This window comes from Candoia aspera, chromosome 13, assembly GCF_035149785.1.
Source record: "Candoia aspera isolate rCanAsp1 chromosome 13, rCanAsp1.hap2, whole genome shotgun sequence".
Lineage (NCBI taxonomy): Eukaryota > Metazoa > Chordata > Lepidosauria > Squamata > Boidae > Candoia > Candoia aspera.
This window is the reverse complement of record NC_086165.1, coordinates 7,297,808-7,528,956: the sequence shown is the minus strand read 5'-3', so window position 1 is coordinate 7,528,956 and position 231,149 is coordinate 7,297,808. Positions and strand designations below refer to the sequence as shown.

General features: G+C 43.6%; 4 protein-coding genes and 1 long non-coding RNA gene across 6 annotated transcripts; 2 read left to right on the top strand and 3 right to left on the bottom strand.

Annotated features, from left to right (window-relative positions):
* Nucleotides 1–3,526: 3,526 nt before the first annotated feature.
* On the top strand, nucleotides 3,527–4,900 carry LOC134504664 (uncharacterized). Its single transcript, XR_010068665.1, has 2 exons — nucleotides 3,527–3,630; nucleotides 3,722–4,900. It is a non-coding gene; the product is annotated as an uncharacterized LOC134504664 (long non-coding RNA).
* A 5,059-nt stretch (nucleotides 4,901–9,959) lies between these two features.
* Nucleotides 9,960–42,024, bottom strand: RBPMS2 (RNA binding protein, mRNA processing factor 2). The gene is made up of 8 exons (XM_063314494.1): nucleotides 41,668–42,024; nucleotides 24,045–24,122; nucleotides 23,008–23,046; nucleotides 22,060–22,122; nucleotides 20,347–20,497; nucleotides 19,200–19,348; nucleotides 11,527–11,594; nucleotides 9,960–11,287 (listed from the first exon to the last, which is right to left on the bottom strand). The coding sequence occupies exons 1-7, from the start codon at nucleotides 41,719–41,721 to the stop codon at nucleotides 11,532–11,534; spliced, it is 597 nt and encodes a 198-aa protein (XP_063170564.1). The 5' UTR covers nucleotides 41,722–42,024; the 3' UTR covers nucleotides 9,960–11,287; nucleotides 11,527–11,531.
* A 31,590-nt stretch (nucleotides 42,025–73,614) lies between these two features.
* On the top strand, nucleotides 73,615–87,416 carry OAZ2 (ornithine decarboxylase antizyme 2). The gene is given in 6 exon segments (XM_063314468.1): nucleotides 73,615–73,785; nucleotides 81,003–81,078; nucleotides 81,080–81,160; nucleotides 82,395–82,570; nucleotides 84,112–84,197; nucleotides 84,762–87,416. Coding segments are annotated over 6 exon segments (570 nt in total). The 5' UTR covers nucleotides 73,615–73,765; the 3' UTR covers nucleotides 84,893–87,416.
* A 1,458-nt stretch (nucleotides 87,417–88,874) lies between these two features.
* On the bottom strand, nucleotides 88,875–176,572 carry ZNF609 (zinc finger protein 609). Its single transcript, XM_063314398.1, has 10 exons — nucleotides 176,396–176,572; nucleotides 152,874–153,758; nucleotides 111,697–111,922; nucleotides 100,018–100,105; nucleotides 96,856–99,232; nucleotides 95,054–95,420; nucleotides 93,227–93,402; nucleotides 92,696–92,906; nucleotides 90,962–91,040; nucleotides 88,875–90,386 (listed from the first exon to the last, which is right to left on the bottom strand). Exons 2-9 carry the CDS (start codon nucleotides 153,624–153,626, stop codon nucleotides 90,967–90,969), a joined length of 4,272 nt encoding a protein of 1,423 aa, XP_063170468.1. The 5' UTR covers nucleotides 153,627–153,758; nucleotides 176,396–176,572; the 3' UTR covers nucleotides 88,875–90,386; nucleotides 90,962–90,966.
* An 11,093-nt stretch (nucleotides 176,573–187,665) lies between these two features.
* TRIP4 (thyroid hormone receptor interactor 4) lies at nucleotides 187,666–219,947 on the bottom strand. Of its 2 annotated transcripts, none has more exons than XM_063313959.1 (13): nucleotides 219,841–219,947; nucleotides 218,682–218,848; nucleotides 217,466–217,602; nucleotides 215,693–215,920; nucleotides 214,092–214,170; nucleotides 212,905–213,034; nucleotides 211,709–211,924; nucleotides 210,831–210,954; nucleotides 209,924–210,111; nucleotides 206,605–206,729; nucleotides 204,213–204,304; nucleotides 195,562–195,664; nucleotides 187,666–187,931 (listed from the first exon to the last, which is right to left on the bottom strand). In XM_063313959.1, the coding sequence occupies exons 1-13, from the start codon at nucleotides 219,918–219,920 to the stop codon at nucleotides 187,864–187,866; spliced, it is 1,737 nt and encodes a 578-aa protein (XP_063170029.1). In that variant the 5' UTR covers nucleotides 219,921–219,947; the 3' UTR covers nucleotides 187,666–187,863. The 2 variants fall into 2 exon arrangements, with proteins under 2 accessions (XP_063170029.1, XP_063170028.1); XM_063313958.1 differs by lacking the exon at nucleotides 219,841–219,947 and adding an exon at nucleotides 219,654–219,753.
* Between the last annotated feature and the right edge of the window lie 11,202 nt (nucleotides 219,948–231,149).

Below are 231,149 nucleotides of genomic sequence, written 5' to 3'. Positions count from 1 at the left end.
TAGCTCTTTTCTTATAAATGGTAGGAGTGCAGAAAATAGGCATTTTATATCTCTGCTTAATATCCATAGAAGGTATATAGTATAAATGCCATACAACTAGTATTACTCAGGTGCTGAGATATTAAGCTTAGATTAGTACAGAGGTCACCACTCTTTCCCCACATTACTACCAGCCAGCCGGGTCTCTGAAGATGACCGAAGTTCTCCACTTCATATGGAGGCCAGTAGATAAGAGGAAGAAGTCTCCTGAGAATCTAACTAAAAATGGCAAATCTTCCTATCTCTCACAAAGTAAATAAACTCCACATCATGAGGATCTATGTTAGATGGGTATTCTCATACCACCCCTCCATAGTGAAAGCTCATGGTTTTTGTATCTTGTCCAGATAAAAGCAAAGCATCTGCTTGTAACATCAGCAATAAAAGATGTTTGGTGAATTGCACCATACAGGTATGTTTACTGGCAAAACCAACTATATCACAAACGTAAAGTGAGGCTACCTGCTTGCTTTGTACATCTTAACAAAGGCATGGGTTTGCTTCTGTTTTCTGTATACAATATTCAGCATTAAACTTTTCCAGAAGAGAATTCAGGTGTTTAGAGAATAAGGGTATTCATAGGAGCCAGAAGTTGGTATAGCAGCTTCTCTCTAAGGCAAGCGCAGAATTTAATAGGTTGCCTCAAAAAACAAGACCACCACCCTATTTTGAAACCACGCGAGGTCATTGCTACAGGTACAAGCCAGCAACCACAGTCCCTGTACCATGATTCTAACTCTTAGCTGGTCAAGCAAGATACATTCACAAAAACAAATGGGTTTCACAGTCTTCAGAGAGCTCCCTACCATATCTGCTGAGGAACCCCTTTTTGATGGTATATTTTTCAGGGCACACGGTTTATTCATGGGATTTTCGTCCTCACTGCCCTTTATTAATTGACCTTCCACACCAAATGCTCCCTAAATTCCATCTGGGACAACTGATCACTGATAAAAGTTGGAAGTGGGAGGAAAGCTCTTGGGTGAGTTGCCTCTGTATATCTGTTGAGGAACCATGGATAAATCCTCTAGAGCCAGATTTCCTGCAGTTGCTCTGATATCTTCCAAATGGCTGAGAAGAATGTAATGGTACTTTGGAACAACCATGGGAGATCTGAAGGCAAGCAAAAGGTTATATGAGATTCCAGGATTCTCACACAGAACATGGCTAAGCCAAAGTGGGTTTTTTGTTAGTGGGTTGATGTGTTGTATGACTCCAGCCACTTGTAGCTTACTTAATAAAACAACCTTAAGCAAACCATAGTTTAGCGTGTTGTGAATGCAGTCTTTGTCTCTCCTGTTTCATACTCATCTAGTGTAGCACAGAGATTTAGGGTGGCAGCCCATTCCCCTTGCTGTTATTCTTTATGGTTTTCTTTTAAAAATATATAACTTTATTAAGAATTTTAACTACAATAATAAAAATAAATACAAACTAAACCTAAAGAAAGAAGGGAATGGAAAGAAAATAAAAATGCGGGGAAAAAGAAAAAGGAAGAAGAAAAATAAAATGAAAAATTAAGTGACTTCCAACCTTCATCACAAATATAAACAGTTTTAATAACTCTTCACTCCCTATAAGGTTAAACAAATATCTCTTAATTCCATATCCCATCCCTTATCTAAATCCATAAAATACCAACTTTTCAATCCTGGTGTCAGCAAATGTCCATAAAGGGTTGCTAGAACATTGCAACAAAATGTCTAATTTTAACCTTGGTCAAACCAACCAACTTTATATTCCTTCCTTTTACTTCTAGCAGTCTTAATCTTTAATTCAAGCAAATATTGTCATGGGATTTGATTTCTTCTTTATCCCATACACTGATTTCTTCAAGGCTTTAACAAGCCTCTTTTGTAGAACCAATGATAAAACCTTTTTCCAGGTCATTCTTTTGGTTTATCATTTGTATTTCCCTTTTAATTTTTAAACCTTCAGCCAGTTTCATTGTATATCCAGTAAAGCATCATTTTCCAACCAATTATCTTGGCCTTCAATCATTACTCTAATAGCTTTAGAATAGTTACAGGCAATTTCCAAAAGTGTTTAGAAAGTGAGGTTTGTCCTGTTTGTCCAGGGTTGAAAAAAAATCAGAGGTCTGGTAACACTTTTTCTGGCTAAAAAATTATTAACTTTATTATAACGAGTTAGTCAGAAAAGATGTGACCAGATTCCTGATGTTTTTTGCAATAACTGAAAATCTCTGCTGAAGAAGTTGAAAATGTGACTTTAGGTCACTGTTTTTCCACCCAGGGAACTTTAAGATGGGTGGGCTTCAACTCCCAGAATTCCCCAGCCAGCTGATGGGGGTGGGGGATGAACACTATTTTAGGGCTTTCCTTTGTCTCTGCCTCTTTATGCCATTGGGGAAGTACTGTCCTTGCTTGCAGAAAAAGGGGCCTAATCTTTCTCTTGCAAAACCAATGAGTTTTGAAGTCCCACCAGACGAGAAACATCAGAGCATCCAGAAGACAGCAGAAGGTTACCCATGCAACCCTCCTGGCCTTAGGAGGGCTCTGGCGGCATGGTCTCAAAGGGGTTAAATCGAAGGGCGCCTTAATTCCTAGAGAGGACTGGAATTGGGGACGGATAAAAAAAGAGAACGTGTTCCCTCCGGCAAATCTTCCCCTCCACTCCGCTTCCCACAGAAGAAAGGGGCCGCCCGCTGCTGCAGGACCGACTCGGACTCTGGTGAGCCCCCGACGCCTTTGGGCGGAAGGGCGGCCTGGGGCTGCAGCGGAGGGTCGCGGGGGACGCGGCACGGGCCGCCGGGGGAGACGCCCAGGCTGAGGCCCCTGCGGGGAACGGGGGCAGATGGGCGGCTGGGCTGTGCCTGCTGTCGGGGTGGCGACGATGCGCCTGGAGCCCCTCCAAGCGCCCGGGCACCGAGGCAGCCACCATGCTGCGAAGCCGCCCCGTTCTTGCGTGCGGCCTGGGAGGGCCGAGGGTAGCCCCCCCCCCTTATTGGGCCCCCCAAAAGCCTCTTCTCCGTGGCTGCCGGCTGGAAGGACCCACCCCGAGTGTCATTCGCTTTTGAACTCCCGCTGCAGGGTCCCCGCGGCCTGGACGAGGCGTGTCCCGGCTTTGCAGAAGGTTGCTCCAGCGCCCGCGAGGCCCGCCCGGCAGACCGGAGCCGCGACGGTGTGATCTTGTTGGCAGCTTCGCGGAGCCCAGATGAGACATGGAGGAGCCCGTCCCCGCTGGTGGTGGCGGAGGAAGGGGCCCTGAAGCCACGCCAGGGGAGATCGCTGGGCAGTCCCGGGAGAGAAGCAGGCAGAAGGTCCCGGGGAAGGATGCGCCCGGCTCTGATGCGCAGTGCCGGCTCTTCCGCCAGTTCCAGTTTCGTGCGGTCGAGGGCCCCCGGGAGATCTGCAGCCAACTTTACCATCTTTGCTGTCAGTGGCTGAAGCCAGAGCAGCACACCCAGATGCTGGATTTGGTAATCCTGAAGCAGCTCCTGACTGTCCTGCCCCCCCGGTCGTTGAGAGCTGGATCTGGGAATGTGGAGCAGAGAGCAGTTCTCAGGCTGTAGCTCTGGCAGAAGGTCTTCTCTTGAGCCAGGCAGAGGATCAGGAGGAGAAAGGCCAGCAGGTGAGAACTTCATCCAGTTGATCCAAAAAAGTAGGACAAGATATGCTAAAACTCTTGATGCACTGCCTCTACTCCTTTTGTGCATTTTCAGGGACGGGATGTTTTTAGAGGACTTGCCGCTGATTTCCCTGAGATACTGAAAGCTCCATCAGAAACAAGTCCAAGAGATGTACAGATGTGGATAACCCAGGAAAGTGACATAGCTCCTGCTCCGCAGAGTAAGGATTTGTTGTTGTTTATTTGTTTAGTCGCTTCCGACTCTTCGTGACTTCATGGACCAGCCCACGCCAGAGCTGGGAAGAGCTTCCCTGTGAGATTAAACCTTATGTATCATCAGAGAAGTCACACACATGGAAATGAAACATGGGAAGAACAACCATTAATGAACCTTAAAGGATCCAGACAAGGCCCCAGCCCTATAAATGTCTGGAGTGTGGGAAGAGTTCCTGTCAGAAGACTGATCTGAGTTGCCATCAAAGTAATTACATTATGGAGGAATTGCATAAATGCTCGGAAGGTTAAAAAAAGGTTTACCTATAGAATAGCCATTAACAGACCTCAAAGAACTCACACAGAAGATAAGCCATATCCACATGGGGAAGCCTTCCTGGTAAGGTCAAAGCTCATGAGCTGCCAGAGAGCAGTTTTATATGCCTGGAGTGTGGAAAGAACCTCATTCAGAAGGCCCATCCTCTGGCTCACAAAAAAATCCACACCTGGGAAGAACCAGAACTAGGCTAATAGTGTGAGAAAAGCTTGAATCACAAAACAAAACATTTGAAGTGACATACAACAAATGGGTGTGGTGCTGGTGGAAAACTGACTGCTTTTCTATCTCAAGAAGCAAAATCAGCCTCAGTTTTCAACTTTCCAATTCCCATTTTGAAAAGTGGGAAGACAGAATTAGCATAGTTGGGAGAGGGTTTCCCCCCTCCCCCCAATATTGGAATGAACAAATTTAGATCTCTTTGTTTCTATTCTTTTGTTAAGGAATAAAAAAGGTGACTGTTGGTCTAATAATTAATATGGACACCATTTTAATTAGGACAAATTCTTGATTCAGTCTAAAAACAATTTTAATACAGTATTAAAAACAGGCTTTTTTTAATGCATGCTTTAGACAAAGGATTATAGGGTATGGTTGTTGGATGTTTTGGATATTTGTAGTGTTAAGCTTCAATCTGACATTTTTTTCCCTCAAATGCAGTGAAGCTATTTTAGTTTGCCTAACCATTCCAATAAACTATGGCTTAGTTTGCTTTGTTAACCATGCCAGTGTTAATACAGCCTCTTTATGCTCTACTATATGCTATATTATATAGTGTATACACTATATATTCTATAGAATTAAATTGGAGTGAAGAGGAGAAGGAGCTAAAGATTTCCTTCATGTGGCAGCTTCATTCATGCCAAACACCAGAAGAGCTGCAGCAATTCTCGGGTGAAAAATTACTCCATTTAATACCAAGTCCCATTTCTTTTTAATGTCAGGGCAAAACTAGTCTAGTATCACTTAGGATGCTGAAAGGAAGGAAATACACCTCTAGGTGGCGCCACAGCCATGTTTAAATTTTTTTCTAAAATCAGAGTCTATAGAAGGAAAAAAAAGGGACAGAAATGCTGCTCAGCCTACTGTAGTTTACTTGTCCAAATCTCTGTGTGGCATCTTGGCCTTGCACATGAATCCTTAAGAGTTTCTGCCAGTAGTCGGTGTTGAAAGGTTTAGTGTTTTGCTTTGGAGATGAAGCAAAGTTTGATCATAAGTAATGGATTAAGAGAACACAGCAGACCACGTTTTGGGGACTTTTTCTGAGGCTGGAAGTGAGAATTACCTTCCTTTAAGCTGGTTAGCAGTTGTAGCCCAATGTCACATAGCCCTGGTTTGTGCAACACACAAAGCCCTTAAGTGGTTTGTTTCATTTTGGTTCAGTGTTGTGCCACTCCAGCCTGCTGTGGTCTAGTTGAGTAAACCATGGCTTGGTAAAACCAAAGAGGAAAGGTCTAGCTTTCATTTATGCTACCTATTCTTTTAGAGATAACCAGAGCTAAAATATAGCATACGAATGAGGGACCAGTACCTCTCTGATGCTAAACCACAATTCCAGCATGGATAATAGCAGGGAACACTGCAAGTTGCAAGACAGCATCTGGAGAGTAGCAGGTCCTAGCCAAAAGTTTGTATTTCAGTATTATACATTATCCAATCTAGCTACTCTTTTCTTGTATGAAGCAGGTTATAATACCCGAATTTAGGATAGGATCTGTTCTTTTTTAGCCAGCTGTATGTGCACTTGCTTATAAATTCGGAGGGAAGTGTGCATTTTTTCTAGGACAGCAACTGCTGCTATGACCTACTTTGATGTTGAGGGATACATATGCACAACACATATGCAAGAATTCTATGCAAGCACAGGGGGGCTGAATTATTTATGTTCAGTCCGTGTTAATGCAGGATTAAAAGAATCTCCTCTATAATTCAAAGGGCATGGTGGTCCCACACGTGGCTCTAGTGCTCTCCAGGGGCCATTTATGCCTAGGTGAGCAGAACTGAGGAACTTGGCTGGTTTGACAAGACAGCAAAGGCAAAGTGGGAATGGCTCAAAATCAATGTAGAGACTAAACAGGGACCAATGAAGAAACAGGAGGATCGCGGGCATTGAAAGATGGTGGGTTGGTAGCAGGAAGGAGGTGTTCTAAAGAGAAGAACCGCAGACTTAATGGTAAAACTTAGGCCTTGCATACAAAAAGGTCATCCAGTTAAGATGATTAGATAGCAAATGATAAGTCCTCTGCAGAACAGACAGAATTAGGCGAAAGGGGCCAATAGTTTTTAACCAAATAGTAGTTGCCTCCTGTGTAGGAAAGGATTGAAACTTAAAGGGGATTGTCAGAACACCCAGTCCTGCCCTTTTAGCAAAGAGCTGGAAAAATATTCTTCTCAAGCAGAAGGAATCTGCTTGTTAATTGATGTAGATAGCAGTAAGCAAAACTGACCAATAATATGCTTAGGAAAGAATATATGAAAACCTCCCTCAAGAACGTGGCCCAAAGTTGAGCTGACTTCTTCAGACTCTTTATTTTACAGCAGTGGTGGAACATATGGGACCTTTGTGTTGTATTGGTAGTAATTTTTTTTTATGGCTGTCTCTACTTCTGCACAATCCTTTGACTCATCATGCCTAACTACCATGGAGTTTGGTTGGATTTCGTTAGTGTGTTGTGCATGACTCAGCCACTCTGACTGTAAATGCTTCAGACACACTGGGTAAAAGTTAAAAGCTGCTGTCAGCCCATGAGGATTTTTTCTGCTTCCAACCCCAATTCAAGGTCATGCAACCCTGGAATGGCAAGATAGGGAAGCGGTTCCTGTTTGTTGGTCTACAGACTCTGGATATCTTCTTCCCAGAAAAGAGTCTGTTTTTCAGATAGCTCAAGCTTTTGGTTCCAACTACCGCCTTTAGAACAATGCTTTGCTCTGTCTTGTCTCTTTGTCTGGGGTGAACACCCAAAAGTCTTAAGAGGAGAAGCAGGGGGAGGCCACCACTTCAAATGGTTGGTTTAGTGCCACGGGATCATTTGTGAAGTATGCACAGAGTCCCTTGTTCCCACAACATGCCAAGTTACAGGAACAGGTTAATGAGAATAGCCTCTGCCCTGCATGGTTCTAACAGGTAACTAAGAAGGCTCATCCAAGGCTTAGTATGTCATCTGGAGTGGTTAACACTTTAGATTGGGGAAAACCACCTTCATTTGGAACTTGGGGAAACCACTCCATGTTCCAGGGACAGCCTCCAGCTCTGACCGGTTAACACAGTCGGGGCAAGATGGCATAAAACCCAAGTAAACCCTTACTTGTGGTTTACCATGTGGAAATACAGCTGCGACAGATGAAACTATAAAAGTATAAAGCAGCCCAGTTTAAGCTGAAAGGGGCATTTGAAAAGTCAATAGGAGGTACATGACCATCCACCTTGGAACCTTTCCATAAGGTGAAGACGATAGAGCTCTTTTGTAGGGTTTTTCGACACTTAATTGTGGCTACTATTAAGTGGAGGTTGGTACCAGGGTTTCATTTGGATTATTTTTCTTCACTATTTTTACTGAATTCATTTGATTTTTTTTATTGGATTACAAACGGACAAGAATCAAAATGATTACAGAGGTGTATAAATACAAAATTTTTTTGTTCTAATAATTTCCTTTGCCCTTTACTGCAAACTTCCCAATTGTAACGTACACCTCCCCTTTGTTCACAACATCCCACTGCTAGGAAGTGCCTTGACTACAGCAACAAAGCAGCTTCCTTCGCAGTCATGAAAATGCCGGTTGGCTGAGCAATTGTTTCAACTTGACTAAAAGTTATCATTTATTCATCAAACATTGCTTGCTTTGGATGACTACGGTCAAACTTGCCTGCTTAATGGAGCAGGTGCATCCATACAGTCCAAGTCCCAGCAGACAAAGAGGAAAGGCAATCTATATCAGGGCAAAATACTCTGGAAACAAGAACAGGCTGCCCCCCCTTTTTTTTAATCATACTAAGCTGGATTAAAATAGGATGATCAAATGACTACATTCCAGGGCGAAAACTGGAAAAAGATCCATCTATCACATTAAGCCATATCTTATGGAGTCCTACATTTTGTTTAAACCTTAGATACACTGATGTATGTTTGCAGAACTGAAGTCTCCTAAGAGCACTTGATGAAAGTTTGTGAAAAAATATTCAACATCCAAGTTTACTAGCTCGATTAACTCAGCCCCATTGACATGTTTGACCTTCAGAGAACTGCAAAGTGCTCAAGATAGGACTCAGCTTTGCCTATTGGAGACTTGTTTTTTTTTGTTTGATACTTGAATTTTAATTTGGTAGGAACAGATGTTAAAGTAACAAGCATGTAGCTTACTGGATCCCTTAATTTAAAATGGGAAAGCTGCCAATATAACACCAATTTACTAGCATAAAGGCTCATCTTATATCTTGTAGATCTTGTAGATTTTTATTATATATTTAAGCAATTGTATATCTGAACTTTTAAACACTTTCAGATGGACAAATCCCAACACAGCGAATTTGATAATTTCCCCAATAACAGCAACAATTAGATTCTGAGTCTTAACTACATCACCTGTTTACATCTACACAGTGAAGGCAAGTGCAAATAATTGTTTTTCCTCTTTCAGCAACATTACCATTTCTTCTATTATGACATCCTGAACTTGTTTTCTAATAGCATAAAAATCTTTGTTTTATGCTTCAGATTAATATATTTAACTATCAGATTTTTTTTTTTTGGCACATCTTATCTGCTTCTTTCTGGAAAGTTAATGCTTTGTTCACTTCATTTGAGTAAGCTATCAATGTTCTGTAGGAAATTGGCCTTGCTTTGGGTAGCTTCCTTGACTCTGCCAGTTAATTATGCTGGCCTGTTCAGTGTTTCAGCCCCCAACCCCTCTGGTCTATAACATACCACCTGGCTGAGCTTCTACTGTAGCTGTTTTTAAGAATCACCCAATGTTCTGGAGAGATTTGACCCTTATGATTTTTCTTTTAAAGCTAGCCAGTCCTCATTTAGAAGTTTCTCTTTTTGAAATAAGTGCGTTGGCCTTCATGGCAATCTAGTTTATGTTGAATTTAACAGCACGGTAACCATTTCTAATTCCAATTGTCTCTCCCCAAATCCTGGGTACCATTTAGGATGTGAAGACGTGAAGGTCATAAATAGAATGGCAATTTGCAGCTGAAATTAACATCACAAAACCTCTTCTTGATTGCATCTTGATGTCATTATCCATTTCAAAATCCCCTAGAGATTTTGGTTGGGAAGGCAAGAAAGATGCATTTCCACTATAAAGATTACTTCAGGGTGTGGTATCTCCAGTTATGATTCTGTGGAAGCCACCTACTTGAAATTTGATTATATGCTTCTTCAGGGACAATTACTATTGTAGTAATCTCTTTCCTAATTTTACCAGTAAATGTATCTCACTGGATCTCTTCTGTCCTTGAGGTTTTTGGTAGGTCTTTAAAGCCAGTGTGGTATAGTGGTTAGATGGGATTGAAATCTAATAATGAGCACACACTATCTTGACTTCTAAGATCAACATTTTTCCAAATGTCCTGAGTGTTTGCATTCTCCTCTTCGATGGTATTTATAATCTCCAAGAAGACTAGTCTTAAACAATGGTGAAGATGCATGTTCAACCACAGACAAATGCAGCCCTCTCCCCCATCTCATTTTTCCAGGTAAGGTTAACTGATGAACTCTGTGAGCAAAGAATGAATAATGTACAAAAACTCCTCCACACAACAAAGAATCACACACCACTGAGTACAATTCATATATTATCCAGTTTCACATTCTCAAAGGATATAGCAACTTATTCAACAATCTTAATACAAGCGAGACAGCCATGGTTCAATATAATACTTAAAGGACTTCCAAATACCAAGCAATAAAATATCAACAAAAAAAAAATTGTGCAATTTCTTGTTACTATGCCTGACTGAATCAGTTACAGAAAAAAAGTCTTTCTCTTCAAGCTTTTAACTAAACATTAAACTTATCTTACAGATTACAGTTATTTTTCTCTTTAATAATTAATTGCACAAAAACGACACAAAATCTTCTTATGATGCATAAATATTTCCTTATTACACATGGTACAAAAATACTCGTACAACTTTGTTCGGTATTCCCATAAGGATTGCTGATTTGGCAAGACTGGATTCTCTCCAATCAGAGGGATGTGGGAAAAAAGGTGAAATATTTTACAGCTGTTCTATATATAGAAGTCTGACAGAAAAACAATAACATAAAAACAACCCTGACTTAAACTGGGGAAGGGCAAATGGACCAGAAACCCAGTGCACTGTACTTTTGAGAAGAAACTTTTTTATTTCAAATTCTAGTCAAGGCTGAACATGGGAAAGGAACCCCAGGGGAGTAGGAAGAGGAGAAGAGGAAGAGAAAGACGACAGGAAAAAAAAAAAGTAGACAGTGTTTTTCAGAAGCCAAGTCTTGACAGAAGCAAGATGAAAAAGTTTAGTGATCAATAGTTAATCCAAGATCTACTGCTATGGTTACACAAATGCTAGACCAAAAACAAGTTTTGCACACTCACACACCCCACCAAGTTAAAGTGTTCTAAATTCATGCCAGAAAACATGCAAAACCGATTGTCTTTTGCTTCCTTCAGCAGAACTGCATAAACAACGTTCAGGATAAGAAAAGCCTGGATATTGCACTGTACACAGCTAGCCACATTTAGTGCCAGCATCCCAGCTGGGAACACACACCCACACACACCCACACCAAATGGGTCTACCAACAAGGTTGGGTTTCTCCTGAAAAGACTCAGCAGGAGGAGAAACTCAGCAACAGGAAGGTGGTGGGGCTTAGCAGATCGGGCGGGGGGGAATTGGGGAAAGGGGAGAACGCAGCCATGACACTGGGGAAGAGATGGAGCAGGTCACCTTCACAGTTTTGGAGGGGGAAATCTACAGCTTCATCCATAAGAGGGACAAGTTACTGGAGTTGGGCACTTTGACGGTGTCCACAGAAAAGGCGGAGAGAAGGTTCCCAGAGACTCCTTCATCCTTCATGCATCACTCCATGGAGAGACAAGAGGGGAAATGGTGGGCCAGGAAGCAGCTCTTGGGAAAAGCAACAGAACACATTATGAAGGCTAACTCCATACATACTGTACATCTTTTAACATAGCCCCACCATCATGCAGGGAGGACAGCATCGACCTCCAGCTTCCCAGACCCTTGTCAAGCCAGGCAGCACTATCTCCTCGCCTTTCCCTGGCTGAAAAAGACCCTACTAGAGAAGATAATGTCTTCTCCACCCACGCCCAGAACTCCCATATGCATCACAACCCAATACTCACTAAAACTAACAGAACTGACGGGACTTCCATCCTTGTTGGGTAGCGTCAGAAGGAGGGTACCAGCGCATCTGGAAGAGAACAATGAGGTGTGATATGGGAGGAGTTAAGATGGAGAACCAAGAACAGGCAGAAATACTCTGCCTGGGATACATCGGTCCCCATTGCTCAACAGTGCTCAAGATCCTCCAGAAATTAACTATCAACCCTTTGCTTATATAGCTGTCATACTAGCCAGTAGTTCTTTGGGATCTCCTTGTCCCTAACCATACACTGAGTTTCTTCACATCTCAAAGGCTAGACTAGTTATAAGGAGACAGTTTTTAAGGCCTTGAAATCAGCTGTGAAGGAGCTCCAAAGTTGAAGACATGGCAGCTGCATCATACTGTGTCATTAATGGTCACTCAAGGCCTCTAGTCTTCTACTCCCAACTCCCCTTATCACATCCAGTTCGTACACTACCTATTATTCCCCATACAGGCTATTCAAGCACACTGCTTGCCATCTTTTCCTCTGCACCCTCTCCCACTAGGTTCAAGCCTGCTGGGCCTAAACCCCACCCATTCTTCATAAGCACATTTGCAGGAAAATACACTGAGTCCTGCCCTAAGGAAGCAAACTTTTGTGAAAGGAAGGGCTAAGTAATTAAAAACGAATGCTGCAGGGTCACTAGCGGAGCATACAAGGTTTTAGGGTTTTAAGAAGCCCTTAAGCAGGAGCCAGTGAATGGGATTTGATTGGCTTGCCACTTCTGTGTCCCTCAGTCCTAAGTAAAAGCCTGTTTTGAGACACAAAGGAAAGGTAATTAAAAAAAAACACCCTCCTGTCTTATTATATCCTTGCCTCTTTTTCTTTCCCAGTTCTTTGCACCACATCACAGCTTTGCCCTTATTTTTTTCCAGAGTTATTTTTCCTTGGGTGGACATCCTTTGAACATCCCTATTTAACAGACGTGCTTCTTTGCTAGTAAACGTTCCTTGTAAGTAGCTGTTCTTTATCTTACTTTCTTTTTCCTATGTCCCATAATTATCAGGTCATAATCATATGGCTGGTAGCCTTTGCATTTTTTTGAGATTTGTAGGCATTTGGGGCGGGGGGAAATTAACACGTATCATAAAAAGGCTACAATTGCTGCAGTTTCCTGACACAACCAGCACCAGGAACAAGGGTGCAAAACAAAAACAAAAACAAAAAAACCCAACCATTTCTTGCCCAGGTAGTGATCCTGGGGATGAGAGTCAATTTAACATGATTGAATATCCCAATTTACATTAGTAAAATGCTGGGAAGGTACAGAACTGGAATAAGCTAAAAGAGTAGAATCTGTCTAGGGTGATCTAGAAGAGAGGGCTTGCTATCGGCCCCGATCCCCAGGGAGTGTCTTCTTCAGGGATGCTGCAGCCTTTCTGGTGGTGGCCCCCTTTCTCTGGAGCAGCCATAAGGCAGGCCCCATCCCTACTACTGTCCTGGAAGGCCATTAAGACCAGGCTGTTCCAGACAGCCTTTGGAAATGAAATGGTGGAGGAACCCTGAGGAAGTGACGCCATGGCAGTGGGAGACTGTTTAGAGTTTTTACATCGTGGTTTTTAACGTAAGTGCTGTATCAGGGAATTCGTAAGCCACTCAAGAGTTGGTCGGATGGGAGGGGCATCTAAGCCTGTGATAAATGAACAAACTTGATTTGACTGGTATTTTGTTTAAGGCTGATCTCACACTTTGGCCAACTAAAACCTTTCAGGAGGAAGGAAGCGTCTAGATGGGGTGTGGACAGGAGGAAAGATGAACAGGAGTCACAAAGAAAGACTATGCCAAGGGGGATAAGAACTCCAACATAAGACCTAGCATTTTTAAAAAATGAATACAGGTAGTCCTCACTTAATGACCATTCATTTAGTGATGGTTCAGACTTACAATGGTGCTAAAAAGACCAACTTACAACTGGTGCTCACACTTAATTTATTTATTTATTTATCCATCAAATTTATCACCGCCCATCTCCTCCCACCAGAGGGACTCTGGGCAGTTACTTACAACTGTCACAGCGTCCCCATGGTCACCTGAACACAATTCGGGCACTTGGCAACTGGTTTGCATTTATGACTGTCACAGCATCCTGTGGTCATGTGATCACCATTCTCAACCTTCCTGGCCTGCTTCTGGCAAGCAAAATCAATGGGGAACTACATGATTTGCTTAATGACCATGAGGTTCGCTTAATGACCATGTTGATTCAATTAATGACTGCTGCAAAAAAAGGTCATAAAATCAGGTTGGATTTCCTTAATGACTCTTTCGCTTAGCAACCAAAATTCCAGTCTCAATTGTGGTCGTTAAGCGAGGACTACCTGTATTTACTATGGGCATGGATACTGTAGATGTGGTCCTAAATCCCAGAAGGAGCTCCCACATTGCAGTCCACCATGACGCTTTCTTTGGCTCCAGCTTTCTTCGGCGCTCTGTGCAAGCCCAGCCAACGTGGTTTGCTCAACAGCACAATACATTAGCCCAGTCCTACAGCTGCAGGGTCTTTGCAGGCTGCCTATCTCAACGCTTTGCTTCCGACAGGAAGATCAAAGCATCCCCAATGGGCTGCCTGGACTTTGTTCAAAGAGCTCCAATGAAGGCAAGCCCATCAGTTTCCAAGCAACTGGTCCCACTCTTGACCTGCTCCCATTGTGTAGATGTTTCTCCTAAAGTTCAACCAAAGTCTATCTTCCTGGAACATAAACCTTTTCAGTCTAATGGGTAGCAGAGAACAAGGCTTCTGTAGGAAAGTTCTCCAGGGTTTCGGAGTGCATGTTCCTAAGTGTGCTCCTGTCCTTATTCTGCGTTTGGGTACAAAGTGCTGATTAGAAGCTTTGATCCCCCCCCCCAAATTAAAAAGGTTCCTTTCTGTTACCAGGATTATCTAGAACCATAGGTTAAAAGAGGGACCAGATTCCAACCAATCCACTCCAAAAAAAAAAAACACAGCACCAATATCATCAATAATTAGGACAAGGGCATTATTCCAATATCTCAGTCTACTCTGCAGCACTTGGGAACTATGACCATTGTGAACTGCACAGCGTTTGCTTCCATTTTTAACTAAATTCTTACATCATTAGAAGGGAACACTGTTGCTAGTGTTAACTGGGGTTTAGGGAAATGGCAACCTCAACTTGTTTTTTCAATGCTCTTCATATTTGTTAAAACATAATACAACCCTAAATGAACTTGTGTTTGAGCATGCAACACATATAGGAACTTCATAGCCTCATATACACACCATAGCCACCCACGTTCTAGTTTTTCTAGAGAAGGGGGTATCATTAATCAATCTGTGATCAGCACTTGAAACCTTTAAAAACACTCCCACTGATACTCTTTGGACCCTGAGAAGTACCTTGTTGTTCAGAGATCCAGGGACCTTCACTATAATCTGCTTGCATCGTTTCTCACGTATTTGCCAATCTCTTTCTCTGATCATCAACTATCTCCACAAGTCGAGAGCCATTCACTTCTCCATTTGATAGCCACCAACATGCTCCGGTCCCATATTTGCTTTTCACCTCCCTCCTCCCAGCTGTAGCTCAAAAGCACTTCCCAGATTCCTAAATCCATCTCCCCCGCACATCTGGAATCAGTTTTGGCCACTCTGCTTCAGCAGCTGAATGAGACAGGAAGCTGTCCTTGCCAGCCGGTGCGCTGCTGTTTAATGCTAGAAACACACCCTGCTTCCTCCTGGTGGCATTCAAAGGAAGCATCTGGGAGCACAGTCACCCCTCAAGCAGCTGCCTTGATACCAGCCTGCAGCGAAGCTTCTCCCCAACTGCTTCTGAACAGACACAATAATTCAGCCCACCATGCAATGCTTTAGTTCATTTCTTACCTCTGCACCCAAGTAAACAGTTCTAAAGCAAAAAGGCAAATTGTTTTAGACACCCATTTCCAGCCATGTCTTAGAAGAGGCATTCCCCCCAGGTGAGTGAGAATGCCTCTTCTTAAGGCTGACTTTTGCAGTTTTCACTACAGATGTAAAATTCTGCTGCTCAGTCAGGGCACTCTTTTATTTTAACATTGTCACTGCTAGCCCGTTCCAATAATTGCTTCTTCTACTGTTCCTTAATATACATGTAGCATCAGATTGTTTACATTTCCTTTTTCTGTATCATGTCAAAGTCAGAATTTTACTCATTTGGAAAGAGAGGAGAAAGAAAGAAAGGGAAGGGGAAAGTGTGAAAGGAGATTTACCAGATTCCAGCAAAGGAAGGGATTCCCCCTTCCCTGGCGGAGTCCATAGCGTGACTGATATGTGCCCGTTGACTGTGTGGAAAAAATTAAATTCATGTGTGCTGTTGCTGCTGCTGCTGCTGTTGCTACTACACCACCCGCCCCCCAGCAGGTGAGGGTGGTGAGTGAAACACGGTGGTAGGGAGGCACTCCCACCCTGACACCACCATATGACAGGAAACCTTCACTGGTGGTTCCTTTCCTCCCCCAGATAGGATAAACCCCTTGGTGCTCCATGGGGGAGCCCTCTGAATACAAGAAGTGCCATGCTGTGGTGCCCATATCATATGCGCCAAGTTGGCCAAAGGTGGGTTAGAGAAACGCCTGGTTTTTCATGTTGCCTGGGCTTTGGGTGGGTGAATAGCGTGGAGGCCCATGCACTGGGTTGCTAAGGAACAGATGGGGCAAAACAAAAGAAAACAAAAAAGGATAAAGCTTGCGGAAAGTTAAAAAAAAAAGAGAACAAAACAACCCACAGTGCCCCAAATGGCAGAGAGATGTTTTCGTCTTACCAGCCTTTTCCAGACGGGCCCATCCTGAAAGGCCTCTAGGAATGAAGCTGTTCTACAGCTACTCCACTCTAGCAGGGGTTAGTCAGGACTATGATGTCCCACCTTTCCAGGGCCAGCTCTGAGCTTCAGGGCTAGCCTGCGTAGGCATCCTGGCTGCAGGTCACTGAAGACATCAAAGGAGGGGTCATTTCAACCAATAGCTGGCCATGATGGGAGCCCCTTGGGAGGGGGCAAGAGGCTCGTTTCATTGGTAGATGCCACTGAATGTGACACGCAGACTGTGCTGCAGAATATTTCTCTGATAAGACTGGGGGTAGGGAACCAGCCCTGAGAGGCAACAGAGGTTACGAGCTTCAGTTTTCGTAGTTCATTAGAACAAAGTTCAAGGAGACTCCATCCTTGGAGCTCTTCTTCTTTGGGGACCTGTGGATCTTCCTTGATCAGCCACTTCCCAGCTCACTGAAACTAGGGGATTTATTTTTAGTAGAGAAAAACACCAATACTGCAGATGGTCTAACCAGCATCCTTTGAAGGTTCTTGTTCTTCACCAACCTGTTGCCCTTCAGATGCACTGCACTTCAATTCCCATCATCCTTAGTGTTAACACCCCAAACATCTGGAGGCTGGCAGGCCAGGGAAGATTAGCCCATTATGTAATGATGTGAAACCCATTCACTGGCTGATTCATTGTACTGAGCCATAGCATAGCTTGTTCTGAGTGGATAGTATTTGTGAACATAGTCACCAAGCTTCTTCAGACAATGGTTAAAATAAGTAATGGCTTAGTGAGTGAGTTTAGCCACAGGTTGGTTAAGATTTGCCATGGATCAATTAAAAATGAACAATAATTCAAAGATCAGGGTGCCAATGAGCCTACAGACATGACAGCTACGACAAGTCATAGGACTGTGATCCCCATAAAGCATCACTTTGGATCTCCAAGGAAATGGAAGACCAAGAGTTTGCACCCAAGATTCTCCATTTCATTTCCCTGGAGACTGACCCAGGAATGGCATCCACATTCACTGTACCAGGCAGCAATGAAACTGAATACCTCAACTGATTATATTAAACATGTAAGCAGACGGGTTAAGCAAATATCCCTCATGATGCTCCTGTCGAAAAATCAAGAACACAATTCTTCCATTATTTCATTAAGAATCCAGAATTTCAGCCTGTGTAGTGGGTGGAGCTCTGAGCTGCCAGTTGCTTAGTTAGGAGAGTGAAGTAATGTTTAACTCAAAGACTTTTATGAGTAACACATTCATTTGTTTTAAAGGATAAACCCTGCAGAGTTCAACCTGGAGAACCTTCTTTCTGAGTAGAGAATAAGAATATTCACACACATCTGTTCCACGCTCTCCAAATTAGAACAGCAAGAAACACCGTCCCTGCCAATTGCCTTTAATCAGCATAGCTCTATTCCGAGCCCCAATCCTTAAAATTTTGCATGCTCGGCCTGCGCAGCTCACCCTTTGCAACCAATATGTTTAGCCGAGAGTTACTATAAACCCTGCATCATTTGTGTAGGAGTATTCTACATTCTCTAAACAGTGGGCTTGGGAGATGTAAGCACATAAAAGTGAACATGGAGGGACTTGCCAGAAACTACGCTTGTTCAGCATTCCTCTATTAAGGCAACTGAAGCAAGATCATTCCCCTAACCCTGCTAAATAAGTGGAACTATTTTCATTTTTTTAAAAAGGTCCTTCCCCATCTTTTTCCTGTGTTTTGTCTTTTAGACCATAAGCCTAAAACAAGGGACATTTCTAATTGCATCCATGTGCTACACCCACACATTGCCGAGGGAGCCTTTTTGAGGTGAAACTTCTAATAAAAATGCTTTAAATAAGGAAATGAATGTGGATCTAATAAGATTCTCCTTAAGGGATAACTCTGACTCCATGGAATTTGAGAGGGGAAAAAAAAACCCTATAATCTGTAGAAGCAGCTATTTATTCCCCCTTTGGACTTCGTGTATTTTATCTATTTTCTCTTGTCTGCATGCGTTCTTACTGCTTGGTCACCATGCTAAACTACCTTCTTCCTTCATTAGAACTTCTGCATAGCAATGTATCCTTACTTTCCCTTATGAAGGCAAAAGGGGTCGCCAGGGGAGATAATACAAGAACAGCCTTTCTTGTATTGGCAGCAGAACCAAGATTAACAGTCGTTTAAAGGCTTTTGAAGGGAAGAAGTTCAACTGACTTCATACCATTCTTTGCCAGATTGAAAGAGCTCTTGTTCTTAGCAGGACTAAGAACCGTTCTGAATTGGACAGCATCCAGTAATGGAACATGCACGTCCTGGTCCTACCCCAATCTCCGACTGTGGGTCACCTTCCTGACTTCCTTTCAACTTCAGGCAATCAGTTCTTTTCACGGCCCCCACAAGAGGTAAATATGCATTGCCTTTCCCATCAACTGCTATTTGGAACAGGATCAAAAAAACTCATCCTGCTACAATAAGAGGAGTTGAACGAAGTTCACTTTTGTTCCTCAAGAGGCAGATTCAAGTCCTCCATCCTGCTAGAACAGGGCAGCTCGTTCTGAGCCCAACTTTGAGCCAAACGGAGTTTTCCTTTAGTGCGTGGATCCCTTAGAAGTTTACTTAGCTAGGAAACCAGCTTGAGAAACAGAGGGGAATGACAGCGCAGTGTTTTTCTCAAATTCAAGACAGGCTTGGAGGACAGAAGCTTTCTGCATGAAGATGCAGGCTATTTTGGTATAACAGGGGAGGGGGCTCTCTTGGGCAATCAACTCTCCTCCCACTCACTGAAATTCTCCATCCTGAGAAGAAAACTCTGCACGAAGTAGTTTTGAAGCATCGACACGTTGTCCCTTGCAAAAGGGGGCTGAACCCAAAAGAAAAAACATTCAGTTGCGAACTCACCTGAGCGTGAAGGGCAGCAGCGGCGGCCGCAGCAGCTGGATATGTGAAAGCAGCATGTGGAATGGCAGGGGTTAGTTCTGTGGTGTAGAGGGGGTAGGGAGCCCATGCCTCTGGAGATGCTGGGATCAGGGCAGCCCCAGTCAGATCATCTAGAAGTGGAGAAGTAATGGTCAGCAAGTCTCCCCTTCGGGAAGGGGGCAAGAAAGCAGGAGGAGAAACGCAACAGGAGAGATTGGGTGAGAAATTTTCTGAGCTTGGGCACATTTTTGAAGTGCTACAGAAAGTTTAGCTGGTGGTGTCACAGGGTGGGTGAGCCCAAAAATAGTGACTCTCTTTGGACAGGACTGATAATCAGCATTTAGTGAAATTGGGGAATGCACGGGGGCTCGAGGTTGTCCACACATGCTATCATGGATGGAGAGGAACAAGAGATTAAGTGATTCATGCAGACATGTACAACCCACCTCAGACAAGCTTCCCCACCCCAATTCTGCAGGAAGGGTCTCCCATCAAGCTGTGCTTATCACCACCCTGTAAAAATAGCCCAGTTCAAGAAGATACTGTCCAGAGGGTTCAACCAAGGGCTGTTCTATCCTGTTCATAAAAACCCCACAATCTAGATGGCTGGCTGGGGAATTCTGGGAGTTGAAGTCCACACATCTTAAAGTTGCCAAGGTCGAGAAACACTGAGCTAGAGTTTTGAGATCTCACAACATCAGGAGATAGCCCATTGCTTTGTTACCTGGGGACGACTTTTAATGTTTCTTTAGGATGCCAACTTGGGTATGGTTTGCAGGCCTTGCTTTGTGTCTGAGTTTTAACCTGCTTTAGGGCTGACACTACCCTATCGCTGACTTCCAGCAGCTGTGTCCCAAGAGGGCTCCTGTCGCCACACCCTACAGATTGGGGAAGTGCATGCAACCCAAGGACTCAGATTCTTCTTCCCTCCCACTTGCACCAAATCTGGAAACTGAATTTAGGGTTGTTTCATGCATGCGAAAAAAATAAAAAACGCCACAGTGGGACACACGAGCAATATGCACACTGATCCTCTCACCTGCCTTTCAGAGACATGCTTTCCCAGGAGCCCCCCAGCCCCAAACCCAAGCCCCTTCTTCCTCATTAACTCTCCCTCCTCACTCCTCACAAGGGTCTCGTGCGATGAAGTGTGCGCCTAGGGCAGGGTGGAGGTTGGTGGGGTTCGGTGTGGCCATCAGCTTGCTCTTCGCCATCTTGGTGTTGGCCTTGGCAAACTCTAACCGCAGCGTCTGGGGATTCTCTGGGTCAAAGCGGATCCCCTGCAGGAGGAGGACAGACGAAGAGGGTTACAGGAGTAGAAAGAAGCTGCATTAACTCATCCGGAAACAGAGTGGCTGAAGACTGGGATGCATGTAAGTCTGCAGAGACACCCCGCCTGCCGAAGACCCAAACTCGATTCAAGCTACTGGTCTGCTCCCTAAAGTTACACTGGACAAGCACGTCCAGCACTTCTCTTCAGTCCCCGAAAGGAATCCCACCAAATGTAACTCTTAAAAAAAAAAAAAAAAGTAAACATGTAGGTGAATGATTAAATGAATAAGTGTACAAGCAATTTTGTTTTAAAGCCAGTAGCATGCTTGTAACCCGAAGCATGGATGAAACTATGCATTTCTTAGAATTGCTCAGAATTTATTTTTCCCACTTTTTTTGGTCTTAAAATTCTATTAAGGCTCTAGACACCTATTCTGTGCCTTAAAATCCACTCAACACCCCCCACCCCAAAAAAGCAACGATTCAGACCCACTCAGGGACATCCCTTGGATATGCCTGCAGGGGTCAAAATACTTAAATAATATGGATCTCACCCCACCTCCCATATTGTCTGCCAATTTAATTTTAGGGACACAGATATGCTCATGGAGAAGTAACCATCTTCTCCCAATTGTTTCGACCCGTCCAATTCAGTCCGGCAGGTTGGGCATGCTATGAGTCCCATCTGCCAAGGGATGTTGGCTGGCGGGGACCAGGAGATGTGCCTTCTCTGCCGTGGCCCCTGCCCTCTGGAACTTCCTCCCTTCAGAGATTAGGATGACCCTGACCCTGTTGGCCTTCCGTAAGGTCATACAGACTTGGTTACATGCCTGGGCCTGGGGCCCTAAGTGTGCTAAGGGCCCCGTTCCTTGGCTGTATTGACATCTATGTGATTATTTTACTCGGCGACCACATATATTTATTTTGTGTTGTTGTAAATGTTTTAAATTGTTTTATGTTTTTATGAATGTACGCCTCCCAGAGTCACTTGCTGAGATGGGCAGCCATAGAAATCAAACAAACAAACAAACACCTTGCCTTCCAGCTACAGGGAAATTAAAAATGCACCCCCACAGACTTTCAGTTTAATTGATGATACTCATATGAAAAGCTGCAGTGTGTTTGACTGGATATACAATCTCAGAGGTGATTTCTTATCACTGTCGCAACAAATTCCATGCTATCTTAAGCAGGTCTTAATTTTCCTGTAATGGATGCTGACTTATTGAAATCACCGGGAACACTGCTTTGCCATCTTTCTAGGTTAGGAGTAAATGAAAAGATTTAGTACAACCTTCCCATTTACTCCTATCTAACATCGGTAGTTGACATATGTGGCCATGCCCAGTTGGTCCTTATCCGTTCTATTGCCCTGGGTTTATGACACACAGCCCATTAAGCAGCAGGGAAGGCAGATCCCTCCTGTCCGTCAGGGTAACAAGACACGAGCAGAAAGCTTATGGCTGCTTTGCCATCTGTGTTGAGCTGGGACCATAACACCCTGAGCCAAGCAATCAACAGAATTCTGAAGTTTTGCAAGCACCAATGCATCAAGAGTGCTAATACTCACGTTCAAGGCATTCTTTGCAGCTTCCGCACCAGAACGGCTGTCAAAAGTAACAAAGCCTACCGGCTGGAAAGACAAGTACTTTTTAGCTACATGCACATGTGTATTCCTAACCAGACTGCAGAAACAGAACTCAAAGGGTAGTGGAGAACCCCGCCAAGAGTACATCTATGGTTACTTATACAGTCTTCGTTCATCTCTGGAGAAGCCATCAAACAGGCAGCCTCCTGAAAAATCTGGAGCCCAGGCGTATTTCTTTATTTCTACCTTGTTTCCATTTCAGCCACATGCTATTCCTTACAGCAACCACTCCATGCATTGTTACCTTTCCCCAAGCAGGAGAAACAGATCTTTAAGCTCTGGGCCCTTCTGGCTAAGGGTTAAGCAGCATCATTTGCATGGGGAGCTTTCTCCAACCCAGGTCATCCAGAAAAAATTAGTATGATTGGAACGGAACAATGCATCTGAGGGGCACTGACTTGGCCAAGCCTGTTCTAGAACAATGCTAAATGACCTTCACCAAACCTGGTGCCAAAACTGAAACCCTGGTAGATGGGGTATTTTGTTAGCAAGTAGAACAACATTTCTTCTAGGACCCAAACGCATCGCCTCTAAGGATGGGTCTCTCACTGAAGAGGGGATGACCTAGGTCACTCTTTCCCAAGCAAGGCAATTTCCAGATGTGTGGACTTCAGTTCCCAGAATTCCACAGCCAGCACGACCATTGATGAGAATTCTGGGAGTTGAAGTCCACACATCTGGAAGTTGCCAAGGCTGGGAAACACTAACCTAGTTGGACAGCTTTTGGATAGGTGCTCTAGATTGCTTAACAGAAGCATCAGCTATAATCCTGCAGAAGATTTCCCTGCCCCTTCCCTTATTAGGTCAGCTGGCCCTTGATCTAAGCTGCACCAAGCAACTGCCAGAACAGAAGGTAAGGAGAGGCGTTACCTGTTTTGATGTTAATTTGATCAGCGATCCTTCATAACCCTAGAGAGAGGATTCAGTAAATTAGCTATCAGTTGCCTTAAAAAGGAAAATAAAAGAATAGCAAGGTGGTTCTGTGCCCGAGTGGCACAGGACTCTGGTGGTCCCATGGAACCAGTTAAACTAAGATGCAGTTACTACTGTGACAATATCCCACCCCCCACTATATATTATCAACTATTGTGTTTTGCTAGTTGTAATACAACTGCTGAGTCCTTGGTGCTCTCTAAGTTTGGTTGTTGGCTTGCAGATGTTTCATTGCCCAACCAGGTAACATCAACAGTGTTGATGATGGTAGCACCAGCACTGATGTTACTAGTTGGGTGATGAAACATCTGGAGGCCAACAACCAAGCTCAGAGAGCATCAAGGACTCAGCAGTTCAACCCTGAACTATCTTCTAGTATAATACAATTTTCAGACACAGTACCTTCCTGTAAAAGGACAAAACATTGCTTAATCAATACACTAAAGAATGTAGAACCAAAGGAAATTGGTGCTTTACACTGAATCAGACCAGTGGGTGGATTTTGTTCTGCATTAGTTATCCTACAGATGGAAAGCAAGAAACTTCAGACACTGCAAACTAAAACTCCCAAAGTGCCTCACCGTTGCTATGCCCTCTGGGATTGATGGGAGTTGTAGTTCAGCAAATTCTGGAAGACTACAGCTTCCTTATCCCTGGATTCTAGCAGGTAATGGAACCAGGGGGAAGTTGGGGGCCTTTCCCTACATAAGGTTTATGTATATGTAGGCCTTTAGCAAGCAAAGGCAATAAGGTGTGCCCAATAGCATGGATGAGACCCAAGGCAGGAAATCCAAGCTTTGTGGAAACCTGGGATGATCTTAGTCTAACTGATTCCCTGATGGGATTCTTTTTCAGCCTTCCTGGTGATGTCTAGGATTCAACTTAGGACCTTCAGCATGCTGAGATGATGCTCTACCACTGAACAAGAGGACATCCCGTTAGACCCAGGCATTTGTTTTTTCATTCCTGCTCACCTTGAATGGCCGGAAAAGGAGATAAAGCTCTCGGGGCTTGATGTCCACAGGAAGGCCACTGACAAAAAGTGTCCGTACCTAAGGGAGATGGAGCACCATCAAGCAGAGTTAGAGATCATTGGACCTCATAGTTACAGTATGGCATTTGTGAAAGTTTAAGGTTCTTCAGGCATGAAGTCACTTGATCTGATGAACCCAGGAACAGGACTAGAATTCAGGGAAGGGTATTCTCCATCCATGTGGAAACAAACGTTCTTGTCTGAGTCACATGAAATTGGTTATCATCTGACTCAGGGTCAAACTACACAACGTTAGATACGTAACAAATAGTTTTTAAAAAATTACATGCCAAGATGACTCATTTTCATCAAGACCACAGCATGCAGAGAAGTTAATTTTATCTCAGCCCACCCCCACTAACAAAAATGGCCTCCCTATTCCCATAAGTACCTTTAAGAGGTATAAAAGCTCCCATCAGTACCAACAGGAACTTTTTTACTTGCAACATGGGTGGCTTTTTAATCAAGATGACAAATGGAGGAAGAATCAAATTGTAGTCTTGATAAAAGTTAGTTTTTCTCCTGTACCTAGATAGGGATTTTAAAAACCAACCTCCCTTATTTAACACAATCTGATATTGGGGTCTTGCAGGATCAATAGCCCATTGGGCTGATGCACAGAGGTTTGATCTCCTTGCCTATAGGGAGTTTAAAACTTGCAGGGAGAAGGAGGACTCGTTCATTACCAAGATCCACACCAACAATCATCACTATTTTAAAATGCTTTGGTTTTAGCCTTTACAGCTGAGAGAGCAGCTATAGCAGCAGATTCCACAGAAACATCTGTCTCTTTATTGAACAAAAATATTCATTTGCCATTAAAGATCCTAAGAAGGGTCTCAGGTCTAACTCATGGAAGTAATCAATAGCTTGTCACCACTGAGTTACCATTTTAGGCTTGCAGCAAGATAACCAAAGCTGAGGTCCTCTGACGGTGGATTGTGGGAGGCTGTTTCCAGAATTACATAAAAAGATTTTGGATAAAGAGTCCTCATTCCAACAGGACACAAATATGTATGAAATAGGAATCATACCTCCAAGGCATAATCTAGCTAGCTTTCAAAAACCAAGATCCAGTTTCAGAATTTAGGTCATTACTAGTTTTTATGTTTCTGAAATTACTTCCCAAGTTTTAGTCTCTGCCAAGACTGAAGGTATTTATAAACCTAGAACACTGGCAGTTGCATTCTCTGGAATCACACTGTTGGTCCATGTTGTCCATTATTATAAACATGATCTGGCCTCCATCTTTCAGAATTTCAAGCAGGACTTTTTTTTGGCTCTATGGAGATCTCACAGATTGATCTATATACATACAAAGCAGAGGACCTACTGCAGAGTTGCAGCCTAAGTCATAATTAGCTGTAATAATCTGTATGTTTCAATTTGCAGCATTTTTACGATCCTAGTCACTGAGATTCCTCAACCCTCATTCAAATCACATAGGATTAAGGGTTCCACATTTCTTAATCCTCCAACTGCTTTAGAACTCTGACCATCAACCTTTCATTATACTGTTAAGCCAATTATGGACAGGGGTATTCTGAAATTTTAGCTTGGAAAGCATAGTGCACACTCAGCATTTGCTGCAGAATCTAAATAATGCCTTTGCTTCTGTATAAAGTTGTTTTCTGGTGCCACATTCCCTGTTTAAGAATGAACAATTCATCACAAAGAGACATTTCTTGCTGCCACATCCAGTTTTCCATAATCAGATGGAAAGTCCTCTCATTGGGTTCTTCGCAAGATGACGCGCTTGGCCACAGGTATTCTTAATGACCATAGCTATTTTGCTTCTGCTAGGCCACTCCCAGCTGAGCCCAACAGACAGTATTTTGAGATTATGCATGAGCACTTTTTTTTAACCATACACAGCTAATTTACTCTTTTCTGCAGTTCATAAATTCAGAATTTAGTTGTATTTATTTCCTCAGAAGGAACAGAATATTTTGAAAAACAATGGAACTGAGCGACTGGCATAAAATCTGTCTTAAACATGCTACAAAATCAGATGTTTAATGAACAGACTAATTTTCTATCCCAGCAACTATTTCTTTATTAAGATTATGATAATGATAATCTTAATATTATCAGAGTCACCTTATGTGAGATGGGCAACCATATAAATGTGAGCCATAAAATTAAATAAATAAATAACATAATCTTATATGTTAAACGTGTTTAAAAATTGCAAAGCCTTCTTGTTTAGATTTTATGCAAAGTTTTTCAAGTGCTGTCAGTTTTTGGAATGCTTCAGAGAGTCCTGTTACAGCACACCAAGTACCAGTTTAGGTTTTGGCCATGTTTCTTCATGTTGAATCTTTTTAACTGCTGCACAATTAAAAACGACTGTTACTCAGAACACGGAGTATTATCTAGTATCCTAATTCCAGTTTATGACAAATCTGAGCATAATTCTCATAGAAATATTCTCTCTTCCACAGCCTGAGATGGCTGTCAACTGTTGACGCCATCCCCGGTTATGCATTGGTCCAAGAATTAGCTCAGTTTCTACCTAGCCCTTGAAATGCAAATAGCAGAACTTGGACTACACATTGTTTACATGGCTTTACTCAGCGGAGATGACAATCTCTTGGCCTGCTGGACAATCTGATGAAATCTTTGCTTTTAGGGATGCAATCAGTTAATCAGTTTTGCTGCATTGAGAAATTAGGCACATCTTTTAAGCATCCAAACAACTAGCCAGTTCAGCTGACTGCTCTGATAGACTAGGGAGAGCTGTTTCCTGGACAAAATTAGACACACACATATGCACACACATGTACAAATGTGGGAGCAAAAAGATTGTTGGAACAGAATATGGTAGAGACAAAAAAAAAATAGCAGAAATCTCGCTTTATTGACAAGCTCTTGACAGGGTGGGAACTTTGACTGAAACATGATGGCTATGGTCACCTGACACACTAGCCACAGTTAACTAAGATGTGGTTTGCTCAAGTTATCCCTAGCCTTGACCCAATTCACACAATACTCAGATTCAAAAATGGTTTGATTACTCTGTAGTTTGAGGCTTTGTGCAGATGTAGCTGAGAGAAACAGGATGTGGAGTCCTCCGTGCTCTCTGAGTTTGGTTGTTTGCTTGCAGTCGTTTCATTGCCTGACTCCACAGTTCAACCCTGAGCTACAGATATTTTTTTCTGTTGAAACAGGATGTCTCAGTTATGGATAGTTTAGGATCGAAGCTGCTTAACAAGAGCCATGGCACCCTCAGAACTTGGAAGGAGGCAAAATCAGCCTGCCATCTGGGCCTTGACTGGGTAGAACATGAGTGCTTCTCAAGTACCCCGGTCCTCGATGCAGCTAAGGGACTGCTGTTAATATTCTCCCAAGCCTTTGTCCGGCTGATCTCAGGACATGAGACACAATGCAGCTGGAAGCACTTGACGCGAGCCAGATGGAATGTTGAACTGCACCAGTCAACATTAAATATCCAGACTTATAAGGCCCTGCGCAGAATCAAAACATACACAGAGCTTGCAAAACAAAATTGTGGGAAGGAAAACACTTGGACCTAAAACAAAACAAAAAGAAGGTTAGCTGCTAACATGTTTCAAAACGATTCACCCTAGAGATCAGCAGCTTCATTAAGCCCCAATTTTATGTAGGGTTTGTCTACTTAGCCAAAAAATCAAAAGAGGTTCTCTTGCAATGTGAGGAACATTGAATGATTTGGAATGTGTTGATTAGATAACTTCTTCTCTGCCGGAGAACATGGATGAAGAATTATTTCTGGGAAAGACTGAAAAAAGCACATATTTTGGAAGAGACCAGTAAGGCTGGATTATATTGCTCTTTGAGGTCTGAAATGCTCTATTGTACCCTTTTTATGTTTTTTCTAGTATACTTAATTATTCCTTCAGATGCTACACTCATCTCTACCATAGAATATTTTCTCCATCCTGGTCCTTAATGTTGAGCTTCCCACATCATGGCTCTGGAAGTATAAAACATTTCAAGAGCTAAAAATGAATGAGTTAACAGTGAAGGCTGCCAATGTATGTCCCCAAATGTCAGCCCTGCTCACTTCATGTTTTGTAACTTCTGCCAAGCAGTAATAAGAGATGTTATTGATTCTCTTTGTCCAATCCGTTGACTCTCAAGCAAAATCTTAGGGGAAGAAGCTTGCAAGACCCCTCAATTATATAACTTAGTCCACACGTTGCACAAATCCGCAACAGAATTAATCATGATTTACTGATTAAACTAACACCGGCAAAGTTCACACAAAACCCTAAGTCTTCAGCCAAGGGTGCGAAAGTCCTGCTTGAGAGCTGCGCTAGGTTTTGTGCATGAGTCATAGGTGACACTTGCATTCATGGTAGAGCCATGAGCCAACCAGGAAGCAAATTTCAGGAGTTTTCAAGGTCACCAAGAGAAGTCCTGTTGTGTCCTGGCCTTATCACAAGGTACATAGGTAACAGACAAGGTAACAGACCTTCTCAGCAGAACCCCCTTCTTAACAGAATACTTTCTCCCTAAAGATACAGATGGCTTCAGCAATGCTGCCATTTTGGTTCCAGCAGGTGTTGGGCCCTTAGATTTAAAGATTTAATTTAAAGACTGCACGTGATGTTTATTGACTGTAACTGATATTATTGTAATTGTCTCTCTTTTACATGTTCATCTTGGCTTTGTTGTATCTCACACATACTCTGCTAGGACTGGGGTAGGCTATTAATACTGCATGTCAATACGTGAGTAAAATAAATAAATAAAATGGGCTCCTTGAGCATCTCTAAGGCTTAAAGCACTCATTTTGCTGGGAGTAGGTCTAAGATCTCAAGATCTTGTTTCAGGACTGGCCAATGGTCTGACTCAACTGCTACATTCTCTCTCCCGCTGAACAACACCCTTGTGTTACAGCTGCAGCATAAATTCACAGGCTGTTTGCAAAGAAAGAGGAGAAAGTTCACATGCAGCGAAAGGCTATCCATGGGTTTCTAGTGTAAGTTAAGCAAGGTTTAAATGCAGTCCATTAAATATGACACAAGAGGTGTGACATTTGAAGGAGGGGGACAGAATTGTCTTCTCTGGAGGCTGAAAAACAGAAGCAGAGAAGATGCTTAAAACTCAACAAGCGAGGTGAATTGCCACTGAGAAACCCTAATCTGTTCTTTGCAGATTTCAGCTCAGAAGAATGTTAGGTTTATCCTGGTAGGTTTCAGTAGCTAGAACCGGCTTTCTCTGATACTGAGCAGTTAAATTCTCAGTCACTGATAACAGTTATTCCTAATGTTGATAGTGATTATGCAATAACCACCCAGAGTCCCCCTTTTAGGGGGAGATGGGCGGTGATAGAAATGTGAATAATAAATAAATACATTCTGTGCTTTGGCGCCAGAGTATGTCCTCTCCTGCTTTCAGGGTGAGACCAGACCCGGGTACAGAGCAGATTCTAAGTGGGTATCCATGTTTGTTTATTTATTTATTTATTTGTTTATTTATTTATTTATTTTATTTTTATCACCGCCCATCTCCCTCATACGGGGGACTCTGGGCGGTTCACAATAAAACAGTTTAAAATTTGATAAAATCATAATATTATAAATCTATAAATATCAATATCAATAAATAAATAAATATAAAATGTAGTGAGATCCAAGTAATGGCAGATCTAATACCACCCAGAGGGGAACAAGACTGGCCTCGGCAGGACTAGGGAGCCAACCAACCCCAGGAGTGGCTCTTCCTCTCCCCACTCCAGGCATGGTGACAAAGCCAGGTCTTCAGCCGTTTCCTGAAGTCCAGAAGCGAGGAGGCCAACCTCACTTCCGGGGGAAGGACGTTCCAAAGGGCGGGAGCTGCTGCAGAAAAGGCCTGCCTCCTGGACCCCGCCAGATGGAAGTCTCGTGCAGACGGGGTCCACAGTATGCCCTCTGTTACTTTCCCCTTCCAAGATACAGCTGCTAATGCAGAGGAGAAAATGAGCAAGCTCTGCTTTCTGGCTTGCAACATCCCAACTTTTTTGGGCGGTCAAGCACAAATTACATGTGAACACATTTCAGCACAGCAGGAGAGGCTGAGCTGGGAAATGTTCAGGGAACCTCTCTGAACAGGGGTACCTCCAGCAAGGTGGAGAACCTTTCACAAAATGGGTGTGTTTTCTAGGCATGGAAGGACTCCAGCTGTGAAAGTAGAGGGGAAAACAGCAACACCACCACTCACCATCCCTATAATTACTAAGACAGGAGCAATGGCTTCAAAGGTTTCAACCTGTCAATATTTCCTTCTCCTACAAGGAACAGGATTGCAGCACCAGCATCTAGCAACCTATGGGTGAGACAGCATATCCACTTCAACCACTTGGACAATCAACTCTGGATTCATGTCACCTTATAAACCATAAAGCACAGTTGACACTGACTTGATGGCCCATAATCATCTATTTGTTCTACACAGTGCTGCCCTTGAAGACCATCTGGACCAGAAAGTAATGCACACATGCCCAGTGCTCAGTCACAGTATTGCCATGTTACACCTCACCATGTGAACTATCAGGAGATCTATGAGCACAATTCAAATGCTGGCTGCTACCTATACAGCCATCTATGGCTCAGGGCCTGGGTATCTTAAGGACCACCAATCCCTGATAATTTCTGCCTGCCTAACGCGGACAACTAGGGAGTTACGTCAGGAGGCAACCCAATGGCAGGGAATTGTCTTGAAGTAGCTCCCCTCCTCTGGAACAGCTTGTCCCCTGAAGTGCCCACCCCTAAGACCTTCTGGAAGGAGGTGAAAACATGCTGTTCCGGAGGGCCTTTGGGCATTAACCGTATACATCAGTGCCATGTTCCGTAACACCGTAACTTTAGTCTTTTACCTCTGCTATTTCTATAGTATAGAAAATCAGAATTAATTCTGATTTTCTATACTATATAAATTTGGTAGGCTGCCTAGAATCCAGGTGGTTTCAGACAGTCAGATAAATTCCATAAACAAAGGCATTTATTCCTGGGTGCAATCATGGCAGAAGTAGCAACAGGGATAATTTTCTTTTTACTCAGAAATGCCCCACGATCTTACTGTCCTTGAACTAAAGAAGATTTCATAGCTCTATATATCTGGCTTTCCTGCAAATAACATTCAAGGCAGCTAATACCATCAAAAGCACACATCAAACCTAAGATGCAAATTTTTAAAAAAATCACAAAAGGTCAGGTATTTTTAAAAAAAACAAACAAGCAGGGCGTAAAATAGGGAATGTAATGCAGCTGGCAGATTAGCTAACTACTCCCTGACATTAAAACAACAATAGAAAAAGGACAAAGCGGAAACCAGGTGAAACTGAAAGCAGCTGAAGCTGGGCACCACCATCAAAAAGCCTCTCTTATTATTCCCAGATCACAGCTACGCCTAGACCAGTGCATCTCAACCTTACCAACTTTAAGAGGTTTATTCCTAGAATTCTGCAGCCAACATGCTGGGAGTTGAAGTGCACACCTCTTAATGTTGCTGCAGTTGAGAAACACTGTCCTAGACAATGATCCAACTACATGGTGGCACTTAGCCATCCATGACTGATCTCAGGAAGCCCATCGGTTTAGGCCTGGTTACTATTCAGATGGGAAACCTCCTAGTCTATAGGTTAGGCTGGGAAGATGGAAAAACACCCCAGAAGGCAGCAGTGCCCAACAATATCCATCTTGCTGCCAAGAAAACTCCATGTTTGTGTCCATGAAATCAACCGGCATTGATTTCAGTCTAAAGGAGACTTTACAGCATACCTACAGTATTAAGTAATACTCCAAAATCATTGGATGGAATAAGCTACAGGTTTCCACCATGTTTCTTTGCTTAGCCTTACTCCTTTATACAATAATACATTTCACACAGTCACTTCTATGTTAAACATTCCTGTATCAGCCGGACTGAAAATTCCCATATATCCTAACGTATGTTCATACTGTCATTTATAAAACTGATAAAAGCCTGCCAGTGCTAATGCAACAATTTCCCACTGTTTTTTAAGCATGTGAATTGTATCAGAGACCTTGCCAAGCAGGGAAGTAAATCTCACCGAACCATTTCTCAAGCAAAAAATTATCCAGATATTTCCACTGGCGGGCCATGACTGACTCTGCTGCTAAAAGCAGATAACCAATAAGCTTCTTGCTTCATAACTATCTCTTCTTTCAACATAACATATGCCATAAGCCTGCCAAAGTTGGGGAGAATTCAATCTTTTGTTTGACTATTGATATCATTTTGTTAAAGACCTCCCTCAAAATTTTGAGGCTTTATGATATTCCCTCCAATGATGAAAAAAAGTCCTTTTTATTACCTCTCCAGCAACTTGTAGGGGAGTTATACATCACAGGGGAGATTCTTACAGTGGTTAGATGCCTATAAGATCTTTAGCTATAATTCCTGCACTGAAGTGGAGAAGAACTTCCCAGAACCTCAAAAGGGTAGCCAACTTGCATCACCCAACTGCAATCTGGCTCCCCAAACCGTTTCAAGCTTAATGCAGGATACCTATATTGATTTCAGACAAATATGAGTAAAATTTTGATATATCATCTTTGGGTTGTGCAAACTAATAATTAACTTCTAAAAACTGGACCACAGGGAGTTGACAAGTTCCATCTTTGTAAAAATGACTTTGTTTTTTGGGGGGCCTTCAAGTCGGTGTTGATTCCTGGGAACTGCCTGGATTAGTCCCTGCAGTTTACTTGGCAACATTTTTAGAAGTGGTTTGCCCACCTTCTTCTCTCTAGGGCTGAGAGAGAGGGACCAGCCCATGGTCACCCAGCTGGCTTCGTGCCTAAGGCGGGATTAGAACTCAGTCTCCCAGTTTCTAGCCTGGTGCCTTTAACTACTACACCAAACTGGCTCTCAAAAATTAGTTTACTGGAGACCAAAAAGGCCACATTTCTTCACAGTCCAATTGTTGCTCTACCTACTTTTTGGTATGCTACTACAGGTAGTCCTCGACTTATGTCCATTCGATTAGTGACTGTTTGAAGTTATGACAGCACTGGAAAAAGTGACTTGTGAACGGTCCTCGCATTTATGACTGTCACGGTGTCCCCACAGTCACATGATCAACATTCAGGCACTTGGCAGCCAGCATGTATTTATGACAGCTCTGGCATCTTGGGGTCACATGATCGCTATTTGTAACCTTCCCAGGGGGCTTTCAACAAGCAAAGTCTATGGGGAACCATATGATTCACTTAACGAGCACATAATTCACTTAACAACCACAGTGATTTGCTTAATGACCTTTGCAAAAAATGTTGTAAAATCAGGTGGTGTCACATGATTCCTTGCTTAACAACCCCACCACTTAATGACAAATTTTCCAGTCCCTATTGTGGTTATAAGTTGAGGACTACCTATATATCTTTATAAAAAGTCCCTTATTCTACACCGACCCTTCTTTTTCCACAATTTCAGGTGTGCTCTTCTATCCTGTTTATAAAACCTTGTCCCCAGAGAAGGTACACAGAAATGCCCAGTACAAATATTGAATACCGCAACAGGATCATAACTTGAGTTATTTAATTTCTTCATTGGACAGAGATCTTTTTGGAGTCAGGTAAGACTGGAAAATTTTTAAGTGCTAAGGGAGGTATCTGGGGAAACACGGATATCCATGGGCACCATGTTGCCAATCACGGTACTAAAGATACTAATCACACAATGGAAAAGAGTCAGAGAGCAGAATGGCGTCTCCTCCTTTCTAGCAGCAGCATTCAGAAGGTGCCCTGCCCACCAGCACTAGGATGCAGCTCCTATACCAAGTAAGTTAGAAGAACTACTTCAAGAATGCTGGAATTGCATTAGACAACTTGCCAATTGAAGGCAGTGGGGAGAGCACTATGCCTTTTTTAGCTCCTGCCTTCTCCATACATGGTCATCCTCTGTAGACAAGCCGAGAGGGAACAGAAGGAGAAGATTATACATCTGCTTGCTTGTGCTTTGCTCCAAATTGCACTCTAGCTAGGCAAGATACTCAGTTGTTTGGGATATCTGGATGCCACTCAAGTTGTCAGATGACATTTTTAGCACAGATTAGACTTACACCACTGTTCAGAACTACTGAACAGCCTAGCAAATGTCACTTTGCCACCCAGAGCATTCACCCTCACCAAGTTATATGCTACAGAGAGAGCCCCAAAGCCTTGGAGTTTGAGGCCGCCTAATTTTGGGAAGAATATTATCAATGAACTTCAGTGCATAAAAGCAAGTTTACATTAGAAGCTGGACAATAACTTATGTTTCTAGCCCCCTTTAATTTCCGTATCAGCAGTAAGAGTAGACAGGTCTGTAACACTACAGCCTAGCAAAATGCTAACTTCTGCAATCTGGTGGCCATGTTGGTCGAGTATTTGAGAAACACAGCCTGAACATAAAGCTGAGAGCACCAGACTGAGGACTACTCATTAAACCAGATCACTAAAGCAGTCCTCTCCAACCTGGGCACCATTCATGTTTGTGGGCTTCAAGTCTAGGAATTCTCAGTAATGGCCATGTTGGCTGCACAATTCTGGGAGCTGAAGTTCAACCAACTGAACAGTCCAGACTGGGGTCCTGACTCCCATCCTAGTACTAGCTAGGCTTAGCTTCTAAGTTTCAACAAGGTTAACCAGATACTGCCATCTGCTGAGACTTTCTACCCAAGATGGTTTTATTCCTCCTACGTTTCCCTCCAGTCTTCTCAACCATTCTTAACCAAGATGATCCTATTATAAAGTTGAATCTAAATACTAGGAGGGATGTTTCACTTGTTGCAAAGTTTGCCTTTCCAAGTTGACAGTTCCAGGTAGGTCCAAGGGCACCTCTGTTTTACTTCCTTCACCAACCTGAGGGAGCAACAGTTAATTTGGTTAATGTTTTACCCTCAAGTTTTGTCCATCTGTTGCTGTCACTAAGACAAGGCAACAATAGGAGCCGACCCTGTCTTGCAAAGCAAGGACACAGGTTACCATCCTCATTTTTCATGGCAAGAGAACCGTAATGCATGCAGTTACTACCAAAATAAGACTGTAGTGCAACAGCTCAACATTTTGAACAAGAGGGCTTGGCAATCGCAAAGGAGGACAGAAGTATCTACCTTTAAATCAAAGCTAAATCTCAACTATTCCTATGCTGTCTGTGAAAGGCCTTTTACCCTAAGCTATCTCATGCACTAGAAAACTAGGGTAAAAAACTGTGCTAAGCCATAATACAGCTAGTTGGGTTTTCATTTAGCCTACTGCAGGTTTATGAGGGTGCAAGAAGTATGGTCTGAGGGCCACCAACATTCTCTTTGCAGACCCAGATCTCCAAATAGCCAGGGACAAGCATTCAGACCCCCTTTTTATATATGGGGGATGGTTCGGGAGCAAATTGGATGCCATGCCTTGCAGATGTTTAACAAAGCTACTTGATCTCTTAAAAAGCCTGAAGATCCTCCTCAGGTGAATCCTACTCCTCACCACTTCAAAGCGTGGCCCTCAAAGCCTAGTTCGGCTCTCAAGCAAAGGGAAACTGCAACCTGTCGGTTTATAGCATGGCATGATTCAGTTAGTCAGTTAATTAACTAGCAATGGCATGATGTCTTAGCAACAGCCATTTGATGCTGATTCAGTGAATCATGGTTTAATATGACCACAGGCTTAGAATCAGCCAAATATATGAATAGCACATTTATTTATTTATCATATTTCTGCACCACCCATCTCGCAAGCAACATCTCTGAAAAGAGGTTTTTCTTAAAACATTTCCTTTCTGAACTCTAGGTTTTAGCAGCCTGGCCAAACATATCACCTGAACTAAGGTCATTAAGGTGCATTTTTTTTAAATTACAATACCAAAGCTTCCTTGCTTTTAAAAATATTTTTATTAAGTTTTGGGTTCAAAGAATTGTCCTCATCCCTTCATAAGGTAGCCTAAGACTTTGACTTCCAAAAAGATGAGGGGGGAAAAAGTCAGTGATTTCTTTATGAGGTTCCAGATACCTTCTTCCACCCCCTCAAAAGTGTGAATCCAGACATGACAGGATTATTATACTATTAATACAGGAAGCAAGTCCTTCAGACCAACAATTGATCTGAACTGCTGTGTTTTCATGACTGCATGGAGGGGATGTCTGAAACTGAAACCTTTTACTGAGTTAACCCATTGTAAAGTGCTTACAAAGCTGATTTGCTAGAGCTCCAGATGCAAGATAATCAACAGTTCCTGCCATTGCCACCCAAGTCATTGCCACCCAAACTTGCTCAACATCTATAAAGGAAAGGAATATATTAACTGCCGCTGACATGCGCTAAGGCTGCAGGTGTTGACTACATATCTTGTTTACTCTCTGTTTTAGTTCTGGCTTAGAAGCTGGCAATTCTGTGGTTTTCCAGAAGTTGGGACTACACCCCCATTAACATGACTACACTGTCTGGGACTCATATCCCACATAATCCAATTAGACCTCAAAAGTCTCAGGTTCCCCACTGCTGGCTCCAGTTCATGAGTTTGGTCTAAGGCAGTGTTTCTCAACCTCAGCAACTTTCAGATGTGTGGACCAACTCCCAGAATTCCCCAGCCAGCATGTAGCTGACATCCACACATCTTAAGATTGCTGAGGTTGAAAAACACTGGTCTAATGCATTTTGTTTCTGCAAAAGCAAGCGACAAAAAGGGTACCAATCAGTAGCACCGAAGCTATAAGATAAGCAACGTACTGATTTAAACCATTGCAAACCCAGCTTTCCTTCTGGGAAAGTTTGCTTGTGGTGACATAAACCAAGTTTACACTCAGAGACAAGGTTCACACACTGCACACTTAGCTTGATTGTGGTTTACTGAACAAATCCCAACTGGCTGGATTCAGACAACATACCAAGCCAACCCCCCCCCAAAAAAAACAAGATCATATTATTACGCTCTGTGAACTCAGCTGTAATATTTATGCTCTGGAAAAAGACAAGGCAGTCACCCAAGCCGGGCAGAACAATGTGCTTTTGCAGCTGGTAAAGTTTTAAATGTTGAACAAGAAGGGCAACTTGTTTTAAGCCTTATATGGCCTTTGAGTTAACAACAGACCTAGGGCTGAATTCTAAAAGTGGATATGGTGCCCAATTTTTGGTTTCAAGGTTTTGAAAGGTGAGAATGTGCCTTAAGGCAGGGCCCCTCAACCTTGGCAACTCTAAGCTGTGCTGACTTCAACTCCCAGAATTCCCCAGCCAGCTTTGCCAGCTTTGCCCCCGTACTTCTTTGTTGCTTTGCTGGCTGGGGAATTCTGGGAGTTGAAGTCAGCACAGCTTAGAGTTGCCAAGGTTGAGGAACCCTGCCTTAAGGTATCAATTTAGCTCCTTAAAATGCACCCAACACAAAAAAGGGGTCAAACTTTTTGAACCAACCTCCTCTGGTAGGTCTAAAAGCTGCAACAGAGGTTCTGCGGGGTTCACAGGCAGTCCTCCATTTTTATCCCCGAGACAGAATTGGGATGTCCAATTAAACCTATTCCTTACATAAACCAGCATCTTAAGAACATAGTCTGGCCTACACTTTACCTGTTCTAAACCATATAGAAGCTTATGCCACAAATATCATTCGACATCTAGATAAATACGGGATCCCGATACTCCTTTGAGAAGATACTTTTCTGCAATGAGGTTACCTCCTTCCTCCCTCCCCGGATTGTTCTTCTGTCAATTCCTGCACTTCCTGGGATAGTGGAAAAAAACATTTAATCAGCCAAGTTCCTTGGAAGGATATAAATATCACACGGGGGCAACTACAGGACACCAAGAATGTGCTCTTTGGACAATAAACTTTTTATGGGCAAGTTTGGTACTCTGCACCCCTTGGAAACAGTGCTGGTTATATATTGGGAGGGGAGGGGCTGTACCAAACCAGATAAGCCCCAAAGTTATTGATGTGAAGTTAGTCACACTAGACCAAGCACTCAGACCCTAGAAGGCTAGGGAGCACGCCTGTATGCCCCCTGTAACTAAGAGCTCTGCTCTTTTTTCTGGGAGATGTAAACACATTTGCTCCAGCCATATAGAGAGAGAACAGAGCTGGCCTATTTTGTCAAGAAACTTTGTACACTGGCTAGATTCACACATTTCGCTAGGCCATAAAGCCATGAGGCAGTAGGGAGGCATACATTGTGCTAAACTCCTGCATGTGTTTATTTTGGGCTTAGTGTCCTTTTAAAAACCTGCTACTGTGGTTTGTCACTCAATTTATGGCTTGGTATATTGTGTGAATTCAGTGAAACAGTGGCTAAACAAACTATGGCTTATAATGTTCAAAACCCATCCCTGAGAATTGCCAACCACTGTTAACAGCAACATGCTAACATGGTATTTTAATTGGGTGCACAACTCCAATAAGCCATGAATGAACATGTAGCAACTGGGTTCACACACTGTAAATCACTACATTGAAAACACCCATTTAACCATTCTTTAGTATATCCATTCTAGATCAGGTTGGACTCCCATTCCCATAACCCTAATCCAATATGATTTAATGCTACTATGGCAACTCAAATCTAGCATACCTGGAGAGGACCACTGGGGGAAATCTTACAGAATTTTGAATTCATCCTTCCTCAGTCTTATTGGTGTAACTAAAGACGAACACAAAGGCCTCAGCCAACATAGGCAATGATGAAGACTCTAGGGGTTGTGGTCCAACAGCACTAGGTGGGAGGGCCACCATCTTATATCTGATCTTATTTCATGCTTGAATTAGTACCAAGATTAGCAATCAGTCCTCCTTTTTCACCAGAAGGTCTCTTGGAACCCAGAATACACATAGCATCCCAACGACATTCTCATCTACCACAAAGATTTGGGGAAAGCACATGTGATGTTGTGGTTAGGGTGTTGTAGGTTAGGACCAAGGAGTTCCAGATTCAGGTCCACCCTCAACTCTCTGGGTTGCTGTGGAGACAGGAAGTAGTACTGTGTAGGTCAGCGTAACTCCTGGAAGCTGGCTAGAATTTCTCCAGACATCTGGATGGCCCCAACCCTGTTAGCCTTTTGTAAGGCTCTGAAGACCTGGCTGTTCCCCCAGGCATTTGGGCTAGATTAGGTAAGCTCTGATAATGTAGCTTTTCATTTGGGGGACTGTTACAACCAGAGTGTCCTAGATGATATACTGTTATAGTGGCTTTAATCTTGCAGGTTCAGTCCTCGTAATCTCCAGGTGGGGCTAAAAAATTCCAGCTTGAAATTTTGAGGAGCTGTTGCCATCACTAAAAAAGCAAATGTGATGTCACTTATGTTCCCTTGTTATTTCCTTCCTCAAATGTCCTATTTGGGCATTCTTTAATGGGAGCCTCTCAGCTACTCACAGCAACCCTAAAAGCAGAATTATTAACAGGATTAGACCTGCCGACAGAAAGATTATGCTGCAGTCAGAGGGAAGCCACACTCCGCTTTTATTAGTATAACTGAGTGAAAACATATTGTTGTTAAACATTTTAGTGTGTAACTAATTCGTGAATCTGCCTCATGTAGTGGAATTTACTTGAGGTGATTTTTTTTCTCCCAAAGAAAGCTTGTTGCAGCTTTACTATCTCTTCAAAAAAACATGCAAGACCGCCTGTCTCAGAAGTGGATTCCCTTCATTTTAGGATTGTTTACCAGGATGCTGATGTTGCTCCCGTGAATTTTCCATTTGCAAAAGCAGAATCATGTACTTGGGATCTCATAGAAATTAAAGCATATCTAAACAAGCTGAATGTGCTTTCAGATAGTCTATGCTGGATGAGATGAAGGTCATTGTTCTTTTCTCCCACTGCCAGCAACGAAGAAGTACGGGGGTAAACTGTTACTTATTCCAGTCCTGTCCTCACATGCAGCTCGATTATCTAAATTAGATGCAGCATTAGCACTCATACTGACCACAATCCAAGGTTCAGATAGTATTCTACCACCGTAAAAAAACCCACCTCAAGTCTTTCTTTAAATCAGAATGCCCTGTAGTGAAAGTTATTCAGAACATCTGTACATTTGGACTGAAGATTCACCAAGTAATTGCAAGATATTTACTGTGGGTTTAAACGAGCACCTTGCAGACAGACTGACAGCGGCCTGTGGATGGACAGATTCTTCCTAGCACACACACACAAAACCAGGACATGGAAGGCATCAGAAACAGCCTTAATGCATGGTGCACCATAGCCTATCCCAGAATATTAACCTTGGAACTTCTCATAAACAGTCATGCAATTATAGCCTTCCAGTATCCAGTTGTCACTGCAATAAGAGTAAGTCTCAGATATTACTGAACCAAGCATTCCCTTAAGAATCCCACCCATAAGGGAGCACCAGAGAATTGTACTTTAAAGGCATTTCTCATATATCATAAAGAACGTGAGGTCCAAACAGCACATTCCCAGAAGTTTAATTCCATTATGGCAATAGGCCCCTGAGGAATTCTCCGCTCGTTAAGGAGTTGGATCAGAATCTGAGCCCGGATGGTCGCCATTCTGCACCAACCACGCTACACGCCTGTTTTTCAGAGGGCTGGGGGTAGAAACAAGGAACCAAGGGCCATGCTTTCCTAAACAGAGGTCGGCTCATGCCTAGGAACAGGAGCTAGATTTCATTCAAGCACTAATTAATAGTAATAACCAACACTACGCATGGAGTAGGCTTGGCAACATCGCAGCATCCATGGAGAGAAACCAAATGACTACAGCCTTCTTTGCAAAGGGTGGCTGATACAATTCACTTTACATATTTTATATGAGAGATCCTAGATGGAGGAGAAATCAGCAGCCCACTGTCATTTTGAAGCCGGTCCAGCAGCCACTACAGCCAGTCACCCTCTCTAGTTCAGCTACCTCGTATTTCTGGCCAGATTCTGGTACTTTCATGGCGGTGTTCGGACTCTGACTATACAAGAAGAATCAAGTCACATCCAGCTTTCCAAAACCAGAAAACAGGGAAGCACTGTCTCCGCCTTTTCCCAGTAGTACTACCTCCAACAAGCCACAGAAATTAAATTCTAACTGGTAGAAAGATCCTCCAAAATTTAGCCTGGCAGGCGGCACCTGGAAGACGGCAGAAGAGGGGTGGAAGCCGCGGGGGCCACGTCTGAAGAAAGAAATCCCCACCTTGGGGAGCCAAACCCTGCTTAGGCAGCAGCATCCAGAGGCTGAATAAGAGAAACAGCTGGAGGGCAAAGCTCTCCCGGGCGAGGCGAGGCGAGGCGGCAGCCTCCATGTTGGCTACTCCTCAACTCGCCAAGCCCCGGGGCGCTGGGGCGAAAAAAGCCGGAGCCAGGTGCGCGTGCCCCGCAAAGGCAAGGCCGGGGGAAATCCGGCGGTCGCGGGGGCAGGGAGGCGACCCCAGGGCGAGCCGCCAAGCCTCGGCCCGCCAGGGGAGCCTCCCCTATACTCGCGGGCGTCTCGGGGGACCGCGGGCGGCGGCGCGAGCCTCCCGGCGCCCTTGGCTGCAGAGAGGGCAAGCGCCGAGCCCGGCCCCGAGCTCCCGGGAGCGCTCGGAGCAAGCCAGTCGAGCCCCCCAGCCCAGCCTAGCCCAGCCCAGCCCAGCCGGCGCCGCCCCGCGTCCCCGAGGGGGCGCCCGGCGAGCCCTCACCTCCTCCTCGAGGCTGTTGCTGCTGTGCTCGTTCTCCTTGGCCAGGCTGCTCATGGTGGGCGCGGGGGGCGGCCGGGCGCGGGGCGGGGGGCGTGAGGCTTGCGTGCGCCGCTCCGAGGTGGCTGCCTCGCCTGGCGGGCTGCGGGCTCCGGCGGCTTCCCCTCTGGGCTCGCCGGCCGCCTTGGCTCCGGGGCGGAGAGCTGCGGGGCCGCGCGGCTTCTGCTGGACGGTGCTGGTGCCGGTGCCGGTGCCGCCGCAGCCGCCGCGGCGCACTTCGGGCGGGGCGAGGTGAGGCAGGTGGCGGGGGCCGCGGGCTGCGGGGCCCCGAGGTGCGCGGGTGCGGTACGGGCGGGGAGGGGGCAGAGCGGCTTATTGGACGCGCCCCGCGCTCACATCCAGCTGGCCGCCGCTGCCGGCCAATGAGCGGCCGAGGGGGCCAACGAGCTGCAGCTGCTGCCGGGCCCCGCCAGCCCGCGCTCTCCGCTCGGCGCCTCGAGTGCACGCGCCCAGGGGGAGCGCCCGGGCCGGGGTGGGGCCGAGCCGGCGGGCCGGCCTCTCGCCCTGCATCACGGTCTCCAGGGGAACTCGCCAGCCAATCCCCGCCTCCGCCTGCAAACTTTCGGCGGCCCTCGACGGACGCCGCGTCTCGCTCGCTCTCCCTCCCCGAAAGTTTTTAAACTTTGATGAACTGGCCTGCTGGAACTTCCTTAAAGGGCTCGCGCGCTTTTCTCTCCCTAAAGCAGGGATCCCCGGCGGAACCTGCCTTGCTTGGCCCACTGCCGCGCTCTCCCGACTCCCGTCCCCACGACCAGGGCCCCAGGGCGGGGAAGGGGGGTTCATGGGCCCCTTTCTGTCGTCTGGCAAAGTAGCAAAGTGCCGCCCGCGCTCTCCAAGAGACCGCTTTGTGTACAGAGAAGTCCTGGTTTTGGCGGTGGGGGCGTGGAGGGTAACTGCCCTTTCCTCTGGTTCATGGCTGCGCTCCCCGGCAAAACGAGGTGGAAAGAATGGGTCTTCTGAACGCGAGGGCTGCGTTCTCACGACACGCTGAACCAGCGACTGCGTTTTTGCCGTGCGCAAATTCAGCCCCGGGGTTAGTTTATAAGTCAGTGTGTCGTGCCAACCCAGAGAGCTGGGCAAACTGAAACAACGGGGAGACGTATCGTGGGAATGCGGCCACCGATACTACGCGCCCCCCTCCATTATTGCATTCCTATAGTTATTTGAGGGGTCTTGACTTACTGTACATGTGATAGCTGAATTAAAAAGAAGCGAGCGAGCTTTGCGGGAAAGTGAACTTACGGAACAGCGGCAGGACCAGCGCTAGAAAAACAAGCTTGCGATTGGGAGAGAATATGAAATATATTTCGTTATCCATCTGCTTGTTAGCCGGAATTGTTCCCTCCCCAGAAATGCGCTTTATCTTTTTCGAGGTGCCCAACTCGACCCGTTTCCGCTGCCGGGAAGCGGTTAAATCACGCCCTCTCTCCAGCTTTCTCAGACCCGGGTCCCGGTTTTGCTCCTTCATCCATCCCACATCGGGGTCTTCCTCCCGTCTGGCTCGATCCCCATTGCCTTCGTGAACAGTCCGCGTCGTTTTCTTGGCAGCCACGAAGTACTCCGCGGCTGTCGTCTTTCCGAATATTTTTTCGACACCCTAGTGGGTCCCGTGGCTCTGGGGTCCCCGCGTGGTCTCCCACCCAAGCGCTAACCGGTTCTGGCTTTGCTTCTCTTCTTTCAGATAAGCCACGGTCAACTCCATTAGTTGATTCTGTTCCCAGAATCTCTGCTCGTAGGACTGCAGCCTCCATCGGTTTTATTCCGTTTCGTTTGCTATCTCGATACCACTTTAGAGCGGAAAAGCATCACGCACCTTCTAGCAAGGCGGTTGACCTGAGGGCTGGGTTCACACAACCGTGCCTTGCTTTGTTACCGCCGTAGATTTTGGTGAGACGCAGCCAGTTGCAGTTTGTAAATTACGGGTTTGGGCTTAACGTATTGGGCGAACTCTGCCAGCGTGGTTTAACTGTAGCTTAGCGTGACGTCTGAACTCAACATGTAACGAACCCCCGTTTATCGAGGGGGAGGGAGATGGGGGACCAGGGGCCGCTGGGCAAGGGGAACGGCGCGACCCTGTAGGAGCAATTCCGGATGCCCGAAAAGGATCAAAGGTGGGCCCTTCCTTGGAGCTTCAACGGCGTGAGGAAGCGGCTCGGGAATCGTTTCCCAAAATGGGATATTCCAAATCCGTTTAGGCGATCCGTCAACAACAGGAGAGGGCGGATCTTGCCGGGCTGTTAACATTTAGAACTGCCATTTAGTTTGCACGTCGGAACGCTTCTCCGCGCGAAAGCCGTGGAAGCCACGGTTTCCACAGAGATCGCGGGGTTCATCGGTTGCAGGAAAACCCCGAGGGGTTCTCCGGCTCCTAAAAGTCGGCCAACTTGGGGTGCATCGTCCCCCAACATCCCCTCCACCAATCCGTAACACTGTCGCACCTCGGACCGCCCGCTTTAAACCCCGCGAAGGGCAGCTCCCGCACGCCAGGAGCGGTGAGGGCCGCTAACTTTTGCCAAACCCGGGCAGGCAGCTCTCCGTTACGGCTGATTTCGAGCGTGGCTTCTTTGGGGAAGGAAAAAGGCTCTCCACACATGCTCAGATTGCGGGGATAAACCGGATTCGAGGAAAAGCGGCGCCTTTGCAAAGCCAGATCTCGCCTGCACCAGAGTGGGGGGCAGGGAAGAGCCCCGACTTTCTTGGAAACTGTTTATTCGTTTAGTCGCTTCCGACTCTTCGTGACTTCATGGACCAGCCCACGCCAGAGCCTCCTGTCGGTCGTCAACACCCCCAGCTCCCCCAGGGACGAGTCCGTCACCTCTAGAATATCATCCATCCACCTTGCCCTTGGTCGGCCCCTCTTCCTTTTGCCCTCCACTCTCCCTAGCATCAGCATCTTCTGCAGGGTGTCCTGTCTTCTCATTATGTGGCCAAAGTACTTCAGTTTGGCCTTTAATATCATTCCCTCAAGTGAGCAGTCTGGCTTCATTTCCTGGAGGATGGACTGGTTTGATCTTCGTGCAGTCCAAGGCACTCTCAGAATTTTCCTCCAACACCAAAAGCATCGATCTTCCTTCTCTCAGCCTTCCTTATGGTCCAGCTCTCGCAGCCAGATGTTACTACGGGGAACACCATTGCTCTGACTATGCGGACCTTTGTTGTCAGTGTGATGTCTCTGCTCTTAACTATTTTATCGAGATTTGTCATTGCTCTTCTCCCAAGGATTAAACGTCTTCTGATTTCCTGACTGCAGTCAGCATCTGCAGTAATCTTCGCACCTAGAAATACAAAGTCTTTCACTGCTTCTACATTTTCTCCTTCTATTTGCCAGTTATCAATCAAGCTGGTTGCCATAATCTTGGTTTTTTTGAGGTTTAGCTGCAAGCCAGCTTTTGCACTTTCTTCTTTCACCTTCATCATAAGGCTCCTCAGTTCCTCTTCGCTTTCAGCCATCAAAGTGGTATCATCTGCATATCTGAGATCGTTAATGTTTCTTCCAGCAATTTTAACTCCGGCCTTGGATTCCTCAAGCCCAGCATGTCGCATGATGTGTTCTGCGTACAAGTTGAATAGGTAGGGTGAGAGTATACAGCCCTGCCGTACTCCTTTCCCAATCTTAAACCAGTCCGTTGTTCCGTGGTCTGTTCTTACCGTTGCTACTTGGTCGTTATACAGATTCTTCAGGAGGCAGACAAGATGACTTGGTATCCCCATACCACTAAGAACTTGCCACAATTTGTTATGGTCCACACAGTCAAAGGCTTTAGAATAGTCAATAAAACAGAAATAGATGTTTTTCTGAAACTCCCTGGCTTTTTCCATTATCCAGCGGATATTGGCAATTTGGTCCCTAGTTCCTCTGCCTTTTCTAAACCCAGCTTGTACATCTGGCAATTCTCGCTCCATGAATTGCTGAAGTCTACCTTGCAGGATCTTGAGCATTACCTTACTGGCATGTGAAATGAGTGCCACTGTTCGATAGTTTGAACATTCTTTAGTGTTCCCCTTTTTTGGTATGGGGATATAAGTTGATTTTTTCCACTCTGATGGCCATTCCTGTGTTTTCCAAATTTGCTGGCATATAGCATGCATTACCTTGACAGCATCATCTTGCAAGATTTTGAACAGTTCAGCTGGGATGCCGTCGTCTCCTGCTGCCTTGTTATTAGCAATGCTTCTTAAGGCCCATTCAACCTCACTCTTCAGGATGTCTGGCTCTAGCTCACTGACCACACCGTCAAAGCTATCTCCGATATTGTTATCCTTCCTATACAGGTCTTCCGTATATTCTTGCCACCTTTTCTTGATCTCTTCTTCTTCTCTTAGGTCCTTGCCATCTTTGTTTTTGATCATACCCATTTTGGCCTGGAATTTACCTCCAATGTTTCTAATTTTCTGGAAGAGGTCTCTTGTCCTTCCTATTCTATTGTCTTCTTCCACTTCCGCGCATTGCTTGTTTAAAAATAATTCCTTATGTCTTCTGGCTAACCTCTGGCATTTTGCATTTAACTGGGCATATCTCCCCCTATCGCTGTTGCCTTTTGCTTTCCTTCTTTCTTGGGCTACTTCTAGTGTCTCAGCAGACAGCCTCCACTGCATATTCCTTAGGGATATTAGTGAGCTCATATCTAGCTGATCTGTGGGTCTTCCCTAATCTCTTTAGTCTGATCCTAAATTGTGCAAGAAGAAGTTCGTGATCTGAACTACAGTCAGCTCCAGGTCTTGTTTTTACCGACTGTACAGATGTCCGCCACCTTTGGCTGCAAAGGATGTAGTCAATCTGATTTCGGTGTTGTCCATCTGGTGGAGTCCATGTATAAAGCCGTCTCTTAGGTTGTTGGAAGAGAGTGTTTGCTATGCAGAGTGAGTTGTCTTGGCAAAATTCTATCAGCCTATGTCCTGCTTCGTTTTGTTCTCCCAGGCCATGCTTACCTGTAATTCCAGGTGTCATTTGACTGCCCACCTTAGCATTCCAGTCTCCCGTGATGAAAATAACATCTCTTTTAGGCGTGTTGTCCAGTAGGTGCTGCAGATCCTCATAGAACTGCTCTACTTCAGCTTCTTCAGCATCTGTGGTTGGGGCGTATATTTGGATCACTGTGGTGTTAGATGGCTTGCCCTGAATTCCAATTGAGATCATTCTATCGTTTTTTGGATTGTATCCAAGCACTGCTTTAGCCACTTTACTATTAATTACGAAGGCTACTCCATTTCTTCTGTGGTCCTCTTGTCCACAGTAGTAGATCTGGTGGTCATTTGATGTGAAGTGGCCCATTCCAGTCCATTTCAGTTCACTGACGCCCAAAATGTCTAATCTTGACATCTCACCAATAACTGCATCGAATTTGCCCTGGCTCATAGATCTTACATTCCAGGCTCCAGTGGTGTGTTGATCCTTAGAACATCGGATTCGCCGTTCACCACCAGCACCGTCGCCGCTAGCCGTCCTTTCGGCTTTGAGCTAGCTGCGTCATCAGTCTGGGGCTAGCTGAACTCATCCTCTGATCCTCCCCATTTTGACCATCTTCTGACCTGGGGGTCTCATCTTCTGATGGTATACCGACATATCTCTGGTTGTACTGATCCATTTTGGCTTGTTTGGTTGCCAGTTTTCACGGCAAGAATACTGGGGTGGGTTGCCATTACCTTCCCCAGATATCGCAATTAGGCTGACCTCTCTGTCATGACCTTCCCGTCTTGGGTGGCCCTTCACTGTTTAGCTCATGGCATCATTGAGGTGCTCAAGCTCCAGCACCACGACAAGGTAACGATCCTTTGCTGAAGTTCTTGGAAAGGGGAGACCGTTATTTTGTATCTTTGAATCAGCGGCGGCGGCCACCCTGGTTTGGGTCTCACTGCAAAGAATTTGGAGGCGGTGAGGCGGCCCCAAGACACGCGTTCGCTGGGAGCCAAGTTCTTTCTTGTGTTTATTTGCGTGTGTAAGGGAGACAGATGATTTCCTTATTTTTTAAATATATATATATATATTAAAAGGTCCAAATATATCCGCTCGATTCTTTACTCCGCATTTTTCGTCGATCAGAAATGTTTTATCTTGGAAACCCAACCAGGCGAAAGCAAAGCGGAGGACTGAGGCGCGGAGGTGAGGTTGCGGCGTAAAAGCTCCGGAACGCCTTTCGCTTCGCTCTTCTGAGCCGAGAAATTTACAAGAAAAAAATATCTTTCCTTCTCCTTTCCGGTGCCTCCCTTTTCATGAGCAAGGGCATTGATGAATTCATCTGGAACTTGACCCGTCTGGAGAAAGGAACACATCTCAGACCACCTTTCCGCCCTTTAAATGTCTCCCTTCTCCAACCCGTGTAAGGGGCTCGTGTGAAGGCGACCGGCAGGCAAGAGGCTGAGATTCTCCAAGCCAAGCTGGTCGCTGTCCTGGTCACCGCCGCGGCTTCCCTGCTCTCTTTTGTTCGGGTTGGCTCTTCGCATTCCGACCTACAGCCCAAGGAGCGCACTTGCCGCCTTTGCAGGACCCCCTTTGCAGCACCTTCCCCGTTTATCCACCCCACCTTGGTCAGCCTTGGAGCCAAGCAAGGACGGGGGAGGCAGCTGCTTAGTTTTTTGGCTTAGTTTATAGTGAGTCGTTGCTGGGGCTCTGAGTGCAAAATTTCATTTTCTGCGTGTGCAGAAGTTACTCTGTAGAGGAGACAAATGCCTGATCTCATCTTTCTCCAACCTGGTGCCCTTCAGGTGTGGATTACAACTCCCAGGGGGCTGGGACTTCTGGAGGTTGTAACCAACAGAAATGCTCCCTGTGGAAAGAACAAATCCGGCTTCATGGACAGATCCGTCCCAAAGCAAGGCAGCCATTCGCTTTGTCTCACCTTCTGGGCACAACAGACCTTGAAGTGCCTTCTCTTCCCCCCACCGAGCAATACTGCTGGGCTCACCCAGACCTAAACCAGCAGGGGAAGTGGTGTTTGTGGCAAGAAACAGCTCTCTGTGAGGGGTTGGGATTTCATGCATTTGCACAGACATGAAAGCACGCTGCACCAGAAGCACTTCCTCGGAGGCTCACAGGACGCAGTGAAGGGCGCGTGCGTGCGTTCACACGAATACACTCAAGAACAACAACAATACACATCCAACGCAATAACAATAATATGCACACAACACATTTTTTAAACATTCAACCTAACATTTATTCCTAAATTATTCATTTGTATTCAACCTAACATTTATTCCTAAGTTATTCATTTGTATTCCAGTTCTGAGTTCGGTCCTCATCCCACGGAATGAGATGTGGCTCACGAAAGCTGCTGCATCTCAGTAACCTGTCAGCTGGAAAAGGTGCGGCCTTTGACGTCTTCTGATTGTTCGGCCCACCTCCCTTTGAGGGCTACGCAACACCAGAAGAATCCCCTCCAGCAGGAAGCTTAACCAGGTTCCTGAGGAAACCAAAGCTGAGGAGCATCAAGAACTGGTTTGGCAGGACATTCTGGGCACCGTGGGTCCCGAAGGCAGGGACGGCTGGGAAAGTGGCCCATCATCCACACAAATGAACCCAGGCCCAGTGGGGAGACCTCACTTGCTTTAGGTGGAGGGGGAACATCACAAAATTGCAGCAGAGAGAGGAAAAGGGTTAAACTGAGGGAGCTGTTACCCAGGCGAGGGCCCCAAAGTGAGGAGGAAACGTCTGCGGTCCAAAAGGCTCCCTGAGAAGGAAGATGTGGAAAAAATGGATGTGATTCTCATGTCACATTAAGTGATAACGTATTCAGGCATGCTTTGCCGACCATCGACTGAGCCCAATCGCGTGCCCATTTAGTGCCATCTGTAAATAGGTTTTAATGGGTTGGATATGCTTTTTCTTTTGTTCTCTGCCAGAGTTTCATTGGATAGGTGGGCAGCCATAAAAACATGATTAATACATCTAAAGCAATTAATAAACCCAAGCGTTGCTGGTGCAAAGACCTGCCAGCATGCAGCCCAGCGTTTTGCAGTCTGGCGTTTGTGGTGTTTTTCCTTCTTTCTTTCACAGCAGAATGCACAAGCATTTACTATGGACCACGAGAAGGGGAAAAAAAACCATCCAATTCCACACTGAAACAAAACATGGTTTGTGCTCTGCCGTTTCTCGATTTACTGGGTTGATGCAGTGCACAACACCATATTGTGGTTTGTTTGACTTTGGTTGAATGGGGTTATATGGCTCATAGCTGCTGGGAATCTCAAGGAATAGGATGATTGGCCTCCAATATATGCTGAAACAGTTTACTGCCCATTCTACTTTTGAAAATGCCATCAAGGAAAAGATTCCTTAAATTAGAAGCTGGTTATTAAAAAAAAAAGTAGTAAATGTACCATGCTTAAGAGTTCTGTTTACAAAATGCAGAATTAGGGTTAAATGATATTCAATAAGTCAAGGGTCAGATGTATGGAGCATTTTTATTTTTTTTAATACAGCATTTTCCTGTTATCACTATTACTGCCTTAGCCAGATCTAAGATTAGTGGCTTGATAACTATCCAAATGTACAAAAAGGGATCAGTGGGTAGGAAGCACCAGATTGGGGTAGACTGCTCTGCTTCACCTGCTGATTAATGAATCCCCTTACTGGGTTCATCACATTTGATTTTGAAGAGGATCAGGTATCTCCCCTGCAGTTCAAGTACCAGCTGTCAGTTTGGTTAAAATCAAATGGGATCAGCTAGTGGTCATTTAAGCCAGGACTATTCTTAATAATAACCACTTACTCTTTCATAGTCCAGATCAGTGTTTCTCAACCTCAGTCCACACATCTTAAAGTTGCTGAGGTTGAGAAACACTGGTCCAGATTATTTGCTGGGGATCTAGCTATAAAGTATTTTACAGCTAGATTCCTGGCAAATAATCTTTGGTAATAAGAATTATTTGGTCACAAGAATTTTATATAATTCATATAATTTATATTTTATATAAATATGAAATATTTTATATAATTTATAAAGTTCTTTGGTTATAAGAATTTTATTTTTAGCAAGGTTTGTTTAGAATATTCCAGTTTTAGCAATCATCTTGGTTTCTCTCTTCCCCTCCTCTGGACTGAATCCAATGTGCTGGCATTTATTTTTCAATTCCTAAATGGCTTGGGTTACAAATGCCTGAGAGACTGTCTACATCCACTTGTTTGCATCATAAAATCCACTGGTGTCTAATTCAAGACTAGGCTCTCACACTGAGCCACCCGTAGTTTGTTGAAGAAACTACAATCAGATAATATCACATGATGAACCCTAAACCATGATTTACAGTCTGCATGTCCACACAAAGGCAAAGCAAGTAAAACACACTGTGGCTTAATGATGTGGTGATGTCTACCTTATTGGAAGTTAAATTATGAGAAATCAGTACAAAGGAGTGGGGAGCATCCCTATTAAGGAAAGTTATTGAAAGCTACAGTTGGTACCTAATCCCCCATTTTCTGAGAGGTAGATTAGGATGTGTTATTGACTTTGATGTTTTAATTTCTATTTACTAGCCAACAATGGATCTGAAAACTAAGCCCATCCTGTGGCTCTCCAGATTTTGCTGATCCACAACTTGCAGTATCCACAACTTGCAGTGTCCACAACCAGCAGGGCCAATGTTGAAGGATGGTTGGTGTTGCAGCTCACCAACATCTGGAGTGATAGATTCCATCCATCATTCAGAACAATTGCAATTCAGGGATAAATGGAAGATGAAGGACTTAGACCAACATGATACAGAAGCTGATGGCATGAACCACCACCATAATCACCACCATCCGGCCTTTCTGCTTAGAGATCAAGGTGACTAGACAGCAGATCTTTCCTCATGCTGTCTCCCACCACAACCACCCTCTGAGATAGGTCAATCAGAGAGACAGTGTGTGCACTGGGGGACTTGAACTTGGGTCTTAGTCCACACTATGACCACTACTACAATACTTATTCTATCATTTAAATTCCTGTGTTAAAACGCAGAGGTGGCAATACACAAATACATCTCTCTATCTCTTTTCCTCTGGAGTCTCTCTTACCACAACCAGTTTGCTAATAATTCCTCTCTCTCCCTAAACTCTCCTATGTGCTTTGCTTGGAAGCCGATTTTAAGCAAGGAGGAAGATGGTTGATCTGAGACTCGCTGAAGATGGACTTTTTCTGATAGCGTGATAGCAGCTATCTTTGTTTAATTATAGAGAATATTTGCATTCAAGCTCCTGATAATTTTTTCAGGCATATTTGTGTACTCAGTGAGGTGTAACAGATACAGGATTAAATGAGGACTGAAGAAATTCAGGTCCAAACCATCTCCAGGCATGAAGGCTTACTGGGTGACTCTGCACCAGTCACTAAGCCAATATTTGCTGAATTATAGCATGTTGACTAAATCATAATTGACTGGGGCCACACATATTAATCCATAAACCATAGTCTATGGATCACAATGGCTGAACCCACCAAACATGCTCAGCAAAAAGCAAACAAGCCATGTTAAGCTGGAATCACTCAGTCCTACCTGTCTTATGGTTGTGAGTGTAAATGGGGAAAAGGCAGTACGTTTTATGTATGCTACCCTAAGCTTCCTTTGAGAAAATGAAGGATATAAATCTTATGAATAGTCATTTAAAAATCAAGAGATCTCAAGTTAACCATCCGTGGATGGATGGATGGATGGATGGATTCCTTGAGCTTCAGCAACAGCAGCATCTTCTTCTCACTTCCTCCCCCACCCCACGTCCCAAGTTGACTTCTCTCAGCCCCCCTTCTGATTATCTAGGGCAATTTGCAGCAACTCACCTTAGATCAGTGTTCCTCAACCTTGGATTTCAACATGTGTTGAAGTCCACACATCTGAAAGCTGCCAAGGTTGGGAAACACAGCCTTAGATAGGCTGGGAAATAGCTGCTTTATTCTCTATAGCAGTGCTTGGGGAGTGAAAGAGGAAAAGGCATTTTCTAGTCCTGCTCTGGGATGAGAAAGAGAAGAAATTTCTCACCAAAAGTTTTGAGTGGGAGTGGTGATGGTGAATTCCCTTTACATTTTTCCCATCAGGAAATTTTGCTTTTCTCACAGGAAATTTTATAAATATGAGTGTCTGGGAATGGGGAAAGAGTTATTCCTTCTCTTTTTTCCACATTCTTTTCACCTTATTTTTCCTTTCCTCAGCCAGAAAAGGCCAATAAAGATATTGGAAACCTCACTTTGAGCAGATAATGCCCTTATACAAACATCATTAACAGCTAATATCAGAGACTGTTTCTTCTTGTAAAGTCTAGTTTCTGTCAAGATAGTATTTTAATCTTCCCTGAAATGAATGCTGCAGCCATTATTCTGTAAGCTGGGGCAATTTACATGCAAATATTGGGGTGCAAAATGGCTGCATTCAGGTTTCTGACTGGATTGGGACTGATGCAGCACCTTAAGGATATTTGACAGCCTGGAGGTTTAAAGGTTATTCACTTATTTGGGAGAATATAGATTTCCCTCTGGTATAAAATCAGGGGAATCTGCAGGAAGGCGTCACAAAGTCAAGATGGGGCTACCCAGGGCCGCAACTGGGGGGGCAACTGGAGCATGTGCCAGTTGGTGCGGTGCCAAAATGAGCGCTGGGGGGGCGCCAAAATGGGCACGGAATCCATGTTTGCCCTGGGTGACACAGACCCTAGTTGCGGCCCTGGGGCTACCACTGTGTGATCATAACTCCATCCCTTTTTACCTGTGTTGTGTGTACATAAAGAAGTGGTGGGACTTAAATCATACAGTGGTGGCTGCCATTTTGACTTTTTTGACCCCTTCCTGCAGGCTCCTCTGCAAAGGTCTAGATTGGTTGGGATGATGAACGAATGCAGTCATGGAAAGATTTGAAACATGGAGAATCTACTTTCCCCTTTGGGGAGAACACCAACACTCTCTCACTGGAGCCTGGTTTGAAATAGCAGCAGGGTGTGGGTTGGGGTGTCCTCCCCCTTGTGACCATGGAGCCAACTGCTTCCTGCTCTCCATGGCTGGGTTCATACAACACAGAGAACTGAGGGACTAAATGTGGGGTTTGCATAATATGTCAAGCTATAAACTCAGCAAACAGGCTGGATGGATATAGGGAGACATGGAGATGTCCTTGGATGGAGATGCAGTGGTATGTGGGAAAGACCTTGGGAGACAGGCAAAAAGATGCTGCCTAGGGAACGGTCAGATAAGAGAGGGCAAAGCCTGCAGCTGGATAATGGGTGGAGCAAGAGGCTCAGAAGGGACCCTTCCTAGCTTCTCAGCTGTAAAGAAGATGGGGGGAGGGGAGAATTATCTTTTCAGACTTGCAAGTTTCTGTCAATGTAGCTTTACAATATAGTGGAATTAGCTCATCTGGTTGTGATTCCTGTCTGGTCTACCCGGTAAGGCTGGCAGGAGGTGACCTTGGATGGATGATCTTGGATGGATGTGTAGCACCCTTTGTTTTCGTAATGAGTTCTGAAGCATGCCTTGAGCCCCTGGAAATGGAAACATATTAAGAAGAGACTCAGGGAGACTCTGGGAGACTCTTCCTTGGCTTCCTGGGGCGTAAGAGGGAGGGAAGAGAAAGCGTAATCTGACTTGCAAGATTCTGTTTCCACAGCCTATCTCACTAATACAGAGTTCTAGGCTCCTGCGGTGTGTGCTCCCTGATCTGTACAACCTCAAATGGCTAACAGTGGGTTTGAGCCATATGCAAAATCAGAACCAAACCAGAACACAGTTCAAACTAGCTAAGCTTAGCATGTAGTGGCTGGGTGTTTAACTAAGGATCCTGTATGACACCCCCCCTCAAGGAAACTGGTCCATTTAAAAAGAGAAATGTTCCTTCCCACTGATCCACTCAACTCATGATGACCTCATGGAGTCACCGTGGGCTTTATGTGGTTTTCTTGGCAACAGTACAGAAGGGGCTTGCCCCCTGCCTTCTTTCTGGATTTTTTTTAACTTCCTATTTTGATCCACAGCCTGGGATTTCCTGTTGTCTCCCATCCAAGTACTAACTAGTTCTGACCCTGCTTAGCTGGTTTTTGAGAAGAGACAGAACTGCTGCTACTCACAAGGCTTAGTCCCCAACCTCATTATTTTTGACACTGGCAGGCACTGAGTTTCCTGAAGGTTCAAGGGAGGTGTTCTCTCTCTCCCCCGCCCCCCCCCCCCAGCTTTACTGAGAGATGTATGAAATTAAGCCCAGGATTTCGGCATGCAAACCACTTGTGCTACCACTAGGTACATATTCGGTCACAAGCAGCTCACACAAGTAAAATCTAAAGCAGAGTTTTTACCCAACAGGCGGATTGGAGAGGGAAGAACGTTCTGATCAGCAACCGGGAATCTGAGCCCTTTGCCAGTCCGCTCCTGCAAGGCAGCTTGCAATAATTAACTGCGCATGAATAATAAATAAATAAGTAGACAGATGGTTTGAAAACAATGCAAACAAGAGTAAAAATATGCTCAGCGTTGCATTCTTTGCATCATTTACAAAAGCAGCGTGAACTGTGGGCCAAAGGTTTTCTAAGAGGGGAACAAAACAACTTCTAGCAGCCAGACTTGCGCTCAGAGGTGGAGGAGCACCAGTGGCTGTCTAAATGTTGCTGGCTCAAAATCTGCTTCTCCAGTGAAGGATGCTGAACATCTGGAGCATTAGCATCTTGCAAGGTAATGTAGAAGCTTCACAAGCCTGAGAGGCATCCTTACTTTCTGATTATTTTTTTTGCTTTAAATATACTTTGGGCAGGCACACAGGTGGACAAAGACATACAAGTAGTCCTCGCTTAACAACCAGAACTGGGACTGGAATTTCGGTTGCTAAGCAAAGTGGTCATTATGTGAATCCAACCTGATTTTACAACCTTCTTTGTGGTGGTCATTAAGCAAATCACTGCAGGCATTAAGCAAACCACGTGGTTGTTAAGCAAATCATGCAGTTCCCCATTGATTTTGCTTGCCAGAAGCTGTTCAGGAAGGTTGAAAATGGTGATCATGTGACCACAGGATGCTGCGACAGTCATAAATGCAAACTGGTTGCCAAGCACCCAAGTTGTGATCACATGGCCGCGGGGACGCTGTGACAGTCATAAGTGTGAGGACTGGTTGTAAGTCATTTTTTCCAGCATCATCATAAGTCTGAACCATCACTAAACGAATGGTTGTTAAGTGAGGACTACCTGTAGTTATTAGGACTGTGCAGTGCCTGGGAATACCCAGGAGCATGAACACAGCACCTGCTGCTTTCAGGTGTGGCAGACAGGTGCTGTGTTTGTGTCCCAGGTGGATGCATTTTTTGGAGACCATATGCAAACTTCTGTACAGCTGTAGGACATACCAGTGCTCATTTTATTATTTTAAAAGTGGATTCTTCTTTTCAGCAGCCAAGCAGCACTCGTCCGAAATACAAAACAAAGCCCTTTAAAGGGGGCAATGCTGATAAAACCTTCAAGACTCCCACATTCCCTAGACCAGGATGGTTTCTCAGGCCACGAAAGCTCCTCTGAGAAGAAAAATCCAGGAAAGAGGATTTTCCCCTGAAAAACTTGCCGTCCCTATAAATGGCACACAGCTCTGCTTGGTCATGGTCCTGCTATGTTGCATTCCTTCCTGCCCAGAAAGTCCTGTTATGAGTGGTTGCCATCTGATAAAGCACAACCCACTTCATCACACAGCACTTTGTTGTGACAGCGTGAAGCTGATGGTCTCCAGATCAGCCCTCTCACAGACTTATTCTGGCAAGCATGGCGGCATTTCCAGCAAAACACTGTATCCTTCCCCTTTCTTGGTGGGCCTCGTAAAAAGGGGAAGCCTCTTCTGAGTAGGATTCCATTCCAAGGGCCTTGAGAGACCCATCCATGCTGTGTTCCTGGCAACACTATGGAAAGCCATTTTTTAAAAAGTCCCTTCTTTGGGGATTTTTAAAATTTCCCGTTGGGCCTTGGGGCTTCCCAGGAGACTCCCATCCTTTTTACTACCAAGGCCTGACCCTGCATAGACTCTGAACTCAGGAAAGGTCAACCAAACAACCAAAATGCTCTACCAGCAGAGGTTTTACATTTTGCTTCCACTTCCCAGTCTAAAGTCAACCCAGAAGCAGATTGCAAACCCTTGCCAAGATGATGCCACCACAGCCTATAGGCTCCAGTCCATACCCCAGCATCAGTGCCCGCCGTCTGCAGCCAAGGACACCTGCTGGAGGAGATTCCACAGGAGTCAAGCGTTCATTTTGCATGGAATGGATTTAACTTTCGTTCAATGTTGCAACCCCTGGCTGACCCTGGTTTGAGGGACTTTTTGCAGTGGGCTGCACTGGCCATTGGGCCTAGCTAGAGAAGGTGACATTGCTCTGTCAGGCCCAGGTGCCGCTGTTTTGTAATCGTCACCAAAATATTGAGAGACAAAGACAAAAACAAGATTCCCGATCACATGCTTATGGACTGGTCTGGAAAGGGGGTTCTGTTCTGGGACAACGACAATGTGGCTTCGTAAGTCAGCACTGGAAAATTTGTACCAGGTTCATCTGCCATGTTCTGCACAAGCCAAGCAAACTGCAGCTAGTTAAATCAAGCATAACTTCGCACGATGTGTGCACCGAAGCACCTCAGAGACACACAGCCTCCTGCAACATCTTCCTCAGAAGGCCCCAACCAGTTCAAGATGCTCTGCTCCACGATCTAACAGTGTTTTTCAAACCTGGCCACTTTAAGAGGTGTGGGCTTCAACTCCCAGAATTCCCCAGCCAGCATGTGTGGAGTTGAAGCCCACACCTCTTAAAGTGGCCAGGTTTGACAAACACTGATCCAACACACGGAGCAACCAGACTGTCTTCGCTGGCACCATCAGGGCAGGAGATCTAGGCAGATGTCAAAGCTTCATTTTTACAAAACAAACGGGAGAGATCTCTAAACACTGCAGGGTTAGCTGACCACAGAGACAACCCCCACCCCCTCCAAGGTTGTTAAGCCCAGGGTCTAAGTTGACTAAGCCATGCCGCTTGGAGACATTTCCAATTCCCTTGTATAACTTGATCTGTAATGGACACCTGGTGGTATCCTTTTGAACTCTGAAGGCCTGAGCTCCATCACTGCAGCTAACGAGGGATTAGCAGATTGGAAGAGAGGAGAATGAAATGACAGATCCTTCCAGAAGAGGCTGTTCCGTCACTCACGAGCAACGGAGAGAAAGGGGCCAAGAGAGTCAAGGGGGGCGTTAATGGACGGGAATCCAAAGGACTGACTCTGGGGGAGGAAAGGCTCCCAGTAAAAATAGCACCAAAGCTGGCACGCCAGAGGCGGTTTGCTTGCCAGAAACGGAGCGAGGAGTCGTCCCCACGGATGTTAAGGCAGCAGGCTTGGTGGAGAGATAGAGCCTTGTGGGAGGAAACGCTGGAAAATTAAAACCAGCCAGCCCAGGGCCTAGAGCAATGTTGCTTAAACCTTTTGCTCTCAGGAGCCCTTCCCACTTTTCAATATGATCAAACTTTTATTTGTATGGGTTACATTTATTGATATTGTCTGTATTAAAATTTTAAATGGAGGCATGCGTAGCAGCATATTTATTTATTTATCGAATCATGTAACAATAACAATCTTAATCCCATGAGATGTTAACATAAATATTTTTCATGAAAAAGACTATTTTTTTTAACAAATACAAAATAACCAGAAGAGGGACATTGCTTTAAATTTTTGCAACGATCTTCAAAGTCTGGCAAATAATTTTGATTTTGTGGACCCGAGAAGGGCTTGCGGGACCCCCAGAGGTCCTCAGAACGCACTTTATAAAACACTGACTTAGAAGAACAGGAAGTACAACACCTGGGAAACTCATTGTATTACAGAAAGGGTTTTTTTTTTTTACCCTGCATCCCAGAACTGGCATGCTATTCCTCTGGGCCAGAGCTAACCCTCAGACCTGCAAGCTGGGGATTATGGGTGGTATAGTCCACCAGCATCGCCTGTCTTTGTTAGAGGAAGCTGGAACTGCAGGATTTTGCCCAGTCTTGCCTAGTGAGCCACAAATGCTGGTCGGCAAGCCAGTTTGGTGACATATTAACTATTCTAGTGAAGGAATAGTTACAGCTGTGAGGTTTGCGGCCTCCGGGAGACCTGGGCAGAAGAATCATTTCTGATGTAGCTTGAGAACCCTGCAGAGAGATTAAGACTTGGGGTGCATCAGGATGGCGTGTCAGAGGGGTGTATTGGTGATGGTGTTGGATTGGGACAGGGGAGACCTAGACTGAAATCCATTCTCAGCCATGGGGCTCAAGGGTTGACTGTGGGCTCTCTCCCTCAGCCCACCCTACTTCGCAGGAGATAAAATTAAGAAAGATCTCAATGTAAACCACCTTGAGCTCATGAGGGAAAGGCAGGTTGTCACTCTGGGGATCCGTGTTCCTCTTGTTTCAAGAGACACAGCCAAGGGATGCGTTTCGAAACCAGCCACAGCCTCCAAAGTTAGCTTCTGTGTCCGGTGCTCTCTTGCCTCCCAAGCAATGCTTCCCGCTCGAGGCAACTTGGACCGTCTCCTGGTGGGGAACAGGTCACAGGGCAGCCATGCTGGAGAAAGTTCTCCCCATCATTCCCACAGGGTAGGGAACAGCAGCAATGATGTCGAAAGTGAAAAACGATGTGGATCTGGCCGAGGTAGCTTGGCAGGACTTTCCAAACGATTTTCACATTGGAGGTCGGTCCCCCATTTGTTCAGCCACAGGGTGATCCTGAGAGCAAAGGTTTTGCTTTTAACAGCAGATGCATATCTAAAAGGATGTGCAATTGCTGGCGGGGGGAAGCTGTCACATATCAGATTCCAGGAGTTGTTGTTTCCATCATAATTTGTTGGAACACCACCCTACTCCAGGGTTTCTCAACCTTGGCAGCTTTAAGATGTGTGGACTTCAACTCCCAGAATTCCCCAGCTAGCATATGCTGGCTGGGGAATTCTGGGAGTTGAAGTTCACACGTCTTAAAACTGCCAAAGTTGAGAAACACTGCCCTAGTCTTTATATCACACTATACAAAACTAAACAAACCCCATTCCTGCTTAGCCTATAGCTTGTTCAGTCAACCAGGTTCTTAGCATAACCTGAACTCAGCTGACGGCTAGAATGCTCAGACCACCACTTTTTGGCAAAATCCAACTTTTTTATCCCCGGCCCATTATGTCTTTTTTCCCCTCACCCAGCTAGGTTGCCTGTCCTCTAATTGCCATGTCACAGGCAGAATTCAACAGGTGGTGCCTTTCTCAGCAGAGGGATATAGAACTGTCTGGATGGCTTTACCTGTTTCATATAACAGCCTTGGGGGAGAGGCCCAGAGAGGGGTGTCTGTGTGTTTGTGTGTCATCATCTACTTCTTCACACAAGGTTCTGGAAGACACTGGCAGGCTACTACCTAATTTATAGACTTCTGCCTTGCCTGTTTACTCCCAGCAAGTTATTTTAAAAAAGGCGCAGAGATGGGGTGTGCGTTTAGAGAGAGATTTGCCTTAAATGGTCAAGGCAAGAGGGAACAGCCCAGAGGGAGGAGGGAGTCTGCAGAGGGGGCTCACAGACCACACCAGCTCCCTACCAGGCTGGGAACAGAGTTAATCCACCTTAACCCTTTAGGACTAGGCTGTGGGAAGGTCGCGAGACATTTGGCTTTGAGAGGTAAAAGTTCCACTTCACTTGCAGATGAATCCAGCTTCAGTTCTGGCAACCAGGCAGCTCCCTACACCAGATGCTGCCCTGGGCAGTGGGGGGTCTGTTCACACAACCCACTAACTCTGAGGGTTTTTTTTTTTAATCTAGTCAATCTTGTCCGATTCTCAGAGACTGCCTGGACAAGTCCCTGCAGTTTCCTTGGCAAGGTTTTCCGGAAGTAGTTTGCCATTGCCTCCTTCCTGGGGCTGAGAGAAAGTGACTGGCCCAAGGTCACTCAGCTGGCTTTGTGCCTAAGGCAGAACTCATGGTCTCCTGGTTTCTAGCCTGGTGCCTTAACCACGACACCAAACTGGCTTAACTCTGAGTTAACTGTGTCTTATTGAATGAACCCAAGGGCCTGGAGTCCCCCACAGGGCATAGAATCAACAAGCCAAGCACATCTGGTGTGGCGAGAACCCAGCCAGTCTGCAGATTTGGCCATGGGAGCAGCTGACCTCTTCTCCCAAGTCGGAGCCAAGGTCCCTCTCGCATGGTATTGGCAACACGGACTGCCAACAGCTTGCAACAGGATAGAACTTGGTTTTTTTGCAAGTGGACTACCACTGAACAAAGGCCCTACCCTAAAATTAGATTCTAGTCCTCATGGTTCTGGAAAAAGGCCTGATTTAAACAGGAACATAGGAAGTTAGATATCCTCAATTAGGACTATATCAAGGTCCTTTAACTTGATATTGTTGCCACTAGACTGGCAGAGATTCTCCTGGGTTTTAGGCACGATTTTGCCCACAGCCCTTCCTGGGATGCCAAAGATTGCTGCTGGAACCCCCTCCCAATACAAAACAATTGCTCTGCCCCATTGTGGGGGGCCCTCTCTCTCGCCCCATGGCACCAACAGAGAAGTCTTCAGGCACCTGAAAGAATAACCAGTTGATAGTTACTTTGCAATTTATTTCTTGAATTACAGCCATTTATCTGACCGAGCTGCTTTTCCTGCTAGGGTTAGCTGTCTGGAAAATATTCCCAAGGTTGTATTTGCATGCAAAAGCGGCAAAGGAAATCAAGTCCTCCGTAAGAAGAGTGTCATTGTCAGAAGCAATCAGATGCTGAAGAAGGTGATTTCTAGGATGGCTTCTGAACCTGTAAGGTTGCTCAGAGGGCAACATTTTTTATAGGCCCAGATTTTCCATGCAGGGACAGGGCAAAACATACCGAGAGATTTTCCTCCTGTGAGCCTTCTTAAAAAATAAACAAGGGAACCAAGGCCAGTTTGGGAGGCCTGTTTTCACTGAAAAGAAGCCAAAGATTCAAGCCTCCAAAACTGAGCAGACTTTCCCACGCAAGTTGGAGGCTGGGTTCACACACTGCAATAAGCTGTGGTTATTTAACCACGTTTAGCAGCTCAGCAACAATGGCGTGGGTTTGCATAATGCACTAAACCAGCAACAAGTCACGCCATGTTTTTTGCACAGTGCATTGAGCCAGCCGAGGAGTGGATGCATCTGTGGACTTAGCTGAGCCCTATGGTCAATCTGACTTTGTGCCAAGTACTAGTAGGGTTAGGGAATGAAGGAGGGCTTGTTTTAGGGCAGTAAGTCTGTTTTCTTTTTGTTTTTTGATTGCAAGTGTGTCTCAGTGTGATGTATGAGGGGGAATCCAGTTTAAAAAAAATAGCTTTTATCTATTTTATTGAACAAAACAGAAAAAAAGCAAAAAAAAAGCAAAAAGCAAGACAGATATCTATCTTTCCATCCATCCATCCATCCATCCATCCACCCACCCACCCCTATCCATCCCTCCATCTACCTAGAAAAGCCAGTTTGACCCTGAGTTCTAGTCCTGCTTTAGGCACGAAGCCAGCTGGGCGACCTTGGGCCAGTCACTCTCTCTCAGCCCCAGGAAGGAGGCAATGGCAAACCACTTCTGAAAAACCTTGCCAAGAAAACTGCAGGGACTTGTCCAGGTAGTCTCTGAGAATCAGACATCATTGAACGGAGATAAAAAAAATCTACCTACCTACCTACCTACCTACCTCTATTTCTCTCTCTCTCTCTCTCTCTCTCTGGAGAGGAACTCATCTGGATTTTAAAATAAAGATGCAGGTGATGATGCACCTGAGGGCTCGCCAAGCTATGGCCCCCTTGGATCTGGCCTGGTGGTCCGTCCTTAGGGAACCCACTCGAGCCGTGTCTCCGGCTTCGCTTTGCCTCCTGGCCTAACGGGGGAGCCAAGAAGGACAGCAGCCTTTTCCTCCAGAACATCCAAAAGCAGAGCCACCGTTGCGCTCCCTGGAGGAAGCTGGGTGGGAGAGATAAAGATGCTGGCCAGGGCCCTCGCTTCCATAAAAGGCCCGGCTTGTCACACTGTCCAGGCCTGGCTTGTCTCAGCTCCCTCCCCTGGTGCTGGATGGGGCGGGGGAGCTCCCCCTCCTGTCCACAGCACTGGGGGCTCTGGATCCCCCCTCCCTCCCTGCAGACTCATCGAGGGGGAAGGGACAGCTGTGCAGGGGGGGAAGGCGGTTGCTCTGCCTAACCGGTTGCGTGGTTTTCTGGAGCCAAACTGGAGCCAAAGGCAACTGCCGCAAAATGCCTGGCCTGTGACATGGGATCAACCTTATCTTGGCTTGCGGTCTGTGCCCACCTGCGCCCACCTCCTGTAACCTGGATGCTTTCCAGAGAGGTGCCTTCAACTCCCAGGATGCTCAGCAATTTGCAGGCAGGCTGGGAATTCTGGGACTTGAAGGCTGAGTGAGGGAGCCCTATCCGCACCCTCGATGCCTCTTTTGCCAACACGCTGCGTGGATTCCAGAGAGATGGGTCCTCTGGCAGCATCCTGGTTGTGTGTGTACGATACCCAAACCACGGCTGGCTTCCTCAGCTGCCACTGGCTGGGCCCATCCCTGGCCCTCAGCTATAAACCAGCAGTTACCACCGCCTTTGCTAGGTTCACGAAACACAAAAGTCAAGCCGAGCCATTGCTGTGCTTGGGGTGTGGTGCGAATCCCACCCTAGAATGGGCTGGGGAGGCGGCATAGACACCTGGTGGCAAAAGCCTCCATCGGCAGGGAAAGCGGAGAGGGTGCCTGCGGGGTTGTGGGGGAGCCCCCATTCCCTGCAGTTTGGGAGGGCTGCCTCCCCCACACCCCGTCCCCAAGGCAGCAGCTGAGTGGTCTCCACCTGCACGCCTGGCTGCAGCCATCACATTCGATCAGCGTCCAGCAGCCACAAAGCACTTAGACCAGCTCCCTCGCCTCGCTGAGCAAAGGCTGCATTCCTAGAGCCTGGAATTTTCTCCAGCTGGTACAGTTAAAGAAACAGAGACCCCCTCCTTCTGGTTTTCCTCCCAGGCACACATTTCTGTCCGGCCTGCCGGCTCCAGAACTTTTCCCTCGTATTGCCTGGCAGGGGTGACCTCAGGATGTGGTCCAAAAAGTCAAGATGGCGGTGCAATGGTGCGAGGGAAGCTCTGCAGGCAACAGACACCAGGCTGCCACCCATGGCCCAGTCGTATTTATTTATCCATGGCGGTTGTATTTTGGGCAAAGATGCAACATCTGTAGCTACTCAGGAGGCGGTGGGCAAACTGAAGATCGGGATGATTTCCGTGTGTGCAAATTTGGTATTTGCTGGCCAGGATAAGTCATGTGTGCTATACCAGTCACACCACACAGACTAGAAATGTCGTTGAGAAAGCAGCTGCCCCAGTGCCGAAGGAATGGAGGGCAGGCGTGGAAGATGAGTGTCTCCTGGGTTATTATTCGTACATTTACTTATGTACTTATTAGATTTGTATCTCCACTTTCCTCCAGCAGCTAGAGCAGAATAGATAGCACCCCCTCTTCCAATTCCCCAATAACAACCCTGTGGGGCAGGCCAGCCTGAGACAGAGTGACTGGTTCAAAGAGACCTCATAAGAAGACTTGAACCAGAGGGTGGCTGATCCTAGTCTTACACCACAGTAGTGTGCAGTATCCTGGCAACAGAATGGTATCTGCTGGGGAAAATATGTTAGTCCAGTGGGTGGCAAAGGAGAGGGGCTTTTCCTAGAATTTGGAGACACCTCCCTTTGCCCACCACAACTGTCTGGAGCTCAGGACTTCCATCCGCCAATTTGCCCCTTGCTAAGACAAGCTGTGCAGAGCGGCTGACAGAATCAGAAAAAGTGGCATCTGAAAGCCACCAGGGGACACCCATAAAATATTGAGCAACATCTCCAGTCTCTGCGCAAGTTGAGATGATGGGAGCTGACGCAGGGTGCAAAGGAGGCGGGGAGAGGAGGATGCAACGGCTGGCTGCTTTGTTGCTCTCCAAACAGACATCCGCTGAAGCAGCCCTCAGTGTAGGAGGCATTGGGCATTGCTTGGAGGAGCCGTGATCCAGCCATGGAGAATAAGGGTGGCCCGAGTCTTGCCACCTGGAACCAAGAAGCATTCTGCAAATGCAAGCCATCTAGGCAGGCAACTGAAATTGCCAGTAAGGGTGACGTGTCCTCCACCGGGCCTGAGAACAGCATGGTGGGCAAGCAATGCACAGAGTGGGGTCCTCCAGAACTTCTCCAGAGTTTGATCACTGTTTTGCTGCTCATTTCTTTGGGGCCTGCCTCAGTTGTCCTCTCCCAGACATTTTGTGGGAAAGGGATTCAATCGCGGAGGGACAGGGAAATTGTCTCAGCAGCTCCTGCCCACGGTAGCAACTTGGGAAGATGTCAACAGCTGGGATGATGGGGATTCCACCATTTCCCCTTCTACTTGCACCTGCTGCTAGAAAGGACCACTTCGTTGCCTAAGAGCAGAGCTGGCCCTGGCAGTAGTGCAAAAAGTATAAATATTGCTAATGTGCTAACAAGCTTCCTTCCTGGGCAATCTTGTTCCTAGCTGGGCTGAACCCCACCATGTCAGAAGAGGCAGAAAACAGCCTGGTCAACTGCTGATGGATTTGCCCTGTCCGCTCTTTATGACTTCTCAGGGTTCTTTCCTTAATGTTCTGGGTCTGAAAGCATGGATTCTGAGTTCACACATCATCATGCAAAACCAGGGTCATGGCAGAACCAACCACAATGGGATGGGCTTGCGTTAAGCATGGTTTACTATTCACAGTGGCTGGGTCCATGCAGCACACAAAATCCAAAACTCAGCTTTCCTTCCAGGCCAGAATGATAGCAGCAAAGGGCATTGGGCAGTTGAAAACAAGCTTATTCCTGCTTTCTTAGACAGAAGTGTCACTGAACCCAGCTTGGCCTCCTTCTTATTTAGAAGCTCATTCCCTAAGCTCCTGTAGATTTTACGCTGCAGAACTGCAAAGCTGAGCATTCTAAATTGAAAGTAGGTTCCACTGAAGAAATGGTGGACTTGGCTCCAAGTAAACACGCTTATGCTTGGTCTGCAAAAATGCAACACAAACCCCTGACATTCAGAATGGGAAGGTTGGTTGAGGAGCTGAGCCTCTGGGGCTTTAAGAAGAAAGAGGTTAAAAACTCAATTGTTAAATATACAAATCCCAAATGCAAAGTGCGGTAGTAGGTTCCGTGAAAGTTCTGGGTTGCTGCTGATTGAAACTTTTACAGGATTAAATACAATTTTGATTTGCTACTTCTCCTTTCAGGATGCTTCTTCAACTTTCCAGTCATTAGTATGGCCTCAAAATTTCCTGGTGGTCTCCCATCTAAGTACTCACCAGACTCAATACTACTTAGCTTTAAAAAAAAAATAATGTAGATGACTCAATGTAGTCACCAGGAATTGTACGACAACGCCGGCTCCAAGGCTTTGAAACGGAGATGAGCACCGCCCCCTAGAGTCGGACACGACTGGACTTTACGTCAAGGGAAACCTTTACCTTTACCTAATGTATATATTGGGGTTCTAGTGGACATTACGCATTGAGGCCAAAGATACATTAGATTAAAACTGCCTTCCCCCACTTGGTGCCCTCCAGATGTGTTGGGCTCCAACTTCCATGCTGGCTGGGAAGTCGAGAATCCATCACAATTGGAGGTCACAAGGTTGATAGATGATCTAAAGGGGGAAAAATGAAAGAAGCAGTGTAAAGGGGGGGGCTGTAAATGAGAGACTATCCATCGTTTGAGCAAGGGGTGGAATTTGGTGGTCTTTAGCCACAAAATGTGAGGTACATTGGTCATTTTCTCCATCCCAGTCCCTGCATTCCAGCTGCAAATTCTATTGTGGCTCATCTCTCTCCTTCTAAAGGCTACAGTGCCATCTACTGGTTCAGAATGCTAAGGCCCTTGAGCCAGCATCTGTCCTACAATTAGGCACTCCAGCATCACAATTCTGGCTTCCTTAATAGAAGCCTGCAAAAATTGTCTCAGATCAGTACTAGTTTTACCTGGCTGTGAGGTAAGAATCAAATGTCAGATCTGGTCGGGAGTATTATTAGCTGAACAAATGGAAGGCTGTTAATCCTCTTGCTTTGTTGGGTAAACCTGCCATCATCATAACCCACAATAAGATACCTTTTTTGGGATTGTGTATTAATGTATATTAGTAGATTTATGGGAAAATCTTTACATGTTAAAGATGTTAATGTAATGTTGAATTATACAGGTGGTCCTCGTTCAGTGACTGCCTGGTTTAGCAACCATTCGCAGTTGCGACGGTGATGAAAAAGAAACTTTACGACCAGTCCTCGCATTGACAACCTTGGCAGGTCTGTAAAGCAAAGGAAAGCTGAAGTAAGGTTGTAAAATTGTGGTTTCAGTAGCGACCATTTCACTTAATGACCAAGTTGCCAATCCCAACTGTGGCTGCTAAATGAGGACTACCTGTATATCAAAGCTTTGGAATTTGACTGTTTATCAGGAACTGTGGCTGTATTGAGCATGGGGGTGGTAAAAAGGATTACATTGAGAAATTGGAAAAGTGGTATTATTCCAGATGTCAAAGAATGGTTTTTGGAAATGTGCGATCTGTTTTGGAAAAGGCAGCATTTTCTACAAATCAAAGGATGCAGCAATATGTGCTGTTATGGCAGAGATTCTGTGATATCTTATAATAATATTTTGTATTGCTTATATCACAGTAGTGAATTCATTGGTAAACCAGTGACTATTGATAAGTATAAAATATAAGATAGATTTTTTTCTTTTCCTTCTTAGCTTGTAGTTTTAGTTTGTATTTCTATTCTTTTTTAACATTTTTTTTAAGGTTAAAGTTTTGTTACAAAAAACAAAGAAGTTAAATAAAAAAGTATCATATATACATTAAACAAAATTATTGGCTGAAGAAGTGGAAGGCTGCTAATCGTCAGTTCACAAAAGATATTAGTTGCAGCTAAGGAGAAGTGGCATAGCCTGGGGTTCAGTGTGTTGTGGGAACTTAGCCATTGGTTGCTTTGTTGAATAAACCTGCTGTCAATCATAAGCTACAATAAGATTCCTTTGTTTGGGATTAGCATGGCTTACGAACACTGTGTGTTCATAAAATCTGGGTTTAATGTGTCGCGGAAAACTAGCCAGAACACATTAACCAGATCCACACTAGGCCATAATGTGATTGGTTTGTTTGTGACGTACTGGGTTAAGCAAATCTACCCAACTTTATTCAACAACCACGGCCAGCAAATTATGGCAGAGTGTGATGCGTGAGCCTGATTCGTGGATGACAAGCAGGTGATATCGTCTGGATCTTTTGTGAACTTCCAGGCCTAAGCATAAGGCAGGGCGATTAAGCAATGCCCGCAGCCATGCCTCGTGCTAAACCATAATATGATCCATTTGCTTTTGGTTTAGTGCAGAGATGCACAACCTCTCTCAGTTCGAGGGCTGCACTGGGATTCCATTCCAAAAGTAGAATCCGAATGTTTGCCACATCTATTTCTTCTCCCCTTTAACTCCCCCTGCAGAGGCTCTGGGGCTGCAGAAGGGGAGGTGGGTTGGCTCATACAGTGTGGGGGCTGTACTTTTCTTACTCCTGAATTAGTGGTGGTGTTTGCACAGCAGATTCACCCTGGTTTGCTTAACCATGGACTGCTGAATAAACTACTGGTTAGTTCTCCCACCATACTAAAGTTACTATACTATGGATTTGTTATGGTAGTCCTTGCTTAATGACCACAATTGGGATTGGAATTTCAGTTGTTAAGTGAAGTGGTCATTAAGCAAATCCGATCCAATTTTACGACCTTTCTTGTGGCAGCCATTAAGCAAATCACTGCAGGTGTTAAGCGAACCACGTGGTTGTTAAGCAAATCATATGGTTCCCCACTGATTTTGTTTGCCAGAAGCAGGCCAGGAAGGTCGAAAATGGCAATCATGTGACCACAGGATGCTGAGATGGTCATAAATGCAACCTGGTTGCCAAGCACCCAAATTGTGATCTCATGACTGTGGAGGCGCTGCAATGGTCATAAATGCAAGGACCAGTCACAAGTCAGTTTTTTAGCATCGTTGTAAGTCTGAACCATCACTAAACAAATGGTTGTTAAGCAAGGACTACCTGTAGAACACAACCTGAGTTTTAATTTGGCAGAAAGTAGGGGTGTCCTCAGGGTATGGTCAAAGAGGGCAGCCATGACAATGTGATCCAAGTTCTGCCTGTTTTTTATGTGCATTGCACAGGCACATAAAAGGAGGAGGAGGAACCATCTATTAGTTGAGGCTGGTGGCAGGTTATCTACAGGGCTAGAAAGCAGCGGAATTCAAATTCACACATGGACTCTTTTTGCATGTCTATGGCTAAGAGGACCATACTTGATTCAACTCATCTAGGGTTCAGGGTTTGCATGCTATGGAACCATAAATGACAAATGCAGGATGGTTCATGCAGCATCCTAGTATAAACTATAGTTGGCTGGTTTGTGGTCTGGTGTCATGCAAACCCAACTCTGATGATGTACATTATTGATCTGTTCCAGGCTACTGGGGCAGGGCTGGTAAAAAAGATGGCAGCGGTGGCGCTGCGGGTTAAACCGCTGAGCTGGCCGATCGGAAGGTCGGCGGTTCAAATCTGCGTGACCGGGTGAGCTCCCGTTGCTAGTCCCAGCTCCTGCCAATCTAGCAGCTCGAAAACATGCAAATGTGAGTCGATTAATAGGTACCGCTTCGGCGGGCACGTAACGGCATTCTGTGTAGTCATGCCGGCCACATGACCACGGAAGTGTCTACGGACAAACGCCGGCTCTTCGGCTTTGAAATGGAGATGAGCACTGCCGCCTAGAGTTGGACATGACTGGACCTAATGTTAAGGGAAACCTTTACCTTACAGCTGCCCCACCCTTGCTTTTTCCAATTCCCTCCTCACAGATGCCCCCCACTTGGGGCAGAAACCCAGAGACCCCCCAGTGGGTGGAGCACAAGGTGCCCAGAGACAGCCGTCTAGCTTAGCGCATTTGGATCTCAGGGAAGTGTGCCCTTTCAGTTAAAGGCAGGCCCATCTCTTACGACCCTGACTTCAGAACCCGAATGAAACCTCACTGGGGCTGTCCCACCAGAGGCCAGGGCATTGCCTGGAAGCAGCTGGGTAGAAAAAGGCAGCCGGGTGTTTGCGCGTGATGCTTCAGGTGCAGGCGCACACATTATTTGTGCGTGTTTGGGCTGCTGGCATTTGGCTGGGGCCTGGCACATTGTCCCTGACTTCCGCGCCGAACACAGCCGGGGAGGGGAAGCAGCTGGCTTGAGCGCCGGCAGGGAGCTGTCGCCAAAGACCGGTTCCCACGGCCTCCTGTCCTTCCTGTTTCTGCTGCTCTTGGAGGGAGGCCAGGAGTCCACTGGAAGAGTTGTTTGGAAATCATGACAGGCGAGGGCAGTTGCGCTATAACAACATCCTCAAGACAGCTTCTCTTTCATGCCCAGCATGTCTTCCGAAAGGCAACTGGACAGTCTCTGGCCTTACCCTGCTGCAGCTGAAGAGTCTCCGAGAGTTCACTTCCTCACTAGCATCTCTTCCGCTCTGGGAAGAGTCCGGACAAGGCAGAGGAGAACGCTGGGTGAGATCCAGGCCCACTCCCGGGTCTTTATGGCCACCTTCAGCTGACTTCTTGCCATCAACACAAGCTGCACAAGCCCAGATTTCTCAGTGGAGGAAGAGAGCCATGGACATCCAGCAGCTGCCTCTGCTCGAATGGCGCCAGGAAACAAAGAGCGGGGTTGTGCATTTCCCTAACCCATGGTTTGTTACGACGAAGTGCATTAACCATGATTTATTGAATAATGCACAATTGGCCTAGTGAATATAAAACACAGGCCACAACAGTTGCATTCTGTTAAAATGAAAACTACACAAGCCACAGTGTGGCTGAGCGCAACGTGTGAACCCAGCCAGAGACTTGGCCATACCTATATGGCCTCAGCATAACATCTGGTCTTTTTATGACGGCGTTTCTCACAACAGATTCAAATGAACCAGGGTTTACGAGAGTACTTTAATTCACCAAACATACGAAGCCCCAGACTAGCTAACCAAATTCTAACCTCGGATTCTGCATAAGCCCAAAGGAAAGATCAGTTCACAATGGTTTCTCTAGCTGCCTGCGCAGGAAAGCCTCTTCTGAAATCATGAGTAGAGATTAATTTTATCTCACCCAGGAACACCGAGGACTCTTCTGCCAGCATTCCCATCCAGCAGCTGGTTCAAGCAAAGTGGGGGGCTGGAAGCTTTTCTGGGGGGGAAGGACTGCTGTGAATTCAACTGTTCCTTCAGTCTGAAATGATGCGGCACCTCAGAGTGAAGTATTCCTTTGACTGATTCCATCTGTACCATGCTTCCTCTTTCTCTGGTTGCTATTCATCTCTCAAACAACTCCCCTGCAAAGCATGAGAGCAACTGGAATCAATAATACATTTTCTGGCATGATAATATTCCTTAGGACTGGAACCAAAGCAATACCCGCCCCCTTTTCCCACGTGAATCCTAAAAATAAAATAAAGCACATTCCAGCTTCCTCCAGCAACAATTAACCGGCAGAGCAGCCCCTGTGAGAAAGGCCAATTTTATTTTTCCTGAGCCATATAAATAGAATTCTTCCTCAAATATGGGATGTTGAATCAGAATTTTTTTTGGGGGGAAGGGGGGTTGGAATGACAGCCATTGGCTTCTTTTGAACTTGGGTGACAAATGACTTTGGCTTCCCCCAAAACAAGCCATGTTCAATTGAAGGAAAGTCACAGCAAAGTAACATTGCCATACTAATCAACGGTACTTGGAATATGGGCTGGGTTCACACATAAATCACAGCTGAACAAACCATGGTGTCATACGTGTGAATGCAGTCACACACTGTACTAAGATGAAATATGGTTGGTTTGGTGCAGTGGTGAAGGGGCTGGCCTAGAAACCAGGAGACTGTGAGTTCTAGTCCCGCCTTGGGCATGAAAGCCAGCTAGGTGATGTTGGGCCATCACTGTCTCTCAGCCCAACCCACCTCGCAGGGTTGTTGTTGTGGGGAAAAGAGGAGGCAGGGATATTAGGATGTTTGCCACCTTGAGTTTTATATTTAAAAAAGGCAGAATAACCATCTAATCCAGTGTTTCTCAATCTTGGCAATTTTAAGACTGGTGGACTTCAACTCACAGAATTCCCCAGCCAGCATGGCTGGTTAGGGGATTCTGGGAGTTGAAGTCCACACATCTTAAAGTTGAGGAGGTTGAGAAACCCTGATCTAATCTAACAACAACAACAACTTGGCCCACCAGATCTGGGCTGTGAAAATCATGATGATCCCAAGGTGTCAGGAAAGAACCACCAACTTTGCTGCCATTTATTGGCCATTGTGAACTGTAAATCATCATAGTTTATGACTCAGTATAATGTATGAACTCAGACATTTTGGCTTAACTATGATTAAATAAACCATTTAATGAATTTAGTTCAAGACAAGCAACCTGAATCCTCAAGGTTACACATGGCACTGATTTCCCTTTTCACCTGGGGAACCCTTTTGTGCAATGCACACAAAAAACAGGCAGAGCTTCGATCTACCATTGTGGCTGCCATTTTGACTGTTACCCTATAACAGTGTTTCTCAACCTTCATGACTTTCAGATGTGTGGACCTCAAAACCCAGAATTTCCCAGCCAGCTGGCTAGGGAATTCTGGGAGTTGAAGTCCACACATCTGAAAGTTGCCAAGGTAAACACTGCTCTATAGACACCTCTGGTTCTAAGGCTGGAAAAAGGCAACAAAAATCAACAAATGATATTCTTAATAAACACAGTCCACGTTTAAGTGACTGTCTTGTTTGGCCATTCACAGTTACAAAGGTGAAGAAAAAATAACTTTATGACTAATCCATGCATTTACAACCTTTGCAGGTCTGTAAAGGAAAGCTAAAGTAAGAACATAAACATAGTCATGGTTTCATTTAGTGACCACTTCGCTTAACAACCAAGTGGCCAGTCCCAATTGTAGTCACTAAATAGGACTGCCTGTAAATAGAAAAGTGACTGGGAACAAGGCAGAGGTGTTTGAGAAAGCAGGGAGGAAAGAACCTGAGAAGTCCAGTAAGGGAAGAGAGTAAGTTGGAAGGAGAGATGCCAGGCTGAGGTTTAGGGAGAGTAAAGTCCCTGGAAGTCAACTGGAACAAAACAGAACTTAACTGCATCGTATCCTCAATAGACACTCCTGGCTATTTCAGAACTGGCTTCTTCCTTGGCCTCAGTTTATTTTGGGAAGCACCTGCCATCCTCCTAAGCCCCTGGGATATACACTGCTGGGCTGAGGAGGCTCAGCTCCCAAATTTCTGGAGCAGGCGGCCAGATCATCGAAGACGGAGATCCCCAGGTCAGGGTGGGTGGCTTTACGGGAAGTGGAGAACTGAGCTAGACAGCTCTCACGCGAACACAATAGTAACAGCCACAACAAAAACCAACAACGGCAAGTATAATCGGTGAGACGCCATCGTAGGGAAACTGGCGTAAAATACATTAAGTAACTCTATGAGGAACATTATCCTTAATCGTGCTTATGATGTGAGAAAACCATAATCAGCACAGCGGGGCACCCAGCCCAGAGGAAGGTTGTTTACTGCTGCTTTATTCTTCTCACATGTATATAATTTGATAAATAATACACACATATATAAGACAGATACACACTCGCACGACATGCACACATAAGACACAGAAACAAAAGACACACACGACATACACATGTAAGACGCGCGCGTGCGCGTAAGTTACCTCCACACGTGCTGCCTCACGCCAGCGCTCCGGGCGGCGCCTGCGCAATACGCCCGCGAGGCGGAGCTACCGCCTCCGCTGCTCCCCCCCCGTCTTTGTTTCGAGCGGCCTGTTTCCCAGGCAGCCTGGCGGCGGGAGGGGGCGCGGTTATGCAGATGAGTAACGGGGCGGGCGGCGGCGGCGGCATCACAGGCGGCGGCGGCGGCTCGCGCTCTCGGTTCGTTCGCCAGCCCAGTCGGTCGGAGCTCGGCGCTCGCTCGCCAGGGAGGAGCTGCTGTGAGGGCCGAGCGCGAGCGCCTCCTCCCGACCCCCGAGGATGATAAACACCCAGGACAGGTACATGGGGGGGGGGGGGGGGCGAAGGCCGAGGCCTACCTCTCCCCCGAGCGCGGGGGGGCGCCGCAGGCAGGGCCCCAACGCTGGGAACCGGGGAGCAGGAGCGGAGGGACGGGGCAGCGAAGCGGAGGCTCACAAGCGGGGGGGCAAAGGGGGTCGCTGCTGGGTTGGGGGCGAGGTAGGTCCCTGCCCGTCCCGCGGGATTGTGGCCCCATCGGGGGGGCTTTTTGCCCGAAGCAAGAAAGATAAAACGGGGGGGCGGGGAGAGGAAACAAAAACAGCAGCAGCAGCAGCAGGCCGGAGGGGGCGGGGCGGCGCTGCTGCTGCTCCTCTGCACGTCCACACCGCCCGGGGGGGCTCCCCTCCACCTCTTCGGCGCCGGAGCCTCGGAAAGGGGCTGCCCCCCACCCCTTTTTTTGCCAGCCAGGAGCGCGCGTGCACGCACCCATGCACGCACGCACATCTACGTGCCCGGGGCGGCCGTCCACGGTGTCTCAAAACCAGGCTGCGTCGGGGGCGAGACCGCCCTGGGCTCCTCCAGCCGGCGGGGGGCTTCTGCGACTCGTTCGGAGACGAGGATCGACCTCAGGTCTGTTCGGTTTCCCGGAAGCATCAGGTGCTCCCCTGGGAGGCGGGTGGGTGGATGGAAGTCCAGGGCTTTGCTAACAAAGAAAGACACCTGGAGAAAGGAGGGAGCGAAGGGGGCCGCCGTTCCGGGCACCCTGGGACCCGTTCGGTGAAGGTCGAGACACCGGGGCGGGCTTGGGTTGCAGAAGGGGGCAGAGAGCCCTGGCCTGAGGATCCCAGGACTGGACTGGACAGGGGGTCCCGAGGAGGGTAGGTGGAATTGGACTTGGGTGAGCGAGGAAGATGCCTAAGGGCCTGGCTCAGGGCAAGAACTTGTTTTCTGCATTAGAAGAGGTCCCAGGGCCTTGTTTTTATGGTTCAACAATTGGGAAGTCTGTTGTGATTCAGCCTGGGATCTAGGAGTTGGTTCTTGTCAACTTGCTTTCCGTCTGCAGAGAAGTTAAAGGACCTATGTGATGCTCGAGTGTGTTCTTGCCAGGCGCCCCTGGGGTTGTTCCCAAGAGCAGTGGCCCTGGAGTCACTGAGCTTGATAGAGACTGGGTCTTTCCCAGGGCATGATAGATAATGCAAAACGAATTATTCCCCAATGCTGGGATCATTATATTGGCATTGATCATAGCCAGTGTACAGGAGGTTGGTTTTTTTTAAAGCATGCTCTGCCTTTTGTGCTAGGAAGATAAAAGGTGGGGGCTGTGTTTTCAAGTTGGCTATATTTTCTGGTTTCTGGAGAATAGCTCTTCCCCTGACCTGCCTTTTTCCTATGATAAAGTGGTCATAATTAGAACCATGATTGTACATGCAGTTACTAGTGTTCCCAGAAGTGGGTTGACTGATGGTGTTCCATACCATGGTCTAAACTTCTGATGGAAGTCACCTGCAAGTCACCATTATATTGGGGACAAATGGAAGGGAGCTGTCACCTGGATTGAGAAATAGATAAAATACAGCTATTGTCTGGTTTGTTTCCTGTACACTCCTACATTTGCAGTTGAAAGAATTGAGGTTAGCAAAGATGAGGTGGTGGTTGGAACGGGATTCCAGGAAGCATAGCAATTTCAAGTTATGGTGATTAGCCGTCCTCCAATATGATAATTCATACTTCGTGGGATTTTATTATATAGTAGTTTGCATTGGACAGAAGCCTATAATTATTTTTGGAATGTGTTGTACATATTTTCCTTGCATCGTGTAGATTTCCTAGAAGTGTTTATTTGAAGACAATTTTGGGGGTGGAAGGAAAGTTGTGTCTGTATAATAGCTGAAAGTACAATTTCTTTCCTAATATTGAATGCTGACGGAATTCTGTTTGCAGTAGTTGAAGAATTTGAAGGGATAAAAGCTATTTTAACAGCTAGTTTATGAAAGGAGCTTCTTCAAGCTCAGAATTGCATTTAAAGATCAGACAAATGCTTTCAGCAACAGCTTTTCAGAAATGCAGATCCTTTTCTTTCAAAACAAAATGTTAATTTCTGTTTTGGAACTGGACAGCAGAACGCTTATCTTAACCATAACTGCTTGCAAGTTAGACTTTCACTTTAACTGGCAAACACTGTGTGTTTGAAATGGTTTGCAAAACAGGAAGGCTGTTTATTTACAGTTACTGCAAGGAAGGATTTCTTCATTTTATTGAAGCCATGAGTAATTGGTGAACTTTAAAAAGGAAACACTAAAGCCCTCGTGTATCTGGTCCTAAATTTGTTAGAAATGTAATGCAGGTCAGAATATGAGGCTGTGGTTAATGGTTAAATCTGGGTGCTGCCTACTCATAAAGCTCTCATCAGGGAGGGTTTTTTTTTAAATCCACTTAAGACCTTTCATGTTATGTAAACGGTGAAGTAATTCCATCTCTCCAGAGGCCTAGCAATCAGGTCAGCCATAGGGGTGGGAACGATCCTTTTAACCTGTACTGTTTATAAACTCCACATAAACTTCCTTGCAAGTGTCGCTCCCTTCAAAGCGTAAGATCCAACTAATTTTAGATATTTTTATACTATTAGGTTGGCTGAAAAAACATCAGGTTCAGCATAGCAAGAGTTCATATTACAAAATGTATTTTTCGTTGTAACACAGCTCCTTTTTTTCTTTGGAGAGGCTGTTTGATAACCAGATCTCTTTTAGCCCTACCTACAAAACACCTGCTTTTCTGTTGTTTTCCTTTGCTTGAAAATACAGGGCTTTAGGAGTTGAAGCTCTAGAGAAAGCTGGAATTTAATGTCAACTCTATCCAGTGGGTTACATGCAATTCACTGTATATATCAGGTCTGTTTTCCAGGCTGGGCATGTGTCTGCAAGGAAATGTATGTAATTCATGCACTTGACATTCAAAAGACTGCACCTTTGTTCTCAGTTCAAAACAGGGAAATATATACCAGTCAGTATGATGCATTAAGTTGGTTAGTGTGGTGATAATTCAGAATCTTCACACCTGCTTTTCCCAATCTGGTACCTTCTGGATGTATTAGGACTATAGCTTCCAGAATTCCCAGCCAACAAAGTCATTCCCCTGCTCAGGTGGGTTTTTTTTTTTTTTTTTTTTGTGCCTCTGAGTCAGTGTTGACTCCTGGTGACTGCCTGGACTAGTCCCTGCAGTTTTCTTGACAAGGTTTTTCAGAAGTGGTTTGCCATTGCCTTCTTCCTGGGGCTGAGAGGGAGTGACTGGCCCAAGGTCACCCAGCTGACTTTGTGCTTAAGGTGTGACTAGAACCCATGATCTCTGGGTTTCTAGCCTGATGCCTTAACCATGACACCCAACCCTGCTAGTTGGGAATATACTCACAATACATTTAGAAGGCAACAGGATGTGGAATCCTGCTCTTCATTATGCATAAATACAGTGTTATTCCTTTTTAAAATAAACAACATTATACAAAGCACAGAAAGAGGAAGCAGTAGTAAGGAAACTAAATTCACATTGATACCAACATCTTTTGCTAGACTCCTCTAAACCTTGCAAACCATCCTTGCTTCATACACTGGGCTGCAAAACCTATGACACATTTTCAGAATTATGGATCCCTTATATCCTGATTGCATAATTAATGTCACCCCTCTGATCTTTGAGAAGACCGCAAGGCTGGCTAGTGGGCTTAATTCTCTCAACTTTTTCCTGAGTAAAGTTTGCACCAATTACTAACATTGCTTTTGCAATCCCTGAGCAAATAAATGGCAGAAAGGGAGAATTTTTGTAATGCTCACAATAGCACATGGGTTTAACTCTCCCATTTTGCTGGCTATCCTATAATGAAGTCCTACAGTAAAATATTTACTCTGTTGAACCTTGGCTTATGTTTCTGAAATCTTTGCAAGATCTGTTACCTTGTCTTTTCTTTCTTAGCAGACTGAAACATACCCATATTCTATCCCAGTGTTTCTCAACCTTGGCAACTTTAAGATGCGTGGGCCTCAATTCCCAGAATTCAGAATTCATGCTGGCTGGGGAATTCTTGGAGTTGAAGTACACACATCTTAAAGTTGCCAAGGTTGAGAAACACTGCCCTATCCTAATAGCATATTACGGGTATTATTATGGAATTGAAGAGCTTAACTGTAATATTTAAAAAAACACCTTAAAATTAGTTCACTTTCATATATTCACCAATGGTGCTTGTGGCATAATGAGAAAACCTTGCAAACTTTGGGGCAATATTTCAGATCATTAAGCCCCTCTGATTCAATTATTTAAGCTTTGCTTGCTTGCAGGAACCTTAGAACTGCACTCCCTTATTTCATGACATAGACCTTTAGTGAAGCTACTTTTTTAAAAATTAGCTTCTGTATCAGATGTGCTAACTCTTGATTACACTGGTGATGGGTGCAGATTGGGGACAGATCATCCTGGAGAAGATCTATCTATGTGCTTGCTAAGAGTTATCACTGACTTGATGACTCATAAACAGTATTATCAGATGACAATTTAATTACCTTATGGGATTAAGCTGTTTTATCTGATATTCAAGTATCAAAATTATTCTTTATCTTAGCTATTGGGAGTGTTTAAAAATTTTAAGCCATAAATAAATATTCATATTTTTTTTCAATTCTAGTACATTGAGAGAAAGGATTGAAAAATACCCGAAGTAGACAAAAATGGCTGGATTAATGGCACTAAGTACTATGTAGATTTAGATTAGGTGCAAACAATAATTACCTTTTTCAGAGATGGGGAAATAAAGTCAAATGTAACATTCCCCTTTGTCTGGTCTGTGCCAAACAAGTTTTGCAGCGCTCTTAGTTGGACATAAAATGTTTTCTTGGCCAGAAAAAGTGTACTAAATGGATCAGCCATACATGCCTATATAACCTTTTTCTGATTCTTGTGTATTGTGAATATAAATTCTAAGAGATACATATTCTGTATGGAGCTATACAAGTAAAATGCAGGTAAGCTATTGCTTATGTGCAGGTTTATGACATTCATAGTGTTTTGTCTCTTTACTGAGCCATTATGAATCACATGGTAAAAGCACAAAAATTTGTACTGAGCAAAAAGCAAAGAATTCAGCATCCTGAGAACTGAAATTTGTCTAGTTTCTAACATATTTCCGAAGGGAGTCTTCCCCAAGGTTGTGGCACTTATTTGCTTTAGAGTAGAACAGAGTGGATGATAGATTAGAATCTGCCAGTAGATATCCTGTGGCTTGCAGAAGGTAATTCTGACTTCCAGCCACCTAACAGTAAAAAAAAAAAAAGCCATCTTACATTTATATCACTCATAAGAAAACATGGAGAAATTAAGGATTTTAGATGTTTTTTGTTTAGAGGGAATGTGATCTTTTGTATGAAACAAGCCAATGTGCTTTATACAAGTTCTGGCTTGTTGATCTTAAGATTCTGGATTTTTTTAAAGGAAGGAGTGTGTTAAAATAAAAGTGCCTGCCCTTAACTGGGAGAAGCATGCCATCCTGGGATACAATACAGAAAAGTTCAGCTTTCCTTAGTACAGAACTATTTTTTCCTGGGCATCTTTAGAGATCAACCTGATCTTTAGAGATGTGTCAGGTCCATCCTTCAAAGCCTTTAGGGCCATTTTCTGGAAGAATGAACTACTTCCTACTGGTGATGGTGGGGATCTTGATTTTCATAGCTACACTTGATTATTCAAGCTTCCTCCAGCAGCAATAATGCTGTATTGTTGAGTGGAGCAAACAAGCACATCTGCCAGCTGTATTGGAGGCTAAAGCAGGGAGAGGAGGGGAGGGGAGAAGAAACACAGTCAAGCATTTTACTTTACCAGTCTCCACCAGACACCAGCATAAAAGAAGAGCTGTTTTTCAGTTAATTATTGCAGTGAATATGGATGATGAAGACAGGCCAAGTCAATGTATACAAACTCCCTTGCTAGCACCCTCCGTTGCAGCTGCTTTGCATCACTAAATAGGCAGAATGAACTTGGGGTAAAAAAAATGGCTTTTTGTTGGGAACGAGATGCTTGACTTTCAAGTTAGCACTCAGTTGGGTGTTACTGTAGATTTAATTGTGTCCCATTAAAGGCAGTTGAGGCCACTGTACAGGAATCGGCCAGCCTCGGGCTTCAGCTTAGAAATTTAGTACTAGCCCACTTGCAAGAGGACGGTCTTTTCTAGTTGCAACGTGTTTAGGCAGTGAAGTGTGTGCAACGTGCTTCAACATAGACGTGTGAACTGGTTTGGGAGGCTGTCAGAGAGAAAATGGCCATAAAATGATACCACTTTCATACGAGATTCTGCTTGTTTTGTGTACAAAGTTTAGAAATTATAGCATGCATTTGCAGGTGTCTTAAAATGTCTTTAGACATTCCTGGCTCTGAGTGAAAGTGATGATGTTCTTCACATGAAACTCAGCTATGAAGCAAGCAATGTTGTATACTGTTTTATTTCAGCTAGTCTTGTGGCCTATTGGGAAAATGGGGATTTTTTTTTATCCTGCCTTTTTTTAATAAATAACTCAAGGCAGGGAACTTACCTAATGTTCCTTTCTCCCCCTATTTTCCCCACAGCCACCACCTGTGAGGTGAGTTGGGCTGAGAGAGAGACTGACCTAAAGTCACCCAGCCAGGCAGACTCAGTCTCTTGGTCTCTAGTGTGTGTCTGTGCACCAGTACAAGGAGCTGTTGTAGCCAGCTACACCTGTGTAGGTATTAGATGGAGTCTAAATAGGCTGAGACAGGGTGTGGTATGGGAAGGACACTAATAGGTATCGTATCCACTGCCAGACTGAGATTTCACCTTAAACCGGTACAAGGCTATAATTAAACAAAATATGATAATCCAAAGCATGAGATGAATGCAGCATAGGACGTGCAGCATGAACATTGCTCGTTCACAGCATATATGTGGGTGGCAGCATTGCATAAATAGTAAAATAATGTATCGCAAGGTTGAACGCAGCAGCCTTAGCTTGCTTCTTCTGAAAAATATGAAACCAAACCCTTCTTCGTTGCTCCATCATTTGCTGAAAAATGTGTACTGGTCTGATTGTGTACTTCTGGTCATCTGGGCCTTTTGCCAGTAGCAAAAATTGATTGTACACACTGTCTCCTATGGGGTTCTCCTTTGTTTGATAGTGGCTAACCTCAAATATGTTGCCCTCTTGAGCTGCATTTGAATACTGCTGGGGCTTGTGGTTCTCACCTTGTGTTCTTTCTGTTCCAGGAGTATCTTACCTTTGAGTAACTGCCCCCAAGTACCGTGCTGCAGGCACATCGTTCCAGGGCCTCTGTGGTGCTCCTGATGCCCCTCACCCACTGTCGAAGATCCCCGGTGGGCGAGGGGTTGGCAGGGATCCTTCTCTCTCAGCTTTGATATATAAGGTGAGCCTAATTCCACAGCTTCTGGGCTTTGCTATGAGACCGCAGGCTTTCGCTTCACGAGAAGGGCCTCCAAGAACACTGTGAATGTTTTTCCATTTCTGTGCCCCCAGTTCATAGCACTGTATAAATCAAGCATGCTACTTCTGGAAGCTCATTATTTTTGGTCTGGTTGCCTTGGTGATCTTTTTAAACAAGTGACTTCTGGTACTTTTTCTAGCACCTCTTAGTGTTAATTGCTTTGCTTCATTTTTTTTTAAATAATCCAGCACGTGAGAAAATAGAACACAAGGATGCTCTGCATCAGGTCAGTTGGTATAGATTCCAAGTTCATGTAATGAAGAAAACAACTATGAGTTCCAGTTTTCCCTCTGGGGTGATCTTCCGTAATCATCCAACTGCTCTTCTCCCTTGAGTTCCGTTTCCATAACACTTACAAAGCTAATACTGAATCATAGGTTAAGTTCCTGAATATCTTATAGCTGGGAAGCAGAAGTAATGAGACAGGTGGATAACCTTCCAACGATGAAATGGCTGGACAGCGTAGACCTCCCTAGGGATACCTTTACAGGTATTGTCTTTGAGGTGTTTCCTCCTGTGTTAGAGAGGAGGAGGAAGGTCTCTTCTGTTCCTGAAGCATTAATGAGATACTGTATTCACAAGATTTAGATACCCTATTAGAAAGAACATTGCTATGAGGCCGAGTCGGATAGCATTCTGGGTTGCTTGGTAAGAACAGAAATACACAAAGGCCGAGTTTTTTTCTGTTTCTAAAGCTGTTTTACAGTTGGTTTCTAGTTCCTGTCTTGCATGAAGTGTAAGGTGAAGCAGCTATCGAGTGACTGTGCTCGTAAAGAGAAAGAAAGAGAATACAGTATCTGTGCAATTCTCTGAACGCCAAGCCTGGTTTGTCCAGGACCATTTCTGTTACTTGTTGGTGCAACAGATTTTTTTAAGATGTGTGAATTCTGTTAGAAACTGATAGTGTGTTTGAATGAATTGGGGTACGCACTGGAGATTGCTCAGGAGGTAAGACGTTCGTTTATTAAACATACTCAGTTGGTAATTGAGTACAGTCTGAGTTGAAGGATTATGATTGTTCCTTAAAAAGCAAAAGCACTGGTTGGTGTCAGTTCCCATAGCAATGAGGAATCAGGGAACTGACTGCTCTTTATTTGCTGCTCCTATGGTTCTAATACTTGAAAAATGTTTTTTTTTTTCTTTCTTTCTTAAAAAGGATGAGAAGCTCACTGTTAACCAAGATCTTCCAGTGCATGATGGGAAACCACATATTGTCCACTTCCAGTACAAAGTTACGGAAGTAAAGATCTCCTCCTGGGATGCAGTGCTATCCAATCAGAGTCTTTTTGTGGAAATCCCTGATGGCTTATTAGCTGACGGGAGCAAAGAAGGGTAAGACATGAGCAACAGTTGCCCCCCCCCCCCCGTTTCTGTTGGATAAGCCTGCTGGGTCAATTACTATCATTGTATTGGTTAGCCTTTTAATATATACAGGTGAGAAGAATGGTGGCTGTGAAAAAGTTATACAGGGCATCTCAAAACTTAAGTGTACTTGTCTCACTTTAGAATGTCCAACAGACTTTCCAAATCGCAAATGGTGTTAACTTCCATTTGCTGGAAAACTAAAATATTAATTTATTATTGTATCAATTTGCAGCCTGCAAACTTTATTTCAGAAGGGTTCTGCAAGTGACCCATGTGGACCCTTGGCATAGTCTTTTTCTGGCAGTCTGCTTGGCAGGGAGGGGCAGAAAGAAGCGGGGACAGCAGGAGGAGAGGGACAGAGTGTGTGACTCCCACAGATTATGCCCCAATGAACATCAATAGGGAAAGATTGTCTACTCCTGGCTTCTCCTACCAGTGGTGAAGAGATTTCTCTCCCTCCGGCCGGCTCCTAGTATTTTGAACACAGGGGAAGCCATTGTGCTGCCAATACCTACCGATTTGCTGTCAAATAAGCTCATGCTGTATATTTTACCTTTGGACTAAACTGCCCTGAGTGTTTCATTTATAAAGATGCTTCAGCTAGCTTATTCTTTCCTTTTACCATAATTCTCTGATGACTGCACTTCCCCTGTCAGCGTGGTTTAAGTACAATTGCATAACTGATTAATTATAGCTAGCTAAAATAAGCAGCTTGGAAGTTATAATTAAAATGGATGTTAACAAAATCCCTTCTACGTTAAACTCTGCTGCCGCCTTCTGCCTCTGATTAAAACCTTGTTTATCTGCTACTTACTTCATCAGTAGCAAGATACCCTTGGCCAAGCAGAAGAGCAGTCTGTCCTCTGTCAGGTAGTTTTTACAGGTCTATTAAATAGATAACTTGAAAACTCTCTGTAATGTGACACCATCTCCTATCGTTCGCAGTAGAGGGTTGCTGTAGCCTAATATTTGTTCAGTGCTAGCTGCAAAATCATGTAGTTTATGTGGGCAAGAGGCACCTTTGTATCCTCCAAGGTTATGGACGATGAAACCTCGTAGCCCACTGCCTGAGCTGGATGTAGCTTGTAGAAAGTGGTCCAAAGCAGCTGCAGAACTTCACCTTGCCTCTCACTGAGATACACATTACGTAGGAGGACTTTTGTGGTAACATTGTCAGCCGATCAACATTTCCAAATTTAAATCTGAACCTCAGCACTTGAATGTCCCCATTTCCTCTTCAGATCTCTGTTTTACACAGCTGTGCTTTTTGTGTTGTCTCCTGCTGTGCAAATACCCACTCAGCAACCATGCTTGGTTAGTATCTCGACCGCCTTTCCTTTCCCTCCCCGCATACCTGTTTTCCTTGGCAGGCCTCCCTCTTGTCTGATTATCTGTGCCAAAACCAGGGGAATGATTGCGCGTACAGGCCATCTGAGAGGAACACGAATGCAGCGAATTACTGAGGGGATGTGCTGAGTGTAACCTGCTGTTTTCTTTCATCCTGTCAGATTATTAGCGCTGTTAGAATTTGCTGAAGAGAAAATGAAAGCAAGTTATGTCTTCATCTGCTTTCGAAAAAGCAGAGAAGACAGAGGTGAGTGCTTCCAGCCCCTCGTTCTCCCCTTCTGCAAACAAACCGCTCAGTGGCCAAAGCGGGTCTCGCTTAGAGCATCGCGTGAGCTGGCTTTTCTTCTTCCAGTTGAGTATGATTTGAATATCTACGGCAAGCATCATTTTCTGTCTCCCTGAACTTCTGTGATCTAAAGTAGGGCTGCCAGATGGGGGTGTCCGCTGAACGGCAGCAAGGGTTAGGCAGCGTGCAGCTCTCCTGACCTGCTATGCCTGGTTTGGACTATTTGCAGCCCGTGTCACCAGCAGAGCAAACTTGCCTTTGTTCATAATATGACCTTGATCAATTGTTTGATGGGACAGCAGACACTAGGGCCAGCAACGACTCAATCATCTTGTAACGCAGGATGGAAAATTAGGAAGGGCTGCAGAGAAGTTGTATGAAGAGAAAGGATAGCGCTGGTTTCAGAAGTCTTAACAGAATGGAACGGTTGAGTTGTGCCATACGTAGAGAGAGATTTGGGGCATTTGCTTTAGATGTAAACAAATCTATGAATTGATCTGATGTTGTAAATTTTCTTCTTTACAGCTCCGTTACTGAAGACATTCAGTTTTTTGGGTTTTGAAATAGTGAGGCCTGGTCATCCTTGTGTCCCATCACGGCCAGATGTGTTGTTCATGGTATACCCCCTGGATCAGGTCTCTTCAGATGACGATTAGACCTAGTGCAGCGTTTCAGTGGGGCCTGGACATGCTTCAAAGACGAGAGGGGGCTAAAACGCCTCTTCTGAGGAAAGGGAAAACAAAATTCTTCTGGACTGAAACTGCATTTCTTATTGTTAGAGTGACCTGTATATCTTCTGAGTTGACTTTTCCATTGAAATGTGTTACCTAGTGAATAATATAAAGTCTGCACATGTAATTGCACAAGAGTAAATGGAAGGTAAATGGAGCTCTGTGGCTCGCTGTAAGCCTAGTGGAGACATCCTGCCCAGCCCCAGGGTGGCTACGGAGCCCACAGATGAAGAGAGGGAAAAGCCTCAATTACTTGTTACATGTTGGGCTATCTATCAATTTGGTTATTTGGCTTTCGTTTTAAATGCGTATTGATATGTTCAGACTCTTAAGCAGGGGAACGTTTTGAGTGTGGAAATATGAGGAACATTAGCATTTTTTGGCAAACAGATGATGGTACCACTGGGTCCATCAATACTCCGGGGTTCTGAGAAACTCTGTCCTTTTTCTGGCTTTTTTATTAGGTTAGTTATTAACTCTGCATTAGTGCAGCTTCATTTAAAAGGGGGGAGTGAAACCAATGTGTGAAGGTGGTCTTGCTTCTGAGAGAGCCTGAATGGCATCGCCATCCCTCTCAAAAGAATCTGGTGTCCTACCATGGTATCATATGGGGAAAGGGCCAAGTCAAATTGAGCTCTTCCTTTTAGGAGGAAATGTCTGGTCCACGCTTCTGTTATTTACGAAGTCTATGGATTCCAGAATCATTCCAGGCAACTTGATTTGACACTTAACTTAGTCTTTAATCTATGCATTCTCCAAATGCATTGGAAACTTTCCCTAAAAGTAGTTCACATGATTGAAATCTCATGTCCTCATCCTTTCTTCAAATGCCTCCTTTGAATGTTAAATGACAGCTGTCATGCTTACCTTTCCTTGAACAGCCAAGTTCCTTCAAACTTCATTCACAATATACAATTCTAAAACTTTCCTTGTCTATTTACTGATGTTATTCAAAGCACTTTTCACTTCTGAGGCATTAATGTGAATCTTTTGCCTCATCAGTGCAAAACATGAGCCATCTGGCTATCGCAGAAGGGAAACCCTATAGAGCCTAAGTGGGCACAATAAGCTTCCTCTTCGGCCAGATACCTGCAATTCCTGCTTAGTTTCCAGTTGTAGATTGTGGGTATCTTGACTGTCTCGCTGAATTTCAGGGCAGGAACGAGCAGTTTCTTTAGCCTTACCATTAAGGATCTCCTGGTTGGAGGAGGGGATTATCTAACTCCAGACCCTTGGCAGGTCTTGGTGGGGGGAAAAAAGCAACACAGGACTGATGCCACAGGGATAAAATAAAAACTATCTGCATCTCACAATTTTCACTCGTAAAATGTCAGATCTCACAACTACAGGCTTTAATATTAGGCATACTTTGAAAATTTATCGGGCTGACAACTGGCACTATTAATCGTGGAAGATCCAACTCACAGAGTTTATGATTTGGGGTTACCTGGCTGTTTGATAAGCAGTTTAATCTGCACCGTCCAGTTAACGAGAAAACCAGCAACTCATTTGCCAAAGAGTGAGACGCCATTTGGGAGACCTCCACTTGGTAAAACTGGCTTCTACATTCACCACACTTTTAATAACGTAGACGGATAGGGCTGCTAAAACTTCCTGAACCGTATTTAGACAATTCTTGGATATATTGCCCCTGCAAGTTAGGACATCTGAAATGGAACCTGACTGTTTGAAACGAGCTCTGCTTGCTTTATTGGGTGTGCTTTGTCTTGTCTGCTTGCTTGGGCTGATACATAAAGCCAACAATATGACTACTGTTTGTGGAAACAAGCGTAGGCCAGCTAGGCCCTAAATGGCATTGGCCTCTTAATCTTTGAAATGTTTGTGCTTATCAGTTTTCAGAGTTCTAGCCAATATAAAAGAATTGCGGCCTTTTTGATTTAAGGTTGATAATGTTCCCATTTCCTTTTGCTCCAATGTGTTATAAGAAGTGCTTTTAGGCAAGTAGGTTCTCTCATCCAACTCTAATTCATCTTTAAGTTAGCAGAAAGATCTACAGGGACAAAACCACACGTGAGGAAATTTCTATTGAACCCAGGAAATAACGGTCCAATAAAATTCAGAGTCTTTGACCAAGGACTGTTCAAAATGCAATCTTTGAGGAAAAGGGAAATTCAACTTCTCTCCCCAGCGAAGCTGTTTGCTCAAGTATACTTAATTACAAGTAAGCTTACCCTATCTAGACAGGTACCTACTTGGCAGAGAATAAAAATATTCACTAGTACTACCAAATTCTCTTCCCCTCATTTGTTATTCATCTTACTTTGAGTGGAGAAAGAAGAAACCTCACGTAGTTGGACTTTTGCTAAATTTAAATTTTAGCCATAATGATACCATTTTGCAGAATAGGGTTGATGCTCATGAATATTCTCAGCTTGTTATGACTTCCTTGAAGTTGGTATTAGATGGGTCAATAAAATATCCCATAGTGCCTTGGTCCAAAAGCCTTTTTTTGGGAGGGTTGGGAAGACATACCTATCTCATTAGTCCTGCAGAGGTTTCTTTACTTTTTTGCCCTTTGCTTATGACTTACGTTAAAAGCTGCGCGACAATGGAAGTCTTGACGTTGAAGACAGAAGTGACCTACTATTCGGTTGTCAGGCACATCCTCTGAACTGAGTTGTTATCCAAAGAGCTTAACACCCATCATTCCTATCCACATGTCCTATCCACATAATTATCTGCAGAGCATCAGACAAAAGGGCCAAACACTGAATCATTTGCTTTGTGAGATGTAAACGTTTGAGGTGGTAGTGTGAAACATTTTTCCACCATTTCCAGCCCTGCTCTTTACATTGGCTTACGGTTTCCTCTAGACTATATCTTTGGTTTCAATTCTTCACCCAGGAAGTTCTGCAAAGCGGGGGTGGGGGTGGGGACAGCCTAGTGAACAGTAGACTATGAAGAGCTGCCTGCTTACTGGATTGATCTAGCTGCTCAGGCCAGAATACTTGACCTCTATGTATCTTGCACAACTGCAGAAGCAGCTCTGAACCTGAAAGCCCATTTCTAGCCCTTATCACAAGTTTGGAGGGGGGGGGGCAGACTAATGTCATTTAAATAATTTTTTACACAAATATGACTATCTGTATTTTTTTTAAAAACAACAACAGCAATACACTAACACCAATACAAACAAAAGGCCAAGGCTTTGCATGCACCCAACAGGGCAAGGATCCTGCTGCTGAGGTAGGGCATTTCTTATACAAATCCCTTACCTAGTAAGGTTAGGAGCATAAAGTTGGGCATGGAAGAGAACTCAAGCAATTCCTTACCCATTTACAAGAGCTTGCTACAAAGTGGTGCTTCTGTAAAGGCTCCCCTCCCCTTTAACTCAAAAGTACAAAGCGCTGAGGTTTACTTGCTGATGCTGCGCCTCTTTTCCCTTGTCACAGGTACAGGAGTTGCATGGCTCACATTTTGGCAGTCATATTTTGCACCTACTTGAGCAATGAATCAACAAAGCCAAGAGAACTGGTACTTCCTGTCAGATTGTGAACACTAATAATTGAATGTTCTTACAGGATGATATGCTGGTAAGAAAAGGCTGCAACCTCAAAAAAAAAAAAAAATTCTTGCTGCCTTCAAGGTTGTCCCTTTGATGACCTCTGCTCCCCAAACCCAAGTTTGGGTGAGAGAGGTCACAGGACACTAAAGGCCACTCCTGAACTCTCCCTGGAGAAGGTCTTGAATGGCAAGTGCCGGAAAGGCAGAGAGGATGCTGCAGCTCGCTTCCTGAGCCAAAGATCACGGTGTGCTTTAAGACAGTGGGAACTGCTGTCAAATGAGACTGTACCGGGGATAAGCAGTCTCTTCTGCCTGCTGCCGCTCCCCTCCTTTTATGAAGCTATGTGAGACCTCAAGCTGGGAAAGAAAAAAACCCAACAAATTTCAAACAATTCCTTTTTACAGTATGTACAAAGTCCAAGAGGCAGAGGGTGGCCTCACACAACATACAGACAGGAACAGAAAGACAAGAGCTGGGAGCTTGCGCTGCTGGGACAGACATACAGCACTCATTCCTTACAAGTCAGCTAGGCAGGGCATGACCTTGCCCCTTGCCATTCCAACTGACAGGTCTGCAAGGAATGTAGGCAGAGTTCCAGTCAGAAGGGTCTGTGGGGAACACTGGCAAGGGGCCACGGGGAACGAGAAAGCTGGGCAGTGGTGCCACAGTAACACAGAAACGGCCTCTGCGCTGCACAGGAACTAGCCATGTTGCCAGCCCATGGGGTGTTTTGCAGGAGGGGACTGCTGCTTGACCGCTAACCCCCACAGAAGCTGCAACTGCAGCAGGGTTTTACAGGTGGGCAGCCTGTTGCTGGAGGCGCCCCCGTTGCCTCAGCAAGGTCAAGCTTCCCTCAACTCAAAACCACGGGGCCCACGCTTCATTCCTCGCAGAGCAGGGATGGTTTTGCAGGCGTGGGGAAGGCCTGAAAATCAAGCTACTCCGCCCATGCAACCTTGCTGTGGAAACGAGGCCTCCTTCCTTTGTGTGAAGGGCTGGGGAAGACGGGAGTGACAGGCACCCTTCAAGCACAGAGGCGCAACCTGGCTGCTGGGCCGCAGCGGGGCCCGACGGAAGCAGGGCCAGCCTGCCTGCAGGCTGCGTGGTAGGCAGCGCGAGGCTGTTGGCGCTGCGGAACCAAGTGGCTTCTGCCACTGCGACACGCAAGTCCTGCCAGCAGGGGGAGGGGTTAGAAAAAAGGCTGGCGGGGGGGCCGTTCAGGGGAGCGGCAGGCCTGGAGGCAAAGTGCTACAGAGGCATCCAGGAACCATTCCCAGCAGGGAGGCTCACAGCTGACTCCAGCCGGCAGCAGGCCTGGTGGCCTCCCTGCTTCCCCCACAGTTTCCCAGGCCAGCATGAGGGAGGGGAGCCTCGTCTTTCCAGTGCTCTTTGCAAGAGTCCACCTACCTGCTTGTGCCAGGTGGCTACTTCTCACCAGTGGGGGGGGGGAACCCAAACCCACAATCTGGATGTTCTCTTCACCCAACTCTGGAGTAGCTGTCTTGGCTGCCACCCGGGAACCAGGGAACTGTGAATGGAACTCAGAACTAACAGGCTGCTCCTCCTCCCCCCCATCGTTCTTCCAAAGGTCCTGTGATGTCACACGGCTTGGCCCACCATCACCGTCCTCTTTCCCAGAAGAGTTCTGGGAAACAGCCAGCCACCCCAAGTCAGATGAATAAATACTCCGGCGAGTCCCAGCTCCGTGACTCACTCGTGCGGGGCTCAGCGTGTGTTCGACGGGGGAGGGCAGAGTCTGCATCACGCTGTGGCCGGACCGCCGAGCAGAACAATCAACACCATTCAACTGACGTCTGATGCAGTTTCCAGCGCTTCCTCATGTGAGCCAGTCACATGTCTTGGTACAGCCCAGGTTACCTTATCAGTCACGTCCTACGGGGAAGAGCAGGAGGAAGGTCAGCAAGCTCTGTCTCAGCCACGCGGTGGGGCTAGAGTAACAGCGGCTCCGAAGGAGGGACTGGAGATCTTGCCCTTCCCGACTGGAGGAGCAGGTGGATCCAGAACCGGGGAGTGGGCAGTGCTGTGGTGGGGGGCATAAAACACCACAAGCAACGCTACTCTTACAGTCATTACCCAACTTCTAATTTTCATCAGAACTAACAGGAGGGAAAGCAAGTCACGACTGGAAGCCAGAAGGGATGGTAGAGACATCCAATATATAATGAAGATCATTTCATGCAACAGCAGGTAGCTATCACCTGTGCCACACATGGGCTCTTTACTTAGGTCTTCACCACAAGAAAGCAAGCAGCTTCCATAAGCAACCTCATATTGCCAGTCCCCTCCAGCTTGTTTGGTTACAAGCTTCAACGAACGTTATAGTTGGGCCTCTTCCTAGAATCCGAACGGTGGTTCTGCCTGAAGCCAGTAACAAAAGCGCCTACTGGAACCGCCTCCCTTCATTCCTCCCCACGGCCACCAAGGCAGATGTGTTGGGACGTCCTTACCGTTTTCACCTTCGGGGCGGGGGATACAGGGAAGGAGCAGAACCTTGCTGACTGGCAACAATGGCTGCAGACGAAAGACCTGCAGGGGAGCAACATCACGACATACAACGTAAGCATTTGGGAGGCAGAGACGGTAAGGCGGTCCTCACAACACAGTACAAGGCTAAGTTCGTCATGGAGGCATTTCACAGTGGCCAGAGAGGAGCTTCAAGAGTTGGGCAAGGTGGCGAGTCTGACAGAAGGTGCAAGGGCTGTTGGGTTTTGCCAGAATTTCAGATAGTAACTCCCAGCAGTTTCTGGATTAGGAGGCTGCACTCCTGCTCCCTCATGCCCTGGTCACCTCCCAAAGGGATTGCTGTAAAGCGATCTACGTGGGGCCACCCTTGAGGAGCATCAGAAGCTTCAGTGGGTGCAAAATGCAGCGGCATGGGCAGTTATGTGTGCTTCTTGTTCAGCGCATGCTACACCTCTGCTCTGCAAGTTGCATTGGTTGCCAGTCTGCTTCCGGGTTCAATGCAAGGTGCTGGTGATAACCTATAAAGCTCTACATGGCACGGGGCTGGGTTATTGGAGGGACTGCCCGTCCCCGTGTCAGCCCTTTGACATGGTCCAGACAAGAAACCAATACCATGAACACTAACAACACCTTTATTGTATGGTTACTGTAAAAGAACCTTGCAAGTCTGAAAGCACCTCTCCCCCCTTGCCTTTCCTTTCAAGGGAACTAGGGAGGGTCCCTTCTGAGAGGCTTTGCACACTCCCATTCCTTCTGTGGGCTGAGGTGTCTCTTATCTGTCCATTGCCCTGACTGCACCTCTTCCTCCTTTGTAATGGTATGCGGGAATGACCTTGGGAGACAGGGCAATGCGATGCAGCCAAGGATATTCCCGCAGACCATTACTCCCTGGCTACCTCTACCCGTCTCATCAGGTCTTGCAGAAAGGGCGTATTACGAGTCCCATCAGATTAATCATCTGGAGGAGACCCTTTTTCTGCTGCAGCGTCTGTCCTATGGAACATCCTCCCCCTGGAGGTTAGATTGGCCCCGACCTGCTTGCCCTTCAAAAGGCTCTGAAGACACAGATGTGTCAATGGGCCTGGGGATCTGGTTATGGTTTATAGTCTGCTAGATGAATTTATTTTTTTATTTAACAAATGTATATAGCTGCCCAACTCACACATGGTGACTCTGGGTGGCTTACAGAATTAAAATTGATAAAACCCAACACAGACCGCATGACGGCAGCAAACACATTCATATCAACCACCTGACTGGCTCTGAAATGCCCTGGGGTCCCCAGGCCTGCTGGAAAAACCATGCCTTCAGGGCCTTCCGGAAAAGGAGCAGGGAGGTGGCCAATCTTATCTCTGGGGGAATGATGCTCCACGGGGAGGGAGCCACCACGGACACGGCCCTTTTCCTCAGTCCCACTAGATGTACTTCCCTGACTGAAGGGACCCGCAACATACCCTGCCTCCCCATGCACTTGCCTTTTTATGCTTTTTGGTTTTGATTGGGTTTTTTATTTGCTTTTAAGGGTTATTGTGTTCTACTGTTTTCCCGAATTTTGTTTATTGGTTGGGTTATTTGGTTGTTTTTAACTGTGAGAGGGATGGCTACATAAATTGAATGAATAAATAAATAAATAAAAATAAATACTGCCTCTGAATTTGGAACCCTGACCCACTCTCCCAAATAACATCCCTCTGCAGAGGTACCCCATCCATTCTCACCTGTTGCATAGGGCAGGTTATACTGGGCTGGGAGCAATGAGTAGCCCAAGTGGTGGTGATGGTGATGCGTGGACATCAGACGCTGCGAAGGAGAGGAGCGGGGCCGGTCAATGCTTCTCTCAGCCCCGCTGGCTCCCCCTACGCCGCTGCAGCCTGCGTTGCTCCCTCCCACCCCGCAGCCGCTGCGCTCCTGAGAGGCCTTCTCGCTTATCTGTAAAGTAACCAGAGAAACAGACACACTAAAGCCCAAGTGTGGATCTGCAAGGAATGGCAGGCCGTCCTGGCCAGATTTTGGATTGTTGCCCTGCAGCTGTCGACTGCAGACACCCTTTCGCAGACACTCCAGCCATCGGGCAGCACAAATGCATCATCACCTGCGCCAATCATGAGACACCCAGCAGCTTATAGCCCTGGTACAGCAGGGTTAAAATGTAACAGGATCAAAGAGAGAAGAGCCACAGGCTCCAGGTCCAGCCAAAGGGCCCAGCAGTGCTGAGAAGCGGTTAGTGCAGCACTGTGAACAGCACTCACCGTTGGGGATTTGCTCTTGTAGTGGCTGGCGTGCTGCTGCAAGATGTCCAGGGCCTTGGATTCAGAGCTGGATTTACAGCCAATAATAGGACTAGCTCGGGATTTCTCACTCTCTTCACTTCCAGAAGATTTGCTGCCGTACGGGGAGAACGAGTAGCTGGAGGGAAGGTAAGAGCCTGTGGGAGAGATGCCAGTCAGCATTTCTACCCTCGGTTTATCAGAAGAGCCAGCCATTCAAAGAAACCAACTGGCATCAGAGACCTGGCAGTAGGAGAAGATTAGGACTAGATGTAGTGGAAAGTGTCATTCCATCCAGACATCTTGCTTTATATTCCAAGATCACCATCAGCTGCTAAGACAACTTACCAACTTTGAGTGCTTGGGAGATGAGGATTATTTTTACCTATCCCTCATCCAGGACTATGTGCTTTGGAAGCATCTAAACCAGTGTTTTCCAGTGCTGGCTGGGGAGTTCTGGGAGTTGAAGTCCACACATCTTAAAGTTGCCAAGATTGAGAAACACTGATCTAAACTGTACACACTGAACACAGCAAAACCATCTATTCCTTCTACAGGGTTCTTAGTACGTCTCTTTAAATCTCAACTTAAATTTAATGTTGTTAAGCATTGCAATATTTTGATAAATCTGTTTCCTTTATTAATATACTAGATCATTTGTTTTTTACTATTTAAAATGAAAGGATAACCTCAAAGGAAACCTTTGAAATAATGCTTGTGTACTCATCCAACAGCAGTAACGTCTTCAAAATGTAAGATACCAAGAATGAACAGGACTACATATACATTATTACAGAGGTTCTCCCCTGGAAAGGCCACACAGGTCGCCAGCCTACCCCCATTATTCTGAAAGTAAGGCATTCTGGATACGGTGGGACCAACTTTCATATATGATCCAATATTAGACTCCAAATGGACTTGATCAAATCCAAAGCCAGTGTTTCAAAGTGTGGTCTCCCCCAAGACCTCTCAGGGGTCCATGAAATTAAAATTATTTGCCAGCCTATGTTGAAAAACAATATTAAAATCCGAACAATTGTGAGAAGTTTTAAGTGGCAGCAAACGCGTCAATTTTCATTTTCAATATGGCAAATATCGATAAATACAGCCCATACAAACAAAAGCCCTTTTGGGGTCCTCCATCTGTCTATTTCCTACTAAAACTCTTGTGTCTGTTTGATACTTTGTAACCTTTAACCGGGCGAAATGGCTTGTCATAGGGCAACAATTTTGAACCAAGGTACTTCAAATGGGCTAACAGAATGCGTCCAAATTCTGGGACCCATGACTCCCATGGAATAGAAATCTGGCAAATTTTATAAAACATTTTATGACATAATACAAAATGTCACAATGCATTTCCTGTGATCAGCTGATGTGCTGTACAGTTCAACATGGGCTACTTTCAAGGCAGAGACATCTCTGAATATCTCCCTGAATTTTTACGAACTTTTCCGGTAAAGGCAGCACATTAGAAGCTCTGCCCCTGTTGAAGGCATTGAGGAATCTGGTAAGGAAGTATCTCTGAAACGATGACCCAACAGGTCACGGGTTGTCTAATAATTTTTAAAAGTTCTGAGAGAAAAAAGCTTAAAAAACATGGCCATAAGCAACATAAAGAGAATTCCCTAATCTCCACATCCTGATGTTTTAAGAGACCCAACCGCATCAGTCTATCTGAGCTCAATGCCCATTTTATACTGAGGATAGAAACCTCAACTCTTCCCTTAGAAGCCCATCAGAGCCTTCCCTCTGTATGCATGACAGAAACCACTTGTACTTGCAGGGTCCCCTTTCAAGCCCCCATACCTGGGTAGTTCTGCATCATGACGGTTGGCATGCCACGATAACTGGGATGGTTGGGGTCATACGACTGACTGTAGGAGTAGCCGTGCATGTATGGGATGTAGGTCTGATGCTGGCTGAGCGGGGAGGACACGGGCACATGGGTGCCAGATCTGGCTTCTTTGCCCACTAAGCGCGAGTCCTCACTGGAGGGCATTTTGCAATCAGAGTTGCTGCTCTCTTTCCCATCGTCCTTCACAATGGATTCTTTGCTGCGGCTCCTCTCCTCCTTTAACTTTCGATCCCTCTCTTCCTTCCACCGCTCATCCTCTGTTTTGATGTCAGGGTACTTAGCAGGGTAAACATACGTCCACATGCGGGGCTCGGCTTCCTGCAGCAACATGGAGTTGAGTCGGTCAGGTGACAGGCAATTCCATAGCCCAGAGGTCGCGAGATCTGAAGCTGTGGGAACCTCAGGTAGAGTATTTAAAAACTAGAGTTCGTGGAAGTAATTATATACTCACATGGATTCTTCCAACCCTACCAAAGCTTTTGCCTCTGGGTCTTTCAGGCTTTTTATCTACCATTCAAATCCCTCTCCAGATCACCACATAAAATTGGCCCAAATTCTTAAATTCTAGTTACACTAGCAAACAGAAGTAAATATTCATTATTTATTCTTCATTTCTATTGAATAATATTACTTAATTTATTACCACTGGCCTACTTTATTATAACCGAGCAGCAAGCTACGCCAATCTCTTTCACAGTGAGATAGCCCAGCTTTGGAAGCACCAGTCACAGTAAGAAAAAAGCTACACAATTCTTATGCCTCACTACTTTCCTGCTATGTGCGACTCATTAAACTCCTTAGCTCTTGGTTTGGGTATAAATAAGAGACAGATACTCCCAAAGGGCTGAGAACACCAAAGGGGATAGAAATAAGAGTAGAGGTGTAATTTCATTTGCGTTATCCCTTCCCAATTCTGTCCAGCTCAGTATATAGCACAGCTCACAAAAAGCCAAGTGGTACAGAAGCCACTGTAATTAATTCCTGCCTAGAAACACAAGATACTGCAACTTGCACACTGCTTTCCTATATTCCTGGCATTCCTTTATTGTTGTGATAGCCTATCACTGAGCCAGAGATCCCTGCAAATTCTCTTTAACAATATGGTATCTGAGCCACCACAAAACTGTGGTGGTCTAGAAGAACAAAGCAATGTGGTATTCGCTAATTAATACTTGAAAACTGAATTCTCTCTTCCAGCTTGTGCCACAATACTGTTTATTAGTAAAGCAAAGCAACTTTAACTCCAGTACTTAGCCCGTGCAACACTCTTTGTGTCCTGTAACTGGCTAGTGCAAGGCGGTATCTGAATGCCGCTCTTGTGAAACAACCAGACACCTTGCATTTTCTGCCCTTACTGTATAGAGAACAGAAAAATTGTTCCTCATTAAACATTTTGGAGATCAGAAGGAAATATCTGGCTCTCAGTGACCCAAATACCCTATATTTATTCATGAGGTATTAAAGGTTGATTTGGCTGTCTGAATATCAAATGTTAATGTGTGGGTGTGTGATTAAATACCATCCAGGGTGGACTGAAAATCAACAAATCTGAATCAATCAACTGTAACTGCATTAGCTATAGATTCTTTGGCAGAGATTCCAAGATCCAGAAACCTGGGAAACCAAACAAGCACCAGTGAGAATTAATACTGTTCTCACTGCCTCTCCGTTTAGCTTTCTGGACCCAGAAATTAGCCACTCTGATGATCGCTCTCCCCAGATCAACCACCCCAACAGCCTCTTTCCTATTTACCTGTCTGTACCAGAGTACTGGATCCACCTCAGCCTGCCGTCCACAGTCCAAACCTGCCTTTGATTCTGCAGTCTCTTTGCCAAGATGGCTTTCGCTTAATTTTCCCTTGAGGCCTTCCATAGTCTGGCCTTGGAGTTTTGAGGAGTCCTCCAATTTGGGAATAATGACCGACTTGGCCACATCGCTGCCTTGATCCTTGACCTTACTTAGTCCAGGTTTGACCAGGTCAGTTAAGCTGGGTGCTTTGGTCAGAGTGGGTGGGAGAGAAGTCTTCTGCTTCCACTCCTCCTTGAGTACCACCTCTCTCTCCTTCAGCCCCAGGTCCACTTTTTTGTCCAGCCCACGCTGCTGCTGCTGCTCCAGGCTCTGACGCTGCTTCTGCTGGTCTTCATACTGCTGCCGATACGTTGGGTTAGTGCTGAGCAAGTGGGCATGATAGCCCTGCTCGCTGTAGCCGTAGGGAGGCACATAGGCATACTGGTTGTAGTAGAGTGACTGCATATACATGTTGGACCGCTGCTGTATGACCGACGGCTGCTGGCTCGAGGGGCCCAGCTCTGCCTTCTTCTCCTCACAAGCCTCGTTCTTCACCTTCACCTCTGGGCTCGGTGGCTCTTCATCCTTCTTCAGCTTCAGGGCCTGACTCTCTAGGGAAGTTTGGCTGCTGGGATTAATGGGGCTGGGACTTGATTGTGCATAGCCGGGTGAATAGTATGCCTCAAAACTCTGGTAATAAGGCGATTCCTTGTTTTGAGGCTGAGAGGGAAAGAGGGCTTTTTTGGCCCCTTCCTTGACAATCTGATCGGGGTCCTTGACCTTCATGCTGTCCAGCTTGCCTTCGCCATCCTCCCCTGCGTCTGAGATGTCCGAATAGGCTGGGCTATTCGTTTTCACAGAGCTAGCTTCAGCCCCATTTTGGGTGACCACGTGGAGTGGAGTCATGGGCTGTGTGGGCGCCGTGCTCTCTAGTCGGCTGCCCCCCCCGATGGAAGGGCTTGGGGCATTGTCAGTGAAACTGTAGATTTTATCTGCCTCAGCCTTGATGCTGGCCAGGCGACTCTGGTGGGTGTCGGAGGAACCATTCAGAAGGCTTTCTCCCTTCGCCCCAAGGTCACTGGGCTCACCCCGGAAGGGGCTCTTGCCTTCCTCAGCCCGACACCCTTTCCCAGGAGTCAGGGGGCTCTCCGCTTCCTTGGACTCTTTTTTCTTCTTGTCCTTCTTTTTCTTGTCCTTGACGGGGGTAAGTGTTGGGCTGACTGTAAACGGCTCACCCATGACAGTGGGCTTAGGTTGAATAGGCTTCAACTGGGGACTGTTAGGCATGGCCTGAACGACGGTTGTCGTGAGACCCGTGGAGGAGCCAGGGCTGGTAGCGGTGAATGTGGCTGCCTGGAAAGTATAGATCTGAGGTGGAATGGCTGGTGCTATGGGTCGGGCAGTCTTGATGCTCTTCGAAGTGATCTTCTCGGGCTTGATGCTAACTAGCTTCTTAGTCTTTTCTTTGTCACTGGTCCTCTTCTCCATTGAGTCAAAGCCATCATTGCTTGTCTCATCAGGTACCAAGGGACCATCCTCAGAACCATCATTGGAAAGAGCACCAGAATCAGGATCTCCTTCACCACCTAATTTCTTCTTGCAAGCAGACTTGAGGTTGAATTTGTTTGATGGTGAGGGACTGTGTGGCTCTATCAGCCGCACTTTAGGAGTAATTGAGCGGGCTGGTGAGAGAGAGCCCTTCTGGCCACCGGAAGCACCATTGCAGCTGCTCAAATCGGCTGGGAGAGATGGTTCCTCTCCATACTCACTATCCCCATCAGCCTCAGGCTTGCTGTCATCATCAGTGTGTGCATGGGCCTGGTGATACTTGAGCCCGTTAATGTGCTTGTATTTTTTGCTGCAGTTGGGATGGGGGCAGTCAATGAGTATAGGAGAGGGGCAGTTCCTATCCAAAATGGCAGGCTCTACTTTGATGGCTGTGGTGGCTACTGCTGCGGCAGCTGCTGCAGCCGCAACTAAAGGTGTAGCCGTTGAGCCCATGGAGTTTGTGCGAACACGTTTGCTTCCCTTTGAGTCCTCAGAACTGGAATTCACTTCCATGTCAGAGAGGGGCTTGCTCTTTCGCTTGGTCACTGATGAAGGGCTGGCCTTGACCTCCTCAGAAGTGCCACTGGGTGGGAGGCGGTGCTCTGAGGAGTTCTGGCTGCCTCGGCGCCCCTTGCTGTTGGTCCCTGCCCGAGTCTTGCTACTGTTGCTGGTCCCTTTGGTCTCTGAGGCTGCTGTGCTTTCGGTCATCGGAGGGTTGCTGTTGGGACGCACCCGCTTGCCTCTCCCTCGACCATTCCGCATCTCCAAGTCACTGGTGGGAGAGTCGCAAAACCTAGGAGGTGGCAGAGCAGAACTTAAGAATAAGCATTGAGTTTAGCCCTCAAGCCGTTCTCTCTCTCTGCAACTGGCTCTCTTGGGAAAGTTTCCCCTGTAGCTAGAATGCTAGCACCAAAGCACTAGGTCTTCTGTGCTTCTCTGCAAGACTCCAATAAGTACTAATTGGTTTTCCCTGAAGCAAGCAAGTAGAAAGAGGCAGCAAGAGATTTCCAAAGGAGTAAAACGTGGGACATGATTTTAGGGGTTCTTTTATAAAACCTAGGAATCCCGGATGCTTGTACTAGGCAAGCTCAAATCCGAGTTTTCCAGCTTTTAATACCTTATCTCTAGCATTCAAAGATAAAGAGAGGTTTCAGAATAAGCACAGCCCCATCTGATGGAAGTTGCACAATCCATTATCTAATCTCTCCCAATTCCCCTTAGTAATTCAATAAAAAAGTAACACAACAGTTCAACGGTCTCAGCTGAGACACAATACTGGTTGGTTTCCTAGGCAGAAGTTGCCTCATCAGCTTCCTACATGAAAATGAGAAGGCTGACTACCAAAGGCAAGTTTTCTTCAAAAACTGTAGCCGCTTGAGTTCTTAGGTCACGTGGATGAAAAAAGAGGTGTATTAGGGCATCTGCTGCAAGGGAAAGAAAATACACAGGCTGACAGTCTCCCAATGCTCCATAAAATTAGAGTATTTTCTCTAGCAGACTCCCCGAATGGCCTGCAGCTCATGAATGAGCATATAATATCAGCTCACAGCAAGAGAGTCTCTTCATCTTGTATTTTACCTGGGTGGTGCCCAATCATGTTGTGTGCAATCCAGTAGCGTCCCCACGTAAGTCTTATTCCTCCAGGTAACATTCACCACCAGCATGCCTATGAGGGGGAAGAAGAGGATTGTGAATACCCAGGTCTCTGGGGACAGCAATATTTTCCCATCCTTTTCCACTGTTCTCAACCAGTATACAAAAATATCCTGCTGAACAGGTCAGAACAAGTGTGGGTGGTGACTAAAATTCTATGTCGCTACTAAAAACTATTCTATGTAGCTAAGTCAGCAGGAGAACTCAGACAGTACTTGCTTTGGGCTTCGTAACTACTTCTTTCTTTGACATATGAAAATCCTCCCCACTCCAAAAGCTACTAGAGACCAGACTCGTAATACTGTTGAGCTCTGCTAAACATAGGACACTTTTGTAATAATGTTAAGAAAATGGCAAGGATATAGTAACTAGAAATCAATTTTGACTCAAGACCCTTGATGGGGGTCACATAGAGATATGTTTGATCAAGCCAAAAGCCAAGCTGGTTCGGCAATTTCTTCCACTGTGGGCAATCAAGTGCCTTTGGGAAGTTCATAGAACACAACAGCACCTTTCTACAATAAAGCAACTGGTAGCGAGGAACACTATCACCAACCCTTAAGATGTTATATAGTCACCATATCTACTAGTTACAGTGGGTTTTGCAGATTGTTTCTCCTGTTACAGACTTCGATAATCACTTAGATTGCCTTTGGATATCTGCTGTATATTCTTCTCTGCAGCGACACTTGCCCTCTGGATTACTCTCCAGAGTTGTCTGACATGTCTTTTAGGCACCTATTAAAGACCTGTATTTTCACTCAGGCTATGTGGATGAAGCTTATTGATTTTTTCCCCTCCTTCCAATTCACTTTGTAATTACTTTTTTTTAAAATAATTTCAGTGAAAATTTTGATTACAATAGTAAAAGCAAATAGAAACTAAACTCAGAAAGAAAAAGAGAGAAAGACTAAAAGGTGCAAGGAAAGAAAAAGGAGAAAGAAAAATATTTAAAGAAAAGAAAAGTATTTAAAGAATCTTCATCACAACAAATATAAACAAACTTAATAACTCTTCTCCCCTTGTAAGATTACAAACAGGTATCTCTTCTTCCTATAACCGATCCCTTATCCATATGCAAATCCTTAAATCATCAACTTCTCAGACCTGGTGTCAGCAAAAAAGGCCATAAAGGGTTACTAGAGCGTTATAGAAATGTGTCTTATTTTAACCTTGCTCAAACAAACCAACTTCATATTCCTTCCTTTTACTTCTAACGATCCTGATCTTTAATTCATTCAGATGTCGTAGTAGGATTTGATCTCTCTTCAGTATTTCTTTTTCCCATCCCAAAGGCTTTTTCAAGGCTTTAGCAGATCTCTTTTGTAAATCCAAAAAGTTATTATCCAAGTAATTCTCTTGGTTCTTCACTTGTATTTCCACGTTAATGTTCAAGGCTTTAACCACCTTCATTTGTATATCCAGTAGAAAGTCCTTATCCAGGTCATTCTCTTGGATTGTCATTTGTGTTTCCACTTTAGTTGTCTTCTGTCTTATAATCCACACTTTTTTATTATTTTCCAGTATTTCTGGTTCTAATATTTCTACATCAGACAAAATTTGTTTTACCTCTTTATCCTGTAAATCTCTCAAAATATTCTCTTTCACATCTGTCATTCCTTCATTAACATCTTTTGGACATAATCTATTCATAGAAGCAGACATCACTGCTGGCATTATAGCTACCAGTTTTTGACCTTGTCCTTCAAAAATGCCCTGGAGTATTTCAAATGTATAATGTTTTGTGTCATTTGTAAATACCAGTACTAGTGAAAAAACAAAGGGCAAGCTTTCACTTTTTCTTTTCCTTTCTGCCTAGAATCTTTAGTCCTTTCTGGTGTCCAGTTTCTGAAATCATAAACTATGACTTAGGATAAACAAAACAATTTGGCTGTTCATTTATATAATTATTTCCAAGATCTTATAGTAAAAGTCCTAATATTTCAAATTTGTCTGGTCCCAAGAAAGTTATAAACTAATTAAGGGATCAGAATCATATTCAGCTTTTTGCTGTTGATTTCCAATTCTTTAAATTCTTAAGCTTATAATTACTCGAATAAAAGAGTAAAATGAAGGTAAACTCATCAGGTGGCTTTTCAAACTTGACGTTCTGACGATCTCCATTAGCCTTAAAGTAGTTAAATAGATAATTTCTGAAAGTGTTTTTAAAAAAAAAGGTTAGCGAACCCAGTGCTGAATCAACCCTGGTGATCAATGGGGTGACAGATGTTGCAGCAAGATCGCCTTCACATCCTACCCAGAGTCCTTTAAAAGGCTCCACTGCAGTTGAGAGCATGATGGCTTCCCTTCATCTCTCGGTGCTCAAACCTGTGGAAAACCTCTGTTCTGCAGGCTCCTCACAAGCAGCAGCCATCCGGAGCACACGTGGGTAATCTCCTGTCCTCACCTTATCTGGAGAGGTTCCGTAGAGCCGGTCTACTCACCGGTTCTTCAGTCTTTGCCACAGTCGTCCTCTCCGCTCATTTGGAGATGTGCTAGCTCACCATTCCTCCCCTGGAAGTTCCTTGCTTTGTAATTCCTGATGCCTTTTTATACTTTATTTTTATTTTAGTGTTGTTTTGTTGTTTGCATCCTACTTTAAGATAACTACAGGGGAAACTGGCCTAAAGTGTATTAAATAACTAAAAAGAATAATGGATGGCTTTATCTTATTTATTTATCGTATGGCACATTCACATCGCAGTTCAATAGAATAAAAACACAGGAGATAAAATACAAGATATAAAATATACAGTATAGAATTATAGACATATGTCTAGATTACGAATATAATTTTTTGCTTCATTTGTCACAGCCAGGAGATCAGCGAAATCTCCATTATAGGCTCTATTTTGGCACTCTGTCACTATATGTTGGATAGTTTGTTTTTCAGCCCCACAGTCACAGTTCAGTGACCTAACTTGAATGGTCAAATACTGTTTTAAAGGTGCCAAGTTGACAGTCCTCATTGTTACACTATGTTTAAGAGCATTCCTGGAGTCTGGGAAAGAAAAAGGAGTTTTTCAAAACATGGCCGATGAGGACCAGAGAGACATTTCACCTCTATCTGTTAAGCAACGTATCAGTCAATCCGTTAGGGAGTGTGTGAGAAAGGATCAAACAGCTCGCAGAAATCCCACCGTAACATATTAATAAATAAGGGCTGGTGTATACTTACCTAGATTCCAAGATTCCTAACTTAACTCCCTTTCCTTGGCATGAAAACCTGATTAATGAGACTCTAGTTTCCTTGGCCGTTCACTGCTATTAAAGGTATGACACAAAATAGCCATGTGCTATGCGAAGGTCATTTTATTTGTCCTAAATTCCCCAACATTCAATTTCACTGGCTAAGCCTTTGCTCTCTCTTGCTCACTTCTTTTTTTTTGGTGGGGGGGGGTCATGCCCAAACTCCGTAGCCTCTTCTCACTGCAGAGCTGGCTTCAGCCCATCTGATCATTTTGGCTGCATTTTGGCTGGACACTTTCCAGATCTAAAATACTCTTCTGGAGGTGCAGGAAGCAGAGCTCTGCACAGTAATCCAAGTGTGTTGTAATACAGCTTTGAATAAAGGCATTATAATATGGACGACTGAGCCTCACCAACGTGAAATCTGATTAGAAGTCATACACTTTCATTCAGCAGTCATTCACACCCGCTCAGTACCCCAAAGTGGATATATGCCAAATGTATCAACTTTACATTGTTTTCACTGGAGCACATTTGTTCTTTTAATGCCTTTTCCATGTGTTTGGATACATTATTTTGGAACTCTTTATTGCCCCGTTTTTATTTTAAGCAGTCTAAGTAAGTTGGTATTGCCAGAAAAACTTGATCAACAAAGTAGTAAACCAGAAGGGAGATGCAAACAATCCAATGTATAGCGCAAATGACAATACAACCATATGTTCCAATTCAGAACAGAGAAACAAGTCCAAAATCCAAAACTCAAACAAGACAGGGTGCTATATTTTCATGATGATGGTAACCATATACTGTTTTCTTCATACAACCTTTTACATCCTTCTCTTAAAAAAGAGAACACTTCTTGCTACTCTAATAAATCTGCTGGAGTTTCAATTGTTCCCTTCCTCTAATTGTGCCTCTCTTCTCTCTCCTAGTTAAGGCTGGAGAAGGTGGTATCATGTATGGCTCTGCTTTTCTTCATTCGGTTCCTAGCAACTTCTCCCTTCACAGTGAGTCAAATCAGATCTTTAATGTAATACGATGATTAGTCCTGTTTACAGTAGACTACTTACGTTTCTCTTGTGGTTTGCCATTCTGCAATAACTGCATTTGGGGGGGTGCTCTCTGCTGTGGTGGATCAGCAAAACCTGCCTTTACTGCTAACACACTACCTCGAAATCACTTGAACTGGTTAAAGCCACCACTCCCAAGCCAGCATGGACTTCTTATATCCCTCTCTTCTGAGAAGCAACTGTTGAATCCTAGTCTCCTTTTCCTACTATTTGACCAGCTGCGGTTCACAAGAGGGCCTGAATATCATGCAGGCCTAAGGTCCTCTATTCAAGTTAGGGTCTCTACAGTTAGGATACTAAGCAATGGGGTAATGGAAGAAATAATCTGACCTCGTTTCATAAGCAGTGTCCTATGTTCTGTTGGTGCAAGTGTACAAACAACAGTTAAATACATGGCACTCATCTATCCTCTATATTGCCAGCCTTCCTAAATCACTGTTCAAGAATCAGATCTAGTTAAGTCTCGTAACGAAAGATAAGACAAAGCATCCCCAGCCTCAAGTTTCCTGTTACCAAAAAACACCAAGGAGTCCTGTATCACATTTTACACACGTGGTACTGTATGTTAAGATCCACGTACTGAAAACTAGTTTTCATGTGAGCAATTTTATATGAAATAAATACAGATGTTTACCGTTATCAATCATTTACACTTAGAATTTGGATTTCTATAATGAAGAGCACAAACAGGGTCTTCATCAGAAAACAATGATACTCTGTAATATTAGCAGAATTTAATTCAAATGGACATTCCTTCCAATGATTACTTGTTCTGGTTATAGTATCACAAAATCACAGGTGCACTCATGCAGTTCATAGGATGCATCTCATGCAACACTCTGGGGAAGCAATGTGGCAAAATCTCTATCTCTTTAGGAAGACTAGGAAGAGCTACTTAGAGTGGGAAGAATACAGAAACAATCTAGAATGGTAGGATCAGAAGCACATACTTCAGTCATAGCCTCCATTTTCCAGAAATCACACATTCAGCTACGTTATTGAAAACTAGTATCTTTCTCAAGCCAAATCCTAGACCAAAGAATGCTCTTTCTTTGGACAAAGATCTGCCAAGATATAAAAAACTGATATTAGCACGTTCTGATACTAGCCAAGATAAGACAGCAGAAACGGAACGGAAGCCATATGAAGTAGAGCAACTTCAGGAAATAACATAAAACAAAAGCAAGTTGGACCACATTCAAAACCCAGTAAATTAAATACTTCTCTCTTCTTTAAGTTGTTTTGCATGCTTTCAAATGTTTAGAAAATGTCTGTATTTTATCCCACCCAAAAGCATCATGTCTGTTAACTCATACTCATTCATATTCTGCAGCTGATGACCTCCAGTCACCATTAGCCCAATAAGAACGGCCAACTATTAGAAATGACAGGAAGGTTATAACATGGCTGTAGCTTAAGATCATACTAACTATGCTATAGCCTTTATAGGTATTTCACCCTGAAAAACCTTACAAGTTACAAACGTTCATTTTGCAGGGCTGGACTGGACAGACAGTGGGAAATTATTCCTTCCTAATGAAGCAAAACAGTGGGCCTACACAATGGTATCTGTAATTTATATAGAAAGCAAGCTCACAATATATGGTGTTATATGCTATCAAGTGTGCTGTTGGATCTGGCTGCTGGACCTCACAAGGATTTCCCAGCAAGAAAAAGCAGCATGAACACCGAACTGCTATACCATATGATTAAAAAAAAAAGTGTGCTGTGTAACACATGCTTGTGCATCAAATGCAAATTGACCTACAGATTAACTATCAAAGATTTCTTCATAGCTCAAAGGTAAACTGCTCTTCAACCGCTCTTTAGGCAGGATTATACCCAAATTCTAATATAGCAGAGAGAACAGTGATATAATTTGGTACTGGGCAGTTGGAGCTGGAGGCTTAAATTCTACAATACCAGTATGGACTTGGGGATGGGGGGAGAGGCAAATGTGGCAAATCTTATTTTTGCTCTGGGAGTGGCTTAGGTGGGGAGTCAACAGATTTTTCCTCTCCATTCACCCTGCCTTCCTTAGACAGCTCATCTTGCTGGTTCACAGGCTGCCAAGATGACCTTCCACTCTTCCTAATATTTTTCTCTCTTCTTTGGGATCTATCTTCCTGCAGGTGTCAGCATCATGCAGGAGGCACCAGCTTTTCAAGGCAAGACTGCTTTGTACAGTTTCACGCTCAGGCTTCACACACTGCTTTCCTGCAGAGCCTTACAAGTTAATTGTGTGGCAATGCGCCAGCAGCTGCTTCCATCTCAGTGCTGGCAGGTCAGATTAGGAAGGACGTCCTGGCAGCTTGCCCGCTGCCATGATCACAGGAGAAAGATGAAGAGCTCTGTAAAGCAGAGAACTCAGTGGTGGTTGAACTGCCCCCCTTCCTTTGCCTGCTGCTCTGGCAACCAAACAAAGCACAAGACTAATTGTAACTCCTGCCTGACACACCGTGTCCCAGATTTAACCTACCTCAATCAATCATGCACACACAGGGAAAAAACTCCCTCCCAGCAAATAAATACAGAATTATTCTATGAAATGGAAGGTGATTTGCAAAGCAGTCTTTTACCCGGTCTGCCTCTGAAGAACCACCACCTTTGCTGGAGAAGAAAGCAGAGGGGAAGAACCATTTCCTGAAAGCTCTGGCATTTCAGGGCCAACTATGACTGCTACGTTCAGAATAATGATACAGTTTATTTAAAACCCACTAAGTTGCAGTGGGAACTCTGCTTTTTTATGCTCTTAAAGAGCACTTTGTAAAGCAAGCCAGAATAAAAACATGATTTTAATAGGGCCAAAAAGATATAGCTGCTCATCCAAAAAACATGCTGAGCCAGACTTCTTTGTGTTGGTACAAACTGGTCTGGTCAGAGTTTCCAAACTGCAGCCGTTTTATCACTGGGCAGTTCAGGGAGAGACTTCTGTATCCATTTGGCATTTTCAAACCAAAAATCTACTGCTTTCCGACATAATTACAGTTATGTACCTGTAACTCAGCAACTGCTGTGGTATCCAGGCATGATTTGCCAAAGAACTGCTTCTCTTGGGAGCATTAACTTGCCCAAAATTCAAATGGCCATTTTATTGGAAAAAACTTTCCTTTCACCTTGGGCTTGTTTGTGATTGCCACCTTGTGACTGCACATGGTAACCAGCATCACCAACAGTCTTAATGAACCAATCCCACTTTGTCAATATTGGGCAAGTTCAATGGGGATTTTCCTTTTTATTTAAAGAAAAAACATTTGCCTCCCATGTCACTCACATTCTTTTCTTTTTTTAAGTATAGATTTCATTTGCTTGTTTCAACCATGACAATTTTGTTGTGTTTTGCCCGTACTGGACTGTAAGCCTAGAAGTTCAAATTATTTTTAAAGCATCTAGCTCTGAATACACAAATGTTATTTATTCAACTTCAGTACTGGAGTGGATCATTTCTTCTTACCCTTAATTTTTTTTTTTTAAAGCCACAGGTCTCCATTGCTACAAAGAGAAATAGTAGCTTGAGAAATGTCATTCTTTCTTTTAAGTATTCTCCTTTCATAAATTTTACAGTTTCCCACTGCCTATCACCATTAAATGCCATGGAGGTTGGAGATGAGGATTTTATTTAATAAAAAAGGTATTAAAACAGCTCCAATTATGGCTACCGATGCTTTCAAATTGGCATACACTCTCCAATTTGCACACTAGAGCTCCATCACTAAGTTTAAGCTCTTGCGGCAGAATTTAATTATGCAAAATTCAAAGGGCTGGTCTGCTATAAGCTACAATGGCAACAGTCTTCCCCCTTTTCTTTCTTCTGGAGATTTGACAGAACTGCTTGCCCTCTTTCAGAGAAAATGTATACCTCTCAAAACAAAAAAGAAATATTGCAACCCACAGTGCTTCTCATCCGCAAGATAAAAGGGAAGGAGAGAGATTTGGAGGAAGACGCTTCTGATGGTTCCTTTGTGCAGCAGCTGCTGTTGCCATGCAGTGATCCTTGTTGCTATGAAGATCTCCGTGTCAGACAATGGTGTTTTTTTTTTTACTGCAAGCCCTACTGCTATTGGCTGAGACATTTCCCAGGTGAGTGGCAATGGTACTTCAAGCCTCAGTCTTTGAAGGTAGCTGAAATGGGTTTGCCTCCAACATGGAGCAGGTCTGGGGACACTGAAAGCCCCCCTCTTCCATTACTGGCTCCACTCCAGATGGCATTCATCACAATTAAGAGGAAATGGGAACCTGGCGGCCGGCAAGGCAGCGAGTGGAGGGCTGCATTTCAGTATAATTAAATCCATTAATGATCTCAGCAGATCAGAATCACACGTAACAGAATTAGAGAAACTGCTACAATAGCTGTCTTAAATGTCTCAACAATATCCTTACAGTTATTCAGCACAATATATTTTTGTGGAAGGCAGGTGAACAGAACAAGCTGTACTGTAGCTAGAAGTCTGTTTACTCAGCAGAAAGAGCAGATGGCCATGAAAAAGCTGCCTATGGAGCGGCAAGGACAAGTGCTACAACTTTCACAGAGGTCAACAGTTTCAGAAGAGACAAATATAGCCGTTAAGAATTCTGAACCAGTGTTGTCGATGCTCCTAGGAAACATTTTCACTTCTTTGCCTTTCTGCGTAACCAGGGGACACTTTAGACTCAATTAAGGCAAAAAGGGACAAATCTGTTAGTTAACCGACTTGAAATCAGAAGCCCAGTTCAGATGCAGCCATTCCAATTTATCAGACTATGAATGAACTGCATGTTTAGTCGTGCTGGAAACTGTGACTTAAGCAAAACTTACAAATGAGGTCCTTAATGCTGAAAATGAGCTCTGTGTCTAACATTATGTATGAATCAAGTCTCTAGGTAAGTAGCCCAACCTGCACACAGCTGCATTAAAAAATGTTCACTTTGCCACCCAAATACTGATGTTGTTAGTGATGCCTGGCACCTCAAAGGCCTGAAGGGAGAGAGGAGATTTTTTCCAATCTCCTGCTCGCTCACCTAGAAAAGAGGCTTGCTTGCTCCAGACAGCAAAAGTAAATGAACAAGGATTGTGGGAGTCCTTTAACTATGTTTTTATAAAGTAGCCTTTGGTTTGTTAGTGCTACTGGGAGCATAGACTGAGCGTCTGACCCTTTCCCATATACCGACTAATTCATTTTATGGGGAAATTTCAGTGGGTCTTGTGACATAAGTATGATGGCCACTTCTTGCCTTTTTGCTAGCATATTTTTCCACTTTGACTTCAACTGATCAACAGAGAACTCCAGGACAGCAAAAGAACTTGAAGCTAAGAAGAGATTTGGGATATAGATGAAATGTGCTTGCATGTCAAAAATCAGTTTAAGTGAGCATATTCTTCAATAAAGATGGCAGTTTCCCAATTCCTTTTACTAATAACTGGAAAGGAAAAGATAAATTCCTGGCGCTCACAGTCTTCTGGCTCAGCATCATACGTCGCATAAGAGAAATGCATTCATCCAGCAAAACTGTAAACAATCACATGAAATCCAAGTACCATTGTTAATTAGGGAGCCGACATCTTGCCAAATACAGAACCAGTAAACACACACAATAATGTAATAGTTCAGAACTGATCTAGAGGATGCAAAGACTTTGTTCTGAGAATTATATTATTTCTGGCGGTATGGACCACGCAGTAGCTGGAGTAGTGTGGCAGACAACTGTGCACGTTTACAATGAGTGCAGGCTAAAAATAGTTAAGCTGCAGGAATCACAGAGTACCTTCTAGGCAAGATCTGAAATTACAGCTGTTCCAGAAAAGGCTAATGCTGCAAAAGCATTAGAGATGGTAACAAGCAGCACAGGATGAGTATCATCTCGTTGGCCTCCTGAGGCCATTTTCTCTGAAACACATGTGGAAGGCTGACTAGATCCTGATCAGCAAACAGACCTTCTTGACAATTTCAGGAGTTCTGGTAGGGTGATGGAACTTGGGCTTATTATGCCATAAGTACTGATGGTGAGCAGGAGGGGGCCCCTATCCAGGGAGGAAAACACACGCATAGTTTAGAGGCTTTGAACTGTCCTTCAAAGAAACTCAGAGCAGACCCGCCTTGAGGTTTGGGGTTTATCTGTGTGGGTTTCCCACACTCCTTCAGTTTGGCAGGATTTTCTACCTAGTAGAGCTGATAATAAACACTAGAGACTAATTCCTTGTCTCAGTGTGGATTTTTGCTCTGAATCAGGACATATTAGGAGAATACAAGCACCAGTGTCAAAAGCAGACCACTTTGTCAATGGCCTGGGCCCTTCCTTGATCAACAGATCAGGATTCAGTATCTGGAGCTGCCACTAACAACAAGCAGAACAACCACCTAAACTCAGCTTGGCATCCAAATGAGCTATCAAATGGTGAAAGTAAGAAAACCATGTATGGACTTACTATATTTGTTTCATCCTGTCTGGCAGGTTCACATATTCATTAGGTTATAGAGAAAACGAAAACAATCAATGGAAACCCAAATATAACAGAAAGATGATAAAGCTCAGTGATGAGATAGTTTGTTCCGATCTTTAATCGTTCAGCTTCACACAAGCTCCTGGAGATACAAGTGTGCAGGCCAAGTAAGTTTAGAAAGAACATTTGTCAGCATGTCTTTGTCTTTCCAAATTATAACCTCTCAGAATCTGTCAATTCCACTCTGCCTGGCATTATATCAAGATGGATCAGTAACAGCCAAAGATACGCATTTTGCATCTCAGCAAGATGCTTCTTTGTATCACTCTCTCGGAAGATAATTGACTACCTCCCAATTGTTACTGGGTCCTTGCCAAGGCAAATCATACCTCTTCAGAAGTTTCTAAAGGGGTAGCTGCATTAATCTCTTGTGGCAAAAACAACAAAAAAGAGTCTTATGGTATCTTAAAGACACATTTTTGTGGATCACAGTCTGCTGAAGTTAAAGTGGGAGAGCTGGTGGAAGAGGACACGCTAGCTTATGAAACAAAGAAGGATACTCATTCATTTTGAAGCGGAAATCAAAGTTTCTCTCCAATTTAGAATATTTACACATCTTACAAACATCTACACTGCCTCCAAAAATGCAAATATCAAAGAGCTTAAACTAAACAATGACTTGGAAAGATGGCTTTAGAAAATGTAAGGTTAATGCAAGCTTCAAACAAAGAACAGATGCATGAATGAATGACACTTTGAAGCAATAAATCCATCTTTTTAACTCTAGAACACAGAATAAACCACTGTGCGTGCATATATACATGCCAGAGGTTAAAACTGCAAATTAAAGTGATGGTATGATCTACTACATTATATCCATCAAGTGACTAGCACTGGTCTAAAACAAGTATACTAAAGGACACCTACCGTCTTCTGTCTCCTGCCATACGATGCCTTCCAGATTAACGCTGGTGCCAGGTTCACAGGGGCCCAGGCACTCTGGTTCAGTAGCTAGTGCCACATCACAGGTGTTCACCCCTACAGAGCGAGTGCGTACCATTATCTGTTCACATGGTGATGAGATATCACTGTTAACAACAGGGACAAGAAGATGCAGTGGTAGCACTGCAGGGGTGGACACGGGAGACTCCATCTGGAAAAACAGAAAATAAAGCAGTCACAACTGATGCATACCAATGGATGAGGGGCCCCTGGGTCCCCCCGCCACCTGTAACTTCCCAAAATAGGGCATTTGCACAAGTCCTACACTTGACCTTATCCTCAGGAGCGGCTATAAGAAGTTCTTATCTAATACATTTATCTGTGAAGAACAAAATCTAGACAGTTTGACTTGGCCATTCTGGCCGGCTATGGAAAAGGCTTTAACACCTCCTCTCAATTCAATACACAAACTTTATCCATTCTCCAGCACCTGTCTCTGTGCTATGCTTCCAAACCAATGGATATTCATTTGGAGGGAAAGAGAGATAAAAATCTAGGCAGACAAGTTTATACCTGCATTGTACCACCTTAGACTCCGGATAGGATTTTAATATGGACAGAAAGGTAAAGACTAACATATAGAACTTTCCCCTTGACATCTAGGTTTTCCCTCTGAGGGTACACATGGAAGTCCAATGTGGTATAATCTCAAAACAGAATTTCTACTCCTGCCTGGTTAAGGACTAGGTATTCCTATGGAAAAGGCACTTGATACAGCAGATTCAAGTGATCCCCCATCATCAAGTGTCTATATTGTTATTCACCCAGCCCAGGGATCTGGCTGTCACATACAGCAAGACAATTTTGCTCTCCCAATTTAAGCACCCACCAGAGAAAGTCAAGAGATTTCTAGGTTGAAACATGATCTGCAGCGTAAGGAAGCTGGCTGCTCACACAGAGTGCACTCCTCTCATAAAACAAGGCTTCCAATTTGGCTATCGTTGTCCCTCACATCATCAGCTAATTCAAGAACTGCATGACATGTCACTCTGCAGTTAAGTGATGGCCTGAGTGTCTCTTGGTAAGTGCAGACACATTCCAGCCAGGGAGATAAAGCCTTCAAGATGTCACTCTGGGAAATCTGCCGGCTTGCTGCAGATTATAGCTTGGCTTTTTGGTCTCAGATGAGCCTAAAGCATCCCCTTTGCCAAAAGATAACCTGCACCCTCTTTCCCATGAGTATTGGTGACCATAAAATCAGGGGTTATTTATGGAACATGACTGCCAACGGCCACACACTCTCATTCAAGCTAATTCTGTTTTTGAACAGTCGCCAGATCATCCTTAGCTGCTGCAAATTGTCTTTCTCACACACAGAGCTAGCACTGCCTTTTTATGAAGCAATTAAACACAGTGAAACAGAGCAAGCTGAATCTTGCAAGCTCAGTGTTGCTTGAACAGGACATCAGAGGAGCATCCATACGTTGTCCCTGCAAGCATTTTTGAGGAGGGGAAGAGCTGCAACCCTAATTTATTAAAGCCCTTCAACGGACAGGTACAGCCACGTCCAGAAGATGGTGGAATTATCACGAAGCCCACTAGGGCCTCTGCTGGACAAGGACAAGGGGGAAACGCTTGTATTTATCCTTCAGTGCACACAATCTCATTAAATCTCCCCCATCACATAAGCAATAACTGAGGGAAACAGCTGCCCACCCTCTGGCAAGGTTCGGTGCCCAAGAATGTAGGCACTGCTGAGCTCTGGGAATGGATTTTCACTTCCAGTCAAGTTAACACAGCAGGAAAAAAAAACCACCCAGAGTGTCACTGCCTGCTCGCCCGCATTAGGCTCTTTTCCCTCGGTGTACATTTTTGCTCTGGACAGCCAACCAAACAAAGCCGATCTTATCTGATCAACGTTTAATACTGTCTGCCTTTTTAATCTGCAGTGATCAGCTGGCTGTGTTTGTCCAGGCAGATAACAGAAGCTATACCCTATTTTTTTCAAAGGCAGTAAGCCATACCTCAGATGTACAAGCTCCCTGACGTAAGCCCCCATCGGCAGGGCGACTGCTCTCTTTCTGGCTTTCTTAGCATAGCACAGCTCTCTCCCCTTGAGCTTGCCTACGGCTATCTGCATGCATGGGGAGTGGAGTAACTTACATTTTGCTGAACAGGATCCTCGACCCTGTTGGATGCACTTGTGGAGGCATGCTGGTGCATACAGCCTTCTGCTCTATGAACAGAAGAGTGGCACAGGGAATGGAACATGGCGCCCTATTCTCAGCTAAGCAGAAATTCTAGGCTGTCAGAGCAAACACAATACCAGTGGAGGCAGCCGGACCCTCCGCCCAAGTCAGAACACACGCTTGCAGGCAACACATTATAAAACTTTATGCTGAGATTTTGGAAATAGAAGTCCATATGCGTGAGGGTTCTAAGATACTGTACCACTTCCCTTCTTTTTAAAAGCAGCTCTGACAGTAGTCTTAAAGGAAGCAATTTTTGATTCCAACACTGCATACTGGATTCTCTTGTAAGGGCACCACTCCAAGTAGAGTCTCAACACCGCCAGCTGAAGGCCAAAGTCTTACCACCCGAGAGAGTAGAGCAGATACTTCTGCCTGCTGCTTGCGAGAAAAGAAAACGAACCTAATCAGCTGCTGCAGAAATCCTTATTCTCTAATCCTGAGCAGATGTTCCCTCCTTCTCATGTATGGCAGCAAAACATTTGGCACAGAACTATGAACAGTCAATTTGTCTTGCAAGATGGACACTGGCTCATCACAACACATCCCCAGAGGCAGAGTTGGGGCACTTCTTGGTGTGTTTAGAATCAGAGAAGTTGTAGGTTTGCAAACTGTTCAGCTGCTTTTCTACTACGAAAGGTAATCAGTACTCAGCAGAAGAACACTAATTGCTGCTCCAGCTTCGCTAATTATCGTTTGGTCACGTTTGTAATCTGCATTATGCCACAATGCATAATAAGCAGCTTGCTGAGAACCATCTAATAAGTGAGACGGCTTTATGGGATTTCATATTTCACTCTGCAGTGGAACGAATCTGGTGTCATTTATCAGTTGTCGGGGCACAGGAGAAAAAGGGGACGGTGTGTAGCTCCATCTTCCCCGTAGCTTTTGAAAAGATGAAAGAAAAGGAGAGAAAGTGCAGAGAGACAGTTCTTAAAGAATTTATGACAGAATACATGTTGCTGACCAATGTACATCTTAGAGGAAGAAAAGGGAAAGGGAGTTGTTCTTCTATAATTGATCGGGTTTCTGCCTTAACTGAGTGTCTGAGCTGCAAATGAGAATAGGATATATATCTAAAGATAGAGTAGTGAGAGAAAGTTTGTGAACTCTTTAGAACTATCTGTAATCCTGCAGCACAGAGACCTGCAGCTTCCTTTAATTCCTACGATAAAGAAGTTCTGATGAAACAAACGACACCCCAAACAGTGTACTACGTCATGTCTTTATTGAATACACTAAGCCAACATTTACCGTCTTTGTTGGAAAAAATATGTGAAGCTTTAGATTTAGCAACTGGTGACACCTTTTTTAGCACTAGTAGCTTCTTCCACTGAAGGCAAGGAAATAAACAATCTGGAAAACTCATTCAACTTCCTATAGATAGTAATTAGATTTTGTTTTCCTCCTGTACAAAACTTCTTTCTATGTTCAGGATCCAGATAGCCTGCCAAAGCCAGGCATGCTATGACAACTACTGCCAAGCGCCAACACTGGACAGAAGAGAACATTTCAACCCCTTCCTTCAATTTCAGCAGCCACAGTGACTGATCAAAAGACTGTAAATTGTGTACCAACCAACTGCCTTTAATTCCAAATCTCCTTAAAGATGAATTGTGGCTCACCATATAGAAAGATCTTCAGCCCACTTTGAGAATGAGTTTTCAGAATCAAAACCTAGTTTTCCTTAATAATGATCTTCCATATAAATTGAAAAGGATATTTATACTTCAACCCTATCATACTTTAAGATTTCACAGCTTACTTTCTACTGGACTTGAATTATATTTATTTATTTATATTTCAAATTTTGTCACCACCCATCTCAAAGAGAAACTCTGGGCAGTTTACTATATATAGGTAAAGGTAAAGGTTTCCCTTGACGTAAAGTCCAGTCGAGTCCGACTCTAGGGGGTGGTGCTCATCTCCGTTTCTAAGCCTTGGAGCCGGCGTTGTCCGTAAGGACCCGTCCGTGGTCATGTGGCCAGCATGACTCACGGAACGCCGTTACCTTCCCGCCGAAGCGGTACCAATTAATCTACTCACATTTGCATGTTTTCGAACTGCTTGGTGTGCAGGAACTGGGATTAACAACGGGAGCTCACCCCGCCGCGCGGTAGATATAGATATATATAGATATATATAGATACATACACACACATACATATAAATAATACAGATTAAAATACAATAAAAACAGTATTCTTAAATATAAATATAAAATATAAGATCCAAGATAATGGAGGGACACTTTAAATATACCTAAGCAGTGTGCCTTCTCTGTGGTGGCACCTGTGCTCTGGAACAGCATTTTCTAGACATTCATATGACTCCCACCCTTCAGCTGGTCTAGAGGTCATTCAAAACATGGCTCTGCTTCCAGGCCTTTAAAGGGTAGATGCCAAGTTAGTTTTTCTTTTTGGTTTGGGGCATGCTTGGTTGTTTCCCACTTCCAGATGTGCATATTTTTTTTTATGTTTTGGAGTTCTTTTTGTGTGCATCGTTAAGCTGCTCAGAATCTTTTGGGAGTTGGACAGTCTGCAAACTGAATGAAAGATTAAGGACTTGCCTTACTATTGTCTTATGTTGGTTTAATATACATTTATTAATATAGCCTTGGAAGAGTATGAATTTAAAATGTGAATGTGATTTTGAATTATATATATATAATTTGTGTGCGTGAGTATGTGTGTGTATAATTGTATCTATATCTATATTCTGTAATTTCCCTTATATATGGAGCATGGGTAAAAAAGAATACACTTAACATAGATGAGTATGCTACCCAAATTTATAATCCTGGGCTGATGATATATGTTCATTTTCTGCTTATGACTTGGCCCTTTATTGATACAATGGAAAGACTGATTAATATTATTGTATGTTGTCTAGCTTCAATACTATGTTCAAAAAATTGAGCTGCCTTTTTATACACATTTTTGTCTTTTTCTGTTTCTTTTCTTTCCCTCCCTTTTTTGTATCTTTTTCCCCTTGTATTCTAGAGCAATAAATAAATAAATAGAAGGTTCACACCAACACAAAGTAAGTTCTAAGGAAATGGGGTTATCTTGAAGGTGCGATGTCACACGACTGTTTACTAAACCCTCATGCGGAAATGTTTCATGAAGAACATTTGTCGCAGAAGTGTAATGTGCCTTTTCATTAAACTGTGGCTTCAAAGTCAGGCACCTGCGGGATCATAAATTAACTTTAATAAGTTAATTAAAGTTATTAATAATTTAATAATTATTAACTGCCACTCAATTTTGGTGATATAATTTGAGAGGGCTCTGGGGATTGCAAAAAGGGGGTTGGAAGTGGCTAGACGTACAGACAACCAGCTCCCGACAAACTGTACTTTAAACAAGCACCCTCCACCCTTCTCTTTCTTCTTATTAAATGACATGGGGCTGCAGGATGCAAAATAGGAATTATGTTTCCAAGGTATCATATACACCTATCTATAATTTGCATTTTGCTCCAGTGTTATAACAATTCACTGCAACGTTTTAGATTTCAGTTCTAACGTGAGTTATAGTCAACTGAAGAGAGGAAGCACTGGGCATCTTGATACTACGTGCTCTCTGTAAGAACCAGATGGAAGCATTTCAAGATTATGTAGATATCAAAGCACCGAATTTAACTCCAGTGCCAAATATCTGCATTGCCTCCCCTGAACCCAGTCCCTTACAGGCATATAGGGTTCATATTCTTGTATTCCTGTATATTTTTGTCCATTTAGTACAAACACAGCCAAAGACAGACCCTTCTTTCTTAAATCAAAGAACCTAGCTGCGACACTTGGGACAGTGAGAGTTAGTGCATGGAAAGGCCGATGTTTGGACCACATTTGGTCTAATCAAGGAGGTGTGTTTAAGAATGCTAACCCTCATATATTCACATCAAATTTAGCATGCTAGCAACATAATGTAGATTGGGGTCTCTTATTTATCACGGAAGAGATTGTAGAATACATTTTATCGTGTGTTTGGATGTTAAACAATTCTCTCTTACCTTCTTGCAGTGCTTTTTTTTAATCACACAGTTTAAAATATTAAAATACAGTAACCGGCAGCAGAGAGACTGAGCAACCCTAAAAGAGGTATGGGCAGCCAGTCCCTCAGGAGAGAAGAATGTGGCAGGCAACCTGAATCACTCACCACTAGTGCCAGCTAGCAGGAAGTAAAAGGCTGGTAACTTCATGATGGCTACTAAAACAGTGGCTACCAAAAAACCATCTGTAAGTTTTGGAGTCCATGATCAAATCCATGGGGAACTGCAAGAAATCAAGAACTTTAGATGCCTTTATACACAACCTCCATTTAGTATTACAATGCGAAAAATGTTAATCCCCACGGCAAAATTCCATCTATTTCCCCATTCGGTTAAAAGTTAAATGGAGCTCACATACAGAAGATGGTGACAAGATGTCTTATCACACTGGCACCTGTGGGTAGCACAACAGCTGTATCTGGCTCTGTCAAGCTGTGGTTTAAGAGGCACATATTCCAACTGTCACTATCGAGAATACCTTGTACCATAATTCCTATGTGTAGCGACATCACTTTAACTGCATTACTGTGCAATTTTAAACATCACGCTCCTATTTTAAAAGGACATGGAATAACATCTGCCTTCACAGACATTTTCCATTGGCAAATACCAAAACAACTAGTACACAATCCTTGACAGAAGAGTTCCATTTATTGGGCATCATGGAAAAGGATTTGGAACATTAACATGGAAAACTTTTACGATATTTGATTACCGCAGCTAGAATTACGTATGCATCAAGTGGAAGGAAGAACTAACCCCCTCAATGGAAGAATGGACATTTAAATCCCTGGATCTGGCTCAGACAGCAAAATTTACGGACCAGTTAAATGATAAAAATGTGGAAGATTTTCAAAATGACTGGACCCCCTTTTTCAACTATGTAGAATCGACCCAAAAATTTAACCTGAATGTGTAAAACATATGAATATAATACAAGATGTAAATATTATGTATTTGATTCATATAATCTTAATAGAACTGTAGAATTATTGAAACCAAATTAGTGAACTGTGAAAATAAATTAATTAAGGTATAAAATTGTACTACTTAGGGAGTTGGAAATCCATTTCTCTTCTTTTAAACCTCTTTTTTTCTTCTTTCCTTTTTTCTTTTCTCTTGTTTTTGTATTTTATGTTTATTGTTGATTTGTTATATGTCTGTATTATTTGTGTAAATAATTTAATAAAGACTATTTTTTTAAAAAAAAAAGAGTACATACTTCTTACAAAGACACAGGCAGTACCTTCTCAAAATAAATATCACAAACAAAATGGGCAAATGATACATATCAAACGCATGTAGTTCAAAATACAGATTCATTTATTCGAATGAATTAAACTCCAACTTCACAATACTTCCTACAGAAACTGCCAAAATGGTCAAGAACTCCCTTTTTATGAAATAGCTTGTAAATAATATTTAATAAAGGCAAAAGCAACTAGCATTGAGGTGACTGAATCTTGAAAATCTATTTTATTCAGATTCTGACAGCTGTGAATTAATACAGTCCATATACAAACAGTAAAAGGTGTCTACAATACTTTATGTGTAAACTAAACTGACAAGTAAATGTAAACATATGTGTAACTTGTTAATACAAAACTGCTATTTAGAACTATACAAGAAAACCCCATAATTTAGTCTCAATTAACACAATCCTATTAATTTTGACAGATTGTTGCAAATCAAAGTAAAATATGTGCACACGAAGTGCCAAATTTTGTGTGTGTGTGTCTGTGTGTGTATAGATACATAGATATAAAAATCTAATACCTGAATACCAGCTGGCTGTATGACAAAACGTACCTACCACATTAGTCCCCAGAAGGACAACACTGAAGAGATTACAAAATAATGTTTGCTTTTATTCAAGCATGTGATATTGCCTAAATTAGAAGAGAATGCTTTTACCACCTTAGAATTACCAGCATTCACTAGCTGGTCCATCTGCAGAAGCTATGAGGAATGTGTTTTGGAGGGACCAGCTGTAAGGTTTATGGATGATAAGGTCATTTCAGGCAACATATTTCAACCAGTCTTCAGTTAATTGGCATGACGGGAGAGTGATCATTTTGCAAACTTTCAACAAGGCAAAGACTATTTCAACCATCTGTGTGTATCCAGGGTGTGGTCTCCAGATTCTTTTTTCAGCTTGGCTAACAGCCTGGGGTGATTTCTTAGTTACTACTTATCAGGAACTAGATCCATCCTTTTCCTCTGCCGTGCCATAAATTAAAATTGTACTTATTTAAAGTGTTGGTTTGGACTTTCCTGGAAAGGCTATTACTTTCCTTGAAGACGTTCTTTGTCCTTCTTGCTTATAAGACCTGTCACTTCCTAACTGTTACTTATAAAACTTAAAGGTACAATGTGAAAGTAACCTCCACATCTGGAGAGTATACATTTTATAATGAGTAGTGGCTCAACATTTCAGATCACCACCACAGGGAAAATCAAGGGAAAGAGGTGGAGAAATACAATAAAAACAAACCAAAATAAACATGAACTACGCCCTTTGGATGCGATTCCCCAAATGGCAGGACAAACTGGCTGGCTTAACACGTTCTGTCTAACTCTGGCTTTTTAAAGAAATCACCAGTGGATTATGAAGGAAGAAAAAAAATCCAATTTATATTTCAAAAGTGGCTTAACCATTTCAAGTTGAGCTTAACCCAGCACACAAGAGAAAATCGCAGTGCATGTGAGGAACAGACTGGCTGTAAGCGAGTCACACAGACTAATCCGCTATGAACAGAGGCTGAGCACCACTTCTAGGTAAAACCCTCTTTTTCTAATTCTATAAAATTAATACTTGAAATTTTTCTCTTATGATTTGTTCTCCATTAACTATGCTGGAGAGTACAGTGTAGTTTTACACATTTCTTATTTCCTATATCTTCCTTCTCTTACTACAAAGTATTTTATTTTGAGAATAAAAAGACTGTACTCACCTCTCCAATTAATTAATTCTCTGCTTCAGAAAAGTTTTACACAGCTGGAAGCTTATGATATTGTAGCTAAAAAAGATTAGCTGTTTTCCACAGCAACGTTAAAAATAAAACCAGGCTTCTATAAATATGTTCGGCATGGTGAGCATGAGGCCATTCATGGCAACTGTGGCAAGTCTCTCTACTGGTTCTTATTTTCACTTCCCCTTCCCAGCCGTATCCAAAATAGCAAATCATAGTTGGTGCTTCAAACTGAAACTGAGGATTTGCTTCCAATTATGATTCAAACCAAAGTGGAAAGCATAGTTTATTGATCTTGGTGTGATAGCAAACAATGAGAAAAACAAAACTGGATGTGCGTGAGAAGCGTTCAATTGGTCAGATCCCTGCCCCCCCATTCTATGTTCAGCAGAGTGTTCACCTGAGATGGTGCATGACGTATCCTTCCACTTTCCACCCAGAACCACGCGTGATGAGAAACCAACTGATTCCTCACCGCAGAACATGGTTCCAAGGGGAAACATTAGAATAACTTCATCCTCTGAAGTATACAACTTCCAAGTACTGGGGCATGCATATCATAACAAGTTAGAGATTTTAATAATCAATAGACTGAAAGAAGATGTCTTTTCTTGCCTGAGGGATAAACAGTTCTGAAATTATCTTGCCCTGTCTACTTAGACTTTAGAGCTCCAAACTTTCTTTTCTTCAAAAACTAAGCATTTTACAAATTCTCCTCCAACCTGTACATAGCACATGGGTTAATAGTTGCAGCAATACTGCATGCTAATTTGTTCTCTCTGGGTCTCTATTTGCACAGGGCTCCTTGTGGGGAACTCTCATATTTGGCTATGAAACATCTACAGATAGCAGAAATTTTCAGATGCGTCCTTGTGTCAGGGCTCTCCTGTATGGTTAAGGAGAGATTTTTATATTCACTAAATTTTTAAAACAGTATAACAGATTTTAACAGGATAGCGACATTTTATATTGTGACTGTTGAGTTAAAGGATTGGTTCGTTTATTGATTGATTGATAGATCGTATTTGTACAGCCGCCCATCTCACACAAAAGTGACTCTCTCTGGGCTGCATACGAAACTCAGTTAAAAGAACCAATAAAAACACATAAAACAATTGTTAAAACTATAAAAACTATAAAAACACACAGAACAGGAAAGGATGATGTTAACCGTAGTAAGGGAGCCATCACAAAATCTCCCCAGTCCCCTGGGACACCCAGGCCTGATCACATAGCCAGGTCTTGAGGGACTTGTGGAATGTTATTTTCCATATAAAGAACAAACGATGGGAGGGAAAAGACCAACACATCTTTCCATTTGATCTCTGTCCATCAGTATCAACTGATCTTGAAACCTTGCATAATCTGCCCTTCTTTTAAGCAAGTCACAGTAGTCATTTTAGCTTCCATCATACTGAATGACCTTCTCTGGGCTTGGAAATTAATCTGGGCTGTCCTTCTACTTTGGACAGAAGATCAAGAGAGAATTCCAGGGCTGTAGGCAAGAGTAGGAAGTTGGGAAAAAAAATAAAGACAAAGGAAGCAGTGTGACAATATGGTCACCAAAAAAACTGCATGCAAACATTCATGTGATCACCAGAAGTGGAGTTTGACTTGAAGAGCATCTATACCATTTTACCATCTTAAATAGAAAAACAGAAAAAAAATTGCAAGAATCTCCACTTAGTTTCACTGCCCGGTAGGAATCTGTACCTTGACTCTCCTTTATCTCCTTTGGTAAATATTGCAGCCCTTCAACCAACTTTAGACTCCTGAGTTATTGAGATAAGGCTATTGATAGCAAGGCACCATGAAATCCTGTCTTGTACCTGACAAGGCAGCCTTTGTGCAAAAACTGAAGTCACAGGACTCTAAGCTGGGGGAGATACATTAGTTTAGGCAAGTCAATTGTTGGTCACTGGGGCTGGATGCCAACTTTTATCTATACAAATGTTGTTTTGGACAAATACTCAATATGGATATTTCAAGTGTTTGTATCTCTCAAGATCACATGTTTAGCATTTGTTTAAAAGGTCTATTTTGGGGATTTAGTATCTGTTTTTCTTTGATTCTGGAGGGTTTGTTTTACAAAAAGAAAAGAAAAATAAGAAAGGAAAACCTCTTAACTTTGGCTGGGAAGATGGATAATGGCTTATTACTATTTGGAGATGTGTATTATTTGCAATTTCAACATGTGCAAAGCACCGTGTCAATTATTACAGCAGGTCTGCTCATCCAATACTTTATATAATATGGTTGAATAATCATTTCACAAACTAGTAATGTAACTCCACTAACCACACAGAACCACCAAGCATAAAAATCTCATGCGAGTTGCTCAGTCACAGGGTGTCCAAAATTGCTTTTCCATATGATCACAGAGGCTTTCGGGACTCCCACAGGAAAGATGATCTGGTTGCAATTCATTGCAGATAGTTTTCCTATCATTTGTTTGCAGTGTGTGACTTTGCCACCCACAAATTCTCTCAGAGTGTAATGTTTGCACTTCTTATTTGCTTGCCATGCAAACAGGAGTTACATGGATCACAGCAAATTATAGAAGCACGAGCCTTTCTACACATTAACCAATTTTCACTCTCTGTAAGAATGGAACCCATTTCAAATTTTCAGCTATGCAGTGCTGTCTGTGTGAATCACCACCTCTTCAAATTAATGACAGCCCCCTTTGGTATTGAGGAAAAGAACACTCACTAGGAACTGAAAGGTAGAAATCACCACTGTGCAATGTGCATGTTTCTGTAATCCTCTAAACTGAATGCCAGGAAGGATTGAATGGTAGACATTTGCCCCAAACAGGAGAGATGTGTAACAAAACACAAAATATCGACCATAATGCCAAGAGATAAATTCAGGACAAAGGAAAGGGGGAAAACGAGTTTCAGGACTGCATATAGAAGAACTAGAGATGAGGGGGGACCACATTTCATGTAGTACACTGTAAAAGCAGCTCTGCCAAATCAGATCAACTGTCTGTCTTGTCCAATATCCTGTTTCCCACAATAGTTAGATACAACAAGGGGACATGGTTTCCTATCCAGCTGCAGTTTAGCACTCCCACCAGCAGGTTTTATCTTATCTCATTTGGTCTAATTCTCTATTAAAGCCATTAAAACTAGGAGCTTATATCATTTCTCACAGTATGGAATTCTGTAAAATTAATTTTGAAATGAATTATGAAACACACTTTCCTCTGCCTGACTTGAATCTACCGACAATCAGGTTCCATTCAGCCATTTCATCAGATTTTAGCTCAGATGAGATCAACTGTAGCTTGGCATCCTCTCCTCAAGCTTCTCCATTGTCATTCTGCCTTGTCATTATGCAAGGAAGTGCCTAATTTGCTTATTTTCCTTCACTTCACTTTTTTTCTTTTACCAAGTGTCAATATGAGTAGAACATGGTATCAGCAAATCTCATATTAATTTTCATATAGCAACCAGCAATTTTAAGCCTCTTATATAAAACAAGTTCTTGCATAACTATTTACAGAATAACCGCATATACACCTTCTTTGTATCTGGCCTCAGTGGACTTTTTTTTTTCTGTAATAAAAAGGCCTAGAGGCTTTCTTTTCCTTTCCTTACTGAGAATCAACCAGGCCATGGCTGTTGAGTAATACATTTGAGAAAGAGTTAAGACAGACAGACCTAGGAGGTGTTTAGAGCAGAGTTTAGAGGCTGCATACACTTCCTGCTCAGATTACATCAGAATTTACAAATATAGGGAGTTATAAAAGATAAATAGAAAATAACAAATATGAGGAAAGGTATAAAATGTACCCTAAATGAAATGATATAGCGTATGCAGAAAATCACTTAATCTTACATCTAATTTTCAATATTCTTACCATGCAACAGAAGTTTTCTTTTACATCTTCTCCACGCCCCCACAAGCTGTTTCACTTTCTCAGCACAAGAAATCCAAGCCTTTCAGTCGGCTATTACCCTTTTTCACAGACTAAAAGCCTAGTCTAACGGAACAAGCAGACTTTTTGCATCATCCCAAAATGAGACAAGTCTTGAAAAAATGAACTAACCAAATTTTGCATTCTTAGTAGAAAATAAACACAAAAATGCAAGCTAGCTACACTATATATTGCTGTTGTTTTAGAGATGGAGACTGTCAAATTGAAGTAGAACTTTTAGAAGATAAAAGTGGTAATAGAAAAGATTGAAGTTTGTTTCCTCTGTCTTTTTGGGGGGGGCGGTCTATGAACACATCCTAGTCATATCCACAGTGAAATCTCTGAATTACTGTACATAAGAAAAAAGTTGTTCAATCTTGCAATTTGATACATATATTATTCTTGACAGGAATAACAGACATCATAATACAACAAGTTTGAAGTCAGTAAAAGCTGTTCACTGAACTTTCAAGTTTAGCAAATTGCAGGTAAATTCAGGGATGGCGGGCAGGTAAGAGTACATTTAGCACAATAAACTAACTATAATGAGCCCAAATGTGGCAAGGAAGTGTAACTATAAGGGGGACTTACCAAATGATTTCAGGCACTTTTTATTTAAGAATTTAGATCCAGACAAGAGAGTTATACTAAAAGATATAAATATACAAGGCATCGTATCTTACAAGCCTTTTTATTTGTGCAGATTGGTACCGAAGTTCATAATACAAGGGGCAATCTACTAGTCCAATTAGGAACATCCATGATTAGGATCTGCAGGTTTCAAGTTCCCTTATGTCCAGAAATGGCATGAATTTTTAATTAGGAACAGCAAACAAAATAGCCACAATACAGGGTCATGTATGAATATAAGGAACATAATGCTCCTTATGACAGCTGTCCTCTTAGTAAACTGCCTACCACATTGACAAAGTAGCTTGCAATTTTCCCAGGCAAAATCACTGGCACCACCAGCCCAGCATCCAGAGGAAAACTTGCAGCTCTTTGCCAGAGAAGCTTGTTCCAACCTGCTGCATGAAGGCAATTCCCAAGCATAAGTCAATAGAAGCATTATGACTCAGAACCACTGCTCAAAGTAGTGTGTGACTGTGTATGGAACCCAAGTGTGTTGACGCTGGACTACCCCTTGTTTCTGCAGCTACTGAACCCTAAATAGTTAATGTCACTCTTTCCTGCCTCTGTCAAAAGGGAAATATAGCCACATGAGTTTTCACCTTCCAAACAAAAGGAAAAGCTTTTGTTTTTACAAATATCAATCTTAAAAAGGGGCAAAAGGACTAAGTGCAGTCAGATCCCAGTTGGAAAATTAGAGTCAGAAGAAAGGATGTCAAACAGAGGAACATTTGCAATTATCATCCACTACTTGACTCACTGGCTGCAGTTCACTCTTTCCTGTATGGTTTAATAGCTTCTGCTATTGCTGCTTCCTGATTTACTATGTTAAAAGCACTTACTGTGCCTGTTGCAATCTCTCCATGCTCTAAGTCTTCCCGGCTAGCTGCATACTATGCCCCTTGAAGAGTATGGAATGTGCGTTGGTCACAGCCTCGCTCCTAAGCAAACCCACCAAACACACACACACCTACTACTTCAGAACAGCACGACAGAAGATCTTCATTCAAGGCTACCTGAAGGCCGGAGCGTGCCATTTTAGTGCAGGCGATGATGTGGTCAGAAGGCCTTTGCCGTCTCTTGTCCCAAGGCTGGATCTAGGCCTCAGAATTATGGAGAAAGTCAAGAGATAAAGGCAGGACAGGATTGTCCTGGATCTTGTACAGGAACATATTAAAGGAATGTTGCCTTTTTTTAAAGACCAAGATTTGCCAAATGTATGAGTTATTGGATTTGATAAAAAGGTACAAGGAAGGAAGGATATGAAGAATCGCAACATTCTGTTGTTATTCCGCTATGAATGAGCAAATGGGATCAGCCATCTTGCAATGTGAACTTTTTGAATAAATTGAATCCCTACATTATCTAAGCTATTTAATCCATCAATATTGGATCTTGAAATTTATCCAACACAAACATTATATAACGTTACAAAATTGAGTAATTCATATATGCTTGCTTTTTCCATTTCACTTTGCCCAGTCTGGGAATTATCAGGAAGTCTACGTAACCTCTCCAATTATTCTATTCTCAGAATGAACAATCAACACTATCAAATTCTTCTTTATAACCTCCTCTGGCTTCTCAGAAAAAGGGCAAGACAGAATACATTTAGCACAAACCAAGAAACAAAAGTATAATTACTTCTAGTGTGGTACACGTTATCAGAGAATCAAGCCTCTTCCGATTTTATTGAAACCAAATATATGATATGCCGTTCTTGTTCTGAGTGCCTAATTAAAATATCATCTGAGAAATATACGTAGTGAAAAAGCAGTATATACATGTAAAAAATAAACAGTGCTAAAATGCTTGCACCAGGCAACCAATTACACAAAAAGTACTTGGATAGAGGAAAAGGCATACAGTACATAGTTCTGGCCATGATTCGACTGAAAGTAACCTTCTGAGAGTTCTCAGTTCACTGCTTTTTGTTCCTTGCAAATCAATAGCAATGGATTCAGTGGCAAATACAGACAGACAGACAGACACCAACAATTCCAACTCCAGCCAAGACACTTTCTTTACAATATCTTGTTTAATTGGATAAACGAGTCACACAAATACAGCTAAGACTCACTGCCTATTCTAGTCATTAGCCAACAGAAACAGAGCGGCCAAGTCTAGGAGAACAGGGTCGTACTACAGACTGGTTGCTAGCCCTGTCTTGAGTAGCCCCTAAAACAAGAAGTTCTTAGTCAGATCTTTAAATGGTCTGACCCTGACCCAGCAGACCCCAGTAAGGTTACCACAAACAATATACTGTATGACTATTACCATCCATGGGGCAGCAGCATTATTAGGCTCAACTGAAAAACAAGCTTTTCAAGCTTTAATATTATGCTGTCTCTTAACAAAAGCATGTACTCAAGAAATGGGGGAGTAGAGCATTTGCTAGGCGATACTTTATTTGTACTTTATAACATAACAAAATGAGGAAAGTTTTAAAACTGGCCTAATCAGACAGAGCCAGTTCAGAGTAAAATGATATCAGTTGTGCTATATGAATACAGCTGATAGTAAATTTTGTACCCATCATGAAATGAGACTTACATCCATATCACCTTAGCTCACCTGCCAATGTTTGGACAAACTGACCAGCACTTAGACGCAACTTCTTTTTAAATGAGGACCCATCAACTGTTTGTTGTTTATTCGTTCAGTCGCTTCTGACTCTTCGTGACTTCATGGACCAGCCCACGCCAGAGCTTCCTGTCGGTTGTCAATACCCCCAGCTCCCCCAGGGATGAGTCCATCACCTCTAGAATATCATCCATCCATCTTGCCCTTGGTCGACCCCTCTTCCTTTTGCCTTCCACTCTCCCTAGCATCAGCATCTTCTCCAGGGTGTCCTGTCTTCTCATTATGTGGCCAAAGTATTTCAGTTTTGCCTTTAATATCATTCCCTCAAGTGAGCAGTCTGGCTTCATTTCCTGGAGGATGGACTGGTTTGATCTTCTTGCAGTCCAAGGCACTCTCAGAATTTTCCTCCAACACCACAGTTCAAAAGCATCGATCTTCCTTCTCTCAGCCTTCCTTATGGTCCAGCTCTCGCAGCCATATGTTACTACGGGGAACACCATTGCTCTAACTATGCGGACCTTTGTTGTCAGTGTGATGTCTCTGCTCTTAACTATTTTATCGAGATTTGTCATTGCTCTTCTCCCAAGGATTAAACGTCTTCTGATTTCCTGACTGCAGTTAGCATCTGCAATAATCTTCGCACCTAGAAATACAAAGTCTTTCACTGCTTCTACGTTTTCTCCCTCTATTTGCCAGTTATCAATCAAGCTGGTTGCCATAATCTTGGTTTTTTTTGAGGTTTAGCTGCAAGCCAGCTTTTGCACTTTCTTCTTTCACCTTCATCATAAGGCTCCTCAGTTCCTCTTCGCTTTCAGCCATCAAAGTGGTATCATCTGCATATCTGAGATGGTTAATGTTTCTTCCAGCGAGTTTAACTCCAGCCTTGGATTCCTCAAGCCCAGCATGTCGCATGATGTGTTCTGCGTACAAGTTGAATAGGTAGGGTGGGAGTATACAGCCCTGCCGTACTCCTTTCCCAATCTTAAACCAGTCTGTTGTTCCGTGGTCTGCTCTTACTGTTGCTACTTGGTCGTTATACAGATTCTTCAGGAGGCAAACAAGATGACTTGATATCCCCATACCGCTAAGAACTTGCCACAATTTGTTATGGTCCACACAGTCAAAGGCTTTAGAATAGTCAATAAAACAGAAATAGATGTTTTTCTGAAACTCCCTGGCTTTTTCCATTATCCAGCAGATATTGGCAATTTGGTCCCTAGTCCCTCTGCCTTTTCTAAACCCAGCTTGTGCATCTGGCAATTCTCGCTCCATGAATTGCTGAAGTCTACCTTGCAGGATCTTGAGCATTACCTTACTGGCATGTGAAATGAGTGCCACTGTTTGATAGTTTGAACATTCTTTAGTGTTCCCCTTTTTTGGTATGGGGATATAAGTTGATTTTTTCCACTCTGATGGCCATTCCTGTGTTTTCCAAATTTGCTGGCATATAGCATGCATTACCTTGACAGCATCATCTTGCAAGATTTTGAACAGTTCAGCTGGGATGCCGTCGTCTCCTGCTGCCTTGTTATTAGCAATGCTTCTTAAGGCCCATTCAACCTCACTCTTCAGGATGTCTGGCTCTAGCTCACTGACCACACCGTCAAAGCTATCCCCGATATTGTTATCCTTCCTATACAGGTCTTCCGTATATTCTTGCCACCTTTTCGTGATCTCTTCTTCTTCTGTTAGGTCCTTGCCATCTTTGTTTTTGATCATACCCATTTTGGCCTGGAATTTACCTCCGATGTTTCTAATTTTCTGGAAGAGGTCTCTTGTCCTTCCTATTCTATTGTCTTCTTCCACTTCCACGCATTGCTTGTTTAAAAATAATTCCTTATGTCTTCTGGCTAACCTCTGGCATTTTGCATTTAATTGGGCATATCTCCCCCTATCACTGTTGCCTTTTGCTTTCCTTCTTTCTTGGGCTACTTCTAGTGTCTCAGCAGACAGCCATTTTGCCTTCTTGGTTTTCTCTTTCTTTGGGATGTATTTTGTTGCCGCCTCCTGAACAATGTTGCGAACTTCTGTCCATAGTTCTTCTGGGACCCGATCTACTAAATCCAGTCCCTTAAATCGATTCTTCACCTCCACTGCATATTCCTTAGGGATATTAGTGAGCTCATATCTAGCTGATCTGTGGGTCTTCCCTAATCTCTTTAGTCTGATCCTAAATTGTGCAAGAAGAAGTTCGTGATCTGAACTACAGTCAGCTCCAGGTCTTGTTTTTACCGACTGTACAGATGTCCGCCACCTTTGGCTGCAAAGGATGTAGTCAATCTGATTTCGGTGTTGTCCATCTGGTGAAGTCCATGTATAAAGCCGTCTCTTAGGTTGTTGGAAGAGGGTGTTTGCTATGCAGAGTGAGTTGTCTTGGCAAAATTCTATCAGCCTATGTCCTGCTTCGTTTTGTTCTCCCAGGCCATGCTTACCTGTAATTCCAGGTGTCATTTGACTGCCCACCTTAGCATTCCAGTCTCCCGTGATGAAAATCACATCTCTTTTAGGCGTGTTGTCCAGTAGGTGCTGCAGATCCTCATAGAACTGCTCTACTTCAGCTTCTTCAGCATCTGTGGTTGGGGCGTATATTTGGATCACTGTGATGTTAGATGGCTTGCCCTGAATTCCAATTGAGATCATTCTGTCGTTTTTGGGACTGTATCCAAGCACTGCTTTAGCCACTTTACTATTAATTATGAAGGCCACTCCATTTCTTCTGTGGCCCTCTTGTCCACAGTAGTAGATCTGGTGGTTATTTGATGTGAAGTGGCCCATTCCAGTCCATTTCAGTTCACTGATGCCCAAAATGTCTATCTTTAATCTTGACATCTCACCAATAACCACATCCAATTTGCCCTGGCTCATAGATCTTACATTCCAGGTTCCAATGGTGTGTTGATCCTTAGAACATCGGATTCGCCGTTCGCCACCAGCACCGTCGGCCGCTAGCCGTCCTTTTGGCTTTGGGCTAGCTGCGTCATCACATCTGGGGCTAGTTGAGCTCATCCTCTGTTCCTCCCCAATAGCATTTTGACCATCTTCCGACCTGGGGGTCTCATCTTCCGATGGTATACCGACATATCTCTGGTTGTACTGATCCATTTAGTTTTCATGGCAAGAATACTGGGGTGGGTTGCCATTACCTTCCCCAGGGATCGCATTTAGTCCGACCTCTCTGTTATGACCTTCCCATCTTGGGTGGCCCTTCACGGTTTAGCTCATGGCATCATTGAGGTGCTCAAGCTCCAGCACCACGACAAGGTAACGATCCTTTGCTGAAGCCATCAACTGTATTTTAGCATAATACACATAATCACACTTACAGTTCCTCATGAGACACTTCAGCATTCAAGCTTTTTAAAGCCACATTGGTTCTGCAGAATGTGAGGTGACATTGGCAATTCAATCTGTGCTACTAGAGGAGCATTTGTTTTGGAAGGGTAATAAATCTCTTAATCTTTAGGACAAATTCCTTCATAGCAAAAGCTGGTATGATAGAAGTGTAAATTCAGGTGAAAGATGTAGCTTTACACATGTACACAACCATCACACCATTCCCTTTTAGGGTAAGCCACCTAAAAAGCAAAAGAGGAGAAAAAAAATAAGCAGAGAAATTAAAAGCATGAGATGAAATAAGAAAAGGAAATATAGATAATTCTAGTTTATACTAGAATTAATCTACCTTTCCATATTTCTAGCCTTGCAAACTGTCCTTGCTTGCCCCAAGTTCATACACTGCTTCACAAACTGCCTTTTGTCCTTTAAGCTGCAGCTTCCATGCTGAAATATTGCGGGCAATATGGATAATGACCTATGTAAAGTTTCTTAAGAGCAAAAGCTAACAAAAAGGATACAGTCTACATTGCAAAAATGAAGTAAATTATTATATATATATAAAACAACTGTGAAAACAGCAAGTGTTGTCCTTATCAAGATAATAGGAACACAAATTCCAGATCATTACACAGCAGAGGGGAGAAGGGATTTTAAGGGATTGAATAAATAAGAAGCCTGTGCTTAAAGATTACCAAAACTTATTTCACCTCCCTAGGCCTCTTCGGATATTTTCACGAATTCCAAAACTAGCTTCAGGTTAGTTGAACACCTGCATTTAGCATCCCAATTTAGTGTATATAAAAAATGGACTTTTGATGGAAATAATCCATTCCCAAAGGAAACTTTTGTAGGGTAGGGAAGTCCTCAGCTTTACACATGCACCCTTAACCTACTTGGCTAGGTCACCTTCCAAAGCTCAAGTGGCAACTGCTATCACCAATATTTTATAGAAGTTGTCAGTCTTACCTGAAATATAAAGGAAATCAACACACAGTTGGTGTTGACTCTAAGCAACCACATAGATTTTCTCTACGATAATCTGTATTTAACCTGGTCTTTCAACAGTGCACTCATTGCCACTGTAACTGTCTATCCACTTTGCTACTGGTCATCCTCTTCTTCTCTTTCCTTCCACCTTTCCCAGCATTTAAGTCTTCTCCAGAGAGCTTAGTCTTCACATAATGTGTGCAAACTAGGATAATATGAGCCTGGTCATTTGTGCCTCGATAGAGAACTTTGGGTTGATTTGTTTGATGATCCATTGGTTTGTTTTCTTGGCTGTCCATGGTATTCTCAGGAGTCTTCCCCAACGCCAAAGTTCAAAAGGGTCAATATTCTTCCTATTCTGCTTCTTCAAAGTCCAACTTGTGTTTCCCTAGAGTGTCACAGGGAATACCATGGCTTGCACGATTCTGATCTTTGTAGGTAAAAACACATCATGGCATCTGAATATCTTTCCAAGGCCTTCATGGCTGCTCTACCAGGTGTTAGTCTGCAGAGTATTTCTTGACTGCTTGTTCTTTTATTGTTGATGGTTGATTCTGAAAGAGAGAAGCTATCTACCACTTCGGTATCTTCACTGTCAATTCTAAGGCTGGTTGTTCCTGTTGTCAGAGTAGTGTCAACAGCATAGCACAGTTGGTTTCTTCCTCCAATTTTAAAATCACACTCATCTTCTTCCAACAGCTCTGCATAATATATTTTCAGCATATAACTTGAATAAATAGGAAATACCATTCCCCAGAATTGCCCAGTCTGAAATACAAAGCCAAGATTCCATTAACCATACTTGAGGGCCAAGAACATTTCAAGCAGAGCAACATGAAATTGTAATATTGTCAATGTAGCTGCTGTTTGAAAAGAGGGAGTGAGCGATGTGTTATCCAAGCAGCTCTCTCTCAATGGTGCATTGTCAGATTGTTGTACAGTTTAGTTAGCAAGCAAAACTGGATCAAAGCAAATAGCATAAAACCAAACACCCCCAAACTTCAGGACACTGGGTAGGTTTCCTGTGTCTCCTTGTTCAATTTGCTGGAGGGAGGGGAGGGTAATATGTGCAACAGGATTAAGAACCTGGATATGGTCTAAATTAAGCGCTAGGAGTCTGCCCAGTGTAGGTTCATCTCCTTCCTCCACCAAAAGGTCCTTGCTTGCTCCTTGCTAAGCTACCTTTTTCTCCCTCTACTTCCAAAATTCTTTGGTGGATGTGTTCAACAAGGATCCAAACATACTGCTTAGCAGACAGGAAGCATGCGGCACTCTGCCTGTAAAAGCATTTTTAGAACACAGTGAACTTTAACACAACAAACACTTGGAAAGAATTTTAATAGGCTCTTGTCCATGACTTTATACCAGGGAATAAAACATATTTTACAAATAAAGGAGTTGCTGCTCCTAAGTACAAAAATTCAGACAAGACAGAAGCTTGTATTGCAACTGTAAAAAGAGCTTTCTTGCTCTATCACATTTCACTAGAAACACAGCAATCCACATGTTGCTAGAATTTTTTTTTAACCTAAACAGTCTTACTGAGAAACTCCACTACTAAATGGCAGTAAGTTCATTCCAAAGCTCAAAGAAAATAGAAAAAGAAAAAGAGAATACAGTAGCTTCCATCTGTTCAACAGATGTGAAAGGATGATCCCCTGAACAAAGCACAGCAGCAACTAAGCATGTGGTACATGGCTGTAGCAAGTTGTTAGTCTCATTCATATCCACAGGATATTTAGACTCTGCCATTAAAGGAGAGCCAGTAAAGCAAAATGCAATTCCTTATCCAATCTGAAGAATCCATTAGCCTCTCACCTAAATACCAACTGTATTAGAGAACACATCCAGTCAACCCCCGAAAAACATAAGAATTCTGAATGCAACATACAGTTTTTAAGAACTTTGACCTACAGTTGAAAAAGTTTAAAAATGATTAACAATAAAGCTCTAGTATTTCTCAGAACAATATCTGATTTCCAAACCAGACTGAGAATAGGAAAAGAATAGAGTTTTGACAAGTCATAAGTCGTAAGTGTTAAAACAGTAACAAACAAGTCTTTGCGGGCCACCACGCTGAATGAATGGGACGGAAGTGAGCAAACAAAAGGAGAAAGACTGGCAATTTCGATAGGGAAGGATTAAGCAGATGATTGAAAATCGAAGATCTGAGACTGTATTCACAATGTCAAGCCATGATTTTAAATTACAGTCTATTGAACAAGCCAGAGTGGCATGGTTTATACATAACACCAAACCATAATTTTATATCTCACTAAACCTCTCTCTCTCTCTCTCTCTCTCTCTATATATATATATATATATATACTGTGGCTGGGCATATGTAAATCAAGACATTTCTACAGAGAGATTAGCATTTATTGGCATGTTCAGAACAGCACATTGTACAATATATAGCACTGTGCATGCAGTCTGCTGTCCTACACAGTGCTTGAGTCAGTGGAAAGGAAATTAGTTCAGGAAAACATTCATTCCATTCCAAATTCTGTAACTAGTAGAGGTTATATAACTGAGATGAATAAATCACATGGAAATAAAAGGTATTTATATGTAGCCTGAACAGTAATCCACGTCCTCAGAGCATCTTAAAATAAAATGCAATAAAAATTCTAAGGACAAGGAACTTAAAACCATATCCATACAACTGCAGACTGTTCAGGAATATGTATTCAGTACAATTAATGGAATTTACTTCCAAGTAAAACTTGGTAAACCAGATTTTAAATGAATCCAACAAGTACAGCTTCTTTAGAATGCAGTCTACTTTTTGTTTCTAGACACCTTCACCTAGCAGACTTTCTTTTGTATTTTGGAAGATGTTAATACGAGCTACACCTTCCAAGCTTACAGTTATTACAAGGCTGACTTGATTTTTTAAAATCTCATATCCTTAGGTATAAAAGGTAAAGGTTTCCCTTGACGTAAAGTCCAGTCGAATCCGACTCTAGGGGGCGGTGCTCATCTCCGTTTCTAAGCCTTGGAGCCAGCGTTGTCATAGACACTTCCGGGTCATGTGGCCAGCATGACTCACGGAACGCCGTTACCTTCCCGCCGAAACGGTACCTATTGATCTACTCACATTTGCATGTTTTCGAACTGCTAGGTGAGCAGGAGCTGGGACTAGCAACGGGAGCTCACCCTGCCGCGCGGTTTCGAACCACCGACCTTCCGATCGACAGCTCAGCGGTTTAACCCGCAGCGCCACCGCGTCCCTATCCTTAGGTATACCTTGATTTTATTAATAATGCCTGTACCTATTGGTTTATATTGATTCAAATTCATGCACATAAAAACCTACATTCTGATTCATGTTTCAGTCAGGGAAAAAAAATCAATATTTTTCTCAGATGTTTCACACACCTGAGCCTATCAGACCATCCAGTACACTATGACCAGTATTGCAACAGAAAAACCTAATTTTTGGTAAGAGTTCTTTTTGCTACTGAGAGCAAGCTAATTCTTAGGTCTCAGCAGGAACCATTAGATGTGCCAGAAGTGCTATTCTCATGAGCTCATTCACCATACATACTTGGGTTGCTCAAGTCTGTTCCAATGAATAAAAGAGCAAAAATGTATATGAATATAAACAACTACACACACTAACTGATTTGGGCCAAAAGGCTTTGTTTCCTTTGGATCAAATAACAAATAAGGAGATTCACCAGGCTGGCCCATTATGAGAAGAACAGAATGGTTATTTATTTATTTTTCAAATTTATATAGCCGCCCATCTCACAAACAAGCAACTTTGGGCTGTGTACAAAGAACTAAAAACAATCAATAAATACATTAAAACATTAAAAAACCATCTATAACAAAGAACAAAAGATGAAGTAATATTAAAAATAAAAATAAGGGAGTTATAATTGACTGAGAGATGTTACTGGGGTAATTCCATGCGAAAATACCATGTTTCTCTTGTGGTAATATTTGAAAATGGCAATTCTCCCCTCCCAAAACATTATGTTTTATTATTATTACCAGTGTGGAATTTGCATCAGTAATAATGGTAAACAGCATATTAGTCATAAAAATCCCCCATTTCAAGTCCGTTATTTTATTCCGATTATGCTTTACAGTTTCAGATCTAAGCTTTAAGGATAGAATAGAGTATATACCAAAATAAATGGTATAGAATCATTATGCTGACTACAGCAAGTATCTTCCAAGAAATATGCATGGCATTTAGCAGTATTTGTAGATATGTACAACATAACCTTCTGCCCAGATTTTCTATTTTATTGTCACAATTTAATTTGCACTTTCTGGTGAAACTTTTGGGTATACAGCACCATCTTCCCCAGTAGTATGTGTTAATATGAATACATGCTTTTAAAACTGCCTCCTCCAATCTGGTGCTCTTCAACTGCAGACTACAGTTCCCAGAATCTCTAGGCAGCACGTTCATTTGGGGGAAAGGATGTTTTGTAACATCCAAGATGAATCCTATAATAGCTCTTGAAACTTCATCAAGCATGTTACACACACTGGCTATAGTAAAAATATAGGAAACATCAAAAGAATACAAAACACACAGATAATTTATCAAATGTCAGTTTTGTGGACATGCAACTCCTCTTTGGTTATGGTTCCCTGGCTTCCACTGAGAATACTGGCGATTACCCTTAACCCTCTAAATGGCTTAGAGAGAAGATCTTCTTGTCTCACATCAGCCTGCTAGTTTCTTTACATAAGCCAGTTAAAAATAACACATGAATGTTGGAAGCTGCTTTAGTTTGGATTATTGTTCCATCTACCATCATGTCTACTTTGACTGGAACCAGCTCTTCAGGGACTTTCCAATCCACCTGGGGAGGACAATGATTAAACCTGGAACTGCTTAAAGCCTGTGCTCTATCAAAGAGTAACAGCTCCTCTACTGAGGTCTGTCGTTTGAACAACACCCTATTCCATCGCTTCATCTGCTACTTATTGCTTATATTTATATCTGTTTCATTTTAACCCACCATTTGGATGAGAGTTAACTTGAAAAGGAATTTTTCTTATCGACATATTCGTATTCTGCAGTAGTAGAATAAGAGTCAGCACAACCACCTCATATGGTACAACTGCCTTCCTGCCATCTGGAGCAAAATGTGCATTTAAACTGTGATGAATGATACTGGGTGTCCTCTCATAATTCAGCATCTAAGTAAGAGACATGTGCAAAATTGTAATGTGGAACTACACAACTCTTTCTGTGAAGAAACTATAAAAAACAGGTGCCACAAGAATGGGGGCAAGGTGAAATTCAGACAGCAGGTCAATTGAAGTTTAGAGCTTAAGAAATATCTTTTAAAAGCCACAGAGGGACTGTTAAGGCCAGTTCAGAGGGCACATAGAAGATATTGTTTTCAGTAAGGAGTAAAGGCAGAAAATGTTATTGTTTTAATTAAACATTTTCTGTTTCAGATTGGTTTGGGCCATATGGATTTTAGGGACAGTTTGGTACTCTGGATTCATACAAAATTCAGCCAGAGGAGATAGTATCTGTTGATTTTGTTTTCATGGAGTTATATGGAGCCAAGTGTTGCTGCTGCCCCACAAGAAACAATACTGAAGGCTTCCCCCTAACCCATATGCACATAATCGACAGTTACAATCTAGAAGACTGTGGATGTATTAAGCTACTCAGTATAGGATTCATTCAGCAATGGCTACTTGAGGCAGAGATGCCGAGAGTGTCTCCGGACTGCAAGACCTAGCAGATCGGTAAGACGAGGAGGAGGATAAATAGGCACTGGCACACCAGGAGCACACTTAGTCATCTGGGCATTATGTTTAGGAAGTATTGTCTGATGGACAGAGTGAATGGTATTACCCAATTCTGGCATTTTTTAGATGAAACCAATGTTTAGATCCTATTTCAGTGAAGTCCACATTTAGCATACACAATAGAGAATGAGCCCAAAGTAATTCTGCTCTTTGAGCAGCTTTCAGTTCTGGAGCTGCAAAGGGAAAACCTGCTTTCGCATGTTAATACTTGGCAGCATTCTTATATTTGGATACAACAGAAGATGCAGATAACAGTGACAGGGTGGAGAAGTACATGATTAAAACTGCTGTCTTGCATTTAACATTTCTTTCTTTAAAAAAACAAAAATTGCATTCATGTACCTCCACTTGTTCATTTCCAGCAGGCCCAGAGGAATTATTATGGCCAATATTCTATTAGGGTATATCCTTACAGGGTGTTGCAATGGGTGGAGGCTCAGTCATGGAACACAGAATCAGAAGCAAAGGTGCCCCATCAAGGACAGAAAGACATCTATTTTCCTAGGTGTAGTTGTCTGCATTACCTTCTTCCTATTGCTCCCCTGCTCAGGAGCCCAGTGGCTTGCCAGAGCCTTTCAGCTGCACCAGTCAGTTTCTACGAATTTGCTGCTTTCACTGCCAACCCAAGTGTGATTCCAGTACTGGCCCATTTCCCAGGCAGAGGCAAAAGCACCAGTTTTCCCCTTCCATTTACTGACATATCAAATCCTTCTTCAAAATTACCTCCTCTGGCAAGCAGACCTGAAAAGCAGAACAAAAGCCATCTGCCTTAATGCCTGCTAGGAGCGTCTAGAGGCTTTAAATCATCTATGCAATGCCTTTAGGGGCATACTAATACAAGATGCAGATGGGTACTGAACCATATTAACAAAACTGGAAAACACCAAAAAGGAATAAGATAGGCAAGTAACGCTGTTTTGTGGAAATATAATAAGGTTTCGAGCTATCACTAAATACATCGCATCTTAAATTGTAGGAAGAAGAATTATGTTTACTAAGCAAGGTTTCAGAGTTCCATTGGAGGTGAAAGCACTCAAATAATCCAATTTTTTCCCCCTCTCTCTCTCATTCCACCTAAATATTCTGTACGGTGTCCTGATACACAGAATGGTTTGATTCAGCACACAACCTTCCATTTTCATTTCCAAGGTTCGGTCCCAGGGAAGGTTAAACAACAATGTGCTATACCTGATTACTTATTTCTTAACACACAGTTGGCACCCTAAGACTGATATGAGACCCAAGGGCTGTTCTTCTATCTCAAGAAGCCCACATATGTCACACATGCAGGAGACCGTTAAAGAAATGAAGATCCTACAATTAAGTTTAAAACCAAGAACTGTTGGGAGTGGGACATATTTAGTACCAACTACATCAGGGAAAATATACATATTTTTAATTATCAGGTGTTCTATTACATCATTCATTTTTATCAACCATTTATCAATAATTTTATCGACCATTTGGTGGAGTTTTTTAAAAAGAGAAGCACAAAAATATATTACATATGCTTTAGCAAACCTTATTTTGAACTGATATTCTTGTGACCAAGCTACACGAAACCTTTCCTTGACAATTAATAGGTTATGTCCACATTAAACCATATACATTCTTAATCTCTTAATGTATTGTATGCACCAGGTCATCACAGCAAGCCATTATATGATTTTTTTGTTGTTTAATGTGCTGTGTAAGCTACTGTAGTTTTCATGTTTCAGCATGCATGATGATGACCACTGCCTAAATGTGATTTAGGGAATAAATCATTAATTACAAACACACTAAATGTTTCAGCTTTTTCTATGAACACAGTGGTAATCTGAGAGGCACCCCTGCATTTGTTGTCTGGCCTACTGAACATAAAAATATAGAATAAAGGTATATTGTGTTTGGCTACTCTATTAATTTCTCCAAGTAATGATTAAAAGTTACAAGACTGGAAAATTTATATTCTTAATTCTGGAACATTTATGCATTCTGTATTTTGGGAGGGAAGAATTTTATCTTGCAGACCCCTTAAAAGTAATAATTGCTAACATACCTGATGTTTCCACCCATTTCTCAGCAAGCTGGCATTGCATCTCACTCCCAGGAATCAACCTCTCTCTGCAAAAGTGGGAAGTGTGAAGGAGGCCAATGATTATTGTTTAACACAGAACTCTAACCACCAGATGTAGGAATACATTTGATTCCTCGGAATTTGCATTAATGAGACAAACTACACAACAGGGATATAAAGAGATTCAGAAATGTTATTGCATAAACAAAAATAATTCTCTCATAGGATGGGGAGATGTTTAAATAGTCAACAAGGAAACTGAAGGCCAAACAAAACCACTGGAAAGGATTCTTCAGAGTACTATTTTTTGCTTTGAGTATAACAGTGGTATTGCAGATGTGAAGCACAAGGCAACAACCCATTGCACAACTTGTGGGCACTTTCACATCTTGGCAGATGCTGGAGTGGTGCGAAAATGAAATGGTGGCTATGCTGGTCTATAGTCATAATAAAGATATGATTTGATGAAATGGTGGCCTCGGGTAGGTTGAGGTGGTGAGCATGTAAGCATGTATGTTATTCTGATCTCATAAGGAAGGCAGGATAAAAATGGGTTAGTGTGTGTATGTATGTTACTTCTCACCGAATGCATCCTGTTCCGCTCACAAAGTTGGCGTATCAGAACAAGGACAGTATTTTTCTCAATTAAAATGAACCTCCAGGAAAAAACAGCAACCAATCTCAAACCTATGGTATCTTGTGGTTAATGGCACATGCTTCTATACACATACTGGACACCAAAATAAAAGCCAATCTGCCAGATTTTTGCCTGGCTCCTGGAACTGGGGTGGGGGGAGATAAACCCTCATTTGCAAGTCCTCCAAAGGCAGCCCTGTCAGCAGCTTGTTCATGCATAGCTCACAGAGCACAGCAAAATGAACAGAGTTTGAGCAGCAGCTGGAAAGCTTTAATGAAAGAGGAACACCTTCCAGTGCATTCCAGAAATACTTAGGCCAGGAAGCAAAGTAGATAACAGACCATGGTAAATTAGTGGAAAATTGAACTCAATATTAATAGATGGTGTCTCTACCCCTAAAATGGAAAATAAAAATGAGTGCAACTACCATAACGCCACAGATTTCTGCCCTCTTTGCTAAACTACTGGCCTCAGAATGTATAGAGACTACTGGGAATTCTAGCCATTAATAGTCCCAATACATTTGGAAATCAACTACACTAAATATCCACCTGCTATCACTACTGATAGGTGGAAGAAAGAAAGTAAACATGAATCCCAACAGCAGTCAAGACTTGAGTGTATGAACTGCTTGGCTACCAACTGTTTTTAGTAGGAATGGGTATATTTACTGCTGCTGGGATCTTTAGAACCATAGCAACTGACTGGCACCACTTAGCGGGAAACCATAGCATGATAAGCATGCCTGTACTCCAGCTAGCTGGCCTTCAGCCCTTGTCATTGGGAGCAGTTGCCTGGCTAGAAGGAAGGAAATTGATGGCTTGGGAAATTGTCTCTGACAGAGCTGCTGCCCTTTCTGTCACATCTCCAGGAGAAAAGGGGATCGAAAGCTTGTGGCTGCACTTAGCTCAGCTCTTTTTCACACAGAGGTGCTCCTGGCAAGGGCTTCGTCCATTATTTTTCCAACAATGCCATAAACACCGCGCCCCTCCACAGACAAATAGAATGTGTGAGAACCCCTCCAGATGTTACCTCCCCTCAATTATTTCCAGTGTTGAATTGTTATTCCTCTCACAGCCATGCTGCATTCCCTAATTGCTTTTTATATCTAAACCACTGAAGAATACTTAAAAATATTAACATTTCAAAGTATGGATAAATGAGAGGAAAGGGATTCAGAAGGCACAAGCTTTGAAAGTCATCCCTCCTCCCTCCAGACAGAAGCGATGTTGATGATGATGATGATGATTTTACAGGACTTATATGGCTGCCTATAAAGATTCTAGGTGGATCACAACAACCCATAAAAACATAGCTAAAAACAAAAGTACCTTCCCTACCACCATACCCCCCACAGACGCCAGCCAAACAGCCTCCCAGCTCAACCCCCATCCTAGCCCAATGTTTGGGGGATTCCTTGGATCTCGGGGGTGGGGGAGGCTGTTCCAAAGGGCTGGGGCAGCCACTGAAAAGGCATGTTTTCAAGGTCCCATCAGGTGGCAACATGTAAGGGAGGGGACTTGGAGTGCACCCACCCTATTTAACCTACTAGGATGGGCAGATACCCTCAGGAAGAGGCAGTTCCATAAGTATCCTGGCCCTGTGCCATGAAGAGCTTTAAAGGTGATAACCAGCACCTTGAACTGCACCCAGAAAGCAACTGAGAGCCAGTGCAGCCCATGCAGCAGTGGTGTTACTCAGGTGAATCTTGGGGTACCCAATACTGCACAGGCCTCTGCATTCTGAACCAACTGCAGCTTCTGGATAGTCTTCAAGGACAGCCTCATGTAGAGCACATTGCAGTAATCCAGACAGGAGGTGACTACGGCATGAGTGACTGTGAGCAGTGCACATCTAAGCTCCATTTCAAGCAGACTTTCTGATTCTTAGCATTGGCCCCTTAAGTTAGGATACTGATATCCTTCTATTATTACTTCTAACCTAAAAACCAGGGCTGTGTAGATGCTCCCTTTTAATATACAGGCAGTTGTTTCTTTAATTGGACAGTACTGAGACTTTGTCTATCTGGACTAGCTTCCAAGCCACATGCACTAAATGAGGATGCTGTGACCCAAGAGCAACACAATTCCTCTTTTCAAGATTTGGAGGACATGCTACCATCTCAGTTAAGCTGCAAGCTCAGGCATAACTATTTTGCTTAAAGAAATTACTTAAAGGTAATAAATGTAAATAACCAGTAGAAGCTCTAGGAATTTAAGGAAAAGAACAGATAGAAGCTTATCTAATCATAGTAGTTTCAGCATAATAGAAGGATTTGTTTTGAACTTAAGGTCCAGCACTGTACAGTTCTCTGCCACACAAGCCATCTATTAGAAGTATTTATTTGACTTTAAATATGTAATCTATCACCTCTCAAGTTACAGAGGCTCTTGTGAAGGCCAAATTAAATCTGGTAGCACAACATTTACAGATAAAAGCAATGCAGAAGTCCACTTCAATGCTGCACAAAACTCACTGCATGTTACACACAAAAGCTGTATTTTGAGTTGTTTCATGAGAAAACAGATAGATGAGAAAAAGAAGAAAGTGCTAAAGTATGTAACTTTTAAAGTCTGTCTCTACTTATCAACTATCTTACCTCAAAAGGCAGACACACTTTGAACAGAGCTCCAAAAGAGTATTTCAACAGTCAGCCAAGTTTATTGAAAACTGGCAGAATCAGACAATTTTTATCTTGCCATTAATTATGACTTACTATAAGCCCTGTTTCCAAAATCTCTAAATATATATATATACCCATCAGAGTAAGCAACATAATACAAAACACAGAAAGAGGAAGTAGTTATAAGTTAAAAAAAAGTCAGGATATTTGAAAAAGAAAAGGAATTCTAATTAAATCTCATTTCCACCAACATTATTCACTATACCTCTTCATGCCTTTTAATCTACTACCGATCTCTGACCATAATAAAATTTGATTTGATCCTTGCAAACTATACATGCTTTGACAGTTTTTGAGCAGAGAACTGTTTCATAATACTCCAGTGTGTGAAGTGCTAAATCCAGATTTCCACGTTAGTCTGTAAAGTACAGATTTAGATTATTTGTACTACAATCTGAAAATATCAGATTCCTAAAGCTTCCCCCTTTCATAGAGAAACAGGCAGGTCTTGAACTATTTGCCTGAGTTTTCCCTTAGCAACCATTATTTGGGAACTGGTTTTGCAAGTTTCAAATCTGCCAACTGCATCAGCAGTAGAGAAGGTGAAAACGATGACTGGAAATAAATATAATATACTGGATTTAAGCAGTATTACACATTTACTATATTTTACTTTCTGAGCCATTTGTCAGAAGGTCCATGTTTTGCTGTTTAAAAAACCCAACTCTACTCCCAGCAGGCTAACTCTGTGCCAGCTGAAATGCAAATGAAACTATAATTAATATTTTTTATAAGGTTTTTTTTTTTTTTAATCAGGCCCATTTGTTAGCAATTCAATATGTTTGCTCTGGATTCAAGTTGTTTCTTCCAGAACAGATAACTCTCACACCTAGTAGACTGATTTTTTTTTCTTTTCAGAGACTCCTTAGAATCTCTTAGAAAAACTCATGGTCAGTGCCAATTATTAGCATATTCAGGGATAATTATTTAATCAAAGAAAATTAGCTTTGGTTCTAGTGTCAACTATAAAAATTGTTAATGGAAACCACAGCTGACCATTGGGGGAGTGTTTGATTTTGTTTTGCATGAAAGATTAGGCTTGACATAATTTGCCTTTTGCTTCATAACCACCAAGCAAAAGCTAGCTTCCCTACTGATCTGAGATAAAAGCAATCTCATGGAATTCAGACAAGAACATCTTTTAAGCTTGCAATACTTTTGGTTTCAGAAGCTAAGATTTATTGTGCATTCAGAAGGAAGAAACTACATTAATCATACAGTGGTTTCAGTTTTGTGCCAACCCATTTTAGAACCAGCTAAAAAATCCCCCCCTCATACGGAACAAGGTTCCATAGTTTATGCTAAAGTAATAAAGGATGCTTTCATTTCGTTCCTGCCACAAAGAGGGGAGGGGAGTTTCCAAGTTTAAGATTGCCATGATAATCCCAACTGAGCTCATAAATAATTACTGGCAGATGATTAATATGAAAAACTCTGATTTGTAAAGTAATTGAGAATGGTCATTCTTCCCAACTATAAGTTTTAAGTAGGGTGTAACTGAGTCTCCTAAACCTTGACAGTGACAAAGAACACATTCAGAGCGCTGCCTGTGTGAGACCAGCTGCCCATACATACCTCTGCAAGAAGCTTATTAAAACCCCATCTTCTTCCATCTAGTAGCATCATGTCAGCATCCTATATCTCAGAGGAGCATGCTTTCTCCCCATACCATCCCACCCCATAGCTCTTAAAGTAAAACAAAGCTGCAACAGAAGCCAAGAGGGGGAAGCTGTGTTGTCCACTGATCATCTCTCGTTGTCATAAGTAAGGATGGCAAGCAGGGGGCTCCCATCCAGACTGTTAAGCGCATGCGTAGCACTGAGGAATTGGTCAGCCATTCAAAGAGACACAGATCGGGACCGCCTTAACCTTTGGGGTTTATATGTCTGGGTTTTTCCCACGCTTCTTCAGTTTGTTAGGATTCCTGTTATGTACTAGCAATAAACATTAGAGACCAGTTCCTTGTCTCAGCATGGTTCCTGGCTGTTAGGACACTCGTTCTCCATTTATCCTAAATCAATCCAGACAGTCAAGCAGAGAACAAGGACAATAGATGGAGCTGCCAGTCCACTAGATTGTTCCTCCTACTCTCACGGGCACTACAGAAGTTGTTGCCCCACAGCAAGAACCTGCCATTTATTATGCTATTATCAGCAAAAGCAGTACATAGCCAGTGCACTGCCAGCTGCCAGCAGCACAATCTCTGAGCTGGCAGAAGGAAGCACTGAAGTGGCATCACACTCAGAAGTCAGGACCCTGATCCAAAGACAGTTATTTCTTTTCCAAGGTCACGGGCAAAAGAGTGTATCACAAAAGAAAAGAAAACCCCCCCCACAAATACTGGAGTTACACTTTATACAAACATCTATCTTCCAATTAACACAAGAGCCTGGGGGAGAGATTTACAAGGATGAGTAAGTAGGTGGGGAAATGGTTATCCTTTCTGATGCATGTAAAGTCTCTTCTGGAAAACCTTTTTCTAACTATTTCACTCCTCTCCCCCAACATATATACAATTGGGCTCCAAGTGGGAGAAAACAGAATGCTGCCCAAGTCTTGCATCAGGCAACAACGAAGAGTAGAACCCTTGTTTGCTTCCTGATATGTAGTTCTACCTTCACTGAACATTCTTCGTTCATCCTTCGTTCTCATACAGCACTGTTCATTGAACAATATCTAATGATGCTATCATATGGATCTGTTCTAAAAGAAAATCCAACTGTCATTCTTAGAAAATATGTTTAAAGATGCCACAAAAAGTCCTGTTCTGAGGCATGAAACCATCAACAGCTCCTTTGCTTGAGGAACCAACAGATGTTATTGCTGTTTGCTGTCTGTAATCAATCTATTGATAACTTTGGTTTCCAGAGGAATGGGATCCCTATTTTATTTGTCTCCCTCTTTCAAAGGGAGATAAATAAAATACTTTTAACTTTCAAAGTAAATATTCAGAAAACAATTTCACTGGACTTTCTTTTTACATTGAACATATATTCCCTCTTCAGCCGCTAAGAGATTTCCTCTCTTGAATTTTAGGCACAAAGGAAGAGTTTAGTGTCAGCAGGAGGAAAATTCTACCCCAAATTTAAGATGCTTGGTTCCTTTTTTTTTTAAAAGAACTTTATTATTTTTCAAAGCATAGTTAAAATATAAAATAGAGTATAGAAAAGACAGAGTATAGACCTAAAGAAAAAAGAAAAACTATAAAATGCAAAGTTAGAAAGAGGTAGAAAAGGGAAGTGATTTCCGACTTTCTCCAATACAGATATAAATGCAATTACAAATATTATTTCTATAAAATCAGACCTTTTAATCATCAAAGCCCAAGATTAAAGCTTCATTTTTTTCTGACACAAGCAAATAGTCTAAAAGTGGTTGCCAAGTAGAAACAAATCCAGAAACAGTATTTTCTAAGATGCTTAATTCCAATGGTCTTTCTGCATAGCTTCTATTCCCTTAGTTGCTAAAGCTAAATCTCTCCATCATCATCACAGTCTGAAATTTTCTATTCAGGGCCAAATCTAATGGATAGGGTTCTACTAAGGTGCCTTGAAATGGACTATGTTGCCACTTCAATTTTATAAAGATATGCAACATTGCCAGATTCAGGCTAAACCATTTTTCTAAAATTTTTGCCCTCCAGATGAGTTGGAGTACAACTCCCATTGGACATACTGCCTGGAGATAATGGAATGAGAAACAAGGAAAATTCTTATAAAGCATGTTTCTTTATTAGGTTTACCACAGGCCATTTTCACTGCTATAAAAAGCAGAACTAGTTCTACGCTCAATCTGACAGAGCCAACCAATTTTGTTTTAGACTCTGGAATCTAAATTTCACATATTATAGAACTGTCACAGTAGTTTTCTGTACATATCTGTTCGTTGAAAAAAGGCATAATCCAGCCAGTCTTTTTTCTTTATATATAAGTAATGCATAATAGTTTTCAACATAAACACAAACTATTACCTATAATCAATAGGAAAGAAGTAAACTAGCTTTGTAGTATGGCAATAACGTATTGCAAACAAACATCTCTTCTTTTAAAATATCTGCCAATCCTTCAACACACGCTATTTTGTCTATATAAGGTAAAGATAAAGGTTTCCCTTGACATTAAGTCCAGTCGTGTCCGACTCTAGGGGGCGGTGTTCATCTCCGTTTCAAAGCCGAAGAGCTGGCGTTTGGCCGTAGACACTTCCGTGGTCATGCGGCTGGCATGACTAAACGGAGCGCCGTTACCTGCCCGCCGAAGCGGTACCTATTAATCGACTCACATTCGCATGTTTTCGAACTGCTAGGTTGGCAGGAGCTGGGACTAGAAACGGGAGCTCACCCCGTCACGCGGATTCGAACGGCCAACCTTTCCGATCAGCAAGCTCAGCAGCTCAGTGGTTTAACCCGCAGCGCCACCGCGTCCCTACATTTTGTCTATATACCTAAGTATATTCTAGCGCATTGTATCTACAAAGGAAAAGAATGTGACATGTAAGGACGACAATCTTCCCTACTTATATAAGCATCCTGAAAATGCAGATTTCGGTTATTAACTATCACTAGGCTCCTACAGCACTTAAACCATAGTATGTTTTTTCTCTTGCCATAAAAACCATGATAGGAAAGTGATGAACCTTGACAGCTCTCTGGAGAAAATGATACTGAAGAGACTTTCCCTCCTTTTTCCACAGTGTAAGCAAGAGCTCAGTCCCACTTTAACGGCCATCTGGAAGGCATCAGGCTGGGAATGGCTACCCTGCAGTGGAGAAGCAAGTATTCATAAATCCTGTCTGACTTCTCTTGATTCACTGTAAACCCAAGTGGTAGATATTTGCTTCCTTTATGAGATAAGTAGCTATGTGGATTTTTCTCCTCCTTCCCACATCAGTATTTTCCACATATAAATAATAATAAAGCTAGAACTAGGCAATACATACATACATAAGGCTTTGCTGTATCAAGAATCTAGGCAGGAAGAGAGCAATAAGCTATCAGCTAGGCCACAGATCTGACTATCTGAAAGCCGTTAGCCTTGAGCATTTCCTAGACTAGCACCTGAAGGGTCAAGTAAGCCTTACGCACAATCCATGAAGCTGCTTTTTTTCTCCTCAAAAACTCTGTACATTGCTATAAATAATTCAGTACAAGCAGGTGACACTTCACAGATGTGCTGGGAGATGCAGTGGCAGAAATAATATATCAAGTTATACAGTGCAGACAAGCTTCTAAATACACAGCCTGCTTTTAAAATCTTTTGATGCAACCAAGAAGTTTTATCCATTCATTCCTTCTGTTCTTCCTAGGAATATAGGTAGTCCTTGGTTAACGACCACTTGTCCAGCAACCATTCAAAGTTATGATGGTGCTGAACAAGTGGTACTTACGACTGGTCATCCAAGTTCCTGCTGTCCCAGCACCCCTGCGGACATATGATCACAATCTGGGCGCATGGCAACCAGTTCGCACTTACGACGATTGCAGTGTCCTGTGGTCACATAATCACTATTTGTGACCTTTCCTGTTGGCTTCCCACAAGCCAAGTCAACGGGGAACCCAGCAGGGAAGGTCACAAGTCACTTGGTAAGGCTCTCCCACTCAGCAGCAACCACCCCCAGCCCCGCTCATGCCATGCCGGCCACCCACGCAACCTCCCCCACCTGGCAGCAGCCGCTCACCTGCCTGCCAACCTGCTTGCAAGCCACCTGGGATTTGCAACTTCCTGCCAGTTTCCCCATTGACTTTGCTTGTGGGAAGCCAGCAGGAAGTTGCAAGGAGGTCCTTGCTTAATGACTCACAATCCTCCCCTAATGATGACAATACGGACTGCAGGGATTGCTGTAATTAAGTGACGCCTCATGTGACATCGCACTTCGCATCACTTAGCAACTGAAATTCCAGTCCCAGTTATGGTCGTTGACCAAAGACTCCCTATAGTGACTCTTTCCTTCCTCTCCAGATAAAGTGGGTAGGATAACAGACAGAAGTCACTATCATTCCGTACAATGTAACAAACAGGATAGGGAGCTCCCAGATTGTTTAGCAACAAGAAAAAGCTATCTGTAGCCACACCTTCCTAATTCCATCAACTGCCTTTCAGAAACAACCATTCATCCCAGCAGACAGAAACCACAAATTCAGCCTTCTGCATCAAGAAGGACATCCATTCAACTACCAAGACTCCAGAACAAGTGATACAATACAGCAAAAAAACATAACATATAAGCTATGAAGCTTGATTGGCTGGGGAATTCTGGGAGTTGAAGTCCACACAGCTTGAAGTTCCCAAGGTTGAAAAACACTGAGCTATGGGACAGCTATGGGATAGCTACTGGGGAGGAACGGAGGATGAGTTCAACTAGCCCCAGACGTGATGACGCAGCTAGCTCAAAGCCGAAAGGACGGCTAGCGGCCGATGGTGCTGGTGGCGAATCCGATGTTCTAAGGATCAACACACCATTGGAACCTGGAATGTAAGATCTATGAGCCAGGGCAAATTGGATGTGGTTATTGGTGAGATGTCAAGATTAAAGATAGACATTTTGGGCATCAGTGAACTGAAATGGACTGGAATGGGCCACTTCACATCAAATGACCACCAGATCTACTACTGTGGACAAGAGGATCACAGAAGAAATGGAGTGGCCTTCATAATTAATAGTAAAGTGGCTAAAGCAGTGCTTGGATACAGTCCCAAAAACGACAGAATGATCTCAATTCGAATTGAGGGCAAGCCATCTAACACCACAGTGATCCAAATATACGCCCCAACCACAGATGCTGAAGAAGCTGAAGTAGAGCAGTTCTATGAGGATCTCCAGCACCTACTGGACAACACGCCTAAAAGAGATGTGATTTTCATCACGGGAGACTGGAATGCTAAGGTGGGCAGTCAAATGACACCTGGAATTACAGGTAAGCATGGCCTGGGAGAACAAAACGAAGCAGGACATAGGCTGATAGAATTTTGCCAAGACAACTCACTCTGCATAGCAAACACTCTCTTCCAACAACCTAAGAGACGGCTTTATACATGGACTCCACCAGATGGACAACACCGAAATCAGATTGACTACATCCTTTGCAGCCAAAGGTGGCGGACATCTGTACAGTCGGTGAAAACAAGACCTGGAGCTGACTGTAGTTCAGATCACGAACCTCTTCTTGCACAATTTAGGATCAGACTAAAGAGATTAGGGAAGACCCACAGATCAGCTAGATATGAGCTCACTAATATCCCTAAGGAATATGCAGTGGAGGCTGTCTGCTGAGAGACTAGAAGTAGCCCAAGAAAGAAGGAAAGCAAAAGGCAACAGTGATAGGGGGAGATATGCCCAATTAAATGCAAAATGCCAGAGGTTAGCCAGAAGACATAAGGAATTATTTTTAAACAAGCAATGCGCGGAAGTGGAAGAAGACAACAGAATAGGAAGGACAAGAGACCTCTTCCAGAAAATTAGAAACATCGGAGGTAAATTCCAGGCCAAAATGGGTATGATCAAAAACAAAGATGGCAAGGACCTAACAGAAGAAGAGATCACGAAAAGGTGGCAAGAATATACGGAAGACCTGTATAGGAAGGATAACAATATCAGGGATAGCTTTGACGGTGTGGTCAGTGAGCTAGAGCTAGACATCCTGAAGAGTGAGGTTGAGTGGGCCTTAAGAAGCATTGCTAATAACAAGGCAGCAGGAGACGACGGCATCCCAGCTGAACTGTTCAAAATCTTGCAAGATGATGCTGTCAAGGTAATGCATGCTATATGCCAGCAAATTTGGAAAACACAGGAATGGCCGTCAGATTGGAAAAAATCAGCTTATATCCCCATACCAAAAAAGGGGAACACTAAAGAATGTTCAAACTATCGAACAGTGGCACTCATTTCACATGCCAGTAAGGTAATGCTCAAGATCCTGCAAGGTAGACTTCAGCAATTCATGGAGCGAGAATTGCCAGATGCACAAGCTGGGTTTAGAAAAGGCAGAGGGACTAGGGACCAAATTGCCAATATCCGCTGGATAATGGAAAAAGCCAGGGAGTTTCAGAAAAACATCTATTTCTGTTTTATTGACTATTCTAAAGCCTTTGACTGTGTGGACCATAACAAATTGTGGCAAGTTCTTAGCGGTATGGGGATACCAAGTCATCTTGTCTGCCTCCTGAAGAATCTGTATAACGACCAAGTAGCAACAGTAAGAACAGACCACGGAACAACGGACTGGTTTAAGATTGGGAAAGGAGTATGGCAGGGCTGTATACTCTCACCCTACCTATTCAACTTCTACACAGAACACATCATGCGACATGCTGGGCTTGAGGAATCCAAGGCTGGAGTTAAACTCGCTGGAAGAAACATTAACCATCTCAGATATGCAGATGATACCACTTTGATGGCTGAAAGCGAAGAGGAACTGAGGAGCCTTATGATGAAGGGGAAAGAAGAAAGTGCAAAAGCTGGCTTGCAGCTAAACCTCAAAAAAACCAAGATTATGGCAACCAGCTTGATTGATAACTGGCAAATAGAGGGAGAAAACGTAGAGGCAGTGAAAGACTTTGTATTTCTAGGTGCGAAGATTACTGCAGATGCTGACTGCAGTCAGGAAATCAGAAGACGTTTAATCCTTGGGAGAAGAGCAATGACAAATCTCGATAAAATAGTTAAGAGCAGAGACATCACACTGACAACAAAGGTCCGCATAGTCAGAGCAATGGTGTTCCCCGTAGTAACATATGGCTGCGAGAGCTGGACCATAAGGAAGGCTGAGAGAAGGAAGATCGATGCTTTTGAACTGTGGTGCTGGAGGAAAATTCTGAGAGTGCCTTGGACTGCAAGAAGATCAAACCAGTCCATCCTCCAGGAAATGAAGCCAGACTGCTCACTTGAGGGAATGATATTAAAGGCAAAACTGAAATACTTTGGCCACATAATGAGAAGACAGGACACCCTGGAGAAGATGCTGATGCTAGGGAGAGTGGAAGGCAAAAGGAAGAGGGGTCGACCAAGGGCAAGATGGATGGATGATATTCTAGAGGTGATGGACTCATCCCTGGGGGAGCTTGGGGTGTTCACGACCGACAGGAAGCTCTGGCATGGGCTGGTCCATGAAGTCACGAAGAGTCGGAAGCGACTAAATGAATAAACAACAACAAACATGGGACAGCATATCCCACAGGAAAGCCCTGTGGATATTAATATTTCTTGATTTCGAGCAGAGACAGCATCCTAGGAATCCCAGAAAACCAGCCTGGGTCTTACCTTCTCTGACTTGACTTTTTTGAGCTGTCGGCACTCACTGTCACCATCTTCCAGCTCCGACTTAACTCCCAGAGGGTTGAGCGCAGATCCCGTGTCAATAGCTATAGTTCCAAGCTGCTCAGCAGCAGCAGCAGCAGCAGGATCAGGTCCTTGGCCACCATCGTATTGCCCAACCCTGACTAAGGCAAGGGGTTGGAGTACAGTGGCCTCCTTCTCTGTTGGAGCACCCACACCCTCACTCCGTTCTTTCTTACTCTTGGAAGAACCACCTTCCTTCTCTTTCTTTGAGTTTGCCACACTGCGAGAAGCCTTGGCTGGTTTCTCAGAGACTTTGGGGGCAACGGTGGCCACCAAACCACCAGAGTTCACACCATCCCCACAGCGCCCTTGAACCTCCTTCTTGCCACTAGTCCCTTCGCTTGGCGTGAAGAGGGAGGATCCTGGGGCAGCCTTGCCATTGTCCTTGCTATTCTTACTCCGCTTGGACTTGGATTTGCCTTCTTTGTTCTGTGGACCTGGCACTGGGGTCACAAACTTGATGTTCTCTGGCAGCGTTGCCACAGCATTTGGTGCCGGCAGACCCACCTCCTTGGAGCCTGACATTTCCAATTTCTGTTGGTCCTTTTCCAAATCCGCGTCCAGGTCAATGATGAGATTCCCTACTCCGATGTCCCATTCATCCCCACTGTCGTATGTCTCAACTGGGTTTGCATCCACTCCTTTCCCTCCGGCCGCTCCACTGCTCAAGGACATCTTAGAGTTAACGACCCACCTCAAGGTTCGAGCCTCTTGTCTGCTCCTTCAGCCTCAGGGTATGAAGTAGCAGCTCCAGCTATGTTCTCAAGCCTCCAACGATCAAGAGGTACCCAGATGATAACATAATGGCTGAAAGGAAAAGCAGGGACAACATAGATTACATTGCTATTATTTAGGAAGTGTGTTCAAAAACCATGCACAGCATAGGATATGGGAAGGGATTTCACATGCAGATACAAGGATGCCCATGCAGAGTAACTGAACAGATATTCACCACCCATTCCTGCTTTAATTTCAGGCTAAAAGAAAAAGTTGAAAGTTGAATCACATTAAACCATTTTCATAGGATTACAGACAAAAAATATTTTAGAAATTCAGCCAATATGTGTATTACAATGGGCAGTTGCTCTCCATGGTCTCTAGGCTTCGTTTACTATTTCTTTCTTTTGATTAGAGTTGCCAGGAAATGAATACGAGACATTCTCCATGCAAAGAATGTGCTTCTACTATAGTCTGTCTGTCCTGTATAGCTCAGGTTCAATACCTTTCTTTTGCACTAGTCACACGTTATACATAAAATGAATACAGGCTCCAAAGGACAAGGAAAAATTTTCCCCAAGGTACTTCTTTTCAAAGGCTACAACAGCCCCACACTGGGCACAATACTACTATATCCTAGAATGAAATTCAATTATCAGGGTTTTTTTTTAATCAGAAATGTATCAGGCTTCCTTTTGAAGAACAAAAGCAACCTAGGAAGCGATGGAGACACTCTTGCACAATTCAGATGAGGAATCAGGTCCGGTGTAGCAAATAAGCTTGTTTTTAAAGGCCAGTATACCCCTATATCCTGATAACTTTAACTAGAGGACAAGAATCAGCAGCCTGCTCAGTGTAGCTGATATACACATCCCAGATTCCTTCAGTATCAGCCATGATGACTTGAAGAAGAGACAATGTTATCCACTTTGATAAGGTATTTCACATCACCCCAAAGTCATTTCTTCCAAAATCCTGAATTATCTACACAGAGAAGGAAAGGCTACGTGATTTTCAGAGAGGTCCCAGAAATAGTATATTTACTGAAGAGTGATAGCAAAAGACAAGAAACAAATTAGGAAAGTCCAAATCAGGTAAACAGTCTGGTAGGTAGGTAAAGGTATAAATTAGAATTGTCAGAGCTATATGTAGAACTGTATCTGAAGGCCAAATAATGCATAGATGTTGGCTCCCTTACACTAGCCTATAATGATTCTTAGCCTCTAATGATTCAGTGACCAATCACACCTTTGGGAATAAGTGGAATGACAAATATAGTAAATAAATAAATCTTCATGAACACTCTGTACCCTGGAGGATGCAAATGAGAGAGTCAGTCATTCCATAAGATAAGTATGACAATTATATTTACAAGGAGTAATTAGCACATGAAATAGCATTTTCCCTGCTGTCAGCCAAACGCCAGCAAAGGGCAGTCTCAGGTGCACCTATGAACCCATGGCCACCGCTCCAGCTGTGGCTTTCCTTAAGCATTATTGTCTTTTGTTGCTCCATGCTAAGCAGAAGATACTGATGATCTGTACTGTAACACATGAGGAACACTTACGGGAACACAACAGCAGTACTGTTTTTCAGAAAGATGGGTACTATCTTTTCATTTTTATTTATTTTTTAATTCCAAAAAGTACAGGGATTAAAAGGCAGGTTGATAATGCAGATCAGGAGAAAGGAACACTGTACAATATTAGCCGTTAATTCATATGATTGCAGTAGCTGCACTATTTTCCATCTATTCCCCTATAGAATCTCTGACTTCGGCTGCTAACAATCTGTTCCCTGACAAGTCATTATGGAGATTTTTAACCTCAGGAGCTAAGGGTTGGTATTACAGCAGGAAATTTAGAAAACACAGCAGTGATTTTGTCTTTACAGTAGATAAATGCAGAGGCATAAGCAGCTGCAGAATCAGGAATGGCTTTGAAAAACTGCAGCCTCTCGCTACCCCACCTTCTGATACGTAGCTTAGTGCTTTCTGTCTCCCTGAAATATTTGGCTGATTGGCTTGTTACATCTTGTCACTAAGACTGTATTCCTCCAACTGAGATCAGAAGCAACCTTCTTCCTACCTGGACTAGTTTTAGAGAAGGGGCAGAGCCACAGAATGAAGTATCAGTGTGCCCCATTTTCTTTTATGTACTAATAGAACAAGAAACATGTCCTACAGCCAGAAGAGCAGGCAGCCACTCACCTGTGCATACTAACAGTCCTTGAACATCATCAGCCTCTTACAATTTCATTTTTTGTTGCTGTTGTTCAAGAGGTTGGAGCAGAAATTACAGCAGTCTACAGACATTTCTGCCAAACTGAAAAGGCATATGGGAAATAAGATTTGCAGAAGGATGTCTGGTCAGAAGCACTGCTGTATTAAATATAGCCCAAATACATCTTCATGCATGCATCAGGACATTGCCGTACACAGCTTATCCTAAACCATGTTAATAATATGGTTATTATTAATAATTAAACCTCCTTGGTTTAATATGCCTTAATAAATTATGATAGTTACTTTGGTTCCAAGACCAATTTGCTTTTACACAGAGTGAAGTATCATGCTTTTTAACAATATGAGAATTGAATGTTGGGATACAGTTATATTAGTCATACTAAAAAATGGCAGATGATGCTGTAGACTTTGAAGATTTGCATTTCAGTCTTTACTCTACTGCAGGGTTAAAGATATGGTATGCAGTACTCAGCTCCAAGCAGGAAAGGGGTTTCAGATGTGGTTGGTGCATTTACTGTATCTGCCAGAGGTTATTTAAAGAAGATATGCCTTTTTCCAGACTTACAAATGGTCCCTGGAAAATACTGTATGTTTACCATTCAGCTACAGTGTGAGCTCACGAAAAAAGCATGGCGTCTTTAAGGAGCTGCCGACAGGCACAGTGAATGCACCCATACTGGATCTGGAATCCCTTTCCTGCTTCAGATCTGCATATTGCACACCTGGCAAATAAAAAAGGGAGCTTAAGCTACATCTATGCAAACACATTCTCTCAGTACTGAAAAGTAAGTAACTTCCATGACCATCATACATATACACTCATCACAGAAAACAACATACTGCAATAAAAATCCAAGCTAATGTTGTCTTTTCTTAAATATCACAATTGCAGCTCTATCATAAATATTACCTGCATTAGGTACTTGAATGCTTAAAGCAGGCTAGACAGTTATCGTTTGATCAGTTTAACACAAACACATATCTATAGTAAAGGTGTATATGGAAACCTTGGATTTTCTACTACAAATTAAACAAGCAGTCTAGATTCAAGCAGCATCTTCAAACTCATCTCAAGTTAATGGTAAAATAGTTCCATCAACATAACACGATTCTCCAAAACTTTCCTTCTCCCAAAGAGACAAATTATTCTAGGCAAAATGTTATACTGTTCCTCCTGCATTCACAGAATGGTACAAAAGGCTGCCCATAGAAACTATACCTTGACTTGGAAGACAGATGCTTACTACAATGGGTGGAGGTGTTATACTAAGTGCCATGAGGTAGGTCCACACACAACTGTTGTGTGTATAGAGGCAATAAGATGGAAGGCTCAAGTTTCTGCTGCTAGTCTTCAATAACTACCAGTGGCCTGTCCTGTCCCACACATATCACCTAGAGATGGTCATGAAAATGCTTTTAGATGGACTTCCATTAGGCTACAACTCAAACAGATGTTTGGAATGGCAGAGTATCTTTTTAACCAATGGGAATGAAGGAACAAAGACCTTTTTCAGACCATGCAGGAGTGCTTTCTTTAAAGCAATCAACATCACACTAACTGAAAATAAAATATATCTACAATGTGAGATAAAATGCTTATACAGAAATGGAGTATTTCAAGTAACAGATTCTTTTTTCCCTCACTCATGCTACAGCCCCGCTTTATGAATCCATCAGAAAGTTACCTCAATGAAGCAGAACCCTGTAAGTACCATCTTTATAACAAATACTAATGGATTCCAATGAGCACTTGAAATTTTTCCTAAACAGATGGCAGGCAGTTCTGCTGAATGTCTATTTGAATGTTGGAGTTGGGAAGGCATTTGATGTGATTGGGGAGCTCTGTGGTTTCCTAAGGACTTAACCAAACCCAAGTAAATGTAATTGAGCTTACACTGTAGTGGTAAGGGCAGCAAAATATCAGTATTTCTCTGCCCTTATTGCATCAGTGGGTTGTCACTCAACTGGATTGTTTTAAAGTAGCCTGCTACTGTTAGGAATGGATAGAAAGATCTACCAGCAAATAGCTGTGATGCATTTTACACAATATTTTGCTGTTAGTCACTCAAAATTGCCTAAGTCTTCATGGGCAGAGTTTGATGAGACAAGCGGGTCAATGTCTTGTAACGTAAACTCTTGAGATTCATTTTAATGGGACTCTGAACTGGATAGAGTGCCCTCTAACACGAACTCTACCACCTGTGTCTTAGATCCATGCCTGTCCTGGCTTCTTTGGGTAGCTGTGTGTGTGCATAGCTGGATCTGGCAGTCCAGTTCTTTATAAGAAGGGTTTGTTTCTGTTGCCTTTAAGGATGCAGTGGCACAGCTTCTTCTGAAAAGGCCTTCCCTGGATCCAACTACACTGGACAATTTCTGCCCAGTCTCCAACTTTCCCTCCCCTGCTCTAGACAAGGTGGCTTACCTGAACCCTTTTGTGTTGGTCTTCAGGTTTGGCCATGGAATAGAAATAGCATTAGTCGCTCTAAGAGATAATCTTCATTAGGACCTAAATAGAAGAAGTGTGCTTTCCTGGTTCTACTTGACTTTTCAGAGGGATTTAATACCACTGACCATAGTATCCTTCCAGACTACCTGTGAGGACTGGAAGCACTGTTTTACAGCAGTAAGTGGAAGATACGGGGGAAAAGGGAATGCTTCCTTTTAGGTTCCACCAAGGCCAGTTCTTTCACCCTTACATTTAGCATCTACATGAAACTGCTGAGAGAGATCATCCATCAATTTGAAGTGGGGTATTTCAATATGCTGATGATACCCAACAGGCAGGACTGGAGATGTTGTGGAAGACTTGACAGTCTGGAAGCTATGAGGGTCTGGATGGGACAACACAGGCTGAAATTCAACCCCAACAAGATGGAGTTGCTGTTTGTCCAAAACTATTTGGTTCTCTGCCTGCTCCAGTTTCAATACTAATTACAGTGGCAATCCCTCTGTAGAAACCCTTCTGGGATTCCTCTTAGATTTATGGTACTGCTGGAATCACAGATGCAAGTGGCAAGGAGGATCTTTACTCAGTTTTGATTGGTATGCCCAACTGTGGCCTTATCTGGAGAAGGAAACTCCTGTTACAGTAACTCATGTCCTCAACACCATTAAGCTAGATAACTACAATGTGCTTGATCTGAGATTACCTTTGAAGGCTACTCAGAAACTGGAGTTTGTACAAAATACAGTAGCCTGTATTCTAGCAGGTAGGACTGCTACAACTATATTATACCCATATTGCAGGTGTTATGTTGTTACATTGGCTTTCAATAGGTTTCAAAATGCTAGTTTTAACCCACAAAGCCTTATAGATGTTGGCTCCCAAGTATCTTCAGGAGAGTCACCTCCAGGTAGAACTGGCCCATCCTGTGCGCTTGGCCCAGAGGGGGGTGCTCATCATATCCTATGTGCATAAGAGGAGTGGGGGGCTAGGGACATTTCCCTGTGGTATCCCCCACCCTTGGAACAGCCTTTCCCCAAAGGCCATGTTGGCAGCTATACTGGCATCACTCTGGAAGGCAGTTGAAATGGAATTCTTCTAGAGATGTTTCAAGTTGTAATTTGCTGCCATGTACTCTAAAGTTGGTGCCATGGTTATCATATGTATTATTGCTCTATTAATAATATTGCTTGTTTTATTTAATTTATGTCTGAAATTGATTTTACTGTATTTTTAGTTTTACCGTATTTGTACTGTAAACTGCTAGGGATCACTTTCGTATAGCAGCATATATATATAATAGAAACAAACCAGAGGTTTGCCTTTTGTATATTACATGCAAGTCCCAATATTTAGTTTTATTTAAAGTTATAGCTGGAAAATATAACTAATAAAATCTGTGCACTGTGGATTTAGCCAGATGTCTGAAATGATACATTCTATTTATCCAACTGTACCTTAGCCTGCAGCTTGTGGCATGCTGCCCCTCCAGAATGTCTATTACAGAGATCAGAAATAAAGGCATCCAAAAACCAAGAAATCACTTAGATCAGATGGGGGAAAAAATCAGTCCAGGCATAGGAATCCTTCTTCACTTCCTCCTTGCCACACAGAATTCTACCCACCCAAAGCAGAAGCTGCATGTATTCACTTGTACAACTGGCAATCTTCCAACAGGGATTCTAAGGGAAGTCTTGGAACAGAAATACTGAGACAGCTTCTCACCTGGGAAAACCACGTATATGCAGGGCCAGACATAAATAATTTAACTCCATTAAAGGCTGCATGAAACCACCATAAACTGCATCTGCATTCTGGGGAAGAGTTATGTCATTAAAGACCAACCTGAAAGTTCACTTTCAAATTGTAGTCCCTATAAAAACACCTCTATTAGATCTCAGGAAGGCTAATTGTGACTTTTCACACAGTTTCTGCCCTCTTGCTGATCACAACAGCCTGCGCTGCTGCTGACCTTTTGTGGAGAAGTAAGAGGCAAAGAAAACCCAACTGGGAACGATCTGACACTCAAAGACGAATTGATCCCACCAGCAGTTTCAGCTGCATACAAAGAGAATGCCTCCCACCCGGACATTCAAATCTGCAGAACTCTGGTTGCTTCCAGGCATTACCAACTGCAATTTTCAACCTGATTAACTTTCAGGAATGCCATCACTGAGGAACAGAAACGGTGGAAAATCTCCAGCACCAGGCCACCACGGCTCTAGAGCCTGGCAAAGCTAACAGGATTTCAGATCGCTGCCTTGCCTTTCCAGGGCCAGTGCTGGCTTATGTGCGTTCTGGCTCCAGGCAATTCCCAGGAAAACAAGTGAGGAATAATCGCAGCAATCAGAGCAGAACAAAGCAGTTTTTAAGACATATCTGCCTCAGACCCTTGTAACAGACCTACCTCGCAGGGCCCAGAATGATTCCACGTAACCCGGGACCTTGTTCCGTTAACCCCATCCAGCCTCTTAAATGCCTACTTTTCCGGAGATGGCTGCGGAAACACGAGCAGCTGCTGTGTTTCTGGGTCGCTCCTCCCGTCATTCTGTGGCTGGCGGCCAGCCCACGGCTTTCCTCTATACACCACCTCTACGCAGGATCCGTTTTTGTTTCCTGACTAAAGAAACTCAGGGGGATGCATCTTGCTTGGCAGAGGAAGCTGCCGCACTCTTAGCTCCTCACACTACAGAGCCAGGCTCTCTCCAGCTGCTTTGTTTAGGTTGGATTTTTTTTTTTGAGCAACTCCCATGTCTTTTTGTAGCTTTCTTTTTAAGATGTTGCTCTCTCCCTTGCACTCTCTCCAACAATGAAAACAATGTTGAATGAAAGCCAGCTGGCAGCCAGAAGGAGAGGGAGAAATCTGCACAAAGGAGCTTCCTAACTCGCTGCTCTCGTTCAAGGAACTGTCTGCTGGCACAGGAAGGCGGGGGGGGGGGGTCTGCCCCTCTCTTTCTGAGGCAGACCCCATCAGACCACAGTACAAAAATGTGCCGTTGCAACCTCCCACTCCCCTGGCCTTGTGTATAACACGGATGCACCGCCAAGGCCTAAAATGTTGGAATATTCAACGCCAGCAAGATTGAAATAAAAAATAAAATAAAATGCCTTCATCAGGATTATCCACACCTGGCATGACTTGTAATAACTTACAAAATCATTTTAATTATGAAGGGTCTATATGAGGCATCATTATCCTTCCTCTGAGCAATAATAAAACTGAAAAGTCAAAACAAAATCAGCACAGAGGATTTTACTCTACTCTTTATGACAATTGCTTTAGCATACAACAGATGGATTATCACCAGGGTACAAGGCATAGCAGAGAATACTTAAAAAGTATAAAAAGCCAAGTTTACTTTGTGTCAGAGGTAATGTTTTTCTAATGCAAATAACTACGGTTATAAAGCACGTCCATTAGCTCGTTTCTGAGTTATGTCTAGGTATATAACTACATAACAATGTTCCATTATGAATGGGAACCAAAAAACAGGAAGACTTCAGAACAGTTTGTGTGATCTGAAAGAGAAGCCTAATTTTTTAAAAATTAATGTTGTAAATCACAATACAGGAGGGAGTAGGTTACACTGCCCCAAATATTAGATATGGTAGTAACAGGTATATGGATAAAGTTGCTTATTATGCCTAAGAAAAAGTTTCCACTTGCCTAAATTATCAGACAATCTGGTTCCTGAACAGAAGAAAATGTTCTTCAAACTTGCAATGGATTCCTGCTAAAACATCTGATAAACATCGATCACATAACATGTACCTAATATTTATTAAACTCAAATTCTACACTTTTACTATTTTAGATAGAATTAAAATCCACTAACAACCTTCATTTAACATTGATGGACATATACTTATAACCCTGTGTAACTGAAACTGAAGAGTATTTTATATTTGTATACAGTATTGTAGATAAGTGCAGAACTAATTTTTTTTTCAGTTCAAATATTCAAAGATAATGTGATGCCCATAGTTTAAATTAATTTCAACATTTCTAGTCACGAGTTTTACATTTGGAGAAACAGCAATTTAAGTAACAAACTTGCTGTGATTCAAGGGATAAAACGCCAACAGCCTTAAAGTCCACATTTTTCACAATCAGAAATAGTTTCTTATATTCTCTTTGAATCTATGCAACTCTTACCCTCACAATGTAAATATTTCTAGATCTGTAAAAACAAACCAGAGTCTTTTGGGGTTGTTGTTTTTTCCTGTGCTGAAGAGACCTGCTTTAAGAATCATCCCACATGGCAGATTTCTTCATTCTGCATTGTACATACAATCTTGGGAGTTCCCCTTTGTGGCTGCTCCAAACTAAGTTTGTATTTCATGAATGCACAAGGTCAAAATGGAACAGAATGCTCTAAATAAGAATATTTAGAGCATGAAACTCTATTAGCCATGAAGGTTAACTGACACTTCCAAATTCAGAGGCAGCAAGCCACCGAATGCTTTTTAGTGGACGACAACAAAGGGGAAGGTTATTGCTTTGATTCCCTTTTTGTGAGCTTCTTGGGAGCATCTGGTTGGCCTTTATTGGATTCAGGATGCTGAATGAAGAATTCTGATCGGGTCCCACAAGGAGGTTTTTATGTTTTCTACTCCTCATTATTTTCTTATCCCTCTTCTCTAGCCAACCCTTCCCTCTCTTCAAATTTATACAATAACAGCCCCCAATAAATTGACCCTTAAGATGGCCCCATTTTGTCATTTCTGAAATTAAATGACTGGAAGACAAACGCAATACTTCATCTTTTCCTACTTTAGGGCTATTTTCTGACATAATACCATATGGTCAAGTTAACAAAATGGACATGCTGTGTTCACACAACCAGTTTCTGTCATTTCCACCCTATATCCTTTCTCCTCAGAGGAGGCGGCTTTGTCAGAGAGAGAACGAAGGTATCTTAGTGGTTATCTGCTCCAACCCTGTTCTTAGTGCAACCATTAGTGGCATGTAACAGATTACCATCCAACTTCTGTTTGACCTCTAGCAAATTAGAACTCACCACTTGATCTGGGCTCTTATGCTCCTGTTGATGTAGCCCAAAATAGCATTTGCCTTTTTAACAGCTGCATCACACTGCAGGCTTGTGTTTACCTTGTAATCAACAAGGACACCTAGATCACTTTCATATATATTACTGCCAAGCCAGGTCTCTCCCATCCTATAAAAGGTAAAGGTAAAGGTTTCCCTTGACGTAAAGTCCAGTCGAGTCCGACTCTAGGGGGCGCTGCTCATCTCCGTTTCTAAGCCTTGGAGCCAGCGTTGTCCATAGGACACTTCCGGGTCATGTGGCCAGCATGACGACACGGAACGCCGTTACCTTCCCGCCGAAGCGGTACCTATTGATCTACTCACATTTGCATGTTTTCGAACTGCTAAGTGAGCAGGAGCTGGGACGAGCAACGGGAGCTCACCCCGCCGCGCGGTTTCGAACCGCCGACCTTCCGATCGACAGCTCAGCGGTTTAACCCGCAGAGCCACCGCGTCCCTCCCTCCCATCCTATACTTGTGCCTTTTATTTTTCCAACCCAGATGCAGATCAACAAAAAAATCCTTCACTGAGTAAAAATCTATGTATTTTTAGGGATAGAAAAACTATGCAGCAAGACTGTTGTGAAAAACTAGCTCTATCTGTGCAGAAAGTATTTAATATTATTTCAGTTCTCATTTCTGAAATAACAAGGGACAGGGGGGATAGATAGGGAAGGAGAGCAATGCAAAGATTGCTAACAATTTGAGCCAACTGTAATTTTAGTATTCTGTGTGACTAGTTCACATAGTTATGGGATTTAAAGTCTGTTCCATGCCAATGAGCATTCAAGGAAAAGCAATTATAATAGTGATTATTATCATTATTATTATTTAGTACTGCCAAGTGGAAAACATCCTTTGCAAAGATAAGTTAAACAGAAATAAGCCTCATAAGCTACAAGCAACAGTTATAATGCTAGCCTGCAGAGGAGCTAACAAGAGCTAACAAGCTAGGTTTAATGGTGGCAACTACAGGACAAAAGTCTAAAACTGCCCAGGAAGTCATTCTGTACTGATCACACAGCCCAGCACCTCAGACAGGTCCCTAAAAGCTCTCTGCTTCAAGGCTCATTCACTCCTTCCAAACCCCACTACAGGTGGGCAGTAGACAGGCCGCACTGAAGGTTTCTCCAGGGAGATCACAAATGGGCAGCTCTGGACGCCTTCGTGCCTTCGGGGGAGACAATAAATAAATAATAAACCCAAACCAGATTCTAGACATAGAAGACTGTTGCTGTGCTGGCTAACAGCTGCAGTTCCATTCGTCCAGCAACTAATTAAGTGAGGCGTGCTGGAACGAGATGGGCTTTGCATGTAATAGTAGAATGTTTACCTGCACTTGTCATCTTCTGCTACCATGATGTGAGAGGGTAGAAACTGCAATGGAAAAAATTACTTTTGCCCTGGAGCAGAAAGTCACCCTCTTCACCGCACTGGAGTCACCAGTCCTGCCTATCGTATCTGTAGGGTCCCCATCGGTTTGAGAGAATGGTACATGGCAATTGTATGTGGACACCCCTCCCACATTGCAATGAAATACAAGAGATCTCTTTTCCTAGATTAACCACATATATAAATTAAATGCATTATACCAATGATATGACAGGTTTATTTTTATTTTTTTTGCACAGTTGCTACCAAAACAATGTTAATATAGCTAAACCTTAACCGGCAGCAAGCCTCAAATCACCAATCACTTAATATATTAGTTAAATAATTAACAAACCAAAAATAAAAACAGTAACAGATTTTTTTCCCATGTGCGTAACTGAACAAACCACTTCTTAAAAAAAATAAGTTTAATGACCAAGACACCAAGAGAGAGAGAAAATTGTGTGGTTTACATGCATGTTTGCTACAAAAAGACTTACTTCCTTGACAAGATACAAGAGAACCGGAGAATGAAACAGAGTAAGTATCACAGAAGTGCACCATGTATCTATGACATACTCTTTTCCTCTTTTGTTAACAGGACAACTCTAAACAGTACCTAGATGAAGGGTTTTTGTACAGAGTAACATTAATTTCTGTTCTTTTTCCACAGGTTTTATTCCCATGTGCCCACTGCCCCAAGGCACATGTTCTTTTTCCATTCTGCAAAAGCCCAAATATTATAAAGTAACATTTTATAAAGCAAACACATATGCAGGTGAACTAAATTAAATTGGTAACTTAGTAAGCATAGTTTATTCTGAAAGCAGAATATGGATTTCCTTCATATATACAAAAGAATATACCCAGTCCTAACGTATCTTCTGATTATTCAGTGTAGAAACGACACCTGAGACGGAACAGTGTAGTAATGAAAAATCAATATTTAAATCATGGAAAAAATGCTCATCTTATTAACAACTCCATCTTGGCTACTTTCATGCAACTAAGTAATACCATAAAGTGCAATTAAAAATTATTTGGTTTCTAAATTTGGGCTATTTTTAAAACAGGCTTGAGTTAGATAAAACACATTTGAATCCTATTTTATGCTTTTAACTGTAGTTCTGTCTTGATTTTCTTTGAGTGTCATGAAACACTGCAGTTTCTCTCTCTCTCGAAGGAGAATGTAGGGATGTGTAATATTTTTAACTAAGCTTAAAACACTGCTCTACATACCTACAGTGTACCTGAAATATAACTATGGCCAAAAGGCAACCCACATAACCAACCAGTCTCTTTAACTGCCAAGTCTCACTAGCCATCAGACAATGGTTTTTCAGTCCACTGTGACTGAGTGGTTCAGAGCAAAACCCAGGAAAGCTGGCAATGCCATCTAGAACGCTGCCTGAAACTCCATGATATTTTCTACCATAAATTAACACTTGGACTTACTGTGAGATGCCCTTCTGGTCACTAAAGATGGACCTGGAATGAAAGGGTTAACTCCATTTTCTCTGGCTTAAAAAAAAAAGCTATCCCATGGGGGGAAAAAAACTTGCTCCTCAGCTGCATGAATTGACTTCAGTCAAAAGGTAGTATAAACAAAACGCTTTATTATTCAACAAACAACTCTACAACTCACAGTATGTATCACGATTCTCTACGGCTTGTGTATCTTAAAATCAGAACACAGAAGGTTCACTATTTGACATGAAACACAATCCTTCCAGCAAATACTTGGGCAAATGACCCGAAGAACAAGATCTTACTGGGGTGGGACAGTCAGGTGCATCTTCAGTGACCTGAAAGGAATCTCATAATAAATCCAAGTGCCATTCTTGGTCACCCCTGAAAGTGGAGCTGACGGGGATGGGATCTATTATAGCACTGGGGGAGGCGGGGGAGAGAGTATATATCTGCAGATGTCTACTCCATTAACGTTTAAGAAAGGCAGACAACTCTGGCCATGTGGCTGCCTTGCAATCCTCTACTAATGAAATCCATGACAATAAGGCTCTAAGGCTGCTGATCCCCTGATGGAGACAGCAGTAATATCTCCCAGTAGCTGTTTATTGCTAACCTACAGACCAATGTGATGCACTCCTTAACCCATCTACTGACAGAAGAATGAGAAACTCGCCTCCCTAGATTGCCAGCTCTGTAGGAGATGAATAAACTCTCCATCTTGCTGTCTAGTATTAACAGGATTTGGGAAAACATTTGGAAGAACACTCTCCTATGCCTATGAAATTTTAAATTTATCTTGGATATGAAGACAGGATCTGGCCTTCACACCAATTTGTCCAGATGGAACATACACAGGTCCTATCCAGGGTATTTGTACCAGCACTTTATCTAGTTCACTTTGTAGGAACCCCAGAATTTCCAGTATCCCAGATTCTTTCTCCTGGACCATCAGTCAAACACTTGCCAGATCATCCTCTATATGTTCCCAGCAGACAGTCTCCACAACAGAATCTGAAGACTGGGGGTCACCAGGTACCCGTGTTCAACTTCCAAGCACATCCCTTAAGTCACTCTGGGTCTGGGTGAAGAACAGCTTCCTCCCTCAGCAATTCTGCCTTGCCCAAGGGATGCCACAGCAATTCCTTAACTATTTATATCCAGGCAGAGAACTACAGGTCCTGAGCCAGAAGGGAATGATTGCAATTACTCATGCCTTGAGAAACTTCATTTTCTGTGCTATTCTGGACACAATCTGTGTCGGTGAATAGTACAGAGCAAACCCTCTGGCCATGACATTACCAGGTCATCTATCTCCTCTGCTCCGACATCACGGAAAAATGAGAAGTGGCTCACCTGTCTGCTCTTCTCTGTTGCAAAGGAGCTGATCAATAATAAAACAAATACCTCTGTTATCTTCTAGAAAACCTTTGGGTAAAATGTCCACTCTTGACTGTGGTACACTCTGGCAGCTGAGCCAGTTCACTGTCGTGTTCATTGTTGTTATGTTCTGCTGCTATCAAGATCAAGTCATCTTCTGCCTACCTCATTAAGTGATTTGCCTCCTTCTAGAGGCCCTTTGACCTCGTTCCTCCCTGGGAGCTGATACAAGCCTTTATCGTAATATTGTCCATCCTTATGAAATCCTTTCCCCTCATCAGATGCTCCAAGTTCAACAATGCCAGATACACTGCCCTCAGCCCTAAGCATCTGACTGGCAGGAAGGCCTCAGATTGGGCCACCAGTTCTGGACTGAGAGACACAAAACTGACCTCCCCAACCTGTGCAGTTGGCATCTATGGCTATCTTCTATTTGGCTTTTTGAGAACTATCCCCTGGGTCAGAATGGATTGCTACAAACCTCCCCTTCAGGGATTGGCCCCCTGCATAGGACTTTTGGAGTCATTCAGATTATGGGTCATTCCTGTGATGGGAGCAGAAGCCACTGGAGCAGTCTGGAATGAAAATGTGTGGGCTACTATTATCACTCCCTGCAGTCTTGCCAACATCATGAGTTGTTTTGTAAGCTAGCATCTCTCTTATTGGACTCTGTAGCCTGAGTGATTGTTCTGGAGATAGGAAGTCTTCCCTCTTTGGATCTATCATACAATCAGGTGCAGTATTCATGTGGAGGGAACAAGGGAGTTCTTGTCTATGTTTATCACAAAGTTGAAATCTCGAAGGAGTTGGAGTTAAGCTAATTCAATTACCTTTCCATTGAGGGAGCTCTGATTAAAAGGTCATCCAAGTAGGGGTAAATATGAACCTGCTGAGTCCTCAGATGCCCAATCAATGATGTCATCACTTTGGTTAAAAATTCTGGGTCCTAACACCAGACTGAAAGAGACAGCCTTGAACTAGTCCTGGTAAACTGAATCCTGTACACGAATCCAAGAAATTTCTGGTAGGCGTGTCAGGATACACAGCAAGGCATCCAACAAGTCTATAGAGGCTAGCCAATTGTTTGGAATAATGGCTTCTATCTTTGTCATCACAGTCTCCATTCTGAAGGTCAACTGTCTGTTGAATCTGTTTGTTGGCTTGAACAAAATGGTTCAAGCTATTTTCTTTTTAATGTTGTTTCTGCTGCTGACAGCCTTCCTGTTGGCCTTATTTTCAATTAGGACCAGGTCAATCAATTCCCAGACACTTTCTTTCCATTATAAGGCCCACTCACAATGCTGGTCTGAAGCAATGGTTCCCTTGCTACTGCTGAAACCACAAGCTGGGTCACACTGAGGTCCTGGAGGTCACATGGCTCGCTCTGTACATCTGCCATCAGCTTGGCTATTCTGCAGACCTTGGTTATCCCCTCTTTCAGATATATCTGCTCTTTGGGCAATGCTCTGAATAATTCTCTGGGCCAAATTGTCACACCTCTCCATACCATGGATGTTAGGCATCTGCCCTGACTGCAAATTCTGCAGCTTTGTGAACCTGCCTGAGCGAGCTGTCTGTTTTCCATTCCATAGGGTCTCACAGATTGGATGAAAAGCCTTTGGAAACTGTACCTAGTTCTGCCAAAATAGGTCCCTTCCCGACAGTGGTCCCAGAAGTGTGAAATGTGTTTCTTTTTTTGAACCAAACTGCCTACTCTGTGGGTGAGGCACTTGGCCCATTCACAGCAGTACAATTATCTAATGAAAACTCCATTTGAAAGACATTATCATTATGATATAGAATTTCCCTGCACAATGTGAGGCCCCATTTGAACAGAGGCTGTCCAAAGTGACAGCATATACATTTATCAAATCTTATCAAACAGATGTTTTTAATAAAACAAAGGTTTTATTCTTGGGAAAGTACAATCTACATTTCTGAAGTTGATTTTTAGTGTTCCCTGTTGCATTCCAAATGCTGTAAAGTAAAGCTGGCTTTATCTCCTTAGAAGCCCCGATTTGGCAAAGCAGACTTGTGTATAGGCTTAAGCTTACATATTATCCAAGAGGCCTAGCCCCCTTAACTCTGTAAGATCAACATCACTCCAGGTGGATAATTTCACCAGAATCAAAACTAAAGGGTTGCAGCCTTTCTCCCAAACCCCCATATAATAATGTATATGGGATTTGATACACAAAATGACTTTAGCAGAACCACCCATTGCTACTTAGTTGGAAATCCAACTAAAATTCTCACTCTGCCTTATGTTTTTAAGTTACTTATCCTCAAGGCACTTGCATGCTTTTTCTTTGGCCTCTTTCAATCCTTTACTCTCTGAAATTTTTCAAGGTACATTTGCTGGTATCCCATACGATAAACACCTATATCCATGCCTTTCTGGATCAGCTAAGTCAGTGGCACGTGTACCAGTGTGCTGTTTTTTCTATAGGGACGCCTGTCATTTACTCATAGCACCTATTTTAAACAAATACCCAAGTAGATGAGATACCTTTTGTGTCAACCTTCTTTTATAAGACATAATTCTGAACAGAATTTGCACAGTGGCAAAATATGTCTATGGCTATTAGGAAACAAATAGTATCACAGGTACTATAAAGGTGGACCTTTATGGTTAGAATTAACATTGCCACTTTGCTATAATCCAGCCTTGGATTTCATTGTAGTTTATGCCTGTTAGGGACTCTTTTTCCCTTCCACAACTTTGACTGAATTAAATAAACCAAATCTATAATTTAATCTAGACTATAAAATGTAATAAACTAAGCATTTGCTTTTATCTTACAGATTGTTTGATCTGAGTACTTTTTTCCTACTCTGTTTTGTCATCTATATTGTATAGCTGTTATCATAGCTTTTATAGTCCTAATATTAGTAGTAAGAACCATTCTTATAGTTGGATCTTAGTGTTAATGTTTTACAGTTTTGTGTTAATAATCCCTGTAACATTAATATTAAGCTGTTAGTTTATACCTTAATCTTGTAATTTCATGTGGTCTCTTATGGTATCAGACTAGATTCTTTGGTCTGTGAACTACAGTTAGTCTTTTGTTATTTCATACGACACTGTCTACTACCATATTTTATTCTCTATAGTTCTAATATCAATAGTAAGAACAAATTCTAGTTAGATCTTAGTGTCCTACCATTCTATGTTATTAATCCGCATAATTATGCTGACTTCCTGACTTTTAAAGCCAATCACGGATTGTACCTTTCACTAAACAGCAGGAGAAGAGCCTATCTTTGGGCATTTGTGTGACAAGAAGCTCTTAATGCACACACTCTGGATAGAGAAGTTCAAAAGCTTGGAAATACCTGTCCAGATAATTCAGTGAATCCCCCAAGATAAATTCATTCTCTGTCAGGAGTGCTCACAAAGAAAAAGCAAGACCACAAAAGGTTTCAAACAAACAAAAGCAGCTACAATGACCTGACTCCAAACTCAGGCCTCTCGCACCAGTTCTCCAGCAAAGAAGCACCGGGACTACTCTTCAGCAAACTATTGTTCTCCTGAATGAGCAAATGAACCTGGTTAAACTGCCCCCTGCCTGTACAAAGCTCAGAGGACCCCCAGCATCAGCTCAAGAATATTTATAGAAGCAACTAAATCAGTGTTTCTCAACCTTAGCAACTTTAAGACATGTGGACTTCAGCTCCCAGAAGTTGAAGTCCACACGTCTTAAAGATGCCAAGGTTGAGAAACACTGAACTAAATGCTTCAAAAGAGACACCCTTTTCATAACTTCTCAGTAGCAGCTCACCTGAATCAGCAAGTATTCCAGGCTTAAAAGAAGCAGAGCAGCACAGAAAAAGCAGGCTCATTCCAGTGTGGCTGTTCTTTAGGAAAAGGAATTTGACATGTGAACCAGAACTTATTATTCTCAGCCTCTAAGTTGCAGTCCCTATTACTGATAACACACATACAGATTACCCATATGCTCATGCGTGGACACGAACATACACACAGAGGCCTATGTTTGCTAAAACACAAGATGATACGTGGCAAGGAAACATCTGAGCAAGCTTTCTTGATGAAAGTTTCTCCAGAAGCAAATGGCGAGATGAGATAATCCAAACAGCGACCTGTTTACCACTTAAAATTTACCACTGCATCTTTCCAGCATATACTCATTGCCACGCAAGCTGGTCTGTACATAAGATTACCACCAAGCATCCTCTTTAGAGTGCCCCCACTTGGAAACACACTTTTGTTTCCTGTCCTTTGAGTCAGCCTTGACTCCTGGTGATTACATGGAGAAATCAATGCAGTTTTCTTGGCAACCATTTCTGGAAGTGGTTTGCCACTGCCTTCTTTCTAGGAGTAAGAGAGAGTAACTCAGCTGGCTTCATGCCTACAGTAGAACTCACAGACTCCTGGTTACTAGCCTAGTGCCAGGTATTTTTTCCCAAAAGACTGTTCTTATTTTGATGTCACTTTATCAACTAAAAGTAATGTTATTGCTGCAATTTTACCTGCTGTTAAATTCTGGTTGTCCTTATTCTTTATAGAAAAATAAACCCTGAAAGCTTTATAATCTCTAATTATGGATTGTACTTTAAAAAGCATTTTTACCAATGAAACTCAGCATTACAGAAAACTGCTGCTATATTAACCAATTGGGTCATGAACAATCTAAATTAAAAGAGCACACTATTTTTGACTGGAAATTAAAATCAGCAAATTACAATTTACATATTTTGTACAAAGTTGCTTGACAGCACATTTTATTCTGATGGTATTTAAAAATCTACTGAATTTTGAGTGCTTCACACAAACTTCATGATGTCAGAAAAAAAGGAAAGAAAAACAGAAGCTTAAAGCATTCATTTTCCTATTACTTGAGCATTTACACATGTTACTTCTATGCTTTTAGGACTTGACAGATTTTGGTGTACTGAAGTTTAATTTAACAACCGGCTACACACATCCCTCTAAACTACAAATAAGGATGTGCAAAAGTAGGGAATTTCTCTCCAAATCATTCTGTATTTCCTCTGGAATGACGTGAGCAGACCATTGTTGTCTGTTGTATTTCTAAAGTTATTTCTTTCTTTCTTTATCTATAATGTATGTGCTGCCCAAATTTGGGCAGTTCACAAATGAAAATGTTAAAAACAAGAAAAAATATAATAATGAACAAATGAATAAAAGATGGCAAGGATGACTGAAAACAAGACAGGAACAAACTTATCCAGAATAAATTGTTTATGGTGTTCCAGGTGTGATCCGACCCTGAATCTATGTGTCTGGTCCACAAATCATTTCCTGTTATGGATAGTATGAATTAGCTACCTTTGGAATATTCAGATTGGTCCATTCTGTGGGGAAAACGAAGTATTCTGAGAGAAAGCAGAATATGATGTAGACAAAGTACCTTGTTTTGCACATTAATCATGCAGCTGTTTAGCAAACAGACCATGCTGCAGTATGAGGTCTGAACCAAGTGTACCAATACTTGTAAACTGGAGATTTCAGAAAAGAATCTGTAGCCCACACATCTTCAAAATACAAACTTACTGAGAAAAAACTGGTAAAACAGACACAGACTGAACAGTCTTATGCTTTCAGTCAAAAGATGAAATTATTTATTCATCCCTTATAAACTTTTGACTTCTTATACCAAAAGGTAATAACAACTAAACCACTGCCAAAACAGCAGCAAAATCTCTGAACATAAGACTATATTTTTTCAAATGCAGAAATTATAGCCCCTATCTTAGAAATCTAAAGCCTGTCAGAGAATCTGTATGGTTATTAGACATCAAAGTCTGTGATTTCTCAATGGAAAAAGCATGAAACAAAACCACAAAATTCTCTACATCTGTCAGAAATGTACTCTGGCTATAAATTTGAGAAACTGTCTCACAGTCATGAACTAAATGATATTCAGAACACAAAAACTTAAAACTGAACATATATGGACTAACAGTGCAACTTCCTGACATTACTGTGCTGCTAAATGAAAAGATTAAATATTGCTAATGCTCATTTCTCTTTTAATGTCCAACACAATCTAAGCATATTCAGAATATCAAGCAAGCAAGAAGAAAAAGACTATTATGCAAAAACGAGTGAGATGCATTTAAAAAAATGAACAAAAAATAAAGCTGACAAATCTTAATATTTATTTTGAAATATTAAAAAAGATAACTAGTTGACAGATTGATTTTAAAAATATTCCTTAGCATTTTCACTGAGGTTACTTGTCATCTATGAATATGGAAAAGAGTCTGTAGCAGACCAAAAATTAATAATTAAAAAAACACTACCAGTAATTGAACAAACAAAAGTGCTGGATACTGTTCGCAGTGAAATTCTATGTCTGCTTACTTATACAGAAAGCCAAAAATTTAATAGGACTTAGACCCTATCAAGTGTGGATTGCACAGGTAGGACACAGAGGGAATGCAGTCACTGATTCTAGGAAATAACTTGCTTTGGTTGTGCAGATCCTGCACCGATATCACAAGGGCAAAACAAGGTTTGAATTATTAACTATTCTACAGATTTAACCTGATAAGTGGTTTTGCTGGAGATAGCCTTAGATATACATTATGTATTTTCCAGTACATTAAGGTTTAAAGATTAAGAATTCCTTGCAGTTCACAACACATGCAGGTCCTGAAGGTTCAGTGTAAACTACACTAAGCTCACAGACTTGGGCCAGTCCCTCCCTCTCAGCCCAACTCACCTCCCAGGGTGGTTGTTGTGGGGAAAACAGGAGGAGGAAGGAGTATTAGGTATGTTCGCCGCCTTGAGTTATTTATAAAAATAATAAAGGTGGGATAGAAAATAAATAAATAAAACAGGACAAGGTATAAATCAAACCATTTTCAGGTGCTGTAGTGGGGCACAAAATAGATCACTGAAAGGTTTTAAGTTTTTAAAACTCATCAGAAATGATAACTGTTACAACAGAATTCCTGTAACATGCACATGTCCTTCAGAGAGGGAAAAATGGGCTTTTTGATTCTAGCATGGTGGGGCTCAGGTTCATTAACAGAATGCTCAATGGGAGTTAAGATACAAAAGGTGAAAATCCCATTTCAGAGGAACAGCTCTTAAATATAGGAGGCAAACCCTGACAAAAGGCAGTTGTTCACAAGCCAAATAACCAGCCCAAATGAATTCCAAATGTAGGCATGCATAAATAAATAAATAAATAAAGCTAGCTGCAACCAGATTGGCTTACACAGGACATTTCAACCTGCCCATTCATTTCCTCCTACAGCCATTAGCAACCCACCGAGGGCACTGCTGGGGAACTGTCATTTCCCACTCTAGAAGTAAGCACTCTTCAAAGATAGGAGAGCGATGTGAGGCAGCAAGAGTGTCTACAAATACCAGGGGGGGAAGCCAGGCTTGAATGCTCTGTTCTGGATACATCATTCAAAACATCAACTTCACACAAGACAACTCCTTCAGGACGCTGGGACCTTATGTAAGTCTTGAGAGATACTGAAAGCACCAGCATGATTTATTGCATCAGACACACAGCAAACCTGCCATTAACTATCCACCCTGGACAACTAAGCACTTCTTCCCCGCAACAACCTTACAAGACCATTACTTAACCGACTCATGGTCCACAAGTACGAGCAAGCTTAACCCTCTAGGTAAATAACTACCTTTGCAACACCCTTTAATGAGCAGAAACTGGGAGCCATTTGGCCTTCCCTACTGCGTGCGTCCAAAACCCAATACACAAACACAACCGCCTAAACACCCGACAAATATGCAGCCGCTGACCATCTGAACAAGCCCTGAACTCAGGCACCGTCACCTGATCGCGGCACCATAAAGTGGTGCCGGAGCAAATGCAGGCTGGCACGGGAAAGCTGGAAGACAAGGAGTCGCCGCCTTCCCATCGCCTCCCCTCAAACACAGCCTGCTCCAGGCTGGATCCTTCAACGGCCATTCGCACGTCAGGGCAGCCCTTCCCAGCAGGGCTGCCTCTCCACCGCGGCTTCCAACCCAGTCCGCGAAGCCTCCAAGTTCCTCCAAAGCCGCCAAACTCCGCCGGCGGCGACGCTCTGCGGGCAGGCGGCACTTCCGAGCGCCCGAGGAAAGCGAGGCGCCGCGGGGGCTTCTCCCGGGGTCTCCCCGCGGCTCGCTACGCACGTGCCCCGGAGCGCCCGAGCCGCCGCCGTGGCCTCAAGCGACACTCGGCGGTGACCCCGGCCGTGCCCTCGGCGCAGAGGCGGCTCCGGGCTGCGCAGAAAGGAAGCCCGCCCGCCCGCCCGCCGACCCCCCCTCCCCCGGCGGCTCCGCGTCCCCACGGGCACGCTCCCACCGCGGGAGGGAGGCGGAGGGCAGCGCCCGCCGCGACCCCCTCGGCGGAGCTCCAAGCGGATAGCCCTCGCCCCCAGGGGGACCTCGCCCGCCCCCTCCTCCTCCCGCTCCTCCCCCCGCGGGCAGAGCAGCCCCTCTCCACGGGGAGGGGGCCCTCCACATGGCTGGAGAACGCGGCGGGGCTTTTGTGCAAGGAGCGGGGAGGAAGGGACGGGGCCCCCCGGGAAGGGGCCCCGGGCGAGGCCAGCCCCCGCCCCGCTCCGCGAGGGGAGGGTCGCGCCCGCGCCCCCTCCCCCCCACCCCGCTGCTCCTGGCGCGCCGGGCGAAAGGCGACTCCCGCCGCTCCGGCCCCAGCGGGAGCTCCGAGCCAGGCCGGGGCCTAGCGTGCCGCCATGAGGAGCCCGGCCCGGCCGCGCTCGCCCAGCCCGCCGCGCCCGCCGCCGCGCCTCAGACTCACTCTCAGGTCCCGGCCGGGGCCGGGCGCGCCCCTCAGCCGCCGCCGCCATGAAGCCGCCTCACGGGCCCGTCATCCCCGCCACCGCCGCCGCCGCCGCCTGTGGGAAGGGGAGGTCTGCGCGCGGCCGGCGCCGCGGCTACGATCCGGCTCCTCTCGGCCCTCCCTCCGCGCGGCCGCCCGAAGGGGAGGGGGGTGGAGGAGGAGGGAGCCGAGGCGCTCGGAGCAGCCCGGCTCGGCGGCGGGAAGGAAGACGCGGAGGCCGGAGCGCGCGGCGCGGGGGACAGCGGGAGAAGCGCGGCGCTCCTGCGCGCCCGGGAAGACCCGGAGCTCGGAGCAGGGCCGTGACGTGGACCGGGAAGGCGGCGGCCGCGGCCGCGGCGCGAGGAGAAGGCGGGAGGAAGCGCTGCGCCGCGCCGCCCGGGACTCTGGCAAGGCGCCAGCCAATCGCGGCGCGCCCAGCTGCCTCTCTTAAAGGGACAAAGCTTGGGCGCGTGGTGGAGCCTCGGTGTGGCGCGAGGGGAGGCGAGGCGGCGGGTCAGCCTCCCTGCGCCCTCGGAAGGGTGGCAGGGACCCTTCCGAGAGGGGATGCGTTCGGGTGGGGGACCCCTAGCCCTGCGGGTGGGGATCGCTGCTGGCAAGAACTGCCCCCGGCACGGCCCTTGGGCAGGAATGCTGGGGGTGCGGGGTAGTTCACTGGCGGCAGAAGATGTGTTTCGGGATCCCGGGAGAATTCCAGCATCCTTCACCAAGGACCATCCTGGTTGGGCCAATTATTGGAATTGGGGTCCAACAAGCTCTGGAGGGTGACAGATTGGCCGTGTCTTAGTTTAGTACAGTGTTTCTCAAACTTGGCAACTTTAAGATGTGTGGAGGTCTGCTCCCAGAATTCTGGGAGATTCTGGGAGCTGACCTCCACACATCTGAAAGTTGCCAAGTTTGAGAAACGCTGGTTTAGAGGGAGATGTGGCCTGCTGCTGTAAAGCCCACTCACTAGGAAGTACTACTGCTCCAGTTTATAGGGAATGTTTAGGATTGCCTTGCTAAACCCAAATAAGAGGCAGAGATCCAGAGGAAATCTCTATCCACAATATGACAGGCTACTGCAGGCCTGGTCCTCATAAACCATTTTTGTTTGCTCAGGTTGTTTTGCTTGATCCTTGAGGCTGTATCTTATCTCTCCACTGATCAATGCAATATAACACTTTCTTGTTTCAAGCAACTATCTTTGGGAGTCTGAGAGATTGCAGGAGGAATTACATAATGTCTGGGAAGCAGGCTTGTGTGCCACACTGAACACTGTTAATTTGGGGAAGCTTGAGGATAGCATTCTTCACGGCAGGTACTGTACATCGCACTGAAACAAATAGGTGCTCTTTCTAATTAGACCTGTTTCAGTCTGTGATCCTAAATTCATCTGCATATTCGCTGAACAACCTTGAGACATTCTTCTGTAAGCCAGCATGGGATGGGTGCATGGGTGTATTGCCCACTTAACTAGAGTTGGGCTGAAATGATTTGAATTTCCACCTCCACAATTGTCCTAGCTGCTGTGCAGTTTCTTGACAGTCTTTGAATAGAGCCCGGGACAAAAACCTGGGAAGGCCCAGGGACCCCAGATCACTTCGGAGCCAATCAAGTGGCTGATTTCAATGTGTTGAAATGTGCCACTGTAGGGTGTATCTTGTGTTTTTATGTTTCTAACTCTGTTAGCCGCCCGGAGTCACCCTGTGTGAGTTGGGTGGCCTTATAAATTTGTTTACTAAATAAATAAATGAAAATTGTGTTGCTGGCGTCAGTCAGCTAGCTCATCTGATAGAAAATGGATTCATAAATCCTGAGGCTGCCCTCTCGTCCAGAGACAATGCCTAATCCAGGAGAATCTCTAGATTGTGTGCACATTGCATATGTTTTAAGATTTTTTTTTAACAAATGCATTCAAGAAGGATGAATTCCTTCTTACTTGTAAGGAGGAATTGTATTGTACTCCTAGAAGGACAATTCTAAATCAGTCAGAATATATGTAGTTACGATGGTATATCCTTGCCCTGTTTACCCAAGTTCTTTTAATATCTACCCTACAGTATCACTACATGCCATCAGGTGGCATTTAGGTGTAAAGCACTTATAAAAACATAATTATACTTATCAGCAAATGATGAACCAACTCATCATCTTGCATTTGTTTTGAATTTATTGCATGGTGTTTGTAGGTGAGGTACTGTGACAGAAAATTAGGGATTTTTTTTAGTGAATATCGCTTAATTTTGCAAGTCATGGGAGGAACCTTTTTGTGTGCTGATTAGTGATGTGGCCTTGGATACTTACATTGGGTGCAGCTGATTGGGCCCTTGTCCAGCACAGGTATTAAAAATCAGCAGTCTGTAGGCCTCTCCCCCAATGATGCAAGAAGACGGTGTGGTTGATGGAAGCTACCGCCTCATTGTACCATGTTGCACTGCACCATCGCTGCGCAGTGCACCAGTGCCCTCTGCCTAAGATCAGGTGCTGGAATTGAGAGCAGGAGGGGACGGAGAAATGTCTGTTTTCCTTACTCAGCTCTGAAGATCGCCTATCTGAGAGCCCTCTCATCTCTACACTGTGGCATGATTTACAAGGCTGATTGCTGATTAGATTGTTCTGTCCAGTTACACGATAAATAAAACTGCTTATTCAAGTAAGGGGAAGAGTGCAGGCCTGACCCTCAGCAGTATGCATCTTCATAGCCCTTGGAGATTTATTGCTGTTCAAGAAACTTCATCAGACTTCTGTAAATGAGTCCCGTTTGGCCTTCCTTCAGCTGGCAGTCCATTATCCTCTCTCACAGCTGTTGGGAGAGTTGTTGTTTCGGCTTTGCAGCCTAAGTGCTCTTGGCCTGTTGAAACCGCTTCAGCCAATCCCTGGCAAGGTCCGCTCTGGATGTTTGAAACTTGACTGGAGGTCACCGCTTTGGAACTGCAGACTACGTGGCTCCCCGTTTGGATGGTTCGGTCCCCGTGAGATCAGACGGGCCTGCTCTCCAGTCAATGTGTGTACAACGTGTACTCAGTAGGCTGTGCTTGCACAACAGCCAAAACATTTTAGCTTTTGGTGTCTTGCAAACCTGGCTCGCATGGCTTATGGTTTGTGTGTGATGTGAACCATGAAAATTGGGTTGGGTAAGTTATGATTGAGCTACACAGGGAATAGCATGGGTGTGGGCAACATTTTGTGGGCTTTCCTTCAAAAGCCACAGGCCCTGGCAGTAATGCCAGCTGCAGCTCAAAATGAAACAAACATATGGACAGTTAATCTACCATTAACCAAACAAAACCTACATACCTGAAGTGCACTGAGGAGTAACTGGCTTGGAGCCAAGGCAGTGTATGTTTTACAGTCACACTCTACAAGAGCAGAAGTGGCTATATTCACCAACTTATTTCAGTTTCCCCTTTAAATTTTTGCATTTGAGGTTGGAAAGATGGACTTTCAAGTATTAAAGTTGGGTTAGTGTGGCCTGTTTTTTGTTATCTTCAGCATTATTACAGGTGCAAAACAGGTGTGTTTTTTTCAAGAGGGAGGTGGTAGGCAGAAGGAGTCGTTTAAAGATATTTTACTTTCTTTAAAAGGACAATATACCTAAAATATCAAGAGTTTCTTTGTGAGACATAGACTAAGTCTGTGAGTCTGTTTTTTGAAGGCAGGATGGCAAGTAATGAGGAACTCCCAAGAGCTAATGCTAACACAACTAGAGGGCAGCATGTTGGAGACCACTGAATGTAGCCACAGCAAGTAACAAAATACGACATAAATACCTGTGGAGACAGGCATAAAATGTATTGTCTTGCATGACAGGCATAAATGGTACGTGTATAAATTGTGCATTGAAATTGTCCAGTGAGTTGCAAACCTACATGAAATAAATGAATGAAGGGATGGGCATCAAATAGTTTTGGTGGGTGGGGTGAGGAATTAGTTTAGAGATGCTTTTCCCCCAACCTGGTACCCTCCGGATCTATTGCAACTCATTTTCAGCTAACATCAGCTAGGGAAAGCTGATCTGTGGCCATGTCTGCTATAGTCTACAGCAGAATCCACTTCCTTGGTTATTGCTCCTACTTCCTGTTGCCACTCGGGCAGATATAAAGTATGTGAGAGCACATTGGTTGGCACGCCCCTGCCTGCATTCCATCCTGTGTGCTTGGATCTACTTTGGCAAAGTAGATTCTTCCTTCTCTGAAAGACTTCTGGCACTTCCAATGGAAAAAAAAGGAGAGGAGCCTTATGCCTTTTGAGTTTGGGGGTGAGAATCTTTTTCTGAGGCTATTGAGCCTTGCCACACAACTGACCATTTGTTCTTTAGCGGCTGGGAGTGAGAACTTAGCATTCAGAAACTCCACCTATTACTTTAGGCCTGATTGTGCTAATTAATCATGGATTTGTGCAAAGCCATGGTTTATCCATGGTATGTAGAATAGACCGCATTTGCCTGGTTCACAGAAAATGTTACAGTATAAACCAGAGTTTCCAAAGCACAGCAGCTGAGTACACACAACACACCAAGCAAGACCAACCTGCTGCATCATGGTTTAATGTGATGTGGGTTTGAGAAATCTTAGACAAAATGGTGGAATGAGAGAGTTGAACCCAGCAGGTCTTTAGGGAGGCTGTTGTAATGGTGAGATCTGTGCTTTTGCTTTGACTTTGAAATGTACCTTCACCACAAATGGGGGTCTTCTTCATTCTGATATATGAACCTGGCAATCTGTCCCCAAGTTCTGCCCTGACAGGGCCTCCCTTCTAAGCTTCAGGAAGTATTTGCGCTGTCCAGATGTGCCTTTCTTCTTGCAGGGATGACTGAAGCTGTTTACCTATCACGCACCATCTCACAGGCTACACCCCAAGTGTTTTGAGCATCACTTGAATTCATGCAGGTCTTGTTTTAATGATTGCTGCATGCACACGCACACACACAGAAATCTCCAAGGTATTACTCATATATATCATGCTGTGTTTTCTAGGTAACAAATGCTGTGGGAGGACAGGAAGATTTAAAAGTGTTGACGGGCATCTTTGCTTTAGGTCCCAAAGTATGCCTGTTGGAGGGCAGTAAACCCAGAGTAGTTGGACTCTGGGTGTGCTCAGGGCATCTCAGCAGGCAAAAAAGGCGAGTTGCAAGGAGTGGGTGGCCAGGTTAAGTGGCCTAGAGGGATCACAGGCCAGATTTCTAGCATTAGAATAATCTGTATACTGTGATGCACAGCAGGCTTGTCAGGGAGTAGCCCATGGGCTAATCAGCCTTTGGAATCTTTATGGGCAAAGTATAGACCAAAAGAGGAAGATACAAGGAACACCGGTTCAGAAAAAATAAAGCTGAGAGATTACAACTCTCAAGCAGCTCAATAATTAAACTGCATCACTGTTGTTACATTCTTGGGCTTCTGAACAATTATCTTAACCCCACCCTTTTGTTTTCATGTGGGATAATTAAGAAGTTAAAGGCCAGGGTAGAAGATAAAAGAAAAAGGCCCTTCTATTTATTCATCTGTTTACTAATGAGGAAGTGGCAGATGGGTGGGGGCAAGAGAGGGCAAAAGAGACTCAGTGCTGGAATCCACATTGTGCTAACCCAGGAGCTTTTACAAACATTTGGGTGGTTCACACATTGCCTCAGGCAATAACCATAGATTAGAAGCTCTACAAGCTGGGTTTTCCAAATACAAATATGCTAAACAATAAACCAATCACATTATGGGTTAATCTGCTGATGGGCCATGCTGTGGCCCAAAGCCGGGGTACCCCATCAGTGTCTATGCTTGGGCACTACAGAGTCATCCTTGGCTGTGAAAACTGATGCACAGTTCTTTCCCAGGCACAATCGATAAGTCAGCCATCAGCTCCCCCCCCCCTTTTTTTTGTATACATCTTTTTACAATTTTTATTTAATTATGTCATACAAGATGGTCCATTTTCAAACAAACAAACATAAAATAAAAATGAACAACTTGCCACTCAAAAAGAAAAAAACCACACAACAAATAAAAACATGGAAAAAGACCAAAAGCCTATCGTTCCAAATATATTCCAAGTTCCCCTGATTTTAGGGATCTTCGAAAAAGGAAACGAAGCTTTCAGTCTTAAGAATTTTTTTCCAGAGGGAACGATAATGTTACATTTTCTGATTGACAGAATATACTGTATAATTTTCTCAAAAACTGCTCGATCAACCTGCTTCCTGATTACATCCAGAACTGAGGCTCCTTGAGAATATTAAGCCTCTCCCATCAAGCTGGAATCAGCTTGCAAGATTTCAGAAAATCTGGCAAGTGGAACCTTTTGCAGTGAAATAGACTCCAGGGCACCTTGGGGTCAGAGCAAGCCAGAACATAGGTTTGTTTTGAATCTAAAACTTTGGAATTGGCAATCTCGTGGCTAAACTTTCAGAAAACCCCATGTAAAAATACAGTACATTAGGAACACAACAAAAATAAATTAGTACTTTTCTGGCTATGTTAAGGTCCTGATGATTCTTTTTCATAGAATCATAGAGTCGGATGGGATCTAAGAGGTCATTAAGTCCAACCCCCTGCACACTGCAGGATTCACTGCATTTTCTTTTAATTTTGCAGATTGTCAAATGGCTGCCAATTGCTTAGCCCCCATGTTGTACAGAGGTGGGGAGAGATACTTATACAGTATACTGTATTGCTTCCTGGCAGTGAAAATGCTTGGCTCAGGAATCTATTATGCCCACATGAGTTTATTCATTTATCATTCAAGTAAATCTATTTTCCATCCATGGGAACAGAGGCTGTCTTTTGCAGAGGCGGCACTGGGGGGAGGACGGGGAGAGAGGACATTCATAGAAAGAACTTCTTTTTGTTTGGTTTCGCATTCTCCTCCTCTCCCCCCCCCCAAACCCCCCCCCAACCTTCTGTTGGGAAATCCATATTGTCATTTAAGATAGGAAAAAATTCAAGCAGACTGCCTCTCCTTGGAAAAGTTTTGCAAGATGCCTTTTTCTCCCCCCTCTTGGGGGGAAATTATTTGTGATTCTTTCCCAACTTTCTTGATAGTTTAAAACAGCATTAATTGCTAAGAAGATCCTGATTCTGATAGGGAGCTTCTTGAAGGCCACGTACTGTGTATTATATGTGCTGTGTATGTATGTATGTATGTATGTATGTATATATATATATATATATATATTCACGTATCATACTGCAGTAGGAATATTTTCAGAACATTTGCTGTCCTAAGCCATTAGTACACAGTACTATTGATTTGGTATCCTGAACTTCTAAACAAGTTCCTTCTTTCCTTCCCTTTATTTTGTTTCAAGCCATGTTTTGCCATTACTGTACCTCCAAACTAGCTGGTCTGTGCCCACCATCTGGAACCACAATGGGGAACCGTGGTTTAGTCAGAGAGAGCAAACCACGTGCTGTTTCGGCAATAATGAAGAGAGAGGGAACCTCTGCCCCTATGGATTTGGCTGAGCCATAACTCCATGCAGCACCTGACAGGCTTCTGCCAATGGAACTGAGCGCAGGGTATTGTTGCTCAGCAGTGGCTGGAGGACCACGGGATCCCCTCTCCCACATGCAACCAGGGGTCTGCAAAGAACCAGGAAGGAAGATGCTGGCATGGAGGAGAGAAAGAATGGGATTTCAAAGCAAAACAAAAGTTACCTTTTCAGAGAAGATAATATGAACTCTTTTATTAGAAATTATGAGATTGCAAATCCAAGTAAGATGCTTTAAGTAAAACAGAAATGCATGGGAACTTTTCCCATCAGTTATCTCCAAAAAATCCCCCAGATTCGCCCCTCTCCTCCTGGCTCCCAACTCCCAAGATGATTCTGACCTCAAAGCAAGTTCACACAGACATTCCTGCCCTGCAGAACTGATTCCCCTCTGATAAACAAGCCCCCACTCACAGCACGTGTTTCTTGCATGGATTTCCCATCAGAGGGCTATTTATCTGTCAAATCTAGGAGGGAAGTACAGATTCAGATCCCTGTGTTAACTTGCTTTTCTCGCTTATGTAGCTTTCTTTATCAATGAAAAATTTCCAGCCTAGTTGTTTGGAATAATCTGTACAGCTTAGCTGGGAGATGACCAAGAAAGAGGAAGAGGCCAGTTTGGATCCAAAGGAAAAAGAGATTCATCCCCATAACTAAAGGCATTTTCCAGCATCATAAGCAGTGAGTAAAATAGGAAGGAAGCATCTTTTCAACCCGAGTCATTGACTGGCTCTCTGGGGACAGGGATCTGCGGACAAAGGAAGTCCGCAGCTGCAACACAGTTATACTTTGCGCTCAACCAAAGCAAAACGTCACATGCTTGAGTACGGTGACATTTTTATTAACTCTAATGAAAGTATCACCCCACAGTGACTTTTGCCCTTTTCTGCCCATGTGACCAGTGCAGCTACTTAACATTTTTGTAAGTTTTTTTTTTTAATGTAGAAGTGACACTACGCTGATCTCACGTAAAGGAAGCCGCAGCTGTAATTGGGCAGTTTTCTGCAATGTCTGGATTCGCTCAACTTACGAAGAGACCATGAGGCAAACCGTATTATGATTAAGCCGAGGTGTGAATCTAGCCTCAAGGGATTAAAAGGGCAGAGATAAAAACTGGGTCTCGTCTCAGCTCTGCCCTTGGTTTCTGTTCCTCCCTCCATGCCCCCAAAATATACTCTCTTCCTGTTGCGGATGGAGTTCACAGCCCATGGCATCAGAAAGAGTAGTCTCCAATGCCATGGGCTGATGACAGTATTGGACCATCCTTGTAGCTAAGCACAGCCAATGTGAAAAGCCCAATAGTCAATATGTCCCTGAAGGTGCTCTGATCCTGTCTTTCACAGCATCCCACCCAGTGGCTAACGCTCCAGAAATTGCACTGCTGCTCGACAACTGCAGGGTTTTGACAAGGAAGCCTTCTGACTCTTATCTGGGGAGGAGAGGGGAGAGATTTGAAAGCGGGGTCTGGATAAATGGCGGCAGAGGCTGCCAAGGGGAGGCTGAGTGCCCGCACACTTGGGTGTCCATAGTAACTTCAAATGTCACCAGGAGGCACGGAGCATCGGCAGGAGCAGTTGCCAAGGGAAGGATCTTTCAGTTCGGCTCATCCTGCTTTCTGGCTGGCAACACTGGGTACTCTCCAAGTGGGCATGCTGGAATGGCAACCTGGCCATGAGCTGCGGTGGGCAGAAACGGCACTTGGCGTAAACAGATTCGAGGCCTCCAAGCTCTAGCCAGGCTGTGAATAACAACATGATTTCCAAGAATCCAAGTGGGGCTGTGTGTATGTGTGTCTTTTGTTCCCTTCTCCCCCAAAACTTCCTTCATTCCTACAGTCTTCCGAAACATCACCCAGCCCTGATTGAGACAGACCAGCCTTCCCAAACTGCCACCATCCTCACGTGTTGGGGCTGCCACTCCCAGCCTTCACAGTCCCTTTGGGAATTGGAGTTGAAATCCCAACGTATCACAAGGATACCGTGCCGAGGAAGGCTGGTATGAACAAAACCAGAGGACATCTATCCTCAACGTCTTGCAGAACAGTCCACAAATCAATCCAAGGATTTCAGCTGGACTCCTGGCCTGAAACATGGTCGGCTTCCCCCTTTGCTGTCAGGAAGTGCTTGGATCATGCCTTCTTCCAGCAAATCTCCCATCCTCGCTGAAAAGCCAGGCTGCTGCTGGGTACACCTCTCCAACACGGCCCCAGGGCAACAGTGGCAGAGAGCTGCTCATTCTGACCCCATCAGCAACACTAGCATGCATGCACAGATACACGCATGCATGCACACGCATGCACACTCTCAAGGGATTCCCAGACACTCCTGACTTCAGCCCAGCAAAGCTTCACAGGCTGGGCTCAGACAGTAAGAGGCTAAAACTGTTCTTTAAGAAACAGAAGAGTTTTATTGAAACAAAAGGAATGAGCTGAAGTGCTGAAGTTGGGGGGGGGGGAGCTGCCTGAAGTTCAAGAGCAGCGGGTGCTTCCTAATTTATTTTTGTAACCTCTGGAGCAGCATTTCTCAACCTTGGCAATTTTAAGATGTGTGGACTTCAACTCCCAGAAAATCCCATGGCTGGCTGGGGAATTCTGGGAGTTGAAGTCCACACATCTTAAAATTGCCAAGGTTGAGAAATGCTGCTCTGCAGTCTCTGAAATGGAGAAAACGGCATCTAAAAACAATAAAGTTAGATACAATACTAAAAACCCACCCTTGTTGCTTGCCTGTGCCTATAGTTGCGGGGAGCTCATCTATATCCTGGCCTTCTGCAGCAGGCAGAACAGAAGCTGTTGCAGCAGTTCATGCACCCAGGAAGTGGGTCCAGAAGGACCGGTGGGTCCAAATGGAACATGTCATGCCCCTTAGCAGCATGGGCTTCTGTAATCACCGGGTAGCCCTCCTTCCTGCCTGTCTCTGTCTGAGTTCGTACAGCCTCCCTTAATTCTGTCCTCTCCAAGCTAGGACACACCTCTGGCATGTTGGGATTCCTGAGGTGTTGGCACTCGGTTAAGGTAGAAATGGGAGCTAAGAGCATTTCAGGGCAGATAGAAAAACACACAACCCATTGGAACAGGGCATGTCATTCGATAAGAGTTAAAGAGACGAAGTAAAATGCACTTTTCCATCGGCAATGCATGGTATTTCACTTCATGCACACAGAATCCATGCTTAGCCAGCCCTTCTTGCTTCTCTAGTGATGCCCATGTGCAGGGGTGTGTTTATGTGAATAAAAGCAAATTATTTAAGGTGATGTGTTGGGTTAGGAGCAGGAGGAGAGCCACAGACAGCCCACACTCAACCGTACTCTTGGCCTTGGACCTGCTTTGTAAATTAATGAAATTAATTAACGAAATTAATGCATGTTGGTCTCTGTTGCTCAGCAAGCAATTCTGACATGCTTTGTACATCTCCGGCACATCTTTCCTTAAACTGGGTGGTTGCGGGCCATGATGGTTTGTGCGGCAAACTGGCTACCCGAGTTCTGTATCTGACAAGAAAGGAAAGAGGCCATGTGAAAAAAAGAAGCCGATTCAGGCTGAGGAGGAGGTGAAAAGTTCTCGGTCTGTAAGCCTTCCTGACTCTTCAGCTGTTACAGATTCCGGCATCCGTAATTAGGAGAACGATAGAAATTGTAGTCCAAGGAGGACACCAAACAGTGCCCAGCTGATCTAAGATACCCCTCCAGACCCCAGGGGAGACATCAAGGTGTAATTCCACCCTCTCTTAGGGCTCCCTTTGGTCACAAACAACTCAGCACTTTTGGGGGGGGCTTTGTTTATAATGATGTAAGTTAACAGCAATTTCCTTCTTTGTTTTCTTCTGAGCCAAACCCTTGAGTTCACCGTGTGCCTGTGCTTCCTCCTCAGCGCTCCTGGGGCCTCCACTCCTGAAGTCTCAGGCTGTTGAGAGCCATTCTTCTCTTGGGCCCAGCAGTGGGGAAGGAGGAGGAAATGTCCTCTGGGGGCTCACACGGCTACTTTCTGCCTCATTAACCCCTTCTTTGCTCCCTGATGAATCTTTGCATCCAGCTTCCCTGAAAAGAGAGAAGGGAAAAGGGTTGATTGGGGGGGGGGGGGGAATCTCATCAGAACTTATCCTTCAAGGCTGTTTGTAATTCAAATCAGCTGCAGGCAGTAAGATCCCTCCCAGTTAGGGGACTGCTATCTGTGGATTTCCCCACTTCAGACAAGAGGCCAATTCCAAAAATCCAGCTGTGGAGCCTTGTGCAGAAGGCAAGAGATGGGGAAGAAATCCTGGGGAAAGAGCAAAAAAGAGGCCTGAAGTTGGCCTGCGTGCCCAGTAAAACCGAATGAAAATCAGCAATCCTTGCAAAAGGCAGACAGCCTCCAAAGAGCAAACAGGCCACTTAATAAAGCCTGTTTAATAAAGCCCGCAAATAGAGGGCAGCGGAGTATTCTGGATGTAAACGTGACAAAAGCTTTCCTGTAACCTTGTAGTTGCATGTTGAAAGTCTACAACAGTGTTTCTCCACCTTGGTGACTTTTAAGATGTGTGGACTTCGACCCCCAGAATTCCACACATCTCAAAGTTACTAAGGTTGAGAAACACTGGTCTACAACTTAATCTTGAAGGAGGTCCCCAACTTTTCCTTTCCTTCTTCATCATCTCTTCACTTTCTCTCTCTTTTGCTGGGTCTATTCATGAGGCTAAGCCAAACAGTGATTTATTTGCTTCACTCCACCAAGGACAGTAAACCGTAACTGATGACGTAGCAGGCTGTGTGAACCCAACCAACTCTGGCTTATTCAATGAGCCGTGATTAAAACCAACCTAGCTTTGCTCATTGTTGGGACCCAGTTCTCTTTCATCCCTCTCATGACAAGCTGCTTACATCGAATACTAATTTCCAACATTTTCCCTCATTTGGCTCAGACCCCCAAGCTGGTTCACAGCCAGCATGGCAGAGCAATGGGAGAAGACAGGAAAGCTGGTTAGGGTATGATGGAGCTGAAGTCCAAAACATCTCATAGGAAAAACTTGTTATCTGGCTTAGATCACCCATTGCCAGCTTAACCACAATGTGCAAGTGCCATCATATGGCTTTAAAGAGCAAAGCATAAGAAAGCACCAAAGCATCCTATGATATATGACAGGCTGCCTGTGGACTGCTACAAACTATCAGCTGGTGCCATCGCACTGTTCAGCCAAACAGTCTGCATTTGAGGCTCTCTTGGACTGAGCAACTGGATCATCCGCCATAACGCTTCTGCCTAGCAATGCGCCAGCTCCTCTTCTTCCGACGCTAGCAGGAGGGCACCACCATTTTTGTAGCTCTGCATGGCATATCAGATGGAAGGCCTGCCAAGAGAAAGTCCTCACACTGCCTAGCTCTTTCTTTCTTGCCAGGCTTGGATCAAGGGTAGATATTTCCCTACAGGAGGAAGAATGTAAAGGGGAGGGGTGGGGAAGGCACAGAATAGCCCTTAGGCCACACCTTTTGTGCCCAAGCCTTAACTTTTGTGTGCCAGCATGTGCTCTGCTAACACTTTCCAATGTCACTTGTAGAAGCAGGCATGTTTGTCAAATATTCCTGCTTGGCCCACTGTCTAAAACAGAGGCAGGAATATTTGTCAAAAGCTTGTCTTCATCTTGGCCCTGTTCAGGCACAGGCTGTTGTGAGACCTGCTCATCCATAACCAGCAGGAACTCATTAGTGGCATCCTGTCCGCTCAGAGAGGTCCCTGCCACTGCACCAACCCCATTGTTCTGAGCATGAACGAGCTGTCTGGGGGTCACAGAGAAGGAGTGCCTATGGGGAAGTGCTTACTAAACGTCTGAGACAATGCAGTGGACAAGCTGTCCAATCTCTCTCCCCGGTGTGCGTTGACTTGTAATTGTAGAGATACAAGGATGACTTTGGAACGCGGACAGCTATTTTACATAGGGTCTGATGAATGGCTTATATCATCACCTAGCTCACTACTGTCTTCTCTACACTGGCTGGATTTACCCACTGGCATATCGTGATTTGTTTGGTTTTGTATTGGGTGAACATAGATCGTACAGGAGCTCAAAGGGTTTGATAAGTGTTTGACCCTGTGCCTGGTTGGAATTTGCATGAGAGTTCAGGAGGTTCCAAGTGGCTTGGATCCTAACTTTTCTCCTATGAATGGAACAGAGTTCTCAGAACTGGGATTTTCTTTGCAGCCTTCCTCAGGCCTATCTACTCAAGTTAGGGGAGTGAGCTGGTAAAAACCACTCCCGTCTCCTGAAATGTTTAATTCATTGTTTCCCAACCTTGGCAACTTTAAGATGTGTGGACACTCCCAGAATTCCCCAGCATGCTCTTTTTAATAACCAATGCCCTGATTGCCCAACTAGAAAAAGCTATACCCACTTTCCTTTTTTCTTTTTACTGAGAGTTTTGCAGCACTCGCCACATGCCCTGGGAAACTGAGCCCCAAATCTGATTTATCTCTGTCCTTATCCTATCCCATCATCTCTGCTCTGCTTCGCTTCTGCCACCAATTCCAGAATGTCCCTACATTTTTTATTTTATTTATTTATATTTCAAATTTCCATCACCGCCCATCTCCCCTTTAGACTTGGTTTCGTATAAACCAGACCACAAATGCATTTTGGCCAGGCCTTACTCTTGCTAACCACAAATATAATCTCACACAATTTACCCACTGACAATCTCGAGATAAATGTATTTCTTTTAAAGCAGAAGCCATGGAAGTAGAAGCCAGTATAGTGTTTCTCCTAATCTGTAAAGCAGTGTTTCTCAACCTTAGCAAGTTTAAGGTGTGTGGACTTCAACTCCCAGAATTCCCCAGCCAGCCACCAGGGAGTCAAAGGGCGAAGCCATGAGTGTGAGGTAAGAAGAAGGGTGTAACTCTTGCAGAAAGTCTATTAAATAGGAGGAATCTCACCACCTATTCTGGGGCTCATGTCAATCCTAGCTTGTTTGGGGGGCGGGTGGAATGAGCTGATGGTTGGTGTCCAATGTGAGGAAGTAGCAAAGAGAGCTGATGATTGAATGAACCGGGCTTGCAAGGGATCCTGCAGTAAATTAAAAATAATAGCAATGAGCTAATGAGAACAGGAGCTGCAACCTTCTGATGATCAGAGTCCACACCTAACATTTCTGGTAGTGGCAAAGACCACAGTGAACAGTGTTGCAAAATGGGTAAGGTCATACTGTAGGGATTAAGGAAGATGACCCTGGCAGAAATATCCAGGAACCTTGGCAAAAGGGGCTGGAACATGTTTTAAGTCCAAAACAAGATAACATCTGGAACTGACTCAGGCAGGCACTTCCCTAATTCACTGGAGTATTAGAAAGAGGAGGAGGCACAGCACAATCACACTTGCAAGATTCTGTTATTATAGCCAACCTCGATAAAAGTAGTGTTAGCTTTCCTGTAGAGTTGATTTCCTGCTTTGGTTTACCTAGTGGAGCTGACGCACATCAAGCACAGGGGTACGAGGGTAAAATGTGTCAACTCTTTCCCCAGCATTATTAGGTTGGGGATGAAATTGTTGTTCTTTAAAAACAGAATGTGTTTCCTACCTCAACATTTTGGGAAATCATGTGGCTGGTTTACTGCCCTCACCCCACTAAATCTCAAAGTGCTGAAAATAAAATAATTAGGGACCAAAGGGATCCTGGGGCTCTCAACTTCAGAGCTAAGCGAATGGATTTGGTGAGAATTACAGTCCAGAGAGAAAATATCCATGGAACCAAAGACACCGGAGGAGGTGTTAGTCTACGGTAGCCAATAATCAGCAGCTCACAAAAGCATATGATTTTGAATAAAACTTGCTGGTGGGAACAGGCGCCACCGGACTCCTCCTGATTATTGCCCACTGGAGTTGGGTGGCCAGTAAATGTAAACAAATACATACTGGGTGGAATTAAAGTCTTTCTTGCACACTCAGCTTCAGTCATGGCAGAGAGCGCATCAAAGGTAAGTTAAAGGCCTGCAATGTCTCAGTTCCCACACCTTTCTTGCTAACTATTTCCTGATGGCCTGGAATGACCATCTTTTCTCTCCCCCACCCCCACCTTGCACCCTAAACTCTGCCAAGAGAGGGTAAAAGCCAAGGGAAAGTGGCAAAGCAGAAAGTAACTTTCCAGTCTGTTAGGCTGAAACTGCTTCAAGAAGGGAACTGTCAGGTTGGAAATGACCCAGTGTGACACATGAAGGGTTTGTGCCAGTAGCAGAAATGCAGATTTTGCTTCATCAAAGTGAGAAAACAAAGCTCGCCCCTGCTCTGTCAGGAAATCTGATGAGCAGAGCTGACCCCAGCATCCAGCATCTATAGGCAGCTAACTGCTGGGGTCTCTATCAGGTCAGCCCCTCCCCACGATCCCCTGCTGTATGGCCCCCTAATGAGAAACATTAGGCAACCAGGTTGACTCCCCATTATACCCCTGGCTGATGCTAACGTCAAGGGCACTGTGCAAAATTAAAACGCTGTTGCTTGGCTGCCTCAAACTAACACACACGACCCATCAAGGTCTCCCGAATCAAACACTGAATTGGTGTAAACTAACTCATAAAGCATAGTTTACAACCTCAATTCATAAAACATGCTAAGCCATAAGCTATGGTTTGCAAACACAGTGACTGAGGTCAGACAACAACACACTGTGCCCCAAGCAAGCAGATCCTATTTAGCACGTTGTACAAACCGCACCTTCAAGTGCTACCCCTGGGCACTCTCAGAACCTATTGAGAGATGCAGGGCCCCCCAGGATAGGGACCCCCCCGTCAGAAGCTGGCCAAGCCCTCTGGGAGGGTGAGGAAAACAAGTCTAAAAATAGACAGGTATTTGATTCTTGTAGGGAGAAAGTTGATCTCCCAAAGAGGTGCTTGACAGACACACCACACACTCACTGTCTCCAAGAAATAGACTGAATCACGATTATGTGCCAGGTGCGTGCCTGTTAAGGGCTGTGCCACCACAGCTGCCAGATTGGCTGTGACAACAACAGGCTTTCTCCTTTGTGAGACAAAGCCACGGCGTAAGCCAGGAAGTCCAGCCCCATCGAGCTACACGTACCTGTGTTTCTACTACAAATATAGAAGTGTCAGCCAGCTGCTATAGACAAGGCCATACAGGGAGAATTGAAAAAAAGGCAACCCCTGCAGAGATATAAATGCTATTTCCCAATAGTGGAGACTGGAGTGACTTTACCATACGCATCCCTTGATCACAACAATATCACTATAGGGGGCAGGGAGGGGAATGCGTGTAGCTGGTCCATTAGAAGAAAATAAAATAACTAAAAAGGAACAATATAATAAACACTGAAATGATCAATGAATCAACGAGTTTTTGATGTTCATGTAACACCTCAATACTTTAAAAAAAACCCTCCTCTAGAGCAGGAGTGGGTGATATTTTGCTGATTGCAGACTAATTTGGTAGCTTTCAGGGCTCAGAACAAAAGGCCACAAATTTCATCATCCAAACACGCTGGAGACGCAAAAGCGGTACCGTAGCATTCCTCTTCGGAAATCAGAACTCAGCAGTTCTTGAAATGGATTCTAGTATTATTCATCACCTCGTTCAGAACCCTTCAAAGGCAGAGAGCAAAAAAAGAAAGGAAAATGGGATTGCATCTGCGCATTAGAAAAGTTGGAGATGAACTGTAGATGACACAGCAGGTTAGAAGCCAAATTCGGACATCTATGCTAACAAATAGTGGGGTTTTTTCCACCTCTTAAATAAAGTCAACACTATTTAAAAAGACTTTTTCCAGCAGGAAATGGTTAGGATTGAAGGATCAATCAAATCCTGACCCATGATACATGTCTAGTCCAATTCCTCAGGCCAAACCACAGGACTGTATAATGCTGTTTACAGACAAATGTTCATTAAAACTATGACAAGAAGTTACCAGTCCAGTTCTACAATTATCTTGGACCAATAGTGCCATGAGTTCCTTTCTTATTCCTCCCTTTCCTTTGAGGGTCTGTCTTCAAGGAACATTTTGTGGTTTGTTAAACCACAGTTTTCTGTGACCCCTTTAACTGTTTCAACTACCACTTACAAACCAAGATATCAAACCAGAATCTTCCTTGAATCAGGACACCTAAAGATGAGAAAAAAGGCAGAGAGCAGGCAGGAGGACTTGTGGGGGCTTAAGGCTTATTTCTCAAGACCAAGATCACCCCATTTCGATTAGATCATTGATTAAATCAGAAATCTGCAATTTCCTTCTAGGGGATGATTTCAGCTTTGGACAATCTCAAGGCTTTGAGGCCAGCAAAGAATTAATATGGATCATCCTGACATTCTTGGCACTTTTAAAACTTGGGACGGTATGTTTCTGTACAAAATAGATATTAAAGTAAGTGCTCTTTAAATCTTAAATAATGCAAAATTGGACATACCATGCTGTCCAAAACCACCATTTTGCCACCACATTTCAACATCATTTCAACAGCATGATCCTGTTGACTTCTAGATTACAATAATGAATCTAGAGATGTTATTTCGGCCAAAGGCTGCCTTCCTCAGCATAAATACAGGTCATTGAGGACCACTTAATGTGCAATATTTTTTTTTCTTTAGAATGGGGAAAGCACAGGGATAATCTCACATGTTAATAAGTACAGACAAGTCCTTTCACACGCAAGAAAAGCTGGATTGCTTTAAGAGTTTCCAAGGGGTGTACAACAAAACAAATGTAAGTCAACTCACAACGCATGGAAAAATTAAACACAGTTCAGCTATGCAGAAATGATATCCATGTAGGAAATTGTCACATGTGGAATAACTCTAGTGCTTCATAGGAAATATAAGACCAAATCAAGGTAATTAGACAAGCACCAATGTTGCATGGCGACTGTAATTATTGCCATCATTTTATCAGCGGTAACTGCTAGACAGGTGAGAGAAGATTGTACCAAAGGGAGGTAATTGTTAATGCATCCTTGACTGTAAACATGTTGCTTCCTAAATAGAACAGAGATGGAAGGTCTGGCTTTTCCAGAACCTAGGCTTGGTAAGAATTCACCTCTATGTGCAAGATTTCTCCCTTAAACTCCCTACAGACCCATCCCAATGTTGCTTCTCAGGCCAACTGAGAGTCTTCAAGAGCAACGAACTTTAGGAAAGGTGGTCTACTGGGTCAATGATCTTTCCCCAAGCTGCTCCCTGATCACACGTGAACATCAATGCTGTCATTATTTTCTCTCAAGTCAAATCGATGTCTATCTAGTGGGCTGTACCCTTGCTTGGCCCAATGGTATTACAAGGGTCTTCCTGCTTCTGTAAGGGCAAGAGAAAGGGACTTGGCCAGCAGCAAGCTTTGTTCTTCAGGGAAAGGGAAAACTACAGAGGAAACAAAATGCTCAAGGTTGATTTACACTGGCATGAAAACAGTATAATCAAAGCTTTCGAGCAGTGACTTTAGGGCATCAGGGATGGGAGTGAAAAACATGCAAGCAAGGAGAGAGCTTGCCAGGAAGCATCTACGAAGACTGACTTGGTTACCCTGGGAAGTTGCTGGCACCACATGACGGCCCACTGCTGCTGCCTGCCCTTAGTCTCACTGCTTGCCAGGACATGCAGCTGCCAGGTAAGTCTAGAGACCCCCTGAGGGAGGGAGGGAGGGAGGGAGTCCACCTGGGGTCATTTTGCCAGTGTCCTCCCTCCTTGAGGAGTAGAGACCTGCTACTTACAGATTTTATGTTTGCCTTTGATGGGAAACTTAATAACCATCTCTTGGGGGTTAGAACAGATGAAGACAAATGGAGAAGCTGACTCCTGGCTCAGCTGGGGATACTAGAGGGGAAAAAAAAAGAGAGAACAAAAACATCACCATCACAAATAGGTTATGAGCACCACAATAAATTAAGGAAAGAGAACTAACTACCGAGGGAAAACTACACAAATCGACAAAAATATGTTTCAAACACTATTTAGTGAGTTAAAATGTAAAGGCAGGGAAGAGCTCCCCTACCCCAATATTTCTTGATATCTGTTCAAAAGGTAGGCTGGGATCAAGTGGAACTAAGCTGCACTTAGACAAATCCAAGCAGCCAGTTCTAAAGACAGTGCTAGAATCAACCTTAGATTTTATACTGCAGAATTGCAGCCTGGGAATAAGGCGAGGGGGTAGGAGAGAGATTTTGCACTCCTTCCCTTCTCTTGAGCTTCTTAAAAATAACAAAAAGCAGACATAATTATCCACAGCCTTTTTATTAAAGAAGAGAAGGTCTCTTTGCAGAGAAACAGATTGAGCTAATCAGGGCAAAGATACCAGCTGCATGATCAATAGTGATTTAAGTTGGCACCTTTTAAGTACCCCAAATGATGTCGCAGAGGAAAGCTGAGGAGACTGTAGTTTATAATCCCTGACAACATGGTATAGAATGGATTTAAACTTCAGGATTTAAAGTTACAGGAAGACAGATTCTGGTTGAGTATTAGAAGAACATTCCAAACATAAGGAATAATTTGACATTAGAATCAACTATCCAGAGGTGGTGGGCTCCCTTTCACTGGATGTATCCAAGCAGAATTGGAACAACCTTCTATGGGGAATACCTTAATTTGGATTTACTTTAATTTGGATTTGTGCAGCGAGCAGAAGATTGGACCTCACAATCTAAATTGCCCTTTCCAACCCTGTAACTCTATGATGATTTTAAAAATTTAATGTTATATACAAACAATCCTAGGAACATTTATAATTTTGTCCCGTAATCATTAGCTCCTCCCATCCCCAAAGACCTGTGATTAAAAAAAATGACAAAGAGGGAAGAAAAAGATGGCTATTCCCCCCCCCCCAATTCAGTCATCTTCTGAATGTTCCTCGCTGGCAGGAACATTTGCTACAAAGCAGGCACAACATTTGGGGGTAGCAGATAACTCCCCCCCCACATGAGGGATTGAGCTCTTTAACGGGTTCCAGAAGGACATCCAAGTTGATGCTTCCTTGGGGGAAAGAGTACTACAAGTGCAGATGCCCCTACCCTGGCCACCATATTGCCAACTTCAGAAGGTCCATGCGCAGGGTGGCTCTGGAGTTGACCATGCTACTTGCACAGATGCATATAGCAGAAGGCACCCTTCAGGCAGCTAGGTCTCAAGCCACTGGGGAACATGAAAGTGTCTTTAACTGTGAAATGTCAGCTGGTGGAACATCACGTGCAGGCTGCTTTCAGAGCTCCAATGGGGAAGCTGCGGAAGGCAGCTGCATGGAAGACGACTTCGTTGCTTTTCATTTCTCACATGGTAAGATTGTGAGATTGCTGGCCTTCTCCACAGCATACAGGTAGTCCTCAACTTACGACTGTTCATTTAACCATGGTCCGAAGTTACGACAGTCTCGGAATGGGTGCTTTACAACCTGTAATGCACTTATGAGAGTCGGAAAAAGTCCCCCCCACACACACAGTTACATGAGCGCATTTGGGCACTTGGCAACCGGCTTGCATTTATGACTGGCTGCAGAATCCTGGAGTCATCTGACTGAATTTTACAACTTTTTTTGCCATTTTCCAGTACAAAATGCCCATGGGGAAGCTGGATTCATGTAACAACCACGGTGATTTGCTTAACAATCCGTGATTCGCTTAACCACTGCCGTAAAAATGGTCGTAAGCTCAGGTCTGGTCACATGGTGACTCAACTTACGAGTGCAACGACTTACAGTCGAAATTCTGGTCCCAGTTGTGGTCATAAGTCGAGGACTACCTGTATGCAGAGAGTTGGCTTGTTGAGTGAGCAGGAAAAGGCATTTGGTTCTTTGGACCATTTCAAAGCAAGTCAGTTAACAAAAATTTCAAAACATAAGAGGGGCTCTGCTAAATCGAGCCAGGGGCCCATTTAACCCAATATTCTGGGTCACTCATGGGACAACCAGGGGTACTCAGGACACCCACAAGAAGGGACTCCTACTCTTTCTCCTCAACAACAGGTATTCAAGGTACATTGCCGGCGCATATCGTGGGAACGTACATGATTAATTCAGATAAGCATTTCAGAGTGACAAAAGAAAAGTAGCATCCACAAAAGTCAAGGAAGGAATCCAAAAAATGGAGCAACTTTCCACAATGGCAAACAAATGTAATTTTGATCACCGAGGCCAGCTAGAAGGACTCAGCATACCAAGATCACCACCCACAAAAGGCATTTCAAATGGCAGAGCTAGATGGATTACCAAAGGAATTCAGTTTAAGACAGAATCCTGTACCTGCTGCCAAACTTTGCAAGGCATGAAGTCTGGATTCCCGTAACCTAGGTTTTCTCAAACCATCTTATTTCCCCAGGGGTAGCCGTGTTAGTCTTTTGTGCATCTTAAAGGCTAACTGATTTAGAACGCCAGAATCTTTGGCAGACCTTCAGATGTATGAAGTCCCAGAGTTAGCACCACAATCAAAATCCTGCCTGTGACTAGGCTGCTGCCTGGGCACAACAAAGCAATGGCATCACCAGGGCAGAATTTCTGTGTCAGATATCTGGAACCCCACTCAGCAGAATCAGTGCAGGTTCCCCCAGCAGCAGCAGGATGCTGACTATGGCTTGAAAGGAGAAAGAAAGACGATTATCACTTTGTGAGCACCTGTCAACTACTTTAGTTGGCAACACTGTGAAGCGGCCCTCTGGAGCCCTTCTGTTGGGCCAGAGATGATCGGAACCATGTGCCAAGAAAACTGCTCAACCAGGGTACCAAAAGGAAGGCTGGGACTACATGAGAAGCCCCAGAAATGGAAGAGCAGGGGACAATTTCTTCTGTGACAACCCTTGCCCCTCTGTGCATTACTCAGAGCTGTAATCTAGGCACCACAGATAAAACGAAGGCAAGGGTTTCCATCTGTGGGAAGAATATCCTATTCTGTTCTTAATTTTCTTAAAGAAAACCAGTGTCATTTAAATTTAGCCCACAGCCAGCTTCTACTCTGTCCACACGCCAGCTTATGAGTCACAACCTTCTGGCTTAATAGCACATCAAGACAGACCACCCTATCCCACCCCGAAACATTGGCAGAAGATGGTTGAAATGCACCCGATATATTTGGTAATCTCTTTCTTTCAAAGCTGAGTAGGTGGGAAGGGCAGAGAAGCCCCCTCTTTCATGCTTCATAAAGCCGTTCAGCTGTCAGGCTAATATTTCAGGTAATTAATTACTTAGTAGGTATTTTCACCTCTGTTCTTGCAGGAAATTGATTACCACTCCAGCAAGAAAATTGCTCTTTCGCTATTTAGCAAAATAAAATATAATAGAGGTTTCCCCCCACTGCTGCTTTAGCAAGTGGATTAAAGTGCTGGTGCCAGAAACAACTAGGTCAATCTTTCCAACCAACAACAAGTCTCTTGAGAAGACGCAGAATTGACCTTGACCGAAGATAGCGAGAGCAACGTCTTCAGCATGCTCAGGGTAGGGAGTGCGCTAGGGTGTTCAGAAGCCACCCTCTCTCAGTGTGAGAAAGTTTCTAGGCCTAGCAAGAACAAGTGAGAAAGGAACTGTGCACGCCGCTGCTAACGGGCATGGGTTAGGTAATCAAAATGGTTTTGTTCTGAAGCAGCAGCAGCACAGCATTCACGGCCTCAACATCTGAGGTTACAAACCGCAGTCTTGCTGGGCTGTTGAATGCAGGCAACCTCTTCCCCGGAGACTGTCGAGAGCTTCTATCTGCTGCTTGCAGATAACAGAAACAGGCCAGCAAGTGGTTTGGCTGCTCTGAAGGGGAGATGCAGAGCCTCCGCCAGGCTACTTCACTTCCCTTTTATCTCACACTTATGTAAACTCCCTCTGCACTCTTCACCACTGCCAGCCTTGCACACAGAGCCAGTCCCCAAGCTGGAGCAGGGGCAAAGAAGGCAGGCCTGGGAGAGACACCCTGGCGAGTCTGACCCTCCCTTGTACTTATCAGTGGAAGGTGGGATCCAGAGTTCCGGCCACATCAAGGGAAGATGTTCTGCAGAGGCAAGATGGGACCGGAACAGTGTTTCTCAACCTTAGCCACTTTAAGATGTGTGGACTTCAGCTCCCAGAATTCCTCAGCCAGCATGGCTGGCTGGGGAATTCTGGAAATTGAAGTCCATACATCTTAAAGAGGCTGAGGTTGAGAAACACTGGACTGGAACAACAGCAGTTGTACTCACTTATAAACAATGGAGTTGACAATGGAAAATGAAAACAAGGAATGAATGAAAACAATGTCAAAAATGAAAGGGATGATTACGAAGTACACTGGCATTAAAAAAAGGCAACAACCCCTTTCCCCACTTTCATCATACCTAAAAGCTAATGCAAAGGCAATAGAATTTAGCCATACAACAAATTTTTGTGGATAAAAAGGCTTTTCACAACAAAAATGTCAAGTGACCTCCTTGGGGAGAAAGTTTTGCCTACTGGGGCCACTAGTGAAAAGGTCTTGCTGCCCTTGGTACTCTCAGTCTGGCTAACTGGAAAGGACTCCAGCGCCAGTGTAAGGCAAGTTCACAGAGATCCCAGGGGTTCTAGGTCATTTAAACAACTTTCCACAGCCTGGCACTCTCCAGATGTGTTAGGGTACAACTCCCACTGACATTGGCCACGTTGGCTGGGCATGATGGGGTGTGCAGTTCTAGACATCCAGCAGGCACCAGGTTAGAATAGGCCTCCTGAGAATTTCAAAGATAATTCCAGCATCTCCACCCATGCTAGTAGGGATCCTTCTCCATCAAGTTTTCTCCCTCCCACAAATGGGAATACACCCTTCTGCTACCACAGGTCCATGAAATAGTATTTGTATTTTCTCTCGGTTAATATTGGAATAAACCAAACAGAATAGCAGGCCTCCAGGTTTCATGAGGACCTGCTTTTTAAAAAAATCACAAAGAACCGAGCAAGCTTTTGAGTCCCTCAAAACAAGAACAAAAGAAAAATGGGAAGTGATGGCCACAGTTTCTGGAAACTAATTATTTAAAATTAAAACACCTGGAAAGCTCCAGGTTAGGGAAGATTAATCTAGCTGGTGGTAATCACTTCCTCTTCCTTTGGATCTTTTCCCATTCAACTAAGCCACTTAAGTTTTAAACCAGCCTACAATAGGGTGGTATGGAAAATGCGTATACAGCAATGGACTAATTAGTTCTTGTTTCACTAAAGTGATTTGAAAACCAGATGTCCTCTGTATAAGCTTTTTTTTTTTTAAGTCCAAGTAATGCACACTTTCTTGAAAAATGAACTGGCAAACAAACTCAGAAAGGAAAAAAAACAGCAATAGCTATTTTATACTGATACAATTCTGCAAATGCATGCATGTAAACGTGGCTGAATGCATGAATGAAAGGGACACCTCTCCTTCTTGATAACAAGCGTTGGCGGCTGAAATGAAGTTCGGGAAGCGGCACGCTCGGTGTTTGTGGAATGGTGATATAATGGCCAAGGTAAGATATGCATAACGTGATCTCCCCAAGGCAACGGAGAAATGCCTTTTAGAAATCTGCAGTGCTTTATCCAACAGATGTAGAGCAGCAGGGAAGCCTGCATGAGTCCAGCAGCTGATCCACAGAATTCAGCTGAAATGGTGGGAGTATAAATAGACACTCACATCATTACAGGCTCCAAGCTTAAGAGTACACTTTGCTTGAGAAGCAGAGTACAGCCAGTTGGCTTGATCTGCCGTCCAATGTCTCTAACGGAAATTGCCTGCTGACTGTCAAGATGTTGAGCAGCTCTGATCTGACATTTTTTTCAGGGATGTGCATTCATCTATTAGCCTCTCATTCAGAAAAGGAAAGAAAGAAGCAGCAGTGTCTCCTGGCTTCTCACCACAAAATGGTTGACAGGTTTTTCACCTGTTCCAGCACTGGAAGATTAATTGGCTTCTAACAGCCTACCTACTTTAAGGAAAGGACAAGTTAGAGCAGTGTTTCTCAACCTTGGTGACTTTAAGAGATGTGGACTTCAACTCCCAGAATTCCCTAGCCAGCAGCATGCTGGCTGGGGAATTCTGGGAGTTGAAGTCCACATCTCTTAAAATCGCCAAGGTTGAGAAACAGTGAGTTAGAGACTAAGAGAAATGTTCTTCTGTGGCAACAAGAAATCCCAAATCAGACTGAAGCCAACATTCTTAGCAATTTCTGGAGGAAGGAAAGGGGGCACATGTGTGGCAAACAGTCTGGTTTTGCAGATTAGGGAATATATGAATTTATGTTCTATCGTGCTTTTCCAAATGGTAGGTGTTAAAAGGATCTCCTTCGGGGAAGGGATTGCTGTAGGAAAGAGCAACAGTGTTGTGCTGTATTTATTTCTACAGGCATCTGATGGCACCAATTCCATCTCACCATCTGGCCATCGAAAGCTTTTCTTTACATCCATCTAAAGATCTGCTTTTGAGAGGTGCTCAAAAGTTATGCCCGGCCCAGCATCACCAAACAGGTGGCCTCTAAAGCGGGAATAGGCAACTACAACACCCAGAAGCCCTTGCCATTAACTATGCTGTCTGGAGCTAACAGAAATTAGCCACATCCCAACCCAACTGGGTAAGACATGAAGGAAGGGGGGAAAGCTCTCACAGCTTGGATGCAATTCACTGCAGATGAGCCGGGCTAGCTGTCACCCTGTTCCTTAGGGAGCCACTAGCTACTGCCCCACTGAGACCCAACACGGGGCAAGCAATGCTGCCGTTGCAGCTGCTGCGTCTATTCACCTGCAAAAACAAACAACCCGTCACTAAGGATGCGCTTCCACAAGCAGCTGAAAACACATGCAGCAAACCCGCATTGCTGCGGAGCACACACAAGCCCGAGTAGGAAGAGTCCCTCATTTCAGAGGTTCATGTAGCACAAAGACTACGTGGTGTGCAAAAAACCCTCCTATCCCTTCCACTCCCCTATGCATTTGGAAATGGAGGCTGGGAGAGAAGGGCTGGAGGGCTGCAACAAACAGGAATTGGGGCCTGGTGTCTTGGACTTTGCCTAACCAGTATAAATGTTGCCCACCCACCCAGATGAATAGAAAGCATCTGCTGGAGGTCTCAGGAGGTGCAAAGGAAGGGGGCATGTGTGCTGCGTGAGAGCTCCCTGCTTTGGAACAGCTTCCCCCCCTCAGGTGAGATGCCCCCGCCCCACCCCAGCCTTCCAGAGAATGCTTAAGATTTGGCTCTTACAGGAACCCTTTGGAGATTAAAGAGCCAGGCTAAGATCTCCCCCATACATGGAGTTACTGTTGTGTTGTGGTTTGACTCTATAATTGTACCGCTGCTGTTGCATTATTATCTCATGTCATCCAGAGCCTAGAGCCTTTGGAGTCAGACCGTTCAGAAATCTTACACATCAACAGACCAACACGGATCCTCCCAAGCGCTCAGACGAAAGTCCCCCACTCAGAGGAAACGGAAACACCAGACTGCGGAGTGGAATAATCGCCAGGTATCCTGGGGTCACCAACGGAAGAGTTTGCTTTCAGAAAGAGGACACTACTGAAGTTTCTATGGCAGTTTTCATCTGTTCGAGCAAGGCCTCCCTCCTGCCTTCCGGAGGGACAGCCACAAATCCCCCAGGTAAGCCGGCCTGGCTGCTTTTGTAAATCAACAGCCAGCCAACCCTGGATGGCGGAACCCTTGTTCAAAAAGAGATTTTCCCTGACTCAGGGCTGAGTTGGTTAAACCAACCCGCATTGCAACAGGGAGAGATCTGAGAGGGGAGTCCAGTTCTACACTGAAACCCGCCTGCAAAGGGTAGCAAATGAGAAAGGACAGGAAAGGTTTTTTTCCCTTCTTTCCTGGTTCCTACTCTAACTCTCAAGCACCCCCCTTGCGGAGAAAGGCTTTCTAGAACATCTTCGGAGTGGGACGAAGGCTGGCTTGTCATTTAATGCAACCCAAACCCTTAAACGAGGCATTAATTTCTCTCGTGCTCCTAGAATGGTGAGCTGCCACCAGCTGCCCAGCCCTGCTCAAAGGGCAGGAAGCTGTTCTGAGGACAGGCTATGAAGCACACGCCCGGCAGGGAAAAGTCCCCAATTTCAACTCCTTAGCGCCCTGAACTCCTCACAGGTTCCAATGGTAACAGCCGGTGGGAAACCCCAGAGGGCCTGCTGTCAGTCAAAGCAAGGTTGTGGGGAAGGGAGAGAAGATGTAACTCTCTGCTCCCCAGAGGGCTAGTGCAGGAGGATGGAGCTAGCAGAGCAATATTTTCGTTTTCCACATTCAGGACCTTTGGGGATGGGGTTGTCTCCAACTGCATTGATTTTATAACTCCAAGAGGACTGGGGAGAAAAAAGGCTGCTTATTTTTAAAGCAAGGGACAAAACGTCTTCCAGCTTCAATTACTGCAACCCCCGCCCCACAAAAGGGGAAACCCCAGAAACAAGTTGCCTGTTTTGCTCACTCACCTGTTCCCTAAATTGCTCTTGCGACAGGCAGTCAATCAAGTCCACGCAGCCGAGGAGGCAGCCGGAGGGATAATCCTTGGGAAATTCCAAATCTGCAGCAAGCGGGAGAGAAAATCGTCAGGCAAGCTCACGCATGTGCCTCGAGTCTCTGCCATTCTCCACATGGCCCTGATTAGCCTTCGCCAGCCCTCGCGCGCAGTCCCTCCACGGTACTTTCAGCCGCTAATTCAATGGTTTGGATGAAGCAAACGCCTTCTCAGGGGGCGCTGCCTGATCATATACATGTGCAGGGAAAGGGCTTCATTGCCACGTCACAGGAAGCCATTCCCCATCAGGACCTCAAGCTCCGAGAGCTTCCAAATTTCTACTGCTACCCTTCCAGCCAAGATGTATCTCCCCCAGGTTATGGTGACCCTTCAAAGGTCAACGTTCCACACAGTCGTCTAAGGACCTTGCTCTGGGCCAAGAAACGCCTTCTCAGTGGAACCCATTTTATGCAGTTGGACTGCCAGATGCACGTGGTAAGATTTCTGTCTTGAGAAACACACAGTATGTGCTTGGGGGGGAGCTGAGAAGTAAAAAAAAAGTGAGGTGAAATGACCAACAGGATAGAAAATGGGGCTCTGGAAAAACTGCCGGTCAGGCTATATAAATTCAGAAAGGAACCCTATCTGGAGTCATGCAATGAACTAAGCCAGAAGGTATCTGTTGAGTTTCACCCTGCTGTGGTGGTTTGTGGTTTCACACCTTGCATAACACCAGTAAGTTTATGTCAGTTAATATTCATAGTGAAATAATCCTTGGCTTCATGTAATATAAATAACTGTCACACATTCATACATCCACATATGTCTGCTCTTTCTCCCTTCCTATACCTTTTTCTCAAAATCTCCTTTCCCTTTGGAGCAAGTTCTTGATAGCTACAGCCCTATTTAACCAAGCTAAGTAAGCATCACTGAAGTAATCACATATTCTAACCCTGCCTAACCTTGAAATCATTTTCTTCCCATTGCCCTGTTGTCTTTAGTGAGGTAATGCTCTGACTAAGTTCCTTGGAACTGAGAATTACTGTCCTGACTTAAGCAAAAAACCACGCTGAGACAAGGAATTAGTCTCTAGTGTTTATTATCAGCTCTAGTAGGTAGAAAATCCTGCCAAACTGAAGGAGCGTGGGAAACCCAGACAGATAAACCCCCAAACTCAAGGCAGGTCTGCTCTGAGTTTCTTTGAAGGACAGTTCAAAGCCTCTAAACTACACATTTGTTTTCCCCCCTGGATAGGGGCCCCCTCCTGCTCACCATCCATGCTCATGACAATTATGGTCTCATATTTTACAAAATCCTACTGCATCACACTATATAAATAATCAGAATGTTACGAATGTGATATGTGCTCTTACAAGTAGGAGTGTACTATGCCACATCATCTGCCTACTGAGGAATGTATATGAGGACCAGGAAAAAACAGTTAGAATGAAATTAAATAGTTTGAAATCAGGAGAAGAGTACTGTATATTTTATTTACAAGCTGAAATATCATAAGAGATGCTGGACTAGAAAGAAGGAATAGAAACGAAAATTAAAATTGCTGGGAGAAACTTTGACCATCTCTGATAATGTGACAATAGTACTTTGATGGCTGGAAGTGAGGAAGATACATCATCATCATCATCATCATCATCATCATCGTAATTTATTAAACTTGTATGCTGCCTGACTCTCAACAACTCTGAGCAGCTCACAACAATCAGACAAAGAAATTACAATAAATAAAAAATAAAAGGTAAAGATTTGGCAAGCGTGATGAAGCCTAGGTTTTTATGGCTCTTCTAAACAAGAATCTTTTGCTGAAAGTAAAAGAAAAGAGTCCAAAAGTCAGTCTGTTGCTCAGTAATAATAATTTAAAAAAACAAGACTATGTCAATAGGCAATGCCAAACCCAAACAACAGGCAGAGAGGAAGCTGAAGTAGTAACAGGCTTTACATTCCTGGGTTCAAAAGTCCATACAGATGGTGACCGCAGCCATGAAATAAAAAGATGTTTGCTACACACCAAGTCTCTGTTGATTTAGAGCAGTGCTTCTCAACCTTGGCCATTTTAAGAAATGTGGACTTCAATTCCCAGAATTCCCCAGCCAGCATGCTGGCTGGGGAATTCTGGGAGTTGAAGTCCACATTTCTTAAAATGGCCAAGGCTGAGAAACACTGATCTGCAGTTTTTGAAGAAGACTCTGATGCTTGGAAAAATGGAAGGTGGTCACAATGGTTCCAACCATTTTGAGCACCTCTCCTTCCAGAGCATCTCACCATACAAACTATGAACACACAGCTTTTCATTTCCCTTCTGGCCTCTAGAGAGAAGAACCCCAACAAGGCTAAAGGACAAAGCTCACCTTCCTGTAGTAACATTCGGTACGTGGCCTCCAGGTCAGAGATTTCCTGGAGGGTAGGCCTTTTTGCTGTGGCCGCTATCCATAGCCGGCCTCTGTGTGATGTGTACCAAATTCGGCCTTCCACCCTGCGGAAGGAAGGGGAAGGATCAGAAACAGAGCCAGCCTCCCAAAGGGTTTCTTTACCTGTCACTCAAAGAACATTTTCATTACCTTTTGGAAACCACTACCTGAAACTCTGGGGCAATCTCTGAGCCAACAGTCTCCACAACAAGGAAGTGGCTATGACAAAAGGACAGAGGTCCCTTAAAAAGCTTCACAACCCAGGAGACTGGCAGAGGAACTAAGATCTCCCAAGCAGGCAGGGAAGGTTTACATCTTCCTTTTTTTTCAACAGAAACAAATGTTTCTCCCCACAGACTAACCAAAGAACACTAGAAACAAACATTTTTTTTTAAAGGTGCTTTGAAAAATTCTTTCCCCGCTTAGAGCTCTGTCGTTCTAGCCTCATGAGACAGCCAAGGAAAGAAAGGTCTAGCAGACAATACATGCATGGGTGTAACTAAACCCAACGTCCAGGGCTTAATTTGTAGAACGGATAAAAGTCAAAGCCCAGCTGTACTTAGAAATGCCTGCTCTTTCCACTATTACAAAACTGATAGGATGGTTGGGCTTTTCACTTCAAATGACTGACCTCTAAAATAAGAGGGTTGTCTTAAAATCCCTGGGAATCTGGGCTAAGCAGGTGAGGGAGGGATTGTCTCACATTCATGGTCATTGTCTTTTGGGGCAAGGAGCAAGCGAAGAGTCACAATAGCAGCATAGCATGTTCTGTACCTGCTATACTGGCATTCAGCCCTCTTCTCTAAGGAGCTTAGAACACTAAATACAGCCAAACCATTTTTATCATTTTGTAACTGTGAAAGACTCCAGGAAGGAGGCACCCAACACAACACGTTTCATTTCACAGCAAACCAGCCATTTGAAACACAGCACCTCTGGCCTCTGGGTCCAGTAATATCTCACCCAACGTACCAAACTGGATTTTAATTCACACAGTCCTTGTGGTTGCAATGGTGGCAAATGACTGCATCCTCAATCAGCTGATTGCCAGTCAGATGCTTTTTACATTCAGCCTTCCAAACTTGGTGCCCCCCCCAATGGGTTGGATTGCTACACTTCTTACAGGTAGTCCTTGCTTAATGACCATTTGTTTAACAATGATTCGGAGATACGACAGGGCTAAAAAGTTACTTGCAACCTGTCCTCAAAGTTACAACCGTTGCACCATCCCTGCAGTCACCTGGTTGTGATTTGGGCACTTGGCAACCAGCTCACATTTATGACCATTTGCAGGATCCCACGATCACATGATTGCAATTTGTGACCTTCCCAGCCAGCTTCCAATCCTAAAACTCAATTGGAAACAATTGATTCACTTTACAACCATTGCAACTTGCTTTACAATCACAGTGACTTACTTTATGACCACCACAAAAATAATTACAAAATCGGGTCTGGTCATGTGGTGCCTCGCTTAATGACCACATCACTTAGCGACCAAAATTCCAGTTCCTATTGTGGCTGTTAAGCAAGTGCTACCTGTGCCCCTATATAAAATTGATGGGAATTATAACCCAACACATCTAGAAAGCATCAAGTTGGGGAAAAGCAGCATTAAAATGTAGCAACTGTGTTCAACACACACACACACACACATCTTTTTTCCTTCAGGGAGGGAGGGGAGAAAACAGCACCACCTGGTGTATGGATCAGAATGGTTAAAATATTTAGGCTAGCATAGTTGTAAACATGGGTTAAAATTAAACATTGGAAGTTGATTGTTTCAAAAAAAAAAAATAGAATGAATGGCATAATTAAAACCGGGCTGTGCAGAAGGGTCACCTCCTGTTTAGGATTTCAGCCACTTAACTTTACTTTCCATAGTTTTCCATCCCACCTTTACGTACAATCTACGTTCGTCCTGTGATAAGACAAATGTTGATGAGTTTGCTTCTGCTCAGTGTTGTACTAACTGAGCCATGGCCACTTATAAACCTTGGTTGATGGCTTACCACTGAGTGTGAAACCCATTACTGTGGCTTACTTAACAAAAGCAGTTAAAACAAATGAAGGCTTGAAGTAATGTATGAACTCAGTTGCAGGGCCACAAAATGTATGCACTTCTTTTTGGGGATGTTTTAGGAAATTCCCCCCTCCCTTCAGAGACTTTATGCACCCCTCAATGTTTTGTACTTCTTTAAAGTTCAGGGTGGTAATTAAGTGAAGACCACTGTATACTGTTATTACACTTAATTTGTCCAACACTTTTTTCCAAAATGCTCATGGCACTCTGCCCTCTCATCCCCCCCACAACAAACTTTTCAGCATCTCTCTCCACTTTAGCAATAATGCAGCACAAGGCATTTTGGGACTCATCACTAGTTCCTACCTGAAATTTGATTCTAACCTTCTTCTAAGTGTGAAGTAAGATGATATAATTTTGAGGGAAGAGTGTGCTATATTTTGTGGAAAATGACCAAGAGGTTAAAAAAGGTATAATCAATTCCTGAACATCCTTAGAAAATATAAAATTGCCAGTGGCTATCGAAAACATGCTCCTGTGATGCGATTTTTCCAACCTTTAGCTGTGAAAAAAACTTTGTTCAAAATTAACCCCCCATAGAATATTTTTTACAACTTAGAGCAATCCCCAGAGCTTACAAGCCACAGAGGGAAGAAGGGAAGCACATGAATTTCACAAACATGAAGAGACAGCTAGAGCTCATTAAATCGTACAGGCAGCTCCAATTACAGAAACGCCAATATGTTTTCTCTAAAGCTTTCTCTAAAATGGCAGTGCCACTTTCTAAGCCATGACATAGCTGACCGGATTTCCAAGAGTGGATGGGCAAACCTAGCATCACACAAGTAGCCCATTTTCAGCAAAAAACAGCAAGGGAAAACGTGTAGGATTTAGCTTGAAACAGTAATGGAACTTATGGAATAATGGAACACAATAGGGCTACGGAGATGCACCCGTCACCTCACTACAGCCTCCCAATTTCCCCAAAGAAAGCACATCTGAGTGGGTTCACATGTGATGCCATAAAGTGATTTTTTTGGCTTATGCTTAGTGTGTTATATGACACTGGTAATCACAGTTGCTAAACCCCATTTATGGCCTAATGATGTACGAATCCTGTCCCAGAAGCTTATTCAAACAAATCTTGGCTAACTATGATTTAGTATAGCAAACTATGATTTAGTATAATGTGGGAACCTAGTCTCAAAGTGCTCCTGGTGACAGATCTCTGTTTACCTCTTGATTCCTTTGACCAGCAAGGAGGCCCAAGGCTGATGCAGGCTCAGACACCAGCCGTCATCTGAAATCTCCTGTATCTCTCGGTCCTGAATCCGTAGGCGACTTCTTTCCAAATCTGCGGGGTTCCCACTCTCTGCAGGAAAGTCCATTTTCCGGTGTGAGAGCAAACCAGCCTGGTCCACCCACTTCAATATAATTTAACAGAGAACAAAAAATAAGACATTGCAGAAAGGTAACATTTTATACTGAAACCAGTATAATGTAAAATGAAAAAAATAGGAACAGAAAGCGCAAGCTTTTTGACTTGTGCTTAAATGCCACTGGTGTTCACTACTGTCACTGAATTCAGCAGAAGGAACAAAAAGTTACTGTGGGGGGCTTAAAAGTACCTAATTAGCCATGAAAACAAGAGGCTGGTTGCCAAGACAACAATCTTAAAACAGCCCACCTAAGTTTGTGTTCTCTGCCTGGACTACAGTGGGAAAAAGACATAGAAACACTATCCTAAGATGCAACCTGCAGACCCAAGGAGAACATCAAAGGCTTAAATGTCTCTTCTGATTGGTTTCACACCCAAAATGGTTTGCTTGGTTTTAGCTAAGCACAATGGGCAAACCCTGCCATTTGTGGCTCGGTGTGATACGTGAACCCAGACACCGAGGTTTATTCAACCAGCTATAGCTTAGTGTCATTTGTGAGCCCTGCCCACAGGTTGGTGATGCCCAAACAGATGGGTCAGGAAAAAAGTTTTATGGACAAAAAAAAAAAAAAAATCCTAACCCCAGGATGATGATCTCCAAAACCTATTCCTGAAAATACAGTTATTAGGTTGTTTGGTGGTGGTGGTGGTGGTGGTGGTGGTGGTGGGGATTCAGAGGTGGGGAGAGAAAGAAAGAACACTGACCACAGGAGCTGGCTGGAGAATGTGAGGATTCACCAAGACTCCCAATTCTTCAAGTTTCCTGTCTGGATTTTGCTTTGCCTTGATCAAAGTGCCGCTGTTGATAGCTTCGACTGTTTCATCCAACCTGCAAGGACAACCAAGCAGTTTGCCTTGACTCCCATGATATTCTCTTCACTCTTTTTATCTAGTGCTACAGCTGAAAATACCCTTCTCGTGCAAACACGGACCTGTGTTCTTAATGAGTTGCAAATGCTGAGAATACCTCGATTCAATAATTTAATAGCATCCTCAATTATCTTGGTTAGCAAGTTCTTAACTCTCTTAAGACTCTGAGTCTGCCTTTCCACTCCCCTCAGGAGCTTTCATGGAAGCTTACTATCCTGCCAGACCAGAATGAATTAATAAGAGAGACAAATCCATCATGGCAGCTGATCTTTTCCTATTACAAATGCAGGACTGTGGTCTTTGCTGTCTGCATAGTTCACTGTGAGGTTGCAGAACAAAAAAGAGATGTAAGCATGCTGTAAAGCAGGCTTCCCCCCGCTGCTGAAATACCAATCTCTGCTGGCCCAGACCAGCAGGGAGAGATGTGGAAAACGATAGTTTAGCACTATTTGGAAGGCCTCAAGTCCTTCCTTTCAGCACAAGTTCTTCAGAAAGTCATTCACAGAAGACCCATTCATGGATGCTTAAACAGGATCCGTGAATGAATGAATGCATGCATGTATGAATGAAGTGGGGGAGGAACAGGGAAAATCTAGGCCCCTCCCAACACATCCATTCCCACCCAAAGAGCACCTGCCATTTCCAGAAGAGCTTGCCTATCGCTACGGTGACCTTGAGTCAACCACCCTCCCCCACTGCGCCAGGATCCTCACTTGCTGTGATATTCCGCCAGGCTGTCGTGTTCCTCCAGGAACTGCCGACCAGCAAAGTCGATGGTGATCTTCCTGGACAGCCGCGAGGCGTGCCGCAGCTCACGCAGCTCCTTCGCTCTCTTCTCCAGCATCTGCCTCTCCTGCTTTGACAGCCACTGGTTGGAGTCCGTCGCAAAGTAATCTGACTCATCGTCAATGACTTGAGTTCGTCGCACACTGGCAAACCGAATGGAAGATGGGCAGCACCATTACCCCCAGGAACACTGTGTCACCGTCTGGGAAGCCGTCTTATATCAAATTAAGCTACTGGTCCACTTAGGCCTCTACAGTATCATATATTCTCAGCGGCAGCATCTCCCCCGGGCTGTTTCCCATCGCTTGTTACTCAACCCCTTTAACTGAGATGAAAATTAGGATCTTCAGGATGTGAAATAGGTGTTCTTCTAATAGACCATGGGTACTTCAAGCACAGATTTGATCCATGGGGGCCCTCTAATTTTTCACTGGAGCCCTCCATGAGGAACGTGGCCAATCCAAAGCAAAGGACTTTTATTGAGCAAGTAGGGATATTTACTGAATATTTCTATCTTGGGCAGTGAAGCAGAACCAATGGCTATCCCCTTTCACAGTCCAAATTAAAATTAATCAAAGCACAGTAGATTTTACCCATAACTGACCACACAGCAGGGCCGGGGCTGACAGCAAGAAATTTTTTCTCTTCCTCAATTCAGGCGCCCAAGCACTTCTAACAAACAACATCACCCGGTTGGTGTTCTCTGCCAAAAGGCAAGTGCAGCCAGCACAGATTCTCACTGTTAATGATTCGCCCAGCGGGCGTCTTCCCTCCTCAGGAAAGCTCCTCCAGCTTTTCCATCAAAGAAAACGGCTGAGTTAAAAGCAAAGCTTCTCTGCTTGTGGGGCTGGCTTTAAAAAGAAAGCGCAAGAGCAAGGCTCAGTGGCCAAGGATGGAAACTGCAGGTGTGAGCGCAGCACGAGTTCACCTCCAGCACCTTTTCGATCAAGGCTAGACACCTTGGCGCCCACCAGGTGCCTCAACTATGCAGGCCAGGAAACTACAGAGGCAAAGTCCAATCCATTCTGGGAGCACTCAGCTGGGGAATTTATTTATTTATTATTTAATTGATTGATTAAAATGATGGTCTACTCATCCTTTTCTACCTCGTTCTTCCACGTACCTCATTTTGTCATACTCTAGCAGTTTGTCTTTATGCTTCACAGCCATCTCCAGACCTGATTGAAGTCGAGCTTCCCGATGTTGGGGTAAATCTTTGTCATTTGTGTCCATCTTCCCAGAATTTTCAGCACCTGAGAGACCCCCCATACACAAAAAAAGCTCACTTCGGTACAAAGGGGGAAGTCAGAAATTAAATATTTACCTGTGCTTTTTTTCCCTTAACATTTTTAACAATAATATAGTGGAGATTCTGGCATTACATTCAAAAATGTATCTATTCATAGATAATATTTTTGGAAAATGTACCTTTGTTTTAAATAAAAGGATTATGACTAAATTAATAATAATAATAATAATAAAGATAATAATAATAGCATAGAGTACTGTTGATGTACTTCTTAAAAGGTAGAAATTAGTATATACCTCTGTCAATCTATCCATCCATCCATCCTTGTATATCTGTATATGCTGTATCATTGTTAAATAAAGTTTAAAAAAAAAGCTCACTTCAAGTCTTGAGAACATGGCACCATAAATAAAATGCCCAACTCAACCAAGATTACCTCACATTGGCTGAGCTGAAAACATTAGTAGATCGGATACTTGTAAGAATTGTCAAAAAAATATTACTCCTATTGAATCAGAAAGTTTAGCATCCTTCAAATGTTTCAAGGGAATTGAATAATTCTGCCCCTCCCCGTAACAAGCTTTTACATTACATTACATACAGGTCTTCCTTGTTTAACGACCACTTGTCCAGCAACCGTTCAAACTTACGACAGCTCTGAGCAAGGGGGACTTAGGACCAGTCCCTGAAGTTCCAGCCATCAGAGTCCCTGTGGTCACATGATCACGATCCAGGTGCTCGGCAACCAGCCTGGATTTCCAACCACTGCAGTATCCCCACATGAGCACGATTTGCATCCTTCCCTGGCAGCTTCCCGCAAGCAAAGTCAATGGGGAAGCTGGCAGGAAGTCAGAAGTTGTGAACACGTGAGTTCCTCACTTAACGACCCATGCGCTCCTCGCTTAACAACAGCTACTGGGGACTGCCGGGACTGCTGTTGCTAAGCGGCACGGTCATGTGACATCACGCTTTATGACCGCATTGCTCAGTGAAATTCCAGTCCCAATTACCGTTGTTAAGTGAGGACTACCTGTACAAATAGCCCTTGATAAAATACCCACCACCTAGAAGTTTCTTTAGCAGCTTCTGGCTTTTATTAGAATCCCGCTGCAAGACATCCTGTTCTTCTCTGGTGCACACCTACAAGAGAAGAGGCATCAGACTGAACTTAAGATCTTCCGAGCACTGGGTGTAACGCTTAGGAAGCACCTTTTCTTCTTGCTGGACGTGCATCATTTGTTCACTGTGAAGATTCCTCTCTGAACTGTAACTTCATCCGCATTTTTAATCAAAATGTGTTCAAAGCAAATTAAAAACAACGAAGTGCCAAGGTGAGAATTCAGTACCCTGCTGCCCTTTGGTTTTGTTCTAGATCTAGAAGTTTTCCTGCCTGTTTTGTAACTCGGTAGTATCTAGCCTCGCTAGTTAAGAATACGTTTCTCTGTTTTCATGAGTGCATATGGCTGGCGGCTTACAGTGGGATTTTGTGTTATGACAGGCATTCCTTTCTTCTCAGGGTTCAACAGGTATTTAAAATATCAATTACGTCTTTAAAGAGGTTTTTCCTTAAACAACTTCCTCGTCCTCCCCTATCTACTTGCTGTTTTTATACTGTTGCAATCAATACACTAGCTTGTCACCTTTCCCAAGGCAAAGTTAATATTTATTTTTTAAAAAACAGAACAATGTACTTATAAATCTCTTTGTCTAATTCAGTGTTTCTCAACCTTGCCAATTTTAAGATGTGTGGACTTCAGCTCCCAGAATTCCCCAGCCAGCCAGCTGGCTGGGGAATTCTGGGAGCTGAAGCCCACACATCTTAAAGTGGCTAAGGTTGAGAAACACTGTTCCGGTCCCATCTTGCTTCTGCAGAACATCTTCCCTTGATGTGGCCAGGAACTCTGGATCCCACCTTCCACTGATAAGTATGAGGGAGGGTCAGACTCGCCAGGGTGTCTCTCCCAGGCCTGCCTTCTTTGCCCCTGCTCCAGCTTGGGGACTGGCTGTGTGTGCAAGGCTGGCAGTGGTGAACAGTGCAGAGGGAGGTGCTGGCTGGGGAATTTCTTAAGGTATTTATTTCCCAGGCTTAAAAGTAAAATGCTGAGACTGTTGTCAGTACATCTTCAGGCATCCTAGGAAGATCTCCAGGCATCCCTAAAACATGAAAAGCAACTTTTTAGTAGTTCAGAAAAGTTTAAAGCAGGAGCTGCTGCTCTTCAAATGGGGTATAAGCTTCCTTCTTTTCTTTCAGAATTCACAAAGCATTGAATAAATACTTTTGTTTCCTCATCCCCGTGCACGACCTGTTTTGGTAGGGCTACCAGATCTGGGCTGCAAAAAATTGGACAACCACGGAAAGCAGCAGAGTGATACTTTTCTGTCTCTATCTGCTGCCATCTAGCAGCTATCTGGTTTTTTAAAACTTTTCTGTCCCCATAAAAGTTGCTTTCCATGTTTTAAGGATGCCTGGCGATCTTTCTAGGATGCCTGAAGATGCTAAGGAACCCTCTCCAAGAGAGCAGATCCAGAGACAAACTTTTGCTGTGCCTGAAAAAGCTGTGGGAAGTGTAGAGAAGGAATGCTTGTATCTTGCAGCCAGCGTTTAGATTCCAAGTCCCAAAGAGAGAAAGAAAACAAAAACATACAGAAAATTTTAGCATACCAGAGTTCCACAGAATAAGCAAGGCCCAGACCCTTCTTGTTCGCAGACAATGCGCCCACACGTCAAACAGTTGTTGATGAGCTTGTGCTTTTGGGCCAGGCATTCACAGGAATGGCGCCCTGGAAGCATGACAGCCAGCTTGTCCTGACCTTCTTTTGTGTACAAATTCATGTATTTGGCCTTCTTCTTGGAGGAAGAGGAGCTGCTACCTCTCGGGACCTCCTGGACCTGTTATGAAGGTGGAGAAAGAAAGATAAAATGAGGAGAGGAAAACACACCAGAGCAGTGTTTCTCAACCTTGGCAACTTCAAGATGTGTGGACTTCAACTCCCAGAATTCTGGAAGTTGAAGTTTCCTATCTTAAAGTTGCCAAGGTTGAGAAACACAACACCAGAAAGTAGATATATTACCACATACTACCACAAACACACAAGGTTGAGAAAGTAGGTATACTACCACATACTACCACAGTACCTACATATAGTATAGATATACTACCACAGTACATATATAGCAGGAACATCTGGAATTGAAATTGGTTACCCATTTTCTCAGTTACAGAAAGGTACTGTCCTAACTTAAGCAAAATACTACGCTGAGACAAGGAATTAGTCTCTAGTTTATTAACTGCTCTAGTAGACAAAAATCCTGCCAAACTGAAGGAGTGTGGGAAACCCAGACAGATAAACCCCAGAACTCAAGGTGGGTCTGCTCTGAGTTTCTTTGAAGGACAGTTCAAGGCCTCTAAACTATGCAGGCGTTTTCCCCCCTGGATAGGGGCCCCCTCCTGCTCACCATCCGTACTCATGACAGGTACACAGAGATAGCCTAAGTGTGTGTTAAAATAATATCTCCCATCGTTTTGTTTGCTGTAAGGTCTAATAGTATTCCACTCCCCCACCCCAAAAAAAGAGAGCCTGTTTGGTCTAGTGGTTAAGGTGCTGGGCTAGAAACCAGGAGTCTGTGAGTTCTAGTCCTGCCTTAGGCATGAAAGCCGGCTGGGTGACCTTGGGCCAGTCACACTCTCTCAGCCCAACTCGGTGCAATGCAGACTAGCCTCCGCGTGGTGCAATGTGACTTGTCATGGCTAAATAGTCTACACATCTGGCTGCTGGGCCTCACAAGGATTTCCCAGCAAGGACAGCAGCATGAACACTAAACTGCTATGCCATATGATTAAAATAATAATAGTAGTAGTAGTAAAAACAAAAAGAAACCTGTGAATTTGGTTCTGTTACATCCCGAAGAAAACCCTTAGAATACAAAAGTGGGTACCCACCAATATAACATCACCTGAGAATTGCCCGTTTTGAAACAGTAGCCCATTCATCCTTTCCCTGGAGTTATTCATGGGAAAAAACCCTAGATTTTTTTGACAAAAATTCCAGTATGGTATTAAATTATCTGCTGCTAAGATCATGGCCCCAAACAGTCTCTCCTACAATGTCCCTCTCCAGACAGACTGAGACTCTAATTCTCAGAATTCCCAGCCAGTACGGCACCACAACAAGATAATGGGTAAACAATAATTATTCTGTATTTACTAAAAATAATTTTAATTGTTCTTTCATTCAGGGTCCTGTGATGTCTCGATAAGGTGGGGTCTTGTTATTCACCATGACATGCAATGGAACCTTTAAAAGCACTAAACAAAACAATTATAATCAACAATCCTCTTTGTTAATTCTGAAAGATTAGTTTTATCCTTCTATTAAAAAAAAAGTACTCCAAAATGAATGTGTTTTAATAACAGTGGATACCGAATGCACCTACCTTGGCTAAATCAAGTGGTGTTTTTACTTTTTCTACAGGCTGGCTGGCTTCAACATAAATAGGTGCTTCCTGTTTATTTCTCCCCTTATGCCTTCCTCTCTTTGTCTGGTCTCCTGGCCGAGGAGTATCCAAAGTATCTACAGAACAGGAAGAACTTAGCAGAAGCTGCTATTGGTACAGATTTTTTCCTCCCCCCTCTGCAAATATCTAAACCAGGGTTGCCCAAAGTGGTCAATATCAAACCCCAAGGGTCAATGCGACTATCCAAAGGGTTGATAAATGTCTGGGGGTCAAAAAAGGGTCAGTAAATGTTGGGGGTCAATAGGTGGTTGGTAAATGATGGAAGGTCAATTGGGGTCAATTAATATTTTGAGGTCTCTGTAGAGCTCCACACCAAAGTCCCTAGTCTTGAAGGTTTGGTGGCTAGTCGTGAGACAGTGTTACCCACGGTCAGCCGCCGGTGAGAACAGCCTTGAGTTGTCTCTATTATTATTATTACTATTCACAGTAGTAGCACTATTAGTTAAAGTACTATTTATTAAATTATTTTCATATAATAAATGTTTGGGGGGTCGATGAACAATCTGAAACTTCACGAAGGGCTCAATGAGCTAAAGAATTTGGGGACCGCTGGTCTAAATAAACAAAGAGCATGACACAAGACTATTGTACAGATCTTTTGCTACCCTCCATAAATCACTGGCCAATGTACAACTATGTCACATCACTGCATATTCCTAGATATTAAAGGAAGATGAAAGCAACATAGACATACCTGTTTTTTCGGTCTCATAATTAGTTCAGCCTAGGAAACACTGACCAAATTACTGCACCCTTAGAAAGAAGCGCTTTTTCATGTAACTTGCTGCTTTCTTTGGTTAGGCCAGGGGCAGGTCTTCTGGATGCTGATGAACTATAGCTACCATACAACTGCAACCCAACTAAACTTAATTTAAGGAATGTTGATTGCTGTAATTCAGCAAGCTCTGGAGGGGCATATTTTAGTTACCCTGCATTTAGGCAGAGCTATCAGACCAGGTCTACAAGGATTCAGATCCCCCCACCCCCCCGTAGATGGTAGCAAAGGGCTAAAAATTTCTATTGGTTGGGGCTAATCTAACAATGATTTGCTAATGTCCTCTTTATTCAATTATTTCTAATGTCCTCTTTATTCTTGAACAGCTTTTCATCTCATTTATTTTCTGCTTCCACTTACCATCCTTTTTCTGATATAGTGGCAAAGGATCAGAAGTTGTAGAACAGGACTGTTTCCACCTGGCTATGAGCTCATCTACAAAGTACTTCCTCTTGCCATCTTTCCCTTGGATTAAGTCAGTGACATACTCTCGAATCTCTTCCTCATCATCAATAGACAAAATATATCTAAAAAGATACAGAAGAGTATGTATACATGCTTATTAAAATGCAAAGATTAAGTTCCATGATGCTTGGCTTCCCCATATTTGAAGGGGCTGGACGGATCAAAAGGACAACTCTGGATATTAAGCCTTTTGGCGAAGAGAATCCAAATTAAACTGGGTTTCTACCAATGGCTTGATTTGCATATACTGTATGAGCAGGTTAGGCTTTCCACTAAAACAAACATTAGTAATTGTACTGCTTCTAGGAAAAGTTATTAACTGTGGGATGGGCAAGAGAGAGCCATAAAAATGGCTGGCAACTAAAAATGCCAATATTGTTTAATTGGTATTAAACCCTTCTCTTAACAGGGCTCTTAAACCTTGAATAGGTAAAGGTAAAGGTTTCCCTTGACATTAAGTCCAGTCGGTCCGACTCTAGGGGGCGGTGCTCATCTCCGTTTCAAGCCGAAGAGCCGGCGTTTGTCCGCAGACCCTTCCGTGGTTTCAGCACACCAAAGGAGACCAGGTATGTAAGGCAGCAAGAGCAGGTCACATTCACATTGCACATTAAACCATACATTGTGGTTTACCATTATAATAGTAATCATTATATTTACTCGTAATACTTGGATTCACACAACATCCTGAGCTGCAAACAAGTCACAATAGAATTTAATGGGTTGCATGAATGCAGTGGTCATGCTCTCACGGGCCCCAGCATCAGTTGCCCAATGCTGTCACCTCCCTGGGCTCAAGGCCTAGACCGGCTTCTTCCAAACGCCGCACCTGTTGAATTTCTGCCTGTTATCCAAGGGACAAAGCGATACCCTCGGTACAGCAATTGGCGCTCTTGGTCTGCCGGGGCCAAAGGAAGCCAAACGGAAAGGGGGAAGGCCAAGGGGCCACCCATTCGGGCCCTATCCCGAGGCAAGCAGGCAGCCCGTTACAAGGTTACATTGCGGGAGAGCGCCAGCTCTGCCCCGCTTCCCTTTTGCCCCCAACCTCCCAGCTCACTGGATAATCTCCTCGCTGACATCCAACCCAAAGCTGCCGCGCAGCTGCCCAATGCACCACGATACGAACGCCGTCGCCATCTCCGCTTCTGCCAGCGAAGCCTTCGTGACGGGGGAAGGAGAAAGTGCTGCACACCCACGAAAAGCCGGCCGGGCTTCGGTGCAACGCGCAAAGGCGCCGGCTAGACAACGACGGCTGCGCATCTCTAGTTCCGTTCCTCATCCTGCCAACCACCGTCTCCCTTATGGTTAGAATAGTGTTTCTCAATCTTGGCAACGTTAAGCCATGTGGACTTCAACTCCCAGAATTCCCCAGCCAGCATGAAGTCCACATAGCTTAACGTTGCCAAGGCTGAGAAATACTACTTATAAGAGCAGGATGTGGCAGAGTAAGCTTGCTGGGGAGACTCAGGTTCTATCTGATTCCTGCTTGGTCATGAAGACAGAGAGACACCCATGCAACTTGATCAACTTCGTTGGGAGTGTAAACAGGAGAGTTGTGTTGTGTTCAGGGGATGGACTGAACCTTCACCATTTTAGTCTAGGCAGTGACTGAGCTGGCACAATGTGCCACCAAGTCATTTTCAACTCCTAGTGACTACATAGATAGGTTTACAACATGCAAACTCAGGTTAACTGAACCATGATTGACTGCATTCCTGGCCTAGGAGCACCACTTGCTGATCCAGACACTATACTGGCTGGCTGTGCACAATGCATTGGCTAATCCTATGTTTGCCTAAACTTCATGCTGGCCCCCAAAACTGGGTTGAGTACTCATAGTTTGGCCTGTAAATAAAAGTCTCTGCATGCGTAAAATGGTAGAAGAGAGGCTGTACCTTGCTCGTGACTTTGGCCATCCTTCTCTGTATTTTAGTTGCTCTGCAACAGTTGGGTTTGCACAACTTAATGAATTACATATTGGGGCTGCAATCTGAAATTTTATGTGACTCTGGTGTAAGTGGTTGGCTTACCATTTAATGTGTTTTGCAAATCCAGACAATTGGGGTAATTCAAGAAACCATGGTTCATTTAACTATTATTAGCATGGTGTATAAAGTTAGCTACAACTGGCTTGTTTCTACCATTGTGAATCGTTTAGCTGGCACACATAAATTGAGCCACCTCACTACTTACTTCCAGTTCCAGGTAAAATACAAAATTCCAGCACTGTTCTTAAGAAAGATATTTATCTGAATCCTGATTTCATCTGCGTTGTAAAAACTGCTCTGTCCCATTGCATTTCTCTGTCCCATTATTACTACCATCAGTTCGCAGATCACACTAAGCCATAATGTGCTTTGTTTGGATTTGCTTGAGTGCTACCACTTATTCTGTCTCTACAGCATAATTTATGGCTTAGCAAATTGTTTAGTAAACTATCATCAAAGAAACCATGACTTAGCGTGATGTGTTCTAGATATTTCTAGAGTTCTGGCCAGAGTAAAAAGGGTTCCTTAAAATACATTTTAGCTTGGTTTATCCCCCAGCAAGATTTCCGATCCTTTGTAATATTCTTGTGGAAATGCTTGTTTCCATGTAAGTCATCAGAAATTAAGATGGAATAGGGGCTTCCAGTGTGAGTCATAGCTGACTGAAGATATCTCCATGAACAAGAAGAGACGACAACCACTATAAAGTATGAAGGACCAGCCAGTAGACCAGTCCTTTGAATCTCCCTAGAGATTTTCAAAACAGCAAGCTTAATTTGACATCTGGTGAGTTTTACTTTCTTCTTTGGATTTAAGAAATTTTAAACAGAGACTTAAGAATTTTAAATAATGTACAATTGGCAAAAAGCAAAAAAGGCCTTTGATTTAAGAAAGTTTTAAACAGTTTGGGAGACCAGAGAGATTTGGAATATTGGTTATTTTTGCTGTAAGATTTGGGGGGGAAAGTATATAATTAAATAATATACTTGTGGGAAATGACTGAAATGGAACTAAACCCATATTAGGAACTGAGGCTTGATGAAAGTTGCAAATGGACACTAGAAGGAACTAAAGGACCAGGCAGAAGAGTTAAAATGGCTAAACTCCCTATAACTTTTTATTATCTTAAAGGGTTTTTTGGAACATGGACTGAAATATTAATAACTAATCTCTCAGAAAGGATACAGCTTTTAATGGATTAACTTTTAGAAGATGATGAGAAAAACTTTAAAAAATGTTTACCTGACATAGACATTATAGAGTTGGAAGGCATGGAAGACAACAAAATTGGGATTACCAAAATGGGAATACAAAAGACAAATCAAGAAAAGGTTCTGGACATAGAACAGCTGTGACACGAAACCCTGGACGATGTCTCCTCATGGGATTTACAAAGTAGGCTGGTGAAAGCTTTGAAGAATCCTTTTAACTGAGAAAGAGTAATGAAAGATCAAATCCTGTGATGACACTGGAATGATTTAAAGATTGTGCAGAGCAAAACGAAGGAATATAAAGTTGGACTATTTGACCAGGGATAAAACTGTTTGATATTTCTGGTAACTCCTAATGGACTTTTTGCTGAGCAAGGATTGAAAAGATTATGATTGTTCCAGTTAGACTCAGACAACCAGTAGAATTCAATTGGAAATCTTTATTTACAAGCAACTATTTACAATAGTGAAGTCCTTATTTAAACATTCAAACCCAAGCGGGCAATGGTGGAGCGCAGGGCAAAACGACATTGCCAGGATCAACTGGGAACTGCGGCAAGGCAATTGGACAGGACTTGACTGGAGATGGTGGCAAGATGACTGGAGAATGTGGCAAGACGGCAAGGCAAAACTCGGCTAAGGATCGCAACGAGGCAGCAAGACTTGTTTTGACTGGACTCCTCTGCAGGGTGGCAAGACTTGACTCGGCTGGGCTGCTGGGCAAGGCGGTAAGACTCAACTCAGCTGGGCTTCTGGGCAAGACAGCAAGACTTGACTTGGCTGGGCTTCTGGTCAGGGCGGCAGAACTTGACTTGGCTGGGTTTCCAGACAAGGTGGCAAGACTCGACTCAACTGGGCTTCTGGGCAAGATGGCAAGACTTGACTCGGCTGGGCTTCTGGGCATGGCGACTTGACTCGGCTGGGTTTCCAGACAAGGCGGCAAGACTCGACTCAACTGGGCTTCTGGGCAAGATGGCAAGACTTGACTTGGCTGGGCTTCTGAGCATGGCGACAAGACTTGACTCGTCTGGGTTTCTGGACAAGGCAGCAAGACTCGACTCAACTGGGCTTCTGGGCAAGATGGCAAGACTTGACTCGGCTGGGCTTCTGGGCATGGCGACTTGACTCGGCTGGGTTTCCAGACAAGGCGGCAAGACTCGACTCAACTGGGCTTCTGGGCAAGATGGCAAGACTTGACTCGGCTGGGCTTCTGGGCATGGCGACAAGACTTGACTCGGCTGGGTTTCCAGACAAGGCGGCAAGACTCGACTCAACTGGGCTTCTGGGCAAGATGGCAAGACTTGACTCGGCTGGGCTTCTGGGCATGGCGACAAGACTTGACTCGGCTGGGTTTCTGGACAAGGCAGCAAGACTCGACTCAACTGGGCTTCTGGGCAAGATGGCAAGATTTGACTCAGCTGGGCTTCTGAGCATGGCGACAAGACTTGACTCGTCTGGGTTTCTGGACAAGGCAGCAAGACTCGACTCAACTGGGCTTCTGGGCAAGATGGCAAGACTTGACTCGGCTGGGCTTCTGGGCATGGCGACAAGACTTGACTCGGCTGGGTTTCCAGACAAGGCGGCAAGACTCGACTCAACTGGGCTTCTGGGCAAGATGGCAAGACTTGACTCGGCTGGGCTTCTGGGCATGGCGACAAGACTTGACTCGGCTGGGTTTCCAGACAAGGCGGCAAGACTCGACTCAACTGGGCTTCTGGGCAAGATGGCAAGATTTGACTCAGCTGGGCTTCTGGGCATGGCGACAAGACTTGACTCAGCTGAGTTTCCGGACAAGGCGGCAAGACTCGACTTGACTCGACTGGGCTTCTATGGAATTCGGAAGGCTGGGAAGGCTCTGTTTCTGTAGTGGCTACAGGGCAAGGCTCCGAGGATGATTCCGTTTTGTCTCCGAAGGAAGCTGTAAGCTCAGTGGAACGTTTGTCTCTGGCAACCCAGTCCACGCTCTGGCTCCATTTTATCCGGTTCCTTTCGTGCTGTTCCCCTTCTGGAACCAATCGGGCTTCATTTTGTTTGGCGCACTTTTTGGCTTGCCTTTCCTTTATGCTGCTTGGTGGTTTTAAAACGAGCTCCTGTTTTCCTCCAATCAGCTGCTCAGGGCTTTCCCACTCTGCTGAGCCACCCTGAGTTTCGGTTTCCCCTTTTTTCTTGGCATAAGTTTTGGTTTCCACGTTTTTCTCGGCATAAGTTTCGGTATCCCCTTCCTCAACCTCAGAGTCAGACTCAAACCTTACAATGATTTCTGGATTGTGTATAGATAAAAGTTAGGCTCTGAGGAGAAGAGTTTTTTTTATTTGTAACTTTAAAAGGTGAAAAGTTAGTATATTAGCTTGTAGTCGGTGTGATGAAGGTTGGAAGCCACTTTTTTATTATTGCCTTTATTACCTTTTTACTTTCCTTTTCTCTTCTACTTTTTTCTTTTTCCTTTTTTTTCTGCACTTTCTGAACGTTTTTCTTTTTGCTTCTAGTTTAGTTTGCATTAGTTTTTACTATGTTTATTAAAAACGTCAATAAAATTATTAACAAAAAATAAATAAAATAAAATGGACTAGAAGCCCACTTTACTTTAATGTATGATTATAGGATATTTTGTGGCTCTGTTAGAATGTAAATAAAAGGTTAACTAGCTGGTTTTTTATCAGAAGCCATTCTGATAAGAGGGAAGTGGGAGAGGGAGGTTGGAGATAGATAATTGAATACTGGGGCAGAGTTGAAAAGGGTGGGGGAGAAAAAGAGTTAACTAATATCTAAAGCAAGAGAAATAAGTTCAGGTAATCCCTTATGACTATTGAAGAGTAATTCTGTAAGCAGTTACGGAGGGAATTTGTGGCTGTAACTCTTACAGGATATAGTAAACTATTTCTTTTTATTATCTATCGCTAAACAAGATTTGGATCTTTCATGTTCAACTTGTCCTCCAAGGAAGCAGGAGAAAAAAATACAATTTTACCCTCCCCCAAGGCACTACACCAAGAAAATAATAGATAAGGGGTGGCAATATTTGCAAGAGAGGTGAATATAAGATCAGGTGAATTCCATATAAGTGCTCTAAACTTATCAGTTTTGGGTGATGAAAGCAGGAAGCCTAAAGAACATTTATTTCCAAAATAAACTTGAAACAAATTACACCACTTCCGTTCAAATAAAACCGAGTTTTGGTACACAGGATGATTAAAGCTTGGTGAGCCAGGGACTCCACAGACCAATCTTGCGAGCAAGTTTATTTTAAGGAGTTAGCAATTGTTTGAGAATTCAAAAACAGGATGTGAATTATTTATTTGTTTTTATTATTCAAATTTTGTTACCGCCCGTCTCCCCCAAAAGAGTGACTAGTGATAGTTATTTCAAACTGGGTAACCTGATGCAATAACACTATTCCCCCTGCCCCGACAAAAAAACCTTGTCTTTCTGGATCCCACTCCTCCATAAATATGAATGCACATAAAGCTGAACAAGGGTCTGACCCAAAAAAATGTAAGGATCTGACCTGACAATGCTGGAATATCTGAAAAAGCAAATGAAAGTGCAGCAAGGCAAAGCTGGGCACAGGAAGGAATTTAGAAACAAAGAAACTTGCAGGAGCAAGGACAAATACATCCGGAGAATAGTCAAAGAGAACATTGCTAAAGGAGTACTGGAAAGAAATCAAAGAGAAGACAAACTAAGTTTCACTCCCAAGTTCTTACCTTCATGCTGTTCTGGGACTCCTCTGAAGCAACTGTTCTATACTCTGCAAGAAGCGAGGAAGAATGTTGCAGTATGCCCCTTAAAAATTGTCTTATCTTCTCCGCCTGTGCCAAGAGGCTAAGTCTGAAATCAGCAAATGCAGTTTGCTTTAGATCCTTCAGAAGGAGATTGCCTTCTCCAATGGTTAAAATGTTGGGCTAAGGGCTTAATTCAGGACTTGAGGCAGCTATCAACAGCCTTATCTAGAGAGCAAAGAGTGTTATCTGTGGTTGTTCCCCTTCCTGAGTAGTTTTCAATAATAACTGAAACCCTGGTTGTTGCCCAAGCATTAGCAGGGTAAAGCCCACTCCTAAACGAGTCCCTTTTAAAAAATGGTCTTTGTTTTCATCATGCTTGCGTGTTTATTGACTTACTGCCTCGGGAGAGTCTTTCATTCTTTATGGTTTTATCTTGTGATTGTTTTATTGAATCAGAACATCCTAGAAGACTGGAGTTGGATAGGATCCTAAGGATCTAGTCCAACCCTCTGCAGTGTTCAGGAAAACCAGTTAACTGATCTATGGGAGGTAGCTGTCCAGCCTCTTCTCAAAAACGTCAGAGATGGAGAACCGAGAATCTTCATGGGTAGACTGTTTCACTGTTCTACAGAACTTAATGTCAGGAAGTTCCTCTCTCTCTCTCTGTGTATATATGTTTAGATTTTTTTTAAATCCCACCTTTATTACTTTTATAAATCACTCAAGGCGAGGAACCTACCTAGTACTCCTTCCTCCTCTTTTCCCCACAACCCTGTGAGATGAGTTGGACTGAGAGAGGGGGACCGGCCCAAGGTCACCCAGCCGGTTTTCATGCCTAAGGCGGGACTAGATATTTAAATGAAATTTAGATAGATGTAACTTATATTATTCCTGGTCCTAGTTTCCAGTGGAAAATAGTTTCTGACCATCTTACCTTATGGCATAATGTTATGTACCTGAACACTGAGTTGTCTCCCTTCAGTGTTCTTTTCTCCAGACTGAACATCCCAAGTTCCCCCAGCCTGTCCATCTAGGGCGTGCCCTCAAATTGCTGTATCATCTCATTGTATTCCTCTGAACCTGTTCTAACCGGTCAGTATCCTTCTGTAATTGTAGCAGCTAGAATCTGCAGTGCTCCAGGCATGTTCTCATCAGCACAGAGTGGAGGGGAATATTCACATGTCTTTGATACATTGCTTCTAACCCAGCTCAGAACTGCACTTGCCCCAGTAGCTGCTGTCTCTCACTGCTGTCTCATGTTCAGCTTGCTGGTAAAGACCACACCCGAGTCCTCCTCCAAGCCACAAATCCCCCCCTTATATGTGTGTCCTATATTTTAGCTCCCTGAGTGTAATACATGATATTTCTCTCTCTTGAAGGACATCTTATTCCTCTCATCCCAGCCTTGCAACTTCTCCAGATTAGATTGCAAACTCATTCTGTCATCCTAGGTGTCGGAAGGACTGCCCGATTTGGAGTCATCCACAAACTTGATAACCTGCACATTAATCCTATGATCCAGATCATGCATAAAAGTGTAGAATAACACTGACTCCAGAACACATCCCTGTCAGACCTTACTAGTGTGGTCTCCTACTTTAACAGACTTGCAATTGTCTATTTTGTGTGTGTGTATGTATATACATATTCTGCTTTAGGCTCCTTTGGGAAGGAGGTTCAGTATAAAATAACATTGATATTAGAGCTGCATCACAGTTCATAATGGCTAAAAGCAACAATATGGGTTGGCAAAATAAAATCTTAGTTAAAACCAATTATCTTCTCCCTGAATCTAGAAAAGAGACAAGGAGCCCAAAACAGAAAAAAAAACCACACCCCAAAGTCAAAAGAACCAGAGAGGAAAAAGACATGTACGTGGAGTGTGTAAGTAAACCTCCTTATTCTCTCCTCGCAAACCCAGCTCCTTCTAAAACCATCCCAACCTTTCTGCAATCTAGTTGGCTTTCCATCTCCATGCCAACTAAAACTTGCTTCATGTCTTAAGGCCCAACTGATGAAACTTTGTAGCATCAAAATCTCCTCCTCCTCTCAGAAAATAATTATTTGTAGGTTTCCTCAAAGAGAAAAGGTCTCTTTTTTAGGGAGACTTGTGAGTCCCTGAGCCGGTGAATATTACACATCTCTCCTTCCATGACACTGTTCCATTGTTTATGACTGGAACAGGCTGGTTTGTAGACTGCTGACCTCTTGCATTCCAGCTTCAAGGACACACATCTCCATTCTGTTGCACAAGCTGAAAGACAAGGCTGAATGTTGGTTGGTTTGTTTTTTTGTTAAATTTTATTAAAAGTTTTAAAGAGAAGATAAAAACTAACACAAAATAGAAGAGAGAAAAAAATAGAGGAAGAAGAAAGAAAAAAGAAAAGTGCAATGAGAATAAAAAGAAATAGACGCTTCCAGTTTTCTCTGCAGCAAGTATGATTACAAAATTATCTCTTACTCAATGATTACCATAAAAGCACACTTTTTTCTCCTATCCATTTTTTTTTCTCTAATCATCAAAACCACAAGTCATCAGTGCATTTTTTCCCTGTTTCCTGCAAAAAAGTCTATACTGTAAGGGGGTTCCGGCCAGCCATAGGCTGAATGTTTACCCACACTAGGATTTTTCCATGGGTCCATCAGCATTTTCCCAAGTCCAACCACAACCAGCAAAACTAATATAGTCTGCAAGTTGCCCACTAGCAGATAGATAATTAGGAAAAAATAGTAAGCAGAAGGAATAAACAGTTCTCATCATAGGAGGATGTAAAGTGAAGTTTGAAGGACCTGTATTTTATAGAGTATATGGTAGTGGAATAGCTAAATGTGAATCTGAGTGCCAAGCTCCAAGGCTTGCAAATTGTGAGGATGGCTCTCCAGTGGGAGGAGATGAGTGGTGACAAATTTGACAAACAAACAAACAAATAAATAAATGGCTGCTGGTGGAGGCAGCAGCAAACACATCCTGCCTTAGCACCTTGGCTGATGTTGCTCATTGCAGCTTTTATTTTTTGCCTTTTATTTATTTTTAAGATATATCTCTGCGCACATAACATTCTGCACTGCAGGCTAGGCAACAGCATTTTAGCCTGACGTGTTGCACACATGCAGCCTGTGCAACTGATTTATTGTTCAATGTGTGTCATGGATCCTGTGGAGCCAGAAAATTAGGTTAATTGGGTGAACCAGCAGGCATCTTGTGCAGACACAGCTTCAGTATGGGGTTCGTCTTTCATAATGCTAGAATTTGGGATCTGTTAATGGAGCTGTGGTGTTGGGAATTTCTGGGGAAACCTTCCAAGTTTGCATTGTTAGGGTGCTTCTTTAAGGAAACCTTCACTGACTTGCAACTGTCTATTTTTTGTGTGGTGCTCATCAGTACTTATTGGAACGGGCAACCCACTGACTTAGATCATTCTTGATAAAGTGTGTTTTCCCCAAACGGACATGGTCAAAGCAATGTCAACATTTTGTAATTTGTTTCCATGACCAGTTTATTGCAATGATCAGCATGCTGCTAGAGAAAAAACAGTGGAAGCCTTTGCTATCAAGTGTAAACACAAGTATACCTTTTAGAAATTAAGCATCAGGATGTTCCTGCAGCGTTTGTTTCTCTTGATGCCTTCATGAACAAGGAAAGCGCTAGGCTTCAGTAAGATGGTCCTGAACTTCCTCTTTTACTGAAGTAAGGAAACAATTGCAGAGAAGATAAACTACTGTATTAAAAGAGCAGAAAATTAAGACTTTTCCTAAATTGGAGATTGTTAGTTGAGTGAGCAGTTCTATCAAGAGCTCCACTGAACACAGCAGAGATGCAGATCAGCACAGAGGATGGACCTGGTTCAAGGAGAGATGGAAACCTTCTAAAAACTTGGCCCACACAGTCCAGACCTTTATTCCCCACGGATCCAGATTACTAGGCTCATTTCTACTTTTAACTGGTCACTTTTCTCAAGCATCTGGCATGCCTGATTCTCAATTAGCCCTTTTTCTTAACTTGCCTGGAACATGCCATCATCTTTATTGCATTCCCAACATGTGTACATTGGTGGTTAGCATGGTTTTGCTTAAGAAGTCTTTGAAGTTTGTCCACTTTATCAGTGCGGTCCATTCACCCACAAGTCCATCTGCTTTCTGTGATGGGTCTCCAATGCTGCCTTCTCCATTCTGTTACTGTAGCTTTGTTGAAACTAGTTTGTTGAGGCCTAGGTTTATCCATTGCTCTGAATCAATGTACTAGCTCTTTAATATTCAAACATAAAACAAGCTTCAATAGTATTCCAAAGCTAGGTTACACTAGCAAATATAACCTGTACCTGGCTACAGGAAATGCTTCACACAGGACATAGTTAACCACTGCATTTTGGTAACAGCTCCTGACTTAGCATGAAAAGAAATGTATGAAGGGGGGGAGGTTGATGGGCAGCTACCCAGAATCAAACACATTTTGCCACCAAGTACCAAATACTAGACAAAATAGGAGAGAAGCTATGCATGATCTGCTGGTTTGTTTCTCATAGCCTATGATGGAAACATGATGAAGGATGTGTTGAGAAAATAAATATTAAACGACTACTATATATATATATTACATTTCCTGTGTGCATATATGTCATGCCTGGGAAGGTACTTGGGTTACCGCATTTCTCAATCAACAAATTAACAGCAGTCATTCTTGAAATCTTGCTGCTGCAGATGAATGACAATGGAACTCAAGTGGTTTAACACCAATTAAGTGTGAGGGTTTTATTACCATAATAATGGATGGAGTTACAGAAGCAAGCTGCCTGTTACCACTTTAAAACCAAACTTCAGTGAGTTTAGATTAGCTGTTAATCTAATTAAGTTCAGCTTTGATTTGGTGTGGAATGGAACTGTTAATCTTTCCAGATAGGTAACAGAAAAGCCCTGGTTTTAAGGTGGGTTTATTCAGTAATTAGTAGGGGATCCTAAAGACAGGAATGCATTCTTTGATAATTTACAGATTTAAACAGGGGTTATATTTATAATTCATTTACACCCCATTTTTCTTTGAGATTTGTTTAACATGTATCCTGTTAGATCTCTGTAGGGATCACCTTTGGTATTATTGACAGGGCAATCCTATGTATGTTTTTTCAGAGTGATATCTCACTAGCTGGCTTCGTACAATATACTAGGCTAAAACATGGTTAGCTAATACAGCACTGTGCAAACTCATCCATGTGGTGAGTTTACAATCCTGCATATTACACACTTACCTCCTTCACATCCCAACATCCTGATTCCATGCTTTACACCTTCTAGAGAGGTGGACACATTAAAGTCTGTCCTAAAAAGGCCAACAATCCTCTGGTATCTTGAAAAACAACCTATTTAGGATAAATATTAATGAATTGAATCAGAGGCCACTTTTTCAGATACCCCAGACTGGTAAGTAAGTATGTAAACACACACACAGAC

What these genes read in the sequence shown, in the direction of transcription:
- RBPMS2 (XM_063314494.1), bottom strand. Translation starts at nt 41,721, where the DNA reads ATGAGCAGCCTGGCCAAGGAGAACGAGCACAGCAGCAACAGCCTCGAG. An exon ending in TCCTTTTCCGGCCATTCAAG is followed by an intron (nt 23,047 to 24,044) that starts GTGAGCAGGAAT and finishes TCCTCTCTCTAG; the next exon opens with GGTTATGAAGGATCGCTGAT. An exon ending in CTGCTGCCCTTCACGCTCAG is followed by an intron (nt 11,595 to 19,199) that starts GTGAGTTCGCAA and finishes GTTCTCTTCCAG; the next exon opens with ATGCGCTGGTACCCTCCTTC.
- ZNF609 (XM_063314398.1), bottom strand. Translation starts at nt 153,626, where the DNA reads ATGTCCTTGAGCAGTGGAGCGGCCGGAGGGAAAGGAGTGGATGCAAAC. An exon ending in ATGGCAGGAGACAGAAGACG is followed by an intron (nt 100,106 to 111,696) that starts GTAGGTGTCCTT and finishes TCCCCCTCATAG; the next exon opens with GCATGCTGGTGGTGAATGTT. An exon ending in CATGATGCAGAACTACCCAG is followed by an intron (nt 93,403 to 95,053) that starts GTATGGGGGCTT and finishes TCTCTCCCACAG; the next exon opens with GCTCTTACCTTCCCTCCAGC.
- TRIP4 (XM_063313958.1), bottom strand. Translation starts at nt 219,736, where the DNA reads ATGGGTGGCCCCTTGGCCTTCCCCCTTTCCGTTTGGCTTCCTTTGGCC. An exon ending in AAGAGCAATTTAGGGAACAG is followed by an intron (nt 195,665 to 204,212) that starts GTGAGTGAGCAA and finishes TTTCCCCTCTAG; the next exon opens with TATCCCCAGCTGAGCCAGGA. An exon ending in CAAAGGCAAACATAAAATCT is followed by an intron (nt 187,932 to 195,561) that starts GTAAGTAGCAGG and finishes CTCTCTTTTCAG; the next exon opens with GGAAGCTGGATGCAAAGATT.